The sequence below is a fragment of the Eumetopias jubatus genome, unplaced genomic scaffold (assembly GCF_037043125.1).
Source record: "Eumetopias jubatus isolate StellerSeaLion01/CBP00866 unplaced genomic scaffold, mEumJub1_p1.0 scaffold_10, whole genome shotgun sequence".
Taxonomy (NCBI): Eukaryota; Metazoa; Chordata; class Mammalia; order Carnivora; family Otariidae; genus Eumetopias; species Eumetopias jubatus.
In genome coordinates this window covers 127444043-127687140 of record NW_028274816.1, presented here as the reverse complement: position 1 = coordinate 127687140, position 243098 = coordinate 127444043, and the positions used below count along the sequence as shown (strand labels likewise).

At 51.4% G+C, this 243098-nt stretch overlaps 9 protein-coding genes, 1 long non-coding RNA gene and 2 pseudogenes across 23 annotated transcripts; 10 read left to right on the top strand and 2 right to left on the bottom strand.

Annotated features, from left to right (window-relative positions):
- Positions 1-1853: 1853 nt before the first annotated feature.
- On the bottom strand, positions 1854-17816 carry WDR81 (WD repeat domain 81). 4 transcript variants are annotated; one of them, XM_028109106.2, is made up of 11 exons: positions 17732-17816; positions 13862-14504; positions 8195-8302; positions 7744-7934; positions 7431-7621; positions 7003-7168; positions 6748-6913; positions 5385-6071; positions 4604-4749; positions 4145-4324; positions 1854-3067 (listed from the first exon to the last, which is right to left on the bottom strand). In XM_028109106.2, exons 2-11 carry the CDS (start codon positions 14379-14381, stop codon positions 2747-2749), a joined length of 2676 nt encoding a protein of 891 aa, XP_027964907.1. In that variant the 5' UTR covers positions 14382-14504; positions 17732-17816; the 3' UTR covers positions 1854-2746. The 4 variants fall into 4 exon arrangements, with proteins under 4 accessions (XP_027964907.1, XP_027964904.2, XP_027964905.2 ...); XM_028109103.2 differs by lacking the exon at positions 17732-17816 and having other exon boundaries at positions 13862-17628; XM_028109104.2 differs by lacking the exons at positions 1854-3067; positions 4145-4324; positions 17732-17816 and having other exon boundaries at positions 4645-4749; positions 5371-6071; positions 13862-17628.
- A 4933-nt stretch (positions 17817-22749) lies between these two features.
- Positions 22750-27385, top strand: LOC148163489 (uncharacterized). 2 transcript variants are annotated; one of them, XR_003610301.1, is made up of 4 exons: positions 22750-22844; positions 24871-25041; positions 25861-25924; positions 26329-27385. It is a non-coding gene; the product is annotated as an uncharacterized LOC148163489 (long non-coding RNA). The 2 variants fall into 2 exon arrangements; XR_015769111.1 differs by having other exon boundaries at positions 25861-27385.
- A 1217-nt stretch (positions 27386-28602) lies between these two features.
- Positions 28603-32849, top strand: TLCD2 (TLC domain containing 2). Its single transcript, XM_028109449.2, is given in 5 exon segments — positions 28603-28907; positions 29117-29199; positions 29417-29499; positions 30054-30593; positions 30596-32849. Coding segments are annotated over 5 exon segments (957 nt in total). The 5' UTR covers positions 28603-28731; the 3' UTR covers positions 30671-32849.
- Positions 32850-48995: 16146 nt separating this feature from the next.
- Positions 48996-81867, top strand: PRPF8 (pre-mRNA processing factor 8). Its single transcript, XM_028109038.2, has 43 exons — positions 48996-49083; positions 49270-49380; positions 50037-50205; positions 51182-51346; positions 51467-51685; positions 51800-52012; positions 52139-52264; positions 52347-52452; positions 53561-53751; positions 53879-53998; positions 54090-54279; positions 54414-54533; positions 54644-54778; positions 55427-55556; positions 55942-56138; positions 56267-56473; positions 56600-56763; positions 56914-57040; positions 57161-57353; positions 57655-57842; positions 58001-58239; positions 58461-58607; positions 58803-59013; positions 59220-59336; positions 71832-72079; positions 72313-72492; positions 72700-72835; positions 72950-73119; positions 73267-73396; positions 73517-73663; positions 73860-74020; positions 74329-74520; positions 74913-75150; positions 75287-75415; positions 76913-77026; positions 77108-77281; positions 77577-77770; positions 78508-78747; positions 78846-78987; positions 80670-80810; positions 80954-81093; positions 81199-81401; positions 81534-81867. Exons 2-43 carry the CDS (start codon positions 49281-49283, stop codon positions 81686-81688), a joined length of 7008 nt encoding a protein of 2335 aa, XP_027964839.1. The 5' UTR covers positions 48996-49083; positions 49270-49280; the 3' UTR covers positions 81689-81867.
- Positions 70031-70705, bottom strand: LOC148163488 (developmental pluripotency-associated protein 3-like; annotated as a pseudogene).
- Positions 81868-82680: 813 nt separating the features above from the next.
- RILP (Rab interacting lysosomal protein) lies at positions 82681-85975 on the top strand. Its single transcript, XM_028109279.2, has 8 exons — positions 82681-82910; positions 82985-83078; positions 83166-83272; positions 83368-83601; positions 83884-84029; positions 84411-84533; positions 85128-85211; positions 85484-85975. Exons 1-8 carry the CDS (start codon positions 82683-82685, stop codon positions 85692-85694), a joined length of 1227 nt encoding a protein of 408 aa, XP_027965080.2. The 5' UTR covers positions 82681-82682; the 3' UTR covers positions 85695-85975.
- Positions 85976-86331: 356 nt separating this feature from the next.
- Positions 86332-96803, top strand: SCARF1 (scavenger receptor class F member 1). 2 transcript variants are annotated; one of them, XM_028108974.2, is made up of 11 exons: positions 86332-86558; positions 86847-86908; positions 87156-87257; positions 88104-88629; positions 91028-91246; positions 91675-91803; positions 92557-92660; positions 93450-93570; positions 94951-95072; positions 95157-95300; positions 95942-96803. In XM_028108974.2, exons 1-11 carry the CDS (start codon positions 86344-86346, stop codon positions 96799-96801), a joined length of 2604 nt encoding a protein of 867 aa, XP_027964775.2. In that variant the 5' UTR covers positions 86332-86343; the 3' UTR covers positions 96802-96803. The 2 variants fall into 2 exon arrangements, with proteins under 2 accessions (XP_027964775.2, XP_027964777.1); XM_028108976.2 differs by having other exon boundaries at positions 86416-86558; positions 93483-93570.
- A 1418-nt stretch (positions 96804-98221) lies between these two features.
- Positions 98222-98769, top strand: LOC114213949 (NADH dehydrogenase [ubiquinone] 1 alpha subcomplex subunit 5 pseudogene; annotated as a pseudogene).
- A 5442-nt stretch (positions 98770-104211) lies between these two features.
- SLC43A2 (solute carrier family 43 member 2) lies at positions 104212-143431 on the top strand. 3 transcript variants are annotated; one of them, XM_028109283.2, is made up of 14 exons: positions 104212-104306; positions 105163-105372; positions 113859-114072; positions 115234-115289; positions 116362-116438; positions 131572-131664; positions 133107-133240; positions 133325-133527; positions 133992-134138; positions 136689-136827; positions 138165-138297; positions 140344-140417; positions 141802-141925; positions 142469-143431. In XM_028109283.2, the coding sequence occupies exons 2-14, from the start codon at positions 105213-105215 to the stop codon at positions 142628-142630; spliced, it is 1716 nt and encodes a 571-aa protein (XP_027965084.1). In that variant the 5' UTR covers positions 104212-104306; positions 105163-105212; the 3' UTR covers positions 142631-143431. The 3 variants fall into 3 exon arrangements, with proteins under 3 accessions (XP_027965084.1, XP_027965083.1, XP_027965082.1); XM_028109282.2 differs by having other exon boundaries at positions 104234-104317; XM_028109281.2 differs by lacking the exon at positions 104212-104306 and adding an exon at positions 104728-104786.
- Positions 143432-154399: 10968 nt separating this feature from the next.
- On the top strand, positions 154400-194976 carry PITPNA (phosphatidylinositol transfer protein alpha). The gene is made up of 12 exons (XM_028109235.2): positions 154400-154647; positions 158548-158578; positions 163994-164139; positions 168257-168348; positions 172631-172638; positions 173690-173764; positions 175293-175376; positions 177478-177555; positions 177707-177817; positions 178653-178775; positions 191224-191292; positions 192350-194976. Exons 1-11 carry the CDS (start codon positions 154628-154630, stop codon positions 191266-191268), a joined length of 813 nt encoding a protein of 270 aa, XP_027965036.1. The 5' UTR covers positions 154400-154627; the 3' UTR covers positions 191269-191292; positions 192350-194976.
- Positions 194977-195945: 969 nt separating this feature from the next.
- On the top strand, positions 195946-214200 carry INPP5K (inositol polyphosphate-5-phosphatase K). Of its 4 annotated transcripts, XR_015769365.1 has the most exons (14): positions 195946-196247; positions 198078-198185; positions 198515-198623; positions 202372-202488; positions 202837-203012; positions 203579-203690; positions 204344-204453; positions 206401-206538; positions 210964-211150; positions 212028-212165; positions 212418-212501; positions 212670-212774; positions 212952-213106; positions 214020-214200. XR_015769365.1 is itself a non-coding variant. In XM_028109230.2 (13 exons), exons 1-13 carry the CDS (start codon positions 196195-196197, stop codon positions 213006-213008), a joined length of 1494 nt encoding a protein of 497 aa, XP_027965031.2. In that variant the 5' UTR covers positions 195946-196194; the 3' UTR covers positions 213009-213205. The 4 variants fall into 4 exon arrangements, 3 of the variants coding, with proteins under 3 accessions (XP_027965031.2, XP_027965033.2, XP_027965034.2); XM_028109230.2 differs by lacking the exon at positions 214020-214200 and having other exon boundaries at positions 212952-213205; XM_028109232.2 differs by lacking the exons at positions 206401-206538; positions 214020-214200 and having other exon boundaries at positions 195959-196247; positions 212952-213205.
- A 2194-nt stretch (positions 214201-216394) lies between these two features.
- Positions 216395-238877, top strand: MYO1C (myosin IC). Of its 4 annotated transcripts, none has more exons than XM_088028406.1 (32): positions 216395-216484; positions 223657-223812; positions 223942-224057; positions 224629-224827; positions 224912-224992; positions 226632-226811; positions 226894-226992; positions 227189-227302; positions 227392-227463; positions 227759-227878; positions 227968-228050; positions 228274-228379; positions 228497-228577; positions 228878-228969; positions 230347-230441; positions 230522-230568; positions 230683-230763; positions 232919-233024; positions 233146-233263; positions 233886-233999; positions 234091-234167; positions 234501-234569; positions 234683-234767; positions 234865-235024; positions 235382-235465; positions 236202-236295; positions 236393-236448; positions 236578-236713; positions 236791-236861; positions 236949-237046; positions 237121-237220; positions 237653-238877. In XM_088028406.1, the coding sequence occupies exons 1-32, from the start codon at positions 216410-216412 to the stop codon at positions 237677-237679; spliced, it is 3192 nt and encodes a 1063-aa protein (XP_087884532.1). In that variant the 5' UTR covers positions 216395-216409; the 3' UTR covers positions 237680-238877. The 4 variants fall into 4 exon arrangements, with proteins under 4 accessions (XP_087884532.1, XP_027964911.1, XP_027964912.1 ...); XM_028109110.2 differs by lacking the exon at positions 216395-216484 and adding an exon at positions 217294-217415; XM_028109111.2 differs by lacking the exon at positions 216395-216484 and adding an exon at positions 219567-219584.
- Positions 238878-243098: the final 4221 nt, after the last annotated feature.

The window sequence follows — 243098 nt, the reverse complement described above, 5'->3', positions numbered from 1 at the left end:
TTTGGTTCACAGGGGAAGTATCAAAACCAAAGAAGTCCTCATTCTTCAAGGCCTGGCCTTGTGAGTCAGCCGTGGATTGGAATCCAGACTCGGCCTCTTCCGAGAGGCCCTTAGATATCTCCCTTAACCCCTCTGGGCTTTGCCTTTTCTTGCAAAATGGTAGCAAAAGTCCCTATCTCCTCCCACAGTATATTGTGAGGACCAAAATAAGGCAGTCTTTGTGGGCCCTGATTACAATGCCTGGCACTCAGTAATCCGGCTGTTCTCAGCCCAGCCCAAGGCTCCTCTTCTGGGAAGCCTGCCCTGAAGCCTCCTGTATACTGGGGCTCCTTTCCCAGAGCTCCTGTCCAACCCGCTGTCCATGGACCCACCTTTTCTGGCTGGTCTGGTCTTGACCACAAGGGTGGACAGGCCTGTGAGTTCCTGAAGTCTCAGCAGGGTTGGTGGGGTGGGCTGGAGAGCCGCGTTGTTGACCCAGCCACAGAGCCCAATGAATGGCTCTGGACGGAGCCACCTTTGGACTTACGGGAAACACAGGCCTTGCCCCCCACTCTGTCCAGGTCAGCTCCAGGAAGCCAGACTGGCAGGTGGGGATGGGCAGGTCTTGGTCTGGCCTCAGAGCAGGTCCCACACACTCCAACCCCCCCCATCTCAGGGCCAGTCCTTCCAGGGGACCCTTCTATCACCGCTGGCCCCACCCCCATCACACGCAAGGACCCCTTGGCCAGGGCCCCTGATCTCCAACCTGGGCTTTTGAATCTTCCTGACAAGAAAAGACCTCTAGTTTTCCAAGTCCCAGAGAGAGTCCTGCCAGAACCCCCATCTTGGCTCCTCATCACCCCAGGAGGCTGGGAAATGAGAGGTCTTCTGGATAAATTCACCCCAGGCCCCCTCAGCCAGATGGACAGCTCTTACCTCCTCTCCTGCCCAAAGAGCATATCAAGCCACCCCTCCCCTCGTACCTCTGCAGGATCCTCGCTGCAGTACACAGTGTCCCTCTGGCCCCACTTGGGTACTCCCCACACTTTGCTCAGGCTCCAGCCAGCCCAGCTGAGCCCTCCCCTCCCACCAGGACCTTTGCTCTCAGCCAACCCCTGCTCAGATTGCTCTCTTTTCTGGTAAATATTGACCTGCACATCCGGTTAAACATTGATATTGGGGCCGGAAGCCCCATTCCCACCAGGGTATCTAATCCTGAGACAGCCACCTGGAGACCCTGTGGATTTGGGTCCTCCCCCATCCCCAAGCCTGGAGAAAGGAGGTTCAGGGAAGTTGAGGAGAATGTCCTCATCTGTAGGGCAGATCCAGGAAGGACAGGGGCCTGCCAGCAACCCCATGAGGTGGTGGTAGGGGGGGTTATCCCCACTTTAGTGGGGTCAGAGAGGCTATGTGACATGCCCAAGGACAGAACTGGGCTCGGGGTCACATCCAGCTTCCCACTTCCAATGTCCTTTCCTCTCTCCCATACTGAGAGCAAGGAAGGGGAAGCTGCAGGAGTCTATGTGGGGAACCCAAGATAAGATGCCCATCCCCAAGCCTTAAGCCCAGGATCCTGATTGGCTGCCTTTAGCCTGGATCTGGAAGGGGTGGGGAGAGGAGAGAGGGCCACAGTACCAGCCAGCATCCTCCCGGCAGGAGCAATGCCTCCTTACCTTCCCCCAAGGCTGAGGGTTCAGGAAACTGGCCTGGGGCTGCGTGCATTAGAAGCCCTGTGCCCGTGGCACCCAAGAGCAATGATCAGGCTGTCTCCCACCCTCCTGCCCGGCTTCCCACCCTCTCTTCACTGCCCTGGAAGCTGCTGCGTCTCAACTCCTCCCCACCCTGATGCCATTGTCAAGAAAAGCATCACTCGGTTCCGTGGCTCTTCTGAAGGATTTATTGGTCATATTTACATCTATTGCAAATAACGAGGAGGCAGTAGGGGCGCAGGCTCAGACCTCATCTCTGCTCCAGAATGTGAGGGTCCTGGGATGCCTGGGTCTTCCCGTCCCCTGGGAGAGACCTGAGATGCAGAGATCATTCTCACCCCTTCTCTCAGGGTGTTGGGCCACAGGGGTAGTGGGCCCAGGGGCTGCCTCCTCAGTTCAAGGCACAAACACTGTGGTGAGGGGTGGTCAGGCAAGGCATGGGGTCACTCCTGGCAGGAACCAGCCGGCCCAGTCCGTTTTCCCTCCCCTGGTCCTGCCCTCCTTCTTCCCCTACTGGTCCCACGCTGGGCAAGGCATGGCTGGGTGGACACTTCAACCCCAGCCCAAGGCCCTTAACTCCTGGACCACGGCCAGCCCTCATTAGGGGCTGGAGTCCAAGCACCATTGGTGTCCTGGACTTGAGCAGCCGCCCTGGCCTTGTGAGAGCTCGGCAAGGTGCGGGGCATCCTTGGCTGGAGCCCGGCTGCACGGGGCCAGCCTCCCTTCCTCTTCTCAGAGCTTCCCTGTCCCCATGTGGACCCAGAGGGCAGAGCTAGGAAGAAGGGAGGGCGATGCTTTCCCACGCTCTCGCTCTTGCTTCCTGCTGACTGGGGGCAGCAGCTCTCCCAAGCCATGAAGGAGATCCCTTCTGGCAGCACTGGTGTGGCTCTGGCAGTTCCGGAGCCCGGACCCCTGCCTCACTGTTGCTGGCAAGCCACGTGGGCACTCGGGGTGCGGGGCCTGAGGCTTGCCCAAGAGGGAGCTGCTGGGAAAACAAGGGTGAGGAATGGACTCCAGGGGGATGTCCGCCCACCCTTGTTGGCCAGCCCCGCCTCAGCCTATGCCAGGAGGCGGACGACCCCGTTGTCCGAGCCCAGCAGGAGGTGGCGTTTGGTGGGCAGCAAGGCCAGGCTGGTGAGCGTGCCTCGGAAGTTCTCGGAGCTGAGCTTGGTGGTGGCCTGGGAGGGCGGCTCAAGCAGGGAGCAGACGCCGATCTTGTTGGCCACCGTGCCGGTGACCACCTCGCTGCCATACAGGTCGAAGGTGTGGATGGGATCAGATGCTGACTTGTAGTGGTGCGTGGGCTTCTGTTCCAGCTCCTTCCACACGGTCAAGGAGTGGTCAGAGGAGGAGCTGACCAGAACACTGCCCTCCACCGCCTGCTCAGAGAGAAGAGAGCCTCAGCAGGGCCTGGGCCCTGCATGTGCCCGCCGAGCTCCGGGGTCTTCCATTTACTCGCACAGGGATCTCCCAGGAAGATAGGGGATCCTGGGCAGGCGACCAGCTGCCCCCCTCCCACCACATCATAGGAGTTAATGGGACTGTAATAAAGTGTCTTTAACCTAGTCATCCCTGCAACTTGAGCACTTACTATACCTAGGCGTTGTGTGAGGCATGTCATATGACCACGTTTAATTTCCATGACAACTCGATGACATAAATGCTGTTGTTGTTCCCATTTTACAGAGAAAGAACCCGAGGCTCATAAAAGTTAGGTAATCCTACCAAGGCCACACAGCTAGTAAGTGGCACTGCCAGGATTAACACCCAGGCTGCCCCAAAGCCTTCCTGACGCATCCTTGGAAGGTCCGAATTGAAAGCTATCTGGGCCCCTGGGCCCCCTGGGGTCCTGGACAGAGTTGGGGGCAGTCTGCCGTTAGCAGTGGCAGTGCTGGGTGCACCCCCTGCGCGCAGTCAGGATAGGGAGGGAGTGCCGCTGCCTGGAAAAATCCTCCCACAAAGAGTCCTGTTCCTCTCCTGCTGCCCCTCCCTGGGCAGGTCCCCGAGGTCTGTGACTGAGAATGGGCGGGGGGGGGGGGGGGGGCAGGATCCCCAGGCCGGGATGTCCCTGCCCCCACTAGGGCAGCCCAGCATGGGGCATGGACTCTGCTCTGTGGTCTGGGGGCAGTAAACAGCCTCCCAGCTGAGCTTTATTTAACCTGAACTGGGTCATGGACAGGGCCTGACCCCTGATCCTCCAAGCAAGGCAAATATGGACAAGGGTTACTCATTAGAGCATCCCCAGGGAGCAGCTCTCCCCGTTTCCCGCCCCCATGGGCTGCCCGCCACCTGGGCCCCTGCAGCGCAGCTGGCTCCTAACCCTCCCTGCCTGTCAGCCCTGGGGCAGGTACAAGGGAGATCATCTTAGCTGGAGCCTGTCCTGGGTGGGCCTTAAGAGGACCCGGAGCAGGGCCTGGACTGGGCAGTGAGGAGGGGAAGGGGACCTGGTCAGTCACCTTGATCTGCAGGATGTCCCCCTCATGGGCTGGCCAGCCACGCAGAACCAGGCCAGTACGGGTGTCCAGGAGCACCATGAAGCCCGAGGAGAAGCCAGCCACCACGCTACGGCCACTGGGGCTGACGGCCAGGGAGCGGACGAGCCCAGGGTTCAGCCCGCCACCGAGGCGGAACTCGTGCTGCAGAGAGGGACATGAGCTAAAGTGCCGCCACCAACCCCAACCCATTTCTCCGAGCCCCCGTTCACCCCCAAGCCCACACAGCTGAAGGGCCTGATCCTCTATGCCCGCCCCCTCCATCAAGCGGAGGGCTCCCCTTCGTCTCAGATCAGAGTCCCACCCCCCAGGGTTTGCTGCTGTGGGTGACTAGTCTAAACTCCACCCTGGCCTTCTCTCTTCGGGGTCTCTCCTCCTTGCCGGGCGTCCAGGCCAGGGCTCAGGGAACCGGACGCCCCTGACCTGCAGGCCAGGCTTCCTGCAGTCCACAAAGCGCAGGGTCGAGTCAGAGCTGGCCATGGTGATGCTGGTATGCGGGGCGGGCATGACAGCCACAGCAGTCAGGGGCACCCGGCTGTCCCACGGCTCCATCACGCGAAGGGTCTTCCCTGGGAAGGAAAGGCACAGGGGATCTGGGGTCCCAGTAGCTGATGGAAGCACCCCAACTCTTCCTATCTCCCTGACCCACCCTGGAGCTGCCCCTCATATCCCAGAGGACCTAAGAAAATGCTGAAGATGTTTTTTGACTCTCCCACCTTCCTGCTTCCGTGGCCAGGCCAGGATCCGGTCCCCAAAGCAACCTCTTCTCTTCCCACGACGCCCCCTGACCAAATGTTACCTCCTCTCGGTCTACCTCAATGCTACTCTAGCCCCTCCTCCTTTAAAAACCTTATTAACCTTATTTCTCCCCTCTCCTTGATGCCAAAAAATAATCAAGCAACCATTTGCTAAACTTGTATGACATGCTACATGTTAAGCCAAACTCCTACATGCATCTTCTAACCCCGGTCTGATTCCCATTTTACAGATGGGAAAACGAACGCCTCCAGCGCGCAGAACCAATTCAAGCCCGGGGCTCACGGATTCCAACTCAGGTCTAACTGCTCCTCCATGCGGCCTCACTGGGTCACCCCACACCATATGCCATTACACCCCAACTGCCCAACCCTGGGTCCCCATACCCAGAAGCCTGGCAGAGCACAGGATGGCAGCAAGAGAACAGGCCTCACCTGGGCCCGCTCACCTGTGAAGGGGTCCCAGACGTGCACAGCCCCGTCACAGCTCACCACGTACTGTGGGGCCTCGAGCTGGCCCACGAAGAAGATGCTCTTGCGGTGCTGGGCATAGACCAGGCGTGGGGCCGTCTCACTGGTGCCGTCCCCAGAGTTGTAGAGAGGCCAGAGGCGCACTGTGCGGTCTTTGCTGCCGCTCAGGAAGAAGTCCTCACTGCTCAGGGGCGCCACGCACTTGACGGCCCCCGAGTGGCCCGGGAAGCTCTGCAGGCGGATCTGATGGAAGTGGAAGTGGGCATCTTGCTGGCTCACGCCAATCTCGTACTGCCAGTACGCCAGCCAGTTCCCGCTCAGCCCGTGGGCACTCCGTGGCAGCTCCCGCTTCAGCGCGTGGTCCTCCTCGCTGCTGAGGCCCCCGCTGCCCGCCCCCGGGATGGGGCCCAGCAAGCTGGGGCTCTCGGGCTGAGAGTCGTCAGGAATCTGGATGCGGTTCCCCACCAGGACGCTCCCAAAGGTCCCCGAGTGGCCATCATCCCGCGGGCAGCCCCCACTCTGGGGGTCCCACTCGGGGCCGGTGCTGGGCACGGGGGGCTCCACACTGGCAGGGCTGCGGCTGCTTGGACTGATGCTCTCCAAATACAGCCCCGCCAGCTCCCCAACCAGCTCGTGGTTGGGGATGATTTTCCTGATGATGTCACCTGGATGGGAGTGGGAGTGGTCCTACGGTTAGGGAAGATGGCAGACAGCTGCCACCACCCAGCCAAGGCTTGGGAACCACAGAAGACAGGGCAGGTACTGGCTGTGCAACTCTGGGCAAGGAACTCTTCGTCTCTCAGCCTGTTTCTTCCCTAGAAAAACGTGGATTCATTCACACGAGCGTCCTCTATATGTGCTGGGCGCCATGCGGCGCATCGGAAACAGAATGGTGAGAAAGAGAGCCGGTGTGCTCTCCCTCCCAGGACCCAGGTTTCAGTGGAGGAATGAGAGCATATCTGACCACAGGGCTGCTCATCCTACTCAGGGGCAACACACAGAACCGCTCAGCAGTGCCGGGCCCGCACGGGAGGCTACACAGACAGCAGGCCGCTTATTCCTCTCAGAAGCTCCTGGAGAGGTCCGTACATCAGCCTGATGGCCCTGCGTTCCCCAGGGATACTCTAGACCAGCCCCCGTGCCTCCTTGCTGGCTAATGCTCAGTCCCTGTTTCTGTGTCTCCTTGGGACTCCGAGGTCTGAGGCCAAATCCCTTTGCTCTGACGCAGAACACCGTGCTGAAGACCCACTATGGACTCTGGGGGCAAGGGGAGCACGGAGCCCTCCCGGGGGAAGAGACAGAGCCACAAAGGCTTTGCAAGGGAATGTGGTGGGGCAGTACCCAACAGGCAGGAGAAGGGCACGTAGATTGTGTACGCCATCTCCAAGGTGAACACCTTCTGAAGCTCGTCCAGCAGGCTGGGGTCCACTAGCCTCTGCTGCCCATCGGAGAAGGCCACCTCTGGCAGCTGGCCCTCGCTGCGGCCCACGGGATCCAGCTTCAGATCCTGTGGGCAGGGCAGCCCAGGGAGTCAGCCAAGTTCACGGCCCCCTGCCCAGCCCAACCCAGCCAGGTAAGGGAAGTAGGTCTGCCTACCTGATGCTGAAGCTCGTGCAGCTGAGAGAAGACTTGAAAGAAGGTGGCCACAGGCTCGCTCAGGTGCTGCTGGACCATCTCCTGTCCAATGCGCAGGCATATGAGGGCAATGAGACTGATGGTTTTCACACACAGGACGGTCCGGGCCTGGGCCCCACTCGGGAACCTGGAAAGAGAGTACATGAGCTCCAGCGCCCCCGACCCCCCACTCTGTAGGACTTGCACAGAATCTACAAGACCACTGGATCCAAACCAGATAAGGAAACTGAGGCACAGAAAGAAGGTGCGGCTTGCTCAGGATTGCACAGCTGGATCAGAACCAGGACTCCTGATACCCAGTCCCGTCTCACTCCCAAGCTTCCCAGCCCCTCCTGGGTAGCCCCCTCCACCGGGCTACTCCCTGCACAGAGGGTACAGCAGCAGCCTACCCAGTGACGAGGGACGTGAGGAAGCTGAGCACGGGGAGTAAGACCTCGTGGCTGATTCGGGGCAGGATGTCCATGAGGGTAGTGTCTGAGAGGTACACAATGATCTTCTGGGTCAGAGTCACTGCCGCCAGCAGGCCTGCCTCCTTACGGCTGTTCAGTCGACTGGGGCCCGAGGTGCTCCCTGGGGCCACCTAGGACCACAGAGTAGATGAGGACCAGGCTGCCCAAGGAACCCCCCCCGGAGCCCCCAGATTGCCCAGGTCTGCCCTCGAGCTCCCTGGCCTCCCCCGAGGCTGCCAAATCAGTGACTGACCAGGTAGCTAATGTAGGGCAGGTACTGGTAGGTGAGCACAGGCTCCCCATACAGACGGGCGATGTGCAGGAGGCAGCTGAGCACGGGCCCTGACACTACATCACCCAGCACCGGTCTCTTCTGGTAGATGTTGCCAGCACTCAGCGGGGGGCTCTCACCACTGCTCACTGTGAATTGCTGCCGAGTGGGCCCTGCCAAGGAAGAACCAGCAGCCTTGAGTAGCTCGCGGCAGGCAGGGGGGAGGTCAGTCTTCCAGGAACCATGGTAGCCACTCCTGTTCACTCTAGCGCGGGGCCCACCCCATGCCCTACCCAAGGGAGGAAGTAGCTTGCAGACCAGGACCCAGGACCTGGCAGGGGCGTGGAAGTGGGAAGGACCCCCTACAGGGGGCTGAAGATGGACAGAGGGTCTGAGATGAAGCTCCATCTCCAGCACCGACCACAGGCCTTACCAACATAACAAGATGTCAGCAAGCGGAGCAGGTTCCGGGCCACGTAGCGAGAGGCCACCGTGGGGCCAAGCTTGGCAGAGAGCCAGCGGACCATCTTGCAGGCCGTATCTGCAAGGCACAAGCAGGTCCTGAGTTCATCAGATAACGGTGGCTTGCCACTCCTCCCACCCCACCCCAGGCACCCCTCCTAGCCAATCCTGGCTGCAAACCTGCCGAGGAGCCCAGCCGACACTGAGTGCCCCACACCACCACCTTTTATTCCACAGTGACAGAGGTAGCCTGTTGCTTTGGGACTGCCCCAGGTGACCCTGGCTCAGGCACAACTTGCAGGGAAGTTATCCTTTCAGTGAATCTTCTTAAGCTGCTAAATGAAGCCTGGCCAGGCCCAGCTCCCTCCCCCTGTGGCTTTTGCCCCCTCTTCTTCCTTCCACTCTCCCTGTCGAACCATGCTAGCCTTTCACTGATTCTTTAATGGGACCACAGACAGTCACAGAGCCTCACACATGCTGTTCCCTCTGCCTGGTATGCTCTTCCCACTGCAGGCCCTACCATTTTTGCCTTGCTATCTCCTATTCATTGGACCTCAACTGTCTCTACTTTTTTTTCTCCTAAAGATTTTAGTTATTTGAGAGAGAGAGAGAGAGAGAGAGCACGGGTTGGGGGGGAAGGGGCAGAGGGAGAGGGAGAAGCATACTCCCGCTGAGCAGGGAGCCCAACATGGGGCTCAATTCCAGGACCCCAAGATCATGACCTGAGCCCAAGGCAGATGCTTAACCGACTGAGCCACCCAGGCGCCCCTGGCTCTACTTTCATGGAAGTCTTCTCTGACCCCTGAAAACTAGATCAAAGCCCTATTTATATTCCCTTGTAGCACCTAGCCCTGTTCTTTATAGCATTACTTTACTCTAAGACTGTCTACAATGTGGCACCTCCTCTGCTAGAGGTGAGCTCCAGAAGTCAGGCCCACATCTGTGCTGCATGTGAATCTGTTCGATCCACTCCTTGGCACAGACTAGGTACTCAGAAATGCTGAATGAAAACCAGAGTGAAGAAAAGTTAATACCTATTTTTCTCAAACCATTCTAAAAAACAGAAGAGGAAGGAAAATTTCCAAATTCATTCTGTGAAGCAGTATTATCTTGATACCAAAACTAGATAAAGACACTAAGAGAACTACAGGCCATTATCTCTGATGACTATAGATACAGAAATCCTCAACAAAATACTAGCAAACCGAGGGGCACCTGGGTGGCTCAGTTGGTTAAGCGGCTGCCTTCAGTTCAGGTCATGATCCCAGGGTCTTGGGATAGAGCCCCTCATTGGGCTCTCTGTTCAGCAGGGAGCCTGCTTCTCCCTCTCCCTCTGCCTGCTGCTTCCCCTGCTTGTGCTCTCTCACTCTCTGTCAAATAAATAAATAAAATCTTTAAAAAAAAATACTAGCAAACCGAATCCAACAACACATTAAGAAAATCATTCACGACGATCAACTAGGATTTATTCCTGGATGCAAGGATGGTTCAATATTTGCAAATCAACCAACATGATATATCACAACAACAAGAGAAAGGATGAAAACCACATGACCTGGCGCCTGAGTGGCTCAGTCATTAAGCATCTGCCTTTGGTTCAGGTCATGATCCCAGGGTCCTGAGATCAAGTCCAACATCTCGCTCCCCACTTAGCGGGGAGCCTGCTTCTCCCTCTCCCTGCAGCTCCCCTTGCTTGTACTCTCTCTCTCTCTCTGTCAAATAAATCAATAAAATCTTTTTAAAAAATGAAAGGAAAAAAAGAAAAACACATGATCATTTCAACAGATGCAGAAAAAGCATTTGACAAAGTACAACATCCGCTCATGATAAAAAATCCTCAACAAAGTAGGTTTAGAGGGAACATACCTCAACATAATAAAGGCCTTATATGAAAAACCCACAGCAAACATCATCCTCGATGGGGAAAAACTAGGAGCTTTTCCCCTAAGGCCAGGAATAAGACAAAGATGTCCAGTCTCACCACTGGTAATCCGAACCACAGCAATTAGACAACAAAAAGAAAAAAAAAAAAAAAACTGGTAAGGAAGAAGTAAAAGAAGAAGTAAAAGAAGAAGTAAAACCTTCACTATTTGTAGATGACATGATACTATATATAGAAAACCACAAAGACTCCACCAAAAAACTACTAGCCCTGATAAATGAATTCAGTAAAGTCACAGGATGCAAAATCAATGTACAGAAATCTGTTGCACTTCTATATGCTAATAATAAAGCAACAGAAAGTGAAATTAAGAAAACACTCCCATTTATAATTGCACCAAAAATAACAAAATGTCTAGGAATAAATTTAACCAAAGAGGTAAAAGACCTATACTTTGAAAAATATAAAACACTGATGAAAGAAATTGAAGACACCACAAAGAAATGAAAAAGCATTCCATGTTCATGGATGGGAAGAACGGATATTGTTAAAATGTCTAAACCACCCAGAGCAGTCTACAAATTTAATGCAATCCCTACTAAAATACCAACAGCATTTTTCACAGAACTAGAACAAACAATCCTAAAATTATTATGGAACCATAAAGGACCCCAAATAGCCAAAGCAATCTTGAAAAAGAAAAGCTGGAGGCATCACAATTCCAGACTGCAAGTTATATTACAAAGCTGTAGCAATCACAACAGTATGATACTGGCACAAAAAAAGACACACAGATCAAGGGAACAAAATAGAAAAACCAGAAATAAACTTACAATTATATGGTCAACTGATTTTAAGCAAAGGAGGAAAAGAAAGACTATACAATAGGAAAAAGAGTCTCTTCATCAAATGGCGAAAAACTGGACAGCTACATGCAAAAGAATCAAACTGGGGGGCTTGGGTGGCTCAGTCAGTCTAGCACCCTATTCTTGATTTCAGCTCAGGTCTTGATCTCAGGGTCTTGAGTTCAAGCCCCACACTGGGCTCCACCTAGAGTGGAGCCTACTTAAAAAAAAAAAAAAAAAGAATCAAACTGACCCACTTTCTTACACCACACACAAAGTAAACTCAAAATAGTGAGAAAAATTTAAAAATAAACTCAATATGGATTAAAGACCTAAATATGAGACCTGAAACCATAAAAATCCTAGAAGAGAGCACAGGCAATAATTTCTCTGACATCAGCAGTAGCAACATCTTTCTAGATAGGTCTCCTGAAGCAAGGGAAATAAAAGCAAAAATAAACTCCTGGGGCTACATCAAAATATAAAGCTTCTGCACAGGGCGCCTGGGTGGCTCAGTTGATTGGGCGGCTACCTTGGGCTCGGGTCATGATCCTGGAGTCCCTGGATCGAGTCCCGCATCCGGCTCCCTGCTCGGCAGGGAGTCTGCTTCTCCCTCTGACCCTCCCCCCTCTCATGTGCTCTCTCTCTCAAATAAATAAATAAAATCTTAAAAAAAAAAAAGCTTCTGCACAGCAAAGGAAACAATCAACAAAACTAAAAGACAACCTAAAGCATGGGAGAACATATCTTCAAATAACATATCTGATAAACACTTAGTATCCAAAATATATTAAGAACTGCTACAGTAAGTCAACACCCAAAACACAAATAATCCAATTAAAAAATGGACAGAAGACATGAACAGACATTTCTCCAAAGAAGACAAGACAGATGGCCAACAGACACATGAAAAGATGCTCCACATCACTTATCATCAGGGAAATGTAAATTAAAACTACAATATCATCTCACACCTGTCAGAATGGCTAAAATCAACAACACAAGAGACAAGTGTTGGCGAGGATATGGAGAAAAAGGAACCCTCGTGCACTGGTGGTGGGAATGCAAACTGCTGCAGCCACTATAGAAGACAGTTGGGAGGTTCCTCAAAATTAAAAATAGGGGGATGCCTGGGTGGCTAAGTCGGTTGAATGTCTGCCTTCAGCTCAGGTCATAATCTCAGGGTCCTGGGATCAAGCCGTGCATCGGGCTCCCTGCTCAGCAGGGAGTCTGCTTCTCCCTCTTCCCCTCCCTCTGCCCACTCATTCTCTCTTTCTAGTAAATAAATAAAATCTTTTAAAAAAAAAAGTTAAAGGGGTGCCTGGGTAGCTCAGTCGTGCTAAGCGTCTGCCTTCGGCTCAGGTCATGATCCCAGGGTCCTGGGACCGAACCCTACATCGGGCTCCCTGCTCTGTGGGAAGCCTGCTTCTCCCTCTCCCACTCCCCCTGCTTGTGTTCCCTCTCTCGTTGTGTCTCTGTCAAATAAATAAATAAAATCTTTAAAATAAATAAGTAAATAAAAATTTTTTTAAAAGTTAAAAACAGAACTACCCTATGATCCAATAATTGCACTACTGGTATTTACCCCCAAAATACAAAAACACTAATTCAAAGGAATACATGCACCCCTATGTTTTTGCAGCATTATTTCCAACAGCCAAACTATGGAAGCAGCCCAAGTGTCCACTGATAGATGAATGGATAAAGAAGATGTAGTATAGGGGCGCCTGGGTGGCTCAGTCGGTTAAGCGTCTGCCTTCAGCTCAGGTCACGATCCCAGGGTCCTGGGATCAAGTCCCGTATTGGGCTCCTTGCTCAGAAGGGAGCCTGCTTCTCCCTCACCCTCTGCCTGCCGCTCCCTCTGCTTGTGCTCTCTCTCCCTCCGACAAATAAAAAAAAAAAATCTCAAAAAAAGATGTAATATATACACAAAGGAATATTATTCAGCCATAAAAAAGAACCATATCTTGCCATTTGCAACAACATGAATGGACCTAGAGTATAATGCTAAGCAAAATCAGTCAGAGAGAGACAAATCCCATATGATTTCACTCATATGTGGAATTTAAGAAACAAAAGAAAAAAAAAGAAACAAAAGAGCACGGGGTGCCTGGGTGGCACAGTGGTTGAGTGTCCGCCTCTTGGTTTTGGCTCGGGTCATGATCTCAGGGTCGTGAGACTGAGCCCTGCGTCAGGCTTGGCGCTCAGTGGAGTCTGCTTAAGATACTTTCTCCCTCTCCCTCGGCCCCTCCCCGCCATGTGTGCATGCTTGTGCGTGCTCTCTCTCAAATAAATAAATCTTAAAAAAAAAAAAAAAAAAAGAGCAAAGAAATAAGAGAGAGAGAGACAAACCAAAAACCAGACTCTTAACTCTAGAGAACAAACTGATGGTGACCAGAGGGGAAATAGGTGGTGGGAATTAAGAGTACACTTGCTGTGATAAGCAGAGTAATGTACAGAATTGTTGGATCACTATATAATACATGTGAAACTAATAAAACACTGCATGTTAAATATACTGGAATTATGGGCACCTGGGTGGCTCAGTTGGTTGAGCGACTGCCTTCGGCTCAGGTCATGATCCTGGAGTCCCGGGATCGAGTCCCACATTGGGCTCCCTGCTCAGCAGGGAGTCTGCTTCTCCCTCTGACCCTCCCTCCATCTCATGTGCTTTCTCTCTCATTCTCTCTCTCTCTCAAATAAATAAATAAATAAAAATCTTAAAAAAAAAATACTGGAATTAAAAAAAAAAAAACCACACCACAGGGTGCCTGGCTGGCTCAGTCAGAAGAACACGGGACTCTCGATCTCAGGGTCATGAGTTTGAGCCCCATGTTGGGCGTAAAGATTACACACATACATAACCAACCAGAGGACCGTTTGACCAACACCTTAAGGCCTGAGAACTCACCCAGGAGGATCTTCTGTTCTTTGCCTTCCGACTGCTCAGTCAGCGGCTCCTCCTCTTCCTCCCCATCTGTCTCGCCACCTCGGGCCACAACCGTATCCATGGACAGCACGGTGTCGGCGAGAGTGAGCTCAGATGCCCTGGTGATCTCATCTTGCTCCCCGTCTCCCTCCTCCTCCTCCAACACCACACAGCCTTCCTCCTCCTCCTCTTCCTCCTCTGAGCCCTCGCTCTGCTTCAAGTCCTGGCTGCTGTCGCCTGACCTGAGGCTGCTCTTGTCCACGGGAGCACCACCCTCATCTGCAGCCCGCTCCTCGCCCAGGGAGGTCTCGCTGGTGCTGCTCTTGTCGCTCAGCCGACCCAGGCTCAGAGCCTCAGCTTCCTGGGACTGTGGGGACTCAGCCACGTAGAGCCCAGCTTGGAAGTCCTCGGTCTCAGGGAGGTAGGCCTGGTCATGGAAGCTGACACCAGACGTGTAGTCTGGGAGCCCCAGGCCCGAGGAGGCAGTAGGCTCACCATCCATCTGAATCTCCTCCCTGAAAGCACAGGAGTTGGGCCCGGCCCCCGGGAGCTCACTCTCCTCATCCTCGGGGGCACCCGCCAGGCCCTTGCTTTCCTCCTGGGAGGCCTCCACGCCAGCCAGCACCTGTAAGACGTGGGGCAGCAGGTGGATGAGAAAGGCCTGCAGGCCCAGCCGCACCATCAGCTGGGCCACAAAGCAGTCCGTGTACAAGTAGAAGCGGCCATGTAATCTGCAGGGGCTCTCGTAGGCACCAATGAGAGGCTTCAGGAGGTACTTATTAGCATTTTTGGGGCCCAGGGCCTTAGCAACAGGTTCAAACAGGTACCAGGCTGTGTACACGGCCGTGTGCTCCTCAGACATGAGTGACAGCACGAAGGGCAGCAGGATCTCCAAGCCCTCCGGGGTGATGTCACCCAGCACTGCACCCAGTTGCTGCCACAGAGCGAACACCAGCTCCCGTCCCTGGGCCTCATCCTCCACACGTCTTGCCTGATACAGGAGGATGAACTTGTGTAGCGCAGGGAAGTACAGGGGGAAGGGGACCACAGAGCTGAAGGGGCTGAGGAGCTGGGCCGGGCAGGGAGGGGGCAATCCCTGCGAGACGGGCCTGTACTCAAAGAGTGGGGCCAGCTTGCCCCTCCCTGCTACCGCAGGGCCTTCAGGTCCACTTAGCTGCAGGAGTATGTCTAGTGCGGGCTGCAGAGACACGGGGACCTCCTTGGGGTGGCGTAGGCAGAGCCCCCGAACAGCCTCAAAGCGTACCCACAAAGGCGCATCGGGCTGCAGCGTTCGGACCCTGGTGGCAAACACCATCTCGGCCAACAGAACCCCCAGCGCCTGCATGTCCCGATGGAAGAGTTCCTGCAGCTGCACGGGTGGCTGGACCTGCGGCTGCTCAGGCACCTCCAACTGGCTCCCTAGGCCTTTGGTCAGGAAGTTGCCCAGTTTCTCTAGCTCTTCCAGAGCCTGCACAGGATTGAAGCCCTCGGGAAGAAGAATCTTCCCCTCCTCACCTTCCCCAGGGTCTGCCCCAGCAGGTTTGCTCCTGCGGCCTGGTCGAGAGGCCGAGGCCACTGAGAAAGACAGGAGACCTGGGGGCACTTGACTGGAGGCAGATGAGGAGGAACCTAGCTGGTCACCCGCTTTCCCCGTGAGGGAGATGGAATCCAGAGCTTCTGTGGCCTGTTCCAAGTCATCTTCCCCTGCCACAGGCCGGTCTCTGACCCAGCCAGCCTCACAGGGAGTGGCCTCCAAAACCAGCCTGCCCCCCCCATTCATAAGCTGTCCAGGTAAGTCCTCCCGGCCTATGCTCTCCTGGATGGTCTGGAACAACACTCTGGGGATGAGTGGGGGCTCAGGGGCAAGGGCAGGAGCCCCAGCCAGGCGTTGGGGGTGCGGCTGATCGAAGAGCTGCACCACGCCATAGCTGGTCAGGTGCGTGTGGGCATCTACCAGGTGCAGACACACATTCTTCTCTTTCACAGCCTCCTTGCCCTGGAGTTTGTAGCCAAACGTGAGGTCAATCCAATGGTGCAGGTCCTGGGACACCTCTCGGCTCTCCAACAGCGCCCGGTGGGCGGACACGAACTCCTGGCTGGAGCCGCACCAGGCCGGCACATCCAGGTCAGGCATGTCGGGGTGGATAGAGGAGAAGATGGAGGGATCGGTGTAGAACTCAGGAATGCACTCGTCAGGTGTCCAGCTCTGCATGCGCTCCATGCTGGCGGGATACTCGTGGGGCTCCCATTGTGCCCGCACATGTCCACAGAGCACCGAGCGGGGTGTCCGCCGAGCCTTGTACACATAATACGTGATGTCGGAGAGCACATCTGAGATGTGGTGAGGAACGTGAGGTGGCTCCCCACCACCCGCACCACTGGCTACAAACGCCTGCCGCGTCATCTCATATGTGAAGTCCAGCTGCTTATCCCCCTTGTTGAGGCGGAACTTGGACTTGCGTAGGTCTCGAAAGCGTCCATGGGGTGTGGTGAAGTCCACCACCCAGGGCAGCACTGGATGGTAGTTGGGATCCCCCTGCCGCCGACCTGCCAACCTATTTAGCTGCATGAGGTAGTGGAAGTTGCTGATGCGGCCGTGGACCCAATCTAGCACAAGGCCCCGAAGTTCCTCCTGGCAGGTGGGACACCCAGGTCCCCCTCCTCCCTCCCCCCCAGGTGCAATGCCTGGCCCATCCCTTGCCACAGGAGTCTCCTCATTCTCATCCTCCTGGGGCCTCTCGTAAGCACTCAGGTCCAGCCGAAGCTCACTGCAAAGCTTCTCGTCTACCGCGATGTGGTGCAAAGTTAGCGCCCCGCAGGCCAGTCCCTGGCGGTGACAGGCATCCATAGCCCTCAGCACACGGAAGAGAATGAAGAGCACCTTGGCTTGGCTGTTGGTCAGCTTGGCAGGGCTGAAGGTGACCACATCATGCAGGGAGAACTGCACGTACGGGTGCACCACGTAGAGCATCTCTGGAGACTCCAGCAGGGCCTCAGCTCGCAAAAGACTGGGACAGGCCAGGCTGCCCCGAGGGGGACAGGGACCATCTCTGGCGGATGATGGGCATTGCGTAAATTCACCCACCAACAGGAAGGAACAACCATAGACCCTCTGCAGAGCCTGTCGTACTAAGTCCAGCGCAGGGACAGCTGAAGGGGCGGGGCTATGACTATAGGGCTGCCCATAAGTGCGATAAGCATGGCGCCACAGGTTGCGATAATTCCGGGCAGCCACACCCTGCATGAAGCGAGTGAGGGTCTCAGGGCTGCCGGACCCTTCCTCAGAGGGCAAGCCGCCGCCCAGGGGGTAGGACAGCCTCCGTTTCCGCAGCCCGTGCACCTCCACGCGCGTCCAGCCGGGGGGCAGCTTCTGCACGGAGCGCTGCAGAAGAGTTCTCACTTCCGCCTCGCTCAGGCCCTCTGCCCGGGGGCAGGGTCCGGGGGGCAGCCGGCGCTCGCGGAGGCTGGCCAGCCAGCGCGCGGGCACTAGGGCCACCACGTGGGGGCCCCCCGGGGCCGGAGCCAGCTGCCGGGCATCGATGTTCAGGTCCCTCTCCACGCTCTGGAGCAGCTCCTCCATGTCGGGGCTTGGGGGCGGGGACCAGCCGCTGGCCCCGTGGGTAGGAGCGACTTCCCGCCCCTTGCTCCCCAGGGCCATCCCCTCCCGGCCGCCTGGGGGCAGCGCAGCGCTGAGCCCGGCCACGGCCCGGCCCGCGACGGTTTCCGGGGTGCCAGGCCGGGCGGGGAGGGATGGGCGAGGGAGCGGGGCTGAGGCCGAGGCGGCGGGGGCGGGGGGGCCGGGGGGGCCGGGGGGGCCGGGGAGAGAGGAAGGGAGGGCGGGGACGCTCTTACCCCTCTGCAGGGTCCCGCGCTCCGGGCGCAGCCGGGCAAGGGCTGCGGGGCGCCTGAGTCGGGCTCCGCCGTGACCGGTCAGCTGACGCGGCTCACGTGACCGCCCCGGCACGGAAACAACCGCACGTGGCTCAAATGGGCCGGCCGGACCGCGCCTCCCGCCGGCGCCACCGCCTGGCAGGCCTCGGTGCCCTCCCTCCCCGTGCTCTGGTCCAGTCCGGTGGCGGCTTCGTTTCCTCAGGGAGCAGGAGAGGGGGATGCTGAACGGCCCACGAGATTTCCCCTCCCTTCCCTGCTTCCTCCTGCACGCACCAGAACGCGGATTTAAGGAGGATTTTCCCGGAGATTCCAGCCTTTAGCGGGCTGATCCCACCCGCCCCTCTGGTTTTATAGATAAGAAACCGCAGGCTGGAGCTGGGGCTTTTGACATTAAGTCCCTTCAGCGCCTCCATGCTGCCTACCAAGTGAAGGAGCTTTAGTTTTCCAATACATTTCATCAATAACATTCCATCTGGTCTTTACAACAACCCTTGAGGTAGGAAAGACAGTTAATATTGTTTATATTTTACAACTGATTACCAGGAGCCACCAAAGAGACTTGCCCGGTGGCAGAATGGAAACCTAGAAGCTGGTGCGCAAACTTTCTGCCCTAGAGTACTCCCTCCGCGCCTCTCCCCCTCCCAAGCCCTCTTGGAGCTCACTTTCTTTCAAATTCTGGGCGATCTGAGAGGGAGAGAAGTGTCCCAGGCCCAGATGCTTGTAGTTCTTGGGAGGAAATGTTCCCCCCCAAGACTTCCCGTTGAAGATCTCACTCTGAGGTGTCAGAGCCTTGCAGTTGCTACCTTGGCGGGGGTGGGGGTGGGGGGAGGATGCAGCACAGGATAGGGAGCAGAAACCAGAGAGCTGGCTCCAAAACTCAGTTCTGACTCATTTGCAGGACAGATAGGCCATTGTAGTAAAACACCGGCTGGGTTTGTGTTTTTTTTTTTTTTTTTTTTTTTTTGAGTCTCTCCTAGAAGGAGATTTTGCCTTGTGGAGGAGTTTGGTGTAGAGGTTTGGGGGATCCATAAAGACAAGAAAAACTACAATCCTAATTACAGAAGAAACAAATGGCTCGGCTGTGATCTGATTCCATCTGTATCCTCTTTCTTGAAGCAGCGGGAGCCCCGATGTGCTTGGTCACGTGGCCTTGGGCAGGAATAACTTACAACCATCACTCCTGGAGCACTGATTAGGAGCCCGGCACCCTGCTAAGCACTTTGCGTATCTTGTTTTGTTTAATCCCCACCACAGCCCTTTTAAGAAGATATTTTTATTAGCACTTAGGATGAGGAAGCTGACACCCATAGGTAACTTGCCCAAGGTCACATACGTAAGAAGTGGTAGAGCCAAGATTCAAACCCAGACTATCTCATTCTAAAACCAATGTTCACTGTACTCCTTGGCCATACAGTATTATTTTTTTCACCTGAGGAATTATGGCTTCCTTGACAATCTCCATCCCCAAATTTGGTCTGAGTACCTGAAGGCAAGAGAACGGGTTTTGATAAAAGGTAGTGACTGCTGCTAAGGAACAATAAAATTGGGTCCACCTGGTCTTTGCTCTGGTCTGTTTACCCAGACTGAGCAGGCGCTGCTTTTTCTCCCTGGAAGTCGGTGTGTGCTCTGCCCTCTAGTGGTTCCGTTGCAATACAACAATGACCTTGAGTGTAACTAACCATAACTTAAGGATTCTTTTCTTCCCTTGAAGAGGATGGCCTTACAATGCTGGGCACTGGTGCGCTAAGATTTCTGGAGCACTGACTCCTTTTCCAATCCGAGGCCTAAAACAGTGGTTTTCAAACTTGATGACGTACTTCTGATTCAGTAGTCTGGGGTGAGACCCAGGAATCTGAATTTTTAACAAGTACCCCAGTTCATTCTGATGCAGGCCACCTGCAGGCCACATCTTGATGTAATGATTTGTAACAGCTCAATTCCCACATTTCCCTGGAATCCCAACCCAAGCACCCTTGAGCTTTGGGGAATCTGGGACCAAATTAGCCACTCCCTTTTGCCAACTTCAATATTGAGTTTCCTGGAGGTCAGGGAGGGAAGCTGCAGCTGCCCAGGCAGTCAGCCCAGGGCTGAGTGAGGTTAGCTCTTGCTGATCTGGCAGGAAGAAAAGTGAAGGAAGCTAACATTTAGTGCACCAACTGTGGGCCAGATATTGTGCTGGGTGTTTTTCCAAATATAATCCTTTTTTAATACCTACAATAAACCGTGAATTTATTATTCACTCTTTTGTAGATGAGGAAATTGAGGTGCAGAGATGTTGAGTATCTTCATCAAGTTCACAGCTGGTAAGGGCTAGAATTTGAATCCAAGTTTGTCTAATTGAGTAATTCTCAACTGGGGGAGATTCTGGCTACCAGGGGACATCTGGTAATGTCCAGAGACACTTGTGGTTGTCCTAACTGCAGGGTAGGGGTGTTGCTAATTTCATCTAGTGGGCCAGGGATGCTGCTAAGTATGCTACAAACAACAGCCCCCCAACTAGGAATTATCTAGCCCAAAATGTCAATAGTGCTGAAGCTGAGAAACCCTGGACTCAAAGCCTGTGCTTTTGCCCCATGGGGTGGGAGGGTGAGGGGAGGGAGAGTTAGCAGAACAAAGTGGGGATGGGCCTACCCCAAAGGCCTTGAGTAGGAAGGGGATCGGACTTCCAAGATAATGATAATGGATAATGGGGGCAGCTGGTGAGGTTTCTCTTTCTTCCAAGCTTGGCCAAGGCCCTGCTCAGTTTCTCCCAACCTTGCCAAGTCAGTCCTGGGACTTCACACTAAGTTTGTCCTGGAATGACCCTGACTCCCCAGCTCAGGGCTGGGGTAAAATATTTACCTGGGTCTTCCTGCAGCACTTCCCAGTCAAAGCCCCTGGTTCCTGGGATCAGTGCCTTCCACCTGCAGTCCTTTGAAGATCCACATTAGAACCCTTGCTGTGGAGGGTGAGAATGTAAATAAAACAAGGGCCAGGTGGCATCTAGGTTAAAAGTGGAGTGAATTGGCAAAGCCAATAGCTGGTCCCAGTCTGGGAAGGAATAGGGCCACTTGAGTAGGGAGTAGGGGGCAAATCGCCTGGGGAGCAGGGTTCTGACCCCAGGAGGCTTGCTTTCCACAGCCATTCCTCTCCTCTAGGTTTGGTTTGCTGCTTCACTGGACCTTCCCCAGCACCCATTCCTGGAGCACCCACACACACAGCCAGCCACCATTCTGGGCTTCCCCAATACTGGCCTCCTTCTGGACCTGGGAAGGCAGATCTGAGCTGACTGTGCAGACAGGAAATACCTCTCGTTCCAAGCTCAGAACCTCTGAAGAACAAACCAGCAGATCTGGGGGGGGGGCGAGAGGGAGGAGGGAGACAATCGTGGAGTGAAAGAGGAACGAACATACGAGCAGGTACCCCCTATTTGGGGTTCCATCTCCTTTCTTCCCTCACGACCCAAGAGGGTTGGGGCGGAGGCGCCGGGTTGGGGGTGGGGGGATAAGGGGATGGAGGAGGGCAGACCTGGAGGAGGATGTGGTAACAGCTGATTCGTCCCCTGAGGTCACACTTTCCAACAATCAGCTGTTACTGGGGTGGAAGGCAGGAAGTTTCCTTAAAGGCACAATGTTCTGAACGCAGGCTCAAAATTCTGGAGCTCCTAGGAACCACAGCAATTACTTGGTGGAGCCCGTATTTAATACAGAGAAACTATCTCACACCCCAGACTCATCCTTCCGGCTCAGTTGCCCTCACTCTCAATTGGGAGCCTATGGAAAAGTCATGGACCCCCTGTCCACACGTTCGTCTTTGGGGAGCGGGGTGGGGGCGGGTGGGAGATAAATTGCCGCCGGTCCCAGACTTGCCCCTTTAAATAAGCGGTATAGCAGCTTTTGCCAAGTCATTGGGTTCCTCTCGGTTTTGCCCATTCCCCGCCCCCCCAGGCTCTGATTGGCCCCTGGAGAAGGGGCAGCCTCCTCATTGGTTTCTACCTTTGAAATCCCTTCTAAGTAGGCCTGAGTCAGTGAAAGGCTTCTGGAGGGCGGGACAGAATGGGGTATTAGGCAGAGGATGGGGTTGCTTACCAGTTGACATTTTGGCACGACCCATCCCCTAGTTTCCAACCACAAGTCTTGCTTCTACCCTCAGGTGAAGACTGTACTATGAATCTTTTGTTAGGAGTCTGCTGCTTGAGAGGCTCTGTCTACGACTGGGACAAGACATACTCTACAAGAAAAGTCTCCTGGTTAGTAAGAGCCTGCCAGGAGAGGAGGACTAGATCTCTCCAGTGAAAGGTAGCACCAGGCGAGGTGGGCAGTTTTCCCTTCCCCAAAAACCCTCAGGAGTCCTTATCCAATGGAAGAGCCTGCTGCCCTGAAGGCTGATTTCCACCTTCAGTTCTACCCACTCCTGCTGCTTCGCCTGCTCCATCTTTCCCTAGAGAGCTATTGCCTAATGCGCAGAAGTCAGCGAATCCGTTTTGGGGTAGTCTTAAAAGAAGCACTCACGGCTCCCAAAAGGAGGGGCTGTAGCCCTTTAAGGACTTCGCCGGGATGGATTCAGAAATGAGTTTAAAAATGCCAACTCACAGAGCGCGCTGGATTCTGGGAACGAGGTGTCAGACGGAGAACTACACTGACCAGTGTGCACTGCAAACACACACGCCTTTACTTCCTTCTGCTCTTTAGGACTCTGGTTTGACGTAGCGCTCCTCAAAGCAAGCGGCCTTAGGCGGAGGGCTCAGCCACACCCTTTCATCTATTGGCGAGCTCGTGAGTTGGTGGGCGTGGCCTAACGCAGCTCCTCCAGGCAAAGGGGTGGCCTCCTTGCCAATCAGAGCTAAGACGGCCGGAGAGGCGGGACCTGGGGGAAGTGCTGGCGCCCCCGAGTGGGTGTGGTCACGCTGCCCAGCAGTGGGCGGTGATTGGCCCTGGGCGGTGCAATCGCAGCTTGTGCGTCACGACGCCGCCAGCTGATCGGGGACTGGAGCCGGTGTGTGCTGGGCGCAGGGAAGACACAGCGCCGCCGGCCGTGGGGAACGGACGCACTGATTTGCTCCCTTACCCTCAGCAATCCCCCCACCCAGCACCAGGTGGGTGTGAGCTGGGGTCCCGGCCGCACTGGAGGGAATCATGCTAATGGGGTAATGGGGGAAAGTAGGGTCCTGGTGGCCACACCCTGCCCTTCCGGGGGAGGGGTAAGGGGGCGGCGGGGGCAGGGAAGCCTTTGGGGAGAGGGGGCCTGGACTGGCTGGAGTAGTGTGGCAGCAGGTTTAAAGAAAGAGTCCGGAACGACAGTCGTGGCGGAGGGTTTTGCAGAGTGGCTAGAAGGAAGACGAGGGGCTAGAGGGCTGGGGGCAGCTAACCTCGGCACCTCCTGGTCAGAGGATAGGAGAACTGGCCTCCCAGCTTGGGGAGGATTTGGACCGGGCGGGTAGCGGGGAGGTAGTTTTCCTCTACTGGCAGTCAGTTGGTCCGGGCCAACTGAGCGCCCTGGCAGGGAAGGGGTCTCTGGGCGGGTCGGCCCCTCCTCTCGTTCCCTCCAGGGGATGTTATGTAAGGGGGGAGGGGAGAGGAGTAGGGGGCGGCGGTGCGGGGGCCTTATGCAACCCAAAGGTTAGGGTTTCACCGCGGTTGGTGGGGGAAGCGGGCTGGAGGAGGACCTGGAAACTCTAACCCCCTCTCCCCAGCCTAACTGGCCGTCTTGGGCCCAGAGAAGGTCACCTCTGCACCTCCCCCCAGCATGTCCGGTTGTGGGGCCCCTAGCCCAGGCCTGGCCCTGACTGCCTGGGAAGCCGGCTGGCTGGGTGGGGCGCCTGGGTTAGTCATCACTGGGCTCCCTCTCTCCCCACCTCTCGGCCAACTCTTGGCCCCTCCCTATGGCCTCTCGCTAGGCTATCGCCCCCACCTCCCTCCGGCCCTAGTTCCAGCCTCCAAATCATTTGGCCTGTCATCCTGGCTGTCAGACTGGGCTAGGAATTGTCAGGGTGCCAAAGGGTTGATGGAGCAGCTGGTCAGAGGGTCAGTGCCCTGGGCCCACCCCGCCCTGCAGCCAAGGGCACCTGCCTGGCACAGACTCTGAGCAGCCGTTGAGTCCTATGGGCTGAACAGAGCTGGCTCAGGCAGAGGAGAGTGGGAAGGAGTTGGACTGGTCACCTGGGGAAAGGAAGATACCACAAAGTTCATGTCTCCCCAAGAGGGTTTTTGTAATTTGAAAACCTCCCACCCCCACCCTAATCTTTCTTACCCTCTGAGTATAGAAGTCTCAAGGCAAGACTGCCTTTGGCTCCTCACACTGGCATGGGCCATGCCCTTGGACTGAGTGTTAGCACAGACCCGCCCTCCCCAGCTCTCGGCCCTCAAGCCTGCCACGCCCCCAGCCCCCTCCCTGGGCCATGCTGCAGGGCCCGGCTTTTCCTGCTGATTCATGCGTTGGAACTGTGGGGGCGGGGCTTGGAACTTGGAACAAAGTTCAGACATGGAGGGGCCGGCAGACAGCCTGGAATTCATACCAGATGTACCCGGAATGCGCAAGCGGAATGCCTGGCATTTAAGAGTCTTGGGGAAGCTGCCCATCCACCCTGCCCATACCTCCCTCCCCTCCAGCCTTTGGTCCCCTGTCCTCTCCTCACAGTCTCTGGGGGCTCTGCTGACCTTCCAAACTCTAGACCTCCTCCCTGCCTCACTCCTCCCCAGATGTAGGCCCCCAAAACTCTTCCAGCTGAACTCTCTGATCACTGAACTCCCATTTCTGGACCTAAGGTGCAACTTCTCACCTAGTACCTGGGCTAGTGGAGTGTGTCCAGGGTTCTAAGTCCAGCCCTCTCTGAATGCTGAAGAGGCTGGGCCCTCCATCCATAGCTGGGGCAAGGAGGGGTGAGAGCAGACCTGGGTCCCTACAGCCTTCAGTTCTGGAAAGAGGCACAAGGAAGTATGTTTAGAGCTGCCTCCTGCTTCTTACTGAAGTTAACGGCTCCTGCAGGCCCAGGTCAGAGTGAAGAACGCTTTGTTACGAGGTTGAGCATCTGCTGGAGCTGGACTTTGATGGCCAGTGGGACAGTGTCCCTGTGATATGGCCCTGCTCAGATCCTTCCCATTTTTTCTTCCTTTTCCTTTTAGGAGCCTGTCCCTCCCACATCCTCACCTGGCTGAGCCGCAGTAGTTCTTCAGTGGCAAGCTTTATGTCCTGACCCAGCTAAAGCTGCCAGTTGAAGAACTGTTGCCCTCTGCCCCTGGCTTCAAGGAGGAGGAGGAAGAGGAGAAGGAGCTGCTTTCCCCTTCATCTGGAAGGTGACAGAACTGGGGCTGGGAAGGTCCAAACAGTGGGAGGGAAGGGGACCTTGTTCAGTTGGAGAGCCTTCGGCCAGATTGGCCCAGCAAAAAAAGAACAATTTTCGATTAGAGACGCTGGTTGGTTTGGGGAATAGATGGCTGTGACCAGCCAAGGATAGTTGGTCTACACTGGTGTGACAAGAGGAGGGTAACAGAAGCAAAGAAAACTGTCTACCCTTTTACCCAGATGTCTTTCTTGGCCCTCCTTCCTTGTCTCCCTTTCTTTTCCTACTGCCTTTCCAGGTGAGGTCCACAGTAAATTTCTTCTTCAGGAGAAAGGTCATACTGAAACTCCCATCTGAGTAGTCATCCCCATGCTCTTACCTCTTCCTCTATTTCCTTAGACTGGCCTAGACTCTAGATTGAGGGATAATCACCTATGTGTGGGACCCTTAGACCTCTTGTCTCAGCTTCTCCACCTGTGAGATGGGGAGTCACACGGTTGAGTATGCAGAAGGGAATCAGAAGCCTACTTCTACAGACTACTCAGAGCCTGGGCTGTCCTCTCCCTGTGGGTGGGAACAAAACAGCTTTTCACATAAGCTATTGTCCCTCCCCCCATCTGTGAACACCATAACCCAAGGAGGATGGGGGGCGGGTTAGAAGGGGGGGGCTAGGGTTAGACCAGTGCAAGGGGCCGGGAGGAGCACAGTCTCTCCATTGACATCCCACCATGCAAAGGTGGCCCTAGGCTTCCTCTGCCACCCGAAACAGGCCTGCAGCCCCTGATGGGGTTGCAACTGCTGTTCCTGTTTCTTCCCTCACTTTACCTTCCAGGATAACTTGTGAGACCCTGCTCCGGCTTGTGCAGGCGGACAGTTCTCTCCAGCAACGAGGAGAGGTGGGTTATGGGATGTGACCCCCTTTAGGGCATCAAGCAGTATAAACCTACCACCCCCCAGCTCCTGAGGCAGTCTAACTCTTGGGGCTCAGGCACTGGTGTGGTTCAACCATGGCCCAGTCTCCCTGCCTGAAGGTGGCCAAATTCAGGAGCTGTAGGAAGCTGTCCTGTTGTGGAGCAGGAGGTGTGGAGATGGCAGGGTCCTAGTCTCCATTTATGAGAAACAGAGATTTAGGGGAGAGTAGATCGTTGAACCCACCCTCCTGCAGCCTAAGCTGGATGTGTCTGGGACTGCAGTGGAGGGGGTGGGTAGACTGAGTCAACTCATAGTCTGCAACAAAGATTGCTCTGTCCCTGGACATTGCTTCCATCCTTTCTTCCCCTCCCCGCTTCACTGGCCACAGTGTCTCCCTCCAGCCCCGGGTATGTGGCTCTGCCATCCTCACCCATCATGAAGTAAAGATGAGGAAGAACAGCCTGGGAACACAGAGGCAGGCAGAAGACCAGTGAAGGACCAGGCCTGGAGAGCACAGGGCCCTGTCTGGGCACCCCGCAGAGGGGACCCATAAAGGGCAGGAGCACCCCAGGAGGAGGGAGGACAGCCAGCTCCCAGCCATCTGCCTCATTCACTGTTTCTCTCCAGTGTTACTTACTGCCTCCCTCAGAGATATGAGACTGTATTAAAATGTCCTGTGGCTTCATTCTCCCACCTCCCTACCCTGTAATTTTTATATAAAGCAGCCTCAAGGAGCAAGAACCAGCTGTGAAAGGACATACGCAGGAAATTCATAGAAGAAATTCAAATGGATAAAACCATGAAAAACAAAGTGTGTTTCATTAGTAATTAAAGACAAATATAGCTGAAAGCATTTTTCCCTTAGCAAACTATATTTAAAAAAAAAAAGAAAGACCCAGTATTGGCAAAGAAATACTAAAATAACACTCCCATACATTGCATATGGGGGTGCAAATTGGTACGGCCTTCCTGGATGTCAGTTTGGTAATGTGTCTCAAATACCCTAAAAGTTTCCATCGCCTTTGACCTAGTAATTCTACATTTGGGAATTTATCCTCAGAAAATAATTAAAGATTTAGTCACAAGATGCTCATCCCAGTATTGCAATAGAGAAAATGAGAAGCAACTGTCTGATTGGGAATTCATTTCTTTTCTGCTGTAATGAAAATTTGCAGTGGGGGATTGCTTAAGTAAATCACTGTATATCCATCCAGATGGTGGAGTACTGCACAGCCATTAAAAGTCATGTAGAAGAACATTTGACTGGAAAGAAAAATGCTCTTTGAATATTAAGAAGGTTATAAAAATAGTGTATTATGTGATCTCAATTTTTTTTAGAAAGATGGGTATATTCTTGTATACATAAAACAGATGAGAAAGACAAAATGTTAATAGTTATCTGTGGACAGTGGAACAAAGTCATTGTAATTTTCCTCTTTGGCTTTTCTGTAACTTTAAAATTTTCTATATTGTGTATGGTTTTCATGTAATAAAATGTAAAAGAATCAGTGTAATTTTTTTAAAAGCTTGGAGAGGTGGGTGTGGAGGAATCAAGGGGTGCCCCTAGCCCTTTGGACATAATGGGGTTTTGGTGAAGAAAAGGGGTTGTGAGAATGTGGACAACTTCATTCTCTGGGAGTAGCTGGAATCTCCCCTTTCCATGTACGGGAACGGCGGTCTGCCAGCTTTCAGCCCGCTAAAGAGGTGTGGAGTGGAGCAAGGAAAACAGTAAAAATCTGTCACTCTTCAGGAGTTGGAAGATGGGGGAGGGGGAGGGGCGCAGATTTTCCTCTCCAGGCTGAAGGGTCCTAGAATCCTATCAGTCTTTGTTATTCTCTGATTCTGCCCCAACCTTGAGGTGACCCTGTGTGACCTCTCCTTGCCGCCTCAGATTGGAAGAGAGAATTCTATTCACCTACCGTGTACCAAGCCCTGGGGGGAGGGGTGCTTTTCAAGACTTGTGTTGAGTGGTTTCCTTCTGCCTCCCCTTCCTAATAGCAAGGCTCTTCTGTAGGCCCCCAAAAGTGGTTGGGGGGAGGAGTCCCCAGTGGGTCGCCTCTCCAAAATGGGAGCTGTTGTTCTGTTTGAAGGTACAGCGTAAGGGAACAGGACTGTTGGAATCATAGGGTCGCTGTGATGTGCTAAAGGTCTGGAAACCTCGGGAGGTGGAAAGGGTGGCTCCAAAGAAGTGAGGTGCCCTCACAGCTGAGACGGGGGGTGGTGCGGGGCAGGGCGGTGGCGATGTTTAAGCTTGTGCGAGTGGGTGTGCGCTGGCCTCTACCTTCAGGTCGGTGAGGGTGCAGTGGGCAGAAGGACGACCAGCAGGTGAGAGGTTAGCGTGGCGAGAGGAGGTGAAAGACGATGGGGCGGGGCCTGTGGGAGTGTCAGGTGAGATTATCAACCTATTTCTGGAGCTCCGAGGGGTTTGGGACACATGGCGTTGGGGAAGACCCCTATCGACATGCTGGAAGTGCCTCTGAGCTCGGTCGCCAGGCTTGGCCCCCGGGAGCCCCCAACCCTCCATCCCCGGCTAGGGCCGGACGCGATCGGCTGCGGGGCTCCGGGGCGTGGCCCCACGGCTGCTCCAATCGCCACCTAGCCGAGTGATGGGGGCGTGGTCAAACCCTGGAAAAGTTAGAGCGGATGCCAGAGGCGCGGTGGGCCAGGGAGGCCGAGGACCGGTACTTGTCCGGAAGCCAACGTACAGTCCCCGCAGCTGGCATTGGATGAGTCCCGGCTGAGAGCGCAGGGGTCCAAGGGACTGAACCGGACCTAGCCCGCCCGCCAGGCCATGGCGTCCTGGGGCCTCCTTGTGACCGGCGCCTCCTTCGCCGCCTTCCGGGGGCTGCACTGGGCGCTGCAGCTGCTGCCCGCGCCGGGATCTGCTGCCCATGACCGTTGGAAGTGGCGGAACATCTGTGTCTCCCTGCTGCACAGCCTGCTCACAGGGGTTGGGGCGCTGCTCGGGTGCGGGGTATAGAGGTTCGGGAGGCACCGGGGTGAGGGTGAGGGGTGGAAAGCTGAGACTGAAAGACCCGGCGGGCACCTTCAAAATCGAAGCCGGACCTCGACAGTCTGACACCGGGTGGGGGTGTGAATGGGTGGGTGAATGTGCACAGCGGGAGAATGGGGTCTGAGTCTGCACGATGCTGACCGTGGTCCCCCCTCTCCTACAGGCTGTCGCTGTACCCTCAGATGGCTGCCGACCCGATTCACGGCCACCCGCCCTGGGCCCTGGTGCTGGTGGCTGTGTCCGTGGGTGAGTCTGCAGGGAAGGCCGGGCCATTTGGTCGGGGAGCAACCTAACAATGGTAACTTCCCACGTCCCCTTTGCCCTCTCCATAGGGGTCAAATGTTTCTGGCAGCTTTGCTGGAGGAAACTGAAGACCCAGAAAAAGGAGGGGATGAAGATTCCTCTCCAGGAGGTACAACTTAGGGGAGGCCTAATGCCCCTCCCCCTCGTGCCACGCCCATAGGTTATTTCTTGGCGGATGGAGTTGACATGCTGTGGAACCAGACCTTGCGCCAGGCCTGGGAACTTCTGTGTCATCATTTGGTGGTGAGACCTGGAGAAAGGAGACACAGGAAGGGTGGTATGCTCAGGCTGGGGTCCCCAGTTTCTCTACAGGTTTCTGTCCAATGACTTCCCAGAGCCTCTGACCCCTGTTGGTGCTTGATCTCCCCAACCTTGGGCTGGTTTGAGGGGGAGAGGATTGACTGCTAGCTGCAGCTGGAGTCTGAGCACTCCCTGAGTAGCTTGGATTCCCTCAGGTGTCCCATCTGATTGCAGGAATGTTACATATGGAGCTTTTCTGAGAAAGGGGAGGCCCAGTATAGGGAGTGGGCATGGGGCATGAAAGCCCAGGAATGGAAGTGTGCAGATGCTGCTGCTGCCCCAGAGGAGACAGCCTCTGGGCCAAGGCTGCTTCTATCCCGTGGAAGGGTTATTTTAAGGCCATTCAGGCCCCAACATAAGGGTAAGTATAAAGGGCAGGTTTTTGATAGGGTGCCACAAAATGCTTGGGAGCCCCTGTCTTAAGGCCTGGGATATTGGTACATGATGGGGGAGGAAGGTTATGGAGGGTCCTCTGACCTCTGACCCCGGTTCCCCAGGTAGTGAGCTGCTTCAGCGCTGCCATTCTGTCCAGCCACTGTGTGGGCTTCTCTATGGTGTCTCTGCTCCTGGAGCTGAACTCTGCCTGCCTGCATCTACGACAGTTGCTGCTGCTTTCTCACCAGGCCCCATCCCTGGCCTTCCGCATGGCCAGCTGGGCCACCCTGGCCACCCTGGCCCTCTTCCGCCTGGTGCCTCTGGGGTGGATGAGTCTGTGGCTGATCCGACAGCAACACCAGGTGCCTCCGCCTCTGGTCATCCTTGGTGCAACTGGGCTGGTCACTGTGGGTGCCCTAAGCATCACACTGGGTGTCCGTATTTTGGTCAGCGATGTCCTGCGGTCTCAGCCTCATCCACCCATCCCTGGGCATAAGGAAACCAGGGGCACAAGGAGATGTCGTAATGGTGAGTTTGTCACCAGGGATGATTCCACTCTCAGCCTGAAAGACTAGAGAGAGGCCTCAGGCTCCTTTTCTGCCAGTCCTGGGGGAGGTAGGGCCAGGACAAGGAGATGGTGGTCTACAGTGTACAGTCCTTCATTGGGGTAAGGACTGGACTGAATTTTCAGTATCTCAGTCCCTCTTCCAAGTCATTCACACCCCTCTCCCATTCCTAGGATCTTAGAAGAAATGCTGATGTTCATGGATGGGTGGGAAACTGGGCTATTGTTCAGTGAATTCCATCATCAGATGACTGCTTCTTTCAGCAAACTAACTCGAGGAACGGCCAGTGCTACCAGTAAGGTGTGGCAGGAGGCATGAAGCTAAGTGAAACTGCTAACGACATCCTCTACTTTTAACACAGGAACAGGTGAAGAAAGGTGAGGTCCTATTAGGACCAGAGAGATCTGATGTGAAGGGGGTGGGTTCAGAGGGAAGAGAGGCCTCACCTGCAACCAAATTCTAGCAGGGGGAGGGGGCCACAACAGGTGCTATCTGTAGCAGTGGCCAAGAAACAGAAGAACTGGACCACTACAGTTGCTGCTATTTCTGGTCCTCAAAGCCACACTACTGTGTTTGTACTTACAGCTAGTCCTACTGCCTTTTAAATTTTTAAAAAGCCCAGCATCTGCCTTTTAAATTGTCTTACTATCTCCTGACCTTTTCTAAGAAAATGCAGATTCTTTTTTTTAAATGATTTTGGTTTTTTATTATTTATTTGAGGGAGCGAGAGTGAGAGAGCATGAGAGGGGAGAGGGTCAGAGGGTGATGCAGACTCCCCGCTGAGCAGGGACCCCGATGTGGGGCTCGATCCCGGGATGCCAGGATCATGACCTGAGTGAGCCAAAGGCAGTCACTTAACGACTGAGCCACCCAGGCGTCCGAAAGTGCAGATTCTTAAAGAAATGAGCATGGGACTAGGTCTGTCTTCCTAGGACAGTACTGAAGTCCAGAGCCATAGCAGGGACTTTAACACCCATTCTGGGTGCCAAGTGTAACGTTTTCCAAGGTCCAGGCTTTCATGGAAGGATGAAGGTAGAAGTAGATGAGGGAAGGCTTTCACTTGCCTGCAGAGGGATTAAGGAATACCTGACCCTCTACTAGGATTCATTTGCAAGCTCGTCCTCTCCTTTCTCGCCTGCCACTTTTTTTTTTAGAGGTGGGGGCAATGGGGGAGAGAAAGAGAATCTTAAGCAGGCTCCATCTCACAAACCTGAGATCATGACCTGAGCTGAAACCAAGAGTCAGGTGCTTAACCGACTGAGCCACCCATTTGCCCCTAGGGTAATTTCTTAACCACCCAATTTTCATTCTCTCATCTCACTTAAGAGACAGAAAAATTCTTTTTTCTTTTTTAACTTTATATTTAAGTAAGCTCTACACCCAACGCCAGGCTCGATCTCACAACGCTGAGATCATGACCTGAGCTGAAATCAAGAGTTCAACGCTTAACTGACTGAGCCACCCAGGCGCCCCTCTCCCCTACCACTTCTGCTGCCTTCCCCCCCCCCACCATGGCACAAAATCTCTCCTTTCTTCAGGCAGAACAGCCAGGTTATGGGAAGTGTAAAGCAGATTAAGATTGCTATTCTACTAAACAATGGACAGAAAGAGATAACCCTTAATTATCCACAGAAAAGATACATGAGCAAAAGCAAGAGACAGGAAGATTAAAACAAAAAAATTCTGCCCAAAAGTTGAGCTAGAGAAAGACAAAAGGGATGATAGAAATAGACACACATAGATTGAGGGACAGAAAGAGAAGATCAATTGTATCGAAGAGACAGAGGTGAAGAGAGATGGAGGGCAAGACAGGGAATCCTTGGTGGAAATGTTAAGAAAGATTGTCATGGATGCTGACAGGAACCAAAGTCAGAGAACTGGTAAAATGGTCATAAACAAAGAGGACAAGAAAAATAGAAATAAAAGCTGACAGGAAGGGACCCCAAGGATGCAAGGCACAGATGGTCTAGACAGAGAAATAGAGTGAGTGACAAGGAGGAACCACCAGACTCAGGAGAGGTGGAGGGAAGAGAGGCATTTTGAGAGACTGGCAGAGCGAGAGAAGAGAGGGGGGGAAATCGAGAGGAGGGGAATCAGTCAGGGGAGCTGAGAAGCAGAAGAACAGAAGGTGGAGGACGCAACTCAATGGAAAGATTCAGTGGCAGAAAAAGAAAGTAGGAAATATGTGGAGTTGGAGACAGGCAGAAAGACAAAGGACAAACAGCTACAGTGCAAAACACAAAGAGCCTGACAGGAACTGATAGGCAGAGACTGGTAGGAAGATGAGAAGTCAGAATCAGGGAATGTAAACCGAGACGGGAGAACAGGCAAAGGGGCTGAGGAGAACCACAGAGAGGGAAAGAAGGGGGCGGGGGCGGGGGCGGACTGATTAAATAAACATCCAAAGGAAGGGAGCACCTGGCTGGCTCAGGTGATAGAGCATGTGTGGCCTCAGGGTTGTGAGTCTGAGCCCCAGTTGGGTGTAGGGATTACCTAAAATAAATAAATAAATAAATAAAATCTAAAAAAAAAAAAAACCCCAAACAAACAGACAAACAAAACAAACAAAAATATCCGAAGGAAGGAACGAGGAAAAAGAGGAAATAGATGAAGAGAGCAAGAAAGAAAGAATAGAGATAGGGAAAAAATAAGGGGGGATTGTGTGAGATGCCCATCATAGAGTCATTAAAGCACAAAGGGAAGAATAACAAATAGAGACTGAGGAGAAATTGCCACAGCTGGAAGCAAATACAGGCAGAAAATAAGAGCAGAGATATTTCATGTAATCAGACAAAAGCCAGAGAGGTAAAGGTATAAAAGTTGAGATAGAGAAATCGTAGAATTCTCTCAGAGTGTGTGTCCTTAATAGAAGTAGCATCTTCAAAACTCAGTCTGCCATCTTCACTGAATGTCCTGATTAAGAAAAACATTGTCTTGAGTTTTCAAAGAAAAAGAAATGTGGCGGGGCACCTGGGTGGCTCAGTCGTTAAGCGTCTGCCTTCGGCTCAGGACGTGATCCCAGGGTCCTGGGATCGAGCCCCACATCGGGCTCCCTGCTCGGTGGGGAGTCTGCTTCTCCCTCTCCCACTCCCCCTGCTTGTGTTCCCCTCTCTCACTGTCTCTCTGTCAAATAAATAAAATAATAATTTTTAAAAAAAGGAAAGAAATGTGGCAAACCCATGGCAGGAATCTGTTCCCTAAGTATGTGTGGAGGTCAATATTGATTCATTGCAAGCCCTACACGTTTTCTTTTGCCGCTGTCATAAATTCATGGTTCCAGTGAGTACCCCTCCAGGTAATAGTTGATAGTATCTGTGAGAGACCTCAAGACCTTGACCATTATGGACATATGACTGTTTCTGTGGGTTAACTAGTAAAATTTGCACAGAAAGGGTGAGATTAGCTACTGGTGGGGGTAGGACAAAAGAGAACACCTGAAGAATTTGGAATCACACAGATTTTCGTCATGGTGACCCAGTGAAACTTCAGGAAGGCAGGACTGCATTATAATTATAATTGATTGAGTAGATATCAAGTAGACCAGTTATAGATGGTGTGGACAAGTTATAGATGATGGGTCCTAGAGAGGCACAGTCAATTGGGTCCCTAGAAAAGAGAAGCTCAAAAATGTAGAGGTTGGCAAATGCTACATTTGGTACCATGAGTTGGGTCACTGTAGCAGTGATCTGTCAGACCTCATCATGGCCTAGTGAAGTGGTGGTCCTCAAGACTGATTCCATGCCACCAAGCTACTGGCTGATGAATTATTTGTCTTCTGGCACAGGGGAGTGGCTTTCTTGGATGGGGACATTGGTATTTTATGGTCTCAAAACACTATCCTGATCATAAGTTAATAAATTGCTATGCAAATAATTGCATCAGTCTTTTGTGAATGCGGTCTCTTTGAGTCACTTCTTCTTGGCTCTAGTGGTCTGATTTATAATGAAATACTGGATTGTGGAAGCTTTGCTTTGGGAAGGTCTCCTCTTGGCACCAACTTTTTGATCTACAAAGCCCTCAAGTGTTCGAAGATCCTCCACTATCAAAAAGCAAACCCAATTTATTCAGTAGAATGGGCTTAGAGCAAGCGAATGGATTCAGACAATTTAGACTGATTTTCAATGCCAAGGTTTGAAACCCAAAGAATCTTTTAGCCAAATTAATCTTGAGTTAACAAGAAAATTAATTAAACAGAAATCTCCATAACTGAGTTGTCAAGGCTTTATCTTATATAAAATCTGGATGTGTCAGGCTGAAAATTAGGAGCCCTCACTTAGCAGGAAAGTACATAAGGGAAGCTATTCTTTAAAGAACTGCTCTTGTGTTGAAATGAAATGTTTCCTTGGAATCACTAACCTAAAGTCACAGCATCCCAAGCTGAATATTTCTTGTGCTTCTCCCACATGTCACTCACCTTTTATGCTTTATCCTATTTAACCCCACTCGATAGATAGAGACTAATCCCATTATTTAGATGAGAAAACTGAGGCTCAGAGAGGTTAGATAATTTGCTCAGTTTTACCCAGCTAGTTAGTGACAGGGTCTGGACTCAAACCCATTTTTCCCCATTACATCACCTGTGGCCAACGTCTGCTATCTTTGCCTGCCTAGCACTGTAGAGATTTTCCTTTAAAAACCACCCCTCAGGGCGCCTGGGTGGCTCAGTTGGTTAAGCGACTGCCTTCAGCTCAGGTCATGATCCTGAAGTCCCGGAATCGAGTCCCACACCGGGCTCCCTGCTCGGCCAGGAGTCTGCTTCTCCCTCTGACCCTCTTCCCTCATGCTCTCTATCTCTCATTCTCTCTCTCTCGAATAAATAAATAAAATCTTTAAAAAAAATAAAAAATGAATAAATAAAAACCACCCCTCTTTCATGCCCTTGTCCATGGGCATGTGACCTAGGCCTAGCCAATCAAAACACCACATCCTCTTTCCCTGAAATGAGTTCATGACACATAAGCAGAGCTTCTGAGCCTCAGCACCTTGAGTTCTGCTAGAACTTTTGGCTAAGATACACCATGTGTGCTAACATTGCTAAGCCAGTAGGATGCAGGAGAGCTTCCCTGAGCATGAAGCAACCACAGAAAGAGGGGGCACAGATGGAGATTTCTATCATCATTTGAGTATCTAGATCAAACTCTGCCTGACCAGACCTTCCCTGGAATTTCAATTACACAAGCCAAAAAACTTTTGATTTGCTTACATGAGCATGGGTTCAGTTTGTTTCCCCTTGTAACTGAGTTTTTTTTTAATACATCACCTTCAAGACCATCCAGTTTTAACTATTTTATTTTGCAGAAAATTGAAACATAGAAAAGTTAAGTGACTTATCCAAGCACACCCAGCTAGTCTGTGGCATGGCCAGAATTAGAATCCAGGTCTTTGCTTTGGTTCAGGGCTCCTTCTTCTACACTATATTGCTCTTTCTTTATAGAAAGGCTGAGGAGTGGAGAAACTTCAAGGTAGAAAGATAGGAGCCACCTGACAACTGAAGATCAATTAAGTCGGATAAATTGCCTCTGAAGTCGTATTTCTAAGTCAGGGTGCTTCAGTCTGAAAGCCAGACTTATATTCACCAAGTATTGATTTCGTCGCTTTTCAGGAATGTAGTAACTGCAGGGCAGAGGTCCATTGCAGCTTTCCCCTGCAAACAAGAATACCACTTAACTCCATGTTGTGTGTATTCTTTCCCAACCTCTCACCTGGTGGGAAACAAACCTTCACTTGACACATCTTCTGCAGGAACCCGACACAGTAGCGATTCTCAGACCTAGCGAGCTCTTTCAACTGAAGTAAGGATGTAAACCCAGGAGTAGGAGTAGAAGAATGGGAGTTCCTTTGTGTCGTGCAACGTGAGGGTCCCTGCAAAGGGCTCCCTGCCTACCACCACCCAACCCCAAAACCACTCTGGGGTAGTGACTGACATTCCAGGGATAAGAAATGATTTCTTGGGCTTAAGTTTTGTCCCCCTCACTCTGGCCTACCTGCCTATGCCCTTGAAAGACTCCTTTGCCTCCTCGAATTTCACTGGTTGGCAATGCTAATCCTGGGGGCTGAGAGACTGGCACAGTTTTCCCCTGATGCCACGTCAGGGCATGGCTAGAGGAGGACTGAGAAGCCTGAAGAACTGGAATACCACAAAGTCCTGCTGCCACACTGGCCTAGAACAGCTCTGCTAGGGGCGCCTTGTGGCTCAGTCGGTTGGGCATCTGCCTTCGACTCAGGTCCTGATCCTGGGGTCCTGGGATCAAGCCCTGCATCGGGCTCCTTGCTCAGTGAGGAGCCTGCTTCTCCCTCTCCCCCTGCTGCTCCCCCTGCTTGTGCTCTCTCTCTGTCTCTCTGTCAAATAAATAAAATAAAATATTTTGAAAAAAGAACAGCACTGCTACTCTGCTGGTTACTTGCTCCCCTCAGCAGGTGTCTAAACACCGTTTGCTTCAAGCTCCCACCCTTCTTTCCATAACCCCAGCTCTTCCCCAAATCCAAAGGTTTCTACCCTGACAGCAAGCAGGGGTGTGGAGCTGGGGAGGTCGAGGGGATGTGGGCACTGCCCAGGTAGGGCGGCTACAACAGCCCTTCCTTGACATATACTGAATTTTAGAAATTCATATGAACTTTGTATTCTGCTTCAAAGTCTCTTGCTGTGTTTTCATATAAAATACCATTTGAAATTACTTAGAAGTTATATATATATATTTTAAATGATTTTATTTATTTATTTGACAGAGAGAGACACAGCAAGAGAGAGAACACAAGCAGGGGGAGTGGGAGAGGGAGAAGCAGGCTTCCCGCGGAGCAGGGAGCCCGATGCGGGGCTCGATCCCAGGACCCTGGGATCATGACCTGAGCTGAAGGCAGGTGCTTAACGACTGAGCCACCCAGGTGCCCCTAGAAGTTATATATATATTTTAAAAGATTTTATTTATTCATTTGACAGAGAGAGAGAGCACACAAGCAGGGGGAGTGGCAGAGGGAGAGGGAGAAGCAGACTCCCCACCAATCAGGACCCTGGGATCACGACCTGAGCCGAGGCAGACCCTTAACCGACTGAGCCACCCAGGCGCCCCCAGAAGTTATAATACTTGATTTAAAATTTTTTTACAGGGGCGACTGGGTGGCTCAGTCGGTTAAGTGTCGGACACTTGATTTCAGCTCAGATCATGATGTCAGGCTCCGTGCTGGGCATGGAGCCTCTTTGAGATTCTCTCTCTTCCTTGCCCTCTGCTCCTCCCCCCCTTCTCTCTCTCTCTCTCAAAATAAATAAATAAATCTTTAAAAAAAATAAATAAAGGGACTCCTAGGTGGCTCAGTTGGTTAAGCATATGCCTTCATGCCTTCGGCTCAGGTCATGATCCTGGGGTCCTGGGATCCAGCCCCGAGTCAAGCTTCCTGCTCAGCAGAGAGTCTGCCCGCTCCCTCTGCCCCCACCCCCCACTTGTGCTGTCTCTCTCTGTCAAATAAATAAATAAAATCTTTAAAAAATAAATAAATAAGGGTGCCTGGGTGGCTCAGTCAGTTGAGCATCTGTCTTCAGCTCGGGTCGTGGTCCCGGGGTCCTGGGATCCAGCCCTCTCTGCTCAGTGGGGAGTCTGCTTCTCCCTCTGACCCTCCCCCTGCTCATGCGCTGGTGCTCTTTCCCTCTCTCTTAAATAAATGAATAAAATCTTAAAAGTAAATAAATATATATACATATATATTTTTTTAACAAAATATCAAGTGAAATTATCACTTTTATGATCCAGGAAGATGTGCCATTTTATTCTGTGTCTCCAACTATTACTGGCACACCACCACTTTTCTTCATTTCTCCTTTCTTTTTTTTTAAGAGTTTATTTATTTATTGGTCAGAGAGAGAGAGAGGGTGCACAAGCCGGGGGAGTGGCAGGCAGAGGGAGAAGCAGTTTCCCCGCTGAGCAAGGAGCCCGATGCGGAACTTGATCCCAAGACCCTGGGGTTGTGACCTGAGCCGAAGGCAGACGCTTAACCCACTGAGCCACCCAGGCATCCCTATTTCTCCTTTCGACAAGTAATGATAAAGTATTTCTACTATTGAGTAAACACGCCAGATCCCTGGCTACGGGAAATCCGGAATCAGAATTTTTTTAAGTGTGAAATTGGAAAAGGAAGAGTCATCCAGAGGAGGGAAACCAGAGGTAAGAAATGTAAAAACGGGTCATCGACAGACTGAGAATGAACCAGAATGAACATCTAGAGGGTGGGATTGTTGCATTCTGACATCCAAGGTCTTGTCCAGAAGCTAACTCAGGTACTTTCTTCCCAGACCTGCAGCCCTTCCAGGATTCTCCAGGTCTGTGCATAGCACTGCCAATAGCTCACTGCATAAGTCAGGAACTGAAGAATCATCCTCAAGCATGTCACCCCACTTCCTACCCCATACTCACATATCTGATTAATCACCCAGTGTGGAATGGATTCCACATCCATTAATTCCTTTCTATCTCCGTTTTCCCACACTGGTCAAAGTCACTGCCATCTTTAGCCCTGGTAACATGAAGATGACTCTATAACTATTCTCCATGTAGCAGCCAGTCTGTGATTGTTAAAATGCAAATCTGATCATGTCATTCCCCTGCTTGATGCCATCCAGATGCTCCTCTTTCTTTTTAAGATAAAGGCATGACTCATGATGTGGACTATAGTGTTCTGCATGATCTCCCCTTGCCTACTCTCCAGACTCATGGAACTTTGTGTTTCACTATTTCACTCTTTCTTTCTCAAGACCTTGCACAGGCAATGGCCAATGCCTGGTAGGCTTCCCATTATCCCCTGCTCCCATCTTTCTGGCTCCCCTCCTCCTACCCCACAACCCTGCATCTTATATACTCTCACTTTTCTTTTTCTTTTTTCTTTTTTTTTCTTTTTTACATTCTCATTTTTCAGTGCTCATTTCTTTTTTTTTTAAGATTTTATTTATTTATTTATTTATTTATTGGGGCACTTGGGTGGCTCAGTCAGTTAAGCGTCTGCCTTCAAGGGCTCAGGTCATGATCTCAGGGTCCTGGGATCGAGTCCCACATCAGGCTCCCTGCTCAGTGGGGAGCCTGCTTCTCCTTCTCCCTCTGCCTACCGCTCCCCCTGCTTATGCTCTCTCTCAAATAAACAAAATCTTTTAAAAAAAAGATTTATTTATTTATTTGAGAGAGCAAGAGCGGGGTTGGGGGGAGGGAGGAGCAGAGGGAGAGGGATAAGCACACTGAGCGCCAAGCCCAACATGGGGCTCTATCTCACCACTCTGAGGTCATGACCTGAGCCAAAACCAAGAGTCGGATGCTTAACCAACCGAGCCACCCAGGCGCCCCTCAGTGCTCATTTCCAACATGTCTTTTTCCAAAGAAATGCCCATGACCCTCCCCCTGTAATTAGGTCAAATCTCTGTACTTTTCATTGGAAGTACTTATTGCAAGTTTAATTAAAGAACCAATTATGCACATTTGAGGAAAGCCTCTAACATGGTATATATAATAAAAGAAAAATGGGGGAAAACACACAGATAGCAGAGACTATGCATGGAGAATAAAATTTCAGAAAAGCTCTTATTGTTTTCCTCAGAGAGACCAGGGAATATATTGTAACCATGAAATAAGAACTAGCAAAAAAAAAAAAAAAAAAGACATTCAGAGAAAACCAAAAAGAGTACTTTTAAATTAAATGTAATACTGGAAATGAAAATTTCATGGAAGAGTTGGAAGAGAAAATTGAGCAAATCTTCCAGAATTAGGAGAGAAAAGATGAGACAATCATGGGACCAGTGCAGGAGACCCCCACATCAAAATAATGGGAAGAGGGGGCGCCTGGGTGGCTCAGTTGGTTAAGCAACTGACTTCAGCTCGGGTCATGATCCTGGAGTCCCGGGATCAAGTCCTGCATCAGGCTCCCTGCTTGGCAAGGAGCCTGATTCTCCCTCTGACCCTCTCCCCTCTCATGTACTCTCTCTCATTCTCGCTCTCTCAAATAAATAAATCTTTAAAAAAAAAAAAATGGGAAGAGGTCCCTGGCTGGCTCAGTCGGTAGAACATGTTACTTTTGATCTCAGGGTTGTGAGTTCAAGCCCCATGTTGGGCACAGAGTTTACTTTAAAAAATAATAATGGGAGGGGCACCTTGGTGGTTCTGTTGGTTAAGCATTTGCCTTGGCTCAGGTCATGATCCCAGGGTCCTGGGATCAAGCCCCACATGGGGCTCCCTGCTGAGCAGGGAGTGTGCTTCTCCCTCTCCCTCGGCCCCTCCCCCTTCTTGTGCTCTGTGTCTCTTTCTCAAATAAATAAATAAAATCTTTAAAAATAATAATAATAATCGGAGTCCCAGAAAGAGACAACTGAGAAAAAAAGAGAAAGAAAATCGTTAGTGAAGTAATGAAAGACAACTCCTCAAAACCAAAGAACATGAGTTGCGGTTATTATATGTTGAGGGGTCCGTGGAATGCCCAGACCAGTGAAAGAAGATAGATTTACATCAAACAACATTATAGGTGAATTTCAAGACATAGAGATTAATGTTCTAGAGGGGAGGGAGAGTTACATACAAACACTGGGATTAAAAATGACTTTGGAATTCTATTTTTTTTAAGATTTTATTTATTTGTCAGAGTGAAAGAGACAGAGAGTACAAGCAGGGAGAGTGACAGAGGCAGAGGGAGAAGCAGGCATCCCCCTGAGCAGGGAGCCCGATGCGGGACTCGATCCCAGGACCCTGGGATCATGACCTGAGCCGAAGGCAGACGCTTAACTGACTGAGCCACCCAGGCGTCCCCGACTTTGGAATTCTAAACAGCACACTGGAAGCTAAAAGGTAACAGAGAGATGTCACCAAAAATTTGAAGGAAAATTATTTCAAACTAGAATTTGATACCCAGCCAAACTACCAATCAAGTGTGAGGGTTGTCCCCGCAAATTTATTTTCCATGCACCCTTTTCAGGTAACTACTAGAAGATACACTTCACCAAAAAAAAGGGGGAGGAGTTAAACAAGAAAGAGGAGCACACAGATGAAGAAAACAGGAGAATCAAGATAAAAGAGAAGAAAGGACTTTCCAGGATGCTATTGAATGGGGATCCTAGGAAGAAAGCTGTACAATAAGCAAGCAGAGAGGGAAGCTGGCATACTACAGTGGGTCATAAAGCTCTGGAAGGTACCTTTTGGGAAAGGTGAAACTGATAGGCTGCCTTATATGTCTGCATATTTGAGAAGAGATTTAAAACTAATGAGGAGCCAGGGGAGTAATTGCCAAGGCGTCTATAGGAAACTGAGCAGATGCATCTGTTCACTATAGACAAAATGAACAGTTGCTTAGGAAAGGAAATGCAATCATAGCTGACAACATGAATGAGCTGCAAATCTGTGCATACCATTTGTATAGACAGGCATAATAAAGTTTTTGTTTGTTTGTTTGTATGGTTTTGTTTTGTTTTTTACATTAAAACCTCATGTGAATTACTGATGATAGACATACAAATAGCAGGTGGAGGTGAGTGCACTAAACAGGGGGACAGGAGAGGTAATACCTTAGGGGGAAGTTTCAGGAGAGGTGTAGATTCTCCCCTATAGCCTGGATCCTTAGCAAGAGGGAAATGTCTGCCCAGGAGGTGGGGTTTGGCACAGCCCTCTGTACCTGAGGAGTGAGGAAATAAATGAGCGTCTCAGAGGCTGGGCACTCACCCAACACTGCTATGTCCTCCTACAGGAAGTGGGGAGGGAACCTGAGGTTGTGGCTTCTAGAGCCAGACTGCTTGGATTACAATCCCAAACCTGCCACTTATTAGCTATGTGGACTTGGGCAAGTTACTTGATTTTTCTGTGCCCCAGTATCCTCATCTGTGCAATGGAATGACAGTAATAGGATTATCATGAGAATTAAATTAATTAACATGTGCAATGTGCTTAGAAAAGTGCCTAACACAGAGTGTAAGGGCTAGCTATTGTTATTACGTGCACAATTACATAAGCACTGCTTATAAACCCAAAATTATTCAATAACCAGATTGGGAGAATGGTAGTGGGAAGAATATACATATATTTGGGAAGCTAGGGGGGAGAGTTGGATCTCCATCTTCTGTAGTGGGAAGTAAGTAAATCTCTGAAAGCAAAAGATCAACAATAGCAATACAGGGGCACCTGGCTGGCTCAGCTGGCACAGCATGTGACTCTTAATCTCAGGATTCTGAGTTCAAGCCCCATGTTGGGCGTTGAGCCTACTTAAAAAAGGTAGCATTACACATTTATTTGGAGATATGAAAATAAACGCCAAAATGATCGGCTAAAATTGGTGAAAGTGGTTTTCTTTGGAGAGGGAGAAATGGGCAGAGGGAACATTAGGCAGCTGTTCTTTGTAACAAATTCTATGAGACTGTATAACTTTGTAAAAACTGAAACCAAAAACATTAACTGTATAAGTAACTATTTAATATCCCCATCTAGAATGCAAGCTCCCAGCAGGGATAGCCTCCGTCTGGTTGGCTGTCTTCTGTATCCTGGCACCCTGGCAAGGCCAGCACCTGGAGGTGTGTGTTAAACTTTTGTAGAAATAAATCTTTAAGTGTATGTATGCTTTGAAAAGACTTACTGCATTGTATAGGACTTTGGACAAGATAATCTTTGATGTCTTTGCCCGTTCTATGATTTTTTTTTTAAAGATTTTATTTATTTATTTGAGAGAGAGAAGGAGAGTGAGAAAGCATGAGGGAGGGGGGAGGGTCAGAGGGAGAAGTAGGCTCCCCACTGAACAGGGAGCCCTATGCGGGACTTGATCCCGGGACTCCGGGATCATGACCCGAGCTGAAGTCAGTTGCTTAACCAACTGAGCCACCCAGGCACCCCTATGATTTTTTTTTAAGATTTTTTTTTTAAAGATTTTATTTATTTGACAGAGATAGAGAGAGAGCACAAGTAGGCAGAGAGGCAGGCAGAGGGAGAGGGAGAAGCAGGCTCTCCGCTGAGCAGGGAGCCCGATGCGGGACTCGATCCCAGCAGCCGCTTAACCAACTGAGCCACCCAGGCGCTCAAGATTTTTTTTTTAAAGATTTTATCCATTTTTAACAGAGAGAGAGACAGACAGTGAGAGACGGAACACAAGCAGGGAGAGCGGGAGAGGGAGAAGCAGGCCTCCCGCCGAGCAGGGAGCCGGATGCGGGACTCGATCCCCCCAGGACCCTGGGATTATGACCTGAGCTGAAGGCAGACGCTTAACGACTGAGCCACCCAGGCACCCTTTTTAAAAGATTTTTTTTTGTAAACTTTTTATATTGAAATCATTATAAATTCATAAAAGCTGTAAGGGTCATACAGGAAGGTCCCACATACCTTCACCCAGTTTATACCGAGATTACATCTTACATAATTATAATACTGAACCTGGGAAATTGCCATTAATAGAATGTGTATGCTCTATGCTATCTTATCCCATATGTACACATAAACGATTTTTTTAAAAGATTTATTTATTTATTTTGAGAGAGAAAGAAATGTGTGTGCAAGCAGGGGCAGAGGGAGAAGGAAAGAGAGAGAATCTCCAGCAGACTCCCTGCTGAGCTTGGAGCCTGCCACTCCTTGATCTTGCGACCCTGAGATCAGGACCTGAGCCGAAACCAAGAGTTGGACGCTCAACTGACTGAGCCAACCAGGCACCCCTCTGCCACTTCTATGACTCTAATCTACCGTCCTCCTTATCTCAATTTCTCTTAACCCTCTTGCTACAGTCCAAATTCTTGTTTTTCTTTTACACCTAAATTTTCAAATGAATGGTTGATTCCCATTGTCTTCATTGTTTTATGAACCTCCTTGGCAACCAGGAACCTTACTGTCCCATTATTCTTCTGAAACTGCTCTCCTCGCTCAGAGAATTCTTTCTTGCCAAGATCACGTCCTTTCTCTGTCCTCCTCTACTTCTTGCATCATCTAACACGGTAGAGGGCTTCCTTTTCTTGAAGCTCTTCCTTCCTGTGGGCCTCTCCCAACCTTTCCAGCTATTACTTCCCTGGCTTTTTCCGGCATCCTCCTGTTCTAGACTGTGTCTCTGGGCTTCCTCCTCTGACTTTCGGTCATTCTTTTTATGGCTTTAGTATCAGCTTTGGTCTGTTGATTGAATATCTAACCTTAGCTTCCAGACTCAACACTTGTGTATTTCTAGCCAGAGGACTCCTTCATTTATATAAGCCACAGTCACCTTCAAGTCCAGTTTTTTTTTAAGATTTTATTTGTATATTTGTGAGAGAGAGAGCACGAGAGAGAAGATGAGTGGGGGGGGAGGGTCAGAGGGAGAGGGAGAAGCAGGAGTCCTAAGCATGGCTCAATCCCAGGACCCTGAGATTACGACCTGAGCCAAAGGCAGATGCCCAACTGACTGAGCCGCCCAGGCACCCCTCCAAGTCCAGTTTTAAACTCCATAAACAATGAGGAGACTGGTTTGGATGTAATGAATGGTCCATAATAATGACAGGTAATATTTTCTGTCCAGATCTGTTCTCAGCTTTGTCACTTTGCTACTCAACTGAGCTTCATCAGACTAACTCAGACTATGTTTGACCAGTTAAGAGACCTTAAGAGAAGTTCTTAACTCTTTAAGTCTTAAAGTTTCTTCATTTGTAAGTTATTCCATTTACAAAAATGTTTTCCAGCTTTAAGAGAAAAAGCTTGGAAAACATTGGCAAATAGATCAAATTACTGGCAGAGTCAAAATGCTGCCAAAGCTCTGGAATTCAAGACCAACTACAGCTTAGACCAGATTTTCCCATCCAAAATTATGCTTCTTAGAGATGATATAGCAGTATGCTTAAGAACATAAGCTCCAGGGGCAGCTGGCTGGCTCAGTTGCTGGAGCATGCGACACTTAATCTCAGGGTCATGAGTTCAAGCCCCATGTTGGGGGCAGAATTTACTAAACAAACAAACAAAAAAACCCCATATGTTCTGGATACAGTTGCTTATGGTGAGATGATATCTTTTTTTTTTCCTAGATTTTATTTTGACAGAGAGAGAGAGCACAAGAAGGGAGATCAGCAGGCAGAGGGAGAGGGAGAAGCAGGCTCCCCGTGGAGCAGGGAGCCCGAGGCGGGGCTCGATCCCAGGACCCTGGAATCGTGACCTGAGCCAAAGGCAGACGCTTAACCGACTGAGCCACCCAGACATCCCTAAATAAGTAAAATCTTAAAAAAAAGGGAGCAGCTACCTTGTTGGATTATTGTGACAATTAAATGAACTAACGCATATAATGTTGTTAGACAAAACCTGACACATGCTTTGTGTAATTAGCCATGTGATCCGAGGCAGATTACTCAATCATTCTGAGCTTGGGTCTCTCATCAGTAAAATGGGTATAATAATGTTGTTTCGAGGATTAAATTAGTTTATTTATTTTTAGCTTTTTATTTTGAAATGATTTTAAGCTCACATTAAAATTGCAAAAATGGCACAGAGAGCATAAAGATAAACATATAGATCAATGGAATAAAACAGTGTCAAGAAACAAACAAATGGTCAATTGATTTTTGACAAAGGGGCCAAGACAATTCAAAACTGAAAAAAATAGTCTTTTTAGCAAATGGTACTGGGACAACGGAATATCCACATGCAAAAGAAAGCATTCGGACCACCCACAAAAATTAACTGAATGTGAATCATAGGTCTACATGTAAGAGCTAAAACTATAAAACTCTTAGAAGAAAACACAGAAGTACATCTTTGTAGGTTGGATTAGGCAATGGTTTCTAAGATTTGACACCAAAATCATAAGCAATAGACGATTTGATAGGTTGAACTTATTTAAATTAAAACCTTTGATCTCCAAAGAACCCATCAAGAAAATGAAAAAATAACCCTAAGAATGAAAGAAAACTTTTGCATAGCAAATAAAGGACAGGGGACTTTTTTTTTTTTAAGATTTTATTTATTTATTTGAGAGAGAGACGGAGAGAGCATGAGCAAGGAGGAGAGGGAGAAGCAGGCTCCCGCTGAGCGGGGGAACCGACATGGGGCTCAATCCCAGGACCCTGGGATCATGACCAGAGTTGAAGGCAGACACTCAACCAATTGAGCCACCCAGGTGCCCCAAGGACAGGGGACTTGTATCTAGGATAAAGAACTTCCAGAACTCAATAATAAAAAGACAACACAATTGTAATATAGGCAAAGGATCTGAATAGACATTTCATGTTTATATACATATACATGTATATGTATATATGCGTATGTGTGTGTACGTGTGAATATTTATTATATTATATATTATGTATTATATATATATTATATATATATACGTATATGTATATATGCGTATGTGTGTGTACGTGTGAATATTTTGAGGACGAACCTCAAAAACATGCTAAGAAGCCAGTCACAAAAGATCACTGTTGTATGGTACTAAGTATAAGAAATGTCTAGAGCAGGCAAAACTATAGACTTGGAAAGTAGATGAGTGGTTGCCTAGGGCTGAGGAGTAGGAGGTCGGAGGGATTGGGCAGTGAGTGCTAATGGGTACAAGGTTTCTTTTTGGGATAATGAGAATGTTCTGGAACTAGATAGTAATGATAATTGCACAACTCTATAAATATGCTAAAAATCATTGGATTGTATACTTTAAACAGATGAATTTTATGGAATGCAAGTTATATCTCAATAATACTGTTTAGAAATAGTACAGGGGCACCTGGCTGGCTCCAGTCAGTGAAGAACACGACTCTTGATCTCGGGGTTGTGAGTTAGAGCCCCACGTTGAGTGTAGAGATTACTTAAAAATAAAATCTTAAAAAAAAAAAAGAGGGGTGACTGGGTGGCTCAGTTGGTTAAGTGTCCTACTCTTGATCTCAGCTCAGGACTTGATCTTGGAAACAGAAAAAGAAATAGTACAGAGAGTTCCCATGTACCTTTCACCCACTTGGGAACTTCTTACATGACATAGCAGAAAAATCAAAACCAGAAATCGACATTAGTACTTTTAACAAAACCATAGACAATAGTAGGATATTACCAGGGTTTAGAACAATACCGGGCACACAAGTAAACCTTATACAGGTGGAAGGACTTCATGACAATGACAATGATGAATATAATAATAATGATGGTGGAATTTCTATTGTTGCCTGTCTGATTGGCTGTTTTCAGAGCTGCCATATTGGTTCCTCTTTCTAAACTCCAACTCTAGCAGTTTCTACCACTTGGGATTCCTTTTTCTTTCCTCTTTCTTTATTCCATCAAATCCTTCACACCCACCCATTTCCATCAAATCTTTACTAATGCTCCTCTTCCTTCTGTGACCTGTGTGAATCTCCGCACCAGCCAGCCCTTGCCTGAACTCTTCTTTGCATTTTTCTCTATTATTTCACCTCTGAGTCCTAAGTTCTTAGCCAGATTGAGAGGTTGTATCAGTTACAATTCCTCCACAGTAAACTGTGTGAGTTCAAACAAACTTACCTGTTGACTAAGTCAGATTTGAAGTTGTTAGGATATGGGCGCCTGGGTGGCTCAGCCGTTAAGCGTCTGACTTCGGCTCAGGTCATGATACCAGGGTCCTGGGATCGAGCCCCGCATCGAGCCCCGCATCGAGCCCCGCATCGAGCCCCGCATCGAGCCCCGCATCGAGCCCCGCATCAGGCTCCCTGCTCAGTCAGGAGCCTGCTTCTCCCTCTCCTACTCCCCCTGCTTGTGTTCCCTATCTCGCTGTGTCTCTCTCTGTCAAATAAATGAAGAAAGCTTAAAATAAATAAATAAAGTTGTTAGGATAGAATGAGAGAGAAAGTGAAACAAGGATGGCAGGAGATGGAGCACCATTCAGGCAGCAAGACAGGCAGAACCTGAGGGAAACAAGAAGCATTTATAAGGTGTCCACTGTATACTCCATAATGCAATCATTGCCAGAGAGAGAAGAAATGGAACGGAGGCGGAGTGGTAAAGACACCGAGCAAAGTTGTTCCCCAAGGCTTTTTTATTTTTCCAGGTTCATTGTCTAACTCTGACTTCACGGGTTAAATGCCCTGCCCCCAACTCCCAACACATTGCATTGTAAGATCCTGGGTTGCTAGGCCTCCCCGTTCCCTACGAGCTCCATGAGCTTGGCTTTTTCTCCTGTTGCATTTCCAGCCTCTGAATCATACGGGGCACTCAGTAAATGAAGGCTTAATGAATGAATGTACGAACGAACAAAGGACTGATGGACTCGGAGCTAGCCGACCTCAAGTCTACACTTACGAAACTAGACACAGTGTAATGCGCAGATTTGAACAAATTTATTTTTCAAAAATAAGGTCTGTCGTAGTCTGATGGCCCCCAGTCGCGGACCGTAAGGCAAGGCCCATCTACTACAGGGCCCCAGGACAGCTGAAAAAGGTGGAGGCGGGGCTTGCGCCCACCGGACCCCACCCTCCTGCGTTTTAAGCTTTCCGCCTATGGACCCGCCCTCCCTGGCCCTATCTGCAAGTCTAATTGGTGAGCTCTCTAATCCGTTTGAGCATACGGGCGCCTATTGGATCAACTTCTGAACGAGAGTTGCGTACTTCCCGGCATTGGGAACGCGCGGCGGACGTAGGTTTGCCGCCATTGCTTTGCGAAGAAAGCGGCGCTCTGTGTGAGGGCTTGTGGGGGTGCGTTGCGGGCTTAAAGGGCTGGGCTGCGGGAGGCGTGATGGGGTCCGGCTGGATGACCGGAAGGTTGGGAGGGGCCGGGCTGGGCGAACTCAGCAAAACGGGACTGCAGGCAGGGGGTGTCGACGCCTTCCTGCTAGGCTCGGCCCTATTGCTCGTTAATTTTTTTCTTTCTCTGTCTCCCAGATTCTCCGGGAATGGCCGGAGTATTTCCTTACCGAGGGCCGGGTAACCCGGTGCCCGGCCCTCTAGCCCCATTGCCAGATTACATGTCGGAGGAGAAGCTGCAAGAGAAAGGTGAAGAACGCGTGCGGGAGCGGTGCCTGCGGGCCCGCAGGCTTAGGGCGGGTGTGCGCGTGCGCGTAGCGGGTTTGACTCCTTTCCCTGTTTTGGCAAGCGTCAGAGCATTAGGTGTCAACTCACTTACAGTCCCATTTATTTTTTCATCTAATTAAGTGTTTAAAGGTGTCTGTTGGGGCCCCTGGGTGGATCAGTCGGTTAGCGTCTGCCTTCGCCTCAGGTCCTGGGATCGAGCCCCGATTGGGCTCCCTGCTCGGCCTGCTTCTTCCTCTTCCTCTGCCTGCCGCTCCCCCTGCTTGTGCTCTCTGTCTCTGTCAAATAAATAAAATCTTAAAAAAAAATAAGATGTCTGTTATTTGCAGGCGCTGATCCAAGCCATGGGACACAATAAGCAATGAAAAAAACCCTGCTCTGACAGGGGTTAAGTTGTAGGGAGGGAGGTAGACAATAAAAAAACTTAAGAATCTGTAACAAAAGTGTTGGACAGTCACAAATGTGATAAAGGAAAGAGTAAAGCAGAGTGAGATAAGAGAGTGCTCCTGCTGTGTGCCCACCCCTAACTCATACATCCTGACCGGGGCTTACCCTGGGTCAGGAGGTGGGGATGATTAGGCTAAGGGTATGCAGTTGTTTAAACTGAGGTGTCTTTGTAGCCCGAAAATGGCAGCAATTACAGGCCAAACGCTATGCGGAAAAGCGGAAGTTTGGATTTGTGGATGCTCAGAAGGAAGACATGCCCCCGGAACATGTTAGAAAGATCATTCGAGACCATGGAGACATGACCAACAGGAAGTTTCGCCATGACAAAAGGGTCTACTTGGGGTAAGGCACCTCTTGGAATTATATCATTTGGAGTTTGGCCCCTTTTGCGTCTCCCTGTCCTGGATAGCTGCTCTATCATTTTGGGACAGGAATCCTCTATGACAGCCCCGGTTGGTGGTTAGAAGAGAAGAGAAAAACCTAGGATTCTGTGATAATTTTCAGATCTTCCTTTACTCTCTTGATTGCCCTAATTTTTTTTCTTGACCTGGCACTAATTTATTGAAGCTGTGATAAGATGTCCCTATCTTTAAATGGGTTGAAACCCATAACAGGACACTATGTTCTTGTTGCCTGTAACTCCTCAGTGAGCAGAATTCTGAGGTTCAGGATAGTTAACTCCTACGGCCTCTATACTCTTGTTTTTCTGTGGCCCCAAGCTGAGTGAAGACAGGTGTGAGGGCCTTAGCAAATCTCTTCTCCATTTGGATGCAGAAATGTTAGCCACTTAATAAATTGGTCTAAGATAAGCTATTTAAAAAAAAATAGCCGTAGATGTTTTGTTTATAAAAAAATGTTTTATGAGAACTGTGCTAGGTGCTAGGGATATAGCAATGAATAGAAAATAATGGCCTTTCTGGATCTTATGGTCTAGTGGCATGACAGACATGAGAAAAATGGTTATGATGAAATATGAGTATTATTTTTTACGGGAGGGTACAGAGAGTATAGAATGTGTAGTAGTCCAAAAGCTGTTTTTAGAGGGACGGCTGTTGATATAGAGGGACAGAAACCCAATATTGTGGGACTGTGAAGTTTAAGGGGAAGAGTGGCACAAGTGGAGAGCGAGGGTGGGGGGAGACTCGGGGGGACGGACAGTGTTCCTGGTCAAGGAGGGCCTGTGTGCTAAGTTTGAGAGTTTAGACTGTAAGGCAGGCTTTTCTGTGGAATGCGGTACTGTGATACCATGCAGCTTCTCTGCATGGCACAGGTAGCAGAACACCTTGTCATTTATAATTCTCTCTCCCTAATGTTGCAGTGCCCTCAAGTACATGCCCCATGCAGTCCTCAAACTCCTGGAGAACATGCCTATGCCTTGGGAGCAGATTCGGGACGTGCCTGTGCTGTACCACATCACTGGAGCCATTTCTTTTGTCAATGAGATTCCCTGGGTCATTGAACCTGTCTACATCTCCCAGTGGGGGTGAGAAAGGCTGGAATATGGTTGTTGTTGTTGTTGGTGCAGGTGGTGGTGGTGGTGGTGGTGGTGGTGGTGGTTGGGGGCAGTGGGTGGAAACCATAGTGTGACATTGCTGACTTTTAGGTCAATGTGGATTATGATGCGTCGAGAAAAAAGAGACCGGAGGCATTTCAAAAGGATGCGTTTCCCCCCTTTTGATGATGAGGAGCCACCTTTGGACTATGCTGACAACATCCTAGATGTTGAACCACTGGAGGCCATTCAGCTAGAGCTGGACCCTGAGGAGGATGCCCCTGTGTTGGACTGGTTCTATGACCACCAGCCATTGAGGGACAGCCGGAAGTGAGTGATGATGGTTGGAGTTACTGCTCCTGTGAGAGTTTTGGAAATCCAGAAGGAATCCTGGGTGAGCAATGGCTTGGCTAGGTATGACATAGGACTGTCTTTTTTTCCTAGGTATGTGAATGGCTCCACTTACCAGCGCTGGCAATTCACACTGCCCATGATGTCCACCCTCTACCGCCTGGCCAATCAGCTCCTGACAGACTTGGTAGATGACAACTACTTCTATCTGTTTGATCTAAAGGCCTTCTTTACCTCCAAGGCACTCAATATGGCCATTCCTGGAGGCCCCAAATTTGAACCTCTTGTTCGAGACATCAATCTCCAGTAAGTTGGAGATATTAGGGATTATAGGCACCTTGGGTTGAATAAAATCTAATCTTGATCCTTGAGATCCTGTTGTAGTTTCCAAACTCCCCAACTAGTCTGCTCATCTTTTATTTTGTACCCTAGGGATGAAGACTGGAATGAATTCAATGATATTAACAAGATCATCATCCGGCAGCCTATCCGCACTGAATACAAGATTGCTTTTCCTTATCTGTACAACAATCTTCCACACCATGTCCACCTGACCTGGTGAGAGCTACAGCAAAGGTGGGGGAAAAGAGAGGGTTGGGCCAGGGCGGGAGAACCTGAGCTTACTCTTCTTTCATTTTAGGTACCACACTCCTAATGTTGTGTTCATCAAAACTGAGGATCCCGATCTCCCAGCTTTCTACTTTGATCCTTTGATCAACCCAATTTCTCACAGGCACTCCGTCAAGGTGAGAAGGAACATTTGACCTTAGTTTTTTTTGTTTTTTTTGAAGTTTTTATTTATTTATTTGTCAGAGAGTGAGAGAGAGCACAAGCAGGGGGAGTAGGCAGAGGGAGAAGCAGGTCCCTGCTGAGCAGGGAGCCCGATGTGGGGCTCGATCCCAGGACCCTGGGATCACGACCAGAGCCAAAGGCAGACGCTTAACGACTGAGCCGCCCAGGTGCCCCTGACCTTAGCTCTTTGAAGAGAAATTTCCTGACCGTGGCTGAAGTGTTACTAGGTAAAGAAAAAAGTGTTACTAGGTCAAAATTCAGCTACGGGAGACATGTTTGTCATTCTGTTTAGTGTTCCGCTTGAGCTTTAAGCTAATTTGACCGTTCAGCGCTTGGCTCAAACTAAGTTATTGGTATAATCTGGGTTTCTGTGATTGGCACTTTGTATATAGTATATTATGGTCTGTGTGCATTATGGGTTTTTCTACAATCCTTTTATTGAGATACAGTTCACATACACCTGCAACTCACTCATTTAAATTGTACAATTTCAGTGGCTTTTAGTTTATTCACAGAGTAGTTCATCCATTCCCATAGGCAATTTTTGAACCTTTTCATCATCTCAGAAATCCCCATACCATTAGCAGTCACTCTGTTTCCCTCAAACCTCCCTTGCCTAGGCATCTCCTAGTTTTTCTGTAGATTTGCCTATTTTGGAGATTTTATATAAATAGGATCTTACAATATGTAGTCTTTTGTGATTGGCCTTTTACACTTGGAATAATGTTTTTGATGTTTACCCATGTTCCACAGTGTTCTTTACAGACCTTCTTAACCTAGCATAGTTTTTGTGTTTACTTAAGGTATTGAGGCTCCTTTGGGAGGCCTTTGGTGGTGAGCCCGTTGGGGTGTGAGGAGTGATGCTTGCTTTCCTGGTTGGTCCTGGCTTGTTCTTTGCTCCCTTGGCCCCTTTTGCCCTGGCCCTTTAGGGCTTCTCTTGTCTGGCAGTCCAGTTTCCATGGTAGATGGAGCCACTGTGCTCGGCCCCAGAGAGTTTCCCTCTCATCCCAATTCTCTTCCCAGTTCACTGGGAGCTGAACCTTTGGGGCGTTCTTCTTTCAGAGCCAGGAACCCTTGCCTGATGATGATGAGGAGTTTGAGCTCCCAGAGTTTGTGGAGCCCTTCCTGAAAGACACACCCCTCTACACAGACAATACAGCCAATGGTATTGCCCTGCTCTGGGCCCCACGGCCCTTCAACCTACGCTCTGGTCGCACCCGCCGGGCCCTGGACATCCCCCTTGTCAAGAACTGGTAAGACTACCTGAGGGGTTGGTAGTGGGTGTATAGAAGAAAAGACTCCCAACTGGGTGGGCATGCAGCCTTTCCCAGAGTGATTAGAGGGAGCAATGGGCTAGCTCTAGTTGTCTTGTTTTCCCAGGTATCGGGAGCATTGTCCTGCTGGGCAGCCTGTGAAAGTGAGGGTCTCATACCAGAAACTGCTGAAGTACTATGTGCTGAATGCCCTGAAGCACCGGCCTCCTAAAGCCCAAAAGAAGAGGTAAGGTGCCTGAGGGTCATTGCTCAGACTTCTTTTGTTCCAGAGCTAACCAGGAAGCTAACTCTCCCTTTCCCTCTTATTCCCACCCCAGGTACCTGTTTCGCTCCTTCAAAGCCACCAAATTCTTTCAGTCCACGAAGCTGGACTGGGTGGAGGTGGGGCTGCAGGTTTGCCGCCAGGGCTACAACATGCTCAACCTTCTCATTCACCGTAAAAACCTCAACTATCTGCACCTGGATTACAACTTCAATCTTAAACCTGTCAAGACCCTCACCACCAAGGTGTGTGCATTGTACCTTAACAGTCTTCTGGGCTTGAGGGATGGACTGGTTTTGCTCTGTCCTCTGAGGAAGGCATCGATCCAGTCGGGACCATTGCTGGTTAATGTTTTTTCTATTCTTGGCACCTTCTCCAGGAAAGAAAGAAATCTCGTTTCGGGAATGCTTTTCATTTGTGTCGAGAAGTTCTGCGTTTAACTAAGCTGGTGGTGGACAGTCACGTGCAGTATCGATTGGGCAATGTGGATGCCTTCCAGGTGAGGCCAGGTATCCCTGATGCCCGCCCCAAGTAGGGAAGCTGAATGAAGCCTGCGCTGATCGTGGAGCTGGCTCTAGCTTAAAGCCCGATGGGGTCATTGTGTTGCAGCTGGCAGATGGGTTGCAGTATATCTTTGCTCACGTGGGGCAGCTGACGGGCATGTACCGGTACAAATACAAGCTGATGCGGCAGATTCGCATGTGCAAGGACCTGAAGCATCTCATCTATTACCGCTTCAACACGGTGGGACCCCGCCCTCGTACTCTCACTTTCTCCATCCAGTTCATTCATTCATTCCTTCGTTCATTGGGGGAGGGAGAGAATCTGAAGCAGAATCTCCACGCTGAGCGTGAAGCCTGATGCCAATCTCCATCTCAGGACCCTGAGTTTCAGATCCATTTTAATTTTCAGGTCTAGTCAGGGCTCTTTTCCTGGACCGAGTTAGAGAGAGGCTCTACAAGTATCATTGCTTGCCCTCACTTTGTGAATTGTAATGCTTCCCCCCAAAGTTGCCTTTTTTTTTTTTAAGATTGTATTTATTTATTTTCTAGAGAGAGAGAGCACAAGCAGGGGGAATGGCAGGCAGAGGGAGAAGCAGACTCCCTGTGAGCAGGGAGCCCGATGCGGGACTCCTACGATCGTGACCTGAGCCGAAGGCAGACACTTAACCGACTGAGCCACCCAGGCGTCCTGAAAGCTGCTTTTAAATAGGGAATCTCAGTTACTGGTTTCTGCCTTAGAATTTTCTCATTTACTCCATTTTAGATGTTGAGGTCCCAGAGTTTTGCCTCTTTTCCCCTCTGTTGTCTAAGATGTGTTCTGTGTGCAGTTTTCTATTGTTCTCTAAATGAATTGCTAACTTATCTTCTTGATTTCTGCTTGGGACCATAGGGTCCTGTAGGGAAGGGCCCTGGCTGTGGCTTCTGGGCTGCTGGCTGGCGGGTCTGGCTGTTTTTTATGCGTGGCATCACCCCTTTGCTGGAGCGGTGGCTGGGCAACCTCCTTGCCCGACAGTTTGAAGGTGAGTGGTTTTCTGTGTCCGGCTTGTGTTTTATTATCGCTTCACGGGTAGATCATATGTTCCCATTCTATCCCCTGCTCTTGTTTGAGACTGAGAATCCCTTCCTGCTGGATTGCCTCTTAAGAGGTCCCATTCTCTAGTGAATCTGACCTACTATTCTGTTTTTTGGGCTCCTCTCTGGGGCCTTGAGGCTATCTTGCATTTGCAGAATGGAAATTTCTCAGAGGCATAGTTGTGAATGTCTTGAGATAGCTTGTCTTTTTTGCATATGCTGGGCATATGGACACTTTGTTTATACTTTTTGATTTCAGTGTAACTGTGGTTAATGAGGGGGCATGATGGTAGAGACTCATTGAATTGTGCTTTTAATCAATTTCACTCCTAGGCCGACACTCTAAGGGGGTGGCAAAGACTGTTACAAAGCAGCGAGTGGAGTCGCATTTTGACCTTGAGCTTCGGGCAGCCGTGATGCATGATATTCTGGACATGATGCCTGAGGGAATCAAACAGAACAAGGCCCGGACAATCCTGCAGCACCTCAGTGAAGCCTGGCGCTGCTGGAAGGCCAACATTCCCTGGAAGGTGGGTGTCGCCCCAACTCCGAGAAGACATGGACATCATCTTTCTGGGGGTAGGATTATCACTCCTGGGCTCCATTTCAGAGCTGTGTGGTTGCTATCCCTTTCTCATTGTGCCTTTTGTACTTTCAGGTACCTGGGCTGCCAACACCTATCGAGAATATGATCCTTCGATATGTGAAGGCCAAGGCTGATTGGTGGACCAACACTGCCCACTACAACCGAGAACGGATCCGCCGTGGAGCCACAGTGGATAAGACTGTTTGCAAAAAGAACCTGGGCCGCCTCACTCGGCTGTATCTGAAGGCAGAACAGGAGCGACAGCACAACTACCTGAAGGTTAGGCAGCTGAGGCTAGGCTGGACGTGGGGAGTGGGCAGAGGGATACACTGCAGAGTTGGGACCATGCCTTATCTGTAGGGATTAGGCTACAGTGGGAGGCTGATTATCATGTCTGTTTTGCAGGATGGGCCATACATCACAGCGGAGGAAGCGGTGGCCGTGTATACCACCACTGTGCATTGGTTGGAGAGCCGGAGGTTCTCACCCATCCCATTCCCCCCACTCTCCTACAAGCATGACACCAAGTTGCTCATCTTGGCCTTGGAGCGGCTTAAGGAAGCTTACAGGTGAGTAGAATAGGTGGATTCCTTTGGAAAGATGAGAGCGGGAAGAACAGCATCCTTGTCAGAGTCCAAAGGAAGGCGGTTTAGCCTCAGTCCTTTCTGGGTTTGGCTTCCTATTGGTTTTCCCATTCATCTTTCCCGTTTCCTTGTCAGTGTGAAGTCTCGGTTAAACCAGTCTCAGAGGGAGGAGCTAGGTCTGATCGAGCAAGCCTATGACAACCCCCATGAGGCATTGTCCCGCATCAAGCGTCACCTCCTCACACAGAGAGCCTTTAAAGAAGTGAGTAAGCTGCCCCCCACGTTTTCTATTGGCTATGCTATTCTTTCAAGGCCCCCAGGGTGTAGTGGGTTGCCTCAGGTGATTGGTGGATCCAAGTAAGCCAGCTTCCTTGTCCCACAGGTGGGCATTGAGTTCATGGATCTCTATAGCCACCTGGTGCCAGTATATGACGTGGAACCACTGGAGAAAATCACTGATGCCTACCTGGACCAGTACCTGTGGTATGAAGCTGACAAGCGCCGCCTTTTCCCACCTTGGATCAAGCCTGCTGACACAGAACCACCTCCTCTGCTTGTTTACAAGTGGTGCCAAGGTAAAGTTTTTCTGGCTTTGCCCTTGGCGAATGAGGTGAATTGGGTTGATTTGAGGTGAATTGAGTTCTACATCAAAATTCTCATCCAGGCAGTAGAATTAGTTTATTCTCTTGCTGCATAGTGCCAAGGTCGTAGTGTTGATGTTAAACCAAGCAAAGCCGACACTCTTACAAGTGAGTCTTGTCTCACTCCACTCTTAGAATGAGTGGAGTGAGACAAGGTTATGGGTTGTGATGGGTACTGCAGGCACTAGCCTTGGAATTTCTAACCTGCTGGAGACCTGTTTTGCCTACTCCTCAGGCATCAATAATCTGCAGGACGTGTGGGAGACAAGTGAGGGTGAGTGCAATGTCATGCTGGAATCGCGCTTTGAGAAGATGTATGAAAAGATCGACTTGACCCTGCTTAATAGGCTGCTGCGACTCATTGTAGACCACAACATAGCTGACTACATGACAGCCAAGAACAATGTCGTCATAAACTATAAGGTGTGTCTTGGGGGGAGGGTATCAAGGAATCGGGGAGTGTGTCTGGCTCCCTGAGGTAGGATTTGCTGAGGGGAGGACCAAAGAGGATAGGCCCTAGAGAGACCTGGGACATGGCCATGAGTTAAGAATTGTTCAGAGTTGTAAATCTTTCTTTCTAGGACATGAACCATACAAATTCCTATGGGATCATTAGAGGCCTGCAGTTTGCCTCATTCATCGTGCAGTACTATGGTTTGGTGATGGATCTGCTGGTATTGGGACTGCACCGGGCCAGTGAGATGGCTGGGCCCCCTCAGATGCCAAATGACTTTCTCAGTTTCCAGGACATAGCCACTGAGGCTGCCCACCCCATCCGTCTCTTCTGCAGATACATTGATCGTATCCACATTTTCTTCAGGTAATGGCTTGCCTGGATTCTTATTCTTGCATTGAGGCATATGCCCAGCCTCTGGACGAAGCTCTTGTACCTTAGTTGACTTGTTGCAGGGTTGGGGCTCTAAAACAGAATGAAGTCCTATGAGTAGGGTGGGGGTTGGAGGTGGGCTTTATCTGCAGAGCTATAGGTCTTATGAGGTCCCAGGTTATTTCAGTCTCAGCAATGCATCTTGCCTGGTATAGGTTCACAGCAGATGAGGCTCGGGACCTGATCCAGCGTTACCTGACAGAGCATCCTGACCCCAACAATGAAAATATCGTTGGCTATAATAATAAGAAGTGCTGGCCCCGAGATGCCCGCATGCGCCTCATGAAGCATGATGTCAACTTGTGAGTCTAAATTGGGACTGCAGGAGCTGGAAAGACATTAGCCTGAGGGACTCAGAGAACAGTTAGAGGGAATTTATGAGGTTGTGTCCTGGGCTGGAGGAGTGTACTGTCCTAGAATACTGCGAGTCTGGCCTTCTGAGGGAAGTTCCTTCAAGTTCTAGGAGACTGATGTGACCATATGTTCTCTGTGAGCAGGGGTCGGGCAGTGTTCTGGGACATCAAGAACCGTCTGCCACGGTCAGTGACTACAGTTCAGTGGGAGAACAGCTTCGTGTCTGTGTACAGTAAGGACAACCCCAACCTGCTGTTCAACATGTGTGGCTTTGAGTGCCGCATCCTACCTAAATGCCGCACCAGCTATGAGGAGTTCACCCACAAGGATGGGGTCTGGAACCTACAGAATGAGGTACAGTCTGGAAAGGGGGCTTGGATTAGCATTACCACCCCTGTACCTCTGGGGTACGCAGGGGTGCGGAACACCATCACACCTTTTCATTATTGGTCGATTGAGCCTTGTTGGGTGGGTAGGGGTTAGTGGGGGGTGGGGGTCAGAGTTGGTCTTTGCTTCTGCGGCAGTATCAGAGACAAATTAATCTTGACCTTATGGTTTAGGTTACTAAGGAGCGGACAGCACAGTGTTTCCTGCGTGTGGATGATGAGTCAATGCAGCGCTTCCACAACCGTGTGCGTCAGATTCTGATGGCCTCTGGCTCTACCACCTTCACCAAGGTATATAAGGCAGTCAACCCTAGCTTGCCTCATGTCCTCTGTCCATCTCCCATCCCTTTTAACTCTTCCCCTCGTTGGCTCTTGTTTCTTCCCAGCTTTTCTCAGTGTACTAGTTTCCACGCTTTATGGTATAGCAGCTTAGAGTGTCAAATCAACTCAGGTACTTTCTGAGAATACCTTGTAGGGAATGTGCAGCCTAGTTCTGCATAGTTGTGATGACTCTAAATTAAGGTAAGAACAGAAGTTGGATTCTTTAATTTGAATAAAATTTTCATTTTTGGGGGCGCCTGTGTGGCTCAGATGGTTAAGCATCTGCCTTCGGCTCAGGTCATGATCCCAGAGTCCTGGGATCGAGTCCCACATTGGGCTCCCTGCTCCTTGGGAGCCTGCTTCTCCCTCTGCCTCTCTTTCTTTCTCTCTGTCTCTCATGAATAAATAAATAAAATCTTTAAAAAAAAATTTTTTTTTCATTTTTTGTATCTTACCAGGGGCTTTATTATTTATTCATATAGTTGCTCTTTTAACCAACAATAATGTATGTTAAAAAGCAAGTATAACTAGCTATCTCAGTGTTTATTTTCCCTTTCAGTTGCTTCCAAAGGCCCAGCTGCCTTCAGCTGGAATTGAGAAAGAATAATCTGGGGATTTGTTAGCTCTGTATACTTAAGTTTCCGTAAGGTTTAAAAAGCCACCCTGCTCTTCCTGCTGTCTTTCCATGCTGCCGTAATGGTGCACATAACGTCTTGGCTGACGCTCTGAAGAGCATCAGTAATGCCAAAAAGAGAGGGAAATGCCAGGTTCTTTTTAGGCTGTCCTCCAAACAATGCTTTTGTTAAGGATACATTTTCTTAGTTGTTTAAGTAATCTCTACACCTAATTTGGGGCTCAAACTCCTGATCTCAAGATCAAGAGTTGTATGCTCTTCCAACTGAGTCATACAGGCGCCCATTATCTTAGTCTTTCTTACTTAAAATATCTCATGTTTTTTGGGGGGTGTAGTACAAGAGAAAAGTTTTTCTTTTTAGGTTGGTTTATTCCCTCCAGGGGCCAAATAATAAGAATTATATAACTCATTCAGTCTATTGGTATTTGTTGATAACTACTGTGTTCAAGGCTCTGCACACACTACACGTAAGATAGAGTCTCTGCTCTTGTTGAGCTGGCCTACCTAGTTGGAGAGACAGATCCATGGACAAGAGAACTGCTAACAGGTTGTAGTGTTTGTAGAGCTGTGGTATTATTTGGGAATTTGTGAGAAGACTCAAGTTAATGACTCTAGCCCAGTCTGGGGGAGGGAGAGGAAAGACTTCCTGGAAGAAGTAACGTGATGAGGCAGGTGGGGGAGGGTATTCCTTCAGCCTTATGTCTGGAGAGGTAACTAGCATGATACGTGTGGGGCTATACAAGGTTCAGGTTTATTGATAGAGTATGGTTGTGGAGTTGGGACTGTTAAGAAATAGGGGCTGGATAGATAAGCAAGAGCCAGATGCTGGAGGGTATTGCATGTCTTGTTAAGAATCCTGTGAGGGTCTTAGGTGTAGAAATGACCTTTCCAGATTTCTGTGTTAGGTGATTCACTCTTGTAGCTGTGGGGGGGATGGGTTTAGAGGAATGGGGTGGGAGATCAGGTTTGGGGACTTCTGAATTCCTGATGACAGTAATGAGAGCAGTGAGGAGACGGGAGCAGATTTGATAAGTAGTTAGCAGGGAAAGTCAGCAGAGCCTTATTTTGGTGGGATGCCAGAGGGAAAGGAAAATAAGTTTTTGGCATGGCTGACTAAGTAGATATTGGCACTACCAACTGGAAGAGTACAGGAAGAAGAGCAGGTTTAGGAGGGAAGATAAATGGATTTAGTTTAGGATGTAACAAGTTTGAGGTTTCTGAGAACATCCAGCTGGAGGTGTTTGGCAGGCATCTATTTCTTCCATTCCAAGATAAGTATATATGTACGTGTGTGTGTTTCCCCCCTTAGTGATGCCTCTTAAATTGATGGTCTCTTAGATTTGCTGAAAAATTCTTTGAGCTTTAAGTTTTTGAGGGAGAAATGAGGTGAGAAGGAGCAGTGAGGGGTAATTTCGAGGCACCTATAGGATGTCCAAATGAGATATTTTACAGTCTGATGCTTGAAGAAGATATCTGGGTGGAAGATGTAGATTTAGGAGTCTGTCAGCATGAAGGTGGTGGTTTAAAGCTCAAGAGTGAGCAAGATTGTCCAGGTCAAGCGTAAGGAAAGAAAAGAGCAGAGGGATGAATTTGGAACCATAGGAAACACTGTTAGCAGCAGCGTGGCCAGACTGGGAGAATGCCGGGTCATCAGAGCCAAGGATGTCAGGAATTGGGGCGGGCATTTAACAGTGTCAGTTGCCTAAGAGTGTTTTAGTTAGATAAGGCCTGAAAAGTATCCATTGGATTTGGCAGTCAGGACGTCATTGGTGACCTTAGCAAGAGCTGTTTCAGAAATAGTGGGGATAGAAGCCAGATTGCAGTGGGTGAGGCTTTATGGGAAGTGAGGGAGTGGAGACAGCAAGGACTGGCAACTTGCCAGAGCTGGAGTAAGAGGAAGAAGGACATCAGGTGCCACCTAGAGGGAGATCTAAGTCAAGGTGCTATTTTTAAAGGGGATTGACTTAAGGATGTTCCCATTAGGAAGGAGTCAGGGGCAGTTCAGGGTGCAGCAGACCAGTGTGGTAAGTGATGGAGCAGTGTTCCAAGAAGTTGAGTGTGGGGGTACAATAAAGGGCAAGCAAAGGGAAACATCTTCTGATCCTAAAAGAAAAGAGGTCTGGATAGGTGCGAATTAAAGTTGAGTGGGAAATTACAGTAAATCTCGAATTTTTCAGTTTTGCCTGGATTGGACTTGAGCACAAGGGTAAAGGTATTATAGGATTGTTGAAGAAACTGTGTTCCAGGTGGTTTTCAAGAAAACCAGGACAACTCTTGAGTGTGAGTTCTTCCCAGAAACACTTAGCTACTCAACGACAGGATGGGCAAAGTGGATACATCATAGCGGTGAGGTGATTCAGGATTGGGGTTTGCCAGAGGACTGTTGTGGAGTGGTAAGGGATTGGATGCAGGGGAATGCAGAATGCTCGCCCCTGTTGGGATCCTGGATTTGTTTTGGGGGGTGAGTGGGGGGTGGGAAGAGACCAGAAGAGGCCAAAGGCCTTGGAAGAAAGTGTAGGGATCAAAGGAGTAGATACGTGAGAGGTTTGAGCCTGAGTAGTATCAGAGGTTAGGGAAACAGTTTAGAAGCGGTTAGAAGCACAGGTTCTGTAGTCCAGTCAGGTTCAGATCACAGCTCTATCACATAGCTAGTGTGATTTTGGACATGTCACCCACTTTGGGCCTCAGTTCTCTCCATAAAGTGGGGATACTGATGATGGGGTGCCTGGCTGGCTCAGTTGGAAGCACATGCAACTCTTGATCTCAGGGTTGTGAATTTGAGCCCTGAGTTGGGTGTACAGATTACTTAATTAAACTTCTTAAAAAATGGGGAGGGGTCCCTCGGTGGCTCAGATGGTTGAGCATCTGCCTTTGGCTTAGGTTGTGATCTCAAGGTCCTGGGATCGAGCCCCTTGTCAAGCTCCCAGCTCAGCGGGGAATCTGCTTTTCCCTCTCCCCCTGCTTGTGGTCTGTCTCTCAGATGAATGAATAAGATCTTAAAGGGGGTGGGGGCAGATACTGAGGGGCAGCTGGGTGGCTCAGTCAGTTAAGCTTCTGACTTGATTTTGGCTCAGGTCATGATCGCAGGGTTGTGAGATCAAGCCAGGGCTCCCCTCTCAGTGGGGAGTCTGCTTCTCTCTCTGTCTCCCTCAAAACTTTATAAAAACTGGGCATACTGAATGTGTTATCTAGCTCAGAGGGCTTTTGTAAGAATTAATGTATATAGTAAGTTATATTATTCAATAAATTGCTTAATAAACATTTACTGTCATTAATTACAGGGATCAGGAATTATGATCAGATAATAAAATACTGGAATTTATTTCCTGAGGTGTGGTTAGGTAAAGTACTTGGAATAAAATTTCTTGGTCTTCCAAGATTGATAATAGAGGGAAATATCCAGTAGGGTAAGAGATGGCTGGACCTTAAGGCCCTATTCTTGTCCTCTAAAATTTCCTTCTTCCTTGGACTCTTGGAATCATTGCTGCCACTGCCACTTTAGATCCTCTCGTCATTCTTGCTTTAGGTATAATGTAGCACACTAGCCCAAGCTTGGAGACAGGACCGTTCCCTTCAGTCCTAGTAGTGGTTATAAAATAAGGCTGGGACATTTAAGCAAGGTTTTGGTGAGGGCCAGGAATAACAGAAGGAAAACAGAGATGGATGTAGATAATCTGACTTATAAAGTGCAGCTTTCTTTCTTTCTTTTTTTTTTTTGAGATTATTTATTTATTTATTTGACAGAGACCGAGAGAACACAAGCAAGGGGAGTGGCAGACAGAGGGAGAAGCAGGCTTCCCGCTGAGCAGGGAGCCTGACACGGGGCTCGATCCCAGAACCCTGGGATCATGACCTGAGCCAAAGGCAGACGCTCAACCATCTGAGCCACCAAGGCGCCCCAAGTGCAGCTTTCTTAGCTTCAGTTTTGGAAGGGCCTTATGGCTACCTTCCTGCTTGGTTGCCTGCCTTCCCACTGTGCTTCCCTCACCGGGGAGTCCCTTTTTGCATGTCCAGATGACTTGAAGTCTAAAGCCAGAGGGACAGGGGCGCCTGGGTGGGGCACTTGGGCAGCTCAGTCTGTTAGGCGTCCACCTTCAGCTCTAGTCATGTTCCTGGGGTCCTGGAATCGAGCCCCATGTCAGGCTCCGTGCTGGGCAGGGAGCATGCTTTCCCCCCACCCCCTGCACTTGTGCTCTCTCTCGCTATCTCTCTTTCTCTAAATATATATATTTTAAAGACTTTATTTTATTTATTTGACAGCACACACAGCAGGGGGATTGGCAGGCAGAGGGAGAAGTAGGTTCCCCGCAAAGCAGGGAGCCCGACGCGGGGCTTGATCCCAGGACCCTGGGATCCAAAGGCAGAGACCCAACCAACTGAGCCACCCAGGCGCCCCTAAATACTTTTTTTTTTTTTTGAAGATTTTATTCATTTGAGAGAGAGAGAAGGGGGCTAGGGGCAGAGGGAGAGGGAGAAGCAGACTCCCCACTCAGCAGGAAGCCTGATGCGGGACTGGATCCCAGGACCCTGGGATCATGACCTGAGCCGAAGGCAACCGCTTAACCGACTGAGCCATCCAGGTGCCCTCTCTCTCTCTAAATGGATAAAAAAAATCTTTTAAAAATGAAAAAGAAAATAAAGCCAGAGGGACAGACCTCAAGAGAACATCTGTACCTGGCAGTAGATGTATTTCTCTGTCTCTGTGTTTCTCTCTCTCTCTCAGAACAAAACTTTGGGGGTTTTGTTTTGACTTCTATTTCACATTATTTATTTTTAGATTTAATTTTTTATTATTTTTTTATCTTTTATTTTTTTAAAAGATTTTATTTATCTGACAGAGAGACACAGAGAGATAGGGAACACAAGCAGGGGGACTGGGAGAGGGAGAAACAGGCTTCCCACAGAGCAGGGAGCCTGATGCGGGGCTCGATCCCAGGACCCTGGGATCATGACCCGAGCCGGAGGCAGATGCTCAACCGACTGAGCCACCCAGGCACCCCTAGACTTAATTTTTTAGAACAATTTTCGATTTATAATAATTTGAGAGGAAGGGACAGAGATTTCTCATATACTCCCTGCCCCCACACATGCACAACCTCCCCCATTATCAACACCACTCACCAGAGTGGTACCTTCTTTACCAAGGATAAACCTACACCAACGTATCATAATCATCCAAAGGCCGTAGTTTACCGTCAGGTTCACTCTTGGTGGTGTATTTTCTGTGGGTTTGGACAAATGAAATTTTGTTAAGTCGTGTCTTTATTTTCATTCAGTTAAAAATATTTTCTAATTCTCCTTGAGAGTTTTTATTTCACCCATATGTTTTTTAGAAGTATGATATTTAATTTAAAAATATTTGAGGGGTTTCCAAGTATTTTTGTTATTAGTTGCTAGTGTAATTCCGTTATGGTCAGAAAACATACTTTGTATGATCTTAGTTTTTCCAAATGTCTTAAGACTTGTTCTGTGGTCTAGCATATAAGGTCTGTCTTGGTGACTGTCTCATGTATACTTGAAAAGAATCTGTATTCTTACTGTTGGGTAGTGTTTTATAGATGTCAGGTCAGATTGAATGATTGTGTTGTTCAAGTCTTTCTATATCCTTAATGATTTTTTTGTCTACTTCTATCAATTACTGAGAGAAGAGTCTTGGAAATCTCCAATTGTAGATTTATTTATTTCCTCTTTCATGTCCATCTCTTTTGTTTTGGGGTTGTTTTGTTTTGTTTTCAGAAGGGGTTGTTCAGAGACAGTTCACTTTATTAAAAGACATTCAAGGGCGCCTGGGTGGCCAGCCGTTTAGCGTTTGCCTTCGGCTCAGGTCATGATCCTGGGATCGAGCCCCACATCGGGCTCCTTGCTCAGCAGGGAGGCCTGCTTCTCCCTCTCCCACTCGCCCTGCTTGTGTTTCCTCTCTCGCTGTCTCTCTCTCTCTCTCTCTGTCAAAATATACATAAAAAATCTTAAAAAAAATAAAAATAAAAAAAATAAAAGACATTCAAGCCTTGGGGCATGTGACTCAGTCTGTTAAGGGTCTGACTTCAGCTTAGGTCATGAACCCAGGGTCCTGGGATCAAGCCCCGTGTCAGGCTCCGCATTTAGCAGGGAGTCTGCTTGTCTCTCTCATCCCTCTGCTGTCGCCGCCCCCCCCCCCGCCCCGCCTTTGCCTCTTGCCTCCCCCGCCCCCCCTTGTGCTCCTGCATGTGCGCATATGCTCTAATAAATAAATAAGACATCCAGTCTTTTAGCGTAAAGCCACATGATGTTTTTCAAGAAAATTGTATTTTTTGAGCATGGAAGAATTTCTGAAGTTCAGAAATCTGGAATCTTTAAAATATTTAGAAAAAATTACCCACATAACAATTAGGTTGTAATTGTATAAAAAGGCAGGACGTTTTGTTGAATATGACTGAAAGTTGGGCAAAATATAGTTGGCTTGCAGATGGAAAACCAACAAGAATTCATCCAAGCTATTAGCAGGCTTAGGGGAGTGGGGGGCCATTTCACTGATACCAAAATGCAAACTGACAAGCATTTTGTCCAAGGAGCAGTGAACCTGAATACAGGTGATGACCAAGGGAGTGTGCCAAATGGAGTGCTATGTCATGTACCTCAAGAGACTGCTAGGGTTAGAACTGGACTTTGTAACTGGTAAACACAAATATACCACTACTGTTTGTTTAAGATTTTATTTATTTATTTGACAGAGACAGCGAGAGAGGGAACACAAGCAGGGGGAGTGGGAGAGGGAGAAGCAGGCTTCTGCTGAGCAGGGAGCCTGGTGTGGGCCTCGATCCAAGAACCCTGGGATCATGACCTGAGCCGAAGGTAGACGCTTAATGACTGAGCCACCCAGGCCCCCCATGGTTTTTGTTTGTTTGTTTGCTTGCTTGCTTGCTTGCTTTGAAAGATTTTATTTATTTTAGAGAGAACACAAGTGGTGGGGGGGGGGGGAGAAGCAGTCTCCCCACTAAGCAAGGAGCCCAACACAGGGTTAGATCCCAGGACCTTGGGATCATGACCTTAACCAAAGGCAGCCTTGTAACAGACTGAGCCACCTAGGCCCCCCTGCAAAGACACTTTTTTTAAAACTATTTTATTTATTTGAGAGAGAGCATACTAGCGGGGGGAGGGGCAGAGGGAGAGGGAGAAACAGGCTCCCTGCTGAGCAAGGAGCCCAACTTGGGGCTTGATCCCAGGACCCTGGGATCATGACCTGAGCTGAAGGCAGACACTTAACGACTGAGCCACCCAGGCACCCCGGGTTTTTTTTGTGTTTTTTTTTTTTTAAGTAAACTCTGCACCAAGCATAGGGCTTGAATTCACATGCTCCACCAGCTGAGCCAGCCAGGTACCCTGGGTGGGTTTTTTGTTTTGTTTGATTTAGTTTCACTCTTTGCTTAGTAACTACCTGAATTTTTTTGTTTTTTGGGGTGTTTTTTTGGTTGCTCTGTACATCTCTGACTTACTACAGTCTCTACTGTGCCCATTAGTCTACTACTAAGATCACTTTGCATGTAGTACGAGAACCTTACAACACTGTACTTCCATTTCCCCCCTCTTTGTAGAATTTTTTCATATGTTTTAACTGTACCTGTATTATAAATACAATAATAGTTTGTTACTAATTTTGCTCTAAATAGCCTTTATCTTTTACAAAAATTACAGAATGAGCAAAAATATCTTTTACATTTTACTCACATACTTTATCTGGTTTTCTCCATTACTTCGTGTAGATCCAGATTTCTGTCTAGTGTTTTCATTCTGCTTAAAGAATTTCCTTTAACATTTCTTGTAGTAACAGTCTATTGGCAGGGAATACACTCTGCTTTTGTTTGTCTGAAAAAGTGTTTACTTTGCCTTCATTTCTATTAACGTAAACTGTTACTTTTTTTTTGCAATTTTACAATGTTATTAATTCCATTAGTGTATTTTTTTTTTATTTCAGATACTGTAATTTTTATCTCTAGATGTTCTGTCTGGGTACTTAGTATCTTTTCTCTCCTTACTGTGTTCATGTTTTTCTTTATATATTCAAGCATAATTACAAGATTTGTTAAATAGCTGTTGTAAGGACCTTGTTTACTGATTTCATTATTTGTGTTATTGCTAGGTCTGTTTCTGTTGATCGAGTTTTTTCTGATTATGGATAATTCATTCCTATTTTTTTTGCATGGATGGTAATTTTTTATTACATGCTAGAAATTTTGAGTTTTACATTATAGGTTTTGTTATGTTTTGTTAAAAAGAATTGTGTTATGTGCAGTTCAGTAACTTGTGGATTAGTTTGATCCTTTTAGGACTTGCTTTTAAGCTTGGTTATGGCAAGTCTATAGCACCCTTTGTTCTCTACTTGCTATATTTGCGAGTAGGGGGTGGGGCAGACCAGGAGAGAATATCTTAAAAGACTCCCCACTGAGCATGGGGAGTCTTTAACTTCAAAAAAAAAGTTCTAGCACTTTTTTGTTCTTGTTAATGTACCTCCATTGCTAGGTTGATAACTTTCTTGGGGCTCTACCCAATTCCCATGTATGACAAGGTCTCTCTACTCTAGTAGATAGGAACACAAACTGTTGGCAACCTTCTATGACCTGTGGGACTTGTTTAGCTTTCTGATCTGTGGCGTTCTTTTTTATTATTATCATTTAAATTCAATTAGCCAACATAAAATACATCATTAGTTTCAGGCGTAGAGTTCAGTTAATCATGAGTTGTCTGTAACACCCAGTGCTCCTCACATCCAGTGCCATCCTTAATGCCCATCACCCAGTTACCTCATCCCCCTACCCAGTTTGTTCCCTAGAGTTAAGAGTCTCTGGGTGTTCTTCTAGACCTTGAGTTTTACTGCATACAGATTGGTGCTCAGCCAAAAGATCCCTTCATGGATCTCCAGGAATCGCTTTCTGAGAACTTGCTTCTCTCTAGTACTTGTACCCCACAAATTCTAGCTGCCTTGGCCTCCTGAATTCTAATCTGTGTCTCTTCAATTCAGTGAGACCGTTGGACTTTGTTTCCGTTACCCTTCCATGTGTATGGTGCAGCTGGGAAACTGCCAGTAGGCAGGAAGCTGGGGCAGTTGTGGGGCTCACTTCATTTGTTTGCTTTTTCTCAAGGGTCATGGTCTGTGTTGCCTATTTGTCAGTTGTCTGAAGATACTGTTTTATGTATTTTGCTTAGTTTTGTAGTTCTTTATGGCGGAAGGTAATTTCTGTGGCCCCATTAGTTTTCATTCCCTCTATTAATTTCTAGTAGTTTTTCTCATCCCTTTTCCTCCTCTGCCCACCCCAGATTACTTAACTATATTTGCTCTTTTTTTTAAGAGGTATTCAGATAAGTCAGTTTTAATTAGATCCTATACACACATTTGCTACTAAAAATCAAAATAGCACAAAAAGATTTTATTAAAATTTTTGAAAACCACAAAATCTAACACATCTGCCCTAATCTTGCTCTAACCAAACCACCCAAAGTTTCCTGTGTATTCCTTCTGCACAAGTTATTTGGCTTCCAGTTTTTGAGGTTAGGTCTTGTCTTAATGACTTCAGGCCTCTCAAACACACAGGCAACACTCAAAACGTATTAGTGCTTCCTTAGGTCAAATCAAAAGGTGGACGTGTACTGAAGTCATTCAGATGCAAACTACAGGATTCCTCACAAATTACTGGTATGAAGGTAGAAAAGATATAAAAAGGAAGACTTTATAGTATCATAGATTACCAAAATATTATAGTTTGCCCTAACAGAGAGCAGCTTTCCCAAGCTGCTGCAAAATGATCCTAAAATCACTAAGAAACCGTACAAGAATAAAGTTTATGGGGGCGCCTGGGTGGCTCAGTTGTTACGCATCAGCCTTCGGCTCAGGTCATGATCCCAGGGTCCTGGGATCGAGCCCCACATCGGGCTCCCTGCTCAGCGGGAGGCCTGCTTCTCCCTCTCCCACTTCCCCTGCTTGTGTTCCCTCTCTCGCTGTGTCTCTCTCTGTCAAATAAGTAAATAAAATCTTAAAAAAAAAAAATAAAGTTTATGTTTACATTGGCTCTACATCATAATTATTCTTCATGCTGGTTTCCTCAGAAAGATCTTCATGATAAAGGCAGTAATGACAGTGACATCTAAATCTTTCTACTCTTGATACACCGTCCTCAGCTTCCTTCTGCTGTAGATCTTTGTGAAGCTGGGACCCCGGGCTGAGGTTCGCTGGTACTGAATCCTTCGAATCATCCTTGCCATCCTTTCTTTCCGAGCGGTTAACAAAGTCCTTACTCCAGTCCTCCTCCCGCTGCTGCTAAGGATGCGCTCAACGAGCCCCTGTGGTTTCTTCTCTCTGTCCTGCTGCTGGGATGGATATTCTGGTAGCGGGGCAGGGAGTTTGATACTAGAGTCGAGATTCAGTTTACCAGGGTTCTTTGTTAATACTTCGGAGATAGTTTGAGAGGCACCCGAGCCTTCCTGGGACTTCTCTTCACTGGGCATCTGAGATGATCCCAGGTCCCAGGTTGGGTAAAGCTGCTTCGGTGAATCCACTGGAAGCCTGGTCACAGACGGAAGCTCCTCCTAGATCTTCGGGGTCCACTGGGAGGTGATGCTCAAGACTCAACTTGCTACGAAGTACCCTGGAAAGAACTTTATAGCCCAGAAGGAGCGAGAAAAACCCAAACTCCTTTGGAGTGGCAAGAGAAAGAACAAACCTCAAAGTTCCCATCGGGTTTCCCCTTAAAACTACCACTATATTTGCTCTTATTTTAAGTGCTTATATTGCCTTAATTGATTTTTTTTTTTTTTGAGATTAAATTCACACTTTAAAAATATACAATTCAGTGGTTTTCAGTATGTGTAACCATCACCACTATCTAATTCTAGAACATTTTCATCACCCCCAACAGAAACCCTGTACCCATGAACAGTCATTCACTCCCCATTGTTCCCCCCTACATCTAGCTCCTGGCAATCATGAATCTTGTTTCTGTCTATATGATTTTGCCTAGTCTCGACATTTCATATAAATGGAATTGTGCAATATGTGACTTTATTGCCTGGTTTCCTTTTTTTAAAGATTGATTTATTTTAGAGTGAGAACACGTGTGTGCGAGTAGGGGGTGGGGCAGACCAGGAGAGAATATCTTAAAAGACTCCCCACTGAGCATGGAGCCCAACGCAGGGCTCAATCTCAGGACCCTGAGAGTATTATCTGAGCCAAAACCAGGAGTCAGATGCTTAACTGACTGTGCCACCCAGGCGTCCCTGTCTAGTTTCTTTCACCTAACATGTTTTAAAGATTCATCTGTGTTGTAGCATGTATCAATACTTGAACCTTTTCATTTATGAGTAATATTCTTTTATATGGATATACCACATTTTGTTTAGCCATTTGTCAGTTGATGGACATTTCGGTTTTTTCCCCCACTTTTTGGCTATTACAAATAATGCTGTTGTGAACATTTGTGTACACATTTTTGTGTGGACATATGTTTTCATTTCTTTTGGGTATATACTTAGGAGTAGAATTGCTGGATCATATGGTAACTATGTTTAACCTTTTGAGGTGATTCAACCATTGTACCATTTCACATTCCCACCAGCAGTACATGAGTGTTCCATTTTCTTCACAAACTTGCCAGCAGTTGTCACTGCTTTATAGCCATTCCTGTGGGTGTTAAATAGTATCTCATAGTAGTTTTGATTTATATATACTTTCCTAATGACATTGAGCTCAAATTTTCCTTGAGAACTAGGGAGAATTTAATTAACTGGATCAAGTAGTCCCTGCCACCACCCCCTGCTGCCCCGCATAGCTCCCGTATAATTTACTTTCTCCCCACTTTTTTCAGATTGTGAATAAGTGGAACACAGCTCTTATAGGCCTTATGACATACTTTCGGGAGGCGGTGGTGAACACCCAGGAGCTCCTGGACTTGCTAGTGAAGTGTGAGAATAAGATCCAGACACGTATCAAGATTGGCCTCAACTCCAAGATGCCCAGTCGGTTCCCTCCTGTTGTGTTCTATACCCCTAAGGAGTTGGGTGGACTCGGCATGCTCTCAATGGGCCATGTGCTCATCCCCCAGTCTGACCTCAGGTAGGACTTGGTTGAAAATCTTGCTACGGGTGCCTGGCTGCCTCAGTTGGAAGAGCATGCAACTCTTCATCTCCTGGTCATGAGTTTGAGCCCCATGTTGGGTGTAGAGATGACTTAAATAAATAAACAAAAAAACTTTTTAAAAAAAGGGGAAAAAAATCTTGCTAGACCCTATTTCTTTACTTTTAGGTTTTATTTTATTTTTTTTCTAAACTTGGTTGTGCCCCAAACAGGTGGTCCAAGCAGACAGATGTAGGTATCACACACTTTCGTTCAGGAATGAGCCATGAAGAAGACCAACTGATTCCCAACTTATACCGCTACATACAGCCATGGGAGAGCGAGTTCATTGATTCTCAGCGGGTCTGGGCTGAGTATGCACTGAAGAGACAAGAGGCCATTGCTCAGAACAGGTACACATCCAGGAAGGCATAGCAGTCCCGTTGGGAGTGTGGAGGGGTGATCTTTGAGCCTCGCGTGGAGGTCAGGAGCAGAGCATGCCATATTTTTATGGAGACAAGGAAGTACATTCTGCATCTGACCTGTTTGCCCTTGGCCAAGCGGGGAATGCTAAACTCTCTGTGAACACATGCTTGACTTAGATCTTTTCTCTTTGACAGACGACTGACCTTAGAAGATCTAGAAGATTCATGGGATCGTGGCATTCCTCGAATCAACACCCTCTTCCAGAAGGACCGGCACACATTGGCTTATGATAAGGGCTGGCGTGTTCGAACTGACTTTAAGCAGTACCAGGTACATGGAGGGGATGGTAGAGATTTTCCCTGAATTAAAAGAATCCGTGGTCCGTGCCAGGAATCTGGGGCGGTAGGCACCCAGAAGCTTGATGGTACCTGCCTTGCCATCTAGGTTTTGAAGCAGAACCCTTTCTGGTGGACACATCAGCGGCATGATGGGAAGCTCTGGAACCTGAACAACTACCGTACAGACATGATCCAGGCCCTGGGTGGTGTGGAAGGCATTCTGGAACACACACTCTTCAAGGGCACTTACTTCCCTACTTGGGAGGGGCTTTTCTGGTAGGGATTCTCTTCTCGCCTTACAGTAACCTTTCACAACCCTCTGAGTTCAACCCTTGTGTGCTTTTTGTTCTCCTCTGGTGTTTACCAGAGAGCAGTGCTCTGGGAGATGGCAGGGCCTCACTTTAACTGGCCTCTTCTTCCCAGGGAAAAGGCCAGTGGTTTTGAGGAATCTATGAAGTGGAAGAAGCTAACTAATGCTCAGCGATCAGGATTGAACCAGATTCCCAATCGTAGATTCACCCTCTGGTGGTCCCCAACCATCAACCGAGCCAACGTGAGTGTGATTGCTAGATCTGGGAGACGGGAAGCTAAAAGCAAGTGTTCCTACTTCCTAAATTATGTCCTAAGAACCAAAGTCTCTTGACCTCTGGTGTCCCTCTCTATTTCCTGTCAGGTATATGTAGGCTTTCAGGTGCAGCTGGACCTGACGGGTATCTTCATGCATGGCAAGATCCCCACACTGAAGATCTCTCTTATCCAGATCTTCCGAGCTCACTTATGGCAGAAGATCCACGAGAGCATTGTGATGGACTTGTGCCAGGTGGGCCAGAATTGAGGGGAGAGGGGACCACCAGAAGTCGGGTCAGCTTACTCTGGCATATGGGAAATCCCCCCTGGCAGCACTGAGGATGAGACTTGCATTGTGGTGCCAGGTGCCACATTATCTGAAATTCTGCAAGCCCTCGTTTCTAGTGGGCTTCCATAAGCAGTCATAACCTTTCTACCTTTGTCTCCAGGTGTTTGATCAGGAACTGGATGCACTAGAGATTGAGACAGTACAAAAGGAGACAATTCACCCGCGAAAGTCCTATAAGATGAATTCTTCCTGTGCAGATATCCTGCTGTTTGCTTCCTATAAGTGGAATGTCTCTCGGCCCTCATTGCTGGCCGACTCCAAGTAAGTGCCTTATAACCAAGCCCTAGGCATTCAGGAAGCGTGGTTTTACTGTTCTTCTGGCAGTGTTATTTCAGGAATTGTTCCTCTCTGCTTTTCTTTCTAATTTGGGTCCAGTGCCATCCCTGGATCCTGTCAACACCCTCAAAGGTCTGCTGATTCTCTGGGTGAGGGGCTTGCTGATCGGAACAGGCAGAGGGATTAGGAATTTTGAGGTTTAGATATAGTGATTGAGAGTTCATGTGGTTCTGAAACATTGGTGATATTGGTGGCTTCTTGGAAGTGTGGGTTCCTGACCTCTCTACCCACAGGGATGTGATGGATAGTACCACTACTCAGAAGTATTGGATTGATATCCAGTTGCGCTGGGGGGACTATGATTCCCATGACATTGAACGCTACGCCCGGGCCAAGTTCCTGGACTACACCACAGACAACATGAGTATCTACCCTTCGCCCACTGGTGTGCTCATTGCCATTGACCTGGCATATAATCTGCACAGGTAAGTTGGTGCTCGGAAGCTTTTCTATCAGCTCCATACTTTCTTTATTAATTTTATTTATTTTTTAAGTAAATTACAGCCAATGTGGGGCTTGAACTCAAGATTCTGATGTCACAGAGAATTGTACACAGAGGCAAGGAAGAAAAAGTCAATGACCCTGAAAAAGAAAGTGCCGCCTTGGCAAACTAAAATACACATGTACATTAAAGTATGGGGTCAATTTGGGTGCCTGCTGCCACACTCAGAGTATGTACATGTGATGTTTAGTGTACCTGAGGAGACACTTGTCTGCCTGGCCAGCAGTCTTGCTTTTCTCTCTAGGGTTCCATTTTACCTTGTTCCTGGGGCTGCCAGCCTGGTCTTCACTCTTCTTGCCTCTTCTATTCCCATAGTGCCTATGGAAACTGGTTCCCAGGCAGCAAGCCTCTCATACAGCAGGCCATGGCCAAGATCATGAAGGCAAACCCTGCCTTGTATGTGTTACGTGAACGGATCCGCAAGGGCCTGCAGCTCTATTCATCTGAGCCCACTGAGCCCTATCTGTCCTCTCAGAATTATGGTGAGCTCTTCTCCAACCAGATTATCTGGTTTGTGGATGACACTAATGTCTACAGAGTGACTATCCACAAGGTGAGAATTAGAAGCAATGTAGAGATGTGGGGCTCAGTATATGCCTATGGGAGGGTGATGAGGCAAATGTGTACATACGGGGTGAAGGCACAATGGTTGTGTCTAGGCCATGCTAACTGATGTAATCATTCTTTAGACCTTTGAGGGGAACTTGACCACCAAACCCATCAACGGGGCCATCTTCATCTTCAATCCACGCACAGGTCAGCTGTTCCTCAAGATAATCCACACATCTGTGTGGGCCGGACAGAAGCGTTTGGGGCAGGTGAGCCAGTTAAAGGACAGAGAAGCTGTAAACTTTTTCTGCCTCTTACTACCCCTTTTTCTTTGGGGGGTGTATGTAAGAGACAGTGGGTGGAGGTAGGAGACATCTTCCTGTTCTCTCTGAGAGATTAAGGGTATCTCATTTCAACCTTTTCCCTGAGTTACTTAATTTGAGAAGTTCTCTCCTATAGGGGGCCCAGCAGTGTGTGAGGTCCTTCATTACCTACAGTTGGTCTCTCTGTTTCTTGACTCTCCCATCTTTAACCTGTCTTGAACGAGACTACCAAAAGTCACCTTTCTAAAGGGAACGAATGTTCTTAAAACATCACTTTTACCTAATGTCTACCTCTGAGCCTTTGGTAGCCCATTTCTTCTTGATGAATTAACTCTTCTTTGTCTTCCTAGACACTTAATATCTGGCTGGGTTTTAACCTGTCCAACCACGGTTTCTCTTCCTTTAAAACCTGTTTCCTGGGCACTTGGGTGGCTCAGTCGGTTGAGCGTCGGGCTTCGGCTTAGGTCATGATCCCACGGGCCTGGGATGGAGCCTGAGTCTATCGGGCTCCCTGCTCAGCGGGGAGTCTGCTTCTCCTTCACCCTCTGCCCCTCCCATCCACCCCCCCACTTATGCATGCATGCTCTCTAATTAATTAATTAATTAAAAACTCCTGTTTCCAGGGACACCTGGGTGGCTCAGTCGGTGAAGCATCTGCCTTTGGCTCAGATCATGATCCCAGGGTGCTAGGATCGAGTCCCGCATCGGGCTCCCTGCTCAGAGGGGAGTTTGCTTCTCCCTCTCCCTCTGCTGCACTCTCTCTCTCTCTAACAAAAAGTAAATACTTAATCTTACAAACAATCTGGTATCCTACTATCCCCATAGTCTGTTGCATTCATTTCCACTTCTGTGGCTTTGCTTATATAGCTTCTTTCTAGAATGAACTCCCTTCTTTCCTCTCTTATTCACAGTCTTACTTGTTCCTTAAGACGTTTTTCTTTGTGCAGTGGGGCGCCTGGGTGGCTCAGTCGGTTAAGCATCCGACTCTTGATTTCGGCTCAGGTTGTGATCTCAGGGTTGTGGGATCGAGCCCTCTCATCCAGCTCCGCACTGAGTGCGGAGTCCGCTTGAGATTCTTTTTCCCCTCTGCCCCTCCCTTCACTTGTGTGCGTGCATGCTCTCTCTCTCTCTAAATAAATAAAGTCTTCCTGTTTCTTTATGTAGCTTTTTATGATCTTTAGCCTCAATTTATTTTGTCCCTGACATGTAATTAAATACCGGTTTGTGGTACATCTTGTATGACTTTTCTTTGGCCAGCTAGGTTGAAAAAGCCTTTTGGGCAAGGCCATTTGACACTTTTTTTGCATCTCTAAAGTACCCAACATTCAATAGCAGTGCACAACAGAAACGTAGGTTGATTATTTCAAGACTAGGATCTTTTGTTCTAGTTGACCTTGAGATGGTAGAAACTCAATTTCTGTTTCCTCCCCTCTTGCTTTTTAGTTGGCTAAATGGAAGACAGCTGAGGAAGTGGCTGCCCTCATCCGATCTCTGCCTGTGGAGGAGCAGCCCAAACAGATCATTGTCACCAGGAAGGGCATGCTGGACCCATTGGAGGTGAGAGGTGGGTGAGGTAGAAGAGAGGAGGGCTGAGACCTGCAGGCTCTGTTTCTAATCTTGGACTTGATCTTGTTTCAGGTGCACTTGCTAGACTTTCCCAATATTGTGATCAAAGGATCAGAGCTCCAGCTACCTTTCCAGGCTTGTCTCAAGGTGGAAAAGTTTGGGGACCTCATCCTTAAAGCCACTGAACCCCAGATGGTTCTCTTTAATCTCTACGATGACTGGCTCAAGACTATCTCATCCTACACGGTATGAAACCCTAACAAAGAGGGTCACTAAGAGGAGTGGGTCTGGGGCTATGAGACAATCCTGTTCTTCCTTAGCTTTTTCCCAGGTCCCCTGTGAGGTCATTTTCACATCTTCAACCTGTGGATGAGATAGCAGCTCTGTGCTCTGTGTATAAAGTTGACAGGGGGAGCAGGAGAGGCTGCATCTTAGAGGTTGAAATCAATTCCTGGGTTCCTTGAAAGGTTAGAATCGAGGAAAGGGGGAGGACATCTAGTGGCTGACCCCCTGCCCCCCTTGCTGCCATATCTCTTCTCAGGCTTTCTCCCGCCTCATCCTGATTCTGCGTGCCCTGCATGTGAACAATGACCGGGCGAAGGTGATCCTGAAGCCAGACAAGACTACTATTACAGAACCACACCACATCTGGCCCACTCTGACTGACGAGGAGTGGATCAAGGTGGAGGTGCAGCTAAAAGATCTTATCTTGGCTGACTACGGCAAGAAAAACAAGTGAGCAATGGTGGTGGGGAGACAGATGGAAGATCCTAAAAAGATGAAATGAATGGTTCAGTATATGGTTTCTGGGTTTTTTGGAAACATTTAGGTTCAGAAATTTCTCAAGGAATTGTTCTGGGGATGCCTATAGAAAAGAGGTAGGCAATGTCTTCAGATAATGTAGAAAATGTCTGTGTTTCAGGGCTTCAGTCTGATTCTTGGGCATTTTTTCATGTTGCCGTTTTGAGCAGGGCATTTCTTTACTGTCCATACATTACAGGAAGTTTTAACATCCCGGATCCCCAGGTACCATTGCTAGCAGCACACACACACCCCTTCCTTCCCCCTCCCTGTCATTGTGACAACCAAAAATAAAAATGTCCATAGATTTCCGGGTACACCTAGGGTGACTAACAGTACTAGCTGTGGTTGAGAACATGTTCTAAGGGTTTCTCTTTTTGAGAATTGTCCTATAAACCAGGGCATTTGTGTCAAAGAAAAGAGGAATGTCTGGCTACTGAGCAGGTTTCAGCATGGCTGAAAGGTGTACATGCACAGAGCCGTCCTGGGCTGTGATAAATCTTACCGGTATTAGTACGTGTCCACGTCACACTTCCTTTACAAATGCCACTTGAGGATTGTCAGGAGTAAGGGTCTGGGGTCCCTTGTCTTACCAAGTTATACTCTTGCCTTTGGGATAGAACTGACTGAGGGGAAGGGATCTTGTGGTGTGATCCATGCTGTCCCCACAGTGTGAATGTGGCATCACTGACACAGTCAGAAATTCGAGACATCATCCTGGGTATGGAGATCTCGGCACCATCACAGCAGCGGCAGCAGATAGCAGAGATTGAGAAGCAGACCAAGGAACAGTCACAACTGACAGCAACACAGACTCGTACTGTCAACAAGCATGGCGATGAGATCATTACTTCTACCACCAGCAACTACGAGACCCAGACTTTCTCCTCTAAGACTGAATGGAGGGTTAGGTACTATAGGGGGCGGGAGGGGTTAGGGATGGCAAAGCCTACTTACACTACCTGCGGTGCTGGGCCGGAGAAATGCTGACATTCCCCACCGTTTTTAGGGCCATCTCTGCTGCCAACCTTCACCTAAGGACCAATCATATCTATGTTTCATCTGATGACATCAAGGAGACCGGTTATACCTATATCCTTCCCAAGAATGTGCTTAAGAAGTTTATCTGCATATCTGACCTTCGAGCCCAAGTGAGTGAGTGTGCTCAACTAGTCCATAGTGTGTGCCCAGCATTTTATGTGCCTAAAACTCACCTGAGATTGCTTGGAACTTAAGGTGCTGGTTTCAGGATTCACGGATGAATAAATATATATATACATTAAGAATGGCCAAGGGGCGCCTGGGTGGCTCAGTTGGTTGGGCATCTGCCTTCAACTCGGGTCATGATCCCAGAGTTCCGGGATCGAGCCCTGCTTTGGGCTCCCTGCTCGGCGGGGAGTCTGCTTCTCCCTCTGCCCCTCACCCCACTCGTGTTCTCTCTCTTTCACTCTGTTTCCCTCTCAAATTAAAAAAAAAAAAGAATGGCTGGAACAGCAGGAAAGGTTTTGGCTCTCATCAAATATTAAAACATTATAAAGCTATGGCAATTAAGAAAATGATCCAAAAGTTATTGGAAGAGGATAGCATATAATCAGCAACAGATTCATGTGGATATAATAAATGTGTATCAGATCTGTAGGATTAAGGATGCCTTATCATACTGAAACAATCAGAACCCTGCCTCACAACATATAGAAAATAAAATGTGGGCGCCTGGGTGGCTCAGTTGGTTTAAGCGACTGCCTTCGGCTCAGGTCATGACCCCAGGGTCCTGGGATCGAGTCCCACATCAGGCTCCCCCTGCTCTGCGGGGAGCCTGCTTCTCCCTCTGCCTCTGCCTGCCGCTCCCCCTGCTTGTGCTCTCTCTCTCTCTCTCTCTCTGTCAAATAAATAAAATCTTTAAAAAAAATAAAATAAAATGCATGTAAAGATCTGCATGTAAAATACTAAGCTGTAGAGTATCACAACACTAAGGATAGCCTTCTTAAGACATAAAACCCAAAACCATAATAAAAATTAATAACTTGTGTATGACAAAGATGTACTAAAAACAAGAAGAAAATATTTGCATAATTCTAAAAAAAGATGGATTAGAATCTAGAATAGGGAATTATCAAAAGTTGATTTAAAAACATAACTGGGGCATCTGGGTGGCTCAGTCGGTTAAGCATCTGCCTTGGGCTCAGGTCATGATCCCGGGGCAAGTCCCACATTGGACTCTTTGCTCAGCAGGGAGCCTGCTTCTCCCTCTGCCTGCGGCTCCCCTTGCTTGTGCTCTCGTTCTCTGACAAATAAAATCTTTAAAAAAAAATCTGAAGGTAGTTCAGAAAAGGAACTACAGATGGCAAATGAAAAGATGCTCAACTTTACAGGTAATCAGGGAATTCATATTGTATAAAACACCCAATTTGTGGCCTCAGGTTGGTGAATTTGAAAAGATTGTTGATACCCTGTGTCGTGAGGAACACAGGTCCTCTTACTTTGTTGATGGCAGTGTAAAATTTAAAATACCACCTAGTGGTGGATTTCAAGATGTGTTCAGCTTGTGAAAATTCGTGAGCCATGTGTTGGTGTGCTCACTCATTTATGGATACTATACAGATTATACTGTGCAGATTCCTGGACCCCAATTGAGATTCTGATGTGGTAAGTCTGAGATGATGTCCATGTTCGCGTTTTTAACAGCCACCCCAGGTGATCCTGATGCAAGAGATTCTGACCACATTCTGACCTATTCTTTGTTCTTGGGGAAGGGAACAAAACATCGGGCTAACAGCCCAGAGTCTAGAGTGGCACTAAGAATCATTTTGGTTCTTGACCCCCTTATTTCCAGATTGCAGGATACTTGTATGGGGTGAGCCCACCAGATAACCCCCAGGTGAAGGAGATCCGCTGCATTGTGATGGTACCACAGTGGGGCACTCACCAAACCGTGCACCTGCCTGGCCAGCTGCCCCAGCATGAGTACCTCAAGGTCAGTGGAGGTGTGGGAGGATGGGGGCTTTCTTCTGTCAGAGTGGTGGAGGGAAGGCAGCCGTGTTAACTCTCATGGAGGTGATTCTTATCTGCAGATGGGGGTAGGGCTTCAAATAGCTTTTCACCTCTCTTTGCGTATAGGAGATGGAACCCTTAGGATGGATCCACACTCAGCCCAATGAATCCCCCCAGCTGTCACCCCAAGATGTCACCACCCATGCTAAGATCATGGCTGACAACCCGTCTTGGGATGGTGAGAAGACCATTATCATCACCTGCAGGTAGGCTTTGGGCCCCCTTGGGAGGAGGTATGGCGGGGCAGGCATTGCAGCACAGGGCCTAGAATGGTGGCCTGAGCTCTGACTCTGTCCTCATCCCTCCTTCAGCTTCACGCCAGGCTCCTGCACACTGACAGCCTATAAGCTGACCCCCAGTGGCTATGAGTGGGGTCGCCAGAACACAGACAAGGGGAACAATCCCAAGGGCTATCTACCCTCACATTATGAAAGGGTCCAGATGCTGCTGTCCGATCGCTTCCTTGGCTTTTTTATGGTTCCTGCCCAGTCCTCCTGGAACTACAACTTTATGGGTAAGTTGGGGAGCACCGGGAAGTGGGACTGGGGTTAGGCCATCACCCTTGGCACATGGGGCTTGACTCTGGGCCCAGGCTGGGTGAGGTGGGTGCACCTGGTTAGCAGTGGCCCTCTCCTTCTTCCCCAAGGTGTCCGGCATGATCCCAACATGAAGTATGAGCTGCAGCTGGCAAATCCTAAAGAGTTCTACCACGAGGTGCACAGACCTTCCCACTTCCTCAACTTCGCTCTCCTGCAAGAGGGTGAGGTATACTCTGCGGACCGAGAGGACCTCTATGCCTAATTGTTTCCTCACCTCCCCCTGCTTCAGACGTCCCAAAGACTGGAACCTTTTACCCCCAAAGAAAAGCTGGTGACATTCAGCAGCTTGGTCCCTTTTCCCCCTATTTGTGCTTCTTGTGTTATTGATCTCTGGTGGCTTGTAGTCCTGAGCAAAATATAATAATAAATTTTGTATAAATAGGAGTTTTTGAGTTTTGTTTGCTTGTTCCCCCTCCCCCGCCCCAGCTCAAATTCTGGGTATAGGGATGGCAGGAGACTGGACTTGATCACAGGAAAGTGCTGGCCTCAGCCTTAAAAGGGGCATGAGGCCCCTAATCGGGCTGTGGACCAAGCATCCCCTAGATTCAGGGAACTGAGGTGGTGTTGGGCTTTCATACCCTTACTGCCTTGACCACATTTACCAACTGCCCTTCAAACCATCACTCCTTTCAACATCCTTTGGAGCGGCTGCTGCTGTTTTCTGAATCTGGAAGTTTGTGGATCCCCCCCCCCCCCCGGGGAAACTGTGGTGCCCAGCGCGTAGCCCCTTAATCTGTGTGTCGCTGGTGGTTGGGAAAACAGACACATGGCTGGACAGATGGCTGTCTCTGGCTGAGGCCAATGGCAGCTGTCCTACCTCACCTCTCGCCTGTAGTACTTGACCGCCAAGTTGGGCCTCATGACTCCGGACACAGGGGTGGAGCCTGGATTGGGCACTGTGGGTAGGGATTGACAAAAGTGACCACTTAGAGCCCTGAGCCTCAGCTCTTGGACGCCTGGCTGCAAGTAGGCAGTCCTGCTTCCTGTGACCTTGGGGCTTGAACAGGACAGGGCCCAGGGGGCCCAGTGCACTACCTCCTTCCCCAAGCCTTTTTCTCTTAATTGCTCCTCTGTCGCTGCTTCCCCGCCCTCTCCTGCCCTAAACTGCTTCCTGGGCCGGAACTGTTTGGCTTTTTCCTGCCCCGGTTAGGGTTGGAGGGGGCGGGCGTTGTCGCAGCCCTTAACTTTCTGGGAGCATGGAGCCCGGGAAGGCGGTGCCTGGGGCGCACAGCAGCGGGCCTCGGGTGGCCGCGGGGTCAGGGACGGCCGCGGAGCTCGTGTACCATCTAGCGGGGGCCCTGGGCGCGGAGCTGAAGGAGCTGGCGCGCCGCTTCGGGCCGGAGGCGGCGGCCAGGCTAGTGCCACTCGTGGTGCGGACGCTGGAGCTCCTGGAAAGGGCTGCCGTGGGGCCGGACCCAGACTCAGTGAGTCACCGCGCTTCCCCCTGGCCACCCGCAGGGCTGGTGGGAGCCTCGCCTTCACAGCCTGGCCTCCCCAGCTGCAGGTGTCAGCGCAGCAGGCCGAAGTGGAGCTGCGGCGGCTGCGGGAGGAGAACGAGCGCCTCCGCAGAGAGCTGCGCTCTGGGCCACAGGGTGAGTGCGGGCACCGCCAAGGGGCGGCGGGGTGGGCCGGCTCGGGGCCTCCTCCCCAGGTCGCTGCTAAGAACGCCCCTTCCTCAGAGGAGCGCGCTCTCCTGAGGCAGCTCAAGGAGGTGACCGACCGCCAGCGGGACGAGCTCCGCGCGCACAACCGAGACCTGCTGCAGCGCAGCCAGGAGACCGAGGCGGTGAGGGCGGGGCGGGGCGGGGCGATGGGCGTGAGGCGGGGGCTCCCCTCCACCCAGCGACGCCCCGCCTACCTGCCCTTTTGGTCCGCCCCCAGCTGCAGGAGCAGCTGCAGCGCCTCCTACTGGTGAATGCAGAGCTGCGGCACAAGCTGGCCGCCGTACAAACCCAGCTGCGCGCCGCGAGGGACCGCGAGAGCGAGCGGCAACTACAGCGCCAGGGGGTCGTGGAGCTGGCGCGGGACCAGGCCGGGGCGGCCGGGTACGAGCAGAGGCAGGAGCCCGAGCGGGCCACCGCCGACGCAGGAGCCCCGGGGACCCCTGAGGACCCGGTGAGTGCCCAGCACAGTACTCACAGGTCTGGTACTTCGTGGGCCCTCGGGAAGGGTGCTGCGTAGCAGGTCCACCGGTAAGGTGGAAGGTGGCACAGGGTTGCGCGGCGCCGGCCGGCCCCTGCTCCCACGCCCAGCCAGAGCACTGGGCTGTCATCTGTCACAGCGCCCTCGCCTCCCAAGTCTCCCTGCCCGTCACTTGCTCTAGTAGTCCTGTGGTGGCCCCCGGGGCAGGGGAGCGCCGGTAGAGGCATCCCTCTGACCGAGCCTGTCCTCCCGCAGGCGGGTGCCCTGCAGCAGCCAGGGTGCCCCTCCAAGGCAGGACAGTGCAGCTTCAGTCGAGAGGAGCTTGAGCAGATCCTTCAGGAGCGGAATGAGCTCAAAGCCAACGTGTTCCTGCTGAAGGAGGAGTTGGCCTACTTCCAGCGGTGAGGGCGGTGGGCAGGGGCTGGGAAGCTCAGGGGCTCCTCTCACACCTGTCTGGGGGCCTCACGTCACCAGCTTCATTCTTTGGTTCACTGATCTATCCACAGTGACATGTGCCAGGCACTGTGCTGGACACTGGGAGGACATGAATCACACAGCCCCTGCCTTCCTAGAACTTCTTCCAAATGGGGGAGGAGGTAGTACAAAAAGTCACAGCAGCGGTCAAAGACAGATTCCTAGGAGGGGGCAACACCTAAGCTAATCTGAGGGGTGTTAGCAAGGCAGAGTGTTTCAAACAAAGGGAACAGCATGCACAGGTACTTGGTATGAGACCGACTGTTGGCTTTCCCACTGCTTACTCTGCCCTTTTCCCTCCTCTGTAGGGAGCTGCTCACAGACCACCGGGTCCCTGGGCTTTTGGTTGAGGCCATGAAGGTGGCTGTCAAGAAGCAGCGGAAGAAGATCAAGGCCAAGATGCTAGGGACCCCAGAGGAAGCAGAAAGCAGGTAAGTCCCTGCCTCCATTCCCACTGAGCCGGCCCTCCCTTGCTAATTCTGCCGAGCCTGATGACCCAGCCCGGTCATGCTCTAACCCAGCCTAATCACCCCTGGAGCCTACTGCCTTAGCCTCAGCACTGCCTGAGCCTGTCACCTAGCCTAGTCACTTCTTCAACCTGCTAACCTGGCCTGGTCACCCCCTGAGCCTGCTGTCCAGCCTGCCACCCTTCTCTCTGGATCGCACTGCTCTGACTTGCCGTGCTCACTATACCTCCTGCTGAAGGAATCTGGTAATGATGCTTCTCCACATGAGTTTTTCAGTTTCCTGTCTTAGCTGGATCTGTTTGTTCTCAGAGGGTTAAGAATGTAATTACAGCCACGTCAGGGCCTGCTGTGAGGCTATAAAATAAAAGCCTCAAGATGTCCTTCCTTCATCTCCCTAGCACCTCCTCCTCTCCAGCCTTGAGGGTCCTGTAGTCACTCTCTCCTCCCTTGGCTGTTCCTGGGTACTGTGCAGAAGGCTGGACATAGCTGGACTCCCCTTGTCCCCCAGGGCCTTGATAAATGACCCCCGCATCTGCTCTCTCCCCCTCTCTGCCTCAGTGACGATGAAGACAGCTCATGGCTCCTGCTCTCCAGTGATAAGAGAGCCCACCCTCCACCCACTGAGTCCAGAATACAGAGTTTGTATGTTGGGGGAAGAGGAAGGGCAAAGGTTGTGGGGGTGAAGGAGGGGCCCCACCTTTGTTCTTCTCCCCTTTCCTGCTCCACTGACATTCATCCTGCTGTCCCGAGCTCTAAGCACGCCCCTCCCTCCGTTGGCCCTGGCCCCTTTGCCTCCTCAATACCTCATTCTGTCCTCTCTTCTTATTGTATCCCCTTTCCTCACCACTCCCTGAGCCCATAGCCTTGACCTCTCTGGCATCCAAGCTCAAAATACCTCTTGGTTCTCCCCCCAGCTTTGGCCTGTCCTATCAGGGTGAAACAGAGGACCCTGAAGCCCAGACCAGCGGCGTGGCTCCCAGCGAGCTAGGGGGAGAAGAGGAGGCTCCACAGCAATCCCACTTGGCGCCTGGGGGCAGCCCCCCCAGTCCTCAACTCCTGACTAGCTCTGCTCAGCACTCGACGAGCATCTTTGTCTGGGGGTCTCAGCTGCCCCCAGAGACCTGACTTTGGAATTGGGCTATGGGTGGATGTGTGGCCTCAAATGAAGACAGGGCTCCCTCCTTCTCGGCCCTCCCCAGGCTCTTTCCCAGTTCTGGCCTGAGCCAGGGCATGATGAAGAGCTCAGCCTACCTTCCTTCCCTGTATCTTTGTGCCAAGCCTCAGGGCCCAGATAAAAGTGCTTCCTTCTGGAGTCTCAGTTTTCTCATCCATAAAATAGAGAGCTAACTACCTCCCTCCCAAGGCTTTGTGAGAATGGCCTAAGCTAATGCAATAAAGCAGCTGCCCACGATACCCAGAAACGGCTCCACGTCTGTGTGTTAGTCGTGGGTCCCTGCCTGGCTCCGCCGGGACAGGCTGTGGTTTCCTCACAGGGTCTTGTTGGTTGTTAGTGGGTGGGGAGCTTCTCCCAGCTAGGGCCTCGTTTGCACAGTATGACCTAATGGAAAGATGTGGCTCCCCCTCTCACCATACACCCTCACCTATCCCCCAGGATCCTGGGACTTGCAGCTCCATCTTCCTGCCCCTTCCAGCGCCCTCCAACTTAAACTGACTGCCCCCCTTCAGCCTTCACCACGGCCTTCCTTTCCTTTTCATTTCTCTGGTGTCTGGTCTTCCCAGCACCCACCCACCCGCCCTCTCAGGGAGGTGCCTCATGGCAGCCCGCCTCTTCACACTGGTTTCCTCAGGAAAGGCCTTGGAAGGAAGCAGGGAGGGGGTTGGGAGCCGTGGGGGCCAGACTAACCCAAGCCCTCCCGCTGGACTGGCCGCCATGGGGCTGAGGCTTCTCCCACTGTTGCTGCTCTGGACACAGGGGACCCAGGGGTCCAAGCTGGACCCCAGTGGGCGGCATGTCTGCAAAGCCAGCAGGTGGGTCTTTGTGGGAAACTGATGTGGGGGCGGGGCTGGTCAAACTGGTGTTGAGGCATTGCCGGGAAGGAGGACGTGAGGGGAAGAGGGCCTGGGGACAGCCTGGAGGGAGGTGGATAGTCAAGGCCGAAGGTGGGAGGGCCAGGGATGGGATTAGGGACCCTGGGACTGTGACTCTTGGCTAGACCTGCCTGATGGGGCTGAGGCAGCCTCCCACATCTCAGCCAGAGACAGTGATCCACCTGCGGAGCCAGTGTGTCCCCCGGCTGACCCCTCTCTGCCCCACAGCCCCTCTGCTGAGCTCCAGTGCTGCCCAGGCTGGAGGCAGAAAGATCAAGAATGCACTGTCCGTGAGTAGCCAGAATGGATCCCCACCCGAGAAGAAATGAGGACGTAGCCCAGTGACCCTTCCTTCCTCTCCTCCTGGGCCTATTTCCCCTCCTGAACCCTAGAGCTAGAGTCCATCCTGACACACACAGCCCAGCCCTGAGGGAATGGCTCTTGAGGGGGCAGGCGCTGGGGGGCAGTGAGAGGGGCCGAGTGTCCCCTTGTTGGGCCATGCCACTGTCCTTTCCACCTGGGTGGGATGTTTTTCAGCCATCTGTGAGGGGGTAGATGCCTGCCAGGAAGATGAAGTATGTGTGAAACCAGGCCTCTGTCGATGCAAACCTGGATTCTTCGGGGCCCGGTGCAACTCCCGTGAGTCCTAGTTTCACCTGGAGGATGAAGTTGCTAGGCAGAATTGGGGAGCTGGGAGGCAAAGCAGATAGAAATGTGATCTTAGAACAGCAGGGCCACTGAGGAAATTGAGGCCCAGAGTCAGGAAGTGACGCATTCCTGGAAGATGCCCTGAGTCATCTGGTTTTTACCCATATCCACAAAGCACTACGCAGAGTTTCAGTTGTCTGCCCTTCACCATCATGTTCAACTTCTCAGAAAAGACGTGGGTTATCCGTTAATTGCAAAATGGGCACATTCTCAGTCTCCCTTACATGCCCTTTCTATACGTGTGGAGGGTGGAAGGACACCCCTGGCTGGGCTCTCTGCCCTCTCTGGTAGAAAGAGGGGCAGGGGAAAGGGTCTGGTGGGCAGAATGGCCAGATAGCGGGAATCAGGGCTGAGAGGAGACACCAGGGGCAAATGTGGCTTCCCTTGTGACCCTCACGGTCAGCATCTGGGCCGGGATGGACACTCAGTTTACCTCCGGGGGAGTGGGGTGGGGGATGCAGGGATGGGCATGAGAGGGAGGAAATCCTACTTCTGTGTGACTCTGGGCAAAGCTTCTCTCACTCGGGAACTTTCAGTGTGCTCTGGAAGTAGAAAGCTGGGCCACTGCAAAGGGTTTTTGTAGTTCCCAGTCAGAGGCAGGAAGTGAGCTGTGCCCCAGGAGGTTAGGCTGCCAGATGTCCAAGGGTCTGTCTCTGGCTCTTGGGGGTGGGCCTGGCGCCCCCTCTTCCTTGTGGACGGTGGCGCGAGGCGGAGATCCACGCCTGGCCCTGAGCCTGTTGACCCCCTTCCGTTCCCCGCCCCCCGCCCCCTTTGCAGGCTGCCCGGGCCAGTACTGGGGCCCCGATTGCCGTGAGATCTGTGCGTGCCACCCACACGGCCAGTGCGAGCCGGCCACGGGCGTGTGCCACTGCCTAGCGGACCGCTGGGGCGGCCGATGCGAGTTCGCGTGCGCCTGCGGCCCCCACGGGCGTTGCGACCCCGCGACAGGCGCGTGCCGCTGCGAGCCCGGCTGGTGGTCGTCCACTTGTCGCCGTCCGTGCCAGTGCAACCCGGCGGCGGCGCGCTGCGATCCAACCGACGGCTCCTGCCGCTGCGAGCCGGGCTGGTGGGGCCGCCGCTGCAGCTTCCGCTGCGCCTGCCACGGCTCGCCGTGTGCGCAGGAGACGGGCCGCTGCGCCTGCCGGCCGGGCTGGTGGGGCCCCGACTGCCGGCAGCCGTGCGAGTGCGTGCGCGGCCGCTGCAGCGCCGCCTCCGGCCAGTGCGCCTGCCCGCCCGGCTTCCGCGGCGCCCGCTGCGAGCTGCCCTGCCGCGCCGGCAGCTACGGGCCTCACTGCGGCGACAGGTGAGCGCGCGGCTGCGGGGCCGCGGCCGGGGGCGGGAGCGAGGGGGGAGGGGCCGCGGGCGCGGGGAGGGCGTGCGGAGGAGCTGAGGGGAACCGGACCCAAGGGACGAGCCGGGCAGAGGCGGGGGCGCGGGCAGAAGCGGGCGCGGTGCTCTCCGCAGACAGACGGGGACGGGACGCGAGGGGGAGAAAGACCCTGGATGGCCTAGGTCCAGCCTCGCCCACCCCTTCGTCCGGTTACTCTCAAACAGTAGTAGTACCAGCAAGCTATACTTAGAAGCGGATAAAAGATGAATCGCGTGACGAAACGATTGCAGGGTGCCTTTAAAATTTAGTGGCTTTGGGCGCCTGGGTGGCCCAGTTGGTTAAGCGACTGCCTTCGGCTCAGGTCATGATCCTGGAGTCACAGGATCGAGTCCCGCATCGGGCTTCCTGCTCGGCGAGGAGCCTGCTTCTTCCTCTGACCCTCTTCCCTCTCGTGCTCTCTATGTCTCATTCTCTCTCTCAAATAAATAAATAAAATCTTAAAAAAAAAAAAACAACTTAGTGGCTTTTCAACCTTTGGCCGCCCCACCCACAATAAGAAATGCGCTTTGGGGCGCCTGGCTGGCTTAGTAGGTAGAGCATGCAACTCTTGATCCCGGGGGTGTGGAGTTGCAGCCCCGCGTTGGGCGTTGGGCATTGGGCATTGGGCGATGGGCATGGCGCTTACTTAACAAATAAAAACAAGCCAAACAACAAAAAGAAGTGCGTTTGACATCCCACCTCTCTGCCTCTCAATACACACAGCTCTGAGGTAAAAGCTTAACCAGACAACACATACTTCTCTTTGCTTCATGTATTATATGTAATATATATGTACATATCTGCATATATTACATATGTGAGATGCACACACACACTGTAACGTTTTCTTTCTTTTTCTTTTCTTTTTTTTTTTTTTTGATGCTGGTCTGCTAAATTGATTTTATGAACAAATGAGTCTTATCCAAGCGCATGATTCCAGATAATTACCTGGAGAGAAACTTTTTTCAAGAAACTGTTAAAGAACCAATGAGAAATTAAGATAAGAAAAACCTTAGTGGAAAAGTTCCTAGGAGAGTAGATCCCAAGAGTTTTCATCACAAAGAAAAAAACATTTTTTCCCTTTTTTGTACCTCTCTGAGATGAGGGATGTTAACTAAACCTTACTGTGGTCAGCATTTCACAATGTATGTAAGTCAAGTCATTATGCTGTTCACCTTAAAGTTACACAGGGCAGTATGACAGTCACATCTCAAAAAAAACAACAACAAAAACTGGGGGAAACTTTTTTTTTAATTTTATTTTTTAAAGATTTTATTTATTTATTTGACAGAGAGAGACACAGCGAGAGAGGGAACACAGCAGGGGGAGTGGGGGAGGGAGAAGCAGTCCTCCTGCGGAGCAGGGAGACTGATGCAGGGCTTGATCCCAGGACCCTGGGACCATGACCTGAGCCGAAGGCAGACGCTTAATGACTGAGCCACCCAGGCGCCCCAAAACTTTTTTTTTAAGATTTTATTTATTTGGGGCGCCTGGGTGGCTCAGTTGGTTAAGCGACTGCCTTCGGCTCAGGTCATGATCCTGGAGTCCCGGGATCGAGTCCCACATTGGGCTTCCTGCTCAGCGGGGAGTCTGCTTCTCTCTCTGACCCTCTTCCCTCTTGTGCTTTCTCTCTCTCATTCTCTCTCTCTCTCTCAAATAAATAAATAAAATCTTTTTTAAAAGATTTTAAAAACTTTTGAGAGAGTGAGTGAGAGACAGAGAGAGAGAACCCAAGTTGGGGGGCAGAGGGAGAGGGAGAAGCAGACTCCCCACTGAGCAGGGGCCCAATGCGGGGCTTGATCCCAGGATCCCGAGATCATAACCTGAGCTGAAGGCAGACGCTTAATGCACTGAGCCACCCAGGCAGCCCGAAAACTTTTTTTTAAACAGAAGATAAACTTGAAATTATAGTGATGAAAACAGACATGTTTTAATTTTTCTGCATTTTCATGTTATGGGATAGGAGATACACCGAGTCCCAGTCACGCCAGTCCTCAGAGATGGCGTGGATGGGAGGGCTGAGAGGAGAAAAGGGATGGGAAGGAACGCTGGGAGAAGGTTGGCCCGAGTAACTTGGCTGTTCTGGCTGGGCTGGGTGCTCTTGGTGACCGTGGGACCCTAGGAAGGCTGGGTTCTGGAATGGGAAGTTAGAAGGAGAGGGCTGGAATCCTACGGAGATCCTCTGTCCAGCCTTTTTGTTGTACAACATGGGGAAACTGAGGCTCAAACCTTCCGGTGCGTGCCCTGGATGCTCTCCAGTGTCCCTGGAGGCCTGGGTGGGGACTGCTTCTCTCCGCTCCGCAGTGCTCCCATGAACGCCTCCTCTTCCCAGCTGTGGCCACTGCAGGCAGAAGGAGCCGTGCTCTGCAGACACAGGCAACTGTGCGTCCTGTGAGCCGGGCTGGAACGGGACCCAGTGCCACCAGCCCTGCCCGCCTGGCACCTTTGGCGAGAGCTGCAGGGAGCTGTGCCCCCACTGCCGGCTTGGGGAAGCCTGTCAGCCAGACACCGGGCACTGTCAGCGCTGTGACCCTGGGCGGCTAGGGCCCAGGTGAGGGGGCCGGCCTGTTCCGGGTGGGGTGCGCCTTCCTTCAGGATCCTCATTCCAGCTGCTCCCTCTGGGATGGCTGCCCACCCCCCCACACCCTCATTCACACAGCCTTGGGGGCCTGCCTCCTGGTGAAGACTGAGCAAGAGAGATGGGTGCTGATGAGGCCCTGGGCAGGGTTCTCTTCCGGCTCCTTCACCACTCAGGTATCCTGCTCTCTTCTTCTTCCTCTAGGGATCTGTAGTCTGTCACCTCTTGGGTTTGGCCCCAGGTTCAAGGCCCTGTTCACACCTGAGCTTCACTGCTGAGGAGTAGACATTTGGGGCCCTGAGTCCAGAAGCATGGGGGAAGATGGGTAGGACCCTTTTGTGGGGGGCTCTGCTCTGCCAGGCCTGCCCAGCCCGCCCATTCCAAGTCTCACCTCACCTCAGGTGTGAAGAGCCCTGCCCGACCGGCACCTTTGGGGAGGGCTGTAGCTCTACCTGCCCCACCTGTGTTCAGGGAACCTGTGATGCTGTGACTGGGGAATGTGTCTGCAACGCTGGCTACTGGGGACCCAGGTGAGAGAACTGGGGCCCTGGCAGGGAGGCAGGGGCCTAGGTCAGGCCTCTGTGCAATCTGTTTCCTGAACTTCCCTTCCTGGGCTTCTCTGCCTCCCACATACCCACCCCACATGTTCGTAATGCGAAGTTATTCCTCCTGTTGTGAGGTCTGCATCTTCCAGATGAGGGTCAGAGTGATGCTTCATCTAAAACGCCTGGCTCCCTAACTAGGTGGAGAAGTTATTTAGGGGTAGGACTCCAACTCCATTGTTGTTTCCCTGACGTCTTTAGCTCGTAGAACATAATCAAGGTCAATGTCTCCAATGTCAGGTTTTCCACCTCTAGGACAGAATGTAGTATCAAATGGAAGAGACCTCATTTTATAGGGCAGAGGACCAAGGCCCAGAGAATGGGGCAGAAAGCAGGCTTAGACCTCCAGACCCAGAGGACTTTTCTCTGGATGCTGTTGGCATCTTGCTTATTGCACTTAGTGCCGGATGGGCTAGGGATGAGGATCATGAGAGGTGGCTCTTGTCTGAAGATTATACCCTGGGGGGCTGGGCACCAAGGGGCAGCTTCTGGGTGGCCTCTCTGGAAGATGGGCTTAGGGGCTACGGCATTCTCCCAAACACTGCCAGGGGTACTTAGAATGTGGCTCAGAGGTCAGAGGAGTCTGCTTGGGCATCATCCGGGGAAGTCTGTACGACAGGGGGTGGGGAGCAGTGCCCAGAGATCTGCCTTCCCCTGTGCCCTTCTCTTGTCACCCCATAGCTGCAACACATCATGCCCACCTGGCTTCCATGGTAACAACTGCTCAGATCCCTGTGAATGCCCAGAGGGACCCTGCACCCCTATCTCTGGGGCCTGCCAGCTGGGTAAGGTGGAAGGGAGGGGGCAGGGCACCTGGGGGGCTCGGTCAGTGAAGCAGCTGCCTTCTGCTCAGGTCGTGGTCCCGGGGTCCTGGGATCGAGCCCCACGTCGGCCTGGGGAGTCTGCTTCTTCTCTCCCACTCCCCCCGCTTGTGTTCCCTATCTCGCTGTCTCTCTCTCTGTCAAATAAATAAGTAAAATCTTAAAAAAAAAAAAAAAGAAAGGAAGGAAGGAAAGGAAGGAAAGGAAGGAAGGAAGGAAGGAAGGAAGGAAGGAAGGAAGGAAGGAAGAAAAAAAAAGGAGGGTGTAGGGGGCAGTAACCAGGGAAAGACTGGCCCTTTATATGGCTCCAGGGACCTACCACTTGCCAGGCAGACTGGGCTCACTTAGGAGGCATTCCCGAGGCCTGAAATCTGTATGGTTACTTTGGGGTCCCTGAAGATATGACAGCCCCTGCCTCCTGAGAAACCAGGCTAGCATCCAGGAAATGAGCAGGCACCTGTCACACCTGATTCACAGGGATGTGATGCACAGGGGATGTGTACCAGGCGTGACAGTTGGGAGCAAGGGCTTGTGGAACAGGCCAGGGACCATCAGGAGCGGACAGGCTAGCAGGGAGGCTGCCTTGGGGAGAGGGCCTCGAGGCTGAGTAGAGCCTGCATCTCTCAGAAAAAGGGAAGGGACCCATAGGTGGAAGATTCTGGGGAAGAAGCAGCTCAGAGCTGGAGATGAGACAGAATGGCCCTGAGTATTGGGCCATCCCCTGCTCTCCCCCTCTCCCCCCGCTCTCCCTAGGGCCTCGCAGTCAGGATGCGGCCCTCATTGCAGGCATCCTTGTACCGCTGCTGCTACTCCTCCTGGGCATCATCTTCTGTGTCTGCTGCTGCCGGGCTGCTCGGTTGGACCCCAAGGACGGGTGAGCTCTGGCCTGTCCCTTCCCCACCCCCAGCTCGGGCCAGGGGGTTGGGAGCAGGCTGGCATCTGGTTTCCTTTCAGGGGTGGGGAAGGGTTGGCCTTGTCACACACTTACGTCAGAGGTAATGAGGGAGCTGGCAGTGGCCACGGCCTGGACACACCAGGTCAGCTGCCTGCCTTCCTTGGAAGCCTTCCATAGGCGAGTTTCTGAGTTGCAGGACTGGGAGCAGTGGGCACTGGGCCCCAGGCTGGCGAAACTCAAACCCGTGGCGTGTGGCCAAGGGTTTATTAACAGGGACCAGAGCAGGAAGGCGGGGAAGGCAGAAGCAGCAGGACAATGCTGGGCCGGGAGGGGAAGAGACTAGGCCTCAACACCTCCCCATTTCCTGAAGGGAGAGTGACACAAAAGTCTGAGCGGTGGTTTATCAGAGATGGTGGCTTTCTGAGAAAAAGAGATAATAGAAAGGATTGGGGTGGCTTGCAGGGGTGCAGGGTGCGGGGTGCCCACTGGAGGGGAATGTTGTTTGCACAGAGCTTTGTTCCTTTACAAAATCTCTTCACAATTCTTGGTTCCTTGGAGACTCACAGCAGCAAGGAGGTTCAGAGCAGGGAATCTGGGGCAGGAGGATTAGCATTCTCAATTCTCAGAGGAAGACACGGAGGCCTAAGGTGACCCAACCTGTCAGTGGCATGCACAAAGCCCATGCTCTGTTTTTCTGGATTCTCTGTCTGGTGCTCTCTTATTAGTTCATGCGCTAATCCCTGAGCATCCTCCTCTGTGCTATGGGGTATTCACAGATGACCCCGTAGCCCCCCGCCGAGGCACAGAGCCTGGGGGTGGGGAAGAAGACCTTCACACGAGGACAGAAAAGGACAAAGGCTGTCACAGGAATGGTAACAGTGAAGCCGTGGCTTCCAGCTTGGGGGTGGGGTCAAGGACAGGCTTCCCGGACGGGTGGCGCTTCCAGAAATGTAGCTGAGCTGGGACTCAGCCAGGGTGATAATAACACAAAGCTGCATTTTGGGGGAACCCCACCAGGTGCCTGGCACTAGGCTGAGTCCTGGAAAATGGTCTGATAGATAGGCGTTGTCCCCACTTGATAGATGAGGAAACTGAGGCCCAGAGAGGTGAAGCCTGAACCAGAGTTGCTACCCCTGGTCTATTGGACTTTTGAAGCTCTGTTGCCCTCTGTGGCAGGCCCGAATGTCAGGCTCAGTAGTTTGGATTTTACTCTGTGGCCCAAGGGAACCCCTGAAGTAGACAGTCACTCTGTCACCCTGCCTCTCTCACACTGACCCCAGGACCAGGATGGTCCCGGCCCTTTTCTGCTGCCCCCCCCAACAGTGGTCGCACGCACCGACCTCCCTCCTGTACCCCCAGGGCAGCAAGTGATGGAGCTGCTGTGTCTAGGATGAAGCTGCAGGTCTGGGGGGCACTGAGCAGCCTGGGCTCGGTGCTACCCTGTGGTTCCTTCAGCAGCCATAAGCTTCCCTGGGTAACAGGTCAGTGTGGGTGCTGAAGGTCAGGGGCTGGGGTGGGACAAGGTCTTCCGCGGAGCTCCGCATCTGACCTGGAGCCCTCTGCAGTCTCGCACCACGACCCGGAGATCCCCTTCAACCACAGCTTCATCGAGCCGCCCTCTGCGGGCTGGGCCTCAGACGACTCCTTCTCTTCTGATCCTGAGTCTGGAGAGGACGAGAGCCCGGCCTACTGTGTGCCACCCCAAGAAGGTATCCCCCCAAAAGCCCACTCGGCTCCGAGCAGCCCTGCCCACTACCACTTCTTTATTCCTGCAGCAAACATGTATCAAGTGCCCATTCGAGCGCAGGTCAATCTCCTGGCTGTGGGACATAGTAAAGAACAAGACAGAACATTCCTGTCCTCACCGAGCTCGTCGTCTGGCGGGCGGTAATCAGGCACGTGTGGGACAGAGTGATACGTGCTTTGATGGGGGACATACAAGTAGGGGCTCACAGTCCGGCCGTGTCAGGGGTGATTAGGGTCAGGGAAGATGTCTCAGCGTTGGTGATATTGGAGTTGAGTCTAGGAGAACCAGGAGGAGTTAACCAAGCGACCGCTAGGGAGGGGTGGGAAAGGTGTTTCGGGAAGAGGGAACAGCACACACAAAAAGCCCGCAGGTGAGAGGGACACGACCTTAGGGTGAGGCATTAGTTCAAGGGGGAAAGGGTGGTGAGAAAAGTGTGTAGAAGGAGTCATGTCTCCCTGAATAGGCCCTTCCCCTGCCTCTGTACCCTCACCCTATTCCTCGCCCCATTGATGAGGCTTCCCAGCAGATGCTAAACTGAGTAAACGAGGACGGACTGGGGTGGCTAGCCCAGTTTTGGCCAAGCTCTTCTGTCTCCTCTGCCAGGGATGGTCACTGTGGCCCACGGAGAGTTTCCAGAGGCCAGCCTGGCTGGAGGTCCCATCCCTCCCCCTGAGGATGCCTCCACACCATTCCCCATCCCACGCACTTCCAGTCTCGCACGGGCCAAGCGGCCATCAGTCTCCTTTGCCGAAGGCACCAAGTTTGCACCACAGAGTCGCCGAAGCTCAGGGGAGATCTCCAGTCCTCTCCGAAAGCCCAAGAGGCTCTCCCGGGGGCCCCAGCTGGGTCCTGAAAGCCAGGAGGCTGAGGAGTCCATGGGCTCAGAGAGAGCAGAAATGGATGACACCCTTCCTGGTGCTGCCAGCCCCAGGGATTCAGCCACTGGCCGCCGCCGGCTCCCCCTTGGTGGCCGGACAGTGGCTGAGCGTGTAGAAGCCATTGAGGGCAGTGTCTTGGAGGGCTCAGGCTCTGTGACCACAATCTACATGCTGGCAGGGACACCCCAGTTACCCGAGGGCCCCGTCCGATCTGTTCTCCGCCGTTTTGGTAGCTTCCAGAAAGGCCAGGCAGAGCCCAAGGTCAAGAGTGCCATCCCTAAGCCTCCACGCCGGGCCCTTAGTCGAAATAAGGGCAGCCCTGGGCTGGCCTCTGGTTCTGCCAGTCAGAGCCCCAGCTTAGCCCCGAATGATGAGCTCACTAGGCCCTTGGAGTCTGCAGGAACTGGGCCAGAGGAAGTGGCCAGGGGGCTAGGGGATGGCACCAAGAGCTCAGGTAGGGCCCAGGAGCTGGCCCCTGAGGGTGGTCCCCAAGAACAGGATCCCCAGAAGCTGGCTGATGGGGAAGGGCAAGAGGAGCCCCAGTATGAGAATGTTGCACCCATCTCTGGGCCACCAGCACCCTAAGAACCTTGAATTTGGAGAATTGGAAGACTATGGATGGGGGTAGGTGTCTGAACTGCCCCTGGATCAGATTGTGTTTTGCTGGAAAAAGATCTCGGGGCCAGGAAAGACAGACCAGAGCCTTTGCCCTTTCATGGGGAAACGTCAGAGTTGGAGGCCAGTTGGCTCTGGGCCCTGGCAGTGCTCTGGGAGTGGTCTGGAAGGCCTGGGCAGAGACCCCATAGAGCAGGGTCAGGAAGGGGAAAGAGATGACTGCAGGGATTTTTCTCTGTCGTCCTGGACTCTGTTTGCCCCCAAAGGCTATTCTTTTCTACATTTGCAAAACATTTTTCTGAAATGGGAAACAACCTAAATGCTTGATGATAAAAGATTAAAGAAAGATTGCTGGGGTGCCTGGGTGGCTCAGTCGTTAAGCGTCTGCCTTCGGCTCGGGTCATGATCCCACGGTCCTGGGATCGAGCCCCGCATCGGGCTCCCTGCTCAGCAGGAAGCCTGCTTCTCCCTCTCCCACTCCCCCTGCTTGTGTTCCCTGTCTCGCTGTGTCTCTCTCTGGCAAATAAATGAATAAAATCTTAAAAAAAAAAAAAAAAGAAAGATTGCTTATGATAGGTTCCTAAACAACCACAAAAAATCATGTTGAAGAATATGTAATATGGGAAATATGGGAGACTGTTTATGCTATACTGTTAAGTGTAAAAAGTAAGGTTTCTTTTTATAAATTTCATTTCTTTCTGCTTCAGGCTACATGTTTAGAATCCTTCCACTTTGTGTGTATTTTGTGATTGTTTTACAAACTTTTTTTTTTTTTTGTAAAGGATGTATGTGCATAAAAAAGATTTGAGGGAAAGGCATCAAATGGCATTTTTCCCGCCCTGGGAGATGAGATTGTGGCTGATATTTATTTTCTTCGTAAACTTTTGTATTATTTGTAAATTTTCTTTAGTGAACATTCTTTTTACTTTTCTCACTAGATTGAATTTTTAAAAAAAATTATAAAAAACAATGTTCTTTGTTAAAAATAAAAAAGTACTAACATTACAGACATGTATAAAGTAAAAAAGAGATTTCCCTTTTCCTCAGAGGAGCCTGAGGGACAGGGTAGGGACCTGACTTACTTGTCACTGAATGTCTTTTGGTCTTGTTTGAGTTCTTTTCTCACATATTTGAATTACCTAGTCAGGACAGAAACAGTGGCTTCTTCTATCCCAGTGCTCAGAGAATCTTGCAGTTTAGATCCTTCCTTTCAGAGGTTTTTCTGGGTACATGAAAACAGAAGATCATATCGTTGTCCAATTTGCTTTTTTACTTAACAATATATCCTGGTTATATTTTGATGTCAGTATATATAAAGCTACCTCTTTTTATAAAAAATGGCTGCATGGAATTCCATCATGTGGGATAGCACAGGTTATTTAAATCATCCCCGGGCGCCGTCATGGCGGGTTTGCTGAAGAAGACCACCGGCCTTGTGGGATTGGCTGTATGTGAAAGTCCACACGAGAGGCTAAGAATATTGTACACAAAGATTCTTGATGTTCTTGAGCAAATTCCTAAAACCAAAGCATATAGAAAGTATACAGAACAGATTACAAATGAGAGGCTGAGTATGGTTAAAGCGGAACCAGATGTTAAGAAATTAGAAGACCAACTTCAGGGTGGCCAACTAGAAGAGGTGATTCTTCAGACTGAAAATGAACTAAGTCTGGCCAGAAAAATGTTACAGTGGAAACCATGGGAGCCTTCAGTGGAAGAGCCTCCACCAACCAGTGGAAGTGGCCAATATAATCATCATTGAATGACTAGTGTGTTCATGGGAAATGGATGTAATTAAATGTTCTGTTATATTAAAAATGTTTCTATATTATTGACATAATCAAGAAAACTAATACAGAGCATACTTAGGACACTTCTTAAAATTGATACTACGGTAATAGGGACTTGTGAATCCATTTTTGATATGTAAAGCATTCATTTAAGCTATCTTAAAGATTTTCTTGTTGGAGTTTTTTTTGTTGTTTGTTGTTTGTTTTTTACAGAGAGGTTGTGGAAAGATTTGAAAGTTAATTGGAAAAATTCATATAGATTTTCAATGCAGAAGCCATAACCAAAATGTTAAGTATTTATAGTGACATCTTCAACACATCATTTAATTTTTATCTTGAAAAAAAAAACAGGAAAGATACTTTATTATTATTATTGTTTAGACAAATTTAAAAGTGAAGTAGTAAGAGTAAAAACCATCAAGTTATAGCTGTACAGTTGAGGAAATTGATTTGGTATTTGGAAGAAAAATTTCTTTCTTGAAAGAAAAAATTTCTTATAGTGGTAGTTGGAAAAACTTTTCCATTTGTCTCATTTAAAGAAATTAGCTTTCTGTTCTTAGCCTTTAGTTTTCTTGATCACCCAAAGTACATCAGATTGAGATAGAATTTATGTAAAAGGAAAGACATCAAGAGTTCCTAAAGTTTTTCATAGGCTTATATTCAGAACATCTTACTCATACATGGGTTGTAACTTCCAAGTGGAATCACTAGGTAGTTTACACTAAGTTTCCAATATGAGTGCAGTTGGGTATCAAACCCAAGATAAGTGCTAATTCAAGGAAAGAAACAATTGGCATAAATTACTTTTCACGTGTCCTCACCCTTTCACCCTAGACCCTATCATTTCTAAATACTTAAATTTGGTATTTTTTAACTTTAAAGATAGTGCTTTTGGGCGCCTGGGTGGCTCAGTTGGTTAAGCGACTGCCTTCGGCTCAGGTCATGATCCTGGAGTCCTGGGATCGAGTCCCACATCGGGCTCCCTGCTCAGCAGGGAGTCTGCTTCTCCCTCTGACCCTTCCCCCTCTCATGTGCTCTCTCTCTCTCTCTCTATCATTCTCTCTCTCTCGAATAAATAAATAAATAAAATCTTAAAAAAAAATAAAGATAGTGCTTTTGTGTGTGTTTGCACACATATGTTTTTGTGTCTTTTGCTATCCCTTGGGGCAAAGTAGAATCATTCAGAATTTTCAGAAAGAGAAAATTGTACTTTTTTTCTGATATATTTCTCCCCTTACAGAGCTGTAAATTGAATGGTAAATAAATATTAAATGGAAAAAAAAATAAATCATCCCCTACCTGTGGAGATTTGGGTCGTTTCTAATCATTTTGATACAATAAATGATGCAGTGTACTACTCTATCCCTATTTCTTTTTGCACTATGCAAGTTTTTCTGAGGCAGAGATTCCTAGAAGTGGAATTGCTGGGTAATAGGATAAGACATTAAATATTTGGATACTTAATTCAGATTGCCCTCCAAAAAAGTTACATGGTTTTGTATTCTTACAAATGATGGTAAGATCTATTTCCCCACACCTAGTCTGATAGGTTGAAATGGTATCTCATTATTTTAGCACAATAAAAATAATAAAGTGATAACATGCTAAAGCTTCTTAAAAAGTTAAAATCTTTGTACAAAGGTTTTTATTTTGCTTTTGTTTTTTAACCATCAAAAATTATATCATTAAAATGTGAATTTCTATGATTATTCTAAGTTTGAGCTTCTTTTTGTATCTTTAATAATTATTTGTTTTTTTTCCTATGAGTTATCTGATTATATTCTTTCCCCAATTTTCAATTGAGGTATTCATCTTTTCCTCATTGATTTATAAGTGCCTGTGTATATCAAGGATATTAATTCTTTGCCCCATTTGTGATTGGTCATTTAATGCTGTTTGTAGTTTCTTTCTTCTTTCTCTATAGAAATTAAAAAATTTTAATTTAGACAGTCTTTTTTTTTTTTTTTTTTTTGGTGGGCAGCAAAGCAAGGTTTATTGAGCGATGGCAAAGTGATAGTACAAAGCTCCCGAGGAGGGAGGGCACCGGAGAGGGTTGCCACCCGAGTTTCTAAGTCTAGGGGTTGTTTTGGGCTTGTTGGCGGGCTGTTTTGATCTGATTGACCCTCCCGGTGCCTGTCATCCAATCAGGTTTTTGTCACAAGGGAAAGGGTGGAGGGCTCCTTCCAGAGTGGTGTAAAATCCTTTTAAGGATGGTTTCCCCTTAGGGTGGGGCCCCTTTAGACAGTCTTTTTCTTTTTGACTTCTGAGTTTCCTTTTTTTATTAAGATTATTTGAGAGAAAGAGAGAGAGAGAAAGAGAGAGAGAATGAGAGAGCACCAGCAGGGGGAGCAGCAGAGGGAGAGGGAGCCCTGGACTCCCCATTGAGCTGAGCAGGGAGCCCGAAGCAGGGCTCGATCCCAGGACCCTGGCAACATGACTTGAGTCGAAGGCAGATGCTTAACCAATTGAGCCACCTAGCCACCCCTTGACTTCTGAGTTTCACATCATGCTTAGTGGAAAGGCCTTCTCTACCCTAAAATTAGTGAAATAATCGTCTGCATTTTCTTCTGGTACTTTAGTGGTTTTATTTCTTTGTGATTTGCCAGCAGTGCTGGTGTTGGGGCTTTAACACCCTTGACAAAAAGACTGAAAAAGAAACCCTGAATTTCATTCAAATAGCCATGGATTCAAATCTCAGTTCTGACAATACTTGTTTTCAAACCACTTGGTTTGAAATGGTATTTAAAACCTGTTTTTTCATCTGGGCACTTTGGAATGGGGATCCTGGCCATCTCCCAGAGTTATTGTGGGGATTAAATGACACAAACTACATAAAGCACCTAGGAAGTTTTTAGTTCTCAATAAAGGGCAATTACCATTCTCATCACCATCGTTCTCCCAGCTTTGAACCCTTTGTCCCAAGAAGCTGATACTTCCACCCCTTTTCATTTGTTCATGTTTTCACTCAACAAGCCCAATATTGTGTATCTGTTTTGTGCTTCTGTGTTAAGGGCTGGTAAACAAAGTTGAGTAAGACAGTTCTTGCCCCCAAATATTTGTTCATAGTCAGTGGGGAAAGGGAGGGACAAATAGAGGAACAGATAATTATAAAACAGTGCAATTAGTGGTCTAAGATAGTAAAGAATATTCCTGGGAGTGGTTAGGGAAGGCTTCCTGAAGGAGGTGCTGTCCAAGACGTATCTATGTTTGAAGGCCAGAGGTGAGAGTAGGGCACCTGCAGGCACCACAAGCAATTCCATGTGATTGGAGCATCTATGATCTGGCCAGTCAACCAGCCTCTAGGTGGAGGAAAAGACTGGTAGGGACTGTGTGGGTTAGGCAGGAGAACTTGAACTTTACCCTACAGGACAAATGGTAGAGAAGAATTGAGCAGAGGTCAGATTTACTAAGGTCAGATTTACCTGTCCCACAGCTCACTGGGATGGGGTTGGGTGAAGAAATATATCTGAAGGGCTGAGATTGGAGGCTGGACAAACAGCAGTTGCAGTCCTAGGGACACAGATGAGCAAATTAGATAAATATTTTAGGAGATGTGGCTGTATTGGTGGGATGGGGGTGGGGTGAAGGAGAGGGAGAATGATAGAGGGAGAATTTAAAACAAACTTCAAATATTTGTTGAAAAGTTGGTTCACAGTATCTAACTTTGGTAGGTAGTGGTGCTATTATCTGAGAAAGAATGAGAGGGACAGTTTTGGGTGTAGAAAGTGAATTATTTTTTTTAAATTTTTTTTTAAGATTTTATTTATTTGAGAGAGAGAATGAGATAGAGAGAGAGCATGAGAGGGGGGAGGGTCCGACGGAGAAGCAGACGCCCTGCTGAGCAGGGAGTCCGATGCGGGACTGGATCCAGGGACTCCAGGATCATGACCTGAGCCGAAGGCAGTCGCTTAACCAACTGAGCCACTCGGGCACCCTAGAAAGTGAATTATTATTTTTTTTAAAGATTTATTTATTTGAGAGAGAGAGCACGAGAGCATGTGTGAGGAGGGGCAGAGGGATAAAATCTCAAGCTGACTCCCCACTGAGCAGGGAGCCAGTGGGGCTCGATCCTGTGATCCATGAGATCACAACCAGAGCCGAAACCCCATGACCGATGAGATCACAACCAGAGCCGAAACCAAGAGTTGGAGGCTTAACCAACTGAGCCACCCAGGTTCTCCGAAAGTGAATTATTTTAGAGGTGTTTGAAACAGTTCAGAGATGTGTATGGAACAGCTGCCTGGAAGCGTTCCTCAGGCAGGTGGCCATAAGGAGAGAGGGAAGGACTGAAGTTTATCAAGCGGCAGTCCCAAGTGAGTGCGTGAGATTCTGCGGGGTGGGTAACCGGATAGGTAACCAGCCAGGACACCCCAAGCCCACAGCGCCTGGCGTGGTGTAAGCAAGGTTGTCAGCGGTGGGTTCACGGCGGCAGGGGGCGCACTCGGATGCGGGGACGTGAAACAGGAGGCTGCTGAGGCTCCCAGGGTCCTGGAATGATAAGTTCGCTCCCAGATCGTGCCAGGGAGACCTAGTTGAATCTGGGGTAGACCGAGGGTCTTCTGAGATCCGGCTAGCGACTCTGATCGGGGACATGCATCTGGGCTGCCGAACCTCCCCAGTGCCCGGGCTCCATCCCCCTGCCCTAGCTCTCTGGGGGCAGGACCATCTCTTTGATCAGGCTGGAAGTCCGGAGCCCTCCCGACTCCACGCGCTCTGCCGGAGGCGCTGCCCGCCGCGTCACCAAGCAGAGAGGGCCCTTGAAGTTGACGTCCAGGAATGGGACGTAAGGGGGTGGAGGTGGTGCAAGTCAATGGAGAAGAAATAGTCAACTTTGCGTAGGGATCCCCAAGGGGACCAAGGACAGCAGAAAGGGGGGACAGTCTGGATGGGAGCAGACCGTCCTAGGGTACAGACAAGTCCGAAACTTCCACCTAGGGATCCCCAGAGGCCATCTTCCAGGGACCGGGCAAATGGTACCCAGGAGAGGGGTCCGTGAATCAGGAGAGCAGGAAGAGGCACACCACGCCTGGACAGGGGTCCGGGGATCCGGGATGTGCAGACAGCGCCCGGACGGAGGACACTGGGGGCAGGTGAGCGAGGAATCAGAACACAAAGCCCAAGGCAGCCGGGGATGGCAGCGTTGCGTGGGAGAAGCAACCGAGGCGGCGGGAGCGGTACGACCCACACGCAGCCAGAGCATCGGGACGTGGTGCCCAGGTCAGAGGGGAAACTGGGAACTACTTAAGCGGGTCGGAGGAGAATGGAGCGCAAGAGCCCAGCTGGGTGTCAGAAGGAGACAGGCATACAGTCCGGAGGGTACCGGAACATCGACCGGAGGAACTTGATCCAGGTTGGGGCTTCGGAGTCAGGCTCTGGAGAGACGTTGGGGCAATGCCCCTGGGGATTCCCAGCCCGGTTGTGACTCCAGCTGGAAGCGGCAAAGGAGAGGCACGACCCGCCGCTGCCCCTGGCCCCCCCACCCCAGCTCTCTTGTTTGTCTCCAAGTCCGGCCGGAACCGGCTTCTGCTCGCCGCCGGGCGGGCGGGCGGCTGCTGATTGGTCAATGCCTGTTTCCAGCCCTCACTCAGCCAATCAGCGTGCGTCAGTGTTTTCATCTCGGGTTGGAATAAAAGCGCTGGAATAAAAGGAGGCAGAAAAGGCGCCGGCCGGGCCCGATACACGCTGGTAGGAGCCGGGTGAGCTGGATCTTGGGAACCTGGGTCCTGGGCAAAGGTGCTAGGGGAACAGAAGGCGCACGAATAGGGGCGTAGGGAGAAGACGTGTGACCGATAAGGAGCCGCCAGGGAAGAGATGACGAATAGAGGAGACAGCTAGGAGGTGAAGGGACGGGGGTCCGCTTCCATGGGAACAGACTAAATGCCGAGGAAACAGCCCGCGTTGGGGGTCGCGCAGGTGGCTCGCGCCGCCGGTTTGAACCGGCTTCGCCTCTCCCATGCGGGGTTCGCGTGGCCGCAGCGCCTAGCGACCTAGACGGCGGCCAATGGCGCCGCAGTTTCTAGCCGTCAGGCCAATGAGCGGGCCGGGGGGCGGGCCGTTCCGGAAGGCGTGCGCTGATCTTGTGGTTGAAGGAACCAGCTCTGAGGAAGGGTCTCGAGTGCGGGCGGGAGGGCGCCTGTCAGGGTCCCAGGGAGTGGCAGCCCCCAGGTATGGCCCTGCCCAGGTATCCGGACCCAAGGTGCCTCTGCTGCCAGTCTCCAAACCTGCGGAGAGCCAGGTTTAATTCCACATCCCTGAGCATGCCTTAGTCCCTCCTGTTTTCGTGCCTCAGGTTACCTCGGAACCAGCCGAGGGAGAGGTCTCCCTGCCGGGCCGGGGCCGCTGTCGCGTAGCTGAGGGCAGACGCACGAGCCAGCCGCGGACAGGCTGGCCCAGGACCCGGGCCGGGCTGGGGCTTCCTTCGCCGCGCGCACCTACCGCCTGGGCCGCGGAGGGGTGACAAGCGCCGCGCGCTGCGGCAGCGGCCCGGGTTGGCCGCACAGGCTGGGCAGGGCCGGGCGCTGACGCCGAGGTCTGTGTGCAGGTGGCTGCCGAGCCGGAGCCGGAGCCGGAGCCGGGCCTCCGCGCCGCGCCATGGCGCCCACCCTGGCCACTGCCCATCGGCGCCGCTGGTGGATGGCCTGCACGGCCGTGTTGGAAAACCTCCTCTTCTCGGCAGTCCTCCTGGGCTGGGGCTCGCTGCTCATCATGCTCAAGTCGGAGGGCTTTTACTCGTACCTGTGTACTGAGCCAGGTGAGACGGGCGGCTTGGGCTCGGGCTCGGGGTGGTTCCCCGAGTGGGAGCTTTGGGAGAGGGCGAGACAGCCCTGAAAACCCGGCCAGCGATACCCCCTCGCTGCGCAGCACTTCCCGTTTAGCAGGAGCCCCATTTGATCCTCAGCCAGCTCTGCCGGGTACGTGTCATTGTCCCTGTTTTGTGGATGAAGAAACTGAGGTGCAGACCGATCTTCTGGCTTGCCCAAGGCCACACAGCTGACTGCGGTAGAGCCAGAATCCCCCAAGTCCAGGGTGTTCTTCCCGCTACCTAAGGAACATTGCAGGACTCCTCTCCTTCCAGTGGGTAGCACATCACTTGCCTTACACTAAATATGTGGCTCCCTGACTGTGAGAAAGAGGAAGTCCTGACTCAGTGGCAGGGGTGCAGAAAGGGAGAGGAAGTGGCTTGGCCTCCACCCCATTGAAGGTTCATCTGGAATCTGGATGTGTTTTAGTCCGACCATTATGGAGTCTCTCAAGTGCAAGTCAGCTACAATTTCTTGTCTATTTTTGCTGCTTTATGATTTTCCAAAGGACATTTCCTCCCACAGGCTGTGAGAACATCCCAGTGGCCTTCTATCTGCCCGCCATCGTGGAGGGAGGCAAGGGGGGTATTCAGGGAAATAACACTGGTTCTGTCCTCTCTCTTTGCCACACTGTTGGTGTTGCTGAATGCAGGCTGAGGATGCTTGTTTATGAGAAGTCTAACCCCCGCTCCTACCTTCACACCCCCCTGACCCTGTCCGAGGATCCTAATTACTGTAGATCAGTAGATTCAGCCAAACGGTGGGACCCAAGTGGCTCCCCACCTCTACCTTCTCTACCCCCTTCCTAGGTAACTTTGATAAGCAATGTTTCCTTCTGCCCTCTGCCGTCCCCAACAGTGGCTACCTAATAGTTGAACTCTGTAATGTCTCTTCCCAGTGCCTTTGTCAGCCAGCCCCTGCGTGAGTCCCCTTAGCGGGAGATAGCCCAAGTTTGACCCTCTGAATCACACCACTGGCATGCCTCTTCCTCTTAGCATTCGAAACTGGGGGGAAGAGAAAGCACTAGACCAGCTCATGTTGCCTGTAACCCCATGTAGAGTCCTTGTTTCCCTTTCCTGAGAGTCCCAGGAGATTTCTGAGTGTTTCAGTCTCTAGGGAAGCTTTGCTGGACAGGTTAAGGGCAGGAGAAACGGAGGGGATGCAGAGGTCACCTGGGAGAGGGCAGAGAGTATATCATTTATAACCTTTAGCCTTTAGCTACTCAGAAATATTTCCTAGTAGCATAAGGGTTCTTGGCAGACCTTTCCGCACATCAGCAAGAAATCTTGGGAGATGGGAGAGTCACTCAGACCTTGTTCCTTGAACAAGCTTTCTGCTTTGCCCAGGAGATGTTAGCAGATTAATGACTCTCTGGAAGGAGCAGGTTGGAGTGTTTGGCTCCTCCTCTCCCTCCTTCTCTCCTCCGTTTTAGATCATGACCCTTCCTGCCTCCCTCTGATGGATTCATTCAGGCTGCACCGAGGGTTTTAAAAACAGAGAAAAACGGCATCATCCCCAGATGAAGCTCTCAGCGTCTTGTCGGGACTGAGGGACTGTTGTGGTTGATTCGGGCTGGGTGCGGGGGTGGGGGGTTGGGGGGGGTGGAGGGACCTACTGTAGAAGGTCAGATTCTAGGTTTTTTTTTCCCTGAGATTGTCCACTGATTTATTTTATGGTATTGGCAGCATTGGGGCTGGTCACTTCATTCCTGCCTCAACCTTGGCTTCTTCTGCTGTCTAAAGTGGGAGGAGTTGCAGAGATCGTGCCGACACAGTGCTGAGCTGGTGTTGAAGCCCGTGAGAGGCTTGACCCGTCCCTCCTATAAATCAAAGTGAAGGTGAAGGGTCAGGGTGGAGGTTGAACATCAACTTCTTATCCCGTGCCTTTGCCCCTGCCTTTGATTTTGTTTTTTTCTGACTACCTGGCAAACCTGCTGACCCAGCATCCTGGATGCACAGCCCCACTGATTGCACATAGCTTATCTCTCTGGCCTCCCTGCTCCTTGCTTCTTGGAGTCCAAGTAGTCTGTTGCCTTTTGGAGCCAGGAGTCTCCTCCATGCCTTGCCTCACTGGGAGTGCTTGGGGGATTTAGGGTCAGGGTTTCTGCTTAGGCCTAATATTTTCAAACTTGGTGGATGGCTGACTGGCAGAGGAGCAGTTGGGCCGTTTATGGAATTTATCGTATTAGACTTGTGAAAAGCTGACTGGTTTGCAGCTGCTTGAGATGCAAATTCGTCAGCTTTTTGTTGCTTGTAAGGACCTTTGCTTTGAGTTGTTCTCTCAAGAAAATTTGCCTAAGCCTGTTGAAAGGTTCTCAGAACTCATTCTTGGGGCTCCAGCCAGAATCTGGCCCTGGACACGGTGCTGGGTTCCAGTGTGGTGAGGTGGGAGAAGGAAAGAACCTGTTTCTCTGCTGCCTCTCAGCTCTTTCTGCCTTGCCCACCACACGAGATTGATAAGGACCCGTGCCCCGCATTTGGGCTTTGCCTCGCCGGCCCCCCCTGGTGTGGAGAGGAGGCTGACTGGCTTCCCAGCCTAGGAAGTACGGGGCTTTCCCAGAACTGTGTCCCTTTGGCCTCCGGATGACCGCCATACCTACCCGCTCTTGACCTCTTTCTTCATTTTCTCTGTCATCTGATGGCCTGCTTGGACAGGGTCAGGTCAGGGGGCTGTTAATCTTCTCTTCATCTAACCTGCATGTCCAGTAAGCATTTATTGAGGTGTTGTGCTGGGGGTGCAGAGAGGTACTGGCCCTCAGGGAGTCTGTAGTCCGCCAGCATCAAACACACAGACCATATACTTCCCAAGTGGTGGTCCGGACTCCGGCGACAGCAGTGAGGATCTGGTTCAACTTGGGTGGGAGGGCCCCTCTGATGTTTAGGCAGAAGCGTGGAGGGCAAAGAGAGGTGAGTCGGGAGGGGAGGGGCAAGAAGAGCTGGGAGGAGGCCAGGGCCCCCAGGGCCTAGGAGGCCACTTGGGGAAGTTGGATTTTATTCTCAAGGTGGGAAGCAGTGACAGAGGCAGAGGAGGGTGACGGTCAGATTCACCTATTAAACTCTTAGGAATTGTTGAGGTCTTGCCACATACTGGGCGTGGGGTGCGGGTGGGAGTCGTGGCCTCTGCCTGAGGAAGTCGCAGTCCGGCTCATCCGGGGAGACCAAGGCAGACCCGAGTGCTCTGCTCTTGACCACTGCAGTCTCTCTGCCTGTGCTGGCAGGGCAGCCTTACCCCTCACGAACACTGCAGGAAGCTGGTCCCCTGGGCCCCGAGAGGGTAGAGGGCTGTGGTCAGGCAGGAAAGCAGAGCCAGGCCTGGTCCCCCACAGGTGGGCTGAGGCTGCAGATGTGGACAGGAGACATTCCCTGCTGCTTGGAGGCCCTCTTTTAATGGTCTCCTCCTCACGCAAAGGCTGCTGGCTTTTGAGAGCTTTTGAAAACCCACCCTTTTACTTGTATTGCTGTGAATGTGACTGTTTCCACTACCTCTACTCCCACCCCCCCCCCCCACCTCCGGGTTTATTTTGGATCAAAAAAAACAAAACAAAACATTCTGTAGCAATGGGGTAAGAAGGTCTGAAGGCTGGTGCCCACGGCCTCACAACATGTCAGAGAAAGAAGCTGGCGCCCTCAGCCTTTCCTACCAACCCTGCCTTTCTTCTTCCCATTTCATGACCCACTTTCCCTCTCCCACATCCGCTGGCCCCACCTGCCTTCGTGGTGTTGCATTAAGGTTCTGTCCAGCTTGGGTTGACTTTCAGGGAGGATCTTGGGGGCAGTCCCATTCACACTGGGGGTCATTAAGGGCCACCTGGTGCTGTCCCTGACACGGTGACAGCCTGTGCGTCTCGGTTCCTTCAGCATATTCTCTCTGAAAGCCTCTAGCCCAGGTAGTACAGCGTCAGCACAGCCTAACGGTTAAGCAGGAACTTAGAGGCCCAGCAGCCTGGATTCAAGTCCAGGGCTTCTCCGTGATGTGCTATCTGTGAGACATCGGGCAAGCAACGTGGCCGCTCCAAAGCTCTTGGTGTGCTGGTGTGGAGTACGGGTGGGGGTGAGAGAGCACTAAGTGACACGGAATGAATACCACTGAATAAGTGGCCAGCACACACAGGCAGTCTGTGGCCACAGCTAGGGGCTAGGCTCCGGCCTACCCAGGATGGCCCTCTGACTGTCTGTGTCCTGCCTTCTGTTTGCTCTGCTTCTGAGACTGACCTCTCACCTACATCCCCCTGTTGGACTGAGATACTGCTTCCTGTTGCCGGATAGACTAAGGATTTGGGAGCGAGACAGGAGATCCCGGGGCAGGGACCATCGGCCGGGAGGTCCAGGGGCCTGCATCCTGGGTGGGGAGGGAGGGCTCAGTAAGCAGTCAGAGAAGGGGGCTGCCCAGGAGTTCAGAGGAGCCTCCAGCCCAGTGCCCCTTTCTCCTTTAAGCATCATGCAGCCAGTTGTTCGGCTCCCCATTCCCTTTGTTTCTCTGGGGTGGGAGGAACCCCCTCTTTGATCCAGGGATGCCAGGGGAGCCCAAGTGGGGTCATAGCACCCCCTTTTGTCCCCTACTTTCACTGTACAGATTGTGTGTGAGTCTTCTGCGAGGAGGCCTGAACAGTGCAGGCATTGTTCTCTCTTCCCGGCCCCTCAGCAGCCTCACAGCGATTCGGCACACTCTGGCCACACCAATTCCTTGCCTGTCCTCTTGGGTCACCTTCCTGGCCGGGCTGAGCCAGGCGACTCTGGCTGCCCACAGAGAGGCATCTGTTTGATAAACAGGTGCAGGTGAGGTGCGGAACAGGCTGGGCTGGGGCGAGGCCTGCGCTCTAGGCTGGGAGCAGAGGGGCACCCTGGGGCTTGACACTTTCTTTGGTGCTTATCTGTTTGTGTCTCTCCTGGCCCACGGTGGCCCAGGTGGGAGCAGAGAGGGAGGAACAGCCTGGGTGTGGCTGTGTTTGGGCATCTGCCGGATCTGTGATTATTCATGTGGGCTGTTTACTGCCAACAAAGCTGGGCTCATCAAAGATTTAGTCTCCTCTAGGAGCAAGGGACTCTCTTGCATTGCTTCATGGGCAGACAAGAGAGGCCACTGAGACTCCCTACCCCAGGCTTATCTGTTGCTGGACATCACTGCCTAGAGGCAGGCGTGCAGGGGTCAGGTAGTCCAGTTGGCAGGGATTTTAAAGAGAGAAAGCTGGAGATGCCTGGGTGGCTCAGTCGGTTGAACATCTGTCTTCATTCGACTCAGGTCATGAACCCAGGGTCCTGGGATCGAGTACCGCATCGGGCTCCTTGCTTAGCGTGGGGGAAGCCTACTTCTCCCTCTGCCTGCCGCTCTCCCTGCTTGTGCTCACCCTCTCTATCTGACAAATAAATAAATAAAATCTTTTCTTTAAGGTTTTGGTTTTTTAAAACAAATATTTATTTATTTGAGAGAGAGAGAGCACGAGTGGGGAAGCGAGGGAGAAGAAGGCTCCCTACCGAGCAAGGAGCCCAACATGGGGCTCGATCCCAGGAGCCTGGGATCATGACCTGAGCCGAAGGCAGATGCTTAACCAACTGAGCCACACAGGCGCCCCTAAATAAAATCTTAAAAAAGAGAGAGAGAGAGAAAGCTCGTGGCCCAAGGTGTATAAGTTCCTGTTCCTATGTGTAGTGGCTCCAGGATGAAAGATGGGGGACAGGGCACCTGGGTGGCTAAGTCGGTTGAGCATCTGCCTTTGGCTCAGGCCATGATCCCAGGGTCCTGGGATCGAGCCCCATGTCGGGCTCTTTGCTTGGTGGGGGAGCCTGCTTCTTCCTCTGCCGCTCCTCCTACTTGTGCTCTCTCTTTCTCTGTCAAATAAATAAATAAAATCTTAAAAAAAAAAAAAGACGGGGGACAGATACCCTTCCCTCCACTCCTGCCTCCCTCCTCATGAGTGCCCCTGTCTAGTTCTCTCTAAACAGTTCAAGATGTTTCCACCACTATCCCCAGTTACGGCAAGTCAGAGGGACTGCCTTGAGTACATTGCCTTGGGATTTATCTTCTCTCTTGTGGCGAGTGCAGTCTTGGATTTAGGGGTCCAGCTCTGGGGAAGCCGGGGGCAGGCACCCTGGGGCCTCTACTCACAAACAGTGCTGCCTGGCTCCATCTGTTTGTTACCTGTCCAGCTCTGGCTCTCCGCTTGCAGCTGCAGACCCCAGAACGCCCCAAGCCCTGAGTCCTTTTGTGTTCTTTAGTGCAGTCACAGGCTCCAGACCCTGTGTGGCCACAGTCAGGGTTCACAAGCCAATGATCCTGGACCCCAAGGTGCCTTTTCCAACCTTCCACTCTGTGACACCTGCTCTGCTTTGCTCGTGTCTGCTCACCAGCCTGGAAACGGCCATTGTGGTGTGGAGACCCTGTCCTCCCACTTCACATCCAGTTCCTGTTGCTGCTGGCCGCCAGCCGTCACCTGAAACCAGAGCCAGCCTGAGAGGCAGCTCCGCTTTTGCAGAAGCTACCCCGCCAGGGGTGAGCAGCTCAGGCCCCGCTAAGGCAGTGTGTGTGGGGGTTCTGACCTGGATGCTAATGGACTCAGATGGTCCCATTTGTCATGTGTTTTGGCTGTCAGCAGAGTAGGGCCTCTTTTAGGAAACAAAGTGGCAGGGATTGGGGTTGGGGAGAGTATCTGGCTTATGGCTTGTTAGGTTTTGTTTCTGTGGTTTCAGGAGGTTGACCTTGTGCCTTTTATCTCCTTAAATCCCCTCTATCTTCACCGTGGTTCCGTACATCCTGTTTCCTTTCTTTTCTCTGCATCCTTTTGGCCATCATGATCTGATTCCGTGACTTCATCGTTTTCATTCATTCAGTAAACACCTGCTGTACACCAGGACCTGGGTGAGGGGCTGGGGACGTGGGCCCCCAGCCCAGTGGGAGACGAGACACAAAGTCCTGCTGCACACACGGTTGTGGAACCCTGCCCCCGGTTCCTTTGTCCAGCTCTGCTGCCAGCCAGTTACACCATCCCAAGCCTCCCATAATAGTGATAATAATAGCAACGCATAGCTGTTGTTCATTGAGCACTTTCTATGTCCGTGTGAGCTCTAGAATGTTGTCCGGATTTCCTCATGTATCTTCCACCCGACTCTAGGAGGTAGATACGACTATTATATTGTGCTATTTTACAGATAAAGGAACCGAGATAGAGCGAGATTAAGTCCTTTTTCCAAGGTTATACAGGTAGGAAGTAGAGGAACCAAAATTGAAACCCAGAGGCCATATTCTGGCACCTCACCCTCAGTCAATGTGCCCCCAGCAGGGCTTGTTAGTTAGAGGTTGGCATATAGCGTGATTCACCCTCGGTGCATCCTTTTCCATGACCTTGGGGCAGCCCTGGGAGGCCTGGGCAGGCCTTTGCAGACCTCAGCTTTACAGCCCTGGCGCCAGAGGGCCACAATCGGGAGGCGGGCAGTTATCGGGAGAAAGGTGTTTCCTTGACTCTCCCAGTGTGACCTCGCATGTAATCAGAGGCTGCTGGTCTCTGGCAGGATTAGTCAGCATCTCTAACTAGCAGTGCCGGGAGAAGGAGAGGCTTCCTCCGCTGCCTTCCTGCCTGGGCTCCACCCTCCCGCCCGCGGCTGCTGCTGCAGCACTTCGTCCTCCCTATTTTTCGTTGTCTGGGTGCTGGGTGGACTTTGGAGGGGAGATTAGAGCCAAGATTGCAGGCAGCACAGGTGTGGCCACAGGGGACAGCAACACTTGACCCCAGCAAGGAAAGTAAGAAAGGTGGACCTCAACAAGTGAAAGCTAATGACTTGGGGCTGTCTTATAAAAACTTCTCCAAGGGGTTCAGTGGCACAGCGTATGGGGGTGCTTGATGCTGTGAAAATAACAGGGGGAGGTAGCAGATGGCTTATACGCTTGAGAAGTTTCCGGTACCTAGCAGTACAGGAGGCCCGCTCACTCTTCCCCTTGATTGACCGAGGAGAACCAGGGCATTGCAGTGACACCGGCAGCTTGTCCCTCCCGGGTGGTCTAGGATCGAGCCCTGACAGACTGGACAGAGCTGCTGAGAAGGTTTGGGCCGGCCTGTGGCCCCACAGCCTAGGCTGGGTCCTGAGGCCTACTCTTCTCCGGTGTAGGTTACTTTAGAACGGGAATCCCAACCTGGGGCTCAGGTGTGCTTCAAGGGACACAGGAAACCCCTGAAACTGTGGACAAGCCTCTGTGTGCATTTTCTGAGGAGGAGGAGCATAGCTTCCTTTACTGGATTCTCCAGAGGGTTTGCGACCTCCACAAAAGATAAAAGCCTCTGCATTATCGCTCCAAGGGGCTTGGGCCAAATGGACAGCCAAGCCTGCTTGCAGTAGCCAGAGCCAGCCCTGCCATTTCCAGTGGGGTCTGAATGTGCATCTGCCCCTCTGATCTTTGGGAATCCCTGCCTCCACCCTGTGATCAAGTTTCCCTCCCTGTACACACACAGAGATTGTCACCAACGGCACAGTGGGGGGCACAGCGGAGCCGCAGCAGGAGCACGAGGAGATAACCTGGATGAATGGCTGGCTCAGCTGCAAGGCCCAGGATGAGATGCTAAACTTGGCCTTCACCGTAGGCTCCTTCCTGCTCAGTGCCATCACCCTGCCTCTGGGCATCGTCATGGACAAATATGGCCCAAGGAAGCTCAGGCTACTGGGCAGGTCAGTGCAGGGGTTGGGGGTGGGCAGGTGGCACTCCTGGGCTGAGAGCCCCACTGTCAGGAATCCTGGTCCCTGCTATCAGGTGCACTGTGGAGCTCCCTAAATGCTCAGAACCCAGAGCGGGGTTCCTATCCATTCTGCCACCAGGTCAGTAGGGACTGTGATCCTTGCTGTGTGCTAGTACTGCATAAAAAAGGTTCAGGGCCCCAGGCCTGCCTGGGAAGGCTTGCAGTTGCTTGCCATTAAGAACACTGGTTTCCACAGTCTTCTTGACCTTATACCTCGGTCAGAAAAAGAGATTTTGAACACGTATCTCCATTATAAGCATGGAATTATCAGTCACATACACATATGCCATTCTTAAGGTTTTATGTGCTTTATAACGCATGTACAAAAAAAAGGTCAAAGTGGCTAAGATTAAAAATGATAAAATAGAAGTTCTGCTGCTTCTGCTACTCCCAGCACTCCAGGGGATCATCCTGCGCACCTCCCGAGGTACGTGTCCCTGGTCTGTAAAGCTCCAGTCAGCCAGACTCAAGAGTCGGTCCACCAAGCAGCTGGTCCTCTCAGGCCACAGCCCTCCCCACACCAGTCCCCCGGGAATGATCATCCGCAGGGCAGTGGTTTGCAATGGGTGAGACCCGTGACTGTGAAGGGAACGGGTGGAGGATCAGTCTCATTCATTCTTTGGAGCTTAAGAGGCCTTTGTCCTCAGGAGAGAGCTAAGCAGAGAGGATTCCGAAGCTGCCACTCGTCTCCCTCATGCCCAGTGGGGTTCTGTCACTCCCTGGGCAGAGCGGGCGTAGAAACCTGGGGAACGGATCGTGCCCTCTCGCTTCAGAGCCGTGGCCTCTCCAGTCTGAGGATGGGAGGAGACGATGCAGTGTGGTGTTTACCAGATCTGCCTTTGGGCCTTGAATTCTAGCTTAGACACCCGCTAGCTATGAGACTTTTGAGAATGTGTGTCTTTTTTTTCTTTCTTTGTTTTTTTTTTAATTTTCTTCATCAGTGAAATGGAGCCAATTATGTTCCTTAGAATTGTTAAATGAGAGAATGTATGTGAATTTTCTGAAAGCCTCTGACCAATAGTAAATACTTCCAAAGAATACTATTAACAATAGCAATAATAATAAATAATGTACTATTTCTGCTTGGTTTTAGTGCTTGCTTTGCTGTCTCCTGCTTGCTGATTGCATATGGAGCAAGTAACCCGAACTGTGAGTATGCTTTTCCTCTACCCTTTTGTCAGGGGTTGGGGAGAGAGTGCCCAGAGGTGCTCCCAGGCCCACCTGCTCTAGAAAGCCATGCCAGGCCTGGTGCTCACTGCTCAAGTTAGAGGGGGATGCCTGTTAGCCTTCACCCAGTTACTTGTCCTGAATGGGTGGCTTGGTAAGCCACAGTCACTCCAGACCGACATCTGAGAGAAGCTCCTCGGGTGTACAGTAGTCCCATCCCATCACCAAGCCAGGCCGGTCCCCAATGGCCTCATTGATGCCCAAGCTGAGATGAGTTCTAAGAACCAGGCCAGCTGAGGGGTATGTGCATAAGTTGGGAGCTGAGTCCCCTAAGGCAGCCCAGGCCAGCAACTGTAAAGATGGCTTAGAAGCTGCGGTGCCTGGTTGGCGCAGTTGGAAGAGCATGTGACCCTTGATCTCGGGTCGTGAGTTCGAGCTCCACGTTGGGCGTGGAGCCTACTTTAAAAAAGGCGGGGGGGCACGTGGGTGGTTCAGTCGTTAAGCATCTGCCTTCGGCTCGGGTTGTGATCCTGGGATCGAGCCCCGCATCGGGCTCCCTGCTCAGTGGGGAGCCTGCTTCTCCCTCGCCCTCTGCCTGCCCCCCCGCCCTGTGTCAAATAAATAAATAAATAAAATCTTTAAAGAAAAAAAAAAAAAGGCTTAGAATCCAATTGGTCTCCAAGCCTGTTCAGTGGAGCCGTTGCTTCAAAGACTTTCAGAACAAACACCAAAATCTTAGCCGGGCTTATCCACTGATTTTTGAGCACCTGTAGTTTTGATTTCAGTGAAGCAGCTTCTTTAGGCCTCTGGTGTGCTGCTAAGGTTAGTGGACAAAGAGGGGTAGGGATACCCCGTTTGCAGGAGCCCAAGCTCTGTAAAATAGGCTAGCGGGGGGTGGCGAGGAAGGGCCTGTTGCAGTTCCCCAGGTGTCCGTCACTAACCCCAGATGGGTTGTCATCCATTCCGTTTGCTCCCTGCGAGGCCCTGGGCCAGGCCCTCGCCTCCCTGAAGCTCAGCTGCGGTCCCCGATTATGAGCTTCCTGTTTCCTTACAGCTCTCTCTGTGCTCATCTTCGTTTCCCTGGCTCTGAACGGCTTTGGTGGGATGTGCATGACTTTCACCTCATTAACAGTAAGTATTGATTTTTTTTTTTGAGATTTTATTTATTTGACAGAGAGAGATACAGCGACAGAGGGAACACAAGCAGGGGGAGTGGGAGAGGGAGAAGCAGGCTTCCCGCTGAGCAGGGAGCCCGATGCGGGACTCGATCCCAGGACCCCGGGATCGTGACCTGAGCCGAAGGCAGATGCTTAACGACTGAGCCACCCAGGTGCCGCAAGGTGATATTTTAAAGATCTCTCATTCAGTCATCGCTCTGCGAGTTTGAGGCAACTTTTGTTGGCTTCCATTTCCTCGCCTTCCATCTGCCTACCTATGCCTGGACCTCCCAAGCAAGAGAGGGCTGCTGGGGATGAAGTGGCCTGGCAGCAAAGCCAGTCATGGCCTCCTGGGCTGGGGAGGTCCTGTAGGTAGGCCTGAAGGCAGCCGAGCAGGGCTCTCAGAGCAGGCCCATCCCTTGCCTGCTGACCTTAGCTTAGGTGCTGAGGAAGCCAGCTCACTAGCTGTGTGCCCAGAGAAGACAGGAGCAAAGAGAAAAAGGCTGCCACACACGTTCTTTTCTCTCATTTTCTATGGTAGCTCTGGCTAACAGTGCAACCTAAAAACAACCCTCCCTTGGAATCTCCCCACCCCGAACCGTTGCCTTTGTCCAGGATGGAATGAAAAACTCAGGGGCGTACATAGCTGCCTCTCTTCTTGGTTTTCTAAATGCCAGCATACAGAGAGCCACCCTGGGGAGGGAGATGTTTTCTTGGGATGCTTGAGTGCCCCCTTATCTATAGCAGCAGAATACCACAGAACGTGCTTCTTTGTGGGGTGAGAGAGGTTGTTGGAAGAAAGAAAGTCAAAGAAGGCCAGAAATGTCTTCCCTAGGAGGAAGAAGGGAGCTCTCTGCAGGCTGGCCCTTCAGAGCTGGCCAGTGGGAAAGAAGTGAGAATACTTCTTCAGAGAGATTTCTGTCTGACAGGAAAGTCTGGCTTGCCTGTTTCCCTGTGAGAAGGTTTTTATGACACAGTACCTGCCATCGCCAACTGCAGGGCACTCCGGTCTCTTCCACTAATGAGTCAGGAGTCCTGCTGTTGAGGGGCTCTTGTTTGGCTCTGAGGGAGCCCTGGGGCTGCTGGTCTTCTTGGAGGGAGCTTGAAGAGGTGCTGGCATCTGCATGACCCCCTGCCTGCAGGCTATGAGCCTGCGGCCAGGCCCGGCCAGGGCCAGTGCTACTTCATTCCCCCTTCCTGTGCTTTGCCTGGGTAACTTTGTCCCGGTGGGAAGGGGTAACTGTCCGGTGGAAGCCCATGGAAATGGAGAGTTCAGAGAAGTCTGTGTTAGGTGAGAAAGGCACAGCAGGGGCTGTGTGTGTGGTATGCTTGGGCTGTAGGTGACACACAGGTATGGGTGACAACGGGTGTGACTGACACGCACAAATCTGGGAACTCTGGCTGCCTTGTCCTCTGTGATTGGAGGAAGATTGACTTTGTACTCTTTTGTGCATTTTTACTTCTATTTTTTTAACCAGGTAGATTTCTTTTTAAAACGGATGTATCCCGGGCGCCTGGGTGGCTCAGATGGTTGAGCGTCTGCCTTCGGCTCAGGTCATGATCCCAGGGTCCTGGGATCGAGTCCCGCATTGGGCTCCCTGCTCAGTGCAGAGCCTGCTTCTCCCTCTCCCTCTGCCATTTCCTCTGCTTGTGCTCTCTGGCTCTATCTCTCTGTCAAATAAATAAATAAAATCTTTAAAAAAAACCCAAAAAAACGGATGTATCCCCCTCCCTTTCAAATTCCCAGAGGAAAACAGATGTCGAAACTCTAAGAAATATTTTAGAACTATCCAAAGTACACAAATCCCACTAAGTTGTGTAAATTTTATGAAACAAGAGTCATGGTTCTATTTGTTCTTTGACAGCATGAAAATGACCAGTTCTTTCATCAAAATGAAAATTAAAAAACCTGGCATCATCCCCATTATTTTAGTCATGCTGTGCCTATGTTGTGGCAGTTCTGAATTTTGGGATAAAAAAAAGATGCGTCTTGAATGTCAGGAGTTTATGCTCTGAGATGCAGAAGGATGCTTTATTGTAATAAAGCACAAGACAAATGGGTAAAAACCACCACACCGTGAACCACCTTTAAGAAAGCCTGTGGGGGTGGGGGGCACCCGGGTGGCTCAGTTTGTTGAGCGTCCAACTCTTGATTTTGGCTCAGGTCATGACCTCGTGGTCCTGGGATCGAGCCCCATGTCGGGGCTCCACACTCAGCCTGGAGTCTGTCTGTCTTCCTCTCTCTCTGCCCCTCCCCCCTGCTCGCTTATGACTCTTGATCTCCTGGTTGAGTTCAAGCCCCACGTTGGGTATAGAGACTACTTAAAAAAAAAAAAAAAGAAAGAAAGAAAGCCTTTAAAATGAGCTTATAGTTTTTATCAAGGAACATTTAGGGGAGGCTAGCTGGCCTATAAGGATTTGTTTTCTGGATTTTTTTTATGATTATAAACAAAAATGTTTATTTTAAGAAGTCAATATTTTAGGAATATAAAGTGTAGACTAAAATTCTATAAGCACACCTTCATCAGTTTAGAATATATCTCTTCAGTATTAAAAAAAATCTGCATATGCCAATGTTACTCTTTTTTGAAAAAAGGCTGTTACAGCTTGCCTTTTTCACTTCTTTCAGGTGTTTTTCTGCCAGTACTTAGAAATCTACCTTATTATTTTATTTTATTTATTTATTTATTTTTTATTTTTTTTTAAAGGTTTTATTTATTTGACAGAGACAGAGACAGCGAGAGCAGGAACACAAGCAGGGGGAGTGGGAGAGGGAGAAGCAGGCTTCCCGCTGAGCAGGGAGCCCGATGTGGGACTCGATCCCAGGACCCTGAGACCATGACCTGAGCCGAAGGCAGACGCTTAACGACTGAGCCACCCAGGCGCCCTCTACCTTATTATTTTAAACTCTAGAGCTCTACCTCATTATGAAACAGTTTTATGTTATGCTATAATATAGATGTACCATAATTTATTTAACCAGTTTCCTCCTCATGGACACTTGGGTTGCTTTCCAGTCTTTCTGATTTATGATGATGCTAGAGAGAACACACCCCTGTATATACCTTTCTGTAAAATAAATTCCTGGAAGTGGGATTGCTGGCCTTCCCTATAGGTTCCATCCTGATACTATCGTACCAGCATGGTTGAGAGTGGCCCTTTCTCCACACCCCTTCCCCAGACCCTCTTACTAGTCTTTTCAATATTAGCCAGTCTAATCTGGTGAAAATGATATACCATGATCTTTTTAACGTTTTTTTAAAAGATTTTATTTATTTACTTGAGAGAGTGAGAATGAGAGAGAGAGAGAGAGCACATGAGAGGGGGGAGGGGCAGAGGGAGAAGCAGACTCCCCGCTGAGCAGGGAGCCCGATGCGGGACTTGATCCCGAGGCTCCAGGACCATGACCTGAGTTGAAGGCAGTCACTTAACCAACTGAGCCACCCAGGCGCCCTTTATTTATTTATTTGACAGAGAGAGAGTGCAAGTAGGCAGAGAGGCAGGCAGAGGGAGAGGGAAAAGCAGACTCCCCGTGGAGCAGGGAGCCCGATGCAGGATTCGATCCCAGGACCCTGAGATCATGACCTGAGCCGAAGGCAGACGCTTAACTGACTGAGCCACCCAGGCGTCCCTGTATACCATGATTTTAAAAAAATTTTTCTTTACTTGTTTGTGAGACAGAGTATTTTTCTACCTCTTTTTTGTGGTCATTTGTATTCTGTGAATTGTTTTTGTGCAATTTGTCAGTTTTTTCTACAGGGTTGTTTATCTTTTTTTTTTTAAGTGTTTTATAAGAGCTCTTTCATATATGTAAAAAAATTAGCTCTCTTTCTGAGTGAGCAAGGGATCTTACCCTAGGGTTTTTAGGCCTCTGGGTGATCATGAATAAGTTTAAGGAAGGCTGTATTTCCCTTGAGATTGTATGCAAGCAAACTGTGTGTGCAGGTGCATTTTTCTGCGGAAGTGTCTGTTGCTTTCATCAACCTCTAATAGGTCTGTGTGAAGGTCAAAAGTACTGCAGCAGGAGCATTCCTATTAGCTCCTCGCTGTCCCACTGGGAGTCAAAGGTACACAGGATACACAGTGGCCAGGGAAGAAAACCATTTGACTGTTAGCCTCAAGGGTTCGGTTAGCAGAGATCTATTTAAGGGAGGCTGGTGGCTTGTCTCCTAAGGTCTCCCTTCTTGGGTCTAGAGCAGGGGTTAGCAAACTGCTGCCCCCAGGCCAAATCCAGACCACTGGTAGGTGTGGGGCGACCCGAGCGGGTGGAGGCCGGTGGCACTGGCAGTGGAAGAATTCACCCCAGGCAGCACGAAGGACACAGAAGTTTATTGAATACAAGGAAGCAGCCGGGCAGGACAGCGAGGGAGAGACTGTCTGCCAGGAGGCAGTGCTGGGGGGCTGTGGTTCAGGTGGGGAGTGAGGAGGTATGGGAATGTGTGGAATTTTCCATTTTTGGTACCGCGACGCAGTTGTGAGGGGGCCATTGGTCAGCTAGGGCTCGTGGCTGTTTTGAGGTGGGTCGGCGGACGGATCTGTGTGCATTCAGCCTGGTGGTCACTGCTGATAGAGCCTGAGAGGTCTGTACTCGCGGGTGATCCTTGCCCCCTGCACAGCCCTTCTACCCCACTCGGCTTCCAGGGCTCACACCTGTGGCCTAAAAGCTGCCTCAGTTGGGGGGTACGGATTTGTAAACAAAGTTTCATTTTTTTGTATTTTTTTGTGTTTTTCAAAGATTTTATCCATTTATTTGAGAGAGAGAGCAGGAGCAACGGGGAGGGGCAAAGGCAGAGGGAGAAGCAGACCGCCCCCCGCTGAGCAGGGAACTGGATGCGGGACTTAATCCCAGGAACCCGAGATCATAACCTGAGCTGAAGGCAGACGCTCCACTGACTGAGCCCCGCAGGCGCCAGTAAACAGAGTTCTACTGGAACATAGCTATGCCTACTGTTAACTATGTGTGCGGCTGCCTTTGTGCTGTGGGGCAGAGTGAGGTAGTTGTACAGAGATTATATGGCCTGCAAGACCTAAAATATATGCTATCTGACGCCTCACAACCTCCGGTCTAGAGGTGCCAAGAAGCTGCTCAATTACTATTCCCTCACCCCCATCCTGCTGACCCCCCCCTTCTATGTACGTGGGCCAACTCCCTAAGCACTTTCTAAGTCATTTTCCCCCTCCACCACTGCCCCTGGCCTGAGGGATCTCAGTGGGCATTCTCCTGTCCAGTACTGTCTCAGATGAGGGCTCTCATGGCTCTGTTTTCCAGAATAGACCCCAAAAGGGGAATGAGAAGCTGGAGCTCTTGGGCAATGTTTTAGGGCTGGCTGAGGCTTCTGCTGAGCAGAGCTGAAGAGCAGAACTTTAAAAAGCAGAACCCTCAGGATCGGTTCCCAAAGACGCCGAGCTAGCAGCACAATGGTACTTTCTGTTTGTGTCTCCCACCCATGTTCTAATTTGGGGGACAAAGGAGTCTTCAGGGTTTCCTTTAGGAGCCTCCTAAATCAAATCTCCTACAACTTCTTTGGGGCCTTGGATAATCACTCTGTGATAACCTGGGAATCTGGGGGAATGTGTTGCCATGGAAACCTTAATTTGGGGACTTTCTGAGTTTTTTTTTTTAAGATTTTATTTATTTGAGAGAGAGAGAATGAGAGAGAGCATGAGAAGGGGGAGGGTCCGAGGGAGAAGCAGACTCCCTGCTGAGCAGGGAGCCCGATGCGGGACTCGATCCCAGGACTCCAGGATCATGACCTGAGCCGAAGGCAGTTGCTTAAACAACTGAGCCACCCAGGTGCCCCCGACTTTCTGAGTTCTAAGGAGGTTTGTGTTGCATGGGCTGTGGTATAAATAAAAGTGACCAGGGGCTGTGAGCTGTCACCCCATTGGTGGAGAGTGGGCCTCAGGTTGGCAAAATGCCTTTTCCCCACAGACCAGAGAGAGATGGCCAATAGAGCCTGAGAGGTCTGTATTCGTGGGTGATCCTTGCCCCTAGAGTGGAGGCTCAGAGGGGCAAGACGGGATCCCATGCCAGGTGGGCTGCCTGACAGCCAGGTGGCTTTCCCAGGTCCCCGCAGCAGAGGGTCTGAGCTGGGCCATGGGACAACCTCAGAGGAGGAGGGCGACAGGTCACTCCATGGGAACAGAGCACTCCCTGAGGTGCAGAGCCTCAGCTTCCCTACTGGACATCTGGACAGCACACTTTGGTCTGTTTGCCCAATGTCTAACGTTTGTACAACCCTTTAAGTCGCTTCGTTGGCTGGAGTGTAAATACCGGCCGGCGGCTGAGGCGGCGTCTTTGGGCCGCCACCCTGCGATCCAGGGCCTGGGGTTGCTTAGAAATGGGAGCAGATGGCAGCCAACATTGTGGACATATCTTTTCCACTTCATTACTCTGCACCCCCCGCCCCCCCTCCCCGCCGTGTGGGCGGGACAGGGGGTTCTGAACTGGAAACCTCCTGGAGAAGTGGTTACAAAACGTTGGCAGGGTCCTTAATGAAAAATTTCTCTGTGGACTTTTCCTATTTGACTCATTGAAGTCTGACTTTAAATCTGAGGAAGAAATGATCCCATGGGAGTCCCAACTGTTTGATGAAAACAAAATAAATAGCTTTCTTCAAATACCGAGAAGAGGTGAAGGAAAAGAATCGGAGTACAGCAAGAAAGCGCATGCCCCCTAGTTGTGGGGTGGGAATTTGGCATTTCTGCTCGGCTGACCCATTTCTACAACCAGGAGAAAATCCCCACAGCACCCCAACCAGCCTTCGGGGAGCCTAGGTGCCAGGTGAGCATGATTCCCAATGCCTGGAGCCAGTTCTGTCCTTTGGTTTCTCTCCTGTGCCTTAAGAACCCAAAATAGCCAGCTGATCGCCATTGACCTGGGAAAAATTCGCCCATCGGAAGTTCTGCCTTGTGAGTTTGCTTCACCACGTGACATGTCCAGGGGTGAACAGAAAGTGCAGTGGAGGTATCAGCGGGGCTGGGCCTGGCTGGGGAGGCAAATGAGGTAGTTTCGGGAGTGGAGTCCCTCCCACCCCCCCCCAGCAGTGAAGCGGAAAGGTGACCACAAGGACCTTTTCCTGGCAATGTGTGCTTGGAGCTGCCCGGTTGTTTGGGGTTAGGAAATAGCCCAGCTTTGCTGAGTCTGCTTGTCCAGACTGGTACCTGGATCCCGGCCTACACAGGTTGTACAGAGCTCTGGGCGTGTACACCAGCCACTTTTGGACAAGGCTCACCTCTGGAAGGGGCCTTGTGGGTTTTCCCTGAGGCCCAGGGTGTGCCCCCAGCTGGTGGGCTTGGGAGACCGTGGATTTGCAAAGTCAGTGTGAGGGGTGACACAGTGGCCCTTCTGTCCCTGCCTGCCAGCCGAGGCCTGTCTTTGGGGCCCCTGAGTAGAGAGGCATCTTAGAGAGGGTCCTCTTGTCCAGGAGCCCTGTTCCGTGGCCAGGACTCCGGGGCGGCGACGGGGGAGGCGGGTGCTGCCTGCAGCTGCTGTTTTCCCCTCTGGGGAGGTCACACAGCCAGGGCCTGTTTACAGGGCCGCCAAGGGGCTGAGAATGAGTCACCACTGTATCCCCGAGCGAGCAAAGCCGGCTTGGAGTCCGGGTTCTGCCCTGCAAGCCTGTTCCAGCCCTGGCCCATGTAGAGGCAGCAGAAGCGGGAAGCCGCTAGGGGAAGCCCCCAGAGCCTGGGGAGGGGGCCTGTGTTCCCCACCCGTGAGAGCAGTTGTGAGTCCAGAGTCAGGAAACCGCCCATGCTGAGTGTTTTCCCCTGTCATCTGTCATTGTAGCACTGGCTCCAGCTTCCTCCTTGGCAACGAACCTGGCTCTCCCCCTCCACCCAGCCCACGAGGCGCACGCTAGGGCACTCTGCTCAGTGCTCAGACATCACTCCCATCACCAGGGCTCCAGAGTAACCACTCTGTGCAGATGAGGCCGTTTGGAGGCGGAAGGAGGGTGAGGGTGGGAAGGAGGAGGAGACAGACATGAGGATGAAATAGGAGAAAGTCCACTTGAAGGTGTGGCCCTGGACCATAAGGAAGGAGGTCAAGGGGTGAGAAGGGGGCAGAGAGGTCCCAAAGGAGCGTCAGAGGGATGTAGAAAACCTCTAGTGGGAGAGCAGACTGAATGCTTAATAAGGAACAAATAGAAGGTGAGAGGTGAGGGTAATTGCCTTGGGGACCAAACTGAGGTTTCCAAGAGGCAGAGTAGCCCAGCGGCAATGCACAGAAACTTGACCCACTTTGAATCCCAAATTTGACCCTGACCAGTTGGGGGGAGTCCCTTGACGTTTTTAATCCTAGTGTTTTATACCCAACAAGTGAGGGTAAAAAGTTACACCTACCTCATAAGGTTGTTTTGAGGGCTTTTAAGGTAATACCTATAGTAGGCATTAAAAGTAGTTGCTATTATTATTATATGTTATACTAATATAATTATGCTATGTCATCATATATTCTTATTTAATAATAAGGAAAATTCTCTTTTTCCTAATCAAGCTGCTCCTGGGCACAGCAAATGGGGGAAATCTCCCGGCAGGCATGGCAGCTTTTGGAGGAAGGGAAAGAAGCAGCTTAAAGGATAAAACACAATTAGTATTAACGTTGAAAAAATAATTGTGTCCTTAGGGAAATCCTCTCTTCTGTGCTTGCCTTTCTTTTGTGACCACACATTGACTATTGGTGGGATGTTTATACTTTGGGTTTCATTGGTCAAGGTCACCCTTGATGTTCTTTTCAGAGAGATTTCATTTGACAGAAATGAGAGGTAGACCCTAAAAGCTGACACACACTTTGACTACCTATTTAAATACTTGTATTGGTCAAAAAAAACCCACCATGAGGGCGCCTGGGTGGCTCAGTTGGTTAAGTGACTGCCTTCGGCTCAGGTCATGATCCTGGAGTCCCGGGATCGAGTCCCGCATCAGGCTCCCTGCTCGGCGGGGAGTCTGCTTCTCCCTCTGACCCTCCCCCCTCTCATGTGCTCTGTCTCTCATTCTCTCTCTCTCAAATAAAATAAAAATAAACAAAATCTTTAAAAAAAAAAAACCCACCATGAACTAAGAAGAAGTTAAAGGATAAACTAGGAAAACATATCTGCAGTACATAGACAAACTGTGCCTCTTTAATATATAAAGAGCCTATATAAAATCAATATGAAAAGATTAACATCCTCATAGGAAAAAAGGACAAATGAGGAATATAAATGACTGATTTTTTTTTTTTTTTACGATTTTATTTATTTGTCAGAAAGAGAGAGCACAAGCAGGGCGAGTGGCAGGCAGAGGGAGAAGTGTTGCCTATTTAGGGCATCCCTAAATGACTGATTTTAAAAATTGTAGAAAACGTTCAAAGTTATTAGTAATTAATAAATATAAATTTTTTCAATTTCTTTTTTAATCATGGAAAAAGTTATATATACATGGTATTAGAAAGAATAGTATAATGATCTCCATGTACCCATCTTGCAACTTAAACAGTTATCAACTCATAACCAGCCTTGCTTTGTTACTGTCTCCACCCACCATCCAGACTATTTTGAAGCAAATATCAGTCATTGATTCGCTTCATCTGTATACACAAAGAAATGGATTTTAAAACAAGGATGTTGGGGCACCTGGGTGCCTTAGTCAGTTAAAGCAGCTGCCTTCAGCTCAGGTCATGATCCCAGGGTCCTGGGATCAAGACCCACATTGGGCTCCCTGCTCAGCGGGGAGTCTGCTTCTCCCTCTCCTTCTGCCCCCTGCTCATGATCTCTCTCTCTCTCTCAGATAAATAAATAAAATCTAAAAAAATAAAAATAAAGATAAATTAAAACAAGGATGTGGATAAAGTGGCAAATATTAAAAATAATGATAACACACAATGCTGGGATGGATACAGTGAAATAGACACTCTACTATGCTGCTGGTGGGAGTTACTGATCAGTGTAAGTTTCCTGGAAGGCAGTTTGGCATGGAATATCACAAAAACTTAAAAATGTGAATTCCCTTTTGCCTAATGATTCTGCTTTTGGGAATCTACCTTACAGGAATAATAGCCGTGTGCACATAGGTTTATCTTTAAGAATGTTAATTAAAAAGGACCTGAGTTCCAACATCAGAGAAATGGTTGCATAAATTATAGACCATCCAGATAAGGAAATACCAGACAGTCATTACAAATTATGTTGAAGGTGAATACTAACTTAGAAAACATTTATAGGGGTGCCTGGCTGGCTCAGTTAGTGGAGCATGAGACTCTTGACCTCAGGGTCATGAGTTTGAGCCCCATGTTGGGTGTAGAGATTACTTAAAAATAAAAAAATAAAAGATGATAAAAACAGGGGCACCTGGGTGGCTCAGTCGGTTGAGCAGCTGACTCTTGATTTTGGCTCAGGTCATGATCTCAGGGTTGTGGATTGAGCCCCGTGTGGGGCTCTGCATTCAGTGCAGTCTGCTTGTCCCTCTCCCTCTGCTCCTTCCCCTGCTAGCGTGCACACGCTCTCTCTCTCAAGTAAATAAATAAAATCCTTGGGGCGCCTGGGTGGCTCAGTCATTAAGCGTCTGCCTTTGGCTCGGGTCATGATCCCGGGGTGCTGGGATTGAGCCCCGCATCGGGCTCCCTGCTTGGCGGGAGGCCTGCTTCTCTCTCTCCCGCTCCCCCTGCTTGTGTTCCCTCTCTCGCTGTGTCTCTCTCTGTCAAATGAATAAATAAAATCTTTAAAAAAAAATAATTAATTAAATAAAAAATTAAATAAATAAAATCCTTAAAAAATAAAAATAAGGGCACCCGGGTGGCTCCGTTGGTTGAGCGACTACCTTTGGTTCAGGTCATGATCCTGGAGTCTCAGGATCTGCTTCTCCCTCTGACCCTCCCCGCTCTCCTGCTCTCTCTCTTCATTCTCTCTCTCAAATAACTAAATAAAATCTTAAAAAAATAAAAAAGTAATTAAAATTAAAAATCTTAAAAAAAAATTAAAAATCTTAAATAATTTTTTAGAGAAAGAAAAAAACATTTATATCAAGTAAAAGGGGAAAAATTTGTAAAACAGTATGTAGCATATATGATCCCAGTTTTATTTAAAAGTTACAGGTATTTTAGGAAATTGATTAAAGAGAAATATATCAAAATAGTAACATGACTATATCAGGGTGATTTTTATTTTATTCTTTATGTATACTTTGTTTCAGATGTCTTACAATGGACATAAATTGTTTTTCTAATCAGGAAAAATAATCCTAACTTAAAATATAAGACGTAGGTGTTGGCCGGAAGGCTGTGTAGTAGTATGGTTTGACCTGAGGCTCTCCCTACCCTAGGAATCGTCCTGCTGACCAAAATAACATGTTGGGGAGTATTTTCTTGGTGTTGCTAAGAGTGCTGTGGGCAGGGAGAGGCCGAGCAGCAAGGAGGGCAGCTGGAAGGCTCCTGTACTTGTCTAGGTGTGAAGGCAAGGGCCTCATCCATGGGCAGATGGGAAGTCAGTGTCCTTTCCCAGCTTCCTGCTCTTCCCTGTCCTGGCTCTAGTTCTGAGGAGAAGACTCCAGAAGATCAAACCAGGGTTGTATGCCAGCCCCAAGTCCATTGTTCTGTTGGCCCCTGTCCTAGGTTAGGGTTAAGGCAAACTTGAGCTTAAGAAGGTGGAAGGAAAAGGGCTAGCTAGAACGCTGTCTGCTTTTTTAGAGTATTCCCAGCCCTGTTGGAAAGTTGGAGACACTCTTTGTGCCCAGAGGTGACTGCAGCAACAAGAATGTTTTCTTGGCTTGACTTTGCACCAAGTAGCCTTTCCTATACCAGGCGCTTGGCCTCTATCTGCTCCTCTGGTTGGGTTCTAAGCCCACTTGATCCCTTTCTTCCTTCATTTTCCCTGGCTGGAGTGGCATCCCCGATAGGAATGGTTCTCTCCTTCCATATAAGCAGAACAAATCTTTGGATTCTCCCTGGGGTAGATATGACCCCAGAAATGACTCCCCTACAAGGCTGCCTTGCTGGATCAGCCAGCATAGAGCAGCCCGAATATGTGAACTCAGGAACCGAGACAGTCCTCTGAACCACAGCATACCTGGGAAGCAGGTGTGCAAAGAGTAAGATTGGCACCTTTAGGGTTCACCTAGGTGTTCCCTGGGCACACAGGAGCATGTCACATTTCCTCTGTTCCCGCTGGGGGGAATTTCTCTATGCTCTTTCTCCCCCTTAGACCTTGTCTGAGAAGCCTGAGTGGACAGAGGGTCCACTCTATGTGAGGGCTGGAAGAAGAGTTCTTTGTGGGCTAGGAATTTTGGGGGAAGCCTGGACGGCCACCCTGGCCCTATGCCATAAAATGGTTTATTGGCTATATACTATAGATTTTTCATTTAAAGATTTTATTTTGACAGAGAGAGAGCACAAGCAGGGGGAGTGGCAGGCAGAGGGAGAGGGAGAAGCAGGCTCCCCACTCAGCAGGGAGCCCGATGCGGGACTCGATCCCAGGATCCTGGGATCATGACCTGAGCTGAAGGCAGATGCTTAAGTGTCTGAGCCACCCAGGCACCTATATACTATAGATTTATTCATGTTCCTCTTTAATCCCAGGATGCCAAAACATCTTAAGTATCTTACTCATGTATTTTTTCACAGTGATATTGAGACAAATTGACATACCATACAATTCACCTAAAGTGTACAGTTCAGGGGCGCCTGGGTGGCTCAGTCGTTAGGCCTCTGCTTTCGGCTCAGGTCATGATCTCAGGGTCCTGGGATTGAGCCCCGCATCGGGCTCCCTGCTCAGGGGAGAGCCTGCTTCTCCCTCTGCTGCTCCCCCTGCTTGTGCTTTCTCTGTGTCTGTCTCTGTCAAATAAATAAATTAAAAAATCTTAGGAAAAAAAAGTATACAGTTCAGTGGTTTTTAGTATATTCAGAGTTGTGCAGTCATCACCATAATCAATTACATCACCCAACTAGAAACTCTGTACCCATTAGCATTTCCTCCCTTTTTACTCCCAGCTTCCTCTACCCAAGCCCTGGGCAACCACTAATCTATTCTCTGTCTCTGTGGATTTGCCCATTCTAGACATTTCACACAAATGGAATCACACGATAATGTAGTCTTTTACGACTTGTGTCTTTCACTTATCACAACTTCTTCAAGGTTCATCCATGTTGCAGTATGTATCAGTACTTCTTTTTGGGGCTGAATACTATTCCATTGTATAGATAGACCACATGTTGTTTACCCATTCATTCATCAGTGGGCATTGGGGTTGTTTGCACTTTTTTGATATTGTGAAGAATGCTGCCATAAACATTCACGTACAAGTTTTTGTGAGTCCATATGTTTTCATTTCTCTTGGGTATAAACCTAGGAGTGAAATTTCTTTTTTTTTTTTTTTTTTAAGATTTTATTTATTTATTCATGAGAGAGAGAGAGAGGCAGAGGGAGAAGCAGTCTCCCAAGGAGCAGGGAGCCCCATGCGGGACTCGATCCCAGGACTCTGGGATCATGACCTAAGCCGAAGGCAGACGCTTAACCATCTGAGCCACCCAGGCGCCATAGGAGTGAAATTTCTAAGTCATATGGTAACTCTGTGTTTAACTATTTGAGGAACGGCCAGACTGTTATCCAAGGTGGCCATGTACCACCTTAAAATCCCACCAGCGGCAGATGAGGGTTCTGATTCCTCACAAACTTATCAGTGTTTGTTAGTATCTGATTTTTTTATGATAGCCACCCTAGGGGGTATAAAGCGATATCTCATTGTGGTTTCAATTTGCATTTCCCTGTGATTAATGATATTGAGTGTATTTTGGCCATTTGTATATCTTCTTTGGAGAAATGTCTGTTCAGCTCTTTTGCCCATTTAAAAAAATAGGTTATCTTTTTATTATTGAGTTGCAGGAGTTCTTTATATATAGACACATGTCCCATATCAGATGTATGATTTGCAAAAATTTTCTCTCTTTTGTGTGTTGTCTTTTCACTTTCTTGCTGGTGTCCCTTGAAGCACAAAAACGTTTCATTTTGGTGACGTTCCTTCCTTATTTTTAACTGTGGGCAAAACAGGCAGAAATGACGAGGGGCAGGAATAGCCAAGTTCAAACTGTCTCCATTCAGCAACAACGGATGGGCTTGCAGGCAGCAGTGCTCCATGATTAAAAAAACCCCAGGATGATTCCAGGCAATTGGGAGAGCATAGATGAGGTCCATATGAACAGCAGGTTGGCACAGCTATGCAGATAGTGATCCTCAATGCCCAGGACGCTGTGGGCATGGGATGGGAGAGCCTCCCAACATGGCAGTGCCGTCTCTCCAGGGGCTAGTGAGAGAGCTACAAACTGGCTGTTTGGGAGGATGCACTTTGCCCTGCATCTGTTTGAATCCGTGATACGTTGTCGCATTTACTATGCCTGGATTTGTGTGGAGTCACGGGGGCGGGATTAGCCTTGAAGTTGTGTCTGATGGGCCCTCAGTGAGCTGATGTGAAGTGTGAGGAGGACCTTGCTGGGAAGAGAGACTGAGTCTTTCTTGCCATCGGTCTTCTCAGGTGCCCATCACCTGGAGAGGGAGAGCTCTCCTTGCACTTAGAAAATCAGTAGCTGGAATCCCAGGCTAGCTCCCCTGTCAGCCCTGAGGGAACTGTAGAATTCTGATTGGCACCTTCCAGAAGCCTGCTGTCTTAAAACTGAAAGCAGCTTTTGCTGACATCTGGTCCTTCTGGGACGCTGATATTTTTATTTATACAATGACACTCTCATCCCCAAATAGATTCTTATTTTTAACAGGCTTGCTCCCTTTGAGGGGTGCCTGAGGCTCCCAACTCTGCTCACTGGCATCTCAATGTAAACCCCGCAAAGAACAGGAAGGTCCCTGGCTTGTGCCCGAGCAAAGAAGAGGAACACTCACCAGCCAGGAAGTCCCAACAGCTCTGTCTTTACATCCGGAGTCCGAGTTCTGCATTAATCTAGCCTTCTTTAGCAAGCTCAGTCCCAAGGGGGAGAACTTCCAATGAGCCGTCATTACCGCCCCTCATTGACCCAGGGAGGAGAGCAGATAAGAAATGGTGCCTGAGGATGCCCTGATTCCCTCCCCCACCCCCCACACCAGTCTGCTGCCCATTCTCTCAGCGGGTCCCCCTTGCTTCTTGTCTTTCAGCTACCCAACATGTTTGGCGACCTTCGGTCCACGTTTATTGCCTTGATGATTGGATCCTATGCCTCCTCAGCAGTCACCTTCCCGGGAATCAAGGTGAGGGTGTGGCCACCTCACCCTCCAGTCCTAGTGTCTGAGCAGAGGCCCCTCCCAAGGCTCCTTCAGCCTTCTCTGCTGAAGAGGGAAGTAACTGTAGGAGCTGGGGTTGGCCCCTCCCCACCACCCACACCTGGGAGGATGCACCTGGGCACCACAGCAGTAAGAAAGGAAAACCACTGGGCTGTGGGGGAGGGAAAATTCAAGCATGTTGTACAGGGTGTTACCGCAGGCCACCTTTGCATTTCTGCTGTGTCTGCACTGGGGTAGAGAAAAGGGACGGCTGAGTTCGTCCCTGGTCACCCCACCCCCCGGTCTGTTGTTGCTGGGCTGTTACTGTCCATTAGCCAGAACTGCCGGCTCTTTGCTAAGTTGGTTCAGCTGTTTCCCTCGCAGGCAGGATTCAGAGCCCGTGGAAGTCACGCAGGGTCAGGAGGAAGCAAACACCTCACAGTGCGTCGGTTCCTAGGTCCCACTCCAAGTACTGTTGCTCCTGCCAGGCTTCAGAAGCAGCTTCTCCCACCTCTGGCCTCAACACAAGTCGAAGCCCATTTCCTGCGGTACCTGGCAGGGGAGGCCATAGATGAGAAGGAGTCCTAGATGTGGGCTGGCCACCGGGGAATCGAGGTGCTGGACGGTGTGGGGCCAGCCATCCTGTGGACTTCTAGGGGTTCTCACGCTTCTGGAGTGTGGAAAAGCCTACAAGTCCCTCCTCTACCTCTTGTGGCTGTCTCACTGCCAGTCCCCTTCCCTGCCCCCACCCCGGGGGTGGGGGCTGGGCAGCTGTCCGCCAGGATACTGGGGACTCTCGCGTTGGAAATAAATGGTGGCAGTGACAACAATAGCTGACAGCTAACATGCTCGTGTTCAGGAGGCTTCCCACCTGCCAGGCCCTGGACTGAGCACTGTGAGGATCCCAATGCTTAGCCCCCACCACAGCCCCATGAGGGTGCATGCCAGTCCTACGCTCGTTTCCCAGAGGAGCAAAGGGAGACATCTGTCGGTTTGTTCCTTGAGTATTTTTTGGCACCTACCACGTGCACTCTTCAAGGCGCGTCAGTGGACAAGGCTAGCGGGTTCCTGTTCTCAGGGGACTAGACTAGTAAGGGACAAGGAAGGTAACCAAGAAGTCCGTAATCTCAGCCAGGGCTCTTCCCTGGGAACTAGTGATGTGACATTGCCAGGGGCAGTCAGGGAAGGCTTCTCCAAGGAGGTGACATTTGGCCCAGGTTGGAGGCACAGAGGGTTAATGACGTGCCAAGGCAAGCTGGGATGATTGGGACGCAGGGTATCTGATGAGCAGACAGCCGGGCAGGGCTGAGCCTCCTCACACAGCTCCCCGCAAGGAGAGCAGGGCTGCCAGATGCCCCCTGCCCACCTGCCTTGGCTGCCCTCTCCTAACCTGCCCCTTGGCCCTGCGCTGACCTCGTTGTGCCTCTCAGGTCATCTACGACTTTGGTGTCTCTTTCATCATCATCCTCGTGGTCTGGGCCAGCTGCTCTGGACTGGTTTTCCTCAACTGCTTCTTTAACTGGCCCCTGGAGCCTTTCCCGGGGCCGGAGGACATGGACTACTCGTAAGTGGATGCGGTGTCTGCCCCTACCCCTACCCTGGCCAGGGTCCCGGGCAGCACCGATGGACACTCTCCTGTGGCCTCCAGGGTGAAGATCAAGTTCAGCTGGCTGGGCTTTGACCACAAGATCACAGGGAAGCAGTTCTACAAGCAGGTGACCACAGTGGGGCGCCGCCTCAGCGTGGGCAGCTCCATGAGGAGCACCAAGGAGCAGGCGGCCTTGCAGGAGGGCCATAAGCTGTGCCTGTCCACCATTGATCTGGAGGTGAAGTGCAAGCCAGACGCTGCAGGTACCCACCTCACAGCCCTCACCTTCGAGGCCTGCCTAGGATGTTGGCGGGGGGTCTGCGCCCATACCCACACCTCAGCAATGGGGAGGAGGCAGCCAATCCAACCTGGAAGCCCCAGCCCCCTTCACTGGGGCCAGCAGCAACCGAGGGCTTTGTGGGTGCCGTCCCACGCAATTGCCACTTCATCCCCAGAGGGCAGGCGGCACCCTGCACCCTGGTTTACAGATGAACACACTAAGGGCCCGAATGGGTAAGGAACTCACCTCACACACCTGGGCAACCCAAGTCCAGCGCCCACACATTTAACCTCACCCAGGCCCATCCCTGCATCCAGCACAGGGTGATTTGGGCAGCAAACCAGGCCTCCTCTTATGGTCTGCCCAGCTCCTGGATGGTGGGTGGGCTGTGGGCCATGGGGATGCACGCCTCGGTTCTCCTGAGCGCCCTCGCTCTCCTTCCCGCAGCGGCCCCCTCCTTCATGCACAGCGTGTTCAGCCCCATCCTGTTGCTCAGCCTCCTCACCATGTGCATTACGCAGCTGCGGCTCATCTTCTACATGGGCGCCATGAACAACATCCTCAAGTTCCTGGTCAACGGCGACCAGGACGTAGGTAGGTGGCCCCTAGACCTCAGTGCACGTCCCCAGAAGAGGGCACCCCGCGAGTGGTGGTCATTCCTGCCCGCCTGAGGTGAATCCCTCTGCCTGGAAGGTGTTAGGCCGGGTTGGACCGGAAACAGCAGGCCCCAACTGTTCTCTCCTGTGGCCATTAGAATGTCCCAGTTTGGGCAGGGAGGTGGGAGGGAGACTGAAATAAGGACATGTGTTCAGGGTGTGGGGCATGGGACCGTTGACTTGCGTGTTTGTAAATGAAAACACTGTGCAGAACGGAGTACTCCACCTGAGAGCCTGTTGAAAGACAGGCAGGCCCACCCAAAGCCAAGCATCTCCCCGCCCCGGGAAACCACAGGCTTGGCTCGTGGGGAGGCTGTGTGCTGAGTATCCAGTGGATACTTTGGGGCAGTCTGCGGCTTTGGGATCTGCACCCTGAACTGGGAGGGTGAGGCAGAGGCTTCCTTGTGTATGTGATCCAGTTGAGGCTTGTTAAATTTGGTAAACAGAGCTGATAACGCACATGCCACTTTTCTAAAACAGCACACAAGGTCTTCAACTGATTAGAGGTTTTGATTCTACAAAGAAAATCAGTACTTCCTCAGGGCCTGAGCTGAGTCAGCTTTAGTCATCCCTAAGTGGGACAAACACAGTCAGTAAATCCTTTTTATTGGCAGCCCCGTTGGTGTGCAACTGTTTGTTGGTTTAATTGTTTTTCCCTAGGGGAAGTTACACTGGGCATCGCAAGGAGTCAAATACAGTTTTTAAAGGGGATGAGAAATCGAGCTTTAACAAAAGGGAAAGATGACAAAGGGCCCCAGACAGCACTGGTCCACTGTGAAAGTGGGCATCCTGTGGCAAAGCAAAGTGGAGAAGCACAGGCTGTCACGTGCCTTTGCAAAATTTCGTGATTACCCCTGACACGGTGAAGGCCCTAAAGACAGCCCTAGAGGAAAAACTCACCTCTTTAACTTTGTGTTGTCCAGTGATGTTTCCCCAGATTCCTACCACAGAACATTTCTATTGTGTAACACTCCTTAAATGTTGTGGACTGCACTTTAGGGAAAGCTGATCTATCATATCTAAACACCCTCTATTACAAGCTCGGGCCTGGTGACATGAAGCCCCTAGAGTGTCCCGGGAAGGGGCCCGCACTGGCTCTTGGAAGGCAGATCTCCCTGCCGATGAGTCGTGGGCTTTTACTCCAGTTATCTAAGAAACCTCTTGCTGCTGGAGAGGAATTTTTCCCAACTGTTTCCCACATTCAAAAAGTCAATTAAAAAAAGTCAGTTTCGAGAAGTAGAGAAAGTTGGGCCAGGAAATTCAGTCTGCAGCTGATGGGGCATTGGTTTTTCCCCATTCTGCTCTTGTGAGCCATGGCCCCCAACACCCCAAAGCCAGCGGTTCCCAGGGGGACTGCTGCAGGACCAGGGAGCTGGTGGAATGGAAGAGACACCAGCTCTGGCTGTCTGAGGGAGACCTGTGGTGTCAGACGTTGGGCTGGGATCAGGGCGAATGCTTTGCCCCTTCCTCCCTCCAAGAGAGAGCCGTTGGAGGTAACTGAAAGAGCAGTGTTCCTGAGGGGCCGGGTTTGCCCAGTCTTCGGCACCCACACCACTTCCCTGTCCTGGTGCTCAGTAGGCACCGCAGGCCTGATTCACCAGCCTGCCTGTGACGAGGCCCCGGCTGCATGTGACTGAGACCTCAGCACACAGGAAACCCTCGGCAGATGCCCGTGCTGGGCCTTACCGCCTCTGTTCCCAGAAGCCTGGCTCAAGCTCGGCGTCCCCCGGGCACTCTGAGAATCAGATCTTGGTGGGAAATGGCGTGTGTGCTGGGCCCAGAGCTAGCCTGCTTCCACCGCCCGCCCCCCCTTTTCCATGTAACCACCTTTGAGATTTCTGCTGCTAATCTCTCTTCTTTCTGCTTTTTCACTTTTGCTTTCTTGATGTAGTGATGGCCACCGGTAAGCAAGGGGACTGTCAGAGAGCACTGCAACATCTCCTCCAGCCAGTCTCTGTTTTACCAAGAAACATCCCTCTTGGCAAGAACTGTGGGTGGGGAAAGGGGCAGCTTCTGTCTGCCTGAAAAAATCCCCATCATAATTTTACGGCTCTTTGAAGATTGGAGCCGTGACATCAGAGCCCCTATGAGTGGTGCCTTCCCGGTATACTTCTAGAGGCTGGAAACTAACAGCTAGTCACACACGAAGCCTCAGTCCCAGGCATCGGTAATTTTGTGGTTCCCAAGTCATAGACACTTCCTGGAGCTTCTCTGGGAGGTCATTGTGACATACTGAATTTCGTTAGCCGTTTCTTGGAAATAAGCAGAAGATGTGGAAGAGAGGATGGGGTTCCTTCCCATTGCTCCGGCTTTGATTTCAGAGTTTAAAGTCTCTAAGCTCCCCTCAGGGCCCCCAGGGACCCAGGGGGTGGTCTGTGGAAGACCCCAGAAGGATCTGTAAAGTCTCATACTCCGCCCAGCTCCTGCCCCAGGCTTCTGCTAGCACCCCCCCCCCCCCGCCCATGACACAGCCCATTTTCCTCCTCAGTTGGCCTCTACACGTCCATCTTTGGTGTGCTCCAGCTTCTCTGCCTACTGACAGCCCCTGTCATTGGCTGCATCATGGACTGGAGGCTGAAGGAGTGTGAAGATGCCTCTGAGGAGCCTGAGGAGAAAGATGCCAACCAGTGCGTAAACAGGGCCTGTGCCCTGGCTCCTGGCCCCCAGAGTCCGACGTGAGGCGGGGACAGGGTGGGCGGCTTGGGTTTTGAAGTCCGCAGGAGGCGAGAGCGGGTCGTGCCCAGAGCTACTTGTAAGGGCTTTAAGACACGCTCTCTCTCGGGGCTCAGCACACATTTAAGTGTATCTCTTCCTTATGAAGATTCTTGGGTACTCGAAAGTTAAGGTATCACTGGGCTGGATGAGAGAAGGGGAGAAGGTGGAGGAAGGTGTGTGTGTGGACACTGGGTGTCCAGCCGTTCTGCTGGTGGGACTGCACCCAGACGACCAGCACAGTGGGTAAGCGATGTGGATGCGGTCCTGCTTGCCTGCAAGGCTCACTCCCCTCGGTGGGAGGCGTAAGTTGCTACACCCGCAGTATGTGTTGCTAGATCTGTTCATGATTGTCAGGATTCAACAAGGTGCTGGAGCCCCGCTTTTATAAGGGTTGGGCTCCAAGATCAGAGGATGAGTTAAATGCCGTCTTCCATGACTCCACCTTAATATAATAAGCAACGTTTATTGCTGTAGGCCCTGTGCCAAACACAACACAGAACATCTCAGTTAAGCCTCACAACCCCTCGATGAGGCGCGTGCTAGGGTTATACCCATTTTACGACTGCGGGAACTGAAGTTAGGACTTTGAGTAGCTTGCCTGAGGTCACATAGTGAGGAAGCGGTGGGCCTGGAACTTCCTGTATGTCTCCAGCACTTGGCATTCATGCTTGGATGTCGCACAGTCGTCCATGGGGTATCTGTGTGGGCAGTGGACCTGGAATTGGTAATGGTGAATTCACAAGGAAATAATTACAGAGAATGCTCTGTTATCTAGGTCAGGTCCTAGAGCCAAGAGATTGTGCCCATTCCGGTTCCATCTGCTGCATATTTGTTTCTCCTTCACCCCCTCCTGCCCCCAAAGGGGAAATCTACTCCCTCCCTTACTTGACTTATTATCTGACTTATCATTAGCTCCCTGCAGGATTTGGATGAAGTCCTGACTTGGGCACACTCCGCTCTCTGCCTCCCCATCATTTGTGCTCAGTCTTCACTGAGGCAGTGCCGCGTGTTGATGGCAGTCTTCTCGTATCCGACCTCTCCGCTGAGCTTCACACTCAGTGCCCGGTCAAGAGTGTGCAGTGGGAGTGTCCCTGGTGCTGGTCTAGCCCTGACAGTCCCTCGGACATGCTTGCATTAGGCTCTGAGTCTTGCATTGTCCATAGGCGGTTTCTCCTGAGGCCTGACTCCCTGGGAGAGCCCATCCTCCTCCAGGGAACCCCCAACTCCAGTGTGTGCTTTGTCTCCACAGAGGCGAGGAGAAGAAGAAGAAGCGAGACCGGCAGATCCAGAAAGTCACCAATGCCATGCGGGCCTTCGCCTTCACAAACCTGCTGCTCGTGGGCTTTGGGGTGACCTGCCTCATTCCCAACCTGCCTCTACAGGTGGGTATGGGGTGAAGGAGAGGCCAGGTGGAGTGTGGGACAATGAGACTTAAAGGTACCTGATGTGTCATGGAAGCCATCCACAAAGACAGGGGTGACTTTTCATTCGTTTAAACCAACCAAGCAAGCAACTAGCCCGCTGTTATTTACGAAAGATTTCTTACCTGCCAGGCTCTGTGCTTGATGCTGGGAGTGAGCTCTAAATGAAACTGGGATTACCTCTCACAGAAAACTCTTCTCTATGAAGGCATATCATTCTTCATGGCCTTTTTGGGCATCTTGCAATGCCATGAACACCACCATCATACCATTTCCTGGAACTATATGGGGGAGTTGTATGGCTACTTGCTTTGCATTTGTCCAAAGAGGCCTGGCCAGTCTATGGCCTTGGTGGGACCATCTGTTTCTCTGGTACAAGAGTGCCTACAGGATATCTATGTTGTAGAGAGTGGGAAAGATGATGATCACTTGGCATCAGGGTTCAAAAGCTTAATTCCTTTACACAAGATTTCTGATGCTTTTGAAACCTGACTTTTGGCAGAGATTGGGAGCAAAGCAGATTTTGTCATCTGCCTATCTCTACCTTTAGGTCCATTAAAGTGTTCTGGTGCCAATCCCCAAGGTAATGGATACTCAAAACTCATCATTTCTTACTTATTTTACTATGTTTTAGTATTATCTGTGCTCTGGAGATTTTTACTTTTCATATGGTATTGGTGAGACTACTGCATGATGGCTCATCACCGCGAATCTCTGTCCTCCTCATGAACTTTAAAGGGTCATGAGTGATGACGTTGCTTCCACATGAATTAGACCAAGTCCAGATAGTATCTTGGGCCAGGTCCAGAAGGAAAGTGAGAGTCTCTTCTTTTTTTACAAGTGGCCACATGTCGAAGTACATTGAACACCCAGGCGTGCACCACCCATGGGTACTATCCCCTATATGTGCTGACGCTGTGTGTGCAGACCGGAGTAAACCATCGGAGGCTTGTACTAGTTCCCGGTGAGAGTGTCCTTGCGTCCCTGGTGCCCTCCCAGCTTCCCGGTGGCTGCCCTCTCTACAAGACTGGCAGATCCTTGTCTTGACCACCTTGTCCGATCGAGGGGCAGTGCTCAGTAGGGACAGTCATCTGCTTTTTGTTTTTATTTAGTTCTCGTTGAAAGAGAAGTTCTGAAGAGGCAATAAGACAAATGAAGTGGAAAGGGGGAGCCTGCACCGGTATGCGCATGCACAGCCGGGCGCACAACCCTCTCTCGGCAGCAGCCCCTGCCCCCTCCACCGCCCACATTCCTGGGAACAGGTCCTGGCTGCTGAACAGGACAGCAGGGGCTGTGTACAAAGGGTCCTAGTGGCAAGATGGTCGGCTCTTGTGCTTCTCAGGAATCATTTACAAGTGCTTCTTAGAGCTTGCTCAGCCTACCAGCGGTGGCCTTTTTGAGAAGCTGAGCTTAACTTGGGAGGGGAGAAGGAAAACTAGCTGCCTATAGGGCCTGGATGACCAGGCACAGAGACCTCTGGGCACAAGTCTCAGATCAGCAAAGGTAGGAGATCAAGTCATGAGTAAATGACCTATTTAGTGCTGTGTCGATACACATAGAACGACCGATTCTCGGTGGAGGCAGGAGGAGCCTTTACTCAATGTTTGCCAATTTCCATGGTGCAAACGCTTCCATTGTGGCTGATTTCAACCAGCATGAAATCCCCGATTGTGGAGTTGGACAGAGATTGGTGGTGACACGCCATCATGCAGTACTCCTACCAATACCATATGAGAAGTAAAAACCTCCAGAGCCCAGATAATAGTAAAACATAGTGCAATAATTCAAGGATGAGTTTTGAGTATCCATTACCTTTTTTGAATATAATTTAATTGTAAGTTTACAAATTTAATTTTTAGTCATGACTGTCTTTAATAGCTGGCTCACAAAATTCCTGAAAATTCAGGAATGGGCCCTGGCGATCTGGTGCGCACCCACGCCAGGTTGCCAGGGCTCCCGTTGCTCAGGACCTCTGAGGACCCTCACGCTCTGCTCTCCCTCTCTCAGATCCTGTCCTTCATCCTGCACACGGTTGTGCGAGGGTTCATCCACTCCGCTGTCGGGGGTCTGTATGCAGCTGTGTAAGTGCCCGTTGCTGTGGGTGGCCAGGCGCCCGTGGTAAGGGAGTGGCCTGGGGGAGGCTCGTGGTGGGACTGAGGTCCTGGAGAGGGCCAGCCGGCCATCTGGGCCCATCTTGTGTCGGGGGATGGGTACCAGGACCTCTGTTGGCCGTGTCAAGGGATGGTCACAGCTGGCGAGAAGTGGGTCGGCAGGCAGACGGCTGGGTGCCCACAGGCCTTGGCATCTAACACAAAGTCAGCTCCCCAGCCAGGGGCCTTGCTCCTCTGTAGCTCGCTGTTGCCTCAGGGCTGCTGCTCAGCCGCATCCTGGGACCGCCCCTGGCTGCCCACAGGAAGGGCAGGGGTGGGCTTGGCTGCCCCAGAGCTGAGTGTCGATGTTCCGATGACCCTCAGCAGGGGCAGTGACATGGGTAACTGAGCCCACAATGTGTCAGACTGTTCTCACTCTGAGTCTGAAAGGGCCTGGTTCCGCCCATCGCCTTCTCATTTAGCCAAGACTAAGATGAAACCAGCCTCCTTTTCCAAGAGGCCACACGTGCAGAAGGAACCACCACAGCTGCTCTCCCCCCTTGGGCTGGGGCTTGGCTCAAAAATGGAACTCGGGGTAGCGCCTGGCTGGCTCAGTCGGTGGAGTGTGCCACTCTTGGTCTCAGGGTTGAGTTTGAGCCCCACATGGGGTGCAGAGATTACTTTAAAATCTTAAAAGAAAAAAAATCCATTTTTTTCAAACACCATCTGCCGTGTGTCTCTGACCAAAGACCAGTTCGTTCCTCGCTGGGAGCCCCTTCCCGCCTCTGGGGCCGCGAAGCCGCAAAGCCCGACACCCGCTGCGGTTTGGTCAGAATTCTGTCGCCCTTCCAGCAGCATCCCACGGGGGTCATCCCAGGTCTGCATGTCATCCCCCACTCCGCCCAGTGCCAGGAGGAAGTTGCTGCTGCCTTGGCAGAGTCAGCGAGGCCACCGAGAGCGTGATGCCGAGTTTCCGCGATTACACAACGCTCTGCTCGACGCGGGCGTGGCCGAGCCAGGGCCGGCCTCCAGCCTGCCCCCTGGGCCCGCTTCCCAGACTCCCGCCGCCACCACTCTGTCCACTCAGCCCGGCCAGACACCCACGGACCTGGGGCACACCTGGGCTGGGTGGGGTCCTCCAGAATCTGGGGTCTCACACTGGTCTGAAAGAGCAATCCACAGTCACAGAACTGCTTTGCAGAAACCAATCCAAGGCAGGCCCTCCACTGTGCTCTTAGGCAGCTCCTGCCTCTGCTTCGGCACCAGACGTGCAGCCTGGAGGCCCCAGTACCCCTGGGGCCAGGCTGAGGCCGAGGAGCGCTTGGACAGCCCGTGAGTGGCACCTGTGGTGACAGGTCCCCTATCGTCCCGGCAGGTATCCCTCCACCCAGTTTGGCAGCCTCACGGGACTGCAGTCACTGGTCAGTGCACTCTTCGCCCTCCTGCAGCAGCCCCTGTTTCTGGCCATGATGGGTCCCCTGCAAGGAGACCCCCTCTGGGTAAGAAGGGTCTGGGACTGTGGGCTATGGGCATCTGCCCCACTTGGCGGCCTCAGAGCTGGGAGGCATCCCCCAGGAGCTTCCAGAGCCCCAGCGGCAGGCAAGGGGGGACTTCAGTTAGGATCGATTCAGGGTCCCCTGGTGACTGGTGGCTGGGCAGGAGGAGAAAAGTATCCTTTCTGGACCGGATTTTGGGGTGGTCCTCCCACCAACCGTTGGGATTCCTAACCAGGCACGGTGAGCTTGGCCCAGTCCTGGTCCCATCCCTGGATGTTCACGTCAGTAGGTCAGAGGTGGGGGCCTGGGCCCTGAGGGCTTCCTAGCGGCCGTGGACAGTGGGAAACTCTGACGCTGGAATGTGGAACGACGGGCCCTTGGACGGCTTGAATCTTCCAGTTTCAGTTTTTCCTTTCTTCTCCTGTGACCTCGCCTTTTCCAGACATGAGTCTGGGGAAGGGTCTTGAGCCGGGCTCTGCGAAAGACCACAGCTCCTGCCCCATCCCCTGCCTCATGCGATGGCAACTCTCATTTCGGCTTCTCCAGGTGAACGTGGGGCTGCTCGGCCTGAGCATGCTGGGGTTCTGCCTCCCCCTCTACCTCATCTGCTACCGGCGCCAGCTGGAGAGGCAGCTGCAGCAGAAGAGGGAGGACGACAAGCTTTTCCTCAAGCTGAACGGCTCCTCCAACCCGGAGGCTTTCGTGTAGCGCCCACCACCTCGGAACTGTGGCCTCCTGCCCTTGCTTCAGTGACTCACCGGTGTCCTTCTCCCCATCCCAGAGGACCTCCGTGCACCCTCAGGATCCTCTCCTTCACATTTTGGAGTCCACGCTCCCTCCCGGGGCCCTGGTCCTGCCTTGGAGCTCTGCAGTGGAAGGATGGGAGAGGGCCCGGATGTGCGATTTTCCTACTGCTGGAAGCAAGGGCTGCCGTGGGCTTTGCTCTGCCACCCTCGAGGGGCCCTGGGGCCTTGAGGCTCCGTGGTGCCTGCAGGGCAAGCAAGGAGGACCCCCAGCAGGCAGGCTCTCTCCCTTAAGTGTCTGGATTCTGCCTCTTGCCAAAGCAGTGGGGTCTGCCATCTACTGCCTGCCACCTGCCTCTCGGCTGCATGCCCACTGGCCACACCTGCCCAAGGACAAAGGCTTGCGCTGTCTGCTCCCCCTCGCCTGGCCCCTCGACCTCCTCCCTTGGCCAGTCTGAGGCTGCCTGAGGAAGGAAGGACCCGCTTCCTGTTGTTGGTGCTAACCCCTTTGTCATTCCAGCCCCCTGTGGCCTGTCCATGACCTGGTCTCCTGTTACAGGCCTGTGGAGAAGCCCCTGGCTGGCTTAAAGCCTGGGGAGGAGATGGAGGGCTGGATATTCAGGCACCGCTCAGGGGCCAAGGACAAGGCTGATTAAGCAGTCGCTCACCTCCTCCCTCTGGGGGAGGAGCAAGTTTCCACTGCCACCTTCCATCCAGTCTGTGACCTGAAGGGAATTAAAACAGCACCAACAGGGCACCCCCTACACACACAGCTGTTTTTATGGGGGTGGAAGTCAGGCTGTTGCTGACAGACGGAGGTCCAGGCCTGACTGGGGAGATGGGTTGTGAGGGGCCCAGGGGTGCGTGTACATGTGGGATGTGTGACCATGTGGCATGTGTGAGATGTGTGTGGGGTGGTGCTGAGGTGTGGGCTCTGGGTGTCTGCCCCTATTCTCCCGGAGCCCCGCTACAGGCCCTGGGGCCTGGAGGCCGCCTCGCTCTGGACCTGGAGCTTGTCGGAGGCTGTGGGGTTACAGCGCCCCCTGCCGGCGGGCTCCTCCAGGGCCCTGGAGCTGTTTACGTGAGAGAGGCCCCTGTCCTCTGCCAGGCTGGCCTGGCTGTCCAGCCACCTGCCGCCTGACTGCCCCCAGAAATGTGTCTGAGACTTCCTGGGAGCGCGCAGCAGGGTGGGTTGGTTTTTGGGTTTATACTTTCGGGTCTTTTAAGTTTTACCAGACTCCTTTTTATAAAGCAATAAATCCATTTTCCTCCTGGGAAGGGATGCCCCTGCTAGCATTTCAGTTAATGGCTACACGTGCCTGCTTTGAGCTCGAGAAGAAAAGGCAAGACAAGATTTTTCTGCCACTGACCAGCCCCAGTCATACCCAGTCGCTCCCCGTCTCTCTGGGTGATTGCCATCTTGGGAGCTGCACTGGGGCAGGAGAAGACGGTATTCCCCGAGCTTGCGCCCAGACAAACTGGGCTTGTGCAGACATCTTAGAAGTGGGAGCCACCCCTGCTCCGCTATCCCAGCCAAACAGCGAATCCTGACCCTTTCCATCCCTTATTCAGATTTCCTCCTCCTGGCTCAACTGCCCTGAGGGTTCCTCCTGAGCTCAAGACAAAGGGTGACACCGAGAGACAGAGGCAGAATGCGGTCTCGGGCTCCAAGAGACAGAGGCAGAATGCGGTGAGGGGAACTGGTGGAGGACAGGAAGGGACAGATCCAGGCCCAAATTTGAGCTCTGCGTGAACAGTTGAGCACCTCGAACACACCTCATTTTCCCAGGCTTCAGTCCAGTCCACTCAAACATTAAAAAGCAAAAACCATTTGTTTAAAACAAACATTTTTAAAAAGGAGAGAGAACCTAGATCAACATTTCCCAAACCACTCCTTAGAGCACTAGTTCCTATAAGGTGTTAATTATTCTCATTTAAAAACAAAAAAAACTTTCCCGGTCAGGGGCGCCTGGCTGGCTCAGTCAGTACAGCATGTGACTCTTGATACTGGGGTTGTGAGTTTGAGCCCCACGTTGGGCATAGAACTTACTTTAGAGAAAAGAAAGATGGTCAGATCTGGGAAACGCGGGGTTAAAGTCAAGCGTGTTTTCTTACAGCAGCAGGCACTTGCTGCACTGGTCGCGTTCCTGGACGTGAGGCCCCCAAGAGCAGGGGCGGTGTGCTGCAGAGGGAGCACCAGTTTTAGCGGCCGGAGCCGGCCTCCACGCGAGGCCCAGTGGCCGCCTGCGGCAGGAACACCTCGGGCGCTTGTTAAAAATGTGACCTCTGGCCTAGTCTACATTCGGCTAAACACCCCCCCCCCGGCCATCCTGTGCCCCCAAACGTTTGAGACCTCATTCTGCTCTGACCGTAGGGAGTTGATGGGTTACATATTTTTCTATTATCATCCTTGAATCGTGATAACAACCGAGGAGTTAGATACTATCCCTATTTTATAGCTGGAAAACTCGAGGCCCAGAGGGTGCAGTCACTTGCTCAAGATTAGAGCTGGTACTCGGAGGCTTCTGAGGTCATCAGAGAATCCAAAGCCCTCCAGACCAGGACATTCCATTCAGAGCTCCAGCCCCAGGGCCCATCTGGCCCTTGGGAGCAGCCAGCAACAGCCCCAGGGAAGGGAAGCAAAAAGCCAGGCATGGTCTCCGTTTCCCCGAGCCAAGAGCTTCCTTGGAGCGGGGGTTGAGCTCTACTTCATAGAATCGTGTTGGCTGATGGGTGCTTGCGGGAACAAGTCTCCCCCAACCCTGAGAGGAGTGCCCTGGGCGGGGACGGGACCACGGGCTGGTCAAAGGCAGTGGGCATCAAGGGGCCACAGACCTCTGTCTCCACCTCCCCTCCCCGCATTCTTCAGGCTCCCGGTGGGAAGGAACAGGGAGTGATACCTGGAGTGAGTCGGAGTGAGGAAGGGGGCTGCGCCACCCTCGGGAGCATTGTCAGGAGTCCCCCTCTCTAGTCTCCCTGGACTCTTGTCTAGGAGTCTAGTCATTCCTTTGTGGTTGGCTCTCTCCAGACCCTCCTGGGGGAAGGTTCCGACCCTTCTAAAGGTCACAGGTATGGTTGCAGGCCCCTGGGGGTCCCCTTCTGTTTTGTTCTTTCTCCTTTCCCGCTTGTACCGGGAATTGGCCTGGTCAAAAGAACGTCTGCTTCAGCCCTCCTCGTCATGGCCCTGGGCTATGTAGTCTGAGGGGACATCATACTGCCCTGGGCCCCAAGGACCCTGAAATGGGGCCACACCTGGTACTGGGGGTACATAGGCAGGACTGCCCCAGGCAGCAGCATGAACACATTCAGCCCAGTGGAATTTCTGATGCACTTGCACGTCAGCCTATGTGAGTTTGAGTGAATACGTAGGGGGGCTGGGGGGGCGGCGTTCAGACAAGCAGTTGGCACTTTGTGGTGAGGGGCTCCTGTCAGAAAACTCTGAGAAGTCCTCTCCATGGGACTGGGCTTCGGGGGGCACCAGCTCCCCTCCCTCTGAAGGAGAATACAGTGGCTTCTCATGGGCTCTTGGGGTGGTGAGGTGCCTTATCTGTACCAATTACCAGGGGCCCAACTCAAAGGACATATAAATGGTGGAATTACGAGGATTTGGAGCCCAAGACCCCCAAAGTGAAGGAGTTGGTTTTCCATAGGCGGCAGCAACCCACTCCCAGGGTTGGGGGTAGGTCAGGGAGAATAGGTGGGCTCTGTGAGCCTGTTTCCACCCGTGCCCTAACTTACCCAAGCCCTGGGGTGAGGAGGTAGTGCCAGGAAGGAGGTGCGGCATCGTCCGGGGGGGTGGCCTGCCACGGGGCAAAGCTCTCTCTGTCCGCAGGGAGCCGCCGCCTGTGCCCCTGTGGGTCTCTGCAGACAGCATGCCCACCTTTGAAGTTCATCATTCTCAGCCTCCTGGGGTGGATCTGAGAGCAACCGGGGCCCCTGGCAGCTCCCAGCCCCATCCCAGAATGAGGCTCCATCTCCCTGTGCCAAGGAGGAGCAGAGGTTAGAGGTCCCACCACAAATACTATCTCGGTGACATTAGGCATGTCTTGAGCCTCAGTTTCCTTATCTGTAAAATGGAGGTAATACCCTCACCGTGAGGTAGGTGAACATGGACACCCAGCCCTTGCACACTGGTCTACTTGGTACTTCGTAGGTACCTAACAAGTGAGAGCATCGTTTCTGATTCTAAAGGCGTGCGGATAGCCCAGGGAGCGAAGACCACCCCCTCCCCTAACCCCATCCTTATAATCAGACATCTACTTTAGGCACCTCGGACCAGGTGAAGGAAGGGAAGTCTCTCTCTATGCAAAAGCCTTAAGAAGTTGTCCTGTTGTCCGTTTTTCTTTTATGCCTCACATTTTAGTTAAGAGATTTGGCCCCAAAGCTTCTTGAGATAATTTGTAAACATTGAGGCACCCTGACGGTTTATGCCAAGCGGGGTGACTCCGATCACGGCTTGTAGGCAGCACTGCCATGCCACCTCCTGTACAACTGCTCGGCTGTGCCTCGGTGTGCGCGCGTGTGCATGCGTGTGTTCAGATGTGTTCGGGGCCCGTCCGGTGTGGTTGCGTTTTGAGGAGTGTGTGTGTAGGGGCTCGTCTGCGGGCCACCTCTCCAGCTGGCCAGAGAAGAGGGAGGGAGTCTTGCCTCACTGAGGCCCTTTCCATGGCTGGAAAGGCCTGCCTGGGTCCTGAGTGGTGCCTGGAGGATTCCTCGGTTCCCCGAGTTAACCAGGGTCAATAGCGTCACCATAACTCAGTAACAGACCCTGATTTCCTGCTCCATTGCTGTCTCTGGCACCTGGCTTACTTCCTGGCACACAGTAAGCACTCAATAAACGTATGCTGAGAATGACTAAGAACTGCTTCCTCCTCTGCTTCTGTGTCTCTTTCTAAGTCACACATCTTTCTGCCCCTTGCCTTTTGCTCAGATTCCCTGTCACTTGTCTGAAACAAGCTCCCTGACCCCCACCCCTCCCCCCTGCTGCACTTGCCATCCCCCAGCTTTGCTGGTTTAGCCTTCCGCTCTGCCATTTCAAGAGGTGGGGGAGGGACAGAGTAAGGGGCCTCTTGGGTGGGAAGACCAAGGCTCCTGGTGAACTCTGGCTCTAAAGGGAGCTCACGCTTGTCCCTTTTCTTTTGTCCTAAGGTGGTGGTCATGGACATGACTGCTCCTCCTAGAGACTTCCTACCAAGTGGGCCATCCTCCTGCCGGGGCCCTGGGCAGTGGCAGCAAGAGAAAGAGAGCGCACCACTGGGTGTCCCCAGAGAATCCCCAGGGAGATCCCCACCCCAGGGAGGGACGGGGCATCCTGGCTCCTGACCCTGCTAGGGTGGAGGGGGCTTGAGACCCAGGGGAGGGATGTAGATGGCCTGCCACATCCCTTTGTGGCTACCTGTCCTTTTCCCGTATTTGGTTGAGACAGCTCAGAGAAATATTTCTCTAATGCAAGTGGAGCCACAGCATAAGGTCTCTGGTGATGCAGGGACACAGGAGGACCTGGGGGGACTGGGGAGGGGACTGGGGACCTGGAGGCCACGGCCTCCATCTAAGGGGCAGTCATGACACCGTCATGGCCATGTGGAAACGAGCCTAGTGTTGTCAGATCTTCTGAGTTTTTTCAAGAGAAGCTGAAAATCCAGGGAGCCTGGGTGGCTCAGTCGGTTTGGGCATCTGCCTTCAGCTCAGGGCATGATCTCGGGGTCCTGGGATCAAGTCCAGGGTTGGGCTCCCTGCCCAGCAGGGAGTCTGCTTCTCCCTCTCCCTCTGCCCCTCGCCCCTCAACTAGTGCACATGCTCCCTCTCTCTCTCAAATAAAATCTTTTAAAAATTTTGAGAAAGAGAGAAGCTGAAAATCCTAAATTTTATTATTATTTTTTTAAATCCCCATTTTGAGGGGCATCTGGGTGGCTCAGTCGGTTAGGTGTCCGACTCTTGATTTCAGCTCAGGTCATGATCTCTGGGTTGTGAGATCAAGCCCCAAGTCGGGCCCCTGCACTGACCATGGAGACTGCTTGGGATTCTCTCTCCCTCTCCCTTTGCCCCCCCAAACCCAAATCCCCAATTTCAAATGTTGGCTCAAAAATAATTTTTTCCTTTAATTATCATGGCTGCTCAAATAGCTTTCAAGCGTATGCAGGCCAAACACTGTCAGAGGTAGGGAGATAGAAGAGGAGTAAGTAAAGGGCCTCCTTGCCTCTTTTGAGTGCCCAAAGCAACTGCTTGTCTATTTCTTTGACTCCAGCAGGTGACACGTTTGTCTTACATCAGATTGTGGCCCTACCTGGGCCAGGACCTTTTTCTTTTTACTTTTGTCTCCCCCTAGCCTGGTGCATAATGAATGCTGTGGAGTGAACAAGTGGGTTAAACACTCCAGTCTGGCTTCTAGAGTGGCCGGAGTCTCTGCTTAGGGACAGAGAATTGTCAGGCAAAGTGCAGGGCAGAAGCAGCAACCCATCCTTAATGGCCAAGTGCCTGCCCATGGCCTGGACCAGCCGACACCCTCCTCTGCCCCATGGACCCAGCCCAGCAGCCAGGGTCACACGTTTATCTTTTTTTTTTTTTTTTCCTGTCTGGTGTCTGTCTCTCCACCAGAATGAATGCTCCTTGAAAGCTGGCGCACGCCCTGCTTTGATCACTGTGATACCTCTAGTACTTAGAATGGGGCCTGGCATGGAACAGCGGCTCAATCAATATTTGGAAGATGAAACTTGAAAAGGGAGAGAGACAGACAGACAGACAGAAAAGAGGCTGAACCGCGCTGAGAAGCTGGGGGAAGAGCATGCTCTTGCCCGCCAGGAAGGGACAGAGCAGAAGATGGAAACAGTGAAACACAGTCTCCCCGAGATCCCCAGAGATGGGTTACAGGTGCGGCTGTGGCCAAGACAGCAGCAGGGCCTGCCCCCAAGAGAAACCGGGCGGGCAGCAGAACTTCGAGATGCGCAGACATGAAGGTGAGGGCAAGGGGAAGACCAAGATGGGGCTCAGGGCGCACAGACGGGGGAAGGGGACTGGTGTGAAGAGGAGACGGAAGAAACCCTGGGCTGCAGGTCACCACCCAGAGCAGCGGGACGGAGACTGAGACCACAGGGATGGAGAGAGGCAGGGAGGGGTCTGGACCGTATAGGCACAGGAGGGGTGAACCGAGACAGAGAGAGGAGAGACAGAGACAGAGAGAACAGAAAGGAAGCTAGAGAGGGAGGCAAAGGTACGGAGAGAGGAGAGGGCTGGAGAGGGAGCTAGAGATGGGGAGAAGACAGAGAGGTGCAGACAGAGACGGGGGCGGGGTGGAGAAACGAAGAAAGAGACATAAGAGGCAGAAGATCGCTGGGACCCTCGGAGATTTTAAGCCTGGAGCATGGAGAAATAGTTTTGAGGGGGCAGTGGTGTCCATCCCTCCTTCCTCACAACACCCGCTTCCCCAGGGATGCTGACGTAGAGACGGGCCATGCGTCGCACGACATCCTTAAAGTACATCGCCTCGTCTTCTGATTGCGAGCACTCCTGCGAGGCGGGCACAGTCATCGCCTGGTTTTACAAATGAAGACGCTGAGGCACGGAGGGGTTAGGTGACTTGCACAAGCTCCCGCAGGTGGGAAGTGGCAGGGCTGGGACTCTGAGGTACCGGGCACCACGAGCTCTGCCCCCGTAGTGGAGCTGAGGGCTCCCAGGGGGCCACAGCTGGAGAGAACCGCACCACCCGGAGGTGAGGCTACCTCCTCAGCACAGCGGAAGCACGGCTTTGCTAGAGCAAAAGATGTCAGTAACGCAGCAACTAAAAATAAAGTACGGGAAAAAACGTGGACCTTGTTCAGACACTGAACTTACCTAAAAGAAACCGTAAAATGGTATTTTCGAGACAATTAGGGAAATCTGAATATGAACTGGGTAGGAGATAATATCAAGAAATTATAATTTTGTTAAGTATGATAAGGGCATTGTGGGTTTGCGAGAAAATATTCCTATTTCTAGAATGCACGCTGAAACACAGAGGGGCGAGGTGGCACGACGTCTGAGATCTTTAAAAAGTTTCAGCAAAGAGATGTCACAGAGCGGCAACATCTCACTGACAGTTGAATCTGGGTGCTGAGCACTGGGGGCTCCTCAAGGCCCTCAGGGGCCGCCCCTGCCCCCGGAACAGATGTACAGTTCCCTAGCTTGGCACCCAGTCCCACCTGTGTGCCCACACATGAAGCGTCACTTGCTAACCAGAGGCCCTTGTAGAATCCTGCCTCCGGGCCTTTGCACGTAACAGTTCCCCTCTGGAGATGCCATCTCCTCTTCCAATCTGGCTCAGGTGCCGTTGTCCTGGGGTGCTTCCCACACCTCTGCCGCCCAGGAGGCCGCCTCTCCTTGGCTGTCTCTCAGAGCAGAGGCTGTTTCTCAGCTGTTTCACTTGCTTTGCTTTTTACTTTTCCCATTGCCCAGCACAGCCTCCAAACCCCCTTGTCTCAGCTCTTGTTAGCTAAAGAGTCAGCTCAGCAATAATTCCTCTCATCAGGCAGGGCTCAGTCTAAACATCGCCTCTTCTAAGAGCCTTCTCTGACCACCCAAGTAATGTCGCCCCCTGTCCTGCCTCTCCATAACGTTGACCACTACTTGAGGCTATTTCTGTATTTGTTTATATTCACTTCCCCCCACCGAACAAGGGAAGGACCCGGTTTTTCTAGGTCACTCCTCTATCCTGAGTGCTGAGAAAAAGGCCCAGGATAAGGCCAGGAGCTTAATCAATATTTATTGAGTGAATGAGTAAATGTAGTTGTCCCAACTAGACTGCAGGCTCCCAGAGGGCGGGGTTTGGTTACTTTCTGGAAAGAGCCAACACATGGCAATTGTTAAATAACCATTCATTGATATTATGTAGTGGAAAAAGCCCTATACTGGAGTCAGGGGACCAGAGTCCAGTTAATCTTGGACTTTGGGTCATAATCCCTCTTCTCAGGCGCCTGGCTGGCTCAGTCCATTAAGCGTCTGCCTTCGGCTCAGTTCATGATCCCAGGGTCCTGAGATCAAGTCCTACATCAGGCTCGCTGCACCTCCTTCTATCGTCACCTCCCTGCTCATGCTCTCTCTCTCTCTCAAATAAATAAATAAATAAAATCTTAAATTTTTTTTAAAAGATTTTTATTTATTTGACAGAGAGAGAGAGACAGCGAGAGAGGGAACACAAGCAGGGGGAGTGGGAGAGGGAGAAGCAGGCCTCCCGCTGAGCAGGAAGCCCGATGATGCGGGGCTCAATCCCAGGACCCTGGGATCATGACCTGAGCCGAAGGCAGACGCTTAACGACTGAGCCGCCCAGGCGCCCCTCAATAAATAAAACCTTAAAAAAAAATGATACCTCTTCTCTTGGCCTTCCTTCAAGGGGCTTGGACTTGGATTTCTGGGGCAATCCACGTGCCTACTTTACGATTTGACGAAGGAGTGGCCGACATGTGCAATACTCAGGGCTCTGCTGAGGTACCCGTCATGGCTTGCCAGCAATGTGCCACCTGCTGCACCCTCCCTTCCCAGGTCCCTATCTTGGGCAGCCTGCTCACCATCACCTGGCTGTCCCTCAAGTCCAACACTGGAGTCATTATCTTCCTCTGTGTAAATCTACCTTTCCGGTGTTCTCCTGAAGGCAGTACTGTCCAGCCAGGCTCCCAGGTCAGAAACCTGGGTGGTTTTCTCCCTTTCTCCCTCTCAGCCAATTAGTCAACAAACCCTACAGATATTACCTCTTGAGTTGCTTCCCTCCCCTGCCCTTTCCCATCACTGTCCTAGGCCATCTTCACCTGGACTTCCCCAAGAGGCCTCCTAATTGGTCTCCATGCCTCTGCTCTGGCCCCTTCCATCCCCTCTCCACCCACCCCTCAGAGTGAGCCTTCAAACACCAAACTTGCTTAAACTTCTTTTTTTAAAGATTTGTTTATTTTAGAGAGAGAGAGCAAGAGAGTTCACGTGCATGGGCGGTGGGGGGGGCAGAGGGAGAGAGAGAATCTTTTTTTTTTAAGAGATTTTATTTATTTGAGAGAGAGAGAATGAGAGATAGAGAGCACAAGAGGGACAGAGGGAGAAGCCGACTCTCTGCCGAGCAGGGAGCCCGATGCGGGACTCCATCCCGGGGCTCCAGGATCATGACCTGAGCCTAAAGCAGTCGCTTAACCAACTGAGCCACCCAGGCGCCCGAGACAGAGAATCTTAAGCAGACTCCCTGTTGGGTGTGGAGCCCACCACATGGGGCTCAATTTCAAGACCCATGAGATCATGACCTGAGCCGAAATCACCAATTGGATGCTTAAATGACTGAGCTGCCAGGCGCCCCAAACTTGCTTAAAACTCTTAAACGGCCCCAGCCCCCTTAGGATGGACTCCAAACACCTTATCATTGCCAGGAACTGTATTATCTGCCCCCAACCCTCTCTCCACCCTGCCTGGTAAACTCTTCCCCTCCTAGATCTCAACTTAGCACCTCTTGGCCGGGGGGGGGGGGGACACGACAGCTGGCTGGCTCAGCTGGTAGAGCATCATGCAACTCTTCATCTCTGGTGGTGAGTTCAAGCCCCACGTTTGATCTCTGCGTGGGGAGTATGAGCCTCACGTTGAGTGTGGAGATTACTTAAAAAAAAAAAAATCTTGGGTGCCTGGGTGGCTCAGTTGGTGAAGCGACTGCCTTCGGCTCAGGTCATGATCCCGGAGTTCCGGGATCGAGTCCTGCATTGGGCTCCCTGCTGAGCAGGGAGTCTGCTTCTCCCTTTGACCCTCCCCGCTCTCATGCTCTATCTCATTCTCTCTCTCAAATAAATAAATAAATAAAATATTTAAAAAATCTTGGGGCACCTGGGTGGCTCAGTCATTGGGCGTCTGCCTTTGGCTGGGGTCATGATCCCAGGATCCTGGGGTAGAGCCCCACATTGGGGTCCCAGCTCCGCGGGAAGCCTGCTTCTCCCTCTCCCACTCCCCCTGCTTGTGTTCCTTCTCTCGCTGTGTCTCTCTCTGTCAAATAAATAAATAAAATCTTTTAAAAAAAAAACCTTAGGAACAAAACAAAGAAACAACAAAAAAGACCAACAAAACAAAACAAAAACAAAAACAAAAAAACACCCTATCCCCAAACCCAACCCTCTCCTTCCAGGAAGCTTTTGCTGACCATACCTCCAGTATAATCCCGCCAAGCCTGTGTTTTACCACTCACGGGCCTTTTCTCGAATCTCTCTTGTTTACTCTCTCAACGAAAGCACAGGTTTTGGGTCCACAGCAGGTACTTTGCAAATACTTATTGGATGAATGACATCACACTGAGACTGCTGGGTGAAAATCTCCATCACATGCTCATTATCAACTTGAGCAAGTCTTTTAACCTCCACCTCCTCTTCACCTGTAAAGGCGGACAGTAATGGTAACTTTTTCTGGTAGCGATGTCTTGAGGAATCAAGTACTTAGGAGAGCATTCGCACGTAAATTTGTTTTCTTAGCACAACCCTTTCCTGGATCTCAACCCAACGCACGGAGGGGACCGTGCCTACGGGTACAGAACACTCACACCTAGGTCCCACCCGACACCTTGATGTCCGCTCCGTCTACTACCCGGGTCGTGCGCCTGCAGGGGGCCCACCTCCGACGCTGAAGCCGACGCCACGGCCCATTTAAGGACGGGAGGGGGCGGGCCCGAGAAGGCTCCGCCTTTGCGCTGAGGTCAGCGCGCAGCGCTGCGTGTGACGCTTTGGTTGCCGCAGAGACGCCCCGCCCCCGCGCGGCGCTGCGGAACCGGAGCTCCGGGCGGCGTCGGCAGCGGCGCGGGAGACGGCAAGGCCGGGGCGGCAGGAGCCGGCGCGGCGACCGCAGCGAGAGCGGCGGGGACTGAGCAGACCACGACGAAGGCGCACAGGCAGCCGGGCCGGGCCGGGCCACGGGGAGAGCGGCCGCCGGGAAGCGGGCGGGAGGCCGGGCGGGCAGCAGGCAGCCGCCGAGCTGCGGAGCGACATGGTGCTGCTCAAGGAGTAGTGAGTGTCCGGCGGGCCGTGCGGAAGCGAGGAGGAAGGGAGAGTCGGGGATGACGATCAGGGAGCTCGATGGCCTGGCGGAGGGGATGCAGTGGCCGGACGCGGCCCGAGGGGCTGCAGAGCAATGGATGGGCTGTTGGGCGGCCCAGCAGGGGCTGAGGGGACCCGTGAGGGCCGGACAGGGCCTGAGGTGGGACCAACGGGGATAGAGAGATACGGACAGCTCCTGCGGTGGGGCCTGAGGAACCGTGAGGGCCGAATAGGCCTGAGGAGAGGCCGAGGGGACAGTGAGGGCTGGACAGGGCCTGAGACGGGGTCAAGGGGACAGTGAGAGCCAACAGGGCATGAAGAGGGGCTGAGGGGATGGAGCTGTGGGGCGGCGCTACCGTGGGGCTGAGGGACGGAAGGGCCCGCCAGAACTGCAAGAGTGGCTGAGGGGACTGGCGGGGGAAGGAGGAATAGGCTTCAGGGACCAAGGAGTGGTTAGACAGCTTCAGGAACGGAGCTGGGATGATGGCGAGGAGCGTGAGGGAACCTGCAGTATGAGGAGTGGCCGCCGTAGGCTTCAGGGGAGGGATGGTGATAAGTGCACAGAGGAGAAGGAGCAGGGAGTTAGGGCCAGGCTTGGGTGACGGGAAGGGTCTGAAAAGATAGCAGAGGGGACCGGTGGCATGACGTGGTACCCAAGTGGTCGGTGCAGAGGAGGAGGAGCTTGGAGAGAAGCTCAGGATGTTTGCTTGGGACTTGGGGACACTTGGGTGAGGAGTCCAGAAAATATTGGTGAGGAGCTGATTTGTGGGCGCTAGAGTGATGGAGAGGGCTGGCATGTTACCAGGGTAGAGGACAGTTTGGAGAGGGCATAGGTTTGTGAATATATGTAACAAGTACACATATTGGAGTAGGGTTTGGGGGACAGGGGCAGCCTGTCTCTAGGGCATTCTTAGTCTTGGTGCAAAGAGGATAGAGAAATTGCTTTGAGGACTTGAGAAGGTTCCCATAAAGCCATTAATTGATGACAGACAGTGAAGGGTGCGGGAGTTCTGGAGTAGTGACTGGGGTGGGAGACGAGTGACTTCTGGCAGGTGTTGCAGGGAGATAGGCTTGCGCCTGAAATCCGGGGGATCAGATGACCGGGTGGGATGTTTAAATTGCTAAATCTTTCAAACACTAGATGACTGATCACTGAAGCTAATGGTTCCAAGTAAACATTTCAAGACTTCTTTTTTCCCCCCAAAGAGGAGAGGTCGAATGTATATGTGCAGAATTTACAGTGAAACTGCTTGCGCTGGAAGGGAGGGCAAGTGGGCAGCTCTGGGTCAGAAGCCCAGAAGTCCAGAAGTGGGAGATGTCCCAGAGCAACTGGTAGAACTCAGTTGGTACCCAGGCAGGTGTGCAGAGGGCTGTTTCCATGTTGTCACTGAAAGCACTTTGCCCCATTCCATGTGGCTTGCTCCTTGGAGGTGTTCAGGAGATTTAGGACATAGTATGGAGCTTTGGATAACAAAGGGAGCAGAGACCCAGGTGTCATCCCAGCTTGACACTTCATCTGAACAGCATCATTTTGAAGCCCCTCCACTTCTAGTTCTTGACATCCAGGATGATGTTGATCCAGAGCTCTGAGCTTTATATGGTGAGGAGGAAGAACCTTGGGATCCCAACAGGAGGAGGGAGTAGTACACTTTGGATTTTATTATTTATTTTTTATTTATTTCTTAAAGATTTTATTTATTTATTTTAGAGAGAGAGAGTGAGTGGGGGGGGAGAGGGAGAGAGAGAGAGAGAGAGAGAGAGGAGAGAATCTCAAGCAGACTCCGGCTGAGCACAGAGCCTGATGTGGGACTCGATCCCAGGACCCCAAGATCATGACCTGAGCCGATATCAAGAGTTGGATGCTCAACTGGTTGAGCCACCCAGGTGCCCCAGCACTTTGGATTTTAATCTTGATTGTCCAGACAGCGGGCTTTTCCCATTCTCCTGATCTTTTTTTCTGTTCCCAAATGAATCCTAGAGTCTATAGAAACCTGTAGTTCTGTGAAGAAGGTCAGGCAGGGAAGGGAGCTTCGGAAGAGCTCTGAGTGAGTTTTGAAGAGAGGTCCTTCCTTCCCATTCTTTGTTCTTCTGCCCTTGAAGCCTGCCAGGGAAAGGTCCAAGGTGCTGGGGATGCAGAGCCTGCTTGGCATCGGCGTTTCCTTCCTGCCTGACTTATGCCCCGAGTGTGCATCCTGGGGCAGGGGACGAGGAGGGGGGCATCCGAGACACTTGGCGGTGGCTGCAGTGCTGCAGCTCGGGGAAGGGTGGAAGTGAAGGTCACACTGAAGTGAGCACGGCTCCAGTCTCAGCCCAGCACTGCCCCTGTGGCCCTATCCTTTGGAATTGCACGCTCTTGCTGCTGAAAGTGGTTTTGTTCCTAAGGAGCCAGGGAGAAATGTCTGGGCGTGCAGCTGTGATGTAAGCAGCCTCGGAGCGTCCTGTCAGGAACTGGCTGATGCTGGTCTCTTTTGAGGGGGAGACTTGGTGCCCACGAAGGACCTGAAGTTTTCCCTGTTGATTTTTCCAACACTTCCTCTAACAGGATTCTCCTTGATTTGATTTTGGCAAATTCTTGGATGTGATGCTTACTGCTGTTCTTGAAGATAAAAGGCGTATTGTTTTCTAGGAAGTTTCTTCTGAGGGTGCAGAAGTTATGGCCTCCAAGTTGAACGTATTTTTCTGCACTGTTGGCTTTCTCTGATGGGAGGAGGGTGACTGTGGCCACATTAACCCAGTAACCTGCAGGATTTGTGTCACTGGGGTCACTCTAGAGGAGGTGGGTTAGCAGGCAGTAAGGCCTTGAAGCCCATTTTGGTTTTCCTGCTATTTTGCTGCTGTGTGCCTTGCCCTTAGTGAGGTGTTTTTCTCAGACCCTTGTGTGCTTCTTGCTACATGGGGGACCTTCGTGGGTTTAGAAAATAGCGAGTGGACTATTTACCAGCCTGGAACACAGATCCCAATTGTTGGAACCACTGCATAGGAAGGAGAACATAGCAGCTCATGCTTCACCAAGAGTGCAAGGGGCGGAAGGCTCCAGTGGGTTCCAGCTAAGGTCTGGGAACTGAGAATCTAAGCTCGGGAGCTGGCATGATTTGTGGTTTTGTCTCAGCTCTCTGACCTCACAGCTTTGAACTGGGGCTTAGCTGTTGCTCTACCACCAGCCCTCGTACCTCTGTGGATTCTGACTGGTGCGGGACCTTGCAGGCCGTGGCTTTTGTGTCAGCCTACTGACGGTACCTCCAACAAAAGGTGTTCCCTGAAATGGAGAAGAAAAAGAAAGCAGTCAGTTGGGGTGCCTCTGGACAGCTTCTGGAGGTCAGGACACGAGTAGAGTGTCCGCTCTTGGTGGCTTTGTGACAGGAGCTTGTATTGCAGTGTCCTGCCCCAGAGCAGAGATGGTTGGTATGTGCTCTTAGGGTGAGTAAGCGCCGAAGGAGCGTGGCCCCTTCCTAGCCTTCCACCTCGAGGGCTATTGTTAGGAGATGGGGCCCATAGAGATGAAATCCCCAGGGCCTGATTCTTCAGGTCTGACTCCTCATCTTGGCTTCAGAGTTTGCAGGGATGGGTCCTTGTTTTGCTGGGAAAGATGTTAGTGGGGGAGAGGGAGAAAAGGACAGCTCCAAATGTGAGTCAGAGGCCTGGGAAGTAGCTGGTAGAGGGACAGGTTTGCACTGAATCATAGGGTTCTAAATGGGACCTGAAGGGCACAGATGATCCTGCCTCAAAGCACTCAGGGGGCCATTCTCTGCTGGGTTTTTGACAGTATATGTCATGTGCAACAAAACATTTAATACTGTTCTGAGATGATGCTGTAAGAACGTTGGGCAGCATTCGGAGCCTGAAGTTGATACTCTTTTCCCTCTCTTATAGTCGAGTCATCCTGCCTGTGTCTGTAGATGAGGTAAGTTCCTTTTCTTCCTTTTTATTTATAGTTGTATATAATTGCTTGTGACCATTAGCTAAGTTGGGCTCCAAGTGGCCCATACTCTTCATGCAGTTTTCATGGTTGTTCTAACTTAGAGATAATCAGTACATGATGAGAATTTTCCTGGTGCCACTTTCTGTCGAAGGAAGGCACTTATTTTTTATATCTGTGCCACCTGCCTTAAGCTGTTGGCCTGCTAGGTGACTTTGACTAGGGATTAAACGAGCACCCCCCCCTTTTTTTTCTTTAAGATTTTATTTATTTATTTGACAGAGAGAGGCACAGCGAGAGCAGGAACACAAGCAGGGGGAGTGGGAGAGGGAGAAGCAGGCTTCCCGCCGAGCAGGGAGCTGGATGTGGGGCTCGATCCCAGGACCCTGGGATCATGACCCGAGCCGAAGGCAGACGCTCAACGACTGAGCCACCCAGGTGCCCCTAAACGAGCCCCTTTTTTACCTGCTAGGACTGTGCCTGTTTGGGATCATTTTATTGAGGGGATTGAGTGTGTGAGGGGATTTCTGGGACCTCCATGACACAACTGGGAAGTGTGCATGGCTCTCTCTGGTTGTGCAACAAACCAGTAGGGCAGGAAATCTCCGAGGCCCTCCCTAGCCACATTCTAGGTGACCGCTGGGAAGACCAAGGCCCAGAATCCTCTTACAGAGGGCAGGGAATAACAAATGGGCTTGGCTTGCCCTCTGTCCTTTCATAGTTTTAGGCCAAATGCTCCTGTGTATGGGGACCTGGCAGGATTTGCCAGCAGAAGGTTCATAGGCCATGCTGACTCAGAATAGTCTCTTGGATGGCAGAAAACTGTCATAGAGCCTCCCTTGTCCCACCCTTCCTTTGAACTTCCTCCACTCTCCTCTCCTGGCGCAGCCTGTTCTTTGCACCCCTCCCCCCCCGCCCCCCAGCTTCTAGCCAGGCTCCAGTTTGGGTGAAGTTTGTCAGCCGGTGTGGTGCCCTAGTCATCATCTTTCCTGTGGTGTCAGCATGAAGCTTCTGTGATAACTTACACTCTGTTCCAAATATGAAATGGACCTTTGAAAAATGAAATCAGGCCAACAGAGCCTGCAGCACACTTTAGATGAGACAAATATCCGAGTTTCCTGGCCCCAGAAGGGGTGGGCAGGTATTGGCCCTCTAGAGGATTGTCTCCTGTGGTGAGCTACACATCTAATAAGAGCTGTGGAGATCTGGGAGAAGGAGCCAGAGATGGGCCTCGAACACGCTCTGGGAGTTTTGGGAGAGGAGCATAAGAGAAACGAGACTGGGAAGCTGGGGAGAGGGCCTGGAAAGGATAGGTGTTGCTGTCCCTGGAGGCACCTGACATGTACCTGGGCCCTGGGAACCGTGTGCTTAGGCCAGCAGGTGTTGGCTTGACCCACCTCCTTCAGGGGCCTTGCTCTCTTTGTGAAAAATAAAAGTGGTGATTTTCCAAACCAGGAGGCCGAGCAGGAAGGCCCAGCATGTCCCTTGCCCTAAAACTCACCTCTTGGGGGTCCAGTAACACTCTCTCAACAGGATGATCCCACCCCCCCAGTCAGGAAGATGTCTCCCCAAACTCGGGAGTACCTCAGTGTGCATTTTGGGATGAAATGGATCTTTTCACAGGGAGTATCTTGACTGAACGAGGATGGAAATGTTTCTGAGACGTGTGGCCAATCCAGGAGAGCCAGGACTGTTCGGCAGCAGTATTGGCTGCTCTGCATAAGCCTGGAGATGATTTATGATGGGGCCAAGCAAGGAGGAAAAGAGGAACTCACCTTGAGAGCATCTGCAATTGGCAGCTTTTCTGTAGTATTGAGGAAGTGATGGGGAGGGGTGAACAGAGCCTAAAGAAGCTTGGGAAGTAAGCGCTGGTTAGGATTCATCTTTCTGCCTGGGAATGGTCAACCTGTTCTCAGCTAGAAACCACTGATGAGGAAGCAAGTGCATGGCCTGGGTATGGGGGAAGCAGGAGCTGCTTTTTCTAAGATTTTTTATTTTTAAGTAATCTCTACACCTGCCATGGAGCTTGAACTTAAAACCCTGGGATCAAGAGTTGCACGCTCCACTGATTGAACCAGCCAGTGCCCCAGAGCTGCTTTTCTGATGGCTTGAACCTTAGTTCCAGAAGATCAGAAAATCTTGAATGGGGAAGCCAGAGAAGAAACAAGTAATGATCAGCCTTTTCAGTCTTTATCAAAAGCCCCAGCCTGACTCACGGTTCCCATGGGAACAGTCCAGCACTTCCTAATTGAAAGCCTTGATTTGAGGCCCTCAGGGCGGGCTTTCTTTCTTTCTCTTTCTCTTTCTTTTTTCTTTTCTTTTCTTTTCTTTTTTCTTCCTTCCTTCCTTCCTTCCTTCTTTCTTTTCTTTCTTTCTTTCTTTCTTTTCTTTGTCTTTCTTTCTTTCTTTCTTTCTTTCTTTCTTTCTTTCTTTCTTTCTTTCTCTCTCTCTCTCTCTCTCTCTCTCTCTCTCTCTCTCTCTTTCTTTCTTTCTTTCTTTCCTTCCTTCCTTAAGTAATCTCTAGACCTAATATGGGCTTGAAATCATGACCTTGAGATCAAGAGTCGCATGCTCTTCCCACTGAGCCAGCCAGGCTCCCCTCAGGGCTTTCTGTTGTAGGTTGGGAAAGAAAAGAAAGAGAAAAGAGAAGACCATGGCTTTATAACCATCCTGATGGTCTGAATCAATATTCTAGGGCGCAATTAGCTTCTCTCTGGCCAGAGCCTTTGGCCTAATATGGCATGGGGTTTCTAGGCATTCTGCTGCAGAGCACGAAAGCCCTGGCTGTTTGACAGCGGTGTGTCCGCCAGTGGTTCCTGGCTTAGATAGGCCCACCCCTTTCCATGTGGGCAGAGCTGGTTTACTTCCTGTTTCCAGAAATGTATGGTACCATTCCCCTGTGGTACCTGGCCCAGCAGGGTCACATGGGTAAGCCCAACAGCTGTGCTGTTTTTCATGATAATGTTTTTTGTCAGTGTCTCAGGCCCACCTGCTGCATCTTCCTGGGCTCCCACTCGCAGTGATAGAATCTCTATTTTTCTTAGCTGAGTGTCTTAGTTCTTTGGGACAAGGGCAGACATCATTGTCCTAGGCCTGAGGAGGCTGGAATCCTGGTCTTGCCTCCTTGGGGCTCTTTATCTGATGTAATGGTCTGACCCCCACCCCCATCCGAGTGTGGCTGCTTTCTGCTTTCCCATGGTACGGAGCCACTGTGCCAAAGGGAAGCCTTTGACATGAAAAGTGTCCCTCACTTGTAGCTTATGGAGGCCAGCCTTACTTAACCCCTTTGGATTAACAAATCTCCCTTCACTTGTCTCATTGGGATTAAAGGATCAGAATATCAGGAGAGATTAAAGGGGGAAGATGCCAGCCAACAGACTGATCCTCTTAGAGCTTGCCCTCTGATTCCTCTGATTCCTGCAAGTGAAGGGGATTAGTCTCTGCCGGGGGGGCCCCTCCCCAAACAGCAGCACCAGCCGACCACCCAGTCACCCCGACCAGGCCCCTTCTTCAGCCTGCCCTTTAGGATTCCTGATTCAGTGGTTAGATGTTCTTATGACTCTTCTTCTTCTTCTTCTTTTTTTTTTAAAGATTTTATTTATTTATTTGACAGAGAGAGACACAGCGAGAGAGGGACCACAAGCAGGGGGAGTGGGAGAGGGAGAAGCAGGCTTCCCGCAGAGCAGGGAGCCCAACGTGGGGCTCGATCCCAGGACCCTGGGACCATGACCTGAGCTGAAGGCAGATGCTTAACGACTGAGCCACCAGGCGCCCATGACTCTTCTTTAAAACAGAATTAACGTTCCTTCTTAGGAACCCCTCGCTTAGCCAAACACTGACCCACTTGATGGGGGTTTCGTCTCGCCTCAGCCAAGGGGTGGACTTGGAAAAGCACAGAGACAGCTTGGTGTTCCCTGGGGGCATTGAAGCAGCACTGATGTTGCTCAGGATTAGCAAGGTCAAGGTGGCTGGCTTACACCCAGATGTTTCTCTTTATGGGATTACCTGAGCCTTGATTGCTCGCCTGGGCCTTTCCTTGGCATTTTGTACTGACTGGGTTTTTACTTTGGAAGTTAGGGCTCTCAGTTTTATGGTGAACGGTGAATTGTCCTGGTGTGCTGCTTCCCCTTTCGCCCTTTGCCCAGAAATTTCCCTGCGGTGATTGTGAAGCCGCCCAGAGCAGCAGGCTTCCAAGTTTGAGGTGAAGCAGCCCTGGAAGTTGCCTCTGCTCCTTGTTTCTTGCAGGCAGTGGTGTCCGCGGCAGCCACCCAGAGATGCAGCCTCTCTAGTTTCATTTCAAAAGGAGAAAAACCCTTGTCTGTCCTTCCTGGGAGTCCCAGGAGTTTGGGGAGGGGATGTAGAGGGTGAGGAAAACCTTTACACCCCCAGCGTAATCAAGTATCTTTTTTTTTTCTCATACTCCCTAAACCGTTGTTCCTGGTGGCACTGGCGGTGATAGGGAGAAGGCATCCTTTGGTATAGATGTAACTTCCTGCATTAACTGTTGCTGTTTATTCTTTTTTTCTTATTTTTCCCTCCGAACAGGTGCCCTCAAAGAGCAGGGAGCAGAAGGGCCAGGCCTGGGCAGTGCTCAGGTCATTGGTCCTAACACTGAGTTGTCCTGAGGGGGTTAGAGGAGGCCAGTAATCTTGACCAGTGACTTGCTAGATGGCCTATGACCCACATAAAGGAAAACTAGGTCCTTGCCATCTAGTAAGTGCCAAAACAGAGGGTGCACTTGTCAAATTGGGATTAAAGGTACATACTGTGGGGTAGGAATCTATGTTATCCATTATGGGAAACAGGGCACTTGCTTCAGCCCTACCAGGATTCTGGAAAGCATCTGGAGGTTTGGTTGCCTGCAAGACTGTTCTCTGAGCTGCAGGCAGGGTGATGAGCTGCGCAACACTGGAGAAAAAATAAGTAGATGAGCCAGTTTACAGCAGAGGTTGTGGATTTCACAGAGCACTGGGGCAACTTTCTTTAACAAGAAGTCATGTGTTAGGATCTGTTCAAATGAATGGGATAAAGAGACTTGTAGCAGCAAACCCAGATCTTGTTTTAGGGTCTTAATACCAGAGGCAGATTCAGGGAAAAAGCTACCTTTCTGGATAGTGGTGTGAGGTGAAGAATAGTCTCCTGCCTCCTTAAGCCTTGATGGAGGATGTAAAGATGGGAAGGAGGAAATTAGTCTGATAGCTAAGGAGAGGCCACAGAGCAGCGTTCATAGTTGCTGTGGGTGGATTAGGGCAAGGTCCCATGTGGAACTGCAGAATAAGGAGGGTGCGGGGGGGGCAGGGATCCCAGAGTGGTGTCTTTGGACAGATGCTGGTAACTGGACTGTGTGCACCTGTTGAGAATTCTGCCCTGACGATAACTCCTGTCTCTCTATCCCTTTAGTATCAAGTAGGGCAGCTGTATTCTGTGGCTGAGGCCAGCAAAAATGAAACGGGTGGCGGAGAAGGCGTGGAGGTCCTGGTGAACGAGCCCTATGAGAAGGACGGTGAGAAAGGCCAGTACACACACAAGATCTACCACTTACAGAGGTATGTGGCTGAGCAGCAGAGCCAAAGGGCGGCCAGGCATTGAAGTGGACATAATGGATAATTGGGGGGTTTCCGGGTCCTGAGCTGGGTGCTCAGGTTGCTTCACCAGTGAGAGTGCATGTGAGTGGTTCTCCTTTGCTCATTTAAAGATTTTTTTTTTTTTACATTTTTTTTAAATAAAATAGTTGTCCCAACCAGGCTCCTAGTCCCCGGAGGTGGTAGAGTTTAGTTTCTAAGTTGTCTGTGAGTATAGGGGTGTGTGTGGGTGTGTAAATGGGCGCTCCACTTTCTTGTTCTCGGATGGACATGAGATTAGAGTCTACACACTGTTCTTGACGTTGCTCCCCTGCTGCCTGTCACCAGAGCTGCCCTCCGCCGTCCGCGCACCCTGCCCTGTTCTTGCAGAGCACGCCTGCCGGGGTGCTGGAGCTCGCTTCACCAGCCCTCCCTTGGTGGGTGCTTACAGTCATGTCCAGATACTGACGTACGGTATTCCCATAAGGTTCCTTCTTGCTGTATTTATGTGTGTAAATTTATAGTAAATGCTCCTAAAAGTGAAACTGTGGGACAGGTAGTATTTTAAATTCTGATATTGTAAAATCAGGTTACCAGAGAAATTTTGGTACCTCTCTGTGGATCACAGGCATAAATATTTATTTATTTATTTTTTTTTTTTTTTAAAGATTTTATTTATTTATTTGACAGAGAGAGAGAAAACACAAGTAGGCAGAGAGGCAAGCAGAGGGAGAGGGAGAAGCAGGCTCTCCACTGAGCAGGGAGCCCGACGTGGGGCCTGATCCCAGGACTCTGGGATCATGACCTGAGCCGAAGGCAGCAGCCCAACCGACTGAGCCACCCAGGCGCCCCAAAAGGCATAAATATTTAAAAGTGAGTCTGATTTATATAGCAAACCATACAAATTTGCTGAATCTCTGGATTGAAACAGTAATATTTCAGTAGACTATAAGCTGACAAAAACGGCATTGAAAGCCATAGTAAACATACACCAGCCTGGGTGGCTCAGTTGGTTAAGTGTCTTCCTTTGGCTCCAGTCATGATCCCTGGGTCCTGGAATCAAGTCCCATATCGGGCTCCCTGCTCAGCAGGGAGTCTGCTTCTCCCTCTGTTTGTGCTCTCTCTCTCTCTCTCTGACAATAAATAAAATCTTAAAAATACATATGTACAACAGCTTGAATGGAAGTTGAACCAAGCTAGTTTTAGAAACTATCCAGTACTGGAAAAAATAAACGTGATAAATCTTTTTTAACTGTGGTAAAATATACATAACACAAAGTTCACCATTTTTACCATTTTTTATTTTTTTATTTTAATTTTATTTTTTATTTTTTTAAGATTTTATTTATTTGACAGAGAGAGACACAGCGAGGGAGGGGACACAAGCAGGGGGAGTGGGAGAGGGAGAAGCAGGCTTCCCGCGGAGCAGGGAGCCCGACGCGGGGCTCGATCCCAGGACCCTGGGATCCTGACCTGAGCTGAAGACAGGCGCTTAATGACTGAGCCACCCAGGCACCCTTATTTTTACCATTTTTTAAAAGATTTATTTATTTGAGAGAGAGAGAGCATGAGAGCGGGTTGAGGGGCCGGCAGAGGGAGAGAGAATCCTAAGCAGACTCTGTGCTGAGCTCAGAGCCCGCTGAGGGGCTTGATCCCAAGACCCCAAGATCACAACCTGAACCGAAACCAAGAGGTGGCCAACTGCACCACCCAGGCAGCCCCCCTTTTATCTTTTTTGCCATTTTTTAAGTTCAGTGGCAGTAAGCACATTCACATTGCTGTGCAACATAAACCAGGGTCTTAATTTCTAGTCACTGAACTGACTAGAAATGAAACCAGTTTCATTTTCATTTGGCAAAATCCCTGATTTAGCATAGCCTGCTGCTTGGAGCTGTAAACGTGCTAGGCTGTGGAGGTCGTGCTAGGCTGTGGAGGTCGTGGATTTTGTGAGAGCAGGAGCCGGGAGGAGGGCAGCACTGTGAAGTGGGGGAAGTCTCACCATGACCCCATTTTCTTGCATTGTGCTCTTGTCCCTCCGTGTCTCCTCTTTGTCTTCATGCATCCCTACTGTGAGTTGACTGCCAGCCAGTCCTTACTAAGCCATTAGCAGTTGATTAGAATAAGGCTCAGGACATGCCTTTCCCACAGTGCGTTTGTGTTTATTTAAAGAGGACTTTGCAAACCGATAGTGAGGTTGGCAGAAGGGGCCAGTTGCTTCCTTACGAGTCAGTTGGTCCAACCAAAGTGTCAGAGAGGAGGTCTGTACCTGTGGAGGGTGGGACTTGTCTACCCTCTTCCTTAAAAGAGAGCGGGTAAACTTTGAGCTGCCACCACTACTCTTTACTTAACCCCAAAACCCTCAACGGCAAAAACCAAATCAAAACCAGTGGTGCTGGGGCACCTGGGTGGCTCAGTCGTTAAGCGTCTGCCTTCGGCTCAGGTCATGATCCCAGGCTCCTGGGATCGAGCCCCATGTTGGGCTCCTGGCTCAGCGGGGAGCCTGCTTCTCCCGCTCCCCCTGCTCATGTTCTCTGCTCTCTCTCTGTATCTCTGTGTCTCAAATGAATTAAAAAAGAAAAAAATCTTAAAAAAAGAAGACAACGGTGCTGAGCGCCTTGACCACCTCTCCTCATTAGGATCAAAGCCTTCCTGTCAGCCATCTAGTTGCTGCCATCGGACACATGGGTTCCCCACCACACTCTTCCTCATCCCTCACATCAGATCAAGTCCTTTTGACTCCTTAGTATCTCCAGCGCTTCCATTTCCTTCCGTCATCTCTTGCCTGGGTGACTACGGTGCCTCCTGACCGCACTCCCTGCTTTCCTTTTCTCTGCACAACTTCGAGTGTTCTGTCCAAAGACAGATCTGTTGCTGGCTTAGATGGATCTGGATGGCTTTCCTTCGCCTTTGGGATGAAGTCCAGACTCCTTCTTAACCTAACTTACAAGATCTTTTATGACCTAGCCTCTGCACGTTCTCTTACATTCTGTGCCTCATACCTACACGAGCTACTCCAACCTTCTCTCTCCCTCTCTCCCAGCTTTTTCCACCCCACTCCCATCCTTTTATCTCGCTCAGTCCTACTCACGCTCTACTCTGTGTGTTCATTTAATTCTTACTCTCCCTGAGGAGCCTCCCCACGCACCATGCCTCCCACACCGCATTCTCCCAGTGCTCTGCCCCCCAGCACCCAGTGTTCACCCGCTGTGGCACACACAGTGCTGTCCTCTGCCTGGTTAGGTAGACTCCCCATTAGAATGTAAGCTCCATGAAGTCAGGAGCCACGTCTGTGTGATTTCTCTAGGTATCCTGCTGCCTGGCACACAGGAAGACTTACTTGAATGAGTGTGGCAGTGAGTGAATGAATCTCAGAGGGTTGCTCCGAGTGCCTGCGTTAGCTCTCTGCCAGGCTTAGCTCTTTTGTCATAGGCCTCAGGCACTAAAGCTGATGAGATTGTTGGAGCCTACTAAAGACTGCATAGATTACCAGTTAAAAACTAAGGAAGAGGAACGTATGCATCCTAAAAAAAAAAAAGGCTCATACTATACATGCTGTTCTGTAACCTGAGACAAAAAGAATTGAACAGAAGAAATATTTTGTCCTGGGAGACAGATAGCCCTGAGGCCCTCGTGGCCTCCCAGAACTGATGACAGCAGATCAGATCATCTTGGATCCCATATTCCAAGTCCATCAGCCAGCCCCTGTGGCCCATAAACCTAGACTGGTCCACTCTTGAAGGTGTCCCATCCTTGGCAGTATGTAGTATAACCCTGGGCCCGGTGAGCTGGGGAAAAATGGGTCATGATAATGTAAGGCCTGATAAGCCATGGCCAGTAGCCAAGGGTCCCACCTGCCGTCCTCTCCCTGATGGGTGGCGAGATCCTGGGGCGAATTGTGGGGGTATGTTAGTAGGCAGCTGAGTTTGGGTGTCAGGCTCCAACAGGAAGCTTCTCGCACAAAAGAGTAACCTGCTTATCGCACGGAAACTTGCTTGCCAACCCCACTGAAGAAGCTGGAGTTATGGCCTGAAGAATGTGATGTAAAAGCCCATTGTCTTTTCTGTTCTTCATTTCTCTTCATAACTGCCTTTTCTTACCACAGCAAAGTGCCCACGTTTGTTCGAATGCTAGCCCCAGAGGGAGCCCTAAATATACATGAAAAAGCGTGGAATGCCTACCCTTACTGCAGAACTGGTAAGTGCAGACCTGGCTGGAAGCTGGAGTTTGGGCCCCAAGCTAGATGCAGAGTGTGGTCAAGTAGGCTCCAAGGGTGGCTGTGAATTAGGGTTTTGTGTCCCACCCTCATTTTCCAGATGAAGTCAATGAAAGGATGAGCTTGGGGACCCCCCTCGGGCTGGTGGTGAGTGTCAGTGTTGTCTAGTTCAGTTTGGTGGCCATCTGGGTAGGAACCGCCAAGTAGCTACAGCCTGAGATGGCACAGAACCAGCCCTTCTTGGTTCTATATAATAGAATAATAAATATGATTGTTTTTACCGATTACAGAAATAGTGTGCTCTCTTTAAATTGTGGAAAATACATACAAACAGAAGAAAATTATCACCCCGGATTCTTCCATTTCTAGATAGTCAGTGTTGACATTTTGGTATCTTTTTAGCTAATCCTTTTTTTTAATGCTTACGTGTTTATGTCCAGACACATTTTTAAGACAAATTTTATTTTTTTATTTTTTTATTTTTATTTATTCATGAGAGACAGAGAGAGGCAGAGGGAGAAGCAGACTCCCTGCTGAGCAGGGAGCCCGATGCGGGACTCGATCCCAGGACCCTGGGATCATGACCGGAGCCGAAGGCAGACGCTTAACCATCTGAGCCACCCAGGCGCCCCTAAGACAAATTTTAGATCAAATCGTACTAATTCTTAAATTGCTCATGTTTTACTTAGAGTCTTTTCCCTGTCACTATGTAGTGTACTATTTTTTAAATTTGTAATGTCTGTGTAGTATTCCATTCTATGAGAGCACTATGATCTTTTTAAACCACTCATTTATTGTTAGATACTGAAATTTCCAGTTTAATATAATATATTTGGGTTTGGCTTAGAAAGCAGCTTTGAGGCCAAGGAACTCTTGAGTAAGGCAGTGATAGGAAAGGACCTATAGGGTGACCTTCTTGCCCTGGGGAAGGGCCAGGCCTGACACCAGAAAACGTAGCAATGAAACCCTGATTTTGTTGGGGAAAAGCTGAAATAAGCCCAATTTCTTTATGACAAAGGATTTAGAAACAGCTATCCCCTAAATATATAACACAGTATGTACATGTCACATTTGTGGGGCAGGAGACAAGGAGGAGGGGGGTCACTGCTAAGGGCCCTGAAATGATGGCTTACACAAAACCAGCATGTTCTATAATTTAAGGTGGGGGTAGGGGTGGAATTATTGTCTTCATCTTGGCTACTCTCCTATCTAGAATTTCTGGAAAGGAAAGACTTGAAGGCAGAGAACTTTCTGTTCTAGACATTCTGGGGTTCCCTTTGAGTAGTTCAGACTCTTAGCTTTTTAGGATTCCTAGGTCTTCAGGGCTAGTTCTGATCTATATCCTTAGAGGTCCCCTGGAGCTTGGCTGTGAGTTGAGCGGCCTTTCCCCTAGACAGCCCACATTTGTCAGCATAGACAGTCTGGCTCTGGGGCCCTCCTGCCAACCTCTACTTATGTGTACTGTTACACTTGCCTTATCTGTTGGACTCCCCAGATTGTATCTGGTGAGGATGCTCCACCCATGTAGTCCTTATCCTGTGGACTTTGGGAACGACTAAAGTCTAGAGCACAGTCATTGCTGTCTCCAATCCTCAGTGGCCCTACAGAGGTTCAAGAACCTTGTGTCAGGAGATGTACAATCATGGGTGGAACCTGGGATGTGTAACACTTAGAGTTTCATTGATGTAGCTGAAAATGCAAACATCGCTACTCCCTTAACATTGACCAGGAAGTTGTTAAATTCTTGGAAAAGAGGCAGGCACACACAGTCTTAAAAGACAGTGTGCACTGTGGCTGGGTGTGTCTGGTCTAGGGCCAAAGGTGAATTTTCTTTATGTCTAGGAGAGTTGCCATTGAGCATGCGTCATAAGAACCTTAACCAACCTGGCATAAAGGAGGCAAACAGACAGCGCAGACTCCTCCATGCCTGGGTCAGTGTTCTGCATACAGAGCTTATGCCGATTGAGAGATGCCTCAGTGCCTCTGTCCTCTGTGTAATTCTGGGGAGAGCGTGCTACAGCTGACATGGGCATTTTTCTAGATGCCAAGTGTTCCTTCACGTATCGTCCTGATCCTTGGCCAAAAGAAAAAAAAGACGAAAAATATAATTTCTAAATATTCTGTGAAGAGGAGAAGCAGGGAGTAGGGGAGGGAAGGTTGGTTTCCTCAGTGGGTGCTGGCCTCACGGTGAGAACCCTCCATCATACAGAACAAATATGTTGAATCTTAGATCTGTTTAGTTAGACATTGCTCTTTGAGACTCAGAGATAGAAATAAGAAGGCTACTTTCCAGTTCCCTCTGGGGATTGGTGGCAGAGAGATCAGTCGTTCAAACCCCTTAGCTTGGCCGAAGTAGATTAAAGTTTGGGGCGAGAATGGATAAAGGAGCATAGGGTAAAAGTCCACATACCCTTACTCTTGAGTGGAATAAAAACAGATTTGTGATACTCTGCTCACTGTCAGCCTTTTCTGTCCCCTTACCTTATTTCTTTCTGTTTCTTGCCTCCTGATGCTGATGGGTTGTAACAGGAGGAGGGGGCTAAGATGGGGCATGGCCTGTGAATGCAAGTAGGAAGAGGGAAATAAACCTTAACCCTGGCCTGAATACAGTCTCACTAAGCCATGGTTTTACAGTACCTTATTAGTCTTATTTGGAGAGCACTATTTCCCAACTGCAGAGGATTTCCTGAGACTCCTCCAGTGTACCTAGGGTTGCAGTTTGAAGAAAAGGAAATGGTCTGAATGCAGAGGTGTTTGGAGGGACAGGGAGGACTAGAGAAGATTGGAGGAGATTGTTTGGTCCCGCAGGTTGGCATTAAAGGCCAGGGAGAGTCAGCACCCTCATAGGTTAAGAAATCTAGTTTGTCAGAACTGAGTGGATCCTTTTCTCAGGGTCTAGGAATGACGAATGTATGAAAACCCCAAATGCCGATATATTAAGTTATTTTGAAATACAGAATTACTAATGACGCCGGGTGTTCCTGTTTGCCGATTGAGGTGTTCTTCCCTTGTGAACGCTTCTCCATGGGAAACCAGGGTAGAGTCAGAGTGCCAGCATGCGGTGGAAATGCCCATTGGCTTAAATGATCAGACTCTTGAGTCCACTGATTAGCATATTCTGCCCCTACAGAGGCCAGAGTAGAAGATTGCTTGGAGAACATGGATTCAGCATCAGGTGGTTGCTTGGGGAACCTTCGTGGCTCGTGTCATCAACCTGGGCCCGGCTGCCGCCGCGGTCTCCACTAGAGATGGGGCTGCTAGCTGGGCCACATAGGTGGCCCGAGGCTGCGGCCACCAGTGCAGCACGGGAGAGTTTCTGCCGACCTGGTCTCCTTGGCCTCCCACTCAATGAATAGTATGCCCACCATTTCCTTTTTTGTTAACTGCTTTTCTTCAAGCTGATAACGGGGCAATGACTTCAGTAGGCCACCTAGTTATAATCCTAACCTGCTGCTTTCTTGCGAAGTATCTTTCATCGGCTACAGGGAAATGACTAGTAGCCTCTCGGATTGTTTCTCTGCAAGGCGGACCTTATCCCTTATATCTCACCCTTTCCTCATCTTAATCTCAGAGGTAACCTTAGTTTCAGTTTTGGAGTTAGGGAGTTTGACTGTTAGCCCCATAAACTCCAGTATGGCCGTGTGACGTCCATCAGAGACTAAGATAAGTCCTAAATTCAGAGGTACGGAGTGATCTAGGCTGGGGTCAGGAGGAGAGCTGGTTTGTTCCCCAGTGACATTAGAGCTGCAGTCATTTTCTCTGATAAATAATTGAACTGTGCTTTCCGAGGGGGTCTCATTACAATGAGCAGGAGTGCAGAGGGCACGAGGTTTGGTTACAGTGGGAGGAAGCGTGCAGAAGGCAGATGGACAGTGCCTGGCCGAAAGTGCCCTCTCTGGGCCCCAGAAGGCGGCGGGACAGCAGGTGATGCTCTGACGGCAGAGTGGCGGGTCCCGGTGCTTCGGCGCACCAGAGCCGGTCCCCTTTCCTTGCCCAGCTGGAGAGAATCTCGGGGACTTCTAGTGGCATCGCTTTAATGAAATTCCGGATTGGGTCTCTGGGGACTTCTGTATGAGGGAAGCTTGAGGGTTGGTGCATTTGAGGGACCAGATGCACTCACGGGGCTTGAAAGGCAACTGTGGACTAAGCCGCCGGGAGTGGAGAACTCCTTTCTGCCGTGGTCCCTGGGGGTGAGGGGCAGATAATTCGTTCAGCCTCATTAATCTTTTTCTCTCTTCTTTCCATGTCCTTGTCTTGGAGCAGTTATTACGGTAAGAATTCTCACGGCGGGGGGGGCAACGCGGGTATGTATGTGGGGGGGATCTTAAATGATCTATAAGAAAAGAAGAAATAAAAATGTTACCGCACTGGAGGTTCCTGGGTATTCGTCTCTGTCAGGAGACGGGCATCCCTGAAGCTTCACCCTTTCGCTCCTACTGAGGAATCTCTTAACTGGCATAGTGGCCTCTTGCTTAAGCTGCGTTGGCATGTGGCTTTGTAGGTCCAGCAGTCAGGACCGTGGGGCTCACGCGTGCAGGATGACCCGAGACTTTCCCCTGCCCTTCCCACATCATGCCTTCTCGGGGTTTCTGAAACCAGGTCAGCTGACCCGATTGTGGCTTTCCCACATGTGCAGCTGTGGACCCCAGGGAGCACTGTCCATTGGCAAAATTGAGAAGTCAGCAAGGTGTCTTTTCTGCTTCCACCCCCTGTGTCATCGCCCCTTCTCTCCATTCTTCGGCACCCTCATCCAGGTGCCTGTCCCTACTGCTAAATGGAAGCAGCTTCTGTCAACCTAACTCCGGCTGAGGAGCTCAGAGGTTAATAGGCTCCTCCTTCCGAGTAGCACATTTTAAACAGCACTAAGGGAGGAAGCACCAGAGGTTCAGTTGCCGAGAAGAGAACTTCAGGCCTCAATGAAAGGCTGGCTGGTGGATGGGGCGCTGGTGAACCATTCCTTCTCGTGTTAATCATTAGTGCTCTGTGCATAAGGCAGGATGGTCGAGTGGTTAAATACATGGATTTTGAAGTCAGACACATAGGGTTTTGAGGCCCAGCTCTGTGGCCTTGTACAGGTGCCCTCCCCTCTTTGAAATTCACTTTCCTCGTCTGTAAAATGAGGATGATATTACTACAGCCCTCGCAGGCTGGGATGAGAATTGAACAAGAGAATGTGCCCCTAGCATATCGTGGGCTCCTAGTCCAGTTAGCTGTTACTGTAAGGCAGAGGCCAGAGTCTCTCAACCACCTATGATCAGTAATGGGAGATGGTTACTCTCCAACTTTGAGGCTGGTGACTGTAAGGTGTTTTTTCCCTTGCAGAATGAATACATGAAAGAAGACTTTCTGATTAAAATTGAAACCTGGCACAAACCAGATCTTGGCACCCAGGAGAATGTAAGTAGTGCTTCCCAAGAGCCCAGGGACTTCCAGGCTGCAGGGTGGGGTCTTGAGGCTCTGCCCAGGAGCTTCTCCTTCCCTGTCCCGGGGCCTTCTCTGTGGTCCTGTTTTAACAGCCTGTGCCTAGACCCTTTCTCCAGCATGGGATTGCTCTGTCTCTATTTGCAAAACATGATCTCCAAAGACTCCTTGTAGGGCCTTCTCGTAGAGCTAAGATTGGTCTAAAATGCAACTCTTGGCACAGAGGAACTGTATTTTTTTTTTTTTAAGGATTTTATTTATTTATTTGACAGAAAGAGAGACAGCGAGAGAGGGAACACAAGCAGGGGGAGTGGGAGAGGGAGAAGCAGGCTCCATGCTGAGCAGGGAGCCCCATCCATGCAGGGCTCGATCCCAGGACCCTGAGATCATGACCTGAGCTGAAGGCAGACGCTTAACGACTGAGCCACCCAGGCTCCCCGGAACTGTATTTTTAAAACACGAAGAGTACAGCCTCTATAGAGCACAATGATAACTCCTCAATTTTAAAATGCACCTGCCCTTTTGACCCTGGCAATTCCACACCTAGGAATTTATCATGTAGTTATGCTTTCACATGTATGAAATAACTTATCCACAAAGAGATTCATTGCAGCATTCTCTGTGTAGCCAAAGATGAGAAACAGTGGAAGAGCCCATCAGTAGAACATGGTTAAACTGTGGCACACCATACGGTGGTATATTAGGCAGCCGTTAAAAAGAACCAATAGAGAACAGTCTTCAACATAGACTGTTCAGTGAAAAAAACATGATGCAAAACAGTGTGTGTATGTGCTACCATTTGTTTTAAAAGAAAAATCTGTACGTGGATATTTGTATGTGCATGGAATCTGGTAGTGGTGGCGTTATTTGGGAGGGGCTGGAAGGTAAGCAAGAGAAAGTTTTTTAAAAGCATCAAAGTAGGGGTGCCAGTGTGGCTCAGTCGGTTAAGCGTCCGACTCTTGATTTTGGCTCAGGTCATGATCTCAGAGTCGTGAGATTGAGCCCTGCGTTGGGCTCCATGCTGAGCGTGGAGTCTGCTTGAGATTCTTTTTCCGTCTCCCTCTGCCTCTTCCCCCTGCTCACATGCATGCATGTGCACTCACCCTCTTTCTATCTCAAATGAATGAATGAATGAATGAATGAATAAATAAATAAATAAGATCTTTAAAAAAAAAGGGCATCAAAGGAAGCAGTCTGTGGCTAAACAGGCAGTATGTCCATGAATGTTTGTAGTCAGCCCTTACAAAGGGGAACATATGGAAATAACGTAAGTGCTGTAAGCAGCCCTGAGTGTTTTGGCCTGCTGAAATCAGAGCATTAGTTCTCACATGTGTATCTACTTAAAACTCTCCTCCCGTTCCTTTGGATAACTTTGTGTGTAATTCTTTACTGGTTGGAATCTCACATCTATGGCTACAGGAATAGCTGTTCCTGGGTCTTCATTCTGGATAAAGGGTGCTTTGTAGCTGACAAAAACTACGCCGTGGTCCTCTTGTTCCTGCAGGTGCATAAACTGGAGCCTGAGGCATGGAAACACGTGGAAGCCATATATATAGACATTGCAGATCGAAGCCAAGTACTTAGCAAGGTAGGAACTGTTGCACTGTTTAATGAGCCCTTCGAAATACAAAAATGACTTCTAAGTGTCAGAGAAACCAGGAAACCATACCGAACTGGGCTCAAAGGGGGAGTTCTCTCTTGGCTATTGTTTGTTTTATTTTTTAAATTAGAATTAAGAATTCTCTTGTCTTGACTTGGGGATTCCACCAGGAAGATAGTGGCCTGTTTGGTTTCTGGAAATTATCACCGGACAGTGTAGGTGCTGAGGATAATTTGCTCAGCCAAAATGACAGAACCTGAAACTAGTTCTCAAATTCATTCATTTTTCCAAGCCAGTAATTAAAAAACATCCTGCCTGTTATGTTTGGAAGACCATATTCTGTGAGTTCCAGCAGAATATATGAAAAGACAGATGCCCTGCTCTCAAGAAGTTGGTGGTGGATTCTCAGAGTAACACATGGTAGTACACACCTAGAAAAGGACAGCCTCTGCTAGACCGTGAACTTGGAGGGAGCAGGGACCAGGTGTGTCCTACTCAGTGCTGTGCTCCCTGGAAGTATTCCTTTAGGGAGGAAAGGTTAGGTTCCTGCTCATTCAGTACTCTTCCTACTTGACAGAGGCCCGTTGGGATCAGGGCAGAAGAATTTGGCTCTCTGCCCATTGGTGGGGAGTAAGTGTTTGCTCTCCATGTCCCAGGGGTATGATACCTCTTTCCTGGAGTCACTCTCTCTGCGCTTAAAATATCTTGATTTGTGCATTTCCAAAAAGATGGGAAAACCATCTTGTGTTTTCCTTGCCTATATCCTCACTTCCACCCTCAAAAGTTAGTGGATTTTTCAAAAACCTTTTTTTGAAGTACAGCATACAGCGAAGTGAATATATCCTAAATGTGCAGCTTGCTGGCTTTTCTCACACTGAACATAGCGAAATGTTTCTCAAACAGCAGTGCTAACAGAGAGTATGGCTCTTTGTATATTTTGTCAACTCTGGTTGTTTTGTGTGAGTAGAGAGAAGGAGAGGTGGGGAAGATTTAATTAATTTATTTGTGTTTTATTTGTTTAAGTATAGTTGACACAAAAGGTTTATTTGTTTTAAGTACACGTAATCTTTTTTTTTAAAGATTTAATTTATTTATTTGACAGAGAGAGACACAGCGAGAGAGGGAGCACAAGCAGGGGGAGTGGGCGAGGGAGAAGCAGGCTTCCTGCTGAGCAGGGAGCCCAATGCGGGGCTCGATCCCAGGACCCTGGGACCATGACCTGAGCCGAAGGCAGACGCTTAACGACTGAGCCACCCAGGCACCCCAAGTACACATAGAAAATCTTCTTAGCTTTGGGAAATACTTTATAACTTGTGTCTGTGTGTGTGTGATTTGTTTTTTTTCAGTATTTTTGTTAAGTAGGTATCATAGTAAGTTTGCTTTTCCTAAGCCCATATTAGTCAGTGCAGAAGAACACCAAAGATTAAACTTTCCTTAGGGCTAATTCACACCCAGCATTGGCTACATTATAACTAGGTGAAGTGAGACTGACAGTTATACACGGATAGGTTCTATACATTGGACATTTCCAGTAATGATTTTATTAAACAAGTCAGTTAAGAAAAGAAAGAAAAAGCGCCAGAGGGAGATTGGATGAGATTTCAGGTTTGACAGCTAGTTCTCATCTCTGGCCATGTTTTAGAATCACCTGCAGAGGTTTAAAACAAAACGAAACAAAAACTCTGCTGCCCTTACCTGCAGATATTCTTACTCGCTGGATTTTAGGTGGAGTGGCCCAGAAATCTGAATTTGGAAAAAGCTTTCCCTGGTAATTTGGATGCTTATCCTGGGTTGAAAATCTCTGTTTTTAACAGTGGAAGTATGTGCCTGCTTTAATATGGGTAAAATTGAAAGCAAACCATGGCAGAGAAAATCACACAACTCTCCTCTGAGGCAAATGTAAACAGTTCTATCTCTTGTTTATAACACTTTCCCATATTTTCTCTATACCAGCAGTTTCAAGACTGGTATGAAGTGTACTCTGATGGAAAAGATCTAATCTCAGTCTCCCTCCTTCTCCCTTCCTTTCCCTCCCTCTCTCTCCCTCTTTCCCTTCCTCCCCCAACTCCAATTCTACAACTTCTCTCAGGATTACAAGGCGGAGGAAGACCCAGCTAAATTTAAATCTATCAAAACAGGCCGAGGACCCTTGGGCCCAAATTGGAAGGTGCAGTCCATACCCTTACCACCGGGGGGCAGGGTGTAGTGTGGGCAGACCTCTCCCCAGGGAGGAAGGAAGTGGCTAGGGTGGGCTAGGGGAGAGCCAGAGGTCGGCCCTCTCAGTTACCTGCCTGCCTATATGTGTGTCTCTAATACAGCAAGAACTTGTAAATCAGAAAGACTGCCCATACATGTGTGCATACAAACTGGTTACTGTCAAGTTCAAGTGGTGGGGCCTGCAAAACAAAGTGGAAAATTTTATACATAAGGTAAGTGACCAGGGTGAGGCCTTCCCCGTGCTTGTGTGTGTGTATATGTGTGTGTATGTGTTGGTGGGGGTGCATTTTGCCCAACAAGAGAAGATCATACAACCCACGTGACTTGTGGCCAACGGTGGCTGACGTCAGAATATTTCAGTCTGATTTCCCAGACCCCCACTTCCCCTTTCACTGAACTGTCCTGCAGCTTAATACCGTCTATCCAGGGGCACCACATGTGACAGGGAAGGAAACTGAAGCCAAAAAAAAAAAGGAAACAGGAATCTAGGGTTTACTATGACTGAACTGCAGATACAACTCAGTCTTTCTCTTTTCTTGAAGCCGAAAGGCAAGAGGTCCTATGAACCAAATTCTCCAGTGCCCTGAATTCTTGAACTGGACAGACCTAAGGCATTTTTACAGCTTTTTCTCTGATGCATTAGAGCCTTGCTCTTGGGCCCCCTTTCATAGATGTTGGCCAGTTTTAACCTGGCCTTAGGCTCCAGGGACAAGAGGGGAACTTGGCACAGTTGTTTCTGGGCCTTGGCTGAACCGTGAGCTCGTAGGCTGCCTGTCTTGGTAGCATTTGGGGCACAGGGCCTAGCTGTGAGGCAGGTACCCATCCTTTCCAAGGAGCTTCCTCCTTCTTGATGCGATACCTGTTGTCACATGAGGGCAAAAGTCACTGACTTTTGGGACCTGTGGGCTCGTCCGTATAAGCCAGCCGGGCACCTTTCCTCCCCGCCCCTTCAAGAAAGTGGGCTTATCGACACGGAGATCAGGGGAGGGGAGCTGCCACAGTGGCCTCTCTCTTCTGGGTTCTAACTAGGTTTCCTCCTTTTTGTAGCAAGAAAGGCGTCTATTTACAAACTTCCACAGGCAGCTGTTCTGTTGGCTCGATAAGTGGGTTGACCTGACTATGGACGACATCCGAAGGATGGAAGAAGAGACGAAGAGACAGCTGGATGAGGTAAGTGGGCTCCTGGAGGAGACTGGGCTCTCGACTCAGTAAATCCATGAAGGAGACTGTCCTGTGGGCCAGTTCATGAGGGCACCGCCTGTGGCTCTAGGAACATGTCGTGTCCGCGCGAGTGAGGCTGGTGCCAGGTAGTTTAGAACCGTAAGGAAGAGAACAGCTAGTGCTCCTGAATTTGCAGTCTAGCTGAGGTCTTGGCATATTCAGAGAGACAAATATGGCAGTGTGCTGCATGCCAAGTGAGTAACTCTGCAGTGGTTCTTCAGAACTGGTGGGGTGGGGGAGTCCTGCTGGGCTGCAGGATTGGAGGTGGCCCTGGGAGGAGGCAGTCTGACCTGATTCGTGAGCACCATGCATGTCACCCACAGAGGACGGCAGCAGGTCACACACAACTAACTACTCTGTAAGGTTGTTTTGAGCTATTTTTAGAGTTTGGACCCTTGGCTCTTTGGGGGGGAAGGGAGGGCTTGGCGTGGATCCAAGGAGGAAGGTTGTCTGCTCCATGGGAGCTGAAGGCCTAACACTCCTATCTCATTTGGGGATGCTTCTCTGTGAGGCTCACTCTGAGGAGATTGTCAGTAAGTCAGGTTCAAATCCTTACCGTGTGAGGGCACCATTCTAAGGGCTTTTACATACACCATCTCCTGTGATCCCCGCCATACCTGTGAGGAGACAGCACTGGTTCTTGCCCCCTGCAGATGAGGAGGTAGAGGGTCCGAGAGTCCACTCCGTGCCCAAGGTCATACAGCCTGCAGGTGACACAGGGTGAGAGCCATAGCTCTAAAGCACTTGGCTTCTCTTCCTCCCTTAAACGCCATTCGAGGCCTCCTGCCCTCTCGGGGCTAAGAATAAGGCAGGAAGCTCTGTGTCATAACTGCCATCCATTTCTCCCTCCTTGCCCTGCGTGGGCTGGCCTGGAGCCAGATGTTGGCAGACATCGCTGTGCCCAGCCTTGCCCAGCTCCACAGCAGTGCTTCAGACGAGACCCAGGCCTGAGTGCACATGGGGCCCCCGCTTCACTGTGCTGGTCTTGGGTGCAGATGTGGCCCAGGAGTTCTTCCTTCCTTAGCTCCTGTGGCAGGCAGATGTTCTGCTTATTCATCCAGCTGCATTTGGCAGGGAAGTGGCAGGATTTTGGACACAATTCCTGATTCTTCAACTGAGGATCTTCAGGAAATGGTAGATTTTTTTTTTTTATAAAGTATTTATTTATTTATTTTTTAAGATTTTATTTGTTTATTTGAGAGAGAGAATGAGATAGAGAGAGCATGAGAGGGGGGAGGGTCTGAGGGAGAAGCAGACTCCCCGCCGAGCAGGGAGCCTGATGCGGGACTCGATCCCGGGACTCCGGGATCATGACCTGAGCCGAAGGCAGTCGCTTAACCAACTGAGCCACCCAGGCATCCCGGAAATGGTAGATTTTTAATGTCCAGGACGCTATTGATTCTGACTATGTAAGAAGAGGCCTGAATGTTTTGGTCACCCGAGTCCTGACAAAAAAAATAAAGGAAAAAAGTTACCGAACAAAGGAGTGCGGAGACTTTGGGGTTTAGCCTGGAGCCTCAGCCACCCACTGCCTGACAAAGGCCAGCGGAAAGTATACTGGGGTTCATGGAAGCATTTACATACAGCCTTTCGCTCTTTGGGTAGAATTTGAATTCCTGGAGCTGGAAGAACTCTCCAGAGGAGCTACTGGATCTGCCTCCCTCAGATCCAAAGTTTGAGAGGCCTCACTATCAGGGAGGTATTTTTTAGTCCCCCACCTCTCTGCTTGTTTCTCCATTCTGTGGAGAATTGTGCCAAAAACGTAGAAGACCATTATCCTTCAAGATAACTGCAAATGCAGGAAACCCGCTTTAGAATTGGAATTTAAATAGTTTGCACTGGAAGAGAAAGCAAAACCAAGTCTCAGTTGGTAAGCATCCAACTCTTGGTTTCAGCTGAGGTCATAATCTCAGGGTCCTGGGATCGAGCCCCGCATCTGGCTCTGCAGTCAGCGGGGAGTCTGCTTCTCCCTCCCTCTGCCCCTTCTTCCACTCGTGCTCTCTCTCTCAAATAAGTAAATAAAAATCTTAAAAAAAAAAAAAACTGCACTTATTTCTTTAAGAGCGAGCATGTGCATGAGCAGGGTGCGGGGTAGGCAGAAGGAGAGGGGGAGAGAGAATCTTAAGCAGGCTCCATGCTCAGCGAGGAACACGATGCAGGGCTGGATCTAACTACCCTGAGATCATGACCTGAGCCAAAACCAAGAGTTGGACGCTTAACTGACTGAACCACCCAGGCGCCCTGTGCACATATTTAATCTATCCATCTCGATGAATTTCAGATAAGTACACACCTGTGAAACCACCATGACAATCATTGCCATAAACAAAAACGTTACCTCCAGAAGTATTTTTATAATTTTCAAACTCAGTATCCCAGGCTTGGAAGGGGGAAGCAAGCTGTCCTCCTCTGCCCTGCGCCTGGAGTCCTGACCCCCAGAAGCAGCCCCTTGCGGTTCTTATGGTTGTTTCTTTTATTAATTACCCCCGTATTTCCAAAGATTATACTTAGGTGCTTAATTCTTTATTTCTCAACTTTAGATATTAACGGTTGACATTTCCTGTGGAATATTTAACTCCTATACCTCACCCACCACTCACACTCTCTTTTCCTTCCTCCAGTATCACAACTTGGGGTTAATTCATTATTCAGGTTGATATTATGACTTATGTCATTCTTCTCCCCAACTGAGCACTTTAGTCTGCTCCTGATACTTGTTCCTTTCTTGGAAAACTCCTGTTTTTTTAAAGAAGTTAGCCTGAATCTAATATTATACTGTATGTTAGCTGGAATTTAAATAAAAACTTGAAAAAAAATAAGAAGTTAGTAATTGCTTCCCTCCCTTTGGTAGCTTAGTTTTATGTATCTCTGTCATTACGTTTTGTTTTTGAGTCTTTACATGAATGGTCTGGTCTGGTTGGTGTGTGATTGCACTGCATAATAATGTAGGTGATGTCAGTCCATCCTTATTGATTTGGCTCCCCATTTTTTTTTTTTTGAGATTTTATTTATTTATGAGAGAGAGCGCGAGTGTGGAGGTGGGGTGGGGGGGGAGGAACAGAGAGAGAGGGACAAGCAGACTGTGCACTGAGCACAGAGCCCAACTTGGGGCTCAATTTTAGGTTCTTGAGATGATGACCTGAGCTGAAATCCAGAGTCAGCTCCTTAACCGACTGAGCAACCCAGGTGCTCCCAGGTCTCCTCAGTTCTAGAAAATGTTTTTATATTGTAATTTCTCTCTCTTTGTATCACAATTTTCTCCCCTCTGTTTTGTTGTTGTTTTTTTTTCTGGAATTTTTATTAGAATTGAGAAGTCAGACCTCATGAATTGACCTAATTTTCTTAAATTTTCTCTCCCTTTTTGTCTGCTTTCTGGAAGATATTTTCCAATGTTAACTTCTCATCTGTTGAATTTAAAAACATTTTATTTATTTTTATTTTTTTAATTTTGTTTTCTTTGTGTTTTTTTTTTAAGATTTTATTTATTTATTTGAGAGAGAGAGCATGAGTAGGGGGGAAGGGCAGAGGGAGAGGGAGAAGCAGGCTCCCTGCTGAGTGTGGAGCCCGACCTGGGGCTCCATCCAGGGACCCCAGGATCATGACCTGAGCTGAAGGCAGATCCTTAACTGAGCCACCCAGGCGCCCCTTAAAAACATTTTAAAGGGCGCCTGGGTGGCTCAGTTGGTTGAGCGACTGCCTTCGGCTCAGGTCATGATCCCGGAGCCCCGCGATCGAGTCCCACGTCGGGCCGAGCCTGCTTCTCCCTCTGACCCTCTCCCCTCTCGTGTACTCTCTCTCTCTCATTCTCACTCTCTCAAATAAATAAATCTTAAAAAAAACCCAAAAAAACATTTTAAAGCACTTCTTGTGCTGTGTTCTTTTTCTTAAGTACTTTTTCTGTTTTTCTTTGTGCATTATCTTCCTTTTTTTTTAAGATTTTATTTATTTATTCATGAGAGACAGAGAGAGAGAGAGAGAGAGAGAGGCAGAGGCAGAGGGAGAAGCAGTCTCCCAAGGAGCAGGGAGCCCGACGCAGGACTCGATTCCAGGACCCTGGGATCATGACCTAAGCTGAAGACAGACGCTTAACCATCTGAGCCACCCACGCGCCCCATTATCTTCCTTTTCCAAAGCTATGGCTTTTTGTTTTTTTGTTTTTTTGTTTTTTAAAGATTCCATCCATTTATTTGACAGAGAGAGAGAGACAGCGAGAGCAGGAACACAAGCAGGGGGAGTGGGAGAGGGAGAAGCAGGCTTCCCGCAGAGCAGGGAGCCCGATGTGGGACTTGATCCCAGGACCCTGAGATCATGACCTGAGCCGAAGGCAGACGCTTAACGACTGAGCCACCCAGGCGCCCTGGCTTTTTGTTTTTGTCTTTGGTTTTCAAGGTTTCTCTGCCCCCTCTATGTTCTTTGTTTCCTCTGAGAATTCAGGGAGGGAACACCAAGGCACACCAGAGCCAAACTGGTGTTTTTTTTTCCCCCTCACTTACAAATAAGTCACCCGTTTTCAGCCCCAGCTGCACTCCCACCCTCTAAGGTACTTGGTGCTTCCAGTTCCTGAGCCTTTGGAGAACCTGCAGCACAAACAGGTCTGTCCTTCTTAGCTCTCCTCCTCACAGGCCCTTGGGTGTCAGTCCTGCTGCTCTGTGAATTAGTCACTAACCCACACATACTTCATCTTCCAGAATGTTGCTGCCATCTCTTATCTGCTGTTCTTGTTGCCTTCATGGTTTTATTTCTTTTGCTTATTCCTTTACTCTCATCGTAGTAGGGCTTGGGGGAGGAATAGCCGTAAATGCATGTTTACAATCTGCCATGATTAACTGAATTTGCAATAGGAATTATGACCCTTTTTCTTTGATTACCGCTTAGTAGCCTAGTGTGGGTGGATTTTTTTGTGTCACTATAAGGCCACAGTCACCACTACTGTAACTCTAGTCCCTATGGGAGGGTGGACTCACCATTCTTGGATGAGGCTCAAGGATTTGAGAAAAAGGGATCAAGAGATTAGTCCTTTGCCCTAAAAAGAAAAATGTCAGGAAATGTGTGCCTGTAGGAGAGCAGTGTCTGTCCATGTGTCTCCCTCCCTCCTTTCCTTTTTCTCTCCCTTCTTCCCCCTCTTTCTCTCCCTCTCACTCTTTTAAGAAAAAGACTCATAATCTCAAAGTTGGAAGAAGGCACCTTAAAGGTCACTTAGTCCAATTACCTGTCCAGTGCTTGAGTCTTCTCTGCAGCTTCCCCACTGGCCTGCACTTGATCACCTCCTATATTGGGGAACTCACTATCTCTTGAACATGGTGGTAATAAAAATATTTTTATTACTAATAGAGGCTAATATTTGAGGTCTTACTGTATGCCTGTAGTGTGTGGTCAGCATTTTCTGTGAATTATATCATCAAATCGTCATGTCTGCCTGTGCCAAAGTATTATTTTCATTTTATAGATCAGAGAAACTGAGGCTCAAAGAAGTTGAGGATACCTTCTAGTTCAGTGAACAAGTGCCACCTGGACCTTTGGCCACTAACTCTGTAGATAACCTGGGAGAAGAGAACTCATTTTAACTTTTAAGAAAACTTGTTTCCTGATTTGCTGGCCTCTAGAACATTTGCTTAAAACCAGCAGAGATACTGAGTGTCAGTTAGAGTGCATGATTAAGATTCTGCAGCATTTTCTTCCCCAGCCTTCCCTTGTGGGGCTTCCTTCTAAGTCCCTGTTGGCTCCGTGATTCCTCTGGTCCCTCCATAGCCCATCCCTTTGTGATGGAGCCGAGAGGCTGCATGACCCCCTTGCTCCGCTGGCCCACCTTGGGGGCTGTCTCTGAGCCTTCTTGTAGTCAGTCTCCCTGTCCACATGCTTGTGTGTGAATTTGCCTTGTCCTTTCTCATCTCCTGAGTCTTGATGCAGAGGTCCCTTGCTCCATCCTATGGCTTTCTGACAGATGGATGATGGATCACCATCATTTTTAGATTTTAAGTCTTAAAACTATGAACTGGTTACCCAAAGATTGTATAAGTGTCCCTGTGCAGTGAAATGCCTGGCAGGACACTAGATTTCTTTTTTAAAAGTATTAAAAAAAAATAAAATCTTCAAAAAAATCTAGAAAAATAAAAAATGGAAACCCTAAAGTTTCCAGTTTGTGTTTGGGGTAGATAAAAGTTTGGAGAGTTAAGCTGATAAAGAGAAGTCACTCAGTGTTGGGCCATGGGAGAGTAGGGAGTGAGATTCCAGTAGCATGTGCAGAGGGCAGAGCTAGCTCATTGTGTTGAAGCTGAAGGATCCCTGTATGTGAGGAGGATGTTGTTCCATGAATTCTTAATTCTCTCTCATCTGCCCAGCAATGATTGACCCCAGGGCAGACTACCTGGAACATTGGCCAACATCCTGAAATACAGGAAGTAGCTTTATTTTCTTTTTAGGTACAATCTCATTTTTCAATAATAAGTATTGTATCAATAATGTATTAACATAGACATTAAACATTTTTTTTGGAAATAGTGAAAAGCAGAAAGAAATCTGTTGTACCCTGATTGTTTAAAGACAACCTCTAGGGGCGCTTGGGTGGCTCAGTCAGTTGAGCATCCGACTCTTGGTTTCGGCTCAGGTCATGATCTCAGGGTGGTGGGATCGAGGGTCTGGGATTGAGCCCTGCTCCTCGCTTAGCACAGAGTGTGCTTGAGATTCTCTCCCCTTCCCTCTGCTCCTCCCCCCACTTGCTGGCACTCGTGTGTGCTCTCTTTCTGCAAATAAATAAATAAATAAATAAATAAATAAATAAATAAATAAAATCTTTAAAGACAACCTTTAAAACATTTTAAGTCTTTCTATACACTTTTACTTAGTTATAATCATACTGCATGGGCCAAATGGGTATCCTACTTTTTTCTCTGAACATTGTATCTCTGAACATTGTAACAAATATATAACATTATAACAAATACAGTTTCCCACTAAAAGAGTTTCTTCACATACACGTTTCTGACCGCAGCATACACATATTGCTCATACTCTGTCATTGCCCTGTGTTGGATTTTCCTTCATGTTTCCAGGTTCTCACCACTACAGATAATGCCGTGATGAAAATTTTTGTGCGCTAATTTTTTTGGATTACTATTTGGATTTGGATTAAGATTATTTCCTTAGAATAAATTCCTACAAATGTAATTAGAGAATATAAGACTCTTATTATTTATTACCAAATTTCTTTTCCAAAGGGCTTTTTTTTTTTTTTAAGATTTTATTTATTTATTTGACAGAGAGAGAGAGAGAGCACAAGCAGGGGGAGCAGCAGAGGGAGAGGGAGAAGCAGGCTCACCAAGCAGGGAGCCGGATATGGGGCTCGGTCCCAGGACCCTGGGATCATGACCTGAGCCTAAGGCAGACACTTAACGACTGAGCCACCCAGGCACCCCACCAGAGGGCTTTCTAAAGAGCTTCTAAGAACAGTTCTGCATGTGCCTCATATTTGTTCCTTCAGGACTGCTAGGTCTGTGGTTGCTTTTCAGTGTCTTAAACTGATTTTTTTTTACTGGTTTTATTTTTTTATTGAAATTTTATTTTGAAATGATTGTTAAGATTCCTATGCAGTTATAAGAAATAATACACAGAGATCTGTTTCTCCCAATGGCAACATGTTGCAAAACTATACCCGATTGTTATCACCATCAGGATATTGACATTGATACTTTTACTAGGTGTGTGTGTGTGTCTGTGTGTGTGTGTGTGTGTGTATGTTTTGTAATCAAAGGAGTATTTCGTACTTCCTAGTAAAAACAATTTTCAAAAGCTATAGAAAAATAGGGGCGTCTGGCTGGCTTATTTAGTAGAGCATGCAACTCTTGATCTCGGGGTTGTAAGTTCGAATTCCATGTTGGGTATAGAGATATTTATTTATTTATTTATTTAAAAGATTTTTAGTGATTTCTTTTTTAAAAGTATAATAAAATCTTTAAAAAAATAAAATAAAACCTTCAAAAAAATCTAGAAAAATAAAAAATGGAAGTCCATGTGTTCCAATCCCTGGCCTTATTCCCTAGAGAAAATCAGTTAAAAACAAACAAACCAAGATTGGAGTTTCTATTTTCATATTCCTTGACTATATGTGTATACATAGCCTGCAGTAGCTTGATCTGAGGAACAAACATCAGATAAAATCTCATGGTGTTCTATAGGCCCAGGAAACAGAAAAAAAGATTCTCAGAGCATTTCATTATAAGAATGAAATAATGTATTTTTATTTCAGTGGCACCCTCTGAGGTGACCTTGTCTCTGAGAGTAGGGGAAGCCATCATGTTCCCTGATAGGAAGTTGCATCTTAAGCAGTAGGAAAACAGGACCTGGCTTTGCATTAGTAAATTAAAGCAAGGCTTTAAACTCTTAGGGTATACATGGATCTGGTTGAGGCCCACGGAGCTTTGCTTCCCTATATTAAATTTCAGCTTCTGGGACGCCTGGGTGGCTCAGTCGTTAAGCGTCTGCCTTCGGCTCGGGTCATGATCCCAGGGTCCTGGGATCAAGCCCCGCATCGGGCTCCCTGCTCAGCAGGAAGCCTGCTTCTCCCTCTCCCACTCCCCCTGCTTGTGTTCCCTCTCTCGCTATCTCTCTATCTGTCAGATAAATAAATAAAATCTTTTAAAAAAAATTAAAAAAAATAAATCTCAGCTTCTTTGAAATTGAAAATTTATGTGGTCATTAGTGAGCACATTTAATGAGCACATCTTTGTGTTTTTTAAAAAAATTATTTTGAGCCAAGGTACGGAAATAACCTAAGTGTCCATCCATAGATGAATGGATAAAGAAGTTGGGGGGGGGGTAATATGTGTGTGTGTGTGTGTGTAAATAGAATGGATGGCATATCAGCCATAAAAAGGAATGAATCTTGCATCGTGACAGTATGGGTGGACCCTAAAGGGTATGATACTAAGTGAAACAAGCCAGACAGAAAAAGACAAATACCATATAATCTCATTTATATGTGGAATCTAAAACACAAAACAAATGAACAAACAAACAAGAAACAGAAATAGACTCATAAATACAGAGAACAAACTGGTGGTTCCCAGAGGGGAGGGGGGAAATAGGTGAAGGGCATTACAATGTACAAACTTCGAGTTATAAAATGAGTTAGTCACGGAATGAAAAGTACAGCACAGGGAATACTATCAACAGTAGTGTAATAACTTTGTATGGTGACCGAATATAACTACATTTAAGTGGCGAGCAATCCCTAGTGTTTCTAATTGTCGAATCACTATGTTGTTGTACACTGAAACTAACATAATATTGTATTATCAGCTGTACTTCAATTAAAAAAAATTACTTTGAAAGAGTTTCAAACTTAGAGAAAATGGCAAGAATACAAAGAACTCCTATATACCCCTTGACCCAGAGACCCCATTCCTTTGAAGCAGGGGATAGAGCCCCAGGGCCACACACTGCACCCTTCTAGTGTCTCTTAATCTGGAGGTTACCTCTGTCCACCTGAGGCACAACAAGGTATCACGAGCTCATCATTTTCTTTCCATGACACAGCCCTGGGACCAGCTGTATCTCTAAGGAGTCCTGGTTCCTTTCCATGGAGGGGGCTAGGTGTGCTCATGACTGCTGGGGTGTTGCTGCCTCCAGGCCTTCTCATAGGACAGAGCTGGGGAACTTTTACACCTATGGTTATTTCTCCCTCCATCTTACATATTATGTTCACACGAATACTTGCAACACTACAAGGTCAACTTTTGTCTTTCTAAAAATACGACAGTGCAGGGGCGCCTGGGTGCCTTGGAGGAGTGTGTGACTCTTGATCTTGGGGTTGTGAGTTTGAGCCCCATGTTGGGTGTAGACACTACTTACAAATAAAATCTTTAAAAATAAATAAATAAAAATATTTAAATTAAAATTAAAATATAGTGTCTTTATCCTTTTTTTAAAAGAATTTATTTATTTTGGGGTGCCTGGGTGGCTCAGTTGTTAGGCATCTATCTTCAGCTCAGGTCATGATCCCAGGGTCCTGGGATCGAGCCCCACATTGGGCTCCCTGCTCTGCGGGAGGCCTGCTTCTCCCTCTTCTGCTCTGCTCCCCCCTTCTTGTGTTCCCTCTCTCGCTATGTCTCTGTCAAATAAATAAATAAAATCTTTAAAAAATATATATTAACAGACATTAATTGACAGATATCTGAAGTTAGAGGAGGAATAAAAATCAAAAGCTCTCCCATTCACGGGGTGCCTGGCTGGCTCAGTAGGAGGAGCGTGCAACTCTTGATCTCGGGATTGTGAGTTCTGGCCCCACGCTGGGATAGAGATGACTTAAATGAATTAAAAAAAAAATGCCATTCATGAAAGTGAGTTTAGAGCAGTTCTACAGGTGGAGCTAGCAATGAGCACATACTGGCTTGGTGTCAGCAAATAGACCTTCCTGTTGGGCGCAGCAGGTCTTTGCAGGGGATGATGAAAAGTGAGGCTTGTAAGACCGATTTTATGACTCACTTACTGTCTGTATCCTGTAGGTTCTGACATATCAGGTCTGGGGCCTAAGAATCTACAAGTAGCCCGGACAATTATTTTGCTCAAGTAGGAAACTCAGGCCTAAAAGACCAACCTAAGACATTTGATGTACTTCTGGTAAAAGTTGTCAATATGGGGGTGCGCCTGGGTGGTTCAGTCGGTTAAGCGTCTGCCTTCGGCTCAGGTCATGATCTCAGGGTCCTGGGATCGAGCCCCGCATCGGGCTCCCGGCTCCGCGGGAAGCCTGCTTCTCCCTCTCTCACTACCCCTGCTGTGTTCCCTCTCTCGCTGTGTCTCTCTCGGTCAAATAAATCATACAATTAAAAAAAAAAGTTGTCAATAGGGAGTGAATATCAGAACCTCCACAAAGGAGCAGATTTTTTTTTTTTTTTTTACCATGCCCAGTTCCCCATGGATCACTGATTATAATAGTTGGGGGGAAGCAGGAAGTGTGAACAATGAACAGGAGTTTGAAATGTGGCAGGAAGAGTATTTTGAAAGTATTTCCTAGTGGAGAACTACTACTTCTGAGGTAGAATCTCTGCAAAACGCAGCAGTATTAAAGTTTTAGTGAATAAAACAACTCTGAGGAGGATGGTAGCGTAGAAGTCCAAGCTTTTCAGAGCTTGTGGACACACGCACCCCCTCTACTGCAGGATGCTGCAGAAATAGCAGAAAATGTGGCCTGGGTGCATACTCCATGCTAGGTACTCCCCACAAATATCTTTATTTAATTCTCAACAACCACATGATGTGGGTACTTTTATTATCTCTATTTTATTATTACAGAGACGGGCTTAGAGTGCAGTGAAGTCACTTGCTCAGGGTCACACAGTTGGTCATGGCGCCAGAATACAGTCCAGGGAGTTTGATTCCAGAGGTCATTCTCTGAGGTGCTCAAAATTTGTTGAATGAAGAAAGAATGAAAGTTGAGCAGAAAACTCATGGACAGTGAAGAAATATCGAATGGGAAGTTAAACTACATGTGTTATAGGCATTCTGCAAATAGAATGGAACTTTCAGGTTGGAAAAGATTAGAGAGATCACCTCCACGCTACCCCCACAAGAAGTTGTGTCCACTTCTGCCTGGAAGGTGCAGTTGACAGGGGCCACTCGGGGCTTCCAGAGAAGACCCACCCCATCCTGCTTTCCAGCAGCCGCGCACTTTTGCTAAGCTGAGATCTACCCACCCTGCTCTTTGAACCCCTGCCTTCTTGTGCCACACTCTGCCTACCTGACTGACTGTGCAGAGCCTCTCAGCAGAGCTCAGGAAAGGGGACTTGCTGTTCCCTCTGCCTGGACCACTTCCTGCACATGCCCCCTCAAATGAGCCACAGGACTTTCCCCCTCACTTCCTTCGCCGGGTCTCTACTCAACATCACTTACCAGAGAGGCCTTCCACAGCCCACTTCCCCAACGGTCATTCTCCATCCCAGCAGCCCCCTGTGCCCCCCGACATATATTGGTTTGTTCGTTCTCCCCTACTTTGCCCCAGAACGTAAGCACCAGGAGGAGAGACTTGGTCTGTTTTGGTTCACTGCCCAATCCTCAGGCCTGGAGCAGTTTTGTGCAGTTCCTAGCACAAAAGAGTTGCTTCATAGATATTTGTTGAATGAATGAATGGATGAATGAAGAAAGAGAGGAGCTTAAGAGCTGCACCCCAGCACTGGGACGCAGGGAAAGGAACAGAAATCATGGATGGTGGGACCAGTGACACGGAGCTATAAATGGTATGGCTTTGGCTGTATGTATGCAGAATTCTACTCTTCTGATTTGCTTTGTGCACAAAAAATGCTCCACCCTCTTCGTTGGCAGGACTGAAGAGAAGGCAGAATGTATTTGTGTTGGAGTTCCATCAGCAGCAAGAGCCTTCAGTTTTTCCTGTTTTTTTCTGTTCCAGATGAGACAAAAGGACCCAGTGAAAGGAATGACCGCAGATGACTAAAGGCACCCCTCCCCCTTCTGCACTGTATGTACTGAATCTCTCCCTTTGCATCTCATCAACGTGAAAATCAGTTTGGGTCCTTGGGGCCTCAGCAGCTCACTGTGGGGTCAGGAAACTTGCTTCATTCCTCATCCTGTCCTCCAGTGATCCTGATGACTGCCATGCTAAACAGCTCTCAGGCTTCCATTGACAGATATTGTGACTATTAGACCAATTCAGGGACATGTGATCTTATAATGAACCGCCCAAACAGACATATGGACCCACCCAATAGTGAGAAGTGGGGCTGCGTTGGGGCGGTAGACACAGAACTGAAGCTTATCTGCAACTAAATCCTCCTCCTCTCATAACTAGAGCCATTTCAAGTTGAAGCTGGCATTCAGGGGTGCCCCTGGTACCCCTGTGCCAAAGCTAGTTCCTGGCTCCCCACTGCTGGCATGCCCTGCCCTGCCCTGCCCTTGGAAAATGCTGGCCAAACAGCTTTTCCTCGGGTTCATCGTTTATCTGGTGCTTCATTTCCTTCCCCTTTAAAGCCTCTGATCCTATACTAAGTAGCTGTCCTCATCAGAGGCAGCCTCTTTCAGATGCTTGGAGAGTATTTCTGCCCAGGTCATAGGAGCAGGATGAGGTGTTCCTGTTTCACGATGCTGCTCTTTCCCAAGCCCTGTCCTTCCCAGGACCCTGCATACCTCCAGACTTGCTGATATTCCAGCAGCTCTCATTGGGCTTGGTCATGGAATTAAAAACCTGGCCCTGCTCCCCATTGGGCTCTGAGAGGAAATTATTTTATCAAGTAAACTCTGGTTGTCCTCTAACACTAAGGGGAGCTGAGGAGGCCTGGGGTCTCACCAGCAGTAATGCAAAGCTCTGCTGGCTCTCCCTGCCCCTTGAGCTTGAGAACTTCTGGCAGATAAAACAGTAGGACTGCGTGGACGGTTGCAGTGTCGGCTGCTTGGACCATCGTTTCCTGCCCCCACCCCCTACTGGCATCTTGGCTCCTTTTGAAATTCCACCATCAATGATTTACAGTGTGTTTCTATTTTCCTCTGTTGCTTCCTTAATAATTGTATTTCTCTTCTAGTTTTGCAAGACAGTGGTCAACAGGAAGGCCCAGCAGCTCCACCCTCCCAAGTGACAGGCCATCTTCGGACGCAGCCTTTCTGTGCCCATTCTTCAGGCAACTTTCGATCCCTTACTGTAGCTACTTCTAGATGCCCTTTAATATTGTGAACAAATAGACCGTCTGGTATTATGAAGCCTGTATGTGCGGGAGCCTGCTCCTCTGAGATATATGGCGTGTAGGTTGCTGTATTCACAGCTCCTCCCTCTCCAACCATTTTGTTCTCAACCCGTTTCTGTGTGTTCCCCCCGCCCCCCCCGGCCCTTTATTTCCAAGTGACATTTTTAGTCTTTCAAAATAGCTGCCTTTTGTGATGTGGTGATTTAAATGATTTAAGTTCATTTGTTTTCAACCTTGGGATAAACTGAGGTATTTTTGCTTCCTGGGCAGATCTTTGCAATTTTGAGTGCTCACCTGGGGAGAGATGAGTTAGAAATACAGTTTTTTCCTCCAGTTTCACGGAACAGCAGTGTGGCTTCATAACTCTGATCTCTGCTCTCAGTAACCCATTGTTAATGTGCCGTAGGCACCAAGGAAGTACCCAGGGCCCAGCCAGTCTCTGTTTTAAAAATGTAACAAATATAGATAACCCCTGCCCCAGGATCGCATCTCTGGTCACTAGTCTTAGAGACACCTGTGGCTTCTTGGCCCTCCTGTTGCCCACCCTGCCCGAACCTTGCAGAGCCCACAGTATGCCCGGGTCAGTTCTCCACCTGGAGGGACCTGTCCAATGTCCCCGTAGAATTGAGTCGGCCCCATATGTACTAATTATTCTGTTCCCCAGTCCCCCCCCACCAGGAGCTCTGTATGTCCATGCTCCGCTTCCCTTTTGGGCTGGTGCTGCCACTCAGCAATAATCCTCTTTTCTCTGTGCTTTCTTAGATTCCTGTCCTCTGTCTCTGAGGCTGGTCAGGACACAAGGGTCCTGATCTTTTCATGCTGCACAAAACGAGCATGCAAAAACCTTTTCCCCAGCAGAACATGTTCCCTCTTGTCTCCAGTTGCTGGAAAGGAATTTGGGAATCAGGAACTCAGCTCATCCCGCCCCCATGCTGAGTTCTGTCCTGGACAATCAGAAGCAAAAAGCAAGTAGTGATCATAGTATAGAACTCTACCTACCAAAGGAGGCCGGTGAAAACGTCCAGACTCCGGGGGAGGTAGAAGCTGCCGAGTGCTCCATGGTTGTATACAACTTGGCGGAAACCAAGTATGCCTTCCCAGCGGGAGAGTCTGAGATAGCCGTGGTGTCACCTGATATTTCCCAAGCCTCGTGAAGTATGTTAGCCAAGTGTGTTGTGATCCAAGCCCATGCTAGTCTGGGTGCAGTGGCTGATTAAGAGACCAAATCTGTGTTGGGAGAGCAAGAAGTAGGGTGGGATCATTTATCCTTATGTTGTCGTCAGTTTGTTTTGCCTTACCGATTTCTAAGTGCAATAAGGGAGTGTTTCACAGGATTGCACCTGTGACATCCTGATGGCTGCTTCCCTGTGACCCTCTTGGGGCAACAGCGGACAGACTCAGACCCCTCAGTGTGGTTGTCTCCCACCTCCACTGAGGCCTCTGTGGGACCAGGAAATGTCCTGTTACACCGTCCTTGCAGGCTCCTCACCTTGTGGGGTCTATAGTAATGGATCTGGGGCAGTTCAGTTGGTTATTAGGATTCCCAACTGCTGGTAGCATCTATTTGGGAAAGTGAAGCATTCCTACTGGAGAAAAATGTGTTTTCCTATAAGCTCTGTATTAGCTATAATTATATTTGTGCTTAAAGTTTTCCCTTCATTCATCAGCTAAATCCAGGTGTGGGTTATCCTGGGAGAAATGAACCATGATGTTCTAAGCAGTTAGGTGGATTGAGGGTCATCAGATGTTAGTTTCCTTGCCTCAGCTCTTCTCTGAGATCACACGTACCACTCCAACTCTGGTGGGCCTTGCTCTTTATCTGGCTTTTCTCTGGCTCCTCCCATCTCTACCTGTTGCCCCAGTTTGAAAGCGTCCACATGAGCTGAGCTAGAATTTCCTGATGTCAGCTGGATCTGGGGCTCCAGCCCACAGAAGCATAAGGAGGGGTGTCCCTGGTCTATTCTATCCCCACGGATAGCATTGCTGCTGGGCAACAGCGTTGGCTTTTAAGTATCCCCCTTACCTTCTCACCCACCTCCTGACTGGCACTGACTAGCACTCAAGAGGGGTTTATGATGAAAGGCTCAGCTCCGGGGGTAGTACCTGAGCGTGTGCCGTGCCCCTTCAGACCAGCTGCTTCCATCAGATTTCCAGGGTCGGAGTCGCGGTTTGAAGCAGCACTGCCTCTGTGAGGGGGCGGTGCTGGGCTCTGGCCTCACAGAGAGAGGTCAGGGACAGGGTCAGTATCGTGGGCATGTGTATATCTCCCCAAGTTCTCTTACAGTCCCTGCTGGGACTCCCTGACTTATTTTGGTTGGTTCCTAGTGCTACTTCTTTTACAAAATACACTTTGTAGAACTGATTAGATTACCTTGTTTATTTAATGTGAGTTTGTGCCTTTTTGTCTCAATCTTCCAAAACAGGTATATTGGGGGAAAAAAAGCAGTCTAATAAAATCCTAGACAGAGCTTTCCGGAGTCCAGCTTATTGGTGATGTCCATTTTACAACTTAGATATCCTCAAACTCTTGCTGCTGTCCTCTGTTTTACCAGGACTAGGAAAAAGTACAAGATAGCTCCAAAATTTTTTGCAGGTCGATTTCTGTAAATTAAAACATCCCCTTGTCATTTTACTTATGCAGACATCACGTATCTGAAAGTAATTTGGCCATTTTCTACTGGCAGAATTTCCTTTTTGCTTTTGTCCCCCCTCCCTCTTTTTTACTATCCTACCAAGCAAAACATTTATTTAAAGTGGGAGTTCTTAACCTGGCTTCCAGGTCTGTGGAACTCATAAAACTTGTTTGTAAAATTGTGTGTGTGTGCATTTTTCTGGGGAGAGTCATGGCTCTCGTCAGATCCCCAAAGGAATCCCATGCACCGCCCTCCCTATCCTCCAAAAAAGATTAAGAACCAGTTATTTGAAGAAAATCTTAATCTTTGGCAAAAATCTTCATTTCTGTTCATTGGTGGCTAATTTTCTAAGAGTCCAAGCACCCCCGACGTCTGATGTGTAATAGGTAACCTAAGGAGTGTGAAAAGCGGGAAACACTTGACAGTGGAAGTGGAGAACTAAGGATGGAGGAGCTCTATGCCCAACACGAGAGCGATTACCTGTAGATGAGGGGCAAAGAGACTGCTTCACAGGCAGGACAGTGGCTGGACTGCCCCTCCCCCCCTCCTTCGCCCTTTGGACCTGTGGACGTTGGGGAGGTGGAGGGGCACAGCGCAGAGGCCAGAGACCTCAACTCCGACAACTGGCCAAACGGGCCGGGCCCAGGAGGCTGGTGCGGGCCGGGCTGCGGCTTCCGCCGGAACCCTTACCCCTCCTGGCCGGCCTCGCGCGGGGCACCCTGGGAGCCGCGGGGTTGCCAGATGCGCGCGTCGGGCGGGGCAGCGTTGCGTCGGGTTCTGCTGGCGCGGAGACGCGCCTCTTTTTCCTCCCAGCCCTTCACCGTTCCGCGCTCGGTGGAGAGTCACGCCTCCTCTCCCAGGCCGCACCACCCAGAGCCCTCCGTGCCCTCAAGCCCCGCCCCTTACGGAAGCCGAGGCGGAGGGTCAGAATCCGGAAGGAAAACAATCGAGCGAGAGTAAGCTAGCCGGGACCTGCTGCCGGAGGGAGGTGGATCGGGCCAGGAGCGGCGGGGGCGGGGAGGCGCGAGCCGGCCGGGCAGCGGCGTGGGGACGATGGCGGCCTTGAACCCACGGAAGCCGACTGAACCGAGAGGCAAGACGCTCAGGTGAGGAAGGCGGTTGCGGGCAAGCCGGCCTGTTCCGGGCGGGATCACCATCTCCTACCCTTTCGGGGCTGCGGATCTGTAGTACAGCCAGCCTGGGAGAGAAGGGGCTAGACTTGCAGGGCTGGTTCTAGCTCAGAGACCCTACCCAGTTCTCCCAAGCCAATGGCGAGGGGGCTGTTTTGGGCCCAAGCCCCGCACTCCCTCCAAACTCAGGCCGCCGAGCTCGTTCCCATTTGGGCGCCGCATGCAGGTGTCTCGGTTGTCTTCTGGCGGAGACAGGGGTATTGGGCTGTTTGAAGTTAAAAACAGAACAAGGCATTCTCCTTTCAGCTCTAGAATAGAAATCTTGTTCTTTGGATCAGCACATACATCACGGGGTCTGCCTGATCCCGTTGTGACCTCCCGAAATCCGAAATCAGGTTTAAGTAAGATCCGTTAGTGCAGTGATATAGCCTGGTACCATGCTTGCTCTTTAACGAAGAACAAAGCTGATCACCAACTTAGTGCAGGTCACAATGCAAGGATTTGCTGCTAATCGTCGGATCTGAAAGTGAGGGCAAGAAATTCCGACTTTTGCTCTGCATCCACTTAGAGTAGGTCCCTGGGAAAGCAAAGAGCCTTGGACTGAAAGGGCAGCTTTCCTTAATCCTCTGTTGGACAGCAGGGGGAGATCGTAAACAAAGTGCAGAATCTCTAGCCGAATGCCTGGGAAGGTGGTTTGTGTTTTGTTTTGTTTTGTTTTGTTTTGTTGATGTTCGTGGGGAGGGGCAGGAAGTTGTTTTAAGCCGGCCAAGAATTTCAAGTTGTGCTTTTTAGAACATGGACCTCTAAGAACAGGATCTGGTGGAGAAGAGATGATTTTGGACATCCTGCTCTTTTCTCCCATCTCTCTCAACCTCCTGTACAACCTTGCCCATTCTAAGTTTTCTTCTGCTGGAGGTCCTCCTCCTCATGGTGTACCTAAGGCTTGGTGGCTGGACCTTGGTCTCTGCAGGTTTTGTAGCCCCTGATTGCTCTGTACTCAGCTGAGTCTGGGGCTTTCTTGGAGTGATCCTGTAACTACTCAGTGAAAGAGATCTGCAAGTGTCTCCTTCCCCTGAGCCTCTGATGGGATCCATTGTGATTGAGAGCTGCTGATCTAGTTCTGTTGCTTCCGTAGGGTTTATATGAAGCCAAGGTTGAGGACGCTATCCAACTGATGACTTTTCCCAAAAGAGGGTAGACTCCTGAGAGAGATGTTGAGAACCCTATTATTTAGAATCTTCACCTTTAGGCTCCCTGAAATGCTTGGCAGAATTGGTTATGTTCCAGGGACCTGCTAGGAAGAAGGAAGGAAGGGAATGTGGTGGTGTTATCTTTGTTATTTTTGAAATTCTCCTGTCATATAGTGCTGAGTCCTCTTACAAGGTAAAAACTGAACCTCCAAAATCTTTCTGGTGGCCTTAGGAGCCCTGAGGTGTGAATGGCTGGTGGAATTATTAAATTCCTGACTACCGACCCCATGCCCATTCCTTTCCTCGCCTGACCCTGAAACCTTTGCACCCACTTGGCAGCTTTTCCTAATGTCAGCAGCACCAGTGCCACCAGCTGTGGGCAGCTGTGGGCCTGCATGGAGGAGCCAAAACGGGGTGGAAATTTCCTGCTTCAGGAACAAAGTGAGGAGGAAGGGCTTGTGGTTCAGTGCCCCTGTTCCCATTACCAGGTATAGAAACTCATGTTTCCCATTATGGTTGCACTGGATTGTGGTGCAGCCATTAGCAGGCCCATTCGTTACCCGGATAAGGTCCTACCCCCATCCCTCCACGACTTCCCTTCCTACCCCTTCCACAGCATACATGTGGTGACGTGGAACGTGGCCTCTGCAGCACCTCCTCTAGACCTCGGGGATCTTCTTCAGCTGAACAAAGACAACCTGAATCTGGACATGTATGTCATTGGGTAGGTGTCTGCAGTGCCCCTTCCCCCATTCCCATTTCTGAGATAGATAAGCCCGACCAGTCCAAAGTTGTCCCCATGGGGTGCTGCTGTCACCTGTCCTCCTTGCTGTGGAGTCTGAAAGCTATAAGCTTTCAGCCTGCATCAGGACCAGTCAGTGTCTCTTGTCCTGAGTCAGTAATGGCAAGGGGTTGGCAGTCAGTGGCCATGGGAGGGAGAGATCATGGTCATGAGTACCCAAGGTTTGAAAGTGCCGAGGGCAGTACTAAATGTCTGTGGCAGAGGCATTACCCTCCAGGCCAGGGAGAGAGCCTCTGACCTGGAATGGGCAGTTTGCAGGAAATGAACTGTGGGATCATGAGCCTCCTTTCTGACACTGCCTTTGAAGACCCATGGAGCAGTTTCTTCATGGATGTGCTTTCCCCTCTGAGCTTCGTCAAGGTAACTTACAAGTTCACGGGCAGTTGGGAAATGTGTCTCACCTCTTGTCACTAACCCCCAGTCCTTTGATCTCCCACTCAGACTTTCATGCTGTTTCCATTTATTTAAAGGCCCAAACCTCAGTTGCTCCTGGCTTCCTGGGGCTCCTGCCTGCCTTGTGTCTTTCCAATGTAGCTGGAGCTGAGCTGGGACCCCAGGGATCAGTTTAACACCTTGACATTTTTCAGGTTGGGAGAATCCTGGGGGAAGCACGGCAGGGCTTACTAACACTTCGGTGCCTATCCACTGTCAGCCTTCAATCCCTACTCACGTGCCCAGCCTGAAATCCCTGAGTATAATAATAACTGCTAACATTTACTGAGTGCTTACTTGGGAGTAAGCATTACAAATAAGCTCTTGATACGCATTATTGAGAACTCTTAGCTCTCTTGAAATGTGGGTATTTTACAGATAAAACCAAGACTGAAAGGTCACACAGGCTGTCTGGGATTTGAATCTAGATCTTTCAAATTTCATTTCATAACCCAGGTTCTTTTTTTTTTCTTTATTGCATTTAGCATGGAATTTATTTTTATTTTATTTATTTATTTACTTATTTTTAGAAATTTTCCTGTTATTCATTTGAGAGAGACAGAGCAAGAGCATGAGCAAGGGGAAAGGGCAGAGGGAGAGGGAGAAGCAGACTCCCCACTGAACAGGACACCAATGCGGGGCTCGATCCCAGTACCCCAGGACCATGACCTGAGCCAAAGGCAGATGCTTAACCGACTGAACCATCCAGGCGCCCCATAACCCATGTTCTTAACTATTATACTTTATTGCTATGCTGGTGAGCTCTGAGGCTGACAGGTATCCCATGGCTAGCCTGCTGGTATCAAAGGGTGTCCTCTGATCACAGGAGACATGTACCTCAAATTCTCAGGGGCCCAGAGGTTAGGAGAGGGGAGGAAAATAGTTCTCACTCCGAAGGGCCAGTATTCTTTGGGGAAAGCAGACCACAGGAGAATCCACAGGAAGGCTCTAGATTGCTGGGTCCTCACCTTTACGTCCTGCACAGCTGAGGCATGAAGCATACTCCCATTCAAAGCACCCTGTGCAGTGCTTCTTGGAAATACCAGAATTCCTCTAGTCCCTTCCTGGGTGACTCATTTCTTCAGAATTAATTCTCTTAGCCCAGTTTGCTTAAGGGTGCTGAGGCAAGAGCTGTGAGTCCTCTCAAGGGCAGAGCCAGGAGGAGGGAATACAAGCCTTGTCCTGCTGCTAAGGCTGGGAAAGGTCAGTCCCCAAGCCCTTGGCTCTCTCCAGATGAAGCTCAGGGCCTCTTCCTCCAGATGTGGAGCTAGACCCTCTGAGAAGGCAGAACCACTTCTCTCACCACCCACTCTCTTCCCAAGACTGGAGGCTTCCTTACACCCTGGCTCACTGGCAAGGGATCGGTAGAATGGAATCAAGCCAAGGAAATTAGCTCAGCTTGTGGCAGGGACACAACCCATTTTACCCATGTGGCCTCCCGTATTTGGGAGGCCTGCCTCAGGGCCTAGCACCCAAAGCAGATGGGTGACCCTCTTTCCCCTAGCGAAGAACTGAGGTGAAGGGGTGAGCCCTGCTTGCAGCCTCTTCCTTTGACGGGAGTTTGCCAGTTATAGGTTGAGAAGCCTGGGCCTGACTCCCTTTGTTGGCTCCAGGGCCCCTAGCTCCCTCCCTTTAGCCCCTTCCTTAGCTCCTCCTACTTCACTTCCTCCAACAGAACTTCCCCTACAAGTCTCCCGCCTTTCCCCACAGCCCCACCCTTTCTCCCAGTCCCAGGCTTTCCTGGCACCCGATCCCCCTCCCTTGGTCCTTCACAAAGCGGACTGGTGCCTTTGTGCGGGGTTCCAGTGGTCCAGACCTGCTCTGTGGGTTAGGATTAAGCTTGAAAGGTCTTCTGGAAATTTATCAGTTCCTTAGGAGTCAGTCCCATTGGCATATATGCTTGTCAATGGGAGAGATCAAGACTGGGGCTAGAGGGTGGGGTTGGAGACACATTTATAGCAACCTCTACCCAACACTAGGTTCTCACACCTCCTCACTCAGGCTTGGCTTTGGGGTTCCCCCTGCTTTGACTCCTCCACTGTGCCAGAGCTCCTGGCCTGCGGGATCAAGTTTCATAATTCCTGGAAGGCCCCAGTACACGCTCCCCACCCGGGGATTTCCTCCTTGGCCTCTGCAACCTCAAGCTCCGGAAACAGCTACTCGGGTGGTAGGTGTAGACAGCCTGAGGCTGAGAGAGAGGGTCACTGGCTATGGCCCTTTCCCACCCCACCTCACAGAGCAGGGATTTTAGGGATCCCGGACCTCAAACATTGTTATATGAGTAGTCTTCCTGGTTCCTCAGTCTCCTTGAGCCCCAGCCTTCAGGGACAGCAGTTCCTTACAAGGTTGGCGTGAAGATTAAACACAGTATGAAGCATTTTAGTAGATTTAGTAGACTGTGGCTGTTCTCCCCAACCTGCAAACACATGTCCACCATGCTTGCTCTCATCGCCTCTGCATTGCCTTCATGGAAATCCAACCACCCACAGTGTGTAATTATTTGGGGGAACATTTTCTTAATTTTTTTCCACTGAACATTATAATGTATACAGAAATTAGGTGTATTTTTTATGGCTTTTTATTTGTATATGCATCAGTGTTACCACCAGTCAAGTCAAGGTACAGAATATTTCTAGCACACTAGAAGGCTCTCTCATGTTCTTTCCCTGAATTTACCTTTTTTTTTTTTTTAAAGTAGGCTTCACGCCCAGCGTGGGGCTTTAACTCACAACCCTGAGATCAAGAATCGCATGCTCTGAGCCAGCCAGGTGCCCCTCCCTGCATTTACTTTTTAAAAATCTTTATTTATTTATTTTTTTAAAGATTTTATTTATTTGAGAGAGAGAGAATGGAAGAGAGAGAGCACGAGGGGGGGAGGGTCAGAGGGAGAAGCAGACTCCCTCCCTTCCCTTTCCCTGGCCCCCCAGAAGCAGGGAGTCTGCTTCTCCCTCTGACCCTATCCCCTCTGATGTGCTCTCTCTCTCTCTCATTCTCTCTCTCAAATAAAAAAAAAAAAAAAGTCTTTAAACCAGGAGTGCCTGGATGGCTCAGTCAGAAGAGCATTAGACTCTTGATCTTGGGGTTGTGAGTTTGAACCCAACATTCGTTGTAGAGATTACTAAAGAAATTTTTTTAAATCCTTAAACCAGGAAAGAATAGCTGCCAGTTAATCCTTCCAGCCTCCATGAGATAGATGAGATAGGGTCCTGGTTTTTCAATGAGCAGATAGACTGAGACTTGGCCCAATAGCAAATTCTAAGAGCCCAAATGGAATTTGAACCCAGATCTGGCTAACTTCAAAGCCACTGCCCTTAGCCACTATCCTACATTGCGCCATCCCTCTCTGAGGCCCTGGCCCACGGGGGTGGCAGCCCGGAGTGCCCTAAGGACCCAGAGAGCAGGGTGAGAGGAGTCGCTAGGCTGCGTGGTGCTGGGCCTGGAGAGTCGATGCCCTCCTCATGGCAGGGTGCTCTGGCAGCCTTGTCTTCTTTGCCTTCCACCTGAGTAGGAACTGGAACTGGACCTGGCTTAGCTCTCAGAATGCATCATTTGGCAGTTCAGGGCAGGCAGTAAAACTCTGAGCCTGGAGCTGAGATACCATCGACCTCAGGCCTAGGGAGGGACTTGCTCAGCCTGTGCAGGGAAATGAATGACCATTGTCCCCCCTGTGCTGTAGGTCTCCAGTGTCCGCATGCAGGGGCTCCTCTTGCTGTTCTTTGCCAAGCATCAGCATTTGCCCTTTGTCCAGATCCTCTCTACTAAATCCACCCCCACTGGCCTCTTCGGGTACTGGGTAAGGATGAGTTGTCTGAGTCATGAGCTGGAGGCCTTCTGCCACTGGGCTGGGGAGGGCTGGACGCTTTAGGGGTGAGCAGGTGGAAAAGGGGGGTGGCGTGAGTCTTCCAAGCCAGTGCCCCGCATACCTACTACTCTCCTGCCTCTGGAAGCTTAGCACCCTTGAGACCTCAGGCCGGGTGAGCAGGGCTCTTAGATGGAGAGAGGTCACTCCAGGGAACTGAGCGTCTGGCCCTGGGAGGTCTTGCGGCAGGTGAGACCATCTCCCCTCAGGCTTGGGATGGGAAAGGGGAGGTGTGTCTCACCCAGAGCAACTTCCCACCCTTCTGCCCACTTGTCCTACCAGGGGAACAAAGGGGGCGTCACCATATGCCTGAAGCTTTATGGCTACTATGTCAGCATCATCAACTGCCACCTGCCTCCCCACATGGCCAACAATGACCAGCGGCTGGAGCACTTTGACCGGATCCTGGAGATGCAAAATTTTGAGGGACAAGATATCCCCAACATCCTGGAGCATGAGTGAGCATGCACTTGTCAACTGCTGCCCCTGTCCTCGCTCCCACACCAGCCCAGGCTAGCATTCTGCTCAGGCAGCCTGGGTTCCACCCCAGCCCTTCCCAGCCTCTTCCCTGACGCCCCATCTGCTCTCCTGTCCAGCTTTACCTGCCTGGGGTCTAGGACCTCTTCCCTTTCCCTGGCCCCCATGTCCTGCTTAGGAATTCTGGACACTTCTGAAGATCCCAGATCAAGAACCCCAGGGTCCCTGAGGTCACCCACAGGGACCTGGTTCTCAGCCGTGCCTGGTGGCCCGTTGAGGGAGGGGGAGGGCGGGCAAGAGCCTGCTCTGTGTTTGTTATTCGCCCCTGGGGGCTGGTCTCTTTGGCTTACACGGCAAGGAAGCGGCCATGAGAACAGTTCATTAGGGCTCATGCCGTGTCGTCACCGTCTCTGGCTCCTCTCCCAGCTTCTGGCACCTCACCTGCCACCTGAGCTCTGCACTGGAGGAGCATACAGGCCTGGGGCCCGTTGCTCCTGGCTTCTCTCACCTCATCACAACCCTCAGCTGCCTTCTTTTCTCTCTGCAGCTTCATTCTCTGGTTTGGAGATATGAACTTTCGGATCGATGACTTTGGGCTGCATTTTGTCCGGGAATCCATAAAAAATCGGTGCTACAGTGATCTGTGGGAGAAGGATCAGGTATCAAGTGAGGGAAGGGTCCGGAGGGGTGATCAGAGCCCATTGTGGAAGTCCAACATCAAATGTGGGGGGCACTGCTCAGGTCCCTTAGCCGCCTGTTCTCCGTTTCCAGGCCTCTGAAGTCCTTGTTCCTGGGCGGGGAGGAGTTTAACAGGGCTTTGCACCCAGGGGCCTGATCTTTCCCTGGAGGAGCTGCTGGCTGTGCGTCAAGATAGGGAACAAGAAGGGCTTCGGCTTACCATGGTCCTGCACCGGGCACCAGCTGTCTGGATCCCAGTTGTCTTTTCCATCCCCAGGCTTGGCCTCTGGGGGAACCTTGGCTACCCCAACCTCCCCTCTGATACGTGTTTGCTGGTGACTCCCAGAGAGACGGAATTCAAAGCCTGGTCCCTGTAGTCCAAGGACTGGGAAATGGCAGGCAGCTGCCTCCCCTGGGACTATGGGGTAACGTTTGCAAAAGGATTCAGCTTTCCTGGGGCTGGGAGTGGAGTGGGGATGGGCCGCTGAGGCCGTCACTGGGGCAGTGAGGAAGCGAGGTGGTGTTGCTTGACTCTTGACCTTCGGCGATGGCATGTGCTGATCCCTCGCATGGAGCGTGTGCTGGGCCACTGGGTCAAGACTCCTTGGAGACGGGCCTGGGCCTTTCTCTCCAGCTCAGCATTGCCAAGAGACACGATCCACTGCTCCGGGAGTTCCAGGAGGGCCCGCTGCTCTTCCCACCCACCTACAAGTTTGATAAGAACTCCAACAACTATGACACCAGGTGAGGGGGCTCCCCCAGGAGAGGATCAGCCTGCCACAGATTTGGACTGAGCTTGTGAGGAGGAAATGAGGGGCCAGGAGGCCTGGGAAGTCAGGTTGTGGGGGCCCTAGTGGCAGAGGGAGCTGCCTCAGAGTAGAAGTGTCAGGGAAGCAGGAACAGATGCAGGCATCCCCTCAGGGGTGGCACCTTCCACCCACCTCTGGCGGCGCTGACTGTGGGAGCTGTCCCACATTGTCCTCAGAGAGCAGGAAGGTGCTGGCAAGGGTGGGAGCTGGGGGCAGAGGTCGGGCAGGTAGGGCGAAGAGGGGGTGGGGGGAAGCAGCTGATTCCTCACTCGGGAGGGACTGCATTCCAGCATTCTGGGAACCTGTGCTTTCACTCCCCCAGGCTTTCTGGTCCTTCCCAGACAGGGGCACAGAGCTCTTGGCTCAGCCCGTTACTGGTATCGGGTACCCCTGCGCCAGCTGTTAGTGGATCAGGTACTACTTCGGAAGATGAAGTAGTAGGTGTCAATGGAGGAGTTTACGGGGAACAATGTAGAGACGGTGCATCTAGTAGTTAGAAATACAGCTCTGCTCCTCCTCAGCTGCATGTCCTTGGATAAGGTATTTAAACCTCAATGTTGTCATCTACAAAATGGGGGTGATAATAGTACCCACCTCATGGGGTTGAGGATCGAATGAGACCTTGCGCATGCGTAGCCCGGTGCCTGGCGGCTGGTGAGCACTGTAGCAGCTGCTGGTGTTCGATTCGTGTCTTCAGGTAGTAGTAGTTTTATCGAAAACCTCTCTAGGACCTGAGAAGGGGCCAGGTAACCATCCAAACTTTAAGCTTAGGCAGAGGGTCAAGAGCAGCTCCGCCATGAAGTTCCCGGCCCAATTTGGCAAGGATTCTCGTCTCTTTGAAGAAAAAGAACACCTTCCATGTTACAGGGTTTTTGTTACACCCAGAGCAGCTCCTTCACTTACTCCTCGCAGCAGGACTGTCTTATGAGGGAGGCAGGAGGTGCCTCCAGGGCAGGGCCTCTGGAGTGTCGGGAGTGAACAGGCGTCTCCCCAGCCAGGCCCGGGTGAGAGCTGGAGCAGACGGCCCTGTGCTGGCAGGGGCATGACAGAGCCCCCGCGTCTCCCCTCCGAGGAAGGGAGAGGGGGCGAGGCCTTTCAGGAGTGTGGAGCAAGACGTGCTGGGGTCATAGGCTGGCCAGTGCACACAAGAAGAGGCCATGAAGACTGGAAACAGAGTCGAGCCTGGGCAACAGAGCAGGCCGGAAAGGAGGTACGAAGGCAGGGGCCAGCTGGCCGGCCCTGGGCCCCAGCTGCGGGGAGACTGCTAGTCTCTCCAGCCGTCCGTTGGAAATGAGAGCCGTCGTGGAAATTGTGCGGCCCCGGTGGGATGGGCCTGGGCCTCGGTGGCTGGGACCTCCAACCAGTGGACTTCCAGTGCTCACTTGCTAGCTGGAAGATTGCTGCCGGCAGGCCATGTGGCCCAGGGTCCCTTTGCCCCCCACCCCCCAGGTGCGGTAGGGAAGCCACCAGGAGACGAGAAGGCATTGCAGACAGCTGAGCGTTGGCTGGGCTGTGATCAGCAAGTACTGAGATTGGGTACAGAGGCCCCGAGATGTTAAAGGACTTCCCCAGGAGGCTCAGCTGGTAATGGCGGCGCTGGACTCGGTGGCCCGCAGTGCTTCTGTCTAGCCCACAGCACCTCCAAATTCACAGCCAGTCTTGCCGGCAGCAGCAAAAAGGAGGGCAGGTTGGGGATAGCAGAGGCTTGGTAAGGAGGATGCAGATACTTATTTCCACACAATAGGTACAGTCCACATTGTGACTGACATTACCGAGCACTTACCATGTGCCTGTGCAACCAGACTCTTCTCCATCCTTGAAAAACCAGCTCAGACATAGTCACTGTTAGAAAGCCTTCCCTGACCCTTCCCCCATCTCACAGAGAGTTCTCCCCGGCCCATATGCTGCCTGAAAGCCTTGCACACACCATGCTTCCAGCGTTGCTTTCAAGACACAGTGTGCTTTTCCTGCTGTACTACGGATGCCTGAAGAGACTGGCTCTGATTTATGACCATCTCTGGTATGTAGCACAGTGCCTGGCATATGTTCGAATTGGGAGCCTGAGAGGACAGAAGGAAAAGATAAGGTATTTAAGGAGCAGCCAGTCTATTAGAGGGATCCACCCATAGCAAGAGAGCCAAATAAGCACTGTCAAGTCCAGGAGTTGGCCAATAGAAGATTCTAGAACTCTGGAAGTGCTGAAGGAGGTTGACCCAATGGTAAAGAGGAGGGCAGCTGAACCAGGAAGAGTCAGTCAGAGCTGCTGTCAAGGAAACAGCGGAGTTTGGCAGAGAGAAGGGAGAGGGGCAGGCATTCCTGTCAGTCAGCCGCGCCGATGAGAGGCACCTTGAGAAGAGCCTGGCCAGCTGTACAAAGTGACTGTGAGTGAGTTGTGTGCGGGGCACGGTACACATGCAGCTTTGCCCAGCCACAGCAACATCCCCTGAGCCAGGATGTAATGAGAAACGAGGTCAGCTCCATTACAGAGGAGGATGAACAGGCCCAAAGCGGGAAATCCTGTTGAAGTCAGGGATTGCTATAGGGTTTTGTTACAGTTGACATGAGCCTGGTCAGCCTCTCCACTAGGCAATGAACAGAGGATATTATGATCAATCTAGTCAAGACTCAGGTCCAGAGTTCAGTAAGCCATCTATAGGGAGCCGAAGGGAAAAGTTCCATTTCAAACCCAGAAATGGAACACATCACTACTTTGGGGTCAGTAAATCGGCTCAACTTTCTGGGCTCTTAAAGAGAAATTTGCAGAGCTAGTTGGTTCTAATTTGTCTCAAGTAAGGACATAGTGATCTCCAGAAACAATTCTTGTACTTAGTCATAACCATTCAGCCAAAAAGCCTAAGTGAGGTCCGGTTCTGGTAAGGCATGCGATGAGACAGTTCTGGCTGCTGGGAATTGGCCCCATTGGAGTGCAGTGGGAGGAGCATGGACTTCATGGACCTGGGCAGGCATCCGACGTCCACCTGCACAGGGTGACCCCTGAACTTCAGTGTCTTGTAGTGGGGGGAGAATGTGACCTGTAACATTCTTCCAGTGCCGAGAGGATCAGGGCAGTCCATGAGACACCTGTCACAGTGTCAAAGGCACAGAAGGACCCCCATCTTTTGCAATTGTCATTATTAGAAATAGAGAATTGGGCGGGGGAGGGCCCCGCTGGGGGGCGTAGTCGGTTAAGCATCCAACTCTTGTTTTCGGCTCAGGTCACGATCTCAAGGTTGTGGGATCAAGCCCCAAGTCTGGCTCCATGCTCAGCACAGTCTGTTTGAGTTTCTTTCTCCCTCTGCTCCTCCCTGCTGCATGCGCGCATGCGCATGCACCTCTCTCTAAAATAAATCTTTTTTTTTTTTAAAGAAAGAAATGGAGAACTGAGAGAATATATGTAATATTTAACTTGTACGTACACGTTTATTTATTTGTTTATTTTTAAGTAGGCTCCATGCCCAACATGAGGCTTGAACTCACGACCCTGAGATTGAGAGTCACATGTTCTACCAACTGAGCCAGCCAGGCGCTCAAATTTGTACACATTTAACTTGTTTCTTGTCTTTTTTTTGTCAGACAAGCTCCTCGAGGACTTTGTCAGTCCCGTTTTTCAGATCCCCAGTTGCCCAGCATATAATAAGGGCTCAGTAAATCTTCGTTGAAAGACTGAAGCATACAGGTGCCCAGTGATAAGCCTGGGCAGGCCCTGGAAAAGGAGGAAAGGAAGACGGGTTGAGAGGTACCGAGGAGGAAGGAGAGCCAGACTGTGGTCAGGACTTGGGGAGGATCCTGAAGTGACAGCAAGTCACCATAATAGGGAAGTTGGGGAGGAGAAATGCTTTGAAGGGAAAGTGGTACATTTTGTGTGGTTCATTCCCAAGTTTAAGCATTGCTAGGTACTGAATGTCCAAGGTGGGTTCGGAGATTCTATGTCTGTCATCTCTGGAGTGGAAATAGCATATTCTGATGTGCTCTGAACACTCCTCAGAAAAGTAGAAGGTAGAGACAACCCCAGGGGCCCCAAACAGATGTGGTTGAGCCAGTTAGCACTTCTTGACCACTCCCTTAACACACCTTAATTTGTTTAATCCTCACAGTGGCTCTTTGAAGTGAGTACTGTTATCACCCCATCTTAGAGCTGAAGAAGCTGAGGCTGGGAGAAGTGAAGCCACTTGCCCATGGGCACATAGCTTTCTCTCTCTCTCTTTTTAAAACTAGATTACCAGTTAATTATAAAATGATATAATTCAGGAACCGGCAGATGGAAAAGAGGCCTAGGGCAAGGTGTGGGGAGAGGGCGAGGAGCTTCCATGCCCTCTGAGCCTGCCACTCCAAGTCACATGTTCACCAAGCAGAACCACATAGCTCTTAATTAACAGGGCAGAACCTCCCCCCAGATCCTGGTGTCTGATTGTGGAGTCGGACTTTACCAGCGAGACATCATTCTGCCTCTCTGTTGGTAGAAGACTGTATTGCTGTTGAATTGACAACAGTATGTCGGAAATGTTTATTTAAAATAGTAAATGGGGGCGCCGGGGTGGCTTAGTCCATCAAGCATCTGCCTTTGGCTCAGGTCTTGATCCCGGGGTCCTGGGATCAAGCCCCGAGTCAGGCTCCCTGCTTGGCAGGGAGCCTGCTTCTCCCTCTCCCCTGCTTGTGTGCTCTCTGTCTCTCTCTCAAATAAATAAAATAAATTTAAAAATCTTAAGAAAACAAATAGTAAGTGAGGGGTGCCTGGCTCTTGCATCGGCCTCCCTGCTCAGCGGGGAGCCTGCTTCTCCCTCTCCCTCTGCCGCTCCCCCTGCTTGTGTTTGCTCTCTCTGTCAAATAAATAAATAAAATCTTTAAAAAAAAATAGTGAAAAAAAACAAGACAAAAAATAGCATTGCAAACCGGTTATCAGCATCTGAAAATGTATACGTTAGGATTAGATGGGCATTTTTGAGGAGAGAGATTGAGTTTGGGGTTTTAGTGAGTTTGGGTTCCACAAGCAGTTGTGCACACTACGTGCCAGGCTACGCAGGAGATCTCAAGAGCCAGTCCTTGCCTCCCACGCTCACACACGAACCAGTATGCCGACTGGGAAACAGAAAACGACAGCACCGAATAACATAATAGGGGAAGCACTGGTGCAGAATGCTTTAGAAGCGGAAAGTAGAGCTCAAAGATGGCTTTCGGACAAAGACAGCATTGGAACTGTGAAGAAGGATGTTCCGGGCAGCACAAACTGCACGAGTAAAGGTCCAGAGGCTGGAGAGTCACTGTGGTGGGCGGGTGTGGGACAGTGGTGGGAGATGGTGTAGAACGAGGGGGTCAGGCTCCCTAAAAGCTGTGCTTGGGGTCCTGAGCTTTATTCTGGAGGCAGTGAAGACTCCTGGAAGGTTTTAAAGTAGGGAACCATCTGACTAGGCTTTACTACTCTGGGTTCATTTAAAATCAAGGGGGAGGAACCCAGAACAGCAGCTGCCCCCACCCCCATTGCAGGACTTGGGGCCCCCCATTGGAGGGCACGGCCTGGTCTTAGAGAATACCCCTGTAGCTGCCTGGGCATGGCTGTGTTAGGAGTCAGAGGCTTGCCTGTCTTGGGCAACCACAGTTTCCCAGGGGAGGAAAGCACTTCTCTCTCCAGAGGTGTACAGCCTCTCGGGCTCCTCAGCGAAGCTAGTAAGCAAAGAACAGGCCAGAGGTGTCTCGGTTGACTCTTGAGAAGAAAGAGTCACAATAGCCAGTGATTACAGGGAGCTTATTTTGTGCCAGGCACTGTGCTAAGTAATTTTGTGTGCTTTCCCTCATTCAATCATGTCAGCAACCCTGTGAGGTAACTATTGTTACCTTCATTTTACAGATGAGGAAGCTGAGGTCGAGGAGCGGGTGGCCTGGTCATGAAGAGCTTGTGCTCTGTGGTCGTGCTGCCTGGCCTTGAATCCTGACTCCACCACTCAGTAGCTGTGTGATTTCGGGAAAGTTCGCAGAGTCTCGATTTCTCCACCTTTGAGAGAGGGGGACCGGCGGTACTGATGGCAGGCACACAGTGAGCCTCCCCAAGTGCTTCCCTTTCCTGAGGTTGCACCGTTAGTGAGAGGGAAACACAATTCCAGCTTACCTCTAACTCTAAAATCAATCCAGACCTCAGCTTCTTTGGTCTACTGCTGCTTTCGGTCTAGAAGTCAGAAAAGCTTTGAAGTGGAATGTTTCCGAATCACAATTTGATATATTAAAAACGTAGACTAGACTGGAGGTCCTTGGCCGAGTCTGACAAAGGCCAGTATGCTGCTGATTCTCTCGGGTCTCCTCCTCCCTGCTGCCATGCCACACTTCCGCTGGGGCCCAGGGGTCTCTTGGCCACTGAGAGGCCCTGGTGTTAGGGGCTCCAGCAGGCTTGCTGGGGGTACCATCTTGCTCTCCTGCCAACCCTTCTCTCCACGTTGGTTTTCCTCTCCGCCCCCAGTGAGAAAAAACGCAAGCCTGCATGGACCGACCGCATCCTGTGGAGGTTGAAGCGGCAGCCCCAGGCCAACCCCCCCACCCAGAGGCTGCCAGCCCCCCACTTCTGCCTGTCTCTGAGGAGCTATGTCAGCCACATGATGTACTGCATCAGTGACCATAAGCCGGTCACCAGCACCTTTGACTTGGAGGTGAATTTCCAGGCTGCCTGGCACTTGACAGAGCACCCGCTGGGCCACCTCCCCAACCCCCCCAGCCCAGGATTCTAATGTCAGCACATCTCCCGGGGGAGACCTGTAGGAGGACACGATTGCCACTCCTCCCAGGTCAGGTACCCCAGCTCTTAGAAGCTGTTGAGGGCTCCGTCAAAAATGTGTTCAGACCCTTTGTAAGTAGGTTTCCATTTCCTCTTGGTCCTGTCCCTTGGGGCTAATGGGTTCCATTATGCTTATTACCCACCATGTAAAGTAGGACTTCCTTCTGTTTGTCCTAAATCTGCCTGGATCAGGTTGCAAAGGGAGCTCCCTCCATCCTTGCATCTTGCCATCAAATGACCAAGGCTATGTTGACGTCCTCTGAGACCTGCTGGCTGCCCTCAGCCTTCACTTTTTCGTGGCTGGTTTGTCTGTCTTTATACTGTTGTGTGTCTCCACATGCCTACCGCTGTTCTGTCCACGGCTACCCCACTACTGTGGGTCAGGAACCCTAGAGGCCTGAGAGCCCCTTCCTGGCTTCTTTCTTAAACCTGTCAGCAACTCCCCCATTCTCCCCCACCCTCTCCCCTCAGCACTTGGCTGTCTACTTGGTTACCCACCGGGCCCCCAGCCGCATCCTCCCTGGCACGGCCAGCCACCCCTCACAAGCCTTTGGCCCTTTCCCCTTCCAGCGGGTCAGCCAAGGTCTTGATACTCCCTTGGGGCAGCCCAGTGAAGTTCTGTGCCCACCCCCTTGTGTGCCCCTCTTCCCCCTCACTGACGCTGATGTGTTGGAAAGTTCACAGCAAGAACATGAGCCTCAGAGAAAGGAATGGTGCTATGGGATTTCACCCTCTTTCCCACCCCTATGTAGCTGAAGCCATTGGCGTCTGCCCCACTGATCACTCTGATACCTGAGGGGCTGTGGACCATGGAGAATGACATGTTGATCAGCTACTCCTTGACCCCAGACTTTCTCAGCAGCCCCTGGGACTGGATTGGACTATACAAGGTGATGTGGCAGGCAAGACGTGGTGTCCATCCGCCATACCCCTCTGGTTTATCCTTCCTGGGGGCTCACGGGAGTTGGGTGCAGAGACTGAGGAGCTCGTGCTCATCCCACGGGGGTCCTTGCCCCCCTAGAGGCTGGCGGTGAAGGGGAGGGTGCATACAGCACAATGGCCAGCCTGAGGCATCTCCTTGGGACTTGTCATAGGTGCTGTGTCCTCCCAGACCACCGACTGCCCAATCCCCTCTCCCACAGGTGGGCCTGCGCCACGTTAATGACTACGTGTCCTATGTCTGGGTCAGGGACAACCAGGTCTCCTTCAGCGATGGGCTGAGCCAGGTACCTGCCCGCTTCCCTGAGATAGGTATTCCGTGTCTCCCACGTGTGGGCTTGCCTGAGCACTGCTCTGTCTTTTGGAAGGAAGAGAGGGTGGGATAACTTGTTGCTGAGAGCTGGGTGGGGCTCAGGCCGGGGAGCTGACCCCATTCCTCTCCATCCTCCCATCAGGTATACTTCAATACCAGCAATATCCCTGAGACCGAGGACCAGTTTCTCCTCTGTTACTATAGCAACAGTCTGCATTCTGTGGTGGGGATAAGCAAACCCTTCAAGGTATGCTGGTGGGGGAAGGGGACTTGAGCCCCTCCTCAGTTCTCCAATGCCACAGGCCTAGGAACCCACTTGGACCCTGGAGCCGCATGCACTGGAGAAGGGGAGTGACGGAAAGGCACAAAGGAAAATCTGCTCCCCGCTCCCCCCTTCTACTCACCGCCTGTTTTATCCTTGCAGATCCAGCCTGGCTCCTTGGTGGAGGACCCACTGGGGGAAGCCCAGCCACACCTCTGAGCCCAGATGAGAGTGGATCCAGGGTGGAGGCCAGAGATGGTCTGCCCACACCGCCCGCAGTGCTGGGGGCCCAGCCCAGCCCCCGGAGGAGGCGGCAGGTATCTTCCGTCTCCCTGGGGAGCTCTAGCCACACTCCTTTGCTCTTTCCGGTCCAGATCTCTAGAATTGGCCACCTAAATACAGGTTTTTGTTGCTGAGATATGAGTGAAACCAGCTAGTTTGTCAACAGTGAAGACCTGGGACAGTCCACTGGATGTGGGAAGGACCCTCCAGCTTGTATCTTGTTTCTTGATTTTCCCCACACGCACTCCCAGTCCCGCCCAAGCAGGCCTGCCAGGCACATGCCCCATCTGGCACAGGCCTGCATTCTTGTCACGCCATCCTGGGCCTCAGGCTGCCTGGGAGGGGGGAGAAGCTTGCATCTGCACAGGCCCCATAGGCTGGTTGGCACAAGCAGCCCTGGGTTCCAGGAGTCTTGGCATCTCGTTGCCTGTCCCCCTGGGGGAAGGGCAGAAGGTTTGGGATCCCTGCTTGTAGCAAAAGCAGTTAGACTAAGTGGGCAGGATGGAGGGGTCCCTCTACCCAGGCTCTTATGTAGGCCCTGTGGGCAGGATGATGAGTGTCCTGCCAGCACCCCTACCCCCATGGAGTCTGACCCAGGAAGTTCCAGGGCTGGTGGGTCAGGCTCCGTGCCCTAACCTGCCCTCTTGTGAAGGTTTGGCAGGTGGTAGAGGAACTGTGGCCACAGACTTTTCCAGGGCGGTTCTTGCCCGGTCAAGCTCATCTGCTCCTGCCCTTGCCTACAGTCAGTGGCCAGAAACCTGTCCTCCCTCTAGACTGCCCTAGCACCTAGAAGTGGAGGCAGGCAGAGAAGAGAGCCAGAATCTAGACATTTTGGAGAATCTGGCCTTGAGGGTCTTCAGAGAACATTCTCTAGGTGCTGTGTGGGCATTCAGTCCCACTCCCGCCACTTGCCTCCAGCCCCTGGTGATTCAACGGCCCTTCTCCCAGGAGAAGACACCTCAGGGAACGTGCTCTGTGATTGTCATGCCCATCCTATGACCTGAGACTGAGGGACACTCCAGTCACTCTGTGATCCATACTCCACCCTGGGAGCCGTGTGTACCATCAAGAACTGCCCCTCCGGCTTCTAGTGGCCCGTGGCTGTGTTCTATGTCTATTGTATTGGGGGGGGGGGATAATTAGAAACATGGCTTTTACACTTGTGTGTGGCTCCATGATGGGGGGGGAGCGGTGCTGGTGGTGGTGGTATGACTCCATGCCCTTGCTAGACTCTAGGACGAGGGCCCTGTAGATCTATAGTAGACTTGCTGTGTCTGAGAGTGGCAGATGGTGCCCGGATGAGAATGGGATGAGGTCCCAGGGTGGTGGCCCCTGGGTCCCTGGCACAGTTGGAGTGAGCCACCTACGCTATTAGGCACTTTGTTTCCCTTGCTGCGAAGTAGAATGGGTTTCTGGGACCTGACGACTCTCAGAAAAGGTGCACTGCATTCACTGGTTCATCTCTCCTCACCCACATTCCTTCATCTTAGTCTTGAGCCTTGGTCCCAGGTCAAGCTATCCCAAAAAGTCATCTTTTTTCCCCTGAGCCTCCTGCCCCAATGTCTCCATGGTAATCTCTGTCCCTGCCCCAACACACTCACGCCTGAGGACGCCTGACCACTCGCACTTGCCCACCTCTGGCCTTCTCACCTGCACAAGCCTCTTGGGTACTGCCACACCGCACCTGTCATTTGGCAGCCAGAGAAACCAAGGCTCAGAGGAGTGGCGTGATCCATCCAAAGTTACACAGGCAGCCGTGGTATCATGCAGAGCCAGAAACACAGGAATGAGGTCAAGACCTGGATTTGAATCCGAGTTACACCTCTACCCACATAGGAATCTTGGTTGTCTGTAAAATACAAATAATGTATGCATTCACAAGATCATTGTGAGAGAACAGTTGGAAAAACACCCAAAGCAATAGCATACCTATCTCCTTACTCTGATCCATGTAGCCCTGGGGCTGGATCTCAGGGGACACCCCACCACCACCTTCTGCTTGTGGAGCATGCTTGTCCATGTGCCCACCTCTCCCCTTCCCCCTTAAGTCTTCATACACCCCTACCCGTCCCTCCTGCTGGGGCCCGCCCCCGGCCTGGGAGGGGCGACTCCAGCAGTGATTGAGAGGCCGGGAAGGGGAAGGGGGAGTGTTCTGCCTCCTCTTGGCCCCAGTCAGGATATGGCTGCTCTGGGCCCAGCCCTGACCCGCTGGGTGGAAACAGGAAATGTGTGAGACTTGGTGTGCACTGGGTCTCTGTGCCTGGCTCCACAGCTGATAAGGGCCATTGTGTGGCCACCGGGGATGAGCCTGCCCTAGATAAATGTGCTTCTCAGAGGAAGGAAGGAAGCTTTGCTGGCCTTTCCTGGGCGGGGGATGCCATGGGGAGGGAAGGAAAGTGTGCCCCAGGGGAAGGTGCTTGTCCAGGGGGCTGTTGGGGCCAGCACCGGTCCCCTGGACTCCACCCCTCCCATGCCAGTGTCTCCCTCTGGAAAGGTCACTTTTCCCCATCCCCTTCTTACTTCCTATAAGGAATGGCTGAAGACCTGAGGGCTCAGTCCCAGGCCAGGGGAGTGTCAGCAGTGATTTAGCAACAATAAAGATAGAAAACAGGACATTGGGGGTGAGGGGCACCTGAGGGTACTATGGAAAAGTAAGAAGCCAACAGGGCTAAGGCCTCCCAGAGCCAGGGAGTCCAGTCCTCCCAAGCATTAAATGCCCCTGAGGAGGGCAGGACAGGGGCCTCCTCACAGTGCCTTCCTGCCTCGCCAGCTAAACTCTGCTCAACGTGGCCAGCCCCCAGCAGCTCTGGCCTAAACTCAAGGGGCTCTCACCTGCTGCTGTCGGGGAAGGAGGCAAGCTGGGGAGACACGCTGGAGGGGCAGCGCCTATTGACAGATCTTGTTGGCTCAGGGCAGGATGTGCGTTCTGGTTTGGGGAACACAACTCTCTAGCTGACACCAGTGAGTGGGCAGCAGCAGAGGCCTGGCCATGGAGCTGTTGGGGAGAAAGACCTCCTACCCTTTGACCTGGAGGCCAGGGTCCCCCACGAGTGGCTGTATCAGCCTCTCTGGTTACCTGGGACAACAGGCATTTCCTCCATCCCTCAGCCCCTCCTCTTCCTGCCCCAACCCGCTGGGCCAAGAGGCCTCCCAATCAGACCTGGGCTACTCCAGCTGTGTCCTGAGGAGCTGGACCAGACACATCCCCTGGGGCTGGAGTTGAAGCTGAACCAAGTGGCCATCCCAGTGTGGGACCAGATTCCTGGCTCTGGGAGCAGCCTGAGCCAGTGGACAGGCAGACTGTTGCTCAGCAAGCACCCGGGCTCTCTGTTGGCGGAATGGCGCTGCAAGTGGAGCTGATACCCACTGGGGAGATCATCCGCGTGGTTCATCCCCACAGGCCCTGCAAGCTTGTAAGCGGGGATGCTCTGGGCTGGGAGAAAGGGTGGCAATATCTTCCCAGGGCCCAGCAGCTCCCTCAAGCAAACCCCTCAGGAAAGAGGTGAGCAGAAGGGAGGGGTTCTGACCTTTGGTGGGACGGGAACAGACTGGACAAGAAGGGATAAATGGAAGGATGGGGTAAAAGTTTAAAGCACCTCTTAAGAGCAGGATTTTTCAAAGCAGAGATCTGGGTTTGAATCCCTTCTCTTCCAGCTCCCTGGTCCTCGGTAGGCTGGGCTATGAACTGCGCATAACACGCAGGTGACAGGACTGCTCTGAGGCCAAAGGACTGACGGTGTATGTAAAGCTCCAGACGCATAGTACACGTTCAGTGCATGCCTCCCCTTTCTTCCGGCCCAAAGAACTAGGACTGGCCAGCTCAGAGCAGTACCTTGAGCAGGGAACGGGGTGTGTGTGTGTGTGAAAGCCACAAATGGGGAGGAACTGGCCTGGCCTGGCAAAAGTGGGGCGAGTTGGGGGTGGGAGGACAGTGTCGGGTTTGCTCTGAGGATGCATTCCTAGAATGAGGAGATGCACCCTTCCACCCAGCACTGCAGCGAGCGCGCCGGGTGTGGAGGAGGGAGGGAGGGAGGGAGTGTGTGTGTGACTGTGACGCGCCTCGTCCCGGGAGCTGGTTGCACAGTGTGCGGCACCAAGCGTCCGCGGACTCGGGCGGGGACCGGGGCCAGGGCTGGCGGGGGCGGGGCGGGGCCGGAGGGTTCGCGCGCGCGCGCGCGCGCGCGCGCGCGCGCGCGGGGGCCTGGGCCCTGCCGGGGATGACGACAGGCAGCGGCCCGGCCCCGGGCGGGCCCTGGGCGGGGAGAGCGTGCCGGGGCCGCGGACTCCGGAGCCGGCCAGGCCGCCCAGCCTGGCCCCCGCCTGCGCACCCGAAGAGCCGAGCCGGTGGGTAACGCGGGGCGCTGGCGCGGGGCAGGCAGCAGCCGCGTGGTCCCGGGAGGGCTCCGCTGGCGGGCGGGAAGGGGAAAAGGGCAGGCGGCCGGGCGCCAAGCCAGGCCCGGAGCTGCGGTGCGGGCGGCGGGGGTCGCCGGTCCGGAGATCGCTGGGGCCGAGGGTCGGCCCCGGCCCGCCCTATACGGGGTCCCAGAACTCGGCCGCGTGGAGACTTAAGATTACTTGCGGGTAACGTGAGGGCGGGGAGGGGCGGCTGGGGTCGCAGGACCCAGGCACCCTGTGCGCCCTTGGGGCCCCTCCAACAGCCGGGCTCTGCCTCTGGGTTCCGGAGAGGCCGCCCGCGCCCCGCCCCTTCCCGTACTCCGCCCCCCCACTCCCCCGCCCTCGACCCCGCAGCGCCGGTTTCCACGCGCGTCTGGGAGCCTGTGAGGGCGGCGGCCAGGGTCTCCGAGATGAATGAGAGAATGAATGGTTGGCCCACGGCCTTGTTCAATTCCCGGCACGCTCTGGGCCCTGTGATTCATTCATTCGTACAGGCATCCACGAGGGGTTACTGAGCCCCTCCTGTGTGCCGAGCTGGGTGTACGCCCCGGCGGGAGCAGTCTCCTGGGAGAGACTGACAAGGAAACCGGCGATTAGAGCGTGATGCGATAAGGAGGGGGCTATGTGTTGGGGGAGGCAGGAAGGGCTTCTGGAGGAGGTGATACCTGAGCTGAGTCTTCAAGAATGAGTAAGAGTCAGTCAAGTGGGGAGAAGGAGGGTGCGCCGGACCAAGGAAGGTGCAGGTGCAAAGGCAAGAACCTTAGGGAGAAAGCCACGTGTGACAGGGGTGGGAGCAGTTCCTTCTGGCTGTGTGTGGTGCTGAGGGAGGCATGGGGAGAGAAGGGACTGGAGAGGGCCACCCCTGGGATCACACAAGAACACAGGCGCACTGGGGGTAAACTGAAGAGAGAGTCTATATACAGGCACCTGGCAAGAAGCACTGGGTGTGAAGAATGGGTGTGGCACACGGAAGGGTGCCCTATAAACTTACACTCTATTAACCTAAGATGTTAATTGATCAGATATGCACTTGTAAATACCAAAGACTGTTGTGGGAAAGTGGATTGGAGGGAGGAAAGCAAGGAGGGCAGTTTGGAGGTTGCTGCCTGATCCAGGAGCAGAAGAGTGAAGGGGGAGCAGAGGGAAGGTTTTAGCAGGTGGTGACTTCCTGGTGTGAGAAACGGAGAGAGGGGAACAGGCTTTTTGATCCCAGATGGTGATGACTATCTGGAGGTGCCTCCCCGCTTTCTACAGATAGGATATTGAACAAGGAGGAGAGGTCAGGGGGCAAGGTGCTCTGTCTACTTCTGCTGGGCCCCCAAGCAGAGGTGTCTGGCAGGTCAAAGGCTCTAGAGCTAGAGTGTATAGCCGTTGACTGGGGCCCTGTGAACAATCAGGTAGAGAGCCCTTTAGTCTGCACCTTTCACCTCCACTGCCCCTCAAAACAGTTCCCTAGAGTCTGGAACAGTCCTTGGTGGGACAGCCTGGGCCCAGACCTAAGATATGTTTGATGAATATGAATTGAGCACCTGTTCTGTGCCCAGTACTTCCCTGTGGGTGAGATAGGCGTTCTTTCTGCTTCCCCAGTAGGCCATGAGGCTGCCTCTGTAGAAATCAGCTTTTAGCAGAAGTCTGAGGGTCCTCAGAACACCCTCTCCAGACCTGCATGGTCCTTTGAACATTTGAGGCTGCCCACTGCGTTCCCCACTCCTCCAGAGGTCAGGCCAGAGAGCACCTGGCTCACACTACGTAAAGGGCACTGTATGACCCAGGTCTGCTGGGTCTGCCCCATCCCTGCCTTTACAGGAAACAACACAGCTGGGAGGAGACCCAGAGGCAGTCTTGGGAAATCAGTCCTGGGTCACTCGTGTGGCCATGGCTTCTCCCCAGCCTTCAGCCAGCCCCAAGGTGCAGGGCCATGCTGGGGGCCCAAAGGCAGTGCCCACTCCCTAGCTGCTCCTCCTAAGGCCTACATGTCGATAGTCACACAACGCCGACAGGGGTATTCATTGGGCACTGCAGTCACGGGGTTACTGAGGAAGGTCCCAGCCTCTCAGGGTAGCGAGTTAACCTTTACAGAGAAGCGGAAGCTTGGAAATCCACCAGCCTCGCTCTCCGGTAGGGCAGCTCTACAGCAGCAGTGAGTGCTAGAGTTCCCGGTTCCAATCCCACCCCTCCTTCTACTAGTCCTGGGATCTTGAGCAAGTCATGCCCTTGCCCAGCCTCAGTTTCCCCGTCTGTAGGATGGGGGTAATAGCACAGAGCTCATGGCTTGGCTTCAGGGCATTGGAGGGAGTACCATAAGACAGCGCTGAGAATGCAGGAAGCGCCTAGCTCTGCAGCCTTGGTCGCGGTCTCTCTCACACCCGCGGCTCTCCGCGCCCCCCCTCACCCCCCCCCAGCCCCGGGGCTGGCGCTTCCGTCCAGTGAGACGGAGCGAGCGGGGGCCGGAGCCGGGGCTGGGGCCGCCCCTCAGGCCAGCCGGGCTGCAAAGACGCCCCCTCCTTCCGCCGCTGGGCGGCGGCTGTGGGGGCGCCAGCGGGCATCCCGGGAATGCGGCGGCGCGGCTCGGGGTGGGGGTGGTGGTGGCCGGCAGGACCCCTCCGCACGCGGATTCCCCTCATTCCAGCCGCTTGACGAGGCAGCGGGCGGGGCGGGCTCTGCGGCCGCGAAGCTCCGCCCGCTCTCAGCTCCTCCCCTCCCTCCCGATAGCGGCCGCAGTGCCCGCCCTGTGCCCCCCTTACTGCAGAGAGCTGTGCTGCGGTGGGGGCTCTCTCGACCTCGTTCCCCCCCAGTCCCCTAAAGCACTCCCCACCCTGGATGGGCTGGAGGCAGAGTCCCCCTCCCGGCTCCCGCTCCCTTCATTCAAGATTTTTTTTTTTTTAAGATTTTGTTTATTTATTTGACAGAGAGAGACAGAGCAAGAGCAGGAACACAAGCAGGGGGAGTGGGAGAGGGAGAAGCAGGCTTCCCACTGAGCAGGGAGCCCGATGTGGGACTCGATCCCAGGACCCTGGGATCATGACCTGAGCTGAAGGCAGACGCTTAACGACTGAGCCACCCAGGCGCCCCCCCTTCGAGATTTTAAACCTGGGGGCATCGCGGAGGGCGCCCCCTTCCTCCCTGAGCCCGCCTCTGAGGGTGGCGTTTAATACCCCCCCCTCAGCTCCCACCCATCTCCCAGCTGCGCACCCAGTCCCCTGGCCCCTGCAGAAGGCCCCATCTCCCAGCTGGTGCCCTGCCCCCCCCCACCCCGCGGGGTCCCCCGGGCCGCGGCTCCGGCCGGCCTGTTGTTTTCGAGGTAATGAGCCCCCCACGAGGCTGCAGCCCGCACCTGCCGCAGCCTCACCGCCTCTCCGGGGAGCCTGGGTCGGAGGGAGGGGCGCCCTGGGGCTTTGGGTCTCGACTCCGCATTTTCCCCCCGGCTAGGACAAGTCCATGTCCGCCGGACTGCGCCTCGGGTTCCTTATCTGTCAGGCGGGGAACAGGTAAAGTTCTCGAGAGCTCTTTGTAACTGGCAGACACGCCTGAGGGGCTTTCCCCACTAGATAAGAAGTGGCCCAGGGCTCTTAGTAGGTCTGACCCAAACATGTGTGGAATGAATGTCAGGCCAAGAGAGGGAAGTGCTTTTGAGAGACTGGGAAGTGCCTTAGCGCTTTTATCTTAGCCTTCTCAACAATCCTTTCAGGCAGCTATTAGCCACATTTTAAGGATGAAGAGGAGGTTCTAAGAAGTTGAGTGACTTGCTGCCAGTCATACCGCTTGTAAGAAATAGCCCAGTCTTGCAAGCATCAAAGGCTTTTAGCCATCACCACCTCCACCAGCGGTGGGATCTAAGCTAGAGTTGGCTTCTTAAGTGTTTCCAAGATCCCAGTGAGGGTGCGGCTGCTTAGGGCCGGTTTGGGAGAGGGAGGGTATCCTGGGGGATCCAGAGGGACAAGAGAGGGAGGCTCCCTCCAGAGGAGGAACAGAATTGAGGAGCCCCTGAAGCACAGAGGCCCTAGTTGGGGTGTCTGGGATAGAGGAGAAGGGTATAGGCCCCAAATGCTGAAAGTCGGACGTACATTTTCCAGATGGGAGAATGAGACCTCCATAGGGGCCGGACACAGACCGCGCTCGGCAAAGACTCCCTGTGGCCGTCCCTGTCCCTTGGGTGCTCGCTCCGTGCTGATTCGGAAACCTAAATAGATTTTCTTGGGGCTTAAAGACACAGGGCCACCCCCGGAGAGTACACAGGGGTGGACAGTGTCCCGCAGGGAGGCTCCGCCCGCCTGGGCGCGCCGGCCGTATTTGGACATTTCGATCTATTTTTAACTTTCCCGGGACTCGAGGTTGGGGTGAGGGGGGAGGGAAATCCTGCTTCCTCCGGGATCCACGGCCCTCAACCCTCGTCGCGCCCCTGGCCTGGTGCGTAGTGTAGACACGGCCCGGAAGTGAGTTCCGGGTCGGTGTAGACGCGGCGGCCGCGCGGGTTCCGGGCCCCACCCTGGAACCAACGACGTCCCTCCTGGAAAACCTGACTCAGGCGGAGCCCCCGCCTGGCGGGGAGCCCCGCCCCCCCTTTCCACCCCCGCACCGAGATCCCCCGTAGTTCCTACTCCACTCCCATCAGCTGGACAGGGACCCCCGAGTCCGAGCCCCGAGGGAGGCGGGATCGGCTGGGGAGTCCCGCTTTCCTGAGGCTCGCGGAGGGGGCGGTGCAGGGGGCGGGCCGGCCCCTCCCTCGCTGACGCCGCCGCCGCCGCCGCGGCTACCGCCGAGCCCCGGACGGAGAGCACCGGCAGCGGAGCAGGGCGCCAGGCCGGACTGGCAGGATGCGCTACCGGGCGTCGGTGAGAGGAGGTGGCGGGCAGGGCGGGGGTCCCGGGCGTCTCTCTGTGCCTCGCGGCGCCGCCTCGGGCCCCGCCAGGAAGCGGGCGCGGCCCAGGAATTTCGGGTGGAAAAACGTCCCGGAAAGTTGCAGGGGGAAGAGGCAGAGGCAGGGAGGGCCGTGGGGCGCTCGGACCCAGGGCCGGGCCAGTAGCACTCAGGGAGGGCTGAGAGCACGGAGACCCGTCACCCAGAGGGCAAGGGGGCGGGAGCTTCGGCCAGATTTGGCAGCAGCTTCGGAACAGGATGGGGGGGGGGGAGGCGGGGAGGGACAAGCCTGGGAGAGGCAGGCCAGACCCAGAGGGGTGCCCCAAACCAGAGATCTGGGTGCTCTGTGGTTGGAGGAGAATTGGGGGCCTCTGTGGGATCTGTGCCCCTTCCCACCACTGCCACCTTGCCTTTCTCCGACCCTTGACACACTGTCAATTTCCTAGAGTTCCCTCCCCACCACCTCGCCATTTGAAGAGTGTGGTGTGGGGTGAGGGCCTCCCGGAGCCGATATGCGCTGGAGGCAGCTGGGCTTTCCGTGGTAAAACCCCCACCCCCTTGAGGCTTCTGGGGCTCTCAGGAGGAGAGTGTCTGGGGAGTCTGGCAGCTGGAGAAGAGGGTGTGGCCCAGCTATGAGAAGGAGGGCCCCCCCAACTTCTGGGGTGGGTCCAGCCCAGCTGGGATGGGAGGCCCCCTGGGGGAATCCCCCTCATGTGGTCTGGGGGTGGCCTCTTGCTTGGTCCCTAGACTCTCTCCCCCTGGAGATTTTGATGGGTGCGGGTGGCAGAGATGGCCCCACCCTGCCTGCAGAATTCACTCTGAGCCATTTGTCCTCCAGAGCACCTGTCACACGTGGCCCAGAGCTAAGGGACCTGAGGTCACCTGGTCTAACTCAATTCCTCCTCCTTGAGGAGGAAGCAACCCAGAGAGAGAAGGGGGATTTGTCCAAGGTCAACAGAGCATTCTTTTCATTATTCCAGGGAGTTTCTTCTCATGACCCCTTTTTCTCTACACAAAAGCAGTGCCTGCCTGGATTCAGTGGCCTTGCTTCCCGTGTCCTCTGGGTCTTCTGTGCCCCAGTGTCCTGTGTCTGGGTCCCACGTGTCCTACCTGGTCTCTGTTCTGTGTGACCCATGTCCTCAGTGTTCCAAGTACCAGCTTCCTGTGACCCAGGCCCACTGTACCCCAGCATGGTCTGTCTCTTGGGTGTTCTCTGCGTCCTGTGTCCATGGGGCCCTGGTTCCCCTGGGAGTCCCACAGGCTGAGGTGGAGGAGAAGCGGCCTTACCTCACCCTGCTGGTTCTGACCGTTTCCCGTGGTGCATTCCCTGCAGGCCCTGGGCAGTGACGGGGTGCGGGTAACCATGGAGAGTGCACTGACCGCCCGGGACCGGGTGGGCGTACAGGATTTCGTGCTTCTGGAGAACTTCACCAGTGAGGCAGCCTTCATCGAGAACCTGCGGCGACGGTTCCGGGAGAACCTGATTTATGTGAGGCCCAAGTGGGAAGAAGCGGGGAGGGGGGTAGTGGTGCTGGGGGCACAGACACAGGGCTGAGGAGGGAAAGAGGTATCAGGAGCCTCTGGGAGAAACCTCTGACCCTCCTCCCCCAACCCCCAGACCTATATTGGCCCTGTCCTGGTCTCTGTCAACCCCTACCGGGACCTACAGATCTACAGCCGGCAGCACATGGAGCGTTACCGGGGTGTCAGCTTCTATGAGGTGCCACCCCACCTGTGAGTGACCCCCAGCCTCTCCAGCCGTGACCCCCCCCATCTCCACCTAAGATGACCCCACCAGACCCTCACTCTAGAATATCCCTGACCTCCCACCTGGGATGAATCATTATTTACATGTGTGAGGGGTCCCACAATCCCTCACCCTAGAGTGACCCTGATCCCCACTTGACATGAATTTCTCAGCCCCATGTGGGTGGGACCTTGCCAGCCCCCACCCCAACTCCCACCCCTAGCTCCTTCCCCCGAACTCCACCTGGGCATGGCCCGCCAACCTTAGTGACTCTCTGACCCCCACTCTGAGGGACCTCCCAACCCCACCTGTGAGTGACCCCAACCTCTTTATCTGAATGACCTCCAGGACCCCTACCCCTAAGTGATCTCCTCAGTCCTCCATCTGAAAGCAATAGTGATCCCCATCTTCAGCTATGAAGGACCTCCCTTGACCCACACCCTTGAGGTCCCCCAAGCCCCACCCACCAGCAAACTCCAACCAGATGTGGGAATCCACCTCCCCTTCCTATCTTGCCCCACCCCGACTCCTCGAGTTCCTAACGAGCCTCTGTGGCAGGTTTGCGGTGGCTGACACTGTGTACCGGGCACTGCGCACGGAGCGCCGGGATCAGGCCGTGATGATCTCTGGGGAGAGCGGGGCAGGCAAGACAGAGGCCACCAAGCGGCTGCTACAGTTCTATGCTGAGACCTGCCCAGCCCCGGAGCGGGGGGGTGCTGTGCGTGACCGGCTGCTGCAGAGCAACCCCGTGCTGGAGGTGAGGGGAACAGCAGCGTCTGCAGGGTGAGAGGGGCAGGGAGAGAAGGCCAGACATCCCTCTTACCCCCTCCTCTGCTCCTAGGCCTTTGGAAATGCCAAGACCCTCCGGAATGATAACTCCAGCAGGTTTGGGAAGTACATGGATGTGCAGTTTGACTTCAAGGTACCCGTAGCTGTGTCAGGGCAGGGGGAGTGGGAACCCATTCAGTAGGCGCCCACTCGCCAGGTCTTTGGTACCAGCAAATATTTAGTGAGCGCCTACTCTGTGCCAGGTGCTGTTCCAGGTGCTGGTGGTACCACAGTGAAACAAAACAGACAAAAATCCTGCCTCCAGAGAGGTAGACATTAAACAGAAAAATGTAATTTAGGTGACAAGTGCCATGGCAAAAAATAAAATGAGGTAAGGGGTGGGGGCAGTTGCTATTTTAAACAAGGCAGATAGGGTAGGCCTCACTGAGAAGGTGGTACTTCGGTAAAAAGCTTGTTGGAGACAGGAGCAAGCTGTGCAGATACCTAGGGGAGAGAGTCCGGGCAGCGGGACTAGCCAGTGCAAAGGCCCTGAGGTTGGGAGTGTTTGGTGTGTAAAAGGACAGCCAGTGAGCAAGGCACCGAGATACAGGAGAGGAGGCTGGATGGTACAGGCCCTTCTGGGTCTTTGTAAGAACTCCTTTTAAAAACTCTGAGTAGAGGGGCACCTGGGTGGCTCAGTTGTTTAAGCACTCGTCTCTTGATTTCAGCTCAAGTCACAATCTCAGGGTCGTGAGATCGAGCCCTGCATCGGGCTCCAGGCTCAGTGGGGAGTCTGCCTGAGATTCTCTCTTTCCCTCTCCCTCTCCCTCTCCCTCAAAAAAGCCAACCGACCAACCAAAAACAAAACAAAACAAAACCCACTAAAACAAAACTCTGAGCGGATGTTAACTAACTTGAATTTAAGCAAAAACTTGAAATTAAAAAACAAACAAGGGGCGCCTGGGTGGCTCAGTCGTTAAGCATCTGCCTTTGGCTCAGGTCATGATCCCAGGGTTCTGGGATCGAGCCCCACATCGGGCTCCCTGCTTGGCAGGGAAGCCTGCTTCTCCCTCTCCCACTCCCCCTGCTTGTGTTCCCTCTCTCACTGTCTCTCTCTCTGTCAAATAAATAAATAAAATCTTAAAATTAAATTAAATTAAATTAAAAAATTAAAAACAAACAAACTCTGAGTAGAAGGGGAGCCATTGGAGGGTTTGGAACAGAAGCGTGTTGCGATGGGGCTTTTCTCTCAGATCCCTCTGGTGCTTTGTTGAGAGTAGATGGTAGGAGAAGCAGGCCGAGCAGGGAAACCAGTTAGGAAGCTGATGATTGTTACATCGAGGTGACAGGTGCCGTGGCTGAGACCAGTGTGGCGGCCGTGTAGGCTCTGGATGTCTTGAGGGTGACAGCAACAGGATTGGCTGTGTGACTAGACGTGAGGTTAGGGAGAAAAAGAAGCTTCCCAGGGGACAGCAAACTTCTTGGCCTTGCAGACCTCGAGGGGCAGAGTGACCAGCCGCCAGGATGGGAAGAGCGGGGGGAGGGGGGGACACTGGGAGTTCAGTTCGAGGCCCATTGGTGTGAGCTGCCTGTCCGACAGCCAAGGGGAGCGGCCAGGTCGATAGGGCTGCAGGCCCTCGTTTCTCAGATGAAGACACTGAGGCCAGAGGGGGTGACTCTCCTGAGTCCACACAGCTAGTGGCAGCGCCGGAATTAGAGACTGAGGAAGGAGGGGAAACCGGGGCCCATCCCCAGGCCCCCTGAACAGTCGCCACGTCCTGCCCTGCCCGCAGGGTGCGCCTGTGGGTGGCCACATCCTCAGTTACCTCCTGGAGAAGTCCCGGGTGGTGCACCAGAACCACGGGGAGAGGAACTTCCATGTCTTCTACCAGCTGCTGGAAGGTGGCGAGGAGGAGATACTGCGCAGGCTGGGCTTGGAACGGAACCCCCAGAGCTACCTGTACCTGGTGAAGGTGCGGAGCAGGTGGGCAGGGCCGACGCCACCCAGTGAGTGCAGCACCAGGGCTGGTAACCCCGCTCTGCCCTTCCCCCCAGGGCCAGTGTGCCAAAGTCTCCTCCATCAACGACAAGAGTGACTGGAAGGTGGTCAGGAAGGCCCTGACAGTCATCGACTTCACTGAGGATGAAGTCGAGGTGAGACCTGTGCTGGGGACCTTCCCTTTCCTCCCTCTACACCCTGAAAATCTCAGTCCACTTTTACAGCCCATTGCTTCTCTCAGACACTCCCGCCACCCCAGTCCCCGCTCCCACTGACCATGCACTGGTGGCCCTCATGGGCTCTCTGCCCCTCCTGGGACCCCCTCCACCTCCCCCCTCCCTGTTCGCCCAGGACCTGCTCAGTATTGTGGCCAGCGTCCTGCATTTGGGCAACATCCACTTTGCTGCCGACGAGGAGAGCAATGCCCAGGTCACCACCGAGAACCAGCTCAAGTATCTGACCAGGGTGAGTGGGCTGAGGAAGGGGCGAGGGCAGAGCAGGCGGGGCGTGAGGAGGAGTCTACCCTCACCGTGCCCACCCCCCTCCGTTGGCAGCTGCTCGGCGTGGAAGGCTCAACGTTGCGGGAGGCCCTGACACACAGGAAGATTATTGCCAAGGGAGAAGAGGTAAGGTCAGGCCTTTGTCTCAGGGCTGGGGGGGTCGAGGGTGCAGGTGTTCCAAGGCCTCTTCTGAGATTCCTGCCTCTGGCAATGAGGGCTTGGGTCCTGACGCCGTCTTCCCTCTGACAGGGCCACTGTGCCGCTCCCCCCCACCCCCGCCGCCCCAATGTCCCCCACCCTCCAGGCTCACCAGGAAAAGGACAGAGAGGTGGAGGTTTTCTGGTGTTGAGCCTGAGTGCATAGAGGAGGGGGATGGAGAGGGGTCCTCGGCATTCCTCTCCTTTCTCACCTTGGCTGGCAGCTCCTGAGCCCGCTGAACCTGGAACAGGCTGCGTACGCGAGAGATGCTCTTGCCAAGGCTGTGTACAGTCGCACTTTTACCTGGCTGGTCAGGAAGATCAACAGGTCGCTGGCCTCCAAGGTGAGGGCTTGGCTGGGTGGCTTCCCAAGCAGCAGGGAGGCGTGGGGCGGGGCGCCGTCCAACCCCGGGTCCCCCGCTCTTGGCCCTAGGATGCCGAGAGCCCCAGTTGGCGGAGCACCACAGTCCTCGGGCTCCTGGACATTTATGGCTTTGAAGTGTTTCAGCACAACAGGTCAGCACCCCCTTTCCCCTGCCTCTCTCTCCTCCCATCTGCCCTGTCCTCGCCCCGTCCCCTCTTCCCCCTGCCTCTGTTCCTGACAGTGCCCCCAGCCACATCCGGTCCTGCTCTGTGTGTCTTCCCTTAGCTGCTCAGAGGCCGCGTCGGGTCTCTCCCTGCCCTTGCTCCTCTTGTGTCCTCCTTGACCTACTGTGAGCTCTTCTGTTTCCCCTCACAGCTTTGAGCAGTTCTGCATCAATTATTGCAACGAGAAGCTGCAGCAGCTCTTCATCGAGCTCACCCTCAAGTCGGAACAGGAGGAATATGAGGCAGAGGGCATCGCGGTGGGTGCGAGGCTGCAGGTGTCCCTGTGGACACCCCACAGGAAGCCAGGCATTGGGGTCTTCTAGAAGAGGTGCTAGGACCCCATGATGATGCCTTCCTTCCCTTTTGCCCCTCAGTGGGAGCCTGTCCAGTATTTCAACAATAAGATCATCTGTGACCTGGTGGAGGAGAAGTTCAAGGGCATCATCTCCATTTTGGTGAGTCCTCCGCTCCTCCAAGGCCTCATGTTGGAGGCTGGGTAGGAGGCTGTTACTCCCTTCCCCATTCTCTTAGGCATGTCCACAGGGGGCCCGAGTTTGGTGTTGAGCCGGGACAGGGCAGGGCTGTGCGTGGAGGGTGAAGTGAGGTGCCGACCTGGTCTGGAAGCAGTCTGCGGGAGGCTCCCTATGATCTGCCCAGTGCCCTGCGTCTGTGCTTCCTGGCACAATGCCCCTGAGTCTCCTGCGCTCTCCAGCTCCTTCCCTGATACATCCCTTACCCTCTGCCACACCCCCCAGGATGAGGAATGTCTGCGCCCTGGGGAGGCCACGGATCTGACCTTCCTGGAGAAGTTGGAGGACACGATCAAGCACCATCCGCACTTCCTGACGTAAGCAGGGTGGCAGCGCAGCGTAGGGGCAAGGGCTCGCTTGCGGCAGAGAGCCCGTGAAGTGTGAGGTCCCCCCCCCCCCGCCACGATCATAAACCACCAGCCACAAGGAGATGACTGGGGGAGGTGTACGTTGAGGACAGGCGCACAGGGCCACGGGTCGTGCACCCACAAAGTAAGAAGCTAAGAGGAGCATGGCTCCCTCTTTATTCTTGTTTGAGAATGAAACTTGCTAAGATTTTTTTAGTTTCCTTATTTGGAAGTTGGGTTTTCTTTAAGGAATCCCCTGAAGTGGGGAGGAGAAGAGAAGAAGCAAGCACCTCTGCCCCAGTTCTGTCCTGCTGCTCCCCTTCCCCTCACCTCCTCTAACCCGAAGCAACCCTGTAAGGACGTATCCGGGGTGCTGTCTCCGCTTTACCGAGGCTCCAGGAGGTGAAGCCAATTGCCCGAGGTTATCACATACTTAGTAAGCTGCAGAGCTCAGACTCGGGCCTGGAGCTGTTGAATGCCAAAGCCCTGAGCATTTTTTGCTTAATCGTATCTGAAAAACCTTTTTCTGATTGCAAAAATAAGGGTGCTCATTAGAGAAAAGTTGGAATGTGTGCCAAAGCCGCTGGTTATCCTGTCACCCAGAGGTCATCACTGTTAACAATTTGAGGCATTTCCTTCCTGCCTTTTTCTATATGTTTTTGGTTTTGTTTTGTTTTTTTTATAGCTGAGAACTTACTGTGTATAAGGTTCAGGATCATGTTATATCCTGAGTATTTTCCTGTATCATCAAACGGAAAAATTTCCTCAAAACACTTCCTCCGGCAGCTCTAACTCACAGATACTCCACTGCTCCCCCCCAGCTTCGGGGGGCCCCTGGCCAGCCTCCAGGTTTCTGCTGGGTAACAAGGCTGCCACAGACATCTTTGTGCCTTACGTCTCTGCCTGTATCTCTGGTTAGTTGCTTGGAAGAGTCCTTAGAAGTAGAAACTGGCTTAAAGGATACAAACGTGCTTAAGACTTCAGTAATCTTTGGGGGCAGATTCCGTTCTTAGAATGTAGTACGCAGTACCCGGCACTCCGAGCAAAGTCACGCAACAGCCACGGGCAGTGAAGCAGGCCTCTGCCCAGTGCGCCCGGCCGTGCGGACGCCTCGGGCCGGGTCCTGGCCCCGTGGGACCCTGGGCAGGGCTGTGTGCCTCCCCGAGCCTCCGCAACTGCCTCTGTGCAGGGAGCCTCACGGCTACGCTCTGTCTCCCGCCTGGGACAGAGGGCTGTGCCTTGGCCCCGGGCATACCTGCTCCTTCCCGGATGCCTGGTTCCTCTCTTGAGCCTCCTCAGCAGATAGGGGCTCAGGCCAGCAATCTGTAGCTTCCTCTCCTTCCCCAGGCACAAGCTGGCTGACCAGCGGACCAGGAAATCTCTGGACCGCGGGGAGTTCCGCCTCCTGCACTATGCTGGAGAGGTGACCTACAGCGTGGCTGGTGAGGATTCTGGAGCTGGGTCCCTCCAGTGGGCAGGGAGAGGGGCTCTCCCTCACTTCGTGTCTGCTCCCCCTTCCCAGGGTTTCTGGATAAAAACAATGACCTTCTCTTCCGGAACCTGAAGGAGGTGAGGAAGACTGCGGAGAGGGATGGGGGTCTGGGCACCGACTGACCGCCGCCCCAGGAATCTGTCCTGCCTGCCCGCCGTGCCCTGACCCTGAGCCCCGCTCTGCCCCCACAGACCATGTGCAGCTCCGAAAATCCCATCATGAGCCAATGCTTTGACCGGAGTGAGCTCAGCGACAAGAAGCGGCCAGAGACGGTGCGGAGGCTCTGGGACCTGAGGGAGCATGTGTGTGTGCACGTGCATGTGTGGACACGTGCTGCCCGAGCCAGAAGCTGGCGGCACGCACGGGCGCTGCGTGTTCACTGGCACACCTTTGTCCACGTCTAGGCGGCTGCCCGTGGGTGCATCTGTGTGAGCTTCCCCGAGTGCGCCTGGCCCTAAGTGTAGACCCACCCGTGCACGCCTGAGTCCTTGCGGGAGCTTGTCTGTGCGTGGGCACTGGTGTGCCTCCACCCACTTGGCAGACATTTGGATCAGACGTTATGAGGCACTTAGGATGCCAAGATGAATAGGTGCTCTCATAGCAGTGTACACAGGGCGCTTTGGAAACTTAGAATAGGGAACAGCAAATTGCCTGGGGGTGGGGGGCGGTCAGGGAAGGCTTCCTAGAAGAGGAAGCGTCTGAGATAACGTGGGACCCAGTAGGTGGTTGTCAGAGGGACCGGTGGGAGGGCACTGTAGGCCGCGAGAAGCCCAGCAGCACAAACAGCCCAAAAAAGACCAGGAGATCCACAGGAGAGTGACGTCATTGAGGAGAGCGGCTGGGAAGGGCAGGTGCGGCCAGTGGTGCCAGATGCTGGGAGAGCGGTGGTGAGCTCGGGGGCAGAGGTGTGGCTGTGGGGCGTGGCAGGAGGAGGGCCCAGGCCGGGAGGAGCTGGAAGCCGGGGTGCTGCAGGCTGCGACATGCCGGCAGGGCGGGAGGAGACCGTGGGTGGCCAGCGTCTGACTCCCAGGCCCCTGCTCTGTGCTGCGTACCCCACATCCTCCCGCGCTGGGAGGACACTGGCACTGCTGTCTGGGCCTCTCCAGCGGCTGCGGGTTCATGTAGCCACTGATCTCCAGGGGCGCCCAGGCAAGCCGGACTCCACTGGTCTAAAATAGGCCCTTGATGGCACCGTGCCCCGGGGCCTGTGCCCTCTGTGCCCCTAACTCGAGGATCACCCTCCACCCAGTCCCGCACGCCCAAAACCTGGGCGACCTCCGCTTTCTGCTGGTAGAGTACTTCTCAACTCCTTCCCCTCGGCCCTTCCCCATAACCCCTGCTCCATTTCAGTGCTCTGAGCCAGCCAGCATCCTCCCTGCCCTCCTGGCTTCCTAGCTGCTCTTGCTGCCCACCCTTCACATACCCGCTTAGAGATATTCCAGAATGCAGACCTGTGCCTGCTCTTCCCTCACTCCAGATTCCTCACTGGCTCCCTGTCTCACTCAGGACCAGTCATTCTCCTTAATGTGACTCTCCAGCCCTGTCATGATACTGCCTCTGCCTGCCTATCTCTAGATAGGACTAGAGATTGTCCTGTCTTGTTGGCTCCCCCACCTGGGTCCTTGCACTGCTCTTAGCTCCCTGGGCACATCAAGCTTTTGCGCAGGCTATCCCTCTGCCTGAATACCTTTCTCTCCTCTCTTCCTTCTGGCTATCTCCTACGTATCCTTTAAATCTCAGCCCAAGGGTCATTTCCAGTTGGCCTTTCCTGATGCCCCCTACCCCACAGACTAGATTAGTTGCCCCTTCTTGATGCTTTTGGAACCCCAGGCACACACCTCTGTCCCTAGTGGGATTGCAAGTCTGTTGAGAAGTCTGCTTCTCTCACAGTCCTGAGACCCGTGAGGGTCCTGCCAAGCAGTGTGCAGAGATAATGGTTGGATGCATAGTAGGTTGTGTTGTTAAGGAATGTGGCCTTGAAATTCTAGAAAGACAAAGAGTGGGCATCAAAGGGAAATGTAGAATTGGGGTTCTGGGGAGACCTGAGTAGAGTTTTTATTGATTTTTTTAAGATTTTTTTTTTAACTTTAAGTAATCTCTGTATCCAACTTGGGGCTCAAACCCACAGCCCCAAGATCCAGAGTCCTGTGCTCCACCGACTGAGCCAGCCAGGCGCCCCCTGAGCAGGGTTTTTAGATGTGAGTGAGGTTCCTAAGTGGATGTCTCTAGCCCAGTCTGGCCCCTTTCTCTAGTGTGATCAAGGGGAGGCAGAAGGAAGAAAGAAGCAGGGCACAGGGTAGCTGTGGGAATTGGCACTGCTCTGTTCCAGGAGGGGGCCTCTGCAGGGTTCAGCAGCCCTGCCTCAGTGAGGGGCAGCTGCAGGGATCCGCAGCCTTGGCCAACCTTCCTTTTACCTTGGCTGGCCAGGTTGCCACCCAGTTCAAGATGAGCCTCCTGCAGCTGGTGGAGATCCTCAAATCCAAGGAGCCCGCCTACATCCGCTGCATCAAGCCCAATGATGCCAAACAGCCCGGTAGGCCCCTCCCACCCCGTAGGCCTGTGAGGGCTGGAATCTCCCCTGCAGAGGTGAAAGGCCATCCATGGGTGAGGGTCTGCTGACCACCCTGTTACCGCCTCCCCCCCCCCCCACCCAGGCCGCTTTGATGAAGTGCTGATCCGGCACCAGGTGAAGTACCTGGGGTTGATGGAGAACCTGCGCGTGCGCAGAGCGGGCTTTGCCTATCGCCGCAAATATGAAGCTTTCCTGCAAAGGTGGGGGCATGGCCTGGCTCAGCGCCAGGGAGAGGGGTAGGAGGCTAGGAGCCTTCCAGATCCTGAGAGAGGGGACAGGGATTCTCAGCCCCATTTCAGAGGCTAGGACACCGAGCTCCTGAGCTGCTGTGGGACGCATGCCAGGGGCCCCTCTATTCTGCAGGCCTGCCATCAAACTAGGTGGACAGAACATCAGCTCCCTCCCCTCTCCCCCACCCACTTCCAGCTCTACCCTCATAGAGCACCAGGTTCGGGGTCCATAGGCAGGCATCCACCTGCTTGTCACCAGAGAAGATGGTAAAACCTGTGAAGGGGACAGAGTTTCAAAAGCTCAGAAAGCATATAGCAGCATTGTGGTTAGTCTGAGTTAGGGGCTGGGGAGCCAGTCAGGTTTGAATTCCATCCCTGCCACTTTCTAGCCCGATGGCCTTAGGCAGATGAGGATACATCAGTTTCCTCATCTTCTAAATGGGCATAGCGACAGAGTGACCTCCCCGGCTTTTCGTGCGCTGCAAGTCAGTGGGAGTACCCAGCAGGTGCCCAGGAAAGCTGGTTTGGGCCCCCAGAGGAGGACACTGGTTGGAGTGGGGGCTGGGTGAATCTCTGCTCCTCCTGTCCCCAGATACAAGTCACTGTGCCCAGAGACATGGCCCACATGGGCAGGACGGCCCCAGGACGGGGTGGCTGTGCTGGTCAGGCACCTGGGCTACAAGCCAGAAGAGTACAAGATGGGCAGGTGAGTGGTGTCTGCCTGTACCCAGTGTTGGCGGGGGGGGGGGTGGGGCACAGGGATGGCAAGCAGGGGCTGATCACGGCTGCCCTCTCAGGACCAAGATCTTCATCCGCTTCCCCAAGACCCTGTTTGCCACAGAGGACGCCCTGGAGGTCCGGCGGCAGAGCCTCGGTGAGAGAGAGGCCCCACCTTTCCTGTCCCAGTGGGGTCTGTTCTGGGAAGCAGGAGAGAAATCACTGCATTTGGGCCCCACCTCCCCCACATTCGGGTCCCCTCCTCCTACCAGCACCAGCCCTGCCGCCGATGCAAATTCTGAGCGTGCTCACACATTCCTGGGCCCCCTCCCTCTGTCCTTCATGTATTCTCCCTTCCCTTCTCTGTCCTCTCCCTCAGTAGCTCCTTGGGCCCCTCCCTCATTCGTGCCACTCAGTGAGCTCTGGCAGCACCAGGCCCCCAGCTGGTTCCTTTGGGCTCTGGCCAATTGATTTCCTTTCCCAACCACAGCCACGAAGATCCAGGCCGCCTGGAGGGGCTTTCATTGGCGGCAGAAATTCCTGCGGGTGAAGCGATCAGGTTCGGTGGGGGAGGGGGGGGAGGGCAGGGGTCTCCAGAAGGGGCAGGGTCTGGGGCTAGGGTGGGCCACCATGGCGAGGAAATCAAGGTCAGCCGTCTTGTGGTCCCCACAGCCATCTGCATCCAGTCCTGGTGGCGGGGAACGCTGGGCCGGAGGAAGGCAGCCAAGAGAAAGTGGGCCGCACAGACCATCCGGCGGTGAGCACTGGGGGCAGCACCAGGGGGTGGTGCAGAGCCAGGGGGGTGGGGCGTCCCTGGGTTTCTCACTGCCACCCTGTCGGGCCCCCACCCCCAGGCTCATCCGCGGATTCATCCTGCGCCACGCACCCCGTTGCCCTGAGAACGCCTTCTTCCTGGACCACGTGCGCACCTCTTTTTTGCTCAACCTGCGGCGGCATCTGCCCCGGAATGTCTTGGACACTTCCTGGCCCACACCACCGCCTGCCCTGCGTGAGGTCTGTGGCCTTCCCTGCCGACCTTGGGACCATGAAAGCGCTCGGCGTGGGGGGGGGGGGGTGGGGGGGTGGGGGGGTGGGGGGGTGGGGGGGGCTAATAATCTTGTGGCCAGAGAAGAATCTGGAGGACTCCCCAAGGGAGGGGAACTGGAGCTAGGCCATGGAGAATGAGTTCTTTTGAGAGAAAGGGCTCAGGAATGCAGGGGTTGTCCAGGTGGTGGGGGTGTCGCTTTGGCAGCAGGCCTGCACTGCGCATACGCCAGTTGTCTTTGGAAGGGAGGGAGCCCGGCCCCAGTTGTCTTTGGAAGGGAGGGAGCCGGGCCGTCCAGGTACCCTGACCTCTCTTGTGCCCCTCAGGCCTCGGAGCTTCTCCGGGAGTTGTGCATGAAGAACATGGTGTGGAAGTACTGCAGGAGTATCAGCCCCGAGTGGAAGCAGCAGGTGCGGAGGGCGAGGAGCCAGGCGTGGACCAGCCAGGGGGTCGGGGAGGCCGTGGGCTCCCCACAGACAGTGCTGGCCAGGAAGGAGCACTTGAGCCCTGGGCGGGCAGCATGGCCTCAGATGGATCCCGGGCCCTGTTCGGCCTCGTGTATGAAACCAAGCCTGGAATGGATTTTGGGTGGTGAATAGGATTGGTCCTCTGGGCCAACTCCACAGGACTGGTTAGAGGCTCCCCAGAGCCCCGGGCTGAAAAGACCACAGGTTCAGTCTGATCCATTGGTAATATCTGCCATGGTTCCAGAGAGGGCCATCCGTGACTGAGTGCCTCGTATTTGCCAGTTCAGTAGGGGATGATGCTAAAGGACCCATCAGCTCAGATGACCTGTGGTAGTTTGGAGTATCAGCAATCTTGCCAGCTTCAAGATGCCAAGCTAGAGCTGAATGTTGGGGGCCCCGGGGCCTGATATGATGGGCACTTAGCCCCAAAGTCGAGCCTGGCCCCCGACAATGCTGTCATGACCCTTCTGGGAAGCCCTCTGCCTCTTCGATGGGGACGGGGGCAAAGCAGAGGAGGGGTTCAGCAGGAGTGTGGGTGGCCGGGCCTGGCCTCCGGTGCTGGGGCCAGAGAGAGGGCAAGAGCCTGTCTCAGTTCCTGAGGCTGGCCTGCTCCTTCCCACCCCCTTGACGGTTCCCACCCCTTCTGATACCTCCCCCACGCCTCCCCCCTTCTCCTCAGCTGCAGCAGAAAGCCGTGGCTAGTGAGATCTTCAGGGGCAAGAAGGACAATTACCCCCAGAGTGTCCCCAGGCTCTTCATCAGCACACGGCTTGGTGAGGCCCTGACTTCCAGTGCTCCCTGCCTCCAGCACCATCCGACTTAGTCCCCTCTCCCCTCCTCTGACGTCCCACTCCCCCATCCGGGTTGCAGGTGCCGACGAGATCAGCCCCAAAGTGCTGCAGGCCCTCGGCTCTGAGCCCATCCAGGTGAGATGCCCGTTCTGCGGCCTGAGGCCTGGAGCGGGGGGGGGGGGGGGAGGCCTGAACAGAGAATCACGGGTCGCCCTGGAGCCCCCTCAGCCGCTCCCCTGACCCCGGCCCCGCCTCCCACCGTAGTACGCCGTGCCCGTAGTGAAATACGACCGCAAGGGCTACAAAGCCCGCTCCCGGCAGCTGCTGCTGACCCCCAGCGCCGTGGTCATCGTAGAGGACGCCAAAGTCAAGCAGAGGATCGACTATGCCAACCTGACCGGTGAGCCAGAGCCCGGGGTTGCCTAGGGAGGGCCCGGGCTCTGACCCTTGACCCCTAACCTCTGCCCTTCCCCTCAGGGATCTCTGTCAGCAGCCTGAGCGACAGCCTCTTCGTGCTGCACGTGCAGCGGGAGGACAACAAGCAGAAGGTACGTCTTTGGGGCCTGGGAGGCAGGGCCGAGATGGGTTCTGGAGATCTGGGCAGGGCCTGACCCCTCCCCCTCCCGGCCCCCCAGGGGGATGTGGTGCTGCAGAGTGACCACGTGATTGAGACACTGACCAAGACCGCCCTCAGCGCCGACCGCGTGAACAACATCAACATCAACCAGGGCAGGTGAGGCGGTTGGGGCTGGTGAGGGGGCCACGTGTGCGCCCGCAGGCGGCCCTCACACACCCCCTTCCTTCCAGCATCACGTTTGCAGGGGGCCCCGGCAGGGATGGCATTATCGACTTCACACCTGGCTCAGAACTGCTTATCACCAAGGCCAAGAACGGGCACCTGGCTGTGGTGAGTGGCGCCAGCAGGTGACCGCCGGCCTCCCTACCAGTAGCCCCAGGGCTAGGGTGAGCTTCCGGTGGCCACGCTTCCTTGGCGGCTTGGCAGAGCCCAGGCACCTCATCCACGGGTCTCCATCCAGGGCGCATCAGACCACCTCTTTCATCCCATTGCCCATAGAGGCCCAGAGAGCAGGGCCATTCGAACCCCCACGGTGCCGACGGTCATAAAGATGGCAGCATGGGGGTGGGGGGTGGGGAAGGCCTAGGGGCATTTCGGGGGCTGCTGGAGGCAAGGCCCACTCGGTCAGGGCAGGGAGTCCTATGGGAGTAGGATCAGTCTCCGGGACTGAGGTCACCAGGCACCCACCCCTCCATGAAGACAAGCAAAGCTCCTCTGTCTGCTCCCTGCTCACCACTTGGGCTTCTCTCTCGGCCCCTGCAGGTAGCCCCACGGCTGAACTCTCGGTGATGAAGGTGCCCCCTGGACCCTCTCCCACCTCCCAATGCTTTGCTTCTCCCCCCTCCCCTTCCCACTTACCAAAGACTCGAGCTTCTAGACAGGGACCCAGGGACACCTCGAAGCCCACCGACAAATTCCTGCCTTTCGCTCAGCCCTCTCTTGAGGGAGCAGCGGGGGCCAGGGAGCTGCCCCAGATGTGGGCCAGGCCGGGCCACAGCAATAGGGAAGCTGGGGCCAGCGGCAGCCATGCCAGCCCCACTGCCGATGCCAAATATTTGAGAGAAGGGAACTTTTGCTGAGGTTTTCTCTGAGATTTTTTGATGCTTTATAAGAAACTATTTTTTAAAAAAGCCATTTTCCCACCCTGAGACACACTGGATGTGTTTTCCCTGACTCCAGCAGGGCAGGGAATGTAGCTGAGAGGTTGGGCGGTCTGGGCCCTGGTGCCCTCGCTCCTGCCCAGGCCACCCTCTCCTCTCCATTCCTTCGGCACCTTTCCATCTGTCTGCCTGTCTGCCCACCTGTACCCTTCACCGCCCGCTCCGACATCCCCCTGGGGGCCGAGACCACCTTTGCCTGCCCCCCCTTCTTCCTGCCTTAAAAATGCCCTTCAAAATCATCATCCCAACCTGAGGATGTCCTGGAGTGGGGGAAGGAGTTTTAGACCACAGAATTTGCAAGACACGGAGATCATCCAGTCTAGCTTCCTGGTGTGACAGAACAGGAGACAGAGCCCCAGGAGGAGAAGGGACTTGCCCTTCATCTAGCAGGTTGGGGCAAAACCGGGACTGCAGCCCTGTCTTCAGCATACCTCGCTGCCTCTCCCAGGGACAGACTCATGTCTTAAGGGTGCATGTGGCTCCCTAACCAGCAATCACCCTTGGGGGCCAACAGGTGGGAGAAGCACTCCTGCCTGGGTCTATGCCTTAGGATGACAAACACCTTGTCTATATACTTTGGCCCCGATTCAAGGATATAGGGCCTTTCCTGGCCCCTGACCCCCTCCCTGTCCTGGGATCCCGGGGAGGAGGCTGGCCTTGGGAGGAGCTGCGGAGGCATCACCTCTTTCTGCTGCTTCCCCCCACCTCCCCAGAGGGCCTGGGGGCTGCCCAACTGCCTCTGCCCTCCTGGGGGGGGGGGTCTCAGCCCACTGCTGACACTTCTGCAATCCAGAGAAACACTAAATAAAGCAATATGTGTTTGCCAATGCCTGGCTGCTCGTGAATGTTAGGAGAGGGAGAGCACCCATAAAAGGCAACCAGCGGTCTTGTATTAGAATTAGAATTGTATTAGAATTGTATTAGAATTTTTGCCTTGTCCACAGAAGGAAGAAGGCAGGGCTCCTTCCCCGAAGGAACGCAGAAGTAACCAGTAGCCGCAACATGGACTTGCTCGCTCTTTTTTTTTTTTTAAGGCTTTATTTATTTGAGAGAGAGCAAGCACGAGCAGGGTGGGGGGCAGAGGGAGAGAGAGCGAGCACGGGGGGTGGGGGCAGAGGGAGAGGGAGAAGCAGACTCTCTGCTCAGCAGGGACCGGATGTGGGGCTCGATCCCAGATCCCTGGGATCATGACCTGAGCCAAAGGCAAGACACTTAACTGACTGAGCCACCCGGGAGCCCCTGGACTTGCTCTCTCATTGACTGATCTACAGCAGGGCTGCTCAGCCTGGCCCAGTGCTGTGGGCCAGGGGAAGACACATCACACCCAGCTGCTGCCCGGTGGTTCTCAGCCCGGCGGACAGACACAGCCCGGTGTGGGAAGTGCGGGCCCCCGGGGGCACACGGACTCATGACTGGCTCAAGTCAGGGAGAAGGGTCACAAACCCTTCACAGAGAAGATGACCTTTGGCGTGGGTCCCAAAGGATAGGCTCCAAATTCTGTTGCAAGTGGCAAATATCATCTAAATCGGGTTGGGCAGAGAAGGCATTTATTAGCACTAGCAACCTACCAGTCCCAGGGTAGGGCTGCTTCTAGGCACTCAAACATTGTCAGGAATGTGTCTGGAGCCATCTCTTGGCTCAGCCTTGCTCTGGTGGCTCCTCCGTCAGGCAAGCTCTCCACTCGTAGCAAGGCTGCGACGGCCACCAACAGCCGTGGGTGTTCATTCTGCCAGGTTAGCATAGGAGGTGGGAAAAAAGTGTCTTTCCCAGTCAGCCGAAAATCTCAGAGCCGACGCACGGTGGACCAACTTGAATGAAGTGCTCTTCCCTGACTCAGTCACTGTAGTTAGGGAGAAGAGCATATTCTGACATGTGCCTGCCAGGCCTGGGTCCTGTGTCTAAGCCCCGACCCCACCCCCAGGACAGAAGTGGCATGAACCACACCTGACTCGTGGTCCAAGAGCGGGGAGCCGATGGCTTCCCAAAAGATCAGCAGAGTGTTGCCTCCAGAAGAAAGGGAATGAGTGGTACAGGCTGCCTCCACAGAACTCCTCAGCAGATGGCTAAGAGTTTTCCCAAGTGGGAGAGGGGTTGTGAGCAGAAGGAATGGCACGTGAAGGCTTTACAGGCAAGAACAAGTTTAATTTGGGGTCAAGCTGCCTGCAGAGGCGTTTAGATTCAGCCTCTGGGGCAGAAGTTCCTGATGAATGTGCGACTGTCTTGGGCTTGAAGGCAGTCCTGTGCGCACACCTAGATTTGACACCCCCCCCCCCGCCCAACAAATTACAGAAAAATCAAAGCACCACAATAATTTGTCCGCTCTATCAGTAGCAACAGTGGTTTCAAGGAGCCGACAGATAAGATAAGCATTGTGCCGGGCGCAATGACCAGCTCTACGACTGCAGCAACACTCCTTCCTCTGACCAATTGGAATGTGTGCCAGAGTGACGTCACAGACAACCCCCAGGGACCCTCGGACCCTTGTCCTTAGAGAGGTAATCAAGAACGGTTTGCACCCCCAGCCTCACATCCTGCAGGAAGCCCAGGGCCCTCCGGGACATACCTGCCCATCGCAGGGGGCTAGTTCAGGCTCTGGACGAGAGCCTCCCCCCGACTCTCCGTTCCTTTGTTCCACCGGGATTTCCTTAATGCCTATTGTGTGCCAGGCTCTCTGCCAGGCACTTGGGATACAGCAAGAGCAAAACCCACCAAATCGTTGCTTTTATGGAGCTTATGGTCTAGAGGAGAAGAGAGGAAAATAAACAAAGCAGAGAAGGGGGAGAGGGAGAGGTGGGTGTGCAGTTTACAGTTCCCAAGGCGCTGGCCAGGGAAGGTTTCCTTGAGGGGGCCACGTGGGCAGAGACGTGAAGGGGGTGGGGGAGTGACCATGGGAGCCCGCAGAGGCAACAGCAAGTGCCGAGTGTGGAGGCTTGTCAGAGGACGAGGAAGGAGAATCCGCAGAGCCAGAGAAGGGTGAGTTGGGTGGCGGGGAGAGCAGATGATATAGGCACACATTCATCTTAACCTCCTTCAGATGCTCTTGACTTTCCCAGCTCCGAGAGGACAGAGGCGAGCAAGATGACTCCTCTTGGATGCCTTCCTCCGAGGGCGTCTGTGTGAGCAGTATCCCTAAAGGACCGAGGCAGTGAGGGGCATATACCTCACAGCAAGGCACACAACCCACTCTCAGCAGTCCTACAGCATGTCACCACTTGGGAACATCTCACTGACTTTTCTGGGGCGGTGCGGCCTCCTGCCTTGGTTCCCAGCTCGCTCTCCTCCCCAAGACCCTCCTTGGAGTCCTCTCCTATTTCCCCACACAGCTTTCCCCTAATCTCTGCCTCTGCACAGTTTTTTTGTCTTGTTTTGTTTTAAAGTAGGCTCTATGTTGGGCGCCTGGGTGGCTCAGTCGGTTAAGCGTCTGCCTTCGGCTCAGGTTGTGATCCCGGGGTCCAGGGATCGAGCCTCACATCGGGCTCCCTGCTCGGCAGGAAGCCTCCTTCTTCCTCTGCTGCTCCCCCTGCTTGTGCTCTCTCTCTGTCAAATAAATAAATAAAATCTTTTAAAAAATAATAAAAATAAAAAAATAAAGTAGACTCCATTTCCAGTATGGAGCCCAATGCGGGGCTTGAATTCACGACCCTGAGATCATCAAGACCTGAGCTGAGTTCAAGAGTCAGACACGGCTGACTGCTTCTCCTTCTCCCTCTGCCACTACCCCCCACTTCTGCTCTCTGGCTCTCTGTCAAATAAATAAATAAAATCTTTTTTTTTTTTAAACGTCCCTTGGGTCTAGGTCTCCTCCTTGCCAATCTCCTTGCTTATTATCCAGCTTAGTTGTGATCTGTTTCCTTCCTCCCTCCCTCCCTTCTTTCCTTCCTTCCTTTCTTCCTCTTTTTCTTGCGCTTTTCTTCTTTTAAAGTATGTTTTCTGTCATCAGAATCTGCAAACAGTCTCTGGGTGAGGCCCTGCCTCAAAGCTCCGCCATCCTGGATGAGGGAAGAGCAGGCACTTCTGTTTCCCAGAGGGCCAGAATTCACACGGGGATGGCTTCTGCTGCTGACCTGTGGTAATACGCTGTGACCACGCCAGGGTCACAGTGAGTCACAGCAGGCAAGGTACCTTTGCTCCCCTTCCTTTCCCAGAGCAGGTCCAGGGGTGTGTGAAGTAGATCCGGAAGAGGTGTGTTATGCATGTAAGATCAAAACCCAGGACTGACTGATATATTTTTTTTCTTAATGTCTATTTCTGCCATCCTGCCCCAACCTTCTGTCCCCCTCCATGCCTATTCCAGAAGTCTGAGGATATAGCACAGTGACCATAGCTCTCTGCTCCTTCCAGGATTTGAATGCCAGTTCCCCACTCAGCAGCTGTGTGTCTCTGGACAAATAACTTAACCTCTCTGAGCTTCACCTGTAAAATGGGGATAGTTGTAAAATACCACCTATAAGGTTGTTAAGAGGATTAAATGAGATGATCCATATGAAGGCAGTTAGCGCTATGCCTGGCAGGTAGTAGTCCCCGAATAAATGTTAGCCGTTCTCATAAAACATCTATGTAGTGCCTCCTACACCAGATGCTTGGCCTTTGAGGAGCTCTAGCGTGGGACACAGACCTGTAAATGAAAGATTACAGTACAACAGGTAGGAACTGTCACGGAAATAATATGGACACAGTACTGTGGAGGCAGAGAGGGAGTGATGGTTGGTCAAAAAAGGGGAGACATTTGAGTTTGAGATCCGGAAAGGTATTCCAGAAGCGTATTCGAGAAAGAAGAAACACAGGGTTCCTGTAGAAGCAGCTAAGAGGAGACTGTGGTCCCATTTCATGCTGCGAGCTAAACTGGGAATTTTAACTTCTGGAGACTGTTAAAAGTTGTGCACAGGGTAGCAACAGACTTAGAGTTGTAATTTAGAAAGCACGCACGGGCAGATGCTTGCGATGCACAACAGAGCGCCAGTGAGCAAGCTGTTCACAGGAATACAGCTACAGGTATGCAATACAGAGACAGAGGTCACAGTAGGAGGGGGGTTGAGGGTACCCGGGGC

Excerpts from the sequence above, each read along its gene's own strand:
- INPP5K (XM_028109230.2), top strand. The coding sequence starts at position 196,195 with ATGGCGGCCTTGAACCCACGGAAGCCGACTGAACCGAGAGGCAAGACG. Across the intron at positions 203,691-204,343 it reads ATCTGTGGGAGAAGGATCAG|CTCAGCATTGCCAAGAGACA; the intron begins GTATCAAGTGAG and ends CTTTCTCTCCAG. Across the intron at positions 211,151-212,027 it reads CCAGCACCTTTGACTTGGAG|CTGAAGCCATTGGCGTCTGC; the intron begins GTGAATTTCCAG and ends ACCCCTATGTAG.
- PRPF8 (XM_028109038.2), top strand. The coding sequence starts at position 49,281 with ATGGCCGGAGTATTTCCTTACCGAGGGCCGGGTAACCCGGTGCCCGGC. Across the intron at positions 52,265-52,346 it reads CACCATGTCCACCTGACCTG|GTACCACACTCCTAATGTTG; the intron begins GTGAGAGCTACA and ends CTTTCATTTTAG. Across the intron at positions 59,337-71,831 it reads GCTCTACCACCTTCACCAAG|ATTGTGAATAAGTGGAACAC; the intron begins GTATATAAGGCA and ends CACTTTTTTCAG.
- PITPNA (XM_028109235.2), top strand. The coding sequence starts at position 154,628 with ATGGTGCTGCTCAAGGAGTA. Across the intron at positions 173,765-175,292 it reads ATCTTGGCACCCAGGAGAAT|GTGCATAAACTGGAGCCTGA; the intron begins GTAAGTAGTGCT and ends TTGTTCCTGCAG. Across the intron at positions 178,776-191,223 it reads CGAAGAGACAGCTGGATGAG|ATGAGACAAAAGGACCCAGT; the intron begins GTAAGTGGGCTC and ends TTTCTGTTCCAG.
- WDR81 (XM_028109103.2), bottom strand. The coding sequence starts at position 17,537 with ATGGCCCTGGGGAGCAAGGGGCGGGAAGTCGCTCCTACCCACGGGGCC. Across the intron at positions 8,303-13,861 it reads AGAACAGAAGATCCTCCTGG|ATACGGCCTGCAAGATGGTC; the intron begins GTGAGTTCTCAG and ends TGTGCCTTGCAG. Across the intron at positions 7,935-8,194 it reads GCTGACATCTTGTTATGTTG|GGCCCACTCGGCAGCAATTC; the intron begins GTAAGGCCTGTG and ends CTTCCTTGGCAG.
- SCARF1 (XM_028108974.2), top strand. The coding sequence starts at position 86,344 with ATGGCAGCCCGCCTCTTCACACTGGTTTCCTCAGGAAAGGCCTTGGAA. Across the intron at positions 86,559-86,846 it reads CATGTCTGCAAAGCCAGCAG|CCCCTCTGCTGAGCTCCAGT; the intron begins GTGGGTCTTTGT and ends TCTGCCCCACAG. Across the intron at positions 91,804-92,556 it reads GCTGGCTACTGGGGACCCAG|CTGCAACACATCATGCCCAC; the intron begins GTGAGAGAACTG and ends GTCACCCCATAG.
- RILP (XM_028109279.2), top strand. The coding sequence starts at position 82,683 with ATGGAGCCCGGGAAGGCGGTGCCTGGGGCGCACAGCAGCGGGCCTCGG. Across the intron at positions 82,911-82,984 it reads TGGGGCCGGACCCAGACTCA|CTGCAGGTGTCAGCGCAGCA; the intron begins GTGAGTCACCGC and ends TGGCCTCCCCAG. Across the intron at positions 83,079-83,165 it reads GCTGCGCTCTGGGCCACAGG|AGGAGCGCGCTCTCCTGAGG; the intron begins GTGAGTGCGGGC and ends CCCCTTCCTCAG.
- SLC43A2 (XM_028109283.2), top strand. The coding sequence starts at position 105,213 with ATGGCGCCCACCCTGGCCACTGCCCATCGGCGCCGCTGGTGGATGGCC. Across the intron at positions 115,290-116,361 it reads TGGAGCAAGTAACCCGAACT|CTCTCTCTGTGCTCATCTTC; the intron begins GTGAGTATGCTT and ends GTTTCCTTACAG. Across the intron at positions 116,439-131,571 it reads TGACTTTCACCTCATTAACA|CTACCCAACATGTTTGGCGA; the intron begins GTAAGTATTGAT and ends CTTGTCTTTCAG.
- MYO1C (XM_088028406.1), top strand. The coding sequence starts at position 216,410 with ATGGCGCTGCAAGTGGAGCTGATACCCACTGGGGAGATCATCCGCGTG. Across the intron at positions 228,578-228,877 it reads AGGGCATCATCTCCATTTTG|GATGAGGAATGTCTGCGCCC; the intron begins GTGAGTCCTCCG and ends CACACCCCCCAG. Across the intron at positions 237,221-237,652 it reads AGAACGGGCACCTGGCTGTG|GTAGCCCCACGGCTGAACTC; the intron begins GTGAGTGGCGCC and ends CGGCCCCTGCAG.